The sequence below is a fragment of the Zootoca vivipara genome, chromosome 12 (genome assembly GCF_963506605.1).
Source record: "Zootoca vivipara chromosome 12, rZooViv1.1, whole genome shotgun sequence".
Taxonomy (NCBI): Eukaryota; Metazoa; Chordata; class Lepidosauria; order Squamata; family Lacertidae; genus Zootoca; species Zootoca vivipara.
Genome location: NC_083287.1, coordinates 24,820,008 through 25,108,365, shown reverse-complemented (window position 1 = coordinate 25,108,365; position 288,358 = coordinate 24,820,008). Strand labels below are relative to the sequence as shown.

General features: G+C 41.2%; 3 protein-coding genes across 5 annotated transcripts; 2 read left to right on the top strand and 1 right to left on the bottom strand.

The window, feature by feature from the left end:
- Nucleotides 1-65,679: 65,679 nt before the first annotated feature.
- SP4 (Sp4 transcription factor) lies at nucleotides 65,680-88,538 on the top strand. 2 transcript variants are annotated; one of them, XM_035129702.2, is made up of 6 exons: nucleotides 65,680-65,916; nucleotides 66,530-66,624; nucleotides 66,957-68,493; nucleotides 80,974-81,205; nucleotides 82,834-83,033; nucleotides 84,760-88,538. In XM_035129702.2, exons 1-6 carry the CDS (start codon nucleotides 65,910-65,912, stop codon nucleotides 85,005-85,007), a joined length of 2,319 nt encoding a protein of 772 aa, XP_034985593.2. In that variant the 5' UTR covers nucleotides 65,680-65,909; the 3' UTR covers nucleotides 85,008-88,538. The 2 variants fall into 2 exon arrangements, with proteins under 2 accessions (XP_034985593.2, XP_060136711.1); XM_060280728.1 differs by lacking the exon at nucleotides 65,680-65,916 and adding an exon at nucleotides 66,185-66,419.
- A 3,787-nt stretch (nucleotides 88,539-92,325) lies between these two features.
- DNAH11 (dynein axonemal heavy chain 11) lies at nucleotides 92,326-235,236 on the top strand. The gene is made up of 82 exons (XM_035129059.2): nucleotides 92,326-92,902; nucleotides 96,526-96,666; nucleotides 99,472-99,668; nucleotides 100,518-100,707; nucleotides 102,435-102,534; nucleotides 105,111-105,322; nucleotides 106,698-106,931; nucleotides 107,694-107,861; nucleotides 111,764-111,880; nucleotides 113,733-113,870; nucleotides 113,958-114,082; nucleotides 115,006-115,201; nucleotides 116,252-116,356; nucleotides 116,840-117,235; nucleotides 117,585-117,917; nucleotides 118,060-118,314; nucleotides 118,399-118,568; nucleotides 119,069-119,291; nucleotides 120,400-120,516; nucleotides 121,062-121,148; nucleotides 121,963-122,121; nucleotides 124,577-124,660; nucleotides 125,309-125,467; nucleotides 126,485-126,607; nucleotides 128,810-128,932; nucleotides 129,369-129,593; nucleotides 131,139-131,230; nucleotides 133,561-133,687; nucleotides 133,826-133,975; nucleotides 135,442-135,675; nucleotides 136,722-136,853; nucleotides 139,246-139,406; nucleotides 141,388-141,544; nucleotides 142,897-143,042; nucleotides 144,956-145,072; nucleotides 146,577-146,715; nucleotides 148,679-148,771; nucleotides 149,457-149,651; nucleotides 151,334-151,411; nucleotides 152,383-152,515; nucleotides 153,298-153,425; nucleotides 154,681-154,829; nucleotides 155,664-155,814; nucleotides 156,608-156,739; nucleotides 158,199-158,372; nucleotides 158,991-159,195; nucleotides 161,390-161,555; nucleotides 161,867-161,969; nucleotides 163,356-163,595; nucleotides 164,690-164,851; nucleotides 166,206-166,399; nucleotides 167,274-167,436; nucleotides 168,808-168,931; nucleotides 170,298-170,440; nucleotides 172,001-172,162; nucleotides 179,073-179,306; nucleotides 180,588-180,734; nucleotides 183,209-183,322; nucleotides 184,656-184,799; nucleotides 185,204-185,386; nucleotides 186,309-186,410; nucleotides 191,422-191,556; nucleotides 199,109-199,282; nucleotides 199,506-199,741; nucleotides 200,608-200,730; nucleotides 209,611-209,815; nucleotides 211,299-211,463; nucleotides 212,558-212,698; nucleotides 213,765-213,935; nucleotides 216,215-216,337; nucleotides 217,490-217,683; nucleotides 218,705-218,853; nucleotides 220,155-220,282; nucleotides 221,941-222,168; nucleotides 222,824-223,015; nucleotides 227,056-227,175; nucleotides 230,062-230,304; nucleotides 231,643-231,825; nucleotides 231,902-232,017; nucleotides 232,829-232,941; nucleotides 233,676-233,816; nucleotides 234,529-235,236. The coding sequence occupies exons 1-82, from the start codon at nucleotides 92,669-92,671 to the stop codon at nucleotides 234,774-234,776; spliced, it is 13,413 nt and encodes a 4,470-aa protein (XP_034984950.2). The 5' UTR covers nucleotides 92,326-92,668; the 3' UTR covers nucleotides 234,777-235,236.
- A 157-nt stretch (nucleotides 235,237-235,393) lies between these two features.
- CDCA7L (cell division cycle associated 7 like) lies at nucleotides 235,394-255,595 on the bottom strand. 2 transcript variants are annotated; one of them, XM_035129069.2, is made up of 10 exons: nucleotides 255,467-255,595; nucleotides 248,719-248,856; nucleotides 244,692-244,811; nucleotides 243,242-243,625; nucleotides 242,048-242,122; nucleotides 240,901-241,086; nucleotides 240,014-240,145; nucleotides 237,670-237,819; nucleotides 237,356-237,492; nucleotides 235,394-235,964 (listed from the first exon to the last, which is right to left on the bottom strand). In XM_035129069.2, exons 2-10 carry the CDS (start codon nucleotides 248,854-248,856, stop codon nucleotides 235,934-235,936), a joined length of 1,353 nt encoding a protein of 450 aa, XP_034984960.1. In that variant the 5' UTR covers nucleotides 255,467-255,595; the 3' UTR covers nucleotides 235,394-235,933. The 2 variants fall into 2 exon arrangements, with proteins under 2 accessions (XP_034984960.1, XP_034984959.1); XM_035129068.2 differs by lacking the exon at nucleotides 255,467-255,595 and adding an exon at nucleotides 255,202-255,310.
- Nucleotides 255,596-288,358: the final 32,763 nt, after the last annotated feature.

The following is a 288,358-nucleotide window of genomic DNA, read 5'->3' as shown; positions in this document are numbered from 1 at the left end:
CATTGTCACTGCAGGCTGTTTGATCTTAAAATAATTCACTTAATGATCTCACCATGGAAGCAACTGGCAGAGGCGAGATTAGGTTGTAAGGGCCTAATGGACATGGGAAAAACTTTAAATTATTCCACCGAGAAAAAAAGTACGCACAGGATTGTGATTTTGCTCTTTGGATTCTTTTATTTGAATAGGCAAAGCTGCCTAGAACACTGACTTTGCATATGCTGTCAGAGGAAGTCAGGAGAATCTCCAGCATTTGGTTAACGTTTCTTACCGTTTTAATACCTGTCATTTCACTTTTTACATAAATCATTGTGATTAGGGTTCTGTTCTTCAAATATTAAATAATTCCTTTTTTCCAAACTTTCATTGCCAAAAATGCTCGTTTCAGAGCATAATTATTCACAAAAGGACATTTCAGGATAAATGTAGGAAATTAGCTTTAGGGGGATTTGATGGAACTATGAGATTGCTGTGGCTGAGATCCAAAGGAAAGTGTCAGCATCTGCAGTGCTTTTTCATTTATTTTTTACTTTTGACTTTTTCCCAATAGCAAATCCACACACACCACTTTTTAAAAGTCTTCTTAATTTCAAATGCTTGTTGTGTAGCATGAAGGGATAAAATGTTTGGGAAATCTATACTAGTTTATACTATTCTTTGTTCTCAACTCATAGTAAGGGTGCAACCTTGGTATTTGTTTTTTAATGTACATTTTAGCACCCAAAAAGCTATATTTTACAGCACACAGTGTACAGCTGCTGTAGAGGCATTCACACTGTAAAAGTTTATCATGAAGAATCACTTTACAATACTGCCTATTGAGAAACTGCAAAGCCTTTCATAATATCCATAGGATAGTACCTGGCAACATTAAATGGAAATGGAGGGCTGCACTCAACTAACTTTTACTCAGAATAGGTACATTGAAATGAAATCCCATGACTAACTCAAGTCCATTAATTTCTGCGGGTCGACTATGATGCAAGGCTAGCTGAATGCAACATAAGATGTACTGCCTATTCTGAGCATACTAGTCGCTAACCTTTTTAATTAGTTCCAAATACAATGAGTCTTAAATACAGTAAGTCTTGTTATTCCCTGTACCTATATGTCTGTTTGTTGTAGTGTTAAAAAAAGATTAAAAATGCAGAAGTGAGATATTAGATCAGGCATCCCCAAACTGCGGCCCTCCAGATGTTTTGGCCTAAAACTCCCATGGTCCCTAGCTAACAGGACCAGTGGTCAGGGAAGATGGGAATTGTAGTCCAAAACATCTGGAGGGCCGAAGTTTGGGGATGCCTGTATTAGATTGTGTCCAAAATAATTTATTGTTTGTTCTGTTATATGCACTTATGGAAGACAGAAGCATTTTAACGTGTGGATTTTATTAAAAGAGATACAGGCATTTTCATTAAAATAAACAATTACCACCACTGTTAGAGTGTTCAATGTACTGAGTGCTGCTATCATTTATTATTCAAAATGGTAGTAGAGTCCACACAATTCTCTGCATGCACTCAAAAGACATCACGAGGGGAAACCAGACAGGCTAGCCTTGCCTCCTGCCACTGATACACCGTGTCACACACACACACACACACACACACACACACACACACACACATACACTCTTCATAAGAAGAGGCTCCATGTGTGCAGATCTCCTTTACACAAGGGGGTTGGGGCAATGACTGATTCATTCACTCTTGCATGGAGGCGCTGTACATGTGAGTTTGTGGCCAATATGAATGGCAAGAGGCATGACTCCTGGATGCAGCAGGGGAGAGGAGGGTTAGCAAGCCCCTCTCACACATTCTTGGAATCTGTTAGGGTCATTTGAACCTTTCCCCTGCCCAACTGTGTTTAACTAAGCTTACCATATCTGGTTCTCCCTCAGGCCTTGAATGTGCTGTTGTGAGTCACAGGATATTCAAGAATATTCTAATTTCTGGTGGTGAGGCATCTGTCCGCCACAGAATACTGAAAACCAAGCCACCTTCTCTGAGGGGGCCAAAAGGGTTTTTGATAGGGACAAATGCTTACATGAGGGTCTACATACAAGAGGGTTGCTTGATGCAGGAGAGCTGCAAAAATGGGGAAGTTGAAAAGGCTGGATTAGCCAGAGGAGGAGATAAACTTCACACATATTTATAGAGGACCTCAAGATTGAGAGGCAACTGCTATGTTTGGATGTCATAATAAACCATGGTTTATTGTGACGGAAACAAACTACAACAGTTCTCCAGTCCGCACACTTCCTCTCCTCCTCCAGAGTAACTATGAGGAAATCAGAAGCTCTCACTTACGGTTTAGATAAACTGCATCTGAACCCTAAACTGCATTTAATCTTAACAATGGTTTGATCAAACAAGCCAGCTTTCCCACTTACGATTTGAAGTTGACTTGTTTCAAACAAACCATAGTTAATATTAACCGTAGTTTGTGTGTTCAGAAGAAATGACAAGCTCTGTTTGATATTAAAAAAATAAAAATGCAGAGGCTCCTTTGACATCTAAATGCAGCCACTTTATTTCATTTCACTTTCTAAATATCATGTCATATAAATTCTGAAGAGTGCAATTGTTCCATCATTTATGCCCATGCAACTATGCTTTCAGCATGATTAAGCAAAAGAAATGCATATCAGGACACTTTTGTCAGCATAATGCCACATCTATATTATACACCTTGGGCTGCATTTCAATTCTCCCACAGCAAGGATACAAATTTGGCTGGAACATGAAAGAGTGCTCACAAAGGGGCAGCAATTCTGTTATATTTTGCTCTTTTACAGTAATCCAATTTATTCACAGATGTCCCTATTATTCTCTGGCATCATAAAGGCAAGGATGATGATGTTATAACCTTATTAAGGCACTCTAAACATAGCACCGGGGGACGTGGGTGGTGCTATGGTCTAAACCACTCAGCCTAGGGCTTGCTGATCGGAAGGTCAGTGGTTCAAATTCCCGCGAAGGAGTGAGCTCCTGTTGCTCAGTCCCAGCTCCTGCCAACCTAGCAGTTCGAAAGCACGTCAAAGTGCAAGTAGATAAATAGGTTCCGCTCTGGCGGGAAGGTAAATGGCGTTTCCGTGCACTGCTCTGGTTTCGCCAGAAGCGGCTTAGTCATGCTGGCCACATGACCCGGAAAAACTGTCTGCAGACAAACACTGGCTCCCTCGGCCAGTAAAGTGAGATGAGTGTCGCAACCCCAGAGACGTTAGCGACTGGACTTAACTGTCAGGGGTCCTTTACCTTTACCTTTTTAAACATAGCACCAGATTTACGGAGTGCAGGCAGTTCACCTGCAAAGGGCACTGAGCTGAGGGGGCGCAAAATTGAGAAGATCCATAACTGAGAAAATCTATTTGGCAGCACCAAATTTTGGGCTCGCTCAGGGCACCATATTACCAAACATTATCAAAGTCTGCCCCCGTTAGACACCTCAGGCGATGAGGCATTGCAGGGACAACCATGCTAGCTCTGGTCTCCCGCATCACCTTAATGAGTTGGGAAACATAACTTTGGAAGCAAAGAGCCTGGTGTACTTTTGTAGGCTCCCTGTGCAGTGTACAGCTCTTGTTTTGAATGCTCCACCATGATCTGCAACTCAGTTCTTTGGAAAGCTTTGAGATACAGTATGTGTTGAACCAGAAGGGGGCAAACTACAATCTCAACTCATCAGAAACCTAAATATTTGTGAGGCCTATTGGCTGCAGAGATGAGTACTGCATTACATCTGATCCCACTGATTTACAACGGACTTACTGCTAAATAAATGTTACGAATGTTTCTACTTACGAATGGAGCTCCGTCCGCCATCTTGGATGTGGTTTAGATAGGATTTTTTTCTACTTACAAATTTTTAGATAGAATTTTTTCTACTTTCGAATTTTTTCTCCCAATGCATTCCTATGGGATTACTTACAAATTTTTTCTACTTACAAATGTGCGTTTGGAACGCATTAAATTCGTAAGTAGAGGTACCACTGTATTTGAATCTAAGGCAAGTTCAACAATCCAAACTGTACAACTGACATATGAGAATATCTACTCTGGATATTCATCTCTTTAGTGCTTAGGCACTAATCTAAGCAACCACTCATTTTTACTAGTGTGTAGTTTGTATTTAATAAGCTATTTAATTAACTCAGGTCCTACATTCTGCTAGAAGGAGAGCTGTTGTAAGTGACCTTTGTGTTTGACATTCTACCAGCTAATCTATTTCACCATTATCAGTGTCAGGCCTTTTGTCTTACCTTGATGGCAAATGACCACTTTTTAGAACTTAGTGTTAAGATGCGTTTGAATACTTTTCAATCTGCTGAAGTGTTTTAAGACTACTAATATTACTCTGAGAATTGACTTGCTTGAGAAGGAGGGTTAGTGCTCTGCATAAAACCTGCTTTTTAGACTCCTCCAGAAAGGGTCAAAGACCAGGAAATGCTCTCTCTATAATTCTCATTTTCAAGTGAATTGGCCATGGCAACTGCATGAAGAATGTAAGTGTGAATTTCATTATGTTCCAGAAACCTTTAACTTAGCATCATAATGACTCACAGTACAACAGAATTCAACTGCAACCATTTTCAATGCAGCATACTTTAATTTATAATTTAATAAAGCAGCATTTAAACTGTAGTTACTTTCAAACACAGAGAAAGAAATGGTTGATTTGATAGCTACTAAATGCATCCTTTTGCATGTTACCTGAAAAAATATCCTGTGCTTGCTGACAGGTTAAATGTATACGCTACACAGAGAACCAGCCTTTGTCTTTGTAAGACCGCAGCAGCCTTCACAGCTTTCTTATTATTTTAAACCTCTCCATTGTCTTCTAAACACCATAATTAGAAGCTGAAACTCTTATGGCAAACCAAACTCAATAAATTCCCATAATAAACAAAATATTTTAGTGTTGCTCAACAAGTGACCTATGTAGTCCAACATGCTACAGCTTTCCTGTCTGTGTTTTAGGTCTACTGTTTTCCCTTGACCAACTCTTCCATGAATCAGTGCAATCAACTGCTACATTGTTATCTGCCAAAATATGCAATCATATTCATGCTATCCCCCATAATTACTGAATCTCTTTCCTCCTCTTTCCCCCATGCAGACCCAGCACCACCAGCAGATAACATCCTTAGACAGCTGCCGGCGTCCTATCGGGGACCGCTGCTATAGGACAAAGGATCCCAATGATGTCACTTAGGGGCACTTTGCACAGATCCCCCTCAAATCTGGCGCCAGTCCTGCCGAGTCCCTACAAGTTGGCGTTTCTGCTTAGCTGTTGGGTTTACACAACCTTCTTTTGCTAGCAGGGCTCTTGAAAGCTTCGTGGCAGATGTAAGAGACAGATTTCACAATCACTGCATCCCGAAGCTAAGTATATATAACTACGTATATGTATAATAAAAAAATTCCTTCAGTAGCACCTTAAAGACCAACTAAGTTTTTATTTTGGTATGAGCTTTCGTGTGCATGCACACTTCTTCAGATACCATGGTATCTGAAGAAGTGTGCATGCACATGAAAGCTCATACCAAAATAAAAACTTAGTTGGTCTTTAAGGTGCTACTGAAGGAATTTTTTTATTTTACTTCGACCCAGACCAACACGGCTACCTACCTGTACGTATATGTATGTATAACATGTATAACTATGGGGGCTTTCAGTGGTACAGGAGCCCTGACAGAACAAAAACGTAGCACACACACCTTTCAGAACAGCTTGATTCACTCTGGTCAGTCACTCCTGCCGCTGTTAAGTCTTGCCTGTGGTCTGCTGTCAGAGATCCACAACTTCAATATAATAACCTCCTCTTTAAATGCTTGTTGCAACTGTGGTAATCACAGCCAGCCAGATAGATAACAGGACCTTACGCGGATGGCTGAAATGGGAAAAGGCACCATTAAAAATTACCCATTAGTGTGGCTCCATAGCCCAGATACAAGCTGTGGTAGAAACAGGGAAGATTTCTTATATGGCAGGAAGTGATCCCAATAGTTTACTCTTCTAGCAATTAAGGGGTATGAGTTAAGGAAAACTTGCAAGGTTAGGATCTGCAAGTCCCAGCAGGATTAGCCATGTGTTTGGCTGACTTTATGTATATAATATATACTCCTGTCTGCTATTAGTGATAGAAGTTGGTCCACCCTCTTCTATAAACACAGTTATAGAATTTAATGGGGAAATATCTGATTTCAGGGAGCCAATGCTGCTGTGCATTCTATTTTACCCCAACATATACCTCATCTCCAAATCTTTCAATGGTGAGGAAAGTTAGCCAAAGGGGAAATGAGAGTTGCATGAACAACTTTTAAGAGCTTGATGATGTTGTAACTGTATCAAGCTTGTAACTGCCTTGGTCCTCAATCATCGTATGTGCAGTACCAGTTATCTCGTTTGCTATCTACCTGTTAGCATAACATCCAAGCTCTTCCTATGCATCCAAAGGTAAAGATAATTACACAGTATTGTTCTCTTCACCCCTAGCCCAAAGGGAAACACCCTGTTTGATTGGTGGTGGGTTTTGTTTTTGAGCTTTTATGCCAATGGGTAAAGAGACATAAGCCAATAAGTTACTGAAACAACTACCGTGTTTCTCCTAAAATAAGACGGGCCTTAAAAATAAGCCATGACAGGCTTTTCATGAGTAGAATAAATATAAGACATACCCCAAAAATAAGCCGTAGTGGGGGAGCAGGTCTGGCAAGGAAGGCATTTAAGCGCCTTCGGAAGAGCCGGCAAGAGGCAACAGCGCACTTGCTGGCGACCTTCTTCTTTTCATGCCACTCGCAGTGGCCGTCTCCACCACCACCGCCGTGCTTTGGGGCTTGGCATGTGCCCACAGCCACCTCTGCAGCCCCTGGGATTACCGTCGCTGCAGCCGCGCTCCTGGGCACTCTCGGCACTTCCCCTGCGGCCGCCTCACTGTGTTTTGCGGGGGTGGGAGCCGCTTCGGGGAGCACAGCGCAGCGCGAAGAGCCTGGTGAGAGGCAGCTGCGGCTGTGGAGACCGCCGCAGCGCTCAGGGCGCTCGCCCCCAGTTGCCCACGCAGATCCCGGGCTTCACCTGCAGCTGCAGCTGCCTCTCACCAGGCTCTTCGCACTGCGCTGTGCTCCCCGAAGCGGCTCCCGTGCAGCCGCCTCTTGCCGGTCCCGCCGCCGCCGCTTCTCTCACAGCCGCCTCTGTGGCTGCTTCCTGCTCCGCCGACACGTTTGGATCCTTGGATCATGGCGTTTCTTCTGCTCCCCAGCAGCACGCAAATGGGAGGGCCGGAACCCCGCTTTGCTTCGCAGCTCTGCAGTATTATTATTGTGCTTTGTTACAAGGGCAGCCTTGCCATTTATATTTTCTTCTCCCCGGCTCTCAACGGGTCCCGCGCGGTGCGCTGCTGCCAGCTCTCACCGGGTCGGGGCTCGGCGCAGCATGCTGTTGCCAGCTCCCGCTCGAAAAAATAAGACATCCCCCGAAAATAAGCCGTGGCGTGTTTTTTTGGAGGAAAAATAAATATAAGACGTGTCTTATTTTAGTACTGCATTTAGATATAAGGATGGTGGAGCTTCCTATTCTCTCAGCTTGGGACTTTAATCTCGGTACCCAAGAAACTGCTGATGGCTTTATGGCTTCACCTTTCTAATGGAATGTTGTTAGCAGGTCTAGGGCAGCTGTAGATACACCCAAATAATATGGCAGCCTCTCCTATATAAACTTTCATCTCGGGGAAACAGGAAAATGTTCCATATTCAAAGTTTATTAGCATGGCCATGCTTCAATCCTGTGAACACTTACTAAGTAGACTTACTATGCACAGTTGAAGATGGCAAGAAATGATCGCAAGGAAGCATACAATGGATCAGGCTGCCCATCATTGTGGACCTGGCATAGGAGAATCTGAGGTTCACATTTTTTGCTCAGTTATGAACTTTCCAGGTAGACAGGGAAGTGTCCTGGCACTGATTCTCCCTTTATAAAATGTTCAAAAAAAAATGACATCACATTGTTATGGACTGTGTTCTACCAAATGTAGCTCATAAACTCAACTGAACTAACAGTGAACTCCCCTTTGCAGTAACTGAGAGACAATAACTACAACATTTTGCATACATTAAGAGCAGAACTTAATGTTATATGCTTATTTTTATTACAGAAAAGCTACTTTGGGAGGGGCACTTTTGGAGGAGATAAATTATGGGCGCAGCACTTAAGCTTTTGCTGTTGCAGCTTCTCCCAAGCTGCTCTAACCTGTGGCAAAAGGAAGCTGTAGAAAAGTGGCAAACGAAAGGATTCACATCCTCCCCCCCCGCCCCCCTTGTATTTCTTTGCTCCAAATTGCCAATCCAAAAGTGGTCTTCTCCAGGAAACATGGCCATCCCTATTTTTGTGGACATGTTTGCATGTAATATTCCAGAAAGCACTCAGAATACAATATGAAAAGCTAGATGTAGCGGCTTCCTGTTATCTGAGAGAAAGGGCCTTCGGGTCTTACAAAAATAGCACTGAGAATAAATGTGCAAAGATTTAGTGATGACAGAGCTGCAATATCAGGCCCTTAAACTTTACAAGTGATATTCAGTATAAATGTACAAAGGCAGAGGAAAAGCATACATTGACTTTCAGGACTCCTGGAGGTGGGAGAGAAGTACAAAACACGCTTTTCTTTAACCACAACAGCAATCTTCTAACAGCATACCCACTCACTCAAAAGCTCAGAACTCAAGGGCTGATAATCATCTTTCGGCTCAGGTTATTGCATGCAATTTTTTCACATTCATTCAGCTTTTCTTCATACAGCTCTTAGTAAAGTAACTCTCTTAACAATAAAAGCTTTTATTGTGGCCCATTACAGTGGAGAACTAACCACTCCTAGTTTTTTTATTATTATTGGCTTTTTGGAATATTTATAGCAGTCTTTGTTCTCTTTGCAAGCTTATGCAGCTGGGTGTGTATGGCCATTTGGGGGTGAGGGTGCAGGAGAGAGTTGCAATTCAGTATATTTTACATTTGTGAGGTTTAAAGTTTTATCCCTGTTTTTCTACCATATATTCTTTATGATTGCCACTCACACGAGCATTTCTCCCCCGTCTTTGCTGTTTAATGTTCAAATATATGCAGGTGGCCAATTTTCATTCCACGTTGCTTGGCATAAAACTTTATATGCTACAGTGCTTCTTCCTGACAAACTGGTTGTATTGTACACAGAGGTGGAGTTGCAGTCAGCTATTAGGAACAATGCAAAATCCCTTCGCTTCAAAAAAGCGGATTAAATTTCACGTGTATGGACTTCACTTTTTTAAACAAAACCCAAGGGGGGGGAATCCACATAGTGCAGTGAATGGGCACTTTGGCATTGATTGGCTGACTAATCACAATAGCTCTCAGGAAAGTGAGTTATTCAAACACATATGTTCGCATTATTTGTCATACTTGTAATTGTCTAAATACAAAAGAGGTGGTCTTATTGTGGAGAGTTGGACCTCCTGTCATGGTTTTATATTCCCTTTTAGCTTTTATTCTTTTGTTTCCTTATTCATATCATGCCATATTATTTTATTCTGGTGCGGTAGCCATGTTAGACAGTTGTAGAAAAACAACAAAGAGTTCTGTGTCACTTTAAACACTAATTGATGTTGATGATAATCTATAAATAATAATTTATTATTTATACCCCGCCCATCTGGCTGGGTTTTCCCAGCCACTCTGGGCGGCTTCCAACAAGAGATTAAAAATACATTAAAACATCAGTCATAATTTTTTTCCCTAAACAGAGCTGCCTTCAGATGTCTTCTAAACGTCAGATAGTTGTTTATTTCTTTGACATCTGATGGGAGGGCATTCCACAGGTTGGGCGCCACTACCAAGAAGGTCCTCTGCCTGGTTCCCTGTAACCTCACATTTTGCAGTGAGGGAACCGCCAGAATGCCCTCGGAGCTGGACCTCAGCGCTGGACCTAATAATTCAATTTATAGCCTGCTTTCCCTTTCAAATGAGTCATTAGTCTTTCAGATGCCTAAGGAAACCTTGCTAATATTGTTCTTAGTAAGCTGGATACAAAAGAACTGGATTCAGACCCTGCAATTTAACCTCTATATTTCAGAACTAGGCTCACATAACATTTTCTAAGTACTCTAGAGTACCTTCTATCTTCTCCATACCCCAGTAGCACTGTTCAGGCATGCTGAGAATTATGGTGCAGTAACCCTTCCCTAACTGTGAAGTCCACGCACTGATGCCAGCCTGTGATAATAGATAACTATAATCACCAGAACAAACTGGGGAAGAGAGTAGGAGAAATGATTGCCTTCATGAAGTGCCTCTATACATCAATGAAGCATCTTCACCTGATAAGCCACTCACTTGTCACTCACAGCAGCCTTCAAAAAATTAAGCCTGAATAGCTCTCAAACCAACTGGCCTCCCCATGCATCATTATAATCCATTTGTGCCAGCACATACATTGGGAATTGGGGGTATACCTGCATTGGCTAATGCCATTATATCGCTACTTGCAGTACATCTCACACGGGGTTTCTGCAGACATGGATTCACTGCAATGGACCTCACTCATACGCCCAGATTATGTCCCAGCAGGCTTGTTTGTTGCTGATAAATCACTGATACCCTAAATTCCGGGCTTATTCAAGTACTGCCAGAGCAATACGGGAACAACTTCTGGGTGGCTGGATCCCACATCCCCATGTAATGTATAGGGGGGGGGGATAGGAACAAACAATATAACTTCAGTCCGATGGCTGCACTATCTCTCCTTAGCTTAGCGTTCTCCATAGTTTTACAAGCCCAAGTAGAATTTAGCATGGGTTTTCTTCCAAATAAGTGATTAATCTATACCACCTAAGGTGGCATGTAAATAAATAAATTATTATTATTATTATTATTATTATTATTATTATTATTATTCTGGCAGTTCCCTCCCTGCAAGAAGTGAAGCTACAGGGAACCAGGCAGGTGTCAGATGTCAAGGAAATAAACAACTATCTGAGTTTTAGAAGACATCTGAAGGCAGCCCTGTTTAGGGAAGTTTTAAATGTTTGATGTTTTATTGTACTTTTAATATTCTGTTGGAAGCTGCCCTGAGTGGCTGGGGAAACCTAGCCAAATGGGCGGGGTATAAATAATAAATTTTATTTTATTTTTTATTTCTTCACAGCTACAATATTCTGGGACAAGGCAATCTCAGTTAATAAACTAAGATAGGGCCAGGTCTTGCGGCCAGTTCAAAAAAGACTACATAGAATAGTTTGGGAAATAGATTGGGAAACAGAGACACTGATAGAGAAGTGAGAAGTTTGCATCTAGAGAGCATGGTGATAAAATGATTGTCTTCTCCATTACATTTCAGATATAGCACCCTGCAGTTCTTTTTCCAGTTAAGCATCTTTACATCCTGTGGATTTAAACTGGAGAATGAAGCACAAGGCTGTATTTTCCTCTTAAAATGAATTGGGCTTAAAATGCTTAACTATGGCAAGATTGTGCTTCGGTTATTTTCTTAGTTTAGGGAACAAGAAAAGAGGTATCGTCAATTGAGATTATGGGTCATGAAAGTCTGAAGTGCTTTAATGTTTCATGATAACTATTATTTTTATATATTTGCAGGCTTTGCTTTATTCACCTGTAACAATAGTAATAAAATACATGTTTTCAACTTTTCTTGTGTGGAAGTTTTAGGGGCTAAGCAAGAACATGTCACTGTGATATATTAAAGGTCTACTTTGAATTTCTTTCACTGAGAAATAAATTTATTAAAAGTCAAGTTAGGAAGCTCTCCTATTTGCTTATTTATGGAAGCAGAAATCTTATGTATGAAAAAAAGGAACAATCAGTAAGAAAAATAAACAACATGGGTTATTTAACTTGGGCAAATGCCAGTTACTTACAATTTGCAATCTTTATTCCAGTAGAAAGTTAAAACTATGCCCACTTACCTGGGAGTTAGACCCACTGTACTCAGTAGGATTTACTTCTGGGAAGACATGTACAGTATAGAATATTGTGCCATTATAAGCTTTTTCAAAACTGCAAGAAGCTATTATGTCACTTATCTGCTCCAAGGACTGTCACTCAATTGCAGTGCCATAAGTCTTAGATTTTAAAATCTCTGATGGTAGTTATTTTGCATAGTGTTGGGTAGGAAGGCAGAGTGTCTGTGGTAAGAAATTTGTTTTGATGACATAAAATACCCTGGGTACCAAACGATGCCAGTAGCAGAAATAAAAAAGCAAACAAAAAATAAAACATAGCGAACTAATAATTTGAGGTCAGCTAGCTTCTTAGTCTCAAAGTTTAGGGCTTACGTTTCTAACTGCCTTCAGGCTTTTGTCTCAAGTGCCCATAGGATTTAATTTAATGCCATCTTTGTCAGGTTTGCCATGCTTCTGCCAAATACGGATTTCCTTGTCTTTGGGAAGCACTTCTGTGGTTGTGGTTCCAGCAACAGAACTTCTCCCATCAACACCATCTACAAAGCCAATCGTTCCCTGCAAAACTGATGAAAACACCTCATGTCCCCACCTTGTATGCCCTTATACCTTGGAACATCTTATTCACAGCTGTGCCTGGTGGTGTCATTTATTCTCACATGGACGAACAACATAAGTTGGGCATCACAACCTGGATCTGCGGACTGGGGAGACAGCAAACTTAACACAGCACAACTGGAATAACCAGTCACCACCATGGTTCTCCGCCTGCTCCTCTGGCAGTGGTTGAGCCACTTCTTTCCCTGAAAGGCCGAGAGTCTTCCTTTGCATTTAGTTTAGCTTTCTGTAGCTGTTCTCCGTCAGGATCCTCAAAGCCACCCTCACTGGAAAGATATTAAGGCACAGTTCTGTTTCTGACCAACCGCTGGCTTCCATGCAGTTTCTTCCCCCTTGTGGTCCTCAAGAACTCCTCTTCACTTTCCTTTCAAGAAGTCCCCATCTGATGAGGCCATGTGTGGAAACTTTATTCTCTCTTGGCCTCATCAGAGAAAATGAGGATACAGGTTCACTTGGAAGTCAGGGAGGTGGTTCCTGTATAGAATGTGCATGACACTGCAGGCCTTCTTGACCCAGATATCACATAGGCAGAGGCATGGAAGTTCCACTAGGCATACATGGAACTACCTGTCTGTATGGCCTTGGCCATTTTTTTAAATGGAGGAAGCAAATCATCAAGCGCATTCCTTCATGCATAAAGATGTTCTATTGAATGGAATGGGAACAGTGCTCTCGCATATCCCTTCTGCATGTACTGGAGTGATGAGGCTCTGAAAGGGGTGTGTGGCTAACATTTTAAATATATTTTATTAAACGTAACTTTTAGGGTCAAGGAGAGTGAAAAGGATAAAATTCTCACTTTAATTGGGCAGGGATTCTAAATCATTTCCCCTGTTTTCTGTTTTGTATAACTGAACAAAGATTTTACTCAACATTTTACTATATTAAACACGTCCATGATGTTAGCAAGTATTGTGGTAATCAATTGAGGAAGGGGGGGGTTGCTGTATAAGAGTAATTATGCTTTTACTCTCCCGTGAAAGCTCACAAAGCATCGTTCTGTACAAGATCATTAGCAGAAAGGATGGGAAATAAAATAGTCTTCCTGTTACATGATGCAGTTTATGAAAATATCCCTAGACAATTCATTAGTTTTAAGCTGACATGAAAATCAATTAATTTTAATAGGGAATAACAGATTATGTGTTTAATAATTCATCTAATTTCATGAGGCAAAGCAAATTAGACAATGCAGTGTAAATCTAATAACAGTTCTCACCACATAATTTGACTGTTTGTCAAGAGTAAAGCTTAGTAACTCATCAAGAATTAAGCACGTAGCCATGCAAAAAATTAATTGTGTGTAAACTGAGTGACAATCTTTTACAAACTCCAAAGGGTGCAGGTACAGAGTAGCCATATATTTTAAACTCTTTGAAATTTGTTGTTTTAAACACAAAAAGAAGTATTTTAATTTTTTTTTAAAAAAAACAAATTAATAAACGGGGGGGGGGGGACATTTCTTACATTTTCAGCTTATAAGTAAAGACTTCCTGCTAAGCAAACAAGTATATGAAAATTAGGCTGAAATCCTACCCCCACTTACGTGGAAGTAAGCACTACTAAATTCAATAGGATTCACTTCTGAGTAAATTTAGGATCATACTAATAGTCTCTATGTTCTATTTACAGGTGTGTGGGGAACCTTTAGTCCTCCAGATGGTGCTGAAGTACAACTCCCATTGGCCCCAGCAAGCATGGCCAATGGCCAGGGATGATGCAAGCCACATCTGGAGGGCTAAAACTTCTTCACACTTGTTCTATAGTCATGAAACAATAGTACCTGGATGTCAGGGACTGGCTGGACACTAAGGAGTGAATGGTGGCCGGACACTGATAAGAGGGGACTGTGAGAAGGGGGATTGGAGACCAACTTGGAATAAAAGATCAGTGAACTGGGGGAGCCTGTAACAGCCAGGAGACAAGAGTCAGAGGCAAGAGAAGCTGCAGGATTGGGGAGTGAAGCACAGGTGAAGAAGGAGGGAGAAACAGATCAGACTGGTGTGGAGTCAAGGTCTTCCACACCTCCTTCTCCTGCTCCATTGTCCCAGGCAGTGCAGTCTTTAGCATATGCGCAGCCGGGGTGCAAAGATCCACCCAGCACCCCCAAATTTAGTTTAGCCCCAAATTAACTTTTATTATGCTTATGTCAGACACCACGCTTACGCCTTATCTCTTGTTTACGAAAGAACGGAGGAAAAAGAAACAAACTTTTTTACTTGCTCATTTATTTACAAAACACTTATACTTAAGTTTACAACACCACCACCACACTTAAACTTATAAGTATTGTTTAGGCACCTACTTAGGAGAAACATCAGTCATGTCAAAGGTGCCGCTGACCCGACTGCCGCATAGCAGCTCAATACAATACGTAACATAATATTTTGATGTAAGAGTTCATTTCGCGTGCATGGCGCCGTTGAGAATGACAAGCACCGACGTTGAGTCAAGCGCCGCTGTTGAGAATGACAAGCACCGCCACTGGCGTGGCACGTCTTTGGTAAATGAGCACACAAAGTCGAAAGTCCTTTAGTGAAACAGCAGGTATACATTTCGGTAATACCTAGGTGAAACTCGGAAAATTAGAATATCGTCGAAAAGTGCATTTATTTCAGTAATGCAACTTATTATTATTATTATTATTTTAATTTTTACAAATGCTTTCTTTTGGAAATTCCACAGTAATAAAACAAATAGTTACAATAATACAAAAATAAACATCGCTATTACATTTCATTAATTACATCCCATTTATAATTGACCCGCCTAACGACAAATAATTACAATTACAACTAGTAAAGGCTTGACATATCTTGCTTTGCATGTCATGCAACTTATCTCATATATTGGTTTCACCTTTTAAGTTGCATTACTGAAATAAATGCACTTTTCGACGATATTCTAATTTTCCGAGTTTCACCTGTATGTATTTTGTTTTAATAGCTTGATCAAAATTATTTATTATTTCATAACAGGTAGATAGTTAAGAGCTTAGGGGGCTTCAGCAGTGGGCACCTGGCGCTCCCTAGAATTCGGCGCCCGAGTGCCCCGCACCCCTTGCACACCCGGGCAAAGACGGCCCTGGTCCCAGGACCAGGCGAGGACTGAAGTGGAAGAAGCAGAAACAGGTTACATGCAAACATAGTCTTTGCCTATTTGTGCACAGCTCAGGTGGGGGAGATACATAGAATCATAGAGTTGGAAGAGACCACAAGGGCCATCCAGTCCAACCCCCTGCCAAGTAGGAAACCATCAAAGCATTCCTGACAGATGGCTGTCAAGCCTCTGCTTAAAGACCTCCAAAGAAGGAGACTCAGCCACACTCCTTGGCAGCAAATTCCACTGCCGAACAGCTCTTACTGTCAGGAAGTTCTTATAACATAAGAAGAGGTAAGTGTGCTTTTAATAATAAAGAGTTAATTCCTCACTCTGGACATTCCTTGCCTGACAGCATGGTGATGGTGAAATGGGGGGGGGGGGGTCACCATGCAATTTGGAGCAGAGCATAGTGCTGTTTAGCATATTAAAATATTTTATTTGGAGGGAAAGTTCAACTCATGATTCATCACTGAATCACCATTTATGCCTGAATGGACAGAAGACAAAATATATAGTGGGCTGGTCGCTATCTACACACATCAGAAGAGAACAGATTAACTGTTTGGTCCGTGTATGTTATGCACCAATCCTGAAACCCAGACAAACCTGACTATATCTGGGAAAATACAAGTGTCACTAAATAAAGATGAGAATGTTGCTGCCATGTCTGAAATATTAGATGGCTGGGCACTGCTCGTTGCGCCAGCCCCATACAGATATTATGTCCAGCCCTGCACGGAGGAGTATGGGCATTTCTAGATTCTCGCTTTTACACATCAAGAAATGTACACGTTTCCGAGTTTCTTAGCCCCAGATATCCATGTATACATGTTTTTATTTGTTTTTTTTAATTTTATACTCCTAAATATAATAATAATGTCTCTAAGCAGTCAACATAAAGACAATAAAAATACAACACTCAAAACAATGTCCTAAAAACTAGATTAAAAACAAAATGCAACTGTACGTCACAAATAAAACTGAGGACTGTACAAATAAAATAAAAATAAAGAGTTGGGAGTCCAAGAATGCTTGGGTAAACAGAGAAGTTTTAAGAGGCAATTAAGAGTCATTACTGTCTCCACCTCACAAATTACCCACGGGAAAGCATTTCGGAAGATGGGGGCTAGCACTGAGAAGGCCCACTTCTGCGTTATCATCAAGTGACAATCCACTCACTGGTTGTGGAACTCCTCAGAAAATCTTAAAGATTGGCCTAGTTATGTACCTAATAATAATAATAATAATAATAATAATAATAATAATAATAAGAAGTGCTTGTGGAAAGGGGGTTGTTGTTTTATTTTTGTTTTATTATGTATTTTGTATTCTCACTTTGTATTTTTCTGTTGTGAACTGCCTTCAGATCTTGAAGGGCAGTATACAGACAGATATTGGTGGGAGGGGAGCATTTGATAGAGAAGCTGAGGTTCCAGCCCAGTCCTGGCAGAAAACGATAATTACCATTTGGCAGGGGGGACTGAATATTTTAGGGGGAGTGGCTGTTGGGAAGAGTAGAGAGGCATTATAATTCCCCTGTTTGGGCCCCAGTTTTCCACAGACATGGCAGCAACCACATCTCTCCCTCTCTCTGGTCACATCTAGCTGAGGTAATAAGGATTAAAGCAGAAGAAGGGAAAGGGGGAAAACAGGAGAAATCAGGCTGCTTGGCACTCACATTTAATGTGTCCTGTTAATCAGGAAGCAATAAGGGATGCTTGTGTGGTTGCCAGGCAACTGTATACAAGGTCTCTCCGCCTTCCACAATTCCTCCACCCTTCCCTTTCCAGTTTAACTTTTGTGAGTCCAGCCAGCATGAACATTACCTCACTTTAATTAAAAATGTCAATTGGGGAGAGAAAGGAGCAATACCCCCCCCCGATCCTTCCATGCATAGTATCAGGGTCACCCCAAGTTATTTTGTTGCCTGAGGCAGAAAATGTTAAGCGACACAGTGTCGAAAGTAAGTCAGGAAATCCCAGAAGCATCTCTTCTTGGGAATAGAAACACAATAAAAATAAAATAAGCAAGTATCAATTTGCTGTACACTCTAAATCAGTTGCCTGAAGCAGTCACCTTATTTTGCCTTATGACATGGCTCAGCCTGCTCAGTATTGCCCTGAGAGCTACCTCTGCAGCCTTTCCTGCGCCATATTCTGCCTGTGAGCTGATAGTTACTATAATATAGCCTATGAATTAAAGTATAGCAACTGATGATGCTAAACAGAAAAATTAATTCTAATATATTCAGTTGCTTACACTCATTTGTGAAAAAATACTGGCAAAGAGAAAGACACTTGATGGAAGTAGATATTAGGTTCATGACTCTTTTTGATCAAACTTTCGTTTGGTAGAGTGTGGTTGGTTGGTTGGTTGGTTGGTTGGTTGGTTGTTAAAGAATTAAAGGAGAATTCCATGGATGCCTAGATCCAGGTTTGGAGCAAGTACTCTTTGGTAAGAGAGATTTAAAATCACAAAGCATACAGCAAAGTAAAGCGTGGAAATATAGACTGCTAGACCTTTAAAATATCCTCTTCTTAATCACTCCGAAAGCTACTCATTTCCCTTAGCATGTTTGATAAGTTGAAAATGGTTTACTTACAAACTCTTCAGAGGTCAGATTCATGTGCTTTTCCATACAGCAGCAAGAAAACACAGGCACCACAATTTAGTTTCAAACATGGCAAAGGTTTCTAAACTATTTGTAGAGAAACACAAAGATTTATTGCTTAAGCCATGTGGTCTGGGCTTGGAGCAAGCAGCCCAGACATCCTTATTGGCCAGTTCACATGGTGGAAAAGAGAGAGAATGAAGAATGAAGAATTTGTGAGAGGGTGCGACCTAGCTAAGCCTGACAGGACAGCTTATTCTATTGTCTTAACCTCTTCATGCACGAATTAGAGTTAAGCATGTTGGTTATAAGAAGCTGATTTACACCACAAATGCCACCGTTGAGTATGAAATATGAAAGAGGGGGCTGGAACTGAGGAGAGGGGCCTCTTAACATTTCTTCTCAGCAAAGAAATTTGGAAACTGAGGTTTGTTAAGGGTGATGGGACATGTAACTCTGTGAGGGGCAAACTACAGTTCCCAGGATTCTTTGATGGAAGACATGATTTCAAATGTACTGTGTATACGCATCCTAAACATCACACACACAGAGAGAGTGCTTTTACATCCACTGGGGGGAATATATGAATCCCCATACCATCTCCTGAGCTGAGGTAAAAGCAGTTGGTGTGTATTTTTGGCAGGAAAATAGCCCAAGGGGGAAAGGTTAATAAGCCCTTATCCCCATCCCCCATAGTTTCTCCCTTCAAATTGCAGCCTCAGTGGCTGCATTCCATGAAAAACAAACCTGTCCCTAAAAACAATAATGGCAGTACATGCAGGATGTCATTCTGCCATCAGTAAAATATCAAGTAATTCTTAGGTAACATAGCATGCGTTGCTTTTAATTCCACCATTTAAACAAATCTATTATTACAGGCTTGAGAGAAATGAGAAGATGTACGTGGAGCTTTCTGTTCAATTAAATTTTAAAAGAATTACAGGTCAGTTTGAACAGAATTCTATTGATCCTCCTAGTTAATAAAGAGTTAAAAAATAAGCTGAGGGTGTTTTTTTTTTAAGTAAGTGCTCTAAAGGTGCTGGAAAGTGAAAGCAGAGTCTTAAGTGGTCATGTGGCTACTGCCATTCATCTTGGTAGTGACTATCTGTCAAATGTGGCAAGAGCCCCTTGTTAACAGCCCTGACCTGTACAGTAATGAAGGGAGAGTGCACAGCAAAGTGTCCATTATCATGCAGTTGGGAGCAGTAAATTGGTGCCGTTTGCCTCAATCTTGCAGCAAGTTGAGATGTAAGATAGTGGGGATCAGCAAGAGGCAATTTTTTCCTATGATCATTTATGTCAGATCACATCATAGCAGGGACTTAGTCGCATTTGTGATTTCAATTAAACAGGTCTCCATGCTAAATAACCACTTCTGGAGAAGTGTGTTCTGGTTATCTATGAATGAGCAAGCAAACTCACCTGTTAATATTTAGACAAGAAGCAACGATGGGAGAAATAGGAAGCGCTAAGATGACAATCACGAAACAAGTGCCACATTCCTTGGCCATACTCTTAGTTATCTCAGACCCTCTAAGTGTCCCTATTTTCCAGGAGCAGCCTTGGATTTAGAGAAGCTGTCCCGGTTTCTGATTTGATCCTGGAATGTCCCACTTTCCCTTAGGACGCCCCTATTTTCATCAGAGAAATGTTGGAGGGTATGGAGTTATGTAACCCCCAGGCCAAGGAGATAAGTAACAATGCAATCTGGAGAAGACATCTGAAGGCAACCCTGTATAGGGAAGTGGTTTATTTAAAATGTTTCATGTTGTATTATTCCTTCCAGCAGCACCTTAGAGACCAACTAAGTTTGTCATAGGTATGAACTTTCGTGTGCATGCACACTACTTAGTTGGTCTCTAAGGTGCTGCTGGAAGGAATTTTTTTTTTTTGACTACGTCAGACCAACATGGTTACCTACCTGTAACTAGAATGTTGCATTATGCTTTTATATATGTTGGAAGCCGCCCAAAGTGGCTGGGGCTACTCAGTCAGCTGGGTGGGGTATTATTATTATTATTATTATTATTATTATTATTATTATTGAAATATTTTCATCAGAGGAATGTTGGAGGGTATGTTATCTCTGTGTTTTACCCAACCTGTCCATGTTTTCCTAGAAAACACGGCCCAGTGTCCATTGTATTACATAGGGACAAAGGAAGTGGTCTTATACAGTTGCAGTCCATCTAACTTAGTGTTGCGCGTCAAGGCCCCAGAACACACACACACACACCGAATAATAAAACACATTGACACAATATTTTAGTTTAAATGTTAATGGGCAAATTTAGGCCACAACTTTATTGAATACAGAATGTGAGTGGTATTGGCTTAGGCATTGGCAAACTATATCTGACTCCTGCCCGCCTTGCAGAGAGTCTGGAAGGGTCAACCACCAAAAGAGTAAGACCTTGACGTAACACCTTGACTGACAGTGGCACGCCAGTGTTTCAGATACATTTTTCCCCCTAAACCAAGCAGGAGATGCTTGGAGATGCAGAGCAGATGTTCTACCACTGAGCTGCAGCCCTAAATTTGCCAATGACTGCAGCCTTAAAATACCTTTCGCTTTAAATGGGACAACTCAGGAATATCTATGGAGTGCTAAGTTTTGAGCAAAGGGGTATGATGATTTGAACTTAATTAAAAAAGAGCATCAAACCTGCAACCTTGGCATTATCAGCACGTTGCTTTAACCAACTGAACTATGTCCAACTCAAGACACTCAAGCTAGGATACAATGGCTCCCAGTATCAAACGCCATTCAGGGAAATTTTATGCAAGAGACTTCTTAAATTGCTTGGATTTGCACACTTTCTGGGAAAGGGTTTCAAGCCTTGATAAGCAGGGGGAACCCAAAACATTGCCTGGGACAAGAAGAGCAATCCCAGGCTTTAAAATAGACTTTCCCTACTTATTGTGTTTATTGTGTGTCCCCTAAGTGGCTCTTAGTCTCAACAGTCTGTTGATGGTGTAAACTGAGTGCTTTAAACCAATGCAAAATAGCCTGGAATTTAGGTGATTTTTCTTGCATATTATCCTGGCTATTTTAAAAGCCCATCATTAATGGGGTTAGAACTTTGCGACACTACTCCCCCAAAAAGTTTGTCACTACATAGGTAAATCTATCCATCCATCACATGTCTGAATTTACATACACAAACTGACATGCACACCCCACCTTCAGTGTTCATTTCTTACTCCTCAAACCATCCATATTTCACAGAATGAATATTAATTAGAGAAGGAGAGAAGCAAATCTATTTTGGCACTGCACCGCCAGTGCATCATTATGTATACAAAAATTTGTTTTCAACGCATAATTTCCCCACTTGCCAGTGGAGGTGTCTTCTGAACAGTTCCACCCCACCTTTCCCCTTGTCTGCTAGCTTCTCTTTTACTTCTTAAATTTGCACATTGACAGAGTCAAAAACCATTATGCTAACAGAACACAAGCAAAATTGGGATTCTAGTATACCTGCTAGCGAAGGTCTCAAGGATCTGTTTTAGTAAGGAGCATATTTCGTCACAAAATAGGTTTCATCTGATAACTGACACTCCACCTATTATTTGGCTTTATAAAGCCTTTCCTTCATATTAGCAATTATTGATGAGGTTAAGTACACATTTCTTGAGAATTAAAGCTAAAATATCACACGCTATCAAATGCCTCCGATTTATGCTGCCAACAAAATTCTTATTAGACAAGGGTGGATACCATCTGTCAATCTCAGCGTAACTGTATAGCTCCACAGGTGAGATATTAAAGACATTGCTGAAGATGAGCCTCTCTCTCTTTTCGCACAAAGTCTCTTCAGATAGAAACGAAATGGAATTGTTATTTGTGCTCACTTGGCTGATAAGTACAACTTTTATTGTGTGTGTGGGGGGGGGGTGTCCTTCAGTTTGCTTCGCCACATTCAGATCCGTTCCAGACTGAATTAAACAGGTGGCATACCACCTGTACATAATGATTAACTTTGCTTATGCAATAATTTATGCAAAAATGCTTATCGAACCCTGATAGCTCCACATCTGCTACTAAAGTAGGATCTACTCTGGTGCGATACTTTCTTTTTTATAAAAAAAAACACACCAGGATAGAAATGGGAGACGTTTATAGTGTTGCCAAGAGAAATGTTTAAAAACAAAGTTCCTCTTCATGACAAGTTAATAGGACTTCCTATAAGGCACTCATTTCACACCAAACTTCTCAGTGGTGTCATCCTGACTGTGGAAAGATCTTGCCAGGGAGGTTTGCCTGTGGGTGAGCACTCTGAGGTCTTTTCATCACATGGGAATTTTTTTAAAAAAGGCATTTAAAATCTTTTATATTATTTTCTGTTACTCTTATATACCGTTATTTCTCTTTTACAATTGTTTGTATTTTATTACAGCCGTATCTTGGAAGTCGAACGGAATCTGTTCCGAAAATCCGTTCAACTTCCAAAACCAAATCGCAGCTTCTGATTGGCTGCAGGAAGCTCTTGCAGCCAAATGGAAGCCCCGTCGGACGTTTGGCTTCCAAAAATAGTTTGAAAACTAGAATAGTCACTTCCAGGTTTGCGACGTTTGGAAGCCAAAACGTTTGAGAACTAAGCTGTTCGATTTCCAAGGTACAACTGTATTATAATTTGCAAACTGCCCTAGCAATATTGAAGGGCAACCCAATTATTTAAAATACAAAAATGACAAACGATTAAGAGCAGAATTCATTAGGAAGCACTACTGGCTGGGGGGATAAAGACCCAGGTGGCGCTGTGGGTTAAACCACTGAGCCTAGGGCTTGCTGATCAGAAGGTCGGCGGTTCGAATCCCTGTGACGGGGTGAGCTCCCGTTGCTTGGTCCCAGCTCCTGCCAACCTAGCAGTTCGAAAGCACGTCAAAGTGCAAGTAGATAAATAGGAACCGCTACAGCGGGAAGGTAAACGGCGTTTCCGTGTGCTGCTCTGGTTTGCCAGAAGTGGCTTTGTCATGCTGGCCACTTGACCTGGAAGCTATACGTCGGCTCCCTCGGCCAATAATGCGAGATGAGTGCGCAACCCCAGAGTCGGTCACGACTGGACCTAATGGTCAGGGGTCCCTTTACCTTTACCTTTACCTTTACTGGCTGGGGTAATGCAGCCAGATGGGCAGGCTATAAATAACAAACTTATTATTTATTATTACTATTATTATTTATTACTATTATTATTACTACTACTACTACTCATCCTCCTCTCTTGTTCTTGTATATCATGGGTAGGTAAACTAAGGCTCGCGCACCAGATTAGGCCCAATTACCTTCTACATCCGGCCAGTGGATGGTCCAGGAACCACCGTGTTGATTGCCAGTGCGCACGTTCTTTCCCTCTCTCTCCCTCCCTCGGCGGCGGCAGCACCTCCTCCCTTCCTCCTTCTGGCTTTTCCTTGCCCTGCCTAGAGGAGGAATGGGGCTGGGCTTTGTTGGTGCCAGCAGCAGCAGCGCTCGAGTGGCCGCCATTTTAAGCAGCCGCTCTCCGGAGCCCTTTCGCGCGCCACTCATCAGCCCCTGCCATCGCAAGAGTTGCTTGTGGTGCTCTTGCATCATCCTGCCCCAAATATAGTCCAGCCCCCCACAAGGTCTGAGGGACAGTGGACCAGCCCCCTGCTGAAAAAGTTTGCTGACCCCTGTTGTATATAGTACTCATTCATTTCAATAAGTCTTGCTCTGGCTTATTGAATATTTACAAATAAACTGTAAACAGATAAGAACATTGGCAGGATTATTGTAATAACCTGCAGTTTTATAAGAGTATATATTTAAAGTAGATGAATAAATGAGTAAATTAAGTTAATTTGGAATACGCAGAAAATATAAAATATAAAAATATAAAAAATAAATTTAAGGAACCACAGAAAGAGGGGGAAGGAAGTTGAGTTCTGAAATGTTAAAATGTTAAAATGATGGGGAAATTATTAAAATGTATAAAATTGAAAATCATAAAATAATAATAATAATAATAATAATAATAATAATAATAATAATAATGGGGGAATATAATAGGTCTTGCCTAAGCGGGGTTGAAATGGTAAGTCCCATTGGTTTAAAGACAATTCAACTACAGTGGTACCTTGGGTTAAGAACTTAATTTGTTCTGGAGGTCTGTTCTTAACCTGAAACTGCTCTTAACCTGAGGTACCACTTTAGCTAATGGGGACTCCCGCTGCCGCCACCGCGCCACAATTTCTGTTCTCATCCTGAAGCAAAGTTCTTAATCCGAGGTACTATTTCTGGGTTAGTGGCATCTGTAACCTGAAGCGTCTGTAACCTGAGGTACCACTGTACCTGGATGTGTTGAGTAGTAACGTATATTCAAATAAACCTCTTTGCCCACATTTGATTGAATGAAAATTTAAATATCACCATCTGGCTTTCCAGAGTTTTTCAACTTGGGTTAGCAGTTCTATTTGATGCCAAGTAGATGAAGAGAATTTTCCTAGAACAAATGAACAGTTAGATTCTGTTGAGGTCATATTCAGAATTTATAATGGACAAGCTCTCTGCATACGTGGGTTGCTTTCCCTGAGCTTCCTCAGAGAATACTCACTCCACAAATGCCTCCACTTCTTTTTGGGGGAAATCAAACTTGCCCCTCCCAGCTCTCCTCACCAATCCCCTTCATTATTCTAATAGGAGAGCTTTTGTGGAAGGCTTTAGCATATTTTAGACTCAGGGCTTTTTTCCCCAACCGGAACTTACAAAAAACTGCTCTCACACCTCTCAGGTGGGTGCCATTGCCATTATAAGAGAACAAGTTCATGGTGAGTTCCGCCATTTTTTTCTTAGAAAAAAATAGCACTGCTTATGCTCCTAGATTCTTCAGAGCATGCTCAGAAGTATTAATAGAGCATGAAAAATGCTCAGACCTTTTAGCAGAAGGGCACTGGGTTCCACATTTTCCCAGGCTCCCTGATGTAAATAGACAATGAGACTTTCTAGCAAGTTCCAGGCTTTGAAAGTCACTTCTACCACTTCTAAAGCCTTTAACTCCAGTCTTCTCGGTCATTGGTTCCCCAGGTCACTACAGGAAGGAGTATCATTGCAAGCTAGGCCCAATTTTCTGCAAGGTCTGAGCTCGGCTCAGTTCAGAATGACTCATGGCTCTCTGCACTTAAGAAGGTCCTAAGTAAAATCTTGCATTTTAGCACCATTCTTTTTTGTATATTAGCTTACTAAATTGTGTAGGAGTTTTACAATGTGCAAGAGAATGAAGAATGAAACCCAAAGGCCTTTAAATAAAATAGCAAAAATTAAACAGTGTTCTAGAAAAAAAACTTGCTTAAAATTTTTGTCAAAATTCTTTTTGGAGTTGGATATTTCCATTCTTCAAGTGCAAATGGTCATAGATGCAAAAAAAGTATGTTAGGTGCAATGCAGGGAATCTGAAGCAAGTATGTATGTAGCTGATATCTTACTTGATATTTTTTAATTATATGTAAAGTGAAGGATGGAAAGAAAAATTAATTCACATTTGACTAAACCCCTAACACAAATGTAAAAATGCAAAATACCAGATATTTTGCATGCAGACCTATTATTGAATACTAACATTTCAGATGCAACATAAAGCTTTTTTTCCCTTTGGATATGGTGAGTTAAAATGCTTTCTACTAGATGGCTAAAAACATGCCACCTACAATTCATGATGGGTTTTTTTAATGTCTTTGGGTAAAACTGATAGCTGGAGGTCAAATTACAGACAGCACTGGGAATCTACTTCATACAGAGGTACCGAGTGTTTTTGTGCTGCAGTCCATAAGGAATCCTCCTGGTTAACCGTGGAGGCATAAGTAATTGTCTTAATTTGTGAACTACACATTAAGCATATCGTCAGCTGTTGTAAATGCGTAACCAACAACAAACCATTATGTATCTTTCATCTAATTATACATGCTTATTATCCACCTGCACAAGTGTACCCAGCTAGTATCTGTAACAGTTGTGGTTTGTTCCATCAAAACAGCTTTGGGATTGTAAAGTTGCTTTAGAGTTCATAGTCTGCCCAACTTGTGGAAAAAAATTGGTTTCGTGCAGCACACAAAATAGTCGCAGCTATTCATTTTCGTATTATATTAGCTTGAATGCATATTTTGCTGCAACGTCCCTTTTCTCTAATCGTGAATTGGCCACAGATGTAACTGCTGAAATGTGAAGTACAGTTGAAGGAGGGTTAAGAGCAACATTAAATTTGAGAGTGAATGGGCTTCAGCCCAAAAGAAATGCAATTCACACAGAGTGCACCAGCAAGAAAGACAGATTCATCCCATAATGCTACTCGCCACTGCCAATATCCTTCTGGATAGTGAGTGACAACAGGCCATAACTGTAGATGGTTCCACAGTGAATGGCTTTTTGCTATGCCCTTCATCTCTTCCCCACACTTACACATTATCCCCCCATGTCTGAACTATGTAGAAACCATTCAGTCACACACACTGCTATGTTCCAAAGAAACACACAAGTCACTCCAGCTGTACCATAAAGTGCAAGTTCCGCTTGTGGCACCAGAGCCACATGGAAAATCGCTATCTACCTTGATTGAATGATTCTTAGATAAACACACACTGCAAATACATAAATGGACAATAAATGACACTGTTTTCTATTAAGGTGTTGGGCGGGCAAGTGGGGCAAGGGAAGATCTAGGAGATCTTTCATTACTTACCTAATGGATTTCCTGCATAGCCCAAAGTCCAGTTAATATTGAAATTCTCACAGTTTAGCCAGTATCATGCCAACGAACCCTATAGTTGTAATAGACTAATCTTAAGGTCTGCTACACTAAGAAAACATGTCGAGACATACCAGCTGCTGCATCAGTTCAGTTTCAGAAAATGATGCTATATCAGAATCACAGTGTTTTCCTCTGAGAGGTACTGTCCACAATATTATGATTCAAATGGTGTTGTACATAGCAGAACAGCTTCAGTGTAATGCAATTAATTCATTGTACTTAGGGTAAAATATTAACCGAATGAGTGGCTTTTTCTTAAATCATATATTGCATGTATTAAAATGCAGTTTACAATATTTTTAATTACCATTATATACTGTTTAAATACCATATACCAACTTGCACGAAACATGCATTAAAACTTTATGACCACAGGACTGTATTTCACTCAAAACCTGTTAAGCTTTTCACATTCTCTCTTTTCCTGGGGGGAAAGGTGAGGTTACGCTATGGAAGACAACACATGTTATGATGAACATAATCCTATTATCATAATGGAAATAATACTATTACAAAGGAATAAACAACAAATGGTGCATGAAGCCCTTGGAAAATTCAAATTCATTTGGGACTCCCTAAGGGAATAACCCCAGTCTCAGAGCTGAATTTGATAGTTTCTTAGGAAGTCAAAAGCATATTGAAATAAGCAGCAAATTAAGTCACTACAGAATAACCTCAATGTTACAGTTGACAGAAAAAAAATGTGCAGATGATTATTTTGATGGGAAATAGGGAATTATGGGGTGCTGTTCCTACACAAAAATTAAATGGGATTCTCCCTGTTGGTCGTAAAGATATTATAAAATGTTTTTAATCTTTTTAAACATTAAAAAATCATCAGATCAAATAAAACATACAAACAGATGTGACTATTCTATTATAGTAAGCCATCTAAAGCAGGGAAATGCTCTTGGTCCAGTGATTACTAAACTTATGCTGTGTTTTGTTTAGTCTTTAGTCAACATAGGCTTCATATGTCTTGTAAATGCATATATTGGGAAATTTCTTAGGAAATTTCCAAACAGGAACAGGAAAGCAAGAAAGAATATATGATAAGATTGGTTAAAGAAAACCGTTTATCTTTCTAGTATTCTAGCATGCTCTGTAAATTATTCTTTCTTCCTTAGTCATTTTTTCCTTTCATCTAATACTGCCTTCAGCCCCACTGTTAACAACCATGCCCAGTGGGATTTTTGAATGTTTTTCTTTGAGCAGCACATCCCTATGCCTTATCACAATCTATTTCTGAAATCCCCTCTCCACGTTTCAAAAGCAGCTTGGCACAGGGCACTGCTGGTTGAGGGAAAAAATGCTCAAAGCTCCATTAGGCACATAATATGTGCTTTATGGTCCCATCCTAAGTACATATGTAGCATTTTCCTTACATTTTCGGTTTTTCATCTATGTATCTCAGCAATCTTTATGCTATCTGCATAAGGTAAACCTGTATTGTCACTGGGGTGAGAACCTAAAAAAGAGGAGCTTTCTAAAGAGCAACCTATAGTTCATGACTGGCTTGAAATTTTAACTTGGGGTTTTAAGTTCAGAATTTTGTGTACAACCACTATTCTGTACTAGCTTCACAATCACAGGAGTCTCATGCGGATGTAGCTGAGGCTGAGCCTTGAAGGAAACTCAGGCTCGTTCCTTCCTTCCCACGCACACTTAGGATAATTAGTTACTTTGTAGTTTTCAGTAAACCCTGGTTTGCAATCTTGGTTTGTGGGGGAAGCACAAACCATGGTTTGCTGGTTTAGAAGTAATGGTAACCTTTGGTTTTCTGAAAAACAGGAAGTAACTATTATTCTGGGGATATGAGGAACACCCTCCCATCAGATGTCAATGAAATAAACAACTATCTGACTTTTAGAATAAATCTGAAGGCAGCCCTGTTTAGGGAAGTTTTTAATGTTTGATGTTTTATTGTGTTTTTAATATTCTGTTGGGAGCCGCCCAGAGTGGCTGGGGAAACCCAGCCAGATGGGTGGGGTATACATAAATAAATTTATTGTTGTTGTTGTTATTGTTATTGGAGCTGGGGAAGAAAGAGATGGAGTACAGAAGTTCAAGGCTCCTTCCAGGATTATTCTTGTAGAGAAAAACCACAATTTGTCATTATATGTGAAGAACTATGTTTTTCATAGTTTCACCTATGGCTGCTGTAATCACTAATGTGGGTAAGCATAATTCAAAAAGCCATTGAATAAGAGGCTGCAAAATTGAGCCAATTTGGAGCTCAGTTCTGAGTGAAAGCATAAGAACCCATGCTTACAAAGGTGTTTAGGATCTGTATATCAGAATTAGTCCCCAAACCTAAACACATTACATTACATATGAAAGAGGTTCCAATTATTTAAATTCGCCTTTATACCCGATAGTATATTAAAACTGGGTGCCAGTCAAAGGAAATGTTACCATTCTAGCAAACTATTTTGTGGACTGAGATCTCTGTTATGTCTGTCTATAAACAGCTGAACACCTTCTCTGACTGCAAGTTAGGATCTTTAAATGTTTCAATGGCTGCAACTGGATCAACTGTGATGCACTTAGGAAATATTCTGTTCCCTTTCACAGGAAAAATGAAAAAAGAACCATATAGAAAGAAGGCTTTGCCTGTTTTATGCCCCCAGGCTAAGTCTATGCATTCAGTTCGACTCTTGTGTTATTTAATTGGACTTTATAACTATTCTGTTACTTTCCAAGCTATAGAAGTGAAGATCAAGTAAAACGTACTTACCATTCTCCATCGGTTCTACTTGCTTCCGGAGTACAAGGGCTCCATGATGCTATTTCTCTGCATACGTAGAATACCTTTGGTGACATACCTTTTTATTATGGGTCACCGTCTTTTAAGATTCAATTCTCTCAAAGCAGAAAGTGTCACCTGCCCCGGGGGGGGGGGGAACTAAGTGGGAATTGCTGTTTGCTTATTTGTTGGTGTGCATTTTATGCAGAGAGCAGGTAATATTACCTTTTCACTTGCTAGCAAGTCTGGACTACCTTTTCAAAAAACAAAAAACCTTTCATTACAATCTTCAATAGATGACTCATTTTGTTTGTTTTTAAACAAAACAAGCACAGCTACGGCTACTTTTACTTAGCATCCTCCTTTCCAAAAGATATTGATCCTTTTCCCCCCTGTGTTGTGGTTATGTTCTTGTGGCTGGAATAGATGCCAATATGCATCATAGCTGATGCTGCTTTTATGCAAAACTGAGTGTTTGCACTTCTAATTTCCTGTAGGATCTTGAAGGTCAGAGAATAGCAGGGTTGTCTTTAAAATATCTGTTGCAACAAGTGGTGTTAGATTGCAACATAGTGCCCCAGGCTATGCACATCTGAAACGGGGAAAACAGACTTTACACTTGGCCTTCCCAATGTCTTGAACTGTGAGCACAAATTCACGTTATTGTTGGTAAAGGGTGACAGACAAGTTGGAAATTTTAATACCTTACCCCAGCCCATATTGTAATACAGGTTTGGGATTTCTAGTGCTCTATGAATATCCTAAAACACATCAAGGATTTTACGCTCTTTACATATTTCTCAAATCTCTGTCTTATGGGCCTGTTGATAGGTAGAGGTGTAAAGGACCCCTGGATGGTTAAGTCCAGTAAAATTCGACTATGGGGTGCAGCGCTCATCTCGCATTTTAGGCCTAGGGAGCTGGTGTTTGTCCACAGACAGCTTTCCAGGTCATGTGGCCAGCATGACTAAAACACTTCTGGCGCAATGGGACACCATGATGAGTGCCAGAGCGCATGGAAATGCCATTTACCTTCCCACCGCAGAAGTCCCTATTTATCTACTTGCACTGGTGTGCTTTCAACACACCACTTAAGGGACATGGGTGGCACTGTGAGCCTCTTGGGCTTGCTGATCATAAGGTCAGCGGTTCAAATCCATGTGACGGCGATGAGCTCCCGTTGCTCTATACCTAGCTCCTGCCAACCTAGATCTGTTGATATTCTGACCATGGCTAAAAGAGAAGTCTGAATGCTCTGAATCCATCACTAATTAAGAAAACTTGGCAAGTTACTTGCTGTCAGCTTAACCTACCTTACAAGTCTGTGTGAAGTTTAAATCCTGCTGGAATCTGGTTGGAGGAAAGGACAGCAAGCACATGCTTCCTATCCAGGGTGGGAACACTTGCGGCGCTTCAGGTGTTGCTGGACCATATCACCAATCAGCTCTGGTCGCTGACCATGCTGGTTGTGGCTGATGAAGTCCAACAATATTTGGCAGGCCGCAGGTTCCTGACACCTGCTTTAAATCGTGTTTGACCTTACACCACCCATCACCTTGACATCTTTCTGCAGGACCTGTAAGACGGAGCTGTTCCACCAGGCCTTTGATCGGGGTGCAGTCTGACCCCTCTCCTCCTTGTTGTTGTTGTTTAGTCGTTTAGTCATGTCCGACTCGTCGTGACCCCATGGACCATAGCACGCCAGGCACTCCTGTCTTCCACTGCCTCCCGCAGTTTGGTCAAACTCATGTTCATAGCTTCGAGAACACTATCCAACCACCTCATCCTCTGTCGTCCCCTTCTTCTTGTGCCTTCGATTTTTCCCAACATCAGGGTCTTTTCCAGGGAGTCTTCTCTTCTCATGAGGTGGCCAAAGTATTGGAGCCTCAGCTTCACGATCTGTCCTTTCAGTGAGCACTCAGACAACAGGCCTCTCCTCCTACAAGACCCTATATATAAGAGGCCTCTCTAACTCCTCTCACCGGCTCATATAAATAGCTGAGCCTGGTGACTACCTAAGATTCCCAACCCTTATATAGTGGAACCTCAGTTTATGAACACCTCGGTTTATGAATTTTTGGTTTATGAACATCGCGGACCCATCTGGAACGGATTAATTCATTTTCCATTACATTCAATGGGAAAGTTCGCTTCAGTTTATGAACACTTCAGTTTATGAACAGACTTCCGGAACCAATTACACCCATGCTTCAGTTTATGAACGCTTCAGTTTAAGTACTCCGCGGACCCATCTGGAACGGATTAATCCACTTTCCATTATTTTCAATGGGAAAGTTTGCTTCAGTTTATGAACGCTTCAGTTTAAGTACCCCGCGGACCGTCTGGAACAGATTAATCCACTTTCCATTACTTTCAATGGGAAAGTTCGCTTCAGTTTATGAACGCTTCAGTTTATGAACAGACTTCCGGAACCAATTGTGTTCATAAACCGAGGTACCACTGTAGTCATAATTTGCCGGTTGCCTTCCGATCTTCTTTGATTTTAATCCGATTTTAAGCTGTATTTCAGTCGATTAACGGATTTTATGTTTTAATGTATTTATATTTTGATGTTAGCCGTCCTGAGCCCGGTTATGGCTGGGGAGGGCGAGATACAAATAAAATTTATTTTATTATTATCATCATCATCATACGAGCCAACTCCTAGGAGGCCAAGGTCCCTTCAGCCCCGCCAATAAAATATTTAAGGGGCCTGCCCCCACAAAGTTAATGGGCACTGCCATTCAGATAGTGTGCCTGTGCTGCATCTTGTGATTGATTATGTAGGTTCTGGCTTACCTGGGCCCTCCAAATAGTTTATTCAAGTTGGCACCCCTGCCACCCATATAAGGAAGGCTATTATTAACCACGTTTTAGCAATGGACAGTTGCACAATACAGGCAGATAAGCTATTTTGGATTGAGATGCAAGGCAGCTAAATTTATAGGTACTTTTCACTGTTAGCACTCTATTTGTTTTACATTTTATTTTAGATTTTTTTAAAAACTTGGAATGGATCTACATGGAGTGCTACAGCTTTAAGCAGCTGCTCTTTGATATGTCCTGTGATGTTGCCTGCAATTAGCAAACCATTAAGCAGGTTTTAAAATATTCTTTGGAGTTTTGCCCCAGTCTGATCCCTTTCTCTCCAAGGCCACATCAAGCACTAAGGCTTTGGGCCACCGTATTGTGTCTCAGTTGTAATAAACAGCATTTCTGGTTATCAAACACCTTGGATTCACAGCTCTGTGGCCTTCAGTCACCCACAAAAGGTATTTATTGCCTCATATACGCCTCCACTATGAACACTGGCTTCTAATTAATGCCACTTAAATCTACAAGTAGTGCCACAAAGAGACACTTAGGAGCATGCTTGATGCTCAGTATTACTCACAACTGGAAACATGCTTGAAAACCTTCCAGCTGTCTGACACAGAAATTTGAGAGGACACTCAGTAAAGGACCAATTTTACTGAATCATCTGCTAATGCACTGGACAGACGGTAGCCTAACGTCTAGCGGAATAGAGCCAGGGGTTGCAGTGGAAAATGGTTCCCACCCCACCCCAAAGTCCTTTGTGTTCCAGAAGGACTTAATCCCTGAACACAAAGACATACCGTAGTTTGCAGCTGTGTGTAGAGACACATGTTCCAAGCAAGTGGGATAACTAGTACATACATTGATTAGTATGATAAGGGGATAGTATATTTTTCAAACTTTTTTAAAAAACCATGTCAGAATTAGGCCTTTTCTGGAAAATTAGTACATGGTGTAACAAGCATGTATTTATTGCTTAGGTTCCAGACATCTTCCCTTGATTAAAGGCTTCTGCTTGGGGGCAGGAAGGGAGCAGGGTCTACAATTAAAACTGCAAAAACTACACAAAGCATTGTTGAATACCCTGCACGTTAGCTGATACTGAAGTTAAGTGATTGGCAAGTGGATGGGAAAACCTGTCAAAGTTGGCCTGCCGGAGTGGCAGAGATAAAAGGTATGGCCTTGGAGCAAAAAGATTTCCCACCCCAGAGATAAAAGGTAACAAGGAAGGCCTTCTGCCTGAGACTCTGGAAAGCAACGGCCAATCAGATTAGAGAATACTGGTGAACAAATAGTCTGATCTGGTATAGGGCAGCTTCTGAGTAAATAAGTAAAATTTCAATTAGCTTCATAAATTAGATGAATTTAAGATCCACAGTTACTTTAAATGAGGAAATATATCCAACCCCTTACGATTTAGCTTGTTCTCCCTACCCCATATTTTGCTTTCGAAAAATTCATACTTCTAACAAAATACCATTCCTTGTAATAATAAAGTTTAAGATATGCTATCGTGTCTCAGGATACTAAGAGTTAATCTGGTGTAATTTTCTTAATAAAACTCAGAGCTATATATTATTTTTGTAATCTATGTCACACGGTTTGACACCATGTAATTTTTGAGGTATTTTATAATTTGCAAGGCAAACAACAACAATGCCTACTGTCTTCTTAAAACTCTTTTGCTGCCAAAGAAACAGCCATTTGCTTTGACACTATTACCACAGTAAATCTTAGAGTGAATGTATTTAATGATGGCTACAAAGCTTCCCTTTATTTTGCCATGGAAAGGAAAGCTTCAGAACCACACTGACCAATTCTGCTCTCTGTCTCAAGGAAATGAAAGATCACTCACTGGAGCCTACTTACCTAAATTTACCTGCTTAGAGAAATAAGGGCTAATAAAAGACCAGGAGCTTGAAGCAAACTTCTCTTGTGCACTAGCAGATTAAACTGACTTTGGACCATTCTTTGAAATAATTATGGACTGAAGTATGTTAGCATATACATATGGGACTCATTTTAGCCTTTAAATTGAGCATACCAAGGAGAGTGGATGCATGGAGACCTTTTGTACAACCCACTAAGAACTGTTCCACCACACGCACACCCCTTAAAAACATATGGAATTTGAACAAGAGCACAACGTGCACATCTTGCTCTAATTCAATGGGCCTGCACAGATACTGTTTTGCCTCTGGTTTGTGACCCTCAACCCTCTTCTCCCATGGACAAACAAATAATTGTTTCTTTCCCAAACCTGCTCAAATGCCCAGTTCTGATGAGGTGACTTGCTTATTACACCAACATCCATGGCAAATACCTCAAAAGTTAAGTCACCTGGTTGCAGGCTGCGCTTTCAAACTCCATTACGCTCCAAATCGCACATCAGATCTAACCATTCGTTTCATTCATCATGTTTGAGTTTTCACCGTGCAGATATAGGAAATCAATTAAACCTATACTTCCCTTTGAATATTCATCTCTTTTACCTTTACAGCAACCAGTCTATCTTTGTGGGAACTCTTCAGAGAGTTCAGAGAGATTTAGGGTTGTGGGTCTGGCTGACCACATTGTCCTTGTCCATGCTGATGCGATCCCTCCCTTACACACATTCAGCAGACAGTATGTCTAGCACACACAGAGAAGTCAGTTTCTAGTTTATTTCAAGGTTGCCAGACTCAATAGAGGACAGGACTTCTGTGCCTTTAATTGCCCTGCTCTCTTTTGAGTCTGGAAACCTTAAAGAGAAACCAGCAGACCCTTTGCTTGGAAATTAAACAAAGGGTCTGCTGGTTTCTCTTTAAGGTTTCCAGACTCAAAAGAGAGCAGGGCAATTAAAGGCACAGAAGTCCTGTCCTCTATTGAGTCTGGCAACCCTACACATACATCACCGAAATCAGTCAGCAACCTGTGGTCTGAGGGACACATGCCCCTCAGCCTAATTTCATATGTCTTTTGGCTAATTTCATGCACATGGGGGTTGCCTGGAGGGAGAGGAGTAGTGATGCTGAAACCTAGACTTCATATAAAGAATTAAAATCTCTAAAATGGGCAGCCCTTCTCTCCTGTTTTTCTTCATATTACAGTGGTGCCTCAACTTACGAATTTAATCCGTTCTGAAGGCACCTTCGTAGGTCGAAAAAATTCGTAAGTCGAAAAGCGCCATTGGAAACACGATTTCCCATAGGAATGCATTGGAAACGGAAAAATTTGTAAGTCGAAGCAACCCCATCTAAAAATTCGTAAGTCGAAAAAACCCTATCTAAAACCGCCATGGTTTCCGTTCGGATGTCGAGAAATTCGTAAGCGTGCAGCCATTTGCCCCACTCATAAGTTGAAAAATTCAGTTGTCGAGTCGTTCATAAGTCAAGGTACCACTGTATAACCTGTGCATCTTGAGGTCTACTCAGAACCAGTCAGCTGCCTGAATTCTAGAACCAAAGCTGTGATTTTCCCTCCCCTTCAGCTGAAAACTGAAACCAAAACTCCAGAGAGGATATAAAATGCATAGTACCATGCAACTCATTTATTGTGCTCACCTGTTGATGAAAGCACTTTCAAAGGTTAAAGCAAATTGTTTTATCTTGTTTTACACACACACACACACACACACACACACCTCTTACGGTAATTCTGCACCATATCATATATTCTAACATTGATTTGGCATGACCATAAAAGAATAACGTCCAATATATGAATTAGGTATCTCAGTCTCATCATTATTACCACTATAAAATGTTAAAAGAGTGTATTTCATGAGCAGACCACAATTTTTTCCTTTGTAGGGGAAATTAGGTAGTATATCAATTAATACTACCGTAAATTGCAGTATCACTCGGAATACTTATGACGTTCAGATGAATACCAAATGAATTCATTATGATAAGTGCTAACACAATGAATACCAAATGAATTAATAGTAGTCAAACCGTTACCAAGCATTGCAGTGATATTTGCCTGATTCAATATTAGGGATCGATTTGAACACATCATTAAATAGTATGGGTCAGATTCTGCATCTGCTGAAGGAAGCAGGATCACTTCAAGGGAACCAGGATTGTACTGTGCTGTGATTTAGAATAACATTGATGTAGGGACAAGGAAAATATACAATGGATGCCTTCATACCATAAAAAGACTGCATCTCCTTTACTCATTGAAGTGCGCTATGTGTCTTCTCTTTGTTAATATATGTGCTGCTTTGTGAGAGAATAACTTAACTTTTTGATAAGGAATGGTCTTCCTCAATGATTGACCTGGAGCATCACACTATCATGAGGGCAAATACTGAGGCCCCAGTTTGAAAGAAATGGTGTGAATACAACCATTTCCATTCATTGTTTGTGCTTCAGACCATAGTAAAGATAAACTGGGCTGCACCCGTAATATTTATGTGTTCCGATGCAATGCATTTCAACAATTTATATCTATTAGAGATTTAGTAAGACATGAAGGCATAAGTGGATTTAATCAGACATGTAATTATTTTTACGCCTGCAATACAAAAATATGCATAAATGAATTTATGGTTATTTGGCAATCAGAAGGAATAGTGTTTATAAATGTTGAAACAGCTGCTGGCAAATCTATGTGCAAAAGCAAGGAAAACAGCTTTTAGCATCTACTAGGCAGGTGAGCAATAAAGGGCTTAGTGAGGCTTGTTTAGTATCTTATGGATGTTTGGGTAAATTTGGGACAATTTCACGCAAGTCAGCTAAATGTTAGTGGTTGTGTGCATATCTGTTTTTACAGTGCAAGCCTGTCCTTAGTTAGCTGACTGGGCAATGATAGGATTGTCATTGTAAGGGGAGAAAACGGAGATCGGTGTGCTGGGGAAGAAGGAAGGAAATAGCCAGCTTAGTTGGTTACAAAGCCTTCAGCAGGGCTAGATCACATTTCATAGAATCATAGAATTGCAGAGTTGGAAGGGACCCCAAGGGTAATCTAGTCCAACCCCCTGCAATCACAGATGGTCATCTAACCTCTGCTTCCTTTGTTAGAAGAAGGTTACACCAGCAAAATAGATGTTATAATTAATGCACAACCATCAGAGTCAATAAAGAGTCCAAGATGAATGCTCCACCCACTCCAACCTTGTATAATAATAATAATATTTTTTTATTTATATCCCGCCCTCCCCGGCCAAAGCCAGGCTCAGGGTATGGATGCCAGTTAACTGTGTCTAATCTATGACTCAGCACCAAGACTACATAAGCCTCAGCAAGGAAAGATAATTAGATTATCAAAGAGAGCAGCATGGGGCTACATCACTCTGTCACCATGTCTTCTGACCAAAGTTGGGGGACTTGCAGCTCATGGGCCAAATGAGGTTGGGCCCCCCCCAAGCCTCTGCCTGGCCCATGGAACTCTGCCTAGGCAATGTCCATCACTGATCCTGTGGGGGAGGACAATGACAAGGTCATTCAAGCAGAAATGAGGCATGGCTTTGACCCTCTACCTTCCCAGCATACTGTCTTGCTTTCAGCTTCTTCCTTCCTGCTCACATAACTCAACTTTCAGCTCTGGTCTTTGTCTTTCTAACTACTGGCAAGTAGTTTGTTGTCTGGCACAGAACCACTTCCATTGTTTCATTAATGGCTCATAGGCTACCACCCTGCTTATTTAACTTATATGCAGAATTCATCATGTGAAAAGGGTGGACTAGATGAATCCCAAGCCGGAATTAAGATTGCCGGAAGAAATATCAACAACCTCAGATATGCAGATGACACAACCTTGATGGCAGAAAGTGAGGAGGAATTAAAGAACCTTTTAATGAGGGTGAAAGAGGAGAGCGCAAAATATGGTCTGAAGCTCAACATCAAAAAAACCAAGATCATGGCCACTGGTCCCATCACCTCCTGGCAAATAGAAGGGGAAGAAATGGAGGCAGTGAGAGATTTTACTTTCTTGGGCTCCTTGATCACTGCAGATGGTGACAGCAGTCACGAAATTAAAAGACGCCTGCTTCTTGGGAGAAAAGCAATGACAAACCTAGACAACATCTTAAAAAGCAGAGGCATCACCTTGCCGACAAAGGTCCGTATAGTTAAAGCTATGGTTTTCCCAGTAGTGATGTATGGAAGTGAGAGCTGGACCATAAAGAAGGCTGATCGCCAAAGAATTGATGCTTTTGAATTATGGTGCTGGAGGAGACTCTTGAGAGTCCCATGGACTGCAAGAAGATCAAACCTATCCATTCTTAAGGAAATCAGCCCTGAGTGCTCCCTGGAAGGACAGATCGTGAATCTGAGGCTCCAATACTTTGGCCACCTCATGAGAAGAGAAGAATCCTTGGAAAAGACCCTGATGTTGGGAAAGATGGAGGGCACTAGGAGAAGGGGACGACAGAGGACAAGATGGTTGGACAGTGTTCTCGAAGCTACGAACATGAGTTTGACCAAACTGCGGGAGGCAGTGCAAGACAGGAGTGCCTGGCGTGCTCTGGTCCATGGGGTCACGAAGAGTCGGACACGACTAAACGACTAAACAACAAAGGCTAAACAACTAAACGACTAAAAGACTAAACAACTAAAAGACTAAACAACCACACCAGGAAGTTAGCCTGGCTATTGCAGGAATTTTAATCCTTGTTTTAAATTTTAACACTTGCTGGATCCAGCATACTGCCTACTCTCCCCCCACCCCGCGCAACTCATAACAATATATAATAAATGAACAAAATTTAACCAAGCAAGTTTACATCCTTGCTTAACAACCTGGGTCACAGATATGGAATTCGTTCAAAATCCAATGGTGTAACAAATGATGTAACAAACGGTGAGGTAAAGAATTTTAATTAACGGAAGCTACTGACATTCCAAATTTTTATTTAAATCCACTTTCTAATGCCCTAGTAATGTCAAAAGTGGCCAGATCTACGACGAACAAAAGAACATTATTTACTGCCACATAAAGGTAAAGGTAAAGGGACCCCTGACCATTAGGTCCAGTCGTGACCGACTCTGGGGTTGCGCGCTCATCTCGCACATTATTGGCCGAGGGAGTCAGCGTATAGCTTCCAGGTCATGTGGCCAGCATGCCAAAGCCACATCTGGCGAAACAGAGCAGCACACGGAAACGCTGTTTACCTTCCCGCTGTAGCGGTTCCTATTTATCTACTTGCATTTTGACGTGCTTTCAAACTGCTAGGTTGGCAGGAGCCGGGACCAAGTAACGGGAGCTCACCCCGTCACAGGGATTCGAACCGCTGACCTTCTGATCAGCAAGCCCTAGGCTCAGTGGTTTAACCCACAGCGCCACCTGGGTCCCCCTTACTGCCACATATTCATGAGCAAATGCAATCAGTGACCCACCCCATGGTTGAATGGCCAGCTCTGACTCCAGCCTGCTCCTCAGCAAACCAAAGGGATAATCAGGATCTGCTCAACTCTCAGGTTTGAGAAGTAAATAATTGGAGCATAAATGAGGCACAATGTTGGTTAAGTTTATACTGTAGGTCTATAATTTGAAAGAAACTTCCTATCCCACTTCTTAACAGATTGAAACTGCATTGCTCATATTCCAGCCAGTGGGGATAACTCTCATTGAAATGATTACATTGAAAGACTTGCTAATAACTTTCACCTACCGCTCTTAAGTTGTATGTGTTTGTTTTCAAACTTGTTAGGAATGCCATTTCCTCCGAGGGCTTTGAAAGATGCATTGTGAGTTCCTCTACTTCCTTGCTGTAGAAGGCCAACAGAACAAGGAAGATAAACTGCCAATGCGTTTCAGTGTCCTGAAATACTTTATTAAACACAGCAAAGATACTGCTCCTATGCATTATCATCAAACTAAACACTTGTTAAGTTTATGGTGTTTGCTGGCACATTTCCCTAAAAAAAATAGAAGGGGGTGGGAACTGTGGAAGTGGTTAACCCTTTGACTCCTGCCACGTTCCCAATGAAAATTAAGTCAGCCTCCTGAAGCTGCTATTAAAAAGCCCCAACTAAACGTTATGTGATCTTTCCTCATAGGGAATCTTTCCTGCTGCTTGCAGGAGCTGTGTCTGTAACATCCAATACGTGCTTCCTAAATGTATGTTAGGATACTTTCCATTTCATTTGAATTATAGTACAATCTGAACTTCCAAATTTGTCAACTGGAAGATGTTAGGATATGTGGAATATCTCTCCACTGTGCTCCTCCCTCCCCCCCCCCCCCCGCCGCCACCGCCAAGCTGAGCATAAATGAGTTATCTTGTCATATCTGTTTACACCTAGAATCATAGAATCATAGAGTTGGAAGAGACCACAAGGGCCATCCAGTCCAACCCCCTGCCAAGCAGGAAACACCATCAAAGCATTCCTGACAGATGGCTGTCAAGCCTCTGCTTAAAGACCTCCAAAGAAGGAGACTCCACCACACTCCTTGGCAGCAAATTCCACTGCCGAACAGCTCTTACTGTCAGGAAGTTCTTCCTAATGTTTAGGTGGAATTTTCTTTCTTGTAGTTTGAATCCGTTGCTCCGTGTCCGCTTCTCTGGAGCAGCAGAAAACAACCTTTCTCCCTCCTCTATATGACATCCTTTTATATATTTGAACATGGTTATCATATCACCCCTTAACCTTCTCTTCTCCAGGCTAAACATACCCAGCTCCCTAAGCCGTTCCTCATAAGGCATCGTTTCCAGGCCTTTGACCATTTTGGTTGCCCTCTTCTGGACACGTTCCAGCTTATCAGTATCCTTCTTGAACTGTGGTGCCCAGAACTGGACACAGTACTCCAGGTGAGGTCTGACCAGAGCAGAATACAGTGGTACTATTACTTCCCTTGATCTAGATGCTATACTCCTATTGATGCAGCCCAGAATTGCATTGGCTTTTTAGCTGCTGCATCACACTGCTGACTCATGTCAAGTTTGTGGTCTACCAAGACTCCTAGATCCTTTTCACATGTACTGCTCTCAAGCCAGGTGTCTCCCATCCTGTATTTGTGCCTTTCATTTTTTTTGCCCAAGTGTAGTACTTTACATTTCTCCTTGTTAAAATTCATCTTGTTTGCTTTGGCCCAGTTGTCTAATCTGTTAAGGTCATTCTGAAGTGTGATCCTGTCCTCTGGGGTGTTAGCCACCCCTCCCAATTTGGTGTCATCTGCAAACTTGCTCAGGATGCCCTCAAGCCCATCACCCAAGCCCATCATCCATCACCTGGTGATAGAGAGCCCTGGTGGTGTTAGCTACATCCATGTACAGGGCACAAGGGTGGGGAATTGTTGTGTTGGGGGTGAGGCATGAACAAAATCGCACTGTACCCTAATTTCCATCATTCACTGGGTCCACCCACAGAACTTGGTGTAACTTATATCACCAAAATACAGCTATAACTAAACCCCTCCCTTAGGAGTCAATGGAAGGGCAGAACACTGACCCCCAACTCCAGCCACAGACCCTCTGGACACCAGCATATCTCCCTTGTTAGGATTGCTCTGCCCTCTGTTATTTTATATGTCTTTTGCATAACTTTACCAGGAATCATTAATGGAAAAACAATGCCATTCTGTTAGACACTGAGATCCAGCGCAGAGGGCCTTCTGGCAGTTCCCTCATTGCGAGAAGTGAGGTTACAGGGAACCAGACAGAGGGCCTCCTCGGTAGTGGCACCTGCCCTGTGGAACGCCCTCCCAACAGATGTCAAGGAAATAAGCAGCTATCCTATTTTTAAAAGACATATTAAGGCAGCCCTGTTTAGGGAAGTTTTTAATATTTAATGCTTTATTGTTTTTAACACTCGATTGGGAGCCTCCCAGAGTGGCTGGGGAAACTCAGCCAGATGGGCGGGGTATAAATAATAAATTATTATTATTATATATAATGTCAAATCAAACACCAACTTCATTTTTTTCATCAAACCAGTTGACATTATCATGTTTGCTAAATGCTACTGTGCAAGAAATAATCCCACGTGATTACTTTGTTAAAAGCAGTTGCACCCACATCGCTACCACTATCCCCATATCATTCTAACTGGTGGCAAAATTTCCTCTGAGACAACAGGTTAGGAGTATTTATACTTCAGCATTTGCTGAACAAGTATCCTAACATTTAGTTTTGCTCCCTTTTTTAAAAAAAAGCTATTTTCCCACTTTGATCTGCCATGATTGAAAAGATCATATTAGTAATGAAGGGAGGAGACAATGGCTTTCTCTGTTGCAATTATTATGGTATTTTTGTCACTAATGTAGTAGCTCCAGAATAGTCAACATATTATCTAGCAATGTATGCAAGTAAGTTACTTAGTATCATTTGTGTCACATTAAAAAGTCCAAAGTTAAACATTCAGATATATGTTAATACAGCACAGAATAAATAAGGGCATTTTTGAACACGGTTTCATTAAGTGTCCATCAGCTGAATGCTGATAATTTCAAAGCAAGCAAAGATCTGGCTGAAAAATAATGGTGTATATTTTACAGACATAACTGTCTCTGGTATCTGGGGGTTGGTGTTTTTTTTTTTTTCAAATGATGGGGTTCTCTTTCATTCATGTATTAGATGTTATTGCAAAGATCAGTAATGTTTCCAATAAATTATAGATTGACCAGTCTGCACGCTTCTGTTTGTTGTTGAATCTTGCTCTTCTACAACCTCAGCCTGTCAGAGCTGCATTCAACCCTCTAAGACAGCTGCTGAATCTTTTAAAACCGCAGACTGCCCTCTGTTGCTCAAAAAGAGGCTGCATCCCGTGATTGCGTTCTCAACAAGAAATGTGACAGTTTCATAATTGAGCGACTGCAAAATGCCAACATTGCAAAAACCGAACGCATTAGTTTAAAATATTAAATGAATGTCGCACTGATGCCGTGAAAACACAGCGAAATAAGCATGCAAACATGAAGTTACAAGAATGCACATAAATACTGATTGAATTAGCTAGCTGATTTTCCCCCCTCCCTTCTGTTTCAATAGCAAAATATGTTGGCCAGGATAAGGAACCCCAATCAAACACAAATAGTTCTGTAAGCCCAGGTGGCTTTTAGGCTTGTTTTTCTCAAATGGCGTCCCACCACGCTGCACGGCAAACTGCTTTGAAAGTGAGGGGAGGATCAGAAGCATGTTGTGATATGGTAAAGGTATCAGCTGTTTAAAGAAGTTAAAATATATATATATTTGTACAGAACTGGCTCCGTCTGTGTGCCTCATAAAATCTTTCAATCCCGGCCATTAATCTGAGGAGGGAAGGCTTATATTGGAGGGAGGACACCAATAGTTAACAGAATTTGGAGAAAAAATGCAAAGTGTGATACACTTGGCAGGAAAGGAAACTCAACAGCTAGGTAACTCAGCAGAAAACCGTCTAGTAGATTATTATTGCCCAGCCCTGATTAGGCTTGAAAGAGCAAAACAGCTGAACATAGCATTTATGTCTATGAGGGGGGAATGATGCTGTGAGGAAGCTGGCGGCACTATCAAGCTTATCTTCTTCAGTGCCTTAATAAAACAGTACAGTGCACATGATACAACGATACACTGATTTCACTCCCCCCCCCTTCACCTTATTCACTTCTAGTTGATTAATAATTAGGAGAGGAAAACATTTACAAAGCTTGAATGTGCTGCATCATATGGCAACAGCAACTTGACTTGTTTTCGTTTATTTGTACGACAGCCTTTTTATTGACTGTTGCCAAAATTAAAAAGTGCATGATAAGAGATATATGTAGAGATACAGTATCATGACATATGTACACCCATAAGCTCCTAACAAAATATCCTTCCTTTGGACTTTAAAAAATGCTTTTATAATAATTGTCTTTTTTATAGGTAACATACCCATTCACACTTCACAGTAAAAGGAAAAAAAACATATTGGGAACAGAACAAGTAGGCATTAATGGATTTCATTTTTAAAAAAACTTTTTTGAAGCTGAAATGTATTTAGCTTACATCAAGGACAAAATAATAGACACTATGCACGCTCCCAGTTCATATGTTTTGACTTAAATAGTATGGCAAACATTTACTGTAGAAGCTGGGAGTGTTTATTCACTCGGAAATACAATCCGAAAAATAAAAGCACCCATGCTACAAATATTTCAAGTTGCCATTTTGATGCTGGCAAGGGTGAACAATGGAATTGCATAGTTGTAGCTATAATTTTTCAAATGCAAATGTTGACAGGAAAACAGTAAGAAGGAATTTAAAGATGAAGAGAGAGAAAAGGGAAACTCAGTTATTGAAGGTTCATACACTCTTGCCTGCTTAGCATTTTTCTGCAAATCAGATTTTCTTCCTAATGTTATGATTAAAACATGTATTCATGAAACTGATGTTTTAGTATATTGAGAATATGGTAATGCCAAATCTTGTAATGTGCATTCATCATACCATTTTGCATATGATCACATTTTTTTTGTCAAGGCCGTAGATTAAAGCTTTCTTACCTCTGAATTTTAAAAATATCAGGCATGATTCCTTATTTAAAAACAAAAAGCAAACACACAATAGAGAACATGAAAGCCCAACATACTGTATGTTTAAGGTTAACAAATGCCACTAGTATTTATTTTCACTTATTTGCAACATGTTAAATTCTATTTTTGCTATAAATGTTTAGAAGAAAGTATCATGTTGTTGATAGTTTACATACATAAACTACATTTAGCTGGCGCTCTTTAACCTACACTCTATTGTAAAATCCATGGCATGCCTTATATTCAACAGTGCCATTTATTAACCTACCTATATTTCACATGATGGGAAAATCCAATGTGTACCACACAAAGGTCTTTGGAAAAGAGACAGGTTACAAATGTGATCTGATGGTGATAACAAATTTATTTTACAAGTAACTCACCATGGATGACATTTTAAGTTTCAGAAGGGTAGCCATTTTGGACTGTTGCAACTAAAAGAACAAATGGCATGGCACAGTCCTATTCATGTCTACTCTAAAGTAAGGGTCACTGAATTCAGTGGGGCTTACTCTCAGGTAAGTGTCTCTAGATTGCAGCCAGAGTCTTGTGGCACTTTCAAGAATAACAGTTTATATTTATGCCACAACTAAGGTGGCACAAAGTTGTTGCCTTTTAGAAAGCTTGCACAGTGGTGGTGGTTCTGAGCTCTATTTTCTAAAATCCTTTTAAAGTATGTTGGCCACAAACACTGCATTAGCTATGAAGTCGTAATTTGGTTCTAGTCTCTATGGTCATTCTTGAATGTGACCTCAACACCCACACCCACACCCCGATCTTTTATGAGCCACATTACCTGTGATCATATCTGAATCTTCTACAGCCTCGAAGGCCACCACATTCTCCCACCTGTCTGGTCCAGAAAGCACGCAGCACAGAGGACACAAGGAGCCAATGAACTTTGATCCACAAATCTAAATCCACCTCCCTGCACAGTTCTCAATTCTTTTTTTTAAAAAATATGCATGTGTAATTTAAAGCTACATACAGCCCCTCACTTATGCATGCAATACAAGAAAGCCCAAGGGTTATTTTTCTAGGCTTCAATCCTATAGCCACTTACCTTGGCATGAGTCCCGTTGAACTCAATGGCATTGATTTCAGCTGTGTGTACAAATGCAAAGGACTCCGTATGTAGTGTTACTGTAGAAACATGGCCAAAAAGAAACTAGCTAGTTCTGATGGTTAGAATACTGGATCGGAAATGGGTTAGGCCCACATTCAAATCCCCATTCAGACACAAAGTTCCCTAGCTAACCATAGGGCGCTCCCTTTATCTCAGACGTTGCCTACCTCGCAGGGTTGCTATTGGAATATTTTCACAAGCTTCCTGTGAGGATAAAAGAGGTTTGGATTGGTTCCAAAGTGCTTGTGCCAAAGAGCAGGACAAAAAGAGCATAAATAGCTAAGGAACAAGTCCTTGATAAACTCATTTAACCATATATTCAGGACTGATTGAATTTAGCACTGGTTGATTTCTTAACTTAAATACAATTTAGATATCTGTTCTTTATCTCGTGTTTGGTGAGTAACTCCTGCTCTGCTCTCCCAGAAGATTTCTTTAACTGCAGCATATTCCCATGACAACACCGGATACCTTATCTGTGTAATTTTGACATCCCTTTACTTTAATTCTAGCAGACACTGACCACAAGAGGGCACAAAAGGGTTTTTGTTGCGATTTGTGTGAATTCGTAGCTAAGTTTTCCGGACCTGGATCTATAGTTTATCATTCATTTCAAAACATACTTTTGCTTATAAAAGGATTGAGGTATCATTACAGAATAAGCAGTACCGCACTAAATAGATCACCAACCATCACGACTAGATTGGCCCATTGATTTCAATGGGATCCAAGTTCTGATAACGTCTCCTTATTCCAGCCCATCACCTGTACATTTTTTTTAAAAAAATGTGCTTTCTATTCTAGGCCAACAGAGGTTGCTAATGTGATGCACATGAGCCCTTAGAGGCCTTCCCTGACACACACACACACACACACACACACACACACACACACACACACACGATCCTCCAACCCCTTCCCCACTGAAATTAAGCTTGGAAAAAGCATTCTGCTGTAGCCAGAAGTGTGGGGGGGGGGGTAGGTGGGGGTGCAGGAACCACCAAGTGGGTTGTGAATAGGCCTGCCATACATCCGGGATTTCCAGAATACTGCAGTTGGCAGCAGTGCCCGGGTGGAAATCGTGAAAAAAATGTCCGGGAAAATCCAGACATATGGCAGTGCCATTTTTTCCATAAAAACAGCTAAAATGGCATTTTGCAATGCGGAACTTAAAAACCCTAGTTGTGAAATAACAATGCTTGGGATGGCAAACTATGAGCCTGAAATGTGTCTTTGTGTGGAAAAATAGGATCTGAAACTAGGAAGTCTGGGTTTTTTTTAATCTGCAATAATTAATGCTAGGGAAAGGTTTTTAAGGGAGTTTGCCAGGGAGTTTGCTTATACTGTACTATAAATAATATTCATTTTATTTGTTTTATTTTTTGTTATTTTCATATGGACATGCCATTGCCTTTGTTACATTTTTTGTTTGCAGTGTTCTGTTGGTTGGTTGTAAGTTGCTTTGGGCAAGATAAAGTGACTAACAAATGTAATAAACAAATAAAGGCTATAATCTTAATCTGGTTAAAGGACTAAGTAGCATAGTACAGTCGCACCTTGGAAGTCAAACGGAATCCATTCCAGAAGTCAGTTTGACTTCCAAAACATTCGAAAACCAAATTGCGGCTTCTGGTTGGCTGCAGGAAGCCCCGTTGGACATCCAGGTTCCAAAAGAACGTTCACAAACTGGAACAATTACTTCCAGGTTTGTGGCATTCGGGAGCCCAAACGTCCGAGTTCCAGGGCATTCAACAACCAAGTTACGACTGCATAAACTAACTATGATTCAAATTATGTTGCAATGCATAATTTATGCTGAAGTCCTATACACATTTCCTTTGGAGTAAAATTCCATTCACTTCTGAGAAGATTCGTAGGTTGCACATTTATACACTGATAGATTTATTGGCCTTTTCACACAAGTGTTCCCAAGGCTCATACAAAGAATGCAAAACTGGATTACAGTGGAACCTCGGTTTATGAACACCTCGGTTTACGAATTTTCGGTTTACGAACGCCGCGGACCCATCTGGAACAGATTAATTCACTTTCCATTACCTTCAATGGGAAAGTTCGCTTCAGTTTATGAACGCTTCAGTTTATGAACAGACTTCCGGAACCAATTGTGCTCATAAACCGAGGTACCACTGTACACAGAGATACATTGTGTTGCAGAGTGCTTTTTGCTGATCTTACAAGCTGATTTCCAAGAAGTGCTTATTTGTTTAGAAAGTCTGAAACTGATGAGAATAATAAAAACAAATTCTAAAAACCAAATTTCAAAGACGAATCTAAGTGAAAAAAATTAAATATCCAAATGTCATCAGATTTCCCATGATCACCATGCAAACATTGGATGAGACATCTGAGCTTCATATTTCAATTCCTATTTTGTATTTTTCAATATCGGTACCTCTTGATGGTTTTTATTTGAGCAGGCTTGAAATTATTATTGTTATTTATTAAATTTGTATGCTGCTCTTGATCAGGAGATCACAGGGCAGTTCACAACAAAGAAATACAAAATGAGAGCATAAAATAAGTAATAAAACAAACAAACCAATACACCACCCCCACAAATACATTATAAGGCCATAGAATCTTAATCAGCCAAAGGCCAGGTTACAGAGAAACATTTTTGCCTGGCACCTAAAGATAAGCAGTGAAGGTGCCAGACGAGCATTCAGCAAATGGGAAGCCACCACTGAAAAGGCCCATTTTGGCTTTGCTGCCCTCTAGACCTCTCCTGGAGGGGGCACATGAAGAAGGGCCTCAGATGATGAACCTGGACAGGGTCCAGGTTGGTTCATACAGGGAGAGACAGTCTTTGAGTTATTGTGGTCCCTATTATTATTATTATTATTATTATTATTATTATTATTATTAATAATACCCCGCCCATCTGGCTGGGTTTCCCCCCACCACTCTGGGCGGCTTCCAACAAAGATTAAAATACATTAAAATATCACAGATTAAAAACTTCCCTAAACAGGGCTGCCTTTAGGTGTTTTCTAAATGTTAGGTAGTTGTTTATCTTCTTGACCTCTGATGGGAGGGCACCACTACCGAAAAGGCCCTCTGCCTGGTTCCCTGTAGCTTTGCTTCTTGCAGTGAGGGAACCACCAGAAGGCCCTCGGCGCTGGATCTCAGTGTCCGGGCTAAACAATGGGGGTGGAGACGCTCCTTCAGGTATACAGGACCAAGGCTGTTTAGGGCTTTAAAGGTCAGCACCAACACTTTAAATTGTGCTCGGAAACATACTGGGAGCCAATGTAGGCCATAAAGGCATTTAAGGCTTTATAGGTCAAAACCAGCACTTTGAATTGGGCTTGGAAACTAATTGGCAGACAGTGTGGTCGGGGTACAATTGGTGTAATATGCTCAAACTGTCTTGCTCTGGTGAGCGACCTGGTCACTGAATTCTGCACCAACTGAAGTTTCTAAACCGTCTTCAGAGGCAGCCCTACATATAACACATTGCAGTAATCTAGAGGTTACGAGAGCACAGACAACAGAGGTTAGGGGTGCAGCTGGACCACCAGCCGAAGCTGATGGAAGGCACCCTGTGCTTCTGAGGCCACAGCAAAGGATCAAGAGGTTCCCACAAGCTACGTACCTGCTGCTTGCCCTTGCTTCCCCCCAAAGCAGCTCCCCACCAAGGGGGACCCCTCTGGTCAGCCCAGATCTCGATATATCTCTCACTCCCAGATGCATTCTCAATCAGTCATTCAGTGGGGCAGGCTTCCCTCTGCCAGCCAAAGATGCAAAAAGGCTGGCTTCCTCAAGAGGAGGAGGAATTCCAGCAGCTGTGGAGGGTGGCCAGATGAACAGCTCACTCCCCCCTCCGATGATCTCTGACTGCTGCTACCTCCGAGAGCAAAATGTCAGTTCTCCACAGAAGCTGCCCACCCTCAAATTCCAAATAACGCCACATGTTAACTATCAGATGCTCTCATTTAAAAAACAAAAACAAAACCACTGCATGTCAATTATCAAATACTGTTAAATATCAGATATCAAACACTGAATTAAAATATCAAACACTGAATTAAACTTATATCCATGTCAGAAAAAGTGTCATCTGCTTAATTGTTGTCTTTCTGACTTGTCAGTCATATTGATTTATATGCCACTAGCCGAGTCGCAAAGCCTAAACAAATTAAAAATTAATATAGTATAGGTGCCACATGCTAAAAACTGAAAAAGGAAAAAAAAAAGCAACACTTTCATTTTATTCCAGCTTTCTAAAGTAAGTGTATTAACTGTTTTAAATAGTGTTCTACTCAGCATCAGTGGCAGGGCCTGGAGGAGTGTGTGATGGAGGCCACAGGGCCAGAGTCTAATACAGGGGAAGGGGGCAGCAATTTATGGAGGTTTGTGCCTCCTGCGAGGCAGGAGCCAGGGCTAGAAGGACACGATGTGTGGAGGAACAGAGGGTGCCTGAAGCAGGGTGGTAGAATCCCCTCTATCCCCTTTTCTGCTGTTCCCCAGGAAACAGGCATAGTGGCAACTTCCATGTAGGATAAGTCACAGATTACTTGTGCAAGCTTCATCAGGTGAGGGTACTTAAATTCAGGTGGGGGCATGATCACACTGTTGCTTCAGGGCAGCCGTGTTGTGGCCAGTGACCTGGGGCCTCCCATTGACCCGGCAGTGGGCGGAGGGATGCTGCCCACGCCATTAGGACTCCCAGCCGCTGCGTCACACCCCCGGCTGACCAATCAGGTTAGCCGGGGAGCGTGGCCACGTGGTGTTTAAATTGCAGCGCGGCTGGGGAGGGCAGCCTCCATTCGTCTCCTCCGTTGGATCTCCCAGCCCACCCACCCTCTTTTCTTGCGTTGCTTGACTATGGCCTTGCTATGACTAATGTCGGTCGCCTGGTTGTTGGGGCCGGGTAGGAATTTTTCCACTTGGCAAATGGTTTTCGTCTACCTAGTAGCAATCGTCACAACTTTGTAATGTTAGGCATTGGGTAAGCCTTGTCATGGGAGGGGCGGTTCTTGCCTCTGGCCTGCCCCTCCATGTTAAGGGTGTCCCGTTAAAGGGATCCGGGGGTATGGTTCCTGTCCGAAGCCTGGCCGTGCGCTAGGGCCATGCCACAACCCCATCAGTGACCCTGGGGGTGTTCAATTGGTGTATATCATGGGGCTCCCCCTATTGGTGGGTTGTGCCCGTGCCAGAGTCCAGGGGGACATCTGGGTGGTGAACATAGCCTGTTCCCAGCTTTCCACCTATCCAGGTGTTCACCCTTGGCTGACCTATGCTGGTGTCCTGGGTCGGCGCTACCTGCAACGGTGCAGGGAGCTAGTCGAACCAGCGCTTATGCAACCACTCACTTTCTGCAATCAATAAAGTTGTGGCCTAAATTCTGCCAAAAACCAAACCAAACTTTGAGTCAAGTGTGAATTTATTTAGGGGGGAGGTCTTTGGGTCTGAACACGCAAAAGAAATACCTGAGGATGTGGACATTCTTTTTGTTCATTCTGAGCAAAAACACTTGTATCGTTGCTGGCAGCAAAGAAATGGTATACTACTACCTAAGCGAATCAAGTCTTTTCTGCTCAAAGACTGTCTCAGAGGACAAAATCTAACTAAAAGACAAGATATAATCAGAGGGAGACCAGAAGTTGATCCTTAACAGGATTTCCTGTTAATAGAAAATTCTATTTAATATTATTGATGTGGGCGTTACGGCGCTCCAGAGCATGTCACCTTCTTGGAGAGCCCTGTAATTCCTTTAGTAAGACAACTGTAAAGAACTCTGCCTCTCCTTTGATAACTGACCCAGAGGGTATTTTACAGAGTTCAAAGAGATGGAAAAGATATGAATTTTCCCCCTTAAAGGAAGACTCCCTGTGGAACAAGATACAGAAAATATATATACTGTTTCCTTTTTCTTTCCTTATTTAAGGCTCAGCGATCAATTCCATGCCGCCTCCAAAAACTTATTTGAAAAGAATTTCAAGTTTATGAAATGAAGCATTCAAAAAAAGGGGGAGCAAATTAATTACATTGTCAGTCCTACCTACTCATTTGCTTACACTTATTTTCCCCAGAAGATGCCTGATTATTTTTTCACAGTTTAGACTTGCACATATTGAACATCTTTCAGAGCAATCCTAAACTCGAATTATGCTGGCTGTGCATAGCCGGAGTGTAGCCTATGGCATTTGATGGAAGCCACACTACGGTGGCAGAGGACTAGATATGTCATGGCATGACATGGGCTGACAGAATTGTCCAAATGTGCCCAGGGAACATTCTGCCAGTCATAGGAGCCAACTCCTAGGGGCTGAGGTCCCTTCGGGGGCCCCAGTAAAATATTTAAGGGGGCCGGGCTGTCCCAAAGTTGATGGGCATTGCCCTTCAAAGGCTGTGCATGCACCACATCATGTGATTGATTGTGTGGGGCAGGATTTATCTCCCCCTCCATTTTATTCATGGGTGAAATAGGACAAAACCATGTGTGTCATTTCCTATATTCACCCATATTCTATATTCACCCAGGCCACAACCCCACCTGCCTTAGGACCTTATAGTGCAGAGGGGTTAAGACATTGAATGAATGCATAAAAGGACAACAAAAACATCCAGCATCAACACAGCTCAACAGCAGCCCTGGGCCTGTTGCAAAGGATTTTTCTCCTATTGACTTGAATGCAGGCGAACCCAGCAATGTCTCACTACACAGCACAGAATATGGTGTGATTCCATACCCAATCACAGCACATCAACACCAGTATAAGAGCCCAATTTGGGGACCATAACTCAGATGGCAGGGTGTGTTGCTGTTCCATTGTAGTTGGCAAGAATGTGTTTGCTAGAAGTCTCATAAAGCCAAGTAGGAGAGCTTTAAACTGAATCCTGAGAGGGAGGGAGACAATATTTCAGAGCATGGGGGACACCAAGCACCGGAGCTAGTAACTTCAGTGATGTACAAGGAACTGTGGTTGTGATACAGGAACCTGCTAATGGGGAGGGAAAATAACTTTAAGGAGGCAGTTGGAGGGAATGACTAGTGATTTATGTTATCTCCGTATTAATGCACAGAGCATGAGAAATAAACAATTTGAACTTGAGCTGTTAATAGAGGATGGAAAATATTATAGACTTTAACAAAACCTGGTGTGACGACTGGAATGTAGTTATTGAGGGGTATAACCTATTCCAAACGAATAGACCAAACAGGAAGGGAGTTTTATATATAAAGTATGTGTATACCTGTGAGGAGATCCATGACTTGGAACATGGAAGGCAGGTTGAGAGTATTTGGGCAAAAAATATAGGAGAGGGAAACTACTGTGGCAGCCCACTTCAAGCCACACTGAAGACTTAGATAATGCCTTTCTAGAGCAAATTACCAAAAATTCAAAAAAGGAGTGATATAGTAGTCATGGAAGACTTCAACTACCCTGATATTTGTTGGAACTCAAACTCTGCCAAGAATGCAATAGCCAAGAAAGTGGCTCCCACCCTGTGCGTAGTCTCCCGCCCTCACCCCCAAGGCAGGGAAGGAAGAGAGAAAGGAGAGGGAAAGGCCGCTGGCAATGCAGCACAGCTCCGCCCCCCCACGCCCCCTGTCAGGAGTATGGGCAGGAGTCAGGCTCTGGGGCCTGTAGTGCTTTGCAGGACTGGGGCCTGCCTCAGCTTGTGCTGGAGAAGCAAGGAGTGGCCACTCAGGTGAAGACCTCAGCTTGTGCTGGAGAGGCAAGGAGTGGTCACTCAGGTGAGGCCACTTGATACCTCACTGCACCTGGTGGCAGGAACTGGGAGGGATAAAAGCTCAGCATTTCCCTTCAGCTCTTTGCCACAGCAACTCTATCCCTGCCTGGTTGCCTCTGGCCTCTTGCTCCTTGGACCCTTGCCTTGCCGATGCCTTGATCCTTGACCCTTGGACCCTTGCCTTGCCGACGCCTTGATCCTTGGACCCTCGCCTTGCCGACGCCTTGATCCTCTACCCCTGGACCTCTGCCTTGCCAACGCCTTGATCCTCGACCCTTGGACCTTTGCCTTGCCGACGCCTTGCTCCTTGACTCCCAGACCTTCGCCTCTGCCTTGCTCCTTGCCCCTGCAACTGCCTGCTACTGGACCCTCAGCCCTGCACCTGTTCCTGCTTCTACACCTCCATCTTGCCTCTGGTCCTGACGTCCCCAGCCAGGGCTTCAACTGCCCGCCTACCGGACTGTGACACCCCCAGTATGCAGTCAGTATGCAGCGGCTTATATTCAGGTATTTTTTTCTTTCTCTCCCCCCCTCCAATTTTAAAGGTGCGGCTTATATTTGGGTGCGGCTTATATTCGGGCCAATACGGTAACTATCTTGGAGCTGATCCTCACCAGCAGGGAAGAACTAGTCAATGAGGCGGAAGTAGAGGGAACCCTGGGAGGAAGTGACCACATCTTCTTAGGATTCACTATACAGAAGCAAGGGAAAGTTGAGTGCCATCTGGACTTTAAAAAAGCTGATTTCAAAAAGCTTAAGGAACTACAGAGTGAGATCCCATGGAGTTCGTGGTGGACGGAAGTTTCTTAAATGTGAGATATTGAAGGCACAATTGTAAAGAATTCCAACTAGAAAGAAAAGTAAGAGGCACCTGTTCTTGAGTGACTTCTCAACACCTACTTTAAATCTGTCTTCATCCAAAAGGAAAGCAGTGCTCAACCTGGTGATAATAGGATAAATGATGCAGAGAAGGAGTTGCAACCCAAGCAGAGGTATATCTAGGCTCCCTTGCACCCTTGGCAAGGAGCTGTATCAGCACCTCCGAAGCTGCCCTAGTGGGTGCTTTGCTACTCAGAGCCAGAGTGGAGAGGCATGATTTGGGTGCTCCCCCCGGGGCCTGTGCCCTTGGTGGGTATCAACCTGGCTAATCCCTAGGTATGTCCCTGCGCCCAAGATAGATGGCAAGGGAATGCCTGGCTACTTTGAATGAATTCAGATCTCCAGGGCCTGATGAACAGCATCCAAGGGTACTAAAGGAGCTTGCAGATGTAATCTCAGAGCCTCTTTCTATAATCTTCGACAATTTTTGGAGAGCAGGTGAGGGCTATCGCCAGCACTTACATCTTGAAAACATCATTTCCCCCTTACACTTGAAATTATTAGCAAACCTTTCCCAAGAGGCCAGATAGAATTGCTTTGGCCACCTAAATAATCATGCAAAACTGGCTTAAATATGCTGGCCTTTTATGTAAAGTGAGCATGTTAGTAAATAGATTTACTGGTATTATCTCTTTGGGTGGAGAGACTGCACACTTGTTCCACTTTAAATGACAGGAAATAGTTTGGTCTAACATTGCCTCTTCATGACAAAAGGAAACCTCATTTCTTTACTTTTGTTTTCACCCCCCTACAGTGAGCATTGGAAACTGTGATGTAAGAGGTGCCAAGAGGTTGTCATTAATAGGAAGATCATGAATGGAGATTCAATATTTGCCCTTTCTAAAAGGTTTCAGAGCCACTGTACTAATGGCATCCCCACAGAGTGGAAATGTGAACATATATGTCCATGCCAGTTTAAAATGCAGGCTATGCCAGTGGCAGAATAAATCAACTGCTTTGGTAGCTCTTTTGTGCTGCTCGGGAACACAGATGATCACCGGTTTTATTTCCTAGCTGCAGATCAAACATCTCACCACCGAGTCTGTGCTCACAGCTTTTACTCCTATGTGAAGCTAATACAACTATGTAGTCCATGCTCACCCAATACATGCAATATAAAAAGGTAAAGGGACTCCTGACAGTTAAGTCCAGTCGCAGACGACTCTGGGATTGCGGTGCTCATCTCACTTTACAGGCCGAGGGAGCCGGCGTTTGTCCACTCCGCAGACAGTTTTCCCGGGTCATGTGGCCAGCATGACTAAGCCGCTTCTGGCGCGACAGAACACCAACACCAGAGCAGCGTACGGAAACACCGTTTACCTTCCCGCTGTAGCAGTACCTATCTACTTGCACTGGTGTGTTTTCGAACTGCTATGTTGGCAGGAGCTGGGACCGAGCAATGGGAGCTCACCCCGTCACGGGGATTTGATCCGCCGACCTTCTGATTGGCAAGCCGTAGGCTCTGTGGTTTAACCCACAGCGCCACCCACGTCTCAATAAGCATCTGGGTAGGCTTTTCTAAATGAGAATGTCTTCAGTAGGTACCAAAAAGAGTACAGGTTTTGACCTATAAAGACTTAAACGGCTCAGGACCGCAATACCTCAAGGACTGCCTCTTTCCATGTAAACCTTCCAAGACCCTGAGATCATCTTCTGAGGCCCTTCCTCACGTGCCTCCTTCTCGAGAGGTCCAGAGGATGGTAGCATGAGAACAGGTCTTCTGTGCAGTGGCTCCCCATCCGTTGGAATGATCTCCCCAGGGAAGTTCGCCTGATGCCTTCATTGTACACCTTTAGGCACCAAGCAAAAGCGTTCCTTTTTAACCAGGCCTTTGGTTGATCTGATTTACATCCTATGCCCTTTTAAAGTGTGTGTTTGTGTGTGTGTGTGTGTTGGGGGAGCTATTGGGTGGTTGTTTTTATTTTTATTATGTATTTTGTGGTTTTATATCTTGATTTTATTCTGTGAACCACCCTGAGACCCCTAGGTATAGGGTGGTATAATAATAATAATAATAATAATAATAATAATAATAATAATAATAATAATAATACAATACAGAAAAGGTGCCTGCTTGATCTCAATAGACAGGCAGTTCCAAAGTGAGGCGCTGCCACACTAAAAAATCGAGTTCTTACAAATGCAGAACCGGTATCATGTGGCACCTATAGTAGTGTCAATTCCACATATCAAAGCGGTTGATTAGGCTGGTGTGAGGTAAGGTGGTCACTTCGTGTTATGCTAGCCCATGGGAACATTCTTGCACATAATAGTGCATCCACCACCACCACTCTGTGGAAACCTTCTAGGGGTATAAATCACAGGGACTCCACGTGGACTGCATCTTCAGAATCCTGAAAGCCTGCTTATCACCATCATGGTGGCCCAGTATAGTCTATTGTACTGTGTCATGGGGCTCGAACATCTGTGGGGGATCGAGTTAGAATGGCTTCAGTGGGTATCCATAGTCATGTGTGTTTTTCCCTAACAGAAGGAGGGGAATCCTTGCTCTGTGTGGCAGTATGTGTCTCAAAAGTGGATGTTGCAACAGGTGAGCATCTCAGATGGGGAAGGTCTGGATGCTCGAAGGAGCATTCCAAACCTCTCTCCACAGGGCTAGTCCTCCATAAGGGTGTGTTATGTATTGAGCTTGGGTCCTAGAACAATAGGCAGGTAGGATCATAGAATGCAGCAACCGATTGGCCTGCAGGAGCAGCCCAATCAGGCTCCAGTAGGGGAGCAGAATCAGCCAATCATGTGGGACCCATTGTGTAAATAATGTATATAAAGCCAGAGGGTTTTTTTTGGGGGGGATTCATTCACTGTTTTCTACAAGCTGCAATAAAGAGCATGAAATCACTACTCGACTCTGAGTATATTTCAGGGTGAATTTTACCTTGTAATATGGAGTACATTTGTTCCTGCCCAACAAGGAAGTAGAGATAGGAACACTCTAACTCTCATGCTTCAGCTAAGGGTGTATAGGCTCCCTTGGTGGACACAAGTCCACTTTGTTAGATACATGAAGTGAAATCTTAGCTGGCAACAATGTAAAAGGAGGAGTTGAAATGGCAATGAGATGCAAAAAAATTACAGGCAATAATAATTAGAGGTGAAAATTTATGTTAAATAGGGATAACTTCACAGTCGCAGGTGGGTGATCATTTGTGTAACATTTTTGAAATCATTGCAGCAATACACATAGTGGAGCAGAGAACCACACACAAGAAACAGCCATAAATAGAGCAGGTATCTGACCATTGATCAGCTAGTAAACACGTGTATTGTGATAAATTCGTCTCAAAAGTGAATGTTTCATTTAACCGGTTTTCTTTTCTTCATTTATAGCTCATCTAAATATGCTTTAATGTGACGATTGGTGTTTTTGAGTGGTTCGATCTGTTCTTTCCAATCGTACTGTTACTGAAAAATGTTGCTATTGTCTTTTTATTTTTGCATTACTGTCACAGTTGCTACCTGTCTTGGGTGCTATATGTAGAAAGGTGGATTATAAATTGAATCTATAACAATATAGATTGAATAACAGATTAAGCTTCCCATGTAGTCCCTTGGTTTGGGCAAATGTACAGCAATGTTTGTTTGTTTTTTCTCATCACTCTTCGTCCCATCTTCCTAGAGTTCAGACCACATCCTGTTAAACTGATCAAACCTCCATTTATTTTAATGAAGATAGAGTGTGCTGTTAAAGTGCATATTCCATCATACACAGATTCACAGTTCACTTTTATTCCCACTTTTCTGAACATTTAAATAATGCAACAAGTTTTTTGTATACCAAGTTAGACTGGGTGTTAAGACCCATCTCTTTAGCTTAATGGTGTCTTCGCTGCAACTATATCTTAATGGCTTTGGCACCGTGTTCCTTCATTTGTCATTACAAACATGCATTTCAGCAGGAAACCACATCAGTTGAATTAGGATTTCCTGTTGAGCTTTCAGAGCAGTCAAAAGCTGTTGAAGCGTCTGGGTAGTTTACAGTTGTTATCTACCATTATAGGAGATACAACTTTGACATAAAAACACTTTAGTAGTTCTTCGCTTGTAGACTAAAGTGTCTGGGTTACATGGTGTCAAATTAGTTCTGTCCACCTTTGTGGATTGCTTGTAGAAACACGCAGCTACTGGTGCTACCAAAGTACAATAAATTGCAGCCTAAGAAAGCTGCCTTTGATGTCAGACAACTCTGCTTGTGCTCCAAGATAAAAAATATGTACACACAACCATAAATCAAGGTGCACTTCTTAGGCAGATGGAGATCTGTTCATGGCCATGTTCTTTTCCCACCTCCAAGTAAAAGAGGTTGAACTCTTTTATTTCTTAGCAACGACGTTTTCAAGTACCACATAATTCCAAGGAGTATCAGAAAGCAATTTTCTTTTCTCTCACACATAATAACTAAACCTTGAAGAAAAAGCAAGAATTTTGATATGATTTATAATTTGATTTTTTTTTTAAGAAACCCTGTTTTTCTGTCACAAAAAAGCACTTCTTGTTTGTCTGTCATAATTCAATCAAAGAAAAAACAAGCATGACCACTATGAAAGAACAGGGACATTTTCTTAAGATATTGCTCTCAATTTCCCCTTACAACAGAAGAAAAACATTAAGTCACCACTGTACCCTGGGAAGATGACAGGCTGGAAGTCAATGGCACTTGCAATTTAAATGTGTTCAAAACTGAGGTGTTGGTTGAAATGGGTGAGTGGGGATTAAATCCATGTCTACAGTCACTGCTAATCATTACCAGTATTACCTCTAGACTTTGAAACATTTGGCTATGACATTCATGGAAACACACCATTGTTAACACTGCTTACAGCCCTAGAGATGTATCCATGTTCTAAAACATTTTTAAATAATCTATGTCAAAAAACAAAAAACCCACCACTGTCCACTGGGCAGTATCTAACTAAACAGATCCTCTAGTGGAAAGGCTTTTGGCTACGCAAGGGGAAAGCTCTTCCTCTTCTCTCCTCAAGCATTCCTGTACCTCCTTAAATCTGTTTTGAGTTTTCCCCCATTCCTCCATAGCAGATCTGGGATCTGTGTGGAGGGCACAGGGAGAGGAGAGCGAGGGGGAGTTCTGTTGCACAAGTGCATGTTCTTATGGTATTTAGTGGATCAATTTAGTTGGATAATGCCCATCTCTGGCAGCATGCGAATACTGCAAGGTATAGGTCAGCCTTGTAAATAAGCCCATTTAAGTTATTAGCTTGCAAAAAAATGGGTGGCTTGCAGAAATAGAACAGTGTTCCTGCAGCAGCACTTCTATGATTGTGTGCATTTCTACAATTGGGTGCAGTTTGCAATTCCTTGGGGCCTATGGCCAATAGGCTAGTGCTTCCATGTGGCAATTAAAGCTGTAAGGGTAAAGGGACCCCTGACCATTAGGTCCAGTCGTGACCAACTCTGGGGTTGCAGCACTCATCTCGTGTTATTGGCCGAGGGAGCCGGCGTACAGCTTCCAGGTCATGTGGCCAGTATGACAAAGCCGCTTCTGGCGAACCAGAGCAGCGCACGGAAACACCGTTTACCTTCCCCAGCGCTGTAGCGGTACCTATTTATCTACTTGCACTTTGACGAGCTTTTGAACTGCTACCGTAGGTTGGCAGGAGCTGGGACCGAGCAACAGGAGCTCACCCCGTCACGGGGATTTGAACCTTCTGATCGGCACACCCTAGGCTCTGTGGTTTAACCCACAACGCCACCCGCATCCTAATTAAAGCTGTACTAAGCCTTAATTATATGAACAGAATCTTGGTTTTAAAAGGTTGTACTGCACACCAATCCCTTTTCAAGGCAGGCTGGTCCTATGCAGTTAATCACTCCTATGCCCACTTAAACAAATGCATCAAACATGCCTACACTCTGCATAGGACTGTAACCTCAATGTGTACCGTATTTCTTTATTCAGACAGCTCATTTTAGCACCACACTGCAGCTCTTTAAACATGTGGGGAAACCTGTGTGGTGCTGGCATACCATGATGGTCATGGAACTGTCCCCACAAAGGAAAATTAGCAAGTAGAGCCTGATTTTATGCAGGGTTACTCAGAAGTATCACCATGTCTTCAACTAAACTTATGCTGAAATCCTATACACATTTATTTGGGAGTAAGTTCCAATTATCCCTGTGAAACTGAATCACAAAAAATTCTTTTGCTACAAAATACTTTATCTGAGAGTTTCCAGTACCCCACTATAAGGTGCCCACTTCCCCCCACTTAAGGACAAAGAAAGACCCCTATCTCAGCCCTACCTTGTCTAGCGTTGTTCTCACAATGGACATGCAGATGAACACAATAGTGCTGTTCTGCCTATTAAGACTCAGCGTACTGGCTCCAATACTGGAAGAAATATAGCCTTTACTGCTAGTAGCCATGGACCTTATTCTCCATGGGTTTGTCTCGGCAAAATGCTTGTGCCTTTAACAGCTGCATGGCAGGCGAAAATCCTGCAAACTGCACCTCCATGCTGAGAAAAGTATCACCTGTTGAAGTCTGCCTATTTCCTAATTGTTGATGGGAAAGGACGCCTGCTAGGAAAAAGTGGCAACTGCAGCAATCATTCTTCAGAAAAGGTTTTACGTTAAGGAATGTTGGAACATTCAGCAGTAGCTGCCTATGTTCCTAGCCTACTTTTCTGTATAGAGTAGCAGGAAGCAACCTCATCCCCAAGTGTGAAGTGATTTTAATCAAAGCAATTTAAGTCATGATTTAAGTTGTCATGAAGGGATAGTAGACATGAACCTGCTCCCTTCTCTTCACATTGAATCTACACACACTTTTAAAGGTGGGCAGAAATACCTGGGCAGAAAGGTATTTCCTACAAAAGTAAAAAAAAAAACCTACCTACGGTATCTTCCTTGCTAGTTTCTTCTAATGGCTTAGGACAGTGATGGCCAAACTCGGCCCTCCAGCTTTTTTGGGACTACAATTCCCATCATCCCTGACCACTGGTCCTGTTAGCTAGGGATGATGGGAGTTGCAGTCCCAAAAGAGCTGGAGGGCCAAGTTTGGCCATCACTGGAGTAGGACATGTTTTGTGCAAATCACGTTTCACTTCAGATAGTAGTCCAAGGCCACCTGAAGGAGGCAGTAGTAAGACCATTCCAGAAGAGGCCTTCACTGGAGCCAGAAGATCCAGGGGCATACACTGGATCAAAACTGGGGGGGGGGGGGCAAGAGAGGGAAGGAAGGAAGGAAGGAAGGAAGGAGGGAAAGAAGGGGTGAGAGAGAGAAGGGAGGGAGAGAGTAAAAAGGAAGAAAGAGGGGTAAGGATGGAGCTCCAGTCTGCCCCCCCCCAGCTCAGGCTGCTCCTCCCCCCTCCCACGTTCCTGTCGCTGGCTGCAGCTGCGGAGGGGACGAAAACAGCCCGATTTCCATAACCCGCAGCAACTTTTTCCCCTTCAGTTTTCGGAGGGAAAAAGTGCGGGTTATGGTCCGTAAAAAACGGTTTTGTGGTATTTTTTGCTTGGGGGGGGCAGCTACCCCCCTGCCCCTCGCTGGGTACGCCCATGAGAAGATATATTTTGTCCCCCATGTTGTTCAATATCTGCATGCAACTGCTGAGTGGAGTGTGTTGTCACCAGTATGCCGATAGGTAAAGGTAAAAGACCCCTGGATGGTTAAAGGCGACTAAGGGGTGTGACGCTCATCTCGCTTTCAGGCCGAGGGAGCCGGTGTTTGTCCACAGAAAAGTCTCCGGGTCATGTGGCCAGCAAGATTAAACTGCTTCTGGCACAACAGGACACCGTGACGAGTGCCAGAGCGCATTGAAACGCCGTTTACCTTCCCACCGCAGTCGTACCTATTTACCTACTTGCACTGGCATGCTTTCAAACTGCTAGGTTGGCAGGAGCTGGGACAGAGCAATGGGAGCTCACGGCTTCGATCTGCCAACCTCTCAAACAGCAAGCCCAAGAGGCTCAGTGGTTTAGACCACAGTGCCACCCACGCTGATAACACACAGCTGTTACTCCTCCTCCTTTTCTGTAGCTGAGGCATTGAATGTACTGAATCAGTGCCTGGTTGCAATAATGGACTGGGTGAAGGGTGATAAATTTAAGCTTAACCTGGACAAAACTGAGATACTGTTAGTGGGTGGTTCCTCTGACCAGATGAGTGGTGTGAGGCCTGTCTCAGAAGGAACAGGCTCAGTTTATGGGTTTGCCTGGATCCATTGCTCTCACTTGAGGCCCAGTGCCTTCCAACAACTTATGCTGCTGGCCCAAATATGACCATATCTGGACAGGAATAATTTGGTTGCAGCAAACTATGCTCTGGCAACCTCAAGATAGGCCTATTGCAATGAGCCTTTATATGGGGAAATGGTCCAGAAGTTTCAATTAGTGCATAATGCAGCTGCCCAGTTATTAAGAGGTTTGAGGCGAACACCAATATCCTAACACCAATTCTGTTACAGCTAGAATCATATGGCTGTATGATTCTGGGCCCAATTCAAAATGGTGATTTTGACCTTTACAGCTCTTTTATGACTCAGGACCTCAACATCTTCTGAAACACCTCTTCCAATATAAATCTAACCATATCCTGAGATCCTCATCTCATGTCATTCTCCCAATCTCATCTCTGAGGAAACCTCGGAAGATTATAAGAAGGGAGAGTATTTTTAGTTGTTGCTCTCCAGGTGTGCCTGGTGCCTTCACTGACTTATTTTCAGCACCAGGTTTAAGATGATGGTTTGTGCTGTTAGTATGCTGCCAAAGCTTCATAGGGTTGTTATGGGGGGAGGGTGGCATTGTTTTGTATAGCTTTCTGTTTTGTAGGCCTTTTTTAAAAATAAATGCGTTAATTTTATAATGTACTTACGGTTATGTTTTAAGTTGCTTTGAGACGTCTGTGAAACAAGTGACTAATATCTAATAGTAACAGATGCCTTGGCTGCGATTCCTGCATTGCAGGGGGTTAGACTGCGTGACTTCTCGTGTCCCTTTCAACTCTACAGTTCTATGATTCTATGACTAGCACACTGCAGAGCTCAGGAAGATGGCGGGCATAAAACAGTGCTAACCAGATCATCCAGATGAGATCAATGGATAGTGCTGGGTTGGCATTTTCCAACAGCTGTGGATATCTTCTCCCAAAGCGGTAAATGTGGCAATGATAGCAAGGCAGCAACTGAGCTTGCAGCCACAAGTTCTCCAGGTCTCACCTCAGAGACTTGAATCTCTTGGAAGCCCAAAGATAGTGAAGGTTGTTACATAGGTGCTGCCTAAGAAAAAACCCCAAGATGGAAGGAAATGACAGACTATCATTCTCATAAACCTGCAGATAGGGGACCTGAAATTTGTTGTTCGATTCCTTCTCCCTGCTACTATGCTGTGTTTGTGTGTGTGTCAAACCCCCCCCCCCCTGCAAACAGCTGCATGCTTGAAAAAGCACCAGGAGATCCAGTCATGGAACTACCACATAATGGGTACTTTCCTTCTGAAGCATGGCATCTCCTGAACTAAGAAACAGGTCCAGAGTCTGTATATGAACTTGAAGAAATGTAAACCAGAGTGCCTTCTACATCCTTGTTGGAATTCTTATTTGAATTTCTTTATATTTCTGTCTTCTGGGTTTGGACCTTGCCATACCTGCCATAAACAAACTGAAAGAATATTCTCGATTTTGGTTGTTCATAAATTCAACCTGTAGAGCAGTGATGAGGAACTTGCAGCTCTCCAAATAGTGTTGACTCCAACTCTTTATTAGCCTCAGACAGAAAGGATGATGGGAGTTGTATTACAACAACCTCTGGAGGGCCACAGGTATCCCACTTCTGTTGCAGATGCTTCCAACAGCGTCTAAAGAAAAAACTGCCAAAATGACCTTCATCCTGCACTCTTCTTTCCTTCTAAAGTTCAAAAAAACGAACAAAAAAACAAACAGCAAGGTTAACTCCCACGCTTGCAACGTGTAGCAGAGGCATGACAGTTCACAACAAGAGATTAAGGAGACTCAATCCAATCTAGGTTCAATTTACAGCAAAACACCTGTCTAGCATTGCGCAAGCGCGGGCTCTCTCGAGCACTACACTTCCCCACATGCAGCGCGCTGCACTAAAACCAATCACAAGCCAGGATTCAAGCCCCGCCTATCCCCCGCCAAAAAAAACCTCCTCTGAATTCGTATCTTGCAGAGGAGGAGGGGGAGGTGTCACCCCGCGCCCCAGCAAAGGCAAATAAAAAATAAAAATAAACGGTCTAGGTTAGCTAAAAGAAAGAACTAATAAGGCTGCCCCGACAAGTTTGAAGAGCGAGGCCTTCTTTCCGAAGGATGGGCGCCAGCAGTGGGCGGGCGCGTCTGCGGCAGCGCATCCTTCCCGCGCTGTCAGTTACAGGCGCGCGAGTGGGCTCTCGCCTCCCCTTTTCATTCGTCGCCTGGCTTTCCCGGACTTGTCAATCAGCGGCTTCGGCGGCCGTGAGCGCCGGCAGCGGCTAGCAGAGGGGCGGATGGAGAACAGAAGCCTTTCGGCTTCGCCCCGCCCTTGATCCCGCCTCCCTTTCCCCTTTCGCGCGCGCAAATCCCCCACACAACCCAAGAAATTCCCCCTCCCGCCACCTTGCAACGGCGGTTAATAGCCCCACTCCTTCCCCTCACCCATTACGCCCTCTAGCCACGCCCACCCACCCTCTCCTCGCACTGCCGCGAGCTCTTCTGTATAGGCCGGCCGGCCGGCCTGTTTCAAGGCGAGGGCCTGGCTCGTGCGGCTCTCGCGCCGCCCTAGCTCCTCCCCTTTCCCCGCCTCCCTTTCCGCCAGGCCGGCCGCCCTGCTCTGTGAGACGCTTAAGCCTGCTTTGGGTTCCTTCCTCAGTGGGTGTCAGCCTAGGCCTCGCCGGGCCCCGCCCCTCCTCCTCCTCCTCCACCCCCGGCGTCCTCTCTCTCCTCTCGCCCCCTCCCTCTTCCAGCTCCCAGTTGTCAATCAGGCGCTGGCGCTGAGGCAAGGCGGCGACGGCGGGAGGAGAGACGGGCAACCTACGCCACAGCCCAGCGGCGGCCATTCGTGGAAAAATAGGCCGGCCTGCTCCTCCCAGCTCCGGCAGCGACCGGCCTTCTCGCCGCCGCTACACCCCCAGCACCCCGCCCTCCGTCCCTCCCCTCCTCCTCCTCGAGCCGCGCCTCAGCGGGCGTTAATGCGGGATGAGCGGTACGTAGCCCCCCTCCGCCCCTTCCCTGCCTCCTTCCCTCCCCCGCCGCCGCCCCCGCGCGCCTTCCCGCTTCTCCGTCCCCTCTGGGTCCCTCTGTCTCCCCCGGTCTATCCCTCCCTCTGCCCCTCCTTCTTCCACCCCCCCTTTCCTTCCCGGCCCTCCCTCCCCGTGCACATCCATCCCTCCTTCGTTTCTGTTTCCTCCCATTTTCCCCTCCCTTGCGCCTCCCTCCTCCTGCCCCTAAAGCATCCTGGGCCACTCAGTAGCCGTAGATGCTTTAGGGGCAGGAGGAGGAGGAGGGCTGTGGGTGGTTTTCCGCCACCCCCCACCCGGCCCGCCTTATAGTCTCCGAGAGCAAGAAACCAATCAAGCCTCCCCTTTTTTCCTGGGTGTTCGCTCGCCAGCCCCCCGTGGGCCGGGTTTCCCAAACCACGTTTTATTTTATTTATTTTTTATTTTCTTTTAGGATTCCCTTTTCTGCAATAATAATAATATGGACTGAGTTAAGAATGGAGGGCTGGCGAGAATGTACTGACAGATTTGCTCCTGGCTGCAGATTCAAAGTGAACAGCTATGTTTAATAGATTGTGTGTTTGTTTTGTCTTTTGGTAGATCAAAAGAAGGAGGAAGCTATGCCCTCGGAGGGAGAGAAATCTCCAGAGGCTGAAAACAACAACAATAAGAAAAGCAAAGCTGGAGCCAATCAGGTAAAACATAGAGGGAAGCAAAGCAAGGCTTAATTACTTTCAGTTCAGGTCAAGAGATACTGCCTTGTGGCTTATAAGATGGGTACAAGTATTTATGGCCTAGACATGTTTGGGGATGGGGCAAATTTTCTTGTATTTACTACAGATGTTGGGGGGGGCAGGTATAAAACCTTTGGCTGGAGTGAATGGGTTTATTAGCTGACACTCAGCATGATAAGTTATTTATCACCTTTTGTTCAGTTGTCATGTTTTCTAGCATTCTTTAATACTCAGGATACTGCTTTTTAGTTTGCAAGTACTATTTATCTCCTAATACACTATGTCTCTGTTAGGATTCTCAGCCTTCTCCTCTGGCTCTGCTGGCAGCAACTTGCAGCAAAATAGGGACTCCTGGTGAGAATCAAGCAACTGGACAGCAGCTTATTATAGATCCAAGCCAAGGTTTGGTGCAACTTCAAAATCAGCCACAACAGTTAGAATTAGTAACGACTCAGCTTGCTGGAAATGCTTGGCAGCTTGTTGCGGCTGCTGCTGCTCCTCCTACTTCAAAAGAGAACAACATCCAACAGGCACCTTCTGTTGCTTCTAGTGCAGCAAGTCCCTCCAGTAGTAACAACGGAAATGCATCCCCTTCAAAGACGAAGACAAGCAATTCTTCTGCGGTAACTCCAGGACAGTTTCAAGTCATACAAGTACAGAATCCAGGAGGTACTGTTCAGTACCAAGTGATTCCGCAGATTCAAACGACAGAAGGTCAACAAATTCAGATCAATCCTGCTACTACTACTACAACTCTGCAAGATTTACAGGGTCAAATCCAGCTCATCCCTGCAGGAAATAATCAAGCTATTCTTACAGCTACAAATAGGACAGCTTCTGGGAATATTATTGCTCAGAACTTGGCAAATCAAACAGTGCCAGTCCAGATTAGGCCTGGTGTTTCTATTCCATTGCAGCTGCCTATTGCCGGCACTCAGGCACAAGTTGTAACTTCATTGCCTATAAACATTGGGGGAGTGACTCTAGCATTACCTGTAATAAATGTTGCTGCTAGTGGTAGTACTGGACAGGTTACACAGTCCAGTGATAGTGGAGTTTCCAATGGAAATCAGCTACTGTCCACACCTGTCACAACCACTGCTGTTAGTACTATGCCAGATTCTCCTTCTTCCACTTGCACAACTACTGCCTCCACATCGCTTACAAGCAGCGAAACTTTAGTAAGTACAGCAGAAACGGGCCGGTATGCAAACACAGCAACCAGTTCTGAGTCTAGTACTGAAGAACCTCAAACCGCCACATCAGAAACAGAGACTCAGAACTCTAGTCAGTCTAATGGATTGCAAAATGTGCAGGATCAGACGAACTCACTGCAGCAGGTGCAAATAGTAGGTCAGCCTATTCTGCAGCAGATACAAATCCAACAGCCACAGCAGCAGATCATTCAGGCTATTTCTCCACAGTCTTTTCAGCTGCAGTCGGGACAAACTATTCAGACAATTCAGCAGCAGCCTTTGCAAAATGTTCAGTTACAAGCAGTGAGTCCAACTCAAGTTCTCATAAGAGCACCAACTTTAACCCCATCAGGACAGATCAGCTGGCACACAGTACAGGTCCAAAATCTTCAAAGTCTTTCAAATCTTCAAGTACAAAATGCTGGATTACCCCAGCAACTAACCATTACCCCTGTATCTTCAAGTGGTGGTACTATAGCTCAAATTGCACCAGTAGCTGTTGCTGGTACACCAATAACGCTAAATGCTGCCCAGATTGCTTCAGTGCCTAATCTTCAAACAGTAAGTGTAGCCAACTTGGGTGCTGCAGGTGTTCAAGTGCAAGGAGTTCCAGTCACCATTACAAGTGTTGCTGGTAAGTGCTGTTAAGAATATCCTTTAGTGATGGTATTGGCGTAATGATAATATTTAACTATGATATGGGCATTTCTGCTTTTAAGTCTCAATAGCAAAATAGTAGATTATATATGATCAACATTAACAATGCCTAAAAATACTGATTCCTTTTTGCTTGCACTAAATTGACTGCTGGAACAGAGGGTTCCTGGACCTTCAAGAATGTGTTTTTGGGTGGTGCAAGAGCCTGGGTTGGGAATGGGGAAGCCCCAGTGTTCCAGTGTAAAAAGTCCCAGTATGTGTGTGGAGAACACAGGTGGCACCTTGCGTTTCAGCTGTACAGTATAAGAAACACCTTACAGATTCCACTACTAACAGTTACATTGGCTTGTGCTTAACTTTTGTCTTTCACCAACAGTTGTGGTTGGCAGCTCTAATTATTCTCATTATTTTAGCTGTCTCTTGTGAGTGGATGAATAAATGTGTACTGTACATGGTTTAAGTCATAAATCACTACTTAAAAGTCATGATTACTATGCCTAAGTTGGAATTTGGCTATATCCTGCAACTAAAGAATAATTGAATGTATTATTACCTGAATTAATATGTACAATGTGTGTGTTCATCTAATGTTGTTCTGATTCTGTTCAGGAGCCTGGAATTCACTATGCAAACTGACTGCTTATTTGATTCTCCGAGGAAAAGTTGCAGATCTTTTTTTAAACCAGCAGAACAGAAATATAAATTATGTTGAAAGATGTAGAAACACGTGTGCAAGTTAATGCCCTGTCAAAATCAGTTGGAATTGCATACAATACAACTTGTATTGTAGTGTCTGAAACTTCGTAAAATTAGTTAATTGTTCCTATTGCAAGAAAATTGCCATGGCAAATAATAATTCTACTAGTGAATGAAATGAATTAAAAGTGAGGTATTGTTTGTAGAAATGGAACACTTAACATATTGAATAATGGTTTGTTCCTATTTCCAACTTGGAAAACAAATAGGTATAACATGTATGGAGGGTTGGCATGTAAATCACAAAGAGGTGTTTCTTGAAACCAGTTATCCTCCACCCACCCCCCTTTGAATAAAGGAGTACCTAAAGAATTGCTTAAAAGTAGCATTTCTCTTTAAGTGTATGATACCTGGAATAAACCTCAAAACCTGTTTCACTTTAAGGATATTCAGGATATTCAGATATAAAGCTTGTTCCCTCCTTGCATGCAGCAATGAAAAAAACCTTTGTGGTTTATTGGCAATTATAGCTTGTCATTTTGGCATACAGTAATTAGTCAGGTTACAATTTGAAAGTTTCTAAGTGCCATGAGGGAGAGGCAAGGGAAGGAGGAAGTCCAAAGCTCATGCCATGGCTTACCATTGTGTTTCAGTTCTCCCAATCTATGTTCTAGCATTTTCAATATAACAGCTTTCATCTGGAGGTTGGGCTCAATTCTGATATATGTCCTGGAGACTTAAGTATATATTGCGTTCTGACAGGATGTAGTTGTCATGTCCTGCTGAATTTTATAAAAGGAAGATGAATGAATGGTAGTAGATATTGAATTGTTTAGTTTTATTTCTCACTAAACATACTCCCGAGATGTTTGTCTTCTGATGGGCAGAAATGTAATTAGGAGGAAAAGTTTTGGGGATACATTTCTTTTAAAGGATCCCCTTCCTATGCTTTTCAACAGCATCACTGAATAACTTCATACCTGTTTTATAGGAATGTGGCAGCAACCCATTTTCTGCTTCTGTCATGTCTAGCTTGCCCCATAGTTATGGCTGGAGAATCTTTGAAAACTGATCTCTTGCTCTCACCTTAATTTATTGGTTGTATTGATATGACACCTTGCTGAATATATATGGTGTGCATTATAGAAAACTTAATATTTTATTTTCAATGACAAACCTGGCTCTGCAGTTTCCAGGGCTTTTGCTTTGGCATAACTGTGCACCATAACAGTAAGTGAAAAGTAACTGTCTTAATGTATGAAGTGAGAATTGTAGACAAATTGTACAAAGACTGTATAAACAGCTGTTTCCTCCCCACAGAACTTCAATAAAACATTACAAACTTGGTTCTATATAAGTTCATTTGTAGACATAAGCTGTAAATTGCATCCTGGTGGGCCATGTTGGGACTCCTGGTGTGTAGCTTCAGCATACCAGGCCTCTTTCAGTACACATACAGTATTGATGATTGCCGTCAGTTCCTTTAGTGTCAGCAATAACTTTCCACTACTTCTTTCCCCCCCCCAATCCCCTGCTAAAACCATGTAGATTTAGTCAGAAGTAACAACCTTGGTCTCTCACATACTTCATTTTTAAACCTTGGTGTGACCAGTGTTGTTGCTTTACTAAGAGATGCCCATCTGTAGAATAAACATGAGAAGAGCCTTCTGGATCAGTTCAGATCAGATCATTTAGTCCAGCATCCAGTTTTCAGAGTGGGTTTTAAAGTGTCTCTTGAACATAGAAGATATTTAGTAAGCGGCCTCTTTTTTTGACATAATGACCATTATTGTGTTACAGCATTTCCATCTTGCTTAGATAACATAGGAAGTAGCAAGGTGGCAGTAGATACTAATCTCTTAAAGACTCCATTTATTACTCTTCAGTAGTGTACATTATATTTATTAATGGTGAGGAGTGAGCATCTTTATGAATAAGGATTCCTCATATATTATGGCCACCAGCCAACACACATGGCTGGCGGCCATAATACATAGTCCCATCTTTCAAATTCATTCCTACAGGACAGGCACTACCGTAGATAGTTTCAAGTCCTGGCTACACATTGACAGGATGAGGTGCTAGGAAGGATTATGCTACTTCAGATTGCAAGTGGATAACTTCTGTTAAAATTACCATAATAGCTTTACAACCCCCAAACCTCCATACAAATAGAAAACTAGCACAACAGCAAGAAGACTGGATTAGAACTTTTCTCCCTAACATGCTAGCTTTTTATTTGCATATGGCAGCACTAATAAAACCTGGTATCATCCAACAGAATCTGAAGTGACCGTCACCTTTTACTCTTTGTAATTCTGCTACCTCATTATTCGCTCAAGGCTAGCTGTTCAGGGAGGCTTTTAATGTTTAATAGATTATTGTCTTTTATTTTTCTGTTGGAAGCCGCCCAGAGTGGCTGGGGAAACCCATCCAGATGGGCGGGGTATAAATAATAAATTATTATTATAAATTATTATAGCTGATGCTTCATGGGCTTTCCCACTCTCTACTCACTTAAGCTTTTCTTTATTTTGTGTTTAAGTCCTCTGTTCAAATTGCAACGTGATATTACATATTCTAATAGAAGGACTAATTATGGTTAATTCAGTGGTGACTCAAGCCACTTAAATTAGTTGGTGAAAGTGATCCAGAATCATCTCCTTATGAACTGCAAATCTTCAACTGAAAATTATTTAAAACTAAAAGAGGATTAGCTGAAAGATGTAGTTAATTCCCATGTTTAGCACAGGCGTTCTGTTTCAGAAAATGAACTTTGTTTAGCTATTATCTGTTTACCCAATTCCCCTTTCCCCATATATATTTCCTATGCTTTAAGTGTGGAATTTCAGAAAATTAAAGCAATCACTGATGCAGGCAAATCTCAAAAGTTTTAATCACCACCTTTTATTACAAATATCACTAGGTCTATATGTGTATGTTTAACAGATTGAGGTTGAATCCTGACAAGACAGAAGTACTGTTCGTGGGGGACAGGAGGCGGGCAGGTGTGGAGGATTCCCTGGTTCTGAATAGGGTAACTGTGCCCCTGAAAGACCAGGTGCGCAGCCTGGGAGTCATTTTGGACTCGCAGCTGTCTATGGAGGCGCAGGTCAATTCTGTGTCCAGGGCAGCTGTCTATCAGGTCCATCTGGTACGCAGGCTGAGACCCTACCTGCCTGCAGACTGTCTAGCCAGAGTGGTGCATGCTCTAGTTATCTCCCGCTTGGACTACTGCAATGTGCTCTACGTGGGGCTACCTTTGAAGGTGACTCGGAAACTACAACTAATCCAGAATGCGGCAGCTAGACTGGTGACTGGGAGCGGCCGCCGAAACCACATAACACCGGTCATGAAAGATCTACATTGGCTTCCAGTACGTTTCCGAGCACAATTCAAAGTGTTGGTGCTGACCATAGCTGCCAAGTTTTCCCTTTTCTCGTGAGGAAGCCTATTCAGCATAAGGGAAAATCCCTTAAAAAAGGGATAACTTGGCAGCTATGGTGCTGACCTTTAAAGCCCTAAATGGCCTCGGCCCAGTATACCTGAAGGAGCGTCTCCACCTCCATCATTCTGCCCGTACACTGAGGTCCAGCACCGAGGGCCTTCTGGCAGTTCCCTCATTGCGAAAAGCCAAGTTGCAGGGAACTAGGCAGAGGGCCTTCTCGGTGGTGGCGCCTGCCCTGTGGAATGCCCTCCCAACAGATGTCAAAAAGGAAAACAACTACCAGACTTTTAGAAGACATCTGAAGGCAGCCCTGTTCAGGGGGGCTTTTAATGTTTAATAGATTGTTGTGTTTTATTCTTCTGTTGGAAGCCGCCCAGAGTGGCTGGGGAGACCCGGCCAGATGGGCAGGGTATAAATAATATATTATTATTATTATTATTATTATTATTATTATTATTATTTATTAGGTGTTCTACTTTGTGCTTAGTATTTTAGCCTTGAAAGGTTCATTTTCACTGATTGATATAACTGGGCATTAGCCTACATATGACCATTCATAAATAGAGTACATAGCAGCTCTACTCCTGTTGTTGCTCTAATTTAAACTTTAAGTCTGTTAAAGAGCTTGTTTTTTATATATAGATTAAGACAGGACTGTTTCACAGTTATGTGTTAGAGTTTGTATATACTTGCTTTTTGTGTGGTTGCCTGCCTTCTGTAACCTATACTGTTGTCTGAGTTGGATGACTATCTTTTTGCCTAGGTACTGAGAGGAAGAGTTACCATATAGCTATTCTTCCATAAGAAACGTGGAAAACAAGGGGCCTCGGAATAGTGAAAAGCACTAAAAAGATAACTTATTAAAAATAAGCCATTAAATATCTTATCTTTCTCAATTTAGAACCCCAGACTATAAAACCTAATTATTTCATGTGAGCTCCATTGACCCTGAGCTGGTTCGCATGATATTGTAAGCCAAACTATGGTTTACCAAGACTATGGGCTCCTGGAGAGGAGCTTGCTGCCACTTAGCTCCTCCCTGGTCTTTTTTACTGCTGCAGTAAACCAAAGTTTGGCTTAGCATATCATCCTTACTGGAATGAGTAGTTTTGCTCTCTCCTCACCACAAGTTGTAACCAAACCTTGGTTGCAGCGCATGGTTAGCTTAACCATGAGTTCCAGTTCAGATGACATGCTGTCAAACCTTGGCTGAGCTCAGTGTGGCATTACAGTGAAAAACAAAGTTGGAAATTCTTCTGTGCAAGACTGCTTTTTTATGTGGTCTCAATAAGCCATAGTTTATTTGCCATGCCGTTATCCTCACTAAAAAATTATTAGCTTTGTACGACACAAATGCTTGACTTCAAATTTCCCCCTTTTTCTCCCCTTCCAAAAATAGTAGCTGTGGCAGACCATAGCAGAAATAGCAGAAGTTTGCCCTCCTGAGTCAAAGATACAGCTAGCACTAAAGTTCAGTTACTGCAGGTTAAACTTACAATCTTTGGGAAACATTGAGCTCATAAATAAAGCTCATATCATTGAGGCACTTCTAAAACAGACTGTCTACTGTATTTAATAACAGGGTTTAAAAGCAATCCCTTGCTACTATTTATTACCCAAGTAGTTACCTAGCTCATTGAAAAAACCCTGTTGTTTTCACTGAAGATATGTGCACAATTGGGTTGTATGCTAGAACTGGACTTGCTACTGCTGGTTTTTAATATTGTAGTTATACTTTGGGTCACAGCTCAAATTCTTTAAATCGAACATTTCAGCTTGCAGTTGGAAAAACGTTATGGCTCCAAGTACTCCTTGACCAATTAGATTTATTCTTTTCCCAATGTTTCATCAAAAAGGCTTTTCATTTCAGAGCTTTGAGCCTCGGTAAAAGAATTCCAAATAGTTTGTATCCAACCAGGCTGAGTCAAGGGATGGGTAGACTTGGTATTGTCAGGTTATAAATCTTCAACTAGCATGGGAACAGCTTTTACAGATGAGACATGGTCTCTTGAGTCTCAGCAATAGGATAATAAATTGTCTCAACAGTACCGGTCCTGTGTTAGAACACTGAAATGCCAGATGAGCTGAACAGTTCAATTACCAGTTTAATTACACTTTCCTTGGAGAAAGGTGCTTACCTTGGTGCCAGATCTGGTATACATTTTGACTTTAGGGGATACACTTTTCACCAAGTCTTGTAATGCATCACAGTCCCTTAATATTGACAGAGTATAGGGCTGCACTAACACACAATGCTAACCAAAAAATGTGTGAGTGACATGTATTAGAAGGTTGGAACTGTGGCCTGGCCCCACTTTCACACATTTCCTCATGTGTTCCAAGTTGTCTGTACAGAAGGCAACTTGCATAGGGTTCTGATCACATCTTTTGTTGTTGTTGTTTAGTCGTTTAGTCGTGTCCGACTCTTCGTGACCCCATGGACCATAGCACGCCAGGCACTCCTGTCTTGCACTGCCTCCCGTAGTTTGGTCAAACTCATGTTCGTGATCACATCTTTACCTGGAGATAATTACGGTTAATTTATACCACTTTTTGACCCAAAGGCTGCAAAGTGGTGAACAACATATTAATACAAAATAAACACTAAAAGTAGATAAATAGGAACCGCTACAGCGGGAAGGTAAACGGTGTTTCCATGTGCTGCTCTGGTTTGCCAGAAGCGGCTTTGTCATGCTGGCCACATGACCTGGAAGCTATACACTGGCTCCCTCAGCCAATAATGTGAGATGAGCGCGCAACCCCAGAGTCGGTCACGACTGGACCTAATGGTCAGGGGTCCCTTTACCTTTACCTTTAAACACTAAAAGCATAATAAATCTATAATCAAAACTATATAAAAAAGCAAAATCAAGATACACCCATACATCACACTGTATATGCATTGGGGATGCCAGTTAACCTTCTGGCAAAGAAACAGAAAAACCAGCAATCAAGGCACCTCTTTTCTCACACCAAGTGTGTATAACCCTCCTATCTCACCCAGGGTGTGGGGCTTTGGACAAGTTACACCAACAGGCTTTCGCCCTGGGCCAGAAACCACTTCTCTCTCCCACTGTAGTTAACTGGTCAGTAGACAAAATTCTTATCAGCTGAGTGTTAAAATAGCCAGAGCATGGAGGGAAAAAAGACTTGCCATATAATACTTGTTCCCCTCCTGTCTCCTATTGGGGGGCGGGGGGGGGGGCAAGATCCCACAACAGCAGGTGAAGCATCACAACTTCCTTCTCTCTCTGCTACTGTCCCCAGAAACAGGTCATAAACATCCCACTATTATATAAGACCCTAGCTTTGAAAAAGCACCAGATCAACAAACTCAAAAGGAGGTGCTGCCATCACCTTTAGTATCATCTTTTCAGGGTTGTCCGGAAAAGGGTGGCCTGCCACACTGAATACTGAGGGGCCCAGTCCTTGGAAAGAGCCACAGCTGCCCAAATCTTCCTTGTGTCTGTCCCAGCAAGCTGGGCTTTGTTGCAGTGTCTTTTTAGCTAGGCAAGCAAGGTTACCAGGAGTGGGCAGGGGGTAGAGTAGTGTTATATGGTCACGCCAATAAGGGTGAATGTGCCTAGGCACCTGTGCAGATGAGATTTCAAAAGTAGGCTGGCAGTGGGGCCAGTCAGTGCCACTTCACTCCTTCCAAACATTCTTCTGTACAGAATGAATGTCTTCACAGAATCAGTTGCTCTGACAGTTTAGGCCTGTCTTAGGGGAATCTCAAGATCTGCCTTGTGGAACAGATGGCACTAGCTCTGGGTGGTTTCTGGTTTCAGAATTTTCCAGTTTATTGCAGCAGTATGAACTCTCGGTGCAGGCACTGAATTCACTTGGAAATGAAAACAGAAGCATCCTCAAGAGTATCGAATGCAAGAGCAAAAATTGACCTGGCTTCTCTTTACTCTCCAAGTATTTTATATCATGTGCAAAATGTCAGCATCAATTTGAACAATACCTGTCATTTCCCATGAAAATGGAACACTGGAAAGTTTTTAGTCAATCCTGTTCTGAACAGATGTAACCAATCAGAGATTTGGTGGCAGAGTATGCATCTGTGGGCAGCACCCATCACCCATATTATTTTAGAGGAAATCTGAAGGCAGCCCTGTTTAGGGAAGCTTTTAATGTTTAATAGATTATTGTATTTTAATATTCTGTTGTAAGCCACCCAGAGTGGCTGGGGAAACCCAGCCAGATGGGCAGGGTATGTATGTATGTATGTAGGAATAAATAAATAAATAAATATTTCATGTCAGGTTAATGTAATGGAAGCTTGGAGCCAGCGTACTTTAATAATGATAACAACAATATTTACTATGACTTTCAGATTATTTTATTTCTACCCTGCCCATCTGACTGGGCTGAAGGATCACCTTATATGTGCCCACTCAATTGCTTTGATTTGCAAGTGCCACATAGCGTTCTTTCCATATTTCCAAGGAATCAGTCCTTCAGTGTGGTAGCACCTATGTCATGGACATTAGGCAGGCACCTGCTAAAAACTGTTTTGTTTAAGCAAGCCTATACTATCAAGTTAGGTAAATTTTATGTGTTTCTTAATATGTTATTTTATTTTATAATATAATTTTTAAAACTCTATATTTTTTTTGAAAATTATCAGGTTAACTTTTTAACATCTGATTTTCTTGCAAATTTTAATATCTATTTTATGGAAACTGTTCAGAGGGTTAGATGATTAAGCTGTATATAAATCCTATTAAAGAACGAAAGAACAGTAGTTGAAGCCCTTACTTAAAAAATGAAATACTGGAGAGTGATAGAAACCTAAATTTTCAGTTTCAAGGAACTAATCAGTATATGACTTGGAAGGTAGTATTTTCTTCTTTTTTTGCGGTAAAGGCCTTCAGCCTCAGAAAAGCATTTTGAAACTATTTTAGACAACTGTGGTGGAGATTTTAAGTGTTAAAGGTATCATTCTGATTTATATCTCACCTTTAAAAAATTTATTTTTTAATGTTAACTTTTTTGTTGTTTTAGTAAAAGCAAATACAAAATTCTGTATTTTAGAGATTTAAGCTTTCATGTGGAGTTTAAATGTTTTTCTTTTCTTTTTTGATATGGTCATGCAGACTAATTCAATACATTTTATTGGTCATTTAAGTTGTTTAGAACCACATTGCAGCTTACAGAAAATCATGGACCTCTACATTTGCACTGGAGTTTTTGCAGGTGTTATTCACAGGGCGGAAAATGTGGCAGTTAGGTTCAGAGATACAAAGGCCTGAAATAAACTTGGTTATTCACAATAGAAGTTAGCATCCAGCTATATGGCTTGTTTTGAAGAAAGGATCGATCTAGCTACAGGAGTAATCTTGTTACTCTAAGCACATTTCCTTCAACATAAATTCCACTAAAATAATAATTAATTTCAAGGGATCGGGGATCAGGCAGATTGAGAAAATAGGTTTTTCACAACTTTTTAAAATAAGGGCGAAAGGATTCTCTCTTGTCCGTTCAGCCCAAATTGAAGCCTTCCGATTCCAGCCTGGTTTGCAGTTGCAAAATTTGCTCCAGCTTTCTAAATTGATCTTCACCATCAAACCATATATCTTTCATGTAAACCCATAGTAAGCTTTGTGCCCAGGACATATTTCTTTGAGCATGCCATGGTCTTAAAGGATCATAAATACCTGAGAGTGAAGTAATCTCTAGATGATCCATTTTAAACCAAGGACTGTTTCATAAATTATTTGAGGACTCCCCTACCTTGTCTTCCAAGAAAAATACTTCTCAGTCAGTCTTGCTCACTAGAAATATAAATAGAAACTAGAATGATGAGTCTTCCTTTCTTCAAACAGCACTGGTGGTGGCAAAAAATGAGGCTTTTTTCAGAATACGAATAATTGTACCTTTCCTTTCACAGGAAGAGGTAACACAGGGATTTGGAACAGTGCCCTCACTTTAGGTCTATTCTGTTTTGCTGTCTTTTCAACATAATTCTCTGCCAAACCTACCTGTGATTGATTAAACTGAACCAGCCCACCAGTAGTGCCGATAAAAGTTCCCCCTCCCCATATGTTGCCAGTCTGAGTCTGAAAAATTAGGGGGAGCTGACAAGCACCTGTTAATTCGCAATACATGGCTCAAGGGCCATATTCAGTGAAACATATCTTAAGTTGTGCAGGCATATTCTGTATTGACTGCAACCAACCTTAGTGACCCTTTTCTTCAAAGTATCCATTAATGTTGATTTTCACGTGTCATTCTGATGATCAGTCACCAAGTTTGGAGAGATTCTTCTGAAGTTCAGTTGCAGCCTGCTCTAGATTTTATCATCTTGAATGCTTTAGTTTTACTTGAGACTTCCGGGTATAGGGCGGCATATGAATTCAATAAATAATAATGAAGATGATATCTGCATAGTTGGCTGTACCATTTCCCACCCGTTTATCCAGATCATTTATGAAGACATTTTGTAATGGATTTTACTTGGGTCTTGCTTGTGAAATTAAAACACAGTTCCATTAGGAAGATCAAAGGAAAATGAGTTATTTTGGAGAGCAGTGACTTTAGCAGTACAGTCGTACCTTGGTTTTCGAACAGAATGCATTCTGGGAGTGCATTCAAAAACCAAGGTGTGGCTTCTAATTGGCTACAGGAGTGTCCTGCAGCAAATTGGAAGCTGCACCGGATGTTCGGCTTCCGAAAATTGTTCGAAAACCGGAACACTCACTTCTGGGTTTTGATCGCTCGGGAGCTGATTTGTTCAGGAGCCCTGAGCGCCTTTGGGAGAAAGGGTGGGATATAAATTCAACCAATCAGTGTTGGAGAAGGTAGTCCTTCATATGATCCTATCCTCAAGCCATGCGAGGCTTTGGTAGTCATAACCAGCACTTTTAATTGTGCCCAGAAATGAACTTTTAGATAGATGTTCACAAGCCAATCAAATGACTTTCTTTATTGGAAGTACCGGTATTCACTAAACTCTAAAACTGCTGCAACACAACATTGAAATTTGAAGCTGATCCCACTCATTTCCATACTGCAGATTGTATTTCTGTTCATAAGTGTCCTGGAGGGATGAGCAGTGAGCTAGCCAAGTTTGCTGATGACACCAAATTGTTCAGGATGGTAAGAACAAAAGGGATTGTGAAACACTCCCAAATGAACTATGTAAAGGAGGGGAGCAGGCATTAAAATGGCAAATGCAATTCAATGAAAGCAATTGTAAAGTGGCACACATTGTTTGCTTGTGTGGTCTGAACTGGTGGTGCCTTGATGAAAATGTCAGCCCAAAAAAGCTTTTCTAGAAGGGAGAAAATTTTGTGCACTCCAAAAGATCTTGAATCTTCCAGAAAGTTCTGATGGCTGGCCTTGCAAATGAGGAATCCCATATTATTATTAAATTACTATGTTATTAAAACTGTGTATCTTGTATTATCTACAACTTTTAAGGTGACTTAACACCATTATTAAATTTGCAGAGACCAGTTGAAGTGCAGCAGGTACAGGCAAATACAACAGGTTTTATGCCCACAATTTCATTTATTTTTACACTGTACTACAGTGTTTGAAACTACCATTGTTCTAGGCACATTTTGCGACAGGGAATTTCATTAGTGTGAGCAGTTTCTGAGCTCTAGGCACAGTACTGTGCCTAAGATTTCAGATTAAAACTGCAGAGTGGAAGGAAAGGAGGGCCTTTTTCTGCCTTCCCACTTCCAGCTACTCTCTGAAGACTGGAGAAGAGACCCTCTTAAGAATATTAGGGTGGTGGGCAGGGGAAGGACTAGAAGACCATGTGAAAAATGAACATAATATTTTAACTGCAGTTCATTCATTTTCAACTTTGTATTTTTGTTATATAAAACGTGCCTGGACATTCCGTTGTTGCGCCCTTAACATAGGTTTAAGGTGCCATTTAGCTCCTAGCTTTCATATCTCAGTTTCTAACACTGCTGTACTAGTACCAACTTTTACAGTAGCGTCTTCCAACAATGGATTCACTGCCCAAATTGGTAACTAGCTGCAGCCATTCTGGCCAAGTTCCACCCTGGATAAGGAATTCAGTAATTTTGTAATCATGAGTTCTCCCTTACCGCTTGCAATTAGTATAACATAATTTGCGAGTCCAACTGTTTCCTTTTATATTAAAAAGGTGCTGGGATTATTACCTTTTGGGAGAGACGGTTCTTCCAGTCCTAAAGTACCAGTATTATGCATATGAATAAATTTAAGTGACTTTTCTCCATCTTATATTGGAATAAATATGATATTGAAATCATGTTGTGGTTTTACTGTGAGTTAACTAAAGAAGTCACGTGTATTCTTATTTTACAGGTCAACAACAAGGACAGGATGGAGGAGTAAAAGTACAGCAAGCTACACCAACTCCTGTCACTGTAGCAGTAGGAGGCATCACAAATGCAGCCATTGGTGCAGTTAGTCCCGATCAGATAATTCAGGTGCAGTTGCATGAAGCCCAGCAAGCTTCTGATCAAGACGTGCAACCCGGCAAAAGGTTAAGAAGAGTTGCTTGTTCATGCCCTAACTGCAGAGAAGGAGAAGGAAGGTAATTCCCATAATAGCTGTAAAGTGCCAAGCATATCAGGGCCAGCGGTGATACTTTTGCTCTTGCATTTCTGTTCCTGCTTTAAATAAATATATTTATTTTGTGTGGTCGGGGAGGATGGAAATTGTAGTCCAAAACATCTGGAGGGCCGAAGTTTGGGGATGCCTGAGTTATACAGTATGTTTAAATTGGATAAGAAACTAGGGTTTTTGGACCAAAGCTCACAATTTGAAAGAGAGTTAATACAGAATAAGGACAGGCCATTGTCTAAAATGTATAAATTACTATTGGATTGGGAAACAAAAGATGAGCTGGTCAAAGCCTCAATGACACACTGGGCAATGGATATAGGACACAATCTGTTGGAGAAACTTTGGAAGAATGATTTGAAATTTACTGCATGCTATACTTTGAAAGAGAACTATATGAAAATGTTTCATAGTTGGCATCTAACACCGAGTAGACTGGCTAAGATGTATAAAGCAGAATCAGATCTGTGTTGGAGATGTAGTGAAATTGGGGAAACTTTTTTTCATATGTGTTGGGCATGTAAAAAGGTTAAAGATTATTGGGAAATGATTTTTAATGAGATGGGAAAAAACATTTAAAACAACTTTCTCAAAAAGGCCGGAGGCCTTTTCGTTAGGAATAGTACAGCCAGAAGTTCCCAGGTGTCAGAAAAACTTGCTTATGTATGCAGCAATGGGGGGTCGTGTTCTGTTAGCCCCAAAATGAAAAGTGAGTGTGGTCCCAAGCAAGGAAGATTGGCAACTTAAATTGATAGAATATGCAGAACTAACAGGTCTAATGAACAGATTAAGAAAGCAAGAAGAATATGCATTTAAAGAGGAAAATCTTTGCTGATTATATGGGAAATAACTATACACATTTGAAGATGTTGGTAGCATTAAGATAAATTCAACAGTTTAACTAATAATTGAAAGCTGTAAAATCGGAGAGCTGACAAAAATGGACATAGCAGAACATTCAGGAATAATAGTTCAATAAATGAACCAGGAAAGGGGAAGAAGGGAAGTCCTGGATTATGAAATTATGTAAATGTTTATTGCGAGATGTTAAAATAAAAACTTAATAAAGCATACATAAAACAATTTTGTATGTAAAGAGAATGAAAACACTTTCAAATCCAATACAGGTGGAAATAAAAATACTCACTTAAAAGGCCAGTTTAAAAAGGAAGGCCTTCAGTAGGTACAAAAAATTCAATAGAGATGGTTCCAGTCTGCTGTGTAACAAGAGGGAATTCTAAAGGTTAGGTGCTGCCGCACTAAAGGACCCAAATCCTACATTTTATGGAAGGGATCACCCTCTACAGGTGATCTTTCTCCCAATAAAGGTCATCCATCAGGGTGACTGAGGCTGATTCAGTCCCATAACTAGGCCTGAACCCAGATTGAAACGGGCCAGGATAATTTGTTTCATTCAATAATGTTTGCAACAGACCTGCCATGACCGTCTCAAGTCATGGCAAGTGTTTGTGACTGGGCTGTTGCAATCTGATAGGGTTCTGGGTGGGGGCTTTCAGGAGTAGTTGGATCAAATTGTTTTTCTTAATGTGTTTTACAAAATTGTACTTTGGTTAACTGTTAGTGTTTTGTGCTTGATAGAAGCAATAACGAACCAGGAAAAAAGAAGCAACATATCTGCCATATTGAAGGTTGTGGAAAGGTTTATGGGAAAACATCTCATCTCCGGGCACACCTTCGCTGGCATACTGGAGAAAGGCCATTTGTATGCAATTGGATCTTCTGTGGGAAAAGATTTACGAGGAGTGATGAACTGCAAAGACACAGGCGAACCCATACAGGTCAGTGAATAGTCTGTACAAATGTTTTAAAGTGTATTTTATATTTTATAATATACTCATTGTGCTACAGGTATATGTGTTCCCATTTTTAAATAAAAGTTTGTCTCCTCATCAGAACCTTGCATAGGTAAGAGTGCTTCCTTTTATCTTTCCTCAATCTTCCAACATTTATCTGTCCTGAATCTTCCAACATAAAGCTTCATCGCACAAATTATGAGAGGTAGAAAAACTTTTCTCTAGCCACTTTTCTGTGCCACATGGAATTTTAGAAACTTCTATCTTGTCACTTCTTACACACCTGTCCTCTAAACCAAAAAGTCTCAAACGCTGCTAAAGTCCCAAACTCTGAAACACTTCATCCCCTTGATCATTTTGGTTGCCCTTTTTTGAACCTTAATGCCACTTACTAGGAAGAACAGGGGCAAGGCAGCAGCAAGATTGAGGCAGCATGGTCATACTGCTGGGAGAGGCAGATTGATTCTGCAGATGAATTCACATGGCTCCACCCTCACTGCTGTTTCATCCTCGCTGTTTCATCCAGACACTGTTGCCCAGAGGCTCTTCTTACAGTTCTATCCCACCAGCTTTTGTCCAGTGAGATGACACCTACAGGAAACTTTCTCCTGCAGAGCACAGTGATCAGTTGGTTAGATAATGGGTGAGATATTATCTTCCATTTACTACTACCCGAGACAGCTGGGACCACTGCCTGCTGCAAGGATGTGTCGACCATACCCTGGATCCAGGAAGCTCATTTGACAGTACCCCAGCCGGCACCTCTTTAATCTTCTAACCTCGGGCAGGAGATACAGAAGTATAATCAGTCGTACCAACAGGCTAAAAAACAGTTTCTATCCGTGGGCTGTTAGGCTGCTGAACGGAAAATAATATAGTGCAACTGACTTTGGGGGTTGGTGTGCTGTGCGACAAGCACACAGTGCAATGAGATTGAGTGTTTGTGGGGGTGGGAGGCTCGGTTAATTTCAATGTATGCAGGTTGTACATTGACAATAAAGGTGTTGTTGTTGTTACTACAGTGGTACCTCCGGTTACAAAAGGGATCCGGAGGCCCAGCCGTATCCTGAAAATTCTGTAACTGGAGGACTGCTTCTGTGCACGCGCAAGCAGCAAACCCACTTCCGGGTTTGGCGCGTTCGCAACCTGAAGGTTACATTACCCGAAGGTAACGTAACCCAAGGGTCCACTGTAATTGATATGGGCAGCATTTACCACGTTAGGCACTCTGATGGTCCCTTTAAGTTTTCTTAAGTGCATATCTTCACATTCATGTCTTTGTAGACCAAAGGAAACATCATGTAAAAAAGGGTTACTTGAATCTGTTCACAATACTTGCATATATCACTACACATCTTTACTGTGAGAAAAGTCATGTGTAAAGGTTTTTAATTGATTTCCACATGATGAAAGAAAAAAGTCAAGTCCAGGCAGCTCATAAAGGTAGCAATTGCTGCAGATAGTATTACCGTAGCACTAAATTCATGTGTGGGCACACATGCATGTACACCAGTTGTTTCACTGTGCCATGGTTCCATAAATTCATGCTTCTGGTCTTCAAAATAATACTTTTAGAAATACAAAATTAAGACAACATAACAAGTTGAAATTACTGTGGCTATACTGCTGATTGTAGCCAGATAATTGTCCCATAATATTAATAGAAAAATTAATTACTGAACAACTCTTGTTTTGTTTTTTCCCCCAATAGGTGAGAAGAGATTTGAATGCCCAGAGTGTTCTAAAAGATTTATGCGAAGTGACCATCTCTCCAAGCATGTCAAAACACACCAGAACAAGAAAGGTGGGGGAACAGCCCTCGCTATTGTTACCTCAGGTGAATTGGACCCTTCAGTTACTGAGGTGCTCGGATCTCCAAGGATTGTCACAGTTGCAGCCATTTCTCAAGATTCAAACCCAGCAACCCCTACTGTTTCAACAAACATGGAAGAATTCTGAAGGAACATTATTCAAATGCCTAGAGTTGCACTTAAGTTTACATACCTTTCAAGATACGAAAGTGGGCTGGTAAAAGTGTATTACAGAACAGGAAATCATGTAGTCAGTCTTGATTTCTGAAAGTATTCCAAGTTGGAGGACTAGCACAGGAAGTGTACATTGTATAACAAGATAAAAAAAATCAAAAATAAATACAGGGCCAATTGTTATAGATAAATTATGGATACAGCAGATGAAGAAAATATTGCTTCCACACTGTACTAATTTATGTAGCTATATCACGAAAATGATTTTAATTGGATTTTCCTTCTCTTTTCACATTATATGTAAGTGTTTGTTGTAACAACAAACAGTACAAATATACAACAGGGTGTCTGTTGTTTAGGGTTGTTTTCACATGAATGTCTCTGGAATTTTCACAGGAACTTTCTTTGTTCAAACGGCACAACAAAAACGCATAATAATCTCGTAAAGATGAAAACTTTTTGTTTGATTTTTGTTTGTGAAACATATAGTAAACCTGGCCATCTTTGGTCATTTTTTAAAAATAATTCAGATGGCAGCATGTTAAATGGTTCTGAGGTGCACCTCAGATAATTTTGGCCACTACATTATAGTAGTGTGTATAATGACAATCAATAAACACAAATTATTCTCTAGGAGAGATAAAGAGATCTATAGAGCCAGTGTATACTGTAGCAAATATAAATATATTGACATAAGATTTTAATTAATTTCTATGTAAAAGTTAAATATAGGAACCTATGTGATAAGTCCTATACTTTTAACACATCCCATTTCAAGACATGGGTGATCCATTGCTAAGCCTTGGTTAACTTCATTTATAAAAAGTGTGATTTAAATATTTAAATTTTATTAGAATACTTGGAAATGGTGGGATATAGGATATTGTAGTAGACCTCATGCACCAATGTCAACCTTTTGTCAGTAGCAAATACTGTGGTTATCATACTGAGTTCTTTAGACTTTGACATAACAGCCAAAGAAATGGATGAATACTTTCAACCAAAAATATGAATCTAAACCTGTTCTGTTTCTTTCATTTCAAAAACTACTGTCCAGGATCCAAAAAGCTACTTTTGGCTTGTCCAAAGGCACACTCAGTAAGGTTATTTGAACTGCAGGCCCTTGTGCCTTATCAGAAATTCCTTTTGAAAATCCCCTTGGTATCGGCTTGAAAATCCCCTTGGTATCGGCATTGGGGGCTGCTATTTGAGAGGCTCAAGCCATAAGTCCCTTTGGAAGCATAGAAGTAGTTGCAAGTGTTGTTTTGTTTTGGTTTTGTTGTTATTTCTTTTTTTAGTTTTTTTTATCCCATCAAAATCTTACACACCCACACACCCTTGGATAGGCTAGCAAATAAAATTATTTAAATACTTTTTGTTGGATCAATAATTTCGATTCTTCAGAAAGAGAACATATTTGAAAAAATATTACTGCTGTATATTGGTAGAGGTAAGTTATTACTTCCTCAGTATGCATTTGGTTAAGCCAGTACAGTTCAAAAAGCAGCAGTTTGTTTTTTGTCACGGATTCAGCTGTAGTCACTGACAACTAGTTGACCATAACAATTCGTCGCCCTGGACAATGATGAATATTCCAGATGAGGCTCACAATGCAGGGATAGGGATGCATTTCCAGATAAACAGCTGCATCCATATCAGCCACACATGCAATTTATTGTTTTTGTGTGATCTGCTTTTCTAGATTGGGGCATCGGTGCAAATTTGAGTATGCCACAGAAATATGGCCAAATATATTTTGGAATTTAAAACATTTCCCATAGACACAAATATTATATTTTGCAAATCCACCATTTGGTAAAGATCATATGACTTTCAGGTTTTTATGTTTTTACACCAAAATATTTTGATGATGGAACTTGCAAGTACAGTGCAAGAAATTAATGTGTATCCTTTAAAAATTATGATTTATGTTTTTAACCTTATATAAACTTGTGGCATTGCATGCATTTTTAAAGACAAAGATCTACCTTTGTACTATGTACACTTAGGGATGCCCAGTGTAGTGAAATACAAGCTGAAAGTCTTTTATACTTTCCACTTACATACATAGTAAAGAAAACAATTTTACACATTTTTACACTGTGGTTATAAGTGAAAGTTTCTTAAACCTTTTGTAGGCATTTAACAAGTCTTTCCATTTTAGTTGGGTTTTTATATATTATTTTGTATATTTTATTTAAAATATTTTCAGCTGATTTTACCTGGCTTTAAAACCTCAGACTCAATTTGATGAGACATTTAACACAGATGACCATTAAGTAATGCTAATTATTATTTTTGCAGATCAGCTGCAGCATCAAACACATATTTTATCATTAGGCTTCACAATCAGTGCTCTAGAAGTAAAGCAAATAAAATGTTTTAAAGAATCATGTTTAACTTAGTATTTTATTTTGTAAACTGAAGGCATGAGTGCTCTGCACAGCTGATAAATATTCTTTTTTGCACACTTTATGTATGCAGATAGGAAATGGAAATTATTTTTTAATCTGCATCAAATCCCTATTACAAGTGTATCAAAATCTGGTTGGCATCACAGAGGCTTAATATAGATTAATCTGTGTTAGCAGGTGCACTTACTATTCCTGGAATTGGAAAGGTTTTAATAATCTGTTCTGCATACCATTCTGAGTCCACTTTTCAGTCTTAGAAGGATCGTAAATTTCAATGTCCTTTATTTGACTCAGTGGGATGTAACTTGTATGTAATAGGGCACAGATGTGCAGTAGTACCTTATTTAATGCCACTTCACTGTTCATTCCCTTTGCCACCATTACAAGGTTTTGCTTTATCGTACTTATCAGTGCAAAGTGTAACTATCATGGTAGAACTCCAGTGTTGGAATAGGTTTTTTTATTTTATTTTCAAAATGCTTTCTTGGGATAGGGTTGTGTATGTGTTTCCTGATTACATTAGAAATTGGTGTTAAGTCATTATTTATCACACTGTTTCATGAGAGAAGTAATAAAAGTGTGTTATTTAGAAGAAAAGGTTTATTTGTTAAACTTAGGTAAGCATGATGTTTGGGTCCTATTTTTCAATTTTATAACTGTTTTATTGCAACAATATTTGTATTTAAGTCTCCCATTTCTAATGCCTTGTGATTTTTTTATGCATGTCACTAAATTGTCATCCCGCAAAAATTGATGTGCAGCATAGGGTGTTAAATCTACATAAAGATTTTGAAACAAAAAAAAATAGTTGGTGGTAAAATTGTAAATGTTTTGCAGAAAACCTTATAAAAAGTTTTGTAGTAATATTTCACTTGTAAATTTTTTGTAAGAAAAAGGGGGAAAGGGGGGGGGACAAGAAACACCCATTCTAGAATCTGCAAATTAATTCTGCCAGCAAAGCCTCTAAGGCATTAATTTTTACTATGCTAATTTGTATACATTTTGTGTGTTTTTGTGGATTTGAAACTAAAATTGTGTAGACGTTGTTGCCTGCAATAATACTTTGCAAGTAACCTATTAAAATTCTCTTGAGTTTGAATGTATGTTTATTTTTTAAAAAAACTTGTATTTATTAATAATATTTGTATTGTGTGTACTAATTTATAATATTTGAGTCCTATTTCCACTCATAGACTCAGTATTCAAGGTGGTGTATACATAAACAACCTTCAAAACATCAAGATTGTAATAAGATAGTGTGTAAGCAACATTGAACAAAGGGAGACACATATCCTAATAAATGTATAGGATTGTGCTATAAAAGTAATATATAGTTCAGCAGCAGGAAGACACATTCCTAATCAAGCACCATCAAAGGGTGAGAGCAGGTGTGCACCCCCATATATTTCTGAACTACAACTCCCATTAGCCCCAGTCTACTTGGCCAATAACCAGGGGTGATGGGAGTTGTAGTTCAGCAACATCGGGAGATCAAAGTTTGTTCACACTTCGGTTAGAGCCCCAGTGACACATGCCATAGTGCATACCTGGCTCCCCAACCAGCCTGGTATTTCTTTAAACAAGAAAAAACTACACAAGGGCAAGCAATGTGACAAATGTTTTATGTCTAGGTTGGGCCTTAGACATAGGTTGGGCCTTAGGGTATTTGCATCTGGGATGGATGTTTAGTCAGGTGTGGGAAGTTGTTTAATTTTGGTGTGTTTGTAACTTTTACTGTTTTCGGTTTTTATTGTTTGTTTGTTTGTTTGTTTGTTTGTTTGTTTGTATAGGTTTTAATTTGATTTTAAGGGGAGGGGTCAGGGCTGCCTGGGAGTGGGTCCCAGCCAACAAAATGGCTGGGGCAGGTTCCACAGGAGGGATGCACTGGGACAACCAATCTCAGGGATCACGGGTAGGAGGAGGAGTTATGCTAAGGCCAGACCACGTCATTACCGAGGAGGCAGGCTTAGTCATTGTTTGAGCACTATCCTTGCCTCCGGGTCTGGTCTTGACCGGATGGCTATTGGATCAGCAAGGGATACCCACACGACCTGAACGTGCAGCTTTGCAATGCCAGGTCAATGATCCATAAGACCACTACCATCCATGACTTGATCGTAGATGGAGGACTTGACCTGGCTTGTGTAACAGAGACTTAGTTGGATGAGCAGACGAGCCTGTCCTTGCCACTGCTTTTCCACCAGGTTTCTCTTATGCACAGCAACCCAGACCTTGTGGGCGGGGAGGGGGGGCTTCGGTGATTTTTAGGAAGTCATTAGTTTGCACCAGGCGTCCTATTGGGAAGACCCAGTTCTCTGAGTGCATGTTCTGGAATTGGGCAATAGGGGCAGTACAGGATTCCTTTTGCTGTACCGACCTCCCCGCTGCACCAAGGATTCCCTGCCCGAGCTGCTTCAGGTCATGGCAGGTGTTCTCCTGGAGACACCTAGTTTGGTTGTCCTAGGGGATTTTAACATCCATGCCGACACGACCTGGGGCCGCTCTGGACTTCGTGGAAAGCATAGCCTCCATGGGGCTGTCCCTGAATAAGTCTGGGCCAACTCATAGCCGCAGACATGCCTTAGACCTGGTGTTCACCTCTATGGATGTTGGTGATCTGACATTAAGTAAAAGTAAAACTAAAGTGCCATGGTCAGATCACTTCTTGGTGCAACTGGACTTTTCCACAACCCTTCCCCTCTGCAGGGAGGTGGGACCGATTCGCATGGTCCACCCCTGCCACTTAATGGATCCAAATGGTTTCCAGAGAGTGGTAAGGGATGTTTTATCCCATGTTGATGGCCTTTCAGCTGATTTCCTGGTGGCCCGCTGGAATGTGGGGCTATTGACTATTTAGCTCTGAAGCACCCTCTCCGATTGCATGGAGCCCAGACAGCCACGTGGTTTTCCATGGATCTGAGGGCAATGAATCGCTGAGACTGCTAGAGCGCCGGTGGCGGATAACTCATTTTGAATCTGACTAGACACGGGTTAGAGCTCAATGTCGAGCCTACCAAGTGGCAATAGCAACGGCGAATAAGACCTTCTTTACCGCCTCTATTGCATCTGCGGAAAAAAGCAGGCCTCATCATGGGACTGAAACTGCCTTGGTCGCACTGGTCGATGATCTCCGGCGGGCTAGGGACAAAGGTGAGAGCTGTTTCCCAGTTCTGCTGGATCTCTCAGCGGTTTTTGATACCATCGACCACAACATCCTTCTGGACCATCTAGAGGGGCTGGGAGCTGGGGGCACTGTTATACAGTGGTTCCGCTCCTCCTGGGCCTTGTTCAGAAAGTGATGGTGGGGGATGAGTGCTCAGACCTCTGGGCTCTCACTTGCGGGGTGCCTCAGGGTTCTGTCCGCTCCCCCATGCTTTTTAACATCTATATGCAGCCGCTGGGAGAGATCATCAGGGGGTTTGGGCTGGGTGTTCATCAATATGTGGATGATACCTAGCTCTACCTCTCTTTCAAATCAGAACCAGTGAAGGCGATGAAGGTCCTATGTGATTGTCTGGAGGCGGTTGGAGGATGGATGGCGGCTAACAGATTGAGGTTTAATCCTGACAAGACAGAAGTACTGTTTTGGGGGGACAGGAGGTGGGCGGGTGTGGATGACTCCCTGGTCCTGAATGGGGTAACTCTGCCCCTGAAGGACCAGGTGCGCAGCCTGGGAGTCACTTTGGACTCGCAGCTGTCCATGGAGGTGCAGGTTAATTCTGTGCCCAGGGCAGCTTTTTAACAGCTTCATCTGGTACTCAGGCTGAGACCTTACCGTATCTGCCCACGGATTTGTCTCGCCAGAGTGGTGCATGCTCTAGTTATCTTTCGCTTGGACTACTGCAATACGCTCTGTGTGGGGCTACCTTTGAAGGTGACCTGGAAACTACAGCTAACCCAGAATGCGGCAGCTAGACTGGTGACTGGGAGCGGCCGCCAAGACCACATAACACAGGTCTTGAAAGACCTACATTGGCTCCCAGTACGTTTCCGAGCACAATTCAAAGTGTTGGTGCTGACCTTTTAAAGCCCTAAACGGCCTTGGTCCAGTATATCTGAAGGAATGTCTCCACCCCCATCGTTCTACCCGGACACTAAGGTCCAGCGCTAAGGGCCTTCTGGTGGTTCCCTTGCTGCGAGAAGCCAATTTACAGGGAACAAGGCAGAGGGCCTTCTTGGTAGTGGCACCCACCCTGTGGAAAACCCTCCCACCAGAGGTCAAACAACTACCAGACTTTTAGAAGACATCTGAAGGCAGCCCTGTTTAGGGAAGCTTTTAATGTTTGATGGATTACTGTATTTTAATATTTTGTTGGAAGCTGCCCAGAGTGGCTGGGGAAGCCCAGCCAGATGGGCAGGGTATAAATAATAAATTATTTATTATTATTTATTATTATTATTATTTATTATTATTATTATTATTATTATCTGCAGCTTGCCTACTTCGCCATTTCAAAACTATGAGAAACTGAAGACACTGGCTGCAAGTTGGGCTTCTGCGAACACCTGCCCAGAAACACCCGACCTTGCCCAAATGAAAACACCGTTTGGAAACTATAAAAATCAAAGCATTTTATCGAGTGGCTAGTTTTGTTGCCTTGAAGCGAGCCAGTCCATTTGCTCGTGGGGAGAACCTGCGGTGCGCGCTCCTCTGCGCGCGGGGGCAGAGACCCCTGGAGGTGTGTCGCTAAACATCCGTGGGACGCACCAGGCATTAAAAAACCCTTCGCCACCCGTTAGCTTCTCCGTTGCCCCCCCTCCACCCCCGCAGCGGCTGATGGTTCCTTCCAGGCAAGACGTGGCCCTAATTGGCCAGGGCTTTGATTTGTTTCCCTTGAGAAGCGGCTGTGGGTGGCCCGGCCGTGACTTTTTCGCTCGTCCCCAGGGCAACGGGACGCCGCCGCTGATTGGAGCAGGCAGAGCAGCGAGTTGAGCCGGACGCTGGCGGGGGCGTGGGGAGCAACTCGGGGGCCGGCAATGAGCGCAAGCAGCAGCAGCAGCAGGTGAGCTGCCCGCGCGCTAACTAGCGGGATCTCCAGAACTGCGCGGGGAAGGCGAGGAAAGGGCGTCCAGCTTCGCGTCGCGGAGAGAAGTTGGGAAGGGCGCGCAGCCGCGAAGGAGAGCATCGCCAACGAAGTGTCCCAGCTGCTGCAGCTGCAGCTGCAGCGCCGCCGTCGCCTCCTCCTTCCCCGCTCCTCCCTGTGTGAACCTCGGGCTGGAGATGGAAGAGGACGAAGACGAGACGGCGCAGGAGAAAAGTTTCGCGGAGGACGCGAGGGCCCAGTTCGTGGGGCGTCGCGTGGCGCATTTGCTGAAGCTGAAAGACGACAAATGGAGTCAGTTCCTGGCGGAGGAAGACAACCAGAAGCTCCTGGAGGACTTTCTGGAGAACAGCCGCCTCCCTTTGCTGGCTTTCTGCCTTTCTCTGGCAGGAGGGCTAGCAGCTGGGACGAAGGTAAATAATGGCCAGGGAGGTGTTTGGGTGGGGTGCCAGAACAGGCGCGCCCTTCTGTAATCTTGCAGTGCGCCAAGTGGACTGGTTTCTCCTTCGCCTCCTGTGGGCTCCGTCAACACCCAGCCATGTGGATGTGTTTTGCGCATGCTGTTTGGTATGGGTGACTTCCAAATCTCGAAGCCAGCCTGGGGTGCCAACGTGAATAAAATATTGGGGGGGGGGACAGGTAAGCCCACATAATCGATCACATGACATGGCACACACCATCTGAATGGCAATGCCCATCAACTTTAAGGGGGTGCGGACCCCTCCAATATTTTATTGGGGGAGCTGAAAGGGCCTTGGCTCCTATGGAGCCATTCTAGGAGACGTTAACTCCAAAATATCATCAGGTGTTGGAAAAAGGTGCATATACTGATATGCTTGCACTGTAGGACTATAACTTCAGATTGCTTATATACAACTTCAGATTGCTTATATACAACGTGATTGTATCCATGTATATACAGTCACTTTCTTTTGAATTGGATTGAACATGACCATAGTCCACAGTGGACTGTTGTCATTTTCATAAGGGGGGGGGAGAGAGCTGTTCAGCTCAGTCAGTAGAGCATGAGACTCTTAATCCCAGGCATGTGGGTTTGAGCCCTATGTTGGCCAAAAAAGATTCCTGCATTGCAGGAGCTTGAACTAGATGACCCTTTTGGTCCCCTCCAGCTGTATGATTCTGTGATTTTATTATTCTATCCCACCCAACCTCCAGTGACAAAAATTATTGCTGGCTATTGTGGGCCTACCTGTGGGCTGTACCCACCTGCAACCTATTTTCTTTACAGCATCCATACATAACGAAGTTGTGGGGACTGTTCCTGAGAAGTTTCTAATGCACAGTTCTTACTTCAGAATGAGTTTGCATTATTTAACACTAATCCCTAGAGCCATGTACCACTAGTCTGTCAATATATTTCATATATTTCCATTTGGTTGTAAAAGGTGCACAGTTAATTCATTGGTAGAACCTCATCTCACATATACTGTTTGAAACATGTTCAGTGCTATAGTCCTGTCTGGTTGCCCCAAAATATAGAACACCTTTCCTTTGAGACCTGCTAAAGCCCAAGTCTTTTTGGAAAATGTTGTAAGACCTTTGTGCCTGGGCTGGTTTTTTATTTATTAATATGCAAGTCTGATTTATCTGTTGCGAACTATAGTTTGATTGTGTTTCTGTATTGTAACTCACCAAAAGCCTGAGCAATGTGGCAGGTTACAAACCCAAACAAATGCCAATAGGTGTGGCCGTTGTTTCTGGATCTGTAAGGTAAACAATGTAGGTGCATTTTCTGCTTGTTTGCTGAAGAGCATGTTTACTTATTTGAGAAACATTCTCTGCTGCAGTAAAAATGCTATTGTGTATTATATGTAACACTTAAGTCATTTTGCTGAGAAACTGAATTTCAGAAAGATTTGTATTGGTAATTGCTTCCATGTGATTCACAGCTTTCAAAAGCTTCTTTACACAACATGTTTATCACAAGCTGTTAACTTGGTGTGGCTATGCTAAATTATCTCCCCTTGACTTTACATGAGTTAAGATTGCAACTTGGATTCTGATGTAACTGCTGAGTTATGATACCAGTTCATAGGGGAGGGGACGTGAAGTCCAATACTTCTTTCCTACTGCTGTGTCTGTGATGAGAAGGTTCATGGTTACAGTTCCTCTGTAATGAGATGAGACCTCAAAGTGAAACAAGTAAGGGGAGTCTCTGATTATCTGGAATTCTCTTTTGTTCTTCGTTTACTTTTTACTTCAGATTTGATCTTCATAACAACACACTTACTTTATAAATTTAGGTGGGGAAGGCCAAACAAACTAGATACAACTTGTACCAATATGTTGCAACTAGAGTTAAAAGTACTGAATTTCATCGCTAATTATAAGACAGCTATTTTAAAGCCATTGCATTGCACAAAGTAGTAGAAGAAAAATCAAAGCAACCCACTACAGTAGCTAATAATTTTGAAGTATGCTTCATACTCACAGCAATATGTAATAAATCTGGATCAACCCTAATGAAAAAAGGTATCGAAATTAAAAATGAGTTTACTAATTAGGGTTGCCGTATGTCCTCTTTTTCCAGGACACATCCTCTTTTTCATGGGTATGTAAAACAAGTTGTCACAGAGATCCATGTTGTTGTTTAGTCGTGTCCAACTCTTCGTGACCTCATGGACCAGAGCACGCTGTTGTCCCCTTCTCCTTGTGCCCTCAATCTTTCCCAGCATCAGGGTCTTTTCCAGGAAGTCTTCTCTTCTTATGAGGTGGCCAAAGTATTGGAGCCTCAGCTTCAGGATCCATTTTGCTCTTCAAAATATGACAATCCTAAAAGTTTACTTTATTTTTCAAATTTACTAATCTAACATCAAGGTTATTAGTGTTGGTATACTTAAGTATAAATTGCCTCCATAATCCTTCATTGTGGGGAAATAAATGACCAGAAATAAGTTTCCATACATAGATTCTCCTTTAGTAGAGCAGCAAGGCTGTGACTAGGGAGACAGGGAATCCAGCAGCCTCACACACACACACACACACACACACACACACACAAACAAACAAACAAACACAAAACATACATACACACATACACTGTGGAAGCTCCAATCCAGAAGCATATAAGCACCACAGCAGGATATACAACCACTAATTCACTGAATCTTCTGTACATTGTGCAAATGTGCACATCATTCCAGTCATCAAAGGGCTTTTTTTTGTTTGGGATACATTGCAGCTGTCCCGGAAAACTTATGCCCCATAGTTTCCAAAGTTGTTTATGGAATGTTGCAACATGTGAGCATGAATCTTGGCAGTCCTGGTACTGCGTTATGGTAATCTTCTGTAGTTGCAATATTATGGACCAAACCTATTGTGTTCAAGAGCTATTCCACTCTGATCTGGTTTGCATGGAGCAATGGAGCATGGTTGTTTATCTTAATCATGGTTCCCAGTCTTAATTCCCATTTTAGTACAGTTATAGTGGTGCATGCCAACCTACAATCTCCAAGCAGTGCAAGATTCCAGGAGCTTGCCCAGAGTTCAGTTTCCTCAGAAAGAGGGACAGTAGTCAGCGGAGACTGTGGTGTCTTCATATGACGTATGGTTTATTTGCACATATATGCAACACGAGCCTATGATGGAGGGGTTCACAGCATTAACATCCCAATGAGGTCTTGCTTCTCCCATAGCCACAGCCTTTGATTCCAGCAGAAATCATGCATGATTCTATCAGCTACCCAGCCTGCTTCCTGCTTCTAGTTCTAGCTCACACACCTGAAGGCTTTTGTCTTTCTAACTACCAGTGACTTGTGGGAGGGGCCCCCACTCATTTGTAGTCTGGCACAGAGTCGCTTACTTTGTTGCTTTAATGACCCATTACCAAGAAACTTGTCTGGCCATTCCAGCAATTGGATCCTTGTTGCATCCAGAAATGAGAAGGGACTCTGGCATACAGCGTACCCCCCCCCCAAAAAAACCCTCATAACACTATATAAATTATCAAATGAATGAGTACATATGGTCACAATTCATTCACTTGAGAATTGTAACTTATATCTTTCTGGTTTAGATACGAAGCGGCATGAAACCCAAAACCGTTTGTATTATGAAGAACACAGACTGCATTGGAGCAGAAAACTGCAATGAAGCCCTCAAATTTGCAGAATTGTCTGGAGCACCTATGGAGCATGTAATGATTTTCTTAGAAGAGGTACTTCTAGCTTATGTATTTCTTCCATAATTCTAATTTCTCAGTCTTTAACCGCACTACATCAAATAAATGGATTTCAATCCTACTCCGAACTTGCAGGTGTGGGGGGGATCCTTTGTAACATCTGATTTAGATCAAATAGGTTTGACCAGGATGTTGGTTAATCGGGTTTATGAAGAAGGGGTAGCATGGGTCCGTAGCTGGGGGTGGGGGTGGTCCCTCAGTTTTTTTTAAAAAAAACCAGGGTGTCTTTTACCTGAATATTCAACCCTCCTTTATTTCCTTGTAAAGTAAAATATAAGGTAGGGGATGCAGACAGTAACACTCGGTAGCTCACAAAAGCAAACAGAATTTCACACATCACACTGACCATTGTTTAAAACAAACTGGTTTAATGTGAAAGAGCATGTTGGTGGCATGGTGTATAAAATATCTTGCAGCTCTTCCCCCACCCTGCTGCGCTTCTGTACAATGTTATTATCTCAACTTGGTTTCATTGTTTGTTTCCCCCTAACAATCCTAGAGCAGTAACCAAGGTTTGTTCTTGGCTTACTGCTTGTGGTTTGCTTAAAGGAAACCATGAATGAACCCATGCCAGGAAGATACAACAAGCCAGCCTCTGGTTTGTTTTGTCCGAAGCAGAAGGGGGAAGGAGTGATGTGACAACTTTTTAGCACTCTGCCCCAACGTGCTGCTCATTCACATTAAACCATAGTTTAAAACAGGCACCCCCAAACTGTGGCCCTCCAGATGTTTTGGCCTACAACTCCCATTATCCCTAGCTAACAGGACCAGTGGTCGGGGAAGATGGGAATTGTAGTCCAAAACATCTGGAGGGCCAAAGTTTGGGGGTGCCTGGTTTAAAACCATGTCTTGTTGACGACACAGGAAGCAGGTCATTGATTAGGATTTCTGCTTCAGGGTTTATTCTGCGGGAAGTCAAAATGTCATTAATGAAGACTTAGTTTTCCCATAATATGTTGTAGAGAGCATTGTCCTTGCATGCTTTCCACTTAAAATGGCAGGCCAGGGTAGATGTTAATGAGAATGGCTATTTGAGAGCAAATTTACTTGGTAAATAAGTGATCACTCTGCCTTTGCGCTGTTGCTTACTCTGAAAAGTTCCCTCTATCATGTACAAAATTGGTGATAGCAAATGAAAAGGGATCCTTTAACCCCAGTTATGGAAACTTATACCTGGTGTCTCTTCTGTAGTTTTATATGTGGCAGGCAAGAACTTTTCTAATACCCTAGGCTTTTCAACTAATTCTTAAATACTTTTTAGAAACTGTGAGTTTTACTCTGCAGCTCAGCCTGTAGACTTTAAGTGCTCTTGGTGTTTTGTTTTATTATATTTATTGTTTATAATTTTATGTTCTGAACTGCCCTGGGATATACATTATGAACAGTGCTTTATAAAAGCTATAAATAAATAGTCTGCATGTTATTTCTTTATTGCAAGCAGATTGGACAAGAGACTGGAAATAAAAGGGTGAAATGGGATTTAGCAAGCATTAAGTTTAACCAGCAAGTTTGCATTTAGCAAACATTATCACTATGGGAGATGTATAGCAACAAGCAAGTGTACGTGAATGTAGTGGTTACAAATCATATTCATAGTGCCACAGTGACTGTTTACTTAACTACTTTATTGCACAGAGATCAGCTGAGAATTTCACAACAGCAGAAATGCCTAGTCAAATATTTAATGTAAAGATCTTGCATTGTTCAACATGCTTTTGATTATTTCTTACTACATAGCTGTCCAAAGTATTCATGCCACGTTGGGTTTTTTTTAATATATAAAAAATTCTTTATTTAAAAAGGACTAAAAAGTGTGAAGATAAGAGACAGAAATGCTATGCTAGCCATTTCACAATCAATCAAGGATCTTCCTCATTATCCTCATGCAAAAAACCTGACTCTTCTTAGAACATACTACAAAGAGTAAAACTTGGAGCAATTTATATCTCTATCCCTAATTCCTTTTTGTAAATATAATAAATTACTCGCGTCCATCTACTGTAGTTTCCAGCTATTCAACACTTGTGCATACGTATTCTCCCTTACCATTATAGAGAATTTTTTCTACTAATTGGGTTTGATTTACTTGACATTCAAATGTTCTTCCATGACCTAATGTACAATATATATATATATATATATATATATATATATATATATATATATATGCCATTGTTTATATAAAGCCATGCCCAGTATAATCCAAAATGCAGGAGGATGGGGCTGAAAAAGAAAACATGTTGGGGCGTGTCACTAAGAAACTGAAAGTGCTGCTAGGTTTGAAGCCTCCCCCCCCCCACCCGCCCCTCTCTGCAATGCATTTATATTAGGCTTGGCATATTTCAAAAAGTAACAACCAGGACACCTCCAAAGTTGTTGAAAATTTTTAAAGACAAAAACGCATAAAAGACCCGTGATTGACTTGCCTAAGATCTAGGACAAAGTGCCACATTTCGGAAATTACCCCCAGACGTCTATTTCGCCTAGAGGACAGGACTTCTGTGCCTTTAATTGCCCTGCTCTCTTTTGAGTCTGGAACCCTTAAAGAGAAACCAGCAGACCCTTTGTTTAATTTCCAAGCAAAGGGTCTGCTGGTTTCTCTTTAAGGTTTCCAGACTCAAAAGAGAGCAGGGCAATTAAAGGCACAGAAGTCCTGTCCACTATTGAGTCTGGCAACCCTGATTTCGCCTTTGAAACCCCGGGAATATCCGGACATATGGCAGCCCTAGTTTATATATGTGTTTTGCCTCTATCCCACCACTGTTTTCTCACTTCTTTCAGGTTGTACTGCCCATTCTTTCCAATAAGAAAAATAATGAGTCGTGGCCACATGTTGTTTCCCTGGACATGGAACGTCATGTAGAAATCATGAGAAATAAGGCATATGTTATGACTGGAGCTATGTCAGGAAGAACTCTGCTTCCCATTCCAACAGTTGCAAGAGAGACTGAGTTGCATGAGATATGTACTGAAAATAAGTAAGGAGTCTCTCTCTCTCTCTCTCTCTCTCTCTCTCTCTCTCTCTCTCTCTCTCGTGTGTGTGTGTGTGTGTGTGTGTGTTTACATCAAAAAGAATTGCATTTTGCTTCATGTTTCTTCAAGCAGAGGATAAAACGTTTTGGTTGAATCCTTAAAAATGGCAATAAAACTGAATGGTGGGAGTCACCTGTCAATGTGAGATGTACAATACCAAGCAAAGCGCTGTGTACTTCAAGTCTTTGGAATGTAATTGCAATGAGTGAAATAAGTAACAGATGTATTGATTATTGCATTATTTTTATTTTATTTTTTTAGAAAGGCACAAATTACTAAAGCCTATTTTACGCCAAAATCAAAATGGTATAGCAATAATCAGCATTAGATTTTATTTCACAGAAAAATAAGTTGTTTTTCTTTAAAGGCAGATTTTATTAAACTATTAACAACGATACCTTTTTTTTTAAAAAAAAAAAAGGCAAAATAAGAGTTTGAAACTGGATGGTCCCGAAAACAATTTGGCTTACAATTTGGTTTGCCAAATCTGAACAAATTTGCCTGGTTGGACACTGTTTAGCATAGGGGTGAAAGACGTTGGAAATGGGGTAGAAAAGTTTTCAGTGTGAAACTGAAAATTGGCACTTCCCAGTGTAAAAGAGAGACTGTTTCTAAGATGATAAACAGACAGAAAATGACACAAAACAAAAAAATGTGATAGAAGGGCCTACGATGCTAAGCAATATAAACTGATCTAAGTGCAAAGTAAGACAGGAATATAGAGCCGATACATGCACTGTAAAATGTCACTGAATTTAAGAATGTGGGAATCCTGCCATTTTCCTAACTTGCAGGCAAGACTCTTTCGCAAGATCAGTACTGCATGCAATAGAATCAATGGTTATCAAGTGGTCGCATCAAATACAAGACACTGTGGGAAGGAATTCATCTGAAACTCTTCTTCATGGCTTTCACTCAGATCCTCAGGTTGAGCTAAAGTTTTGGGAAGAAAGAAAGGATAATCTCTTGTGCATATATGACCAGGTAAGCAATTAGCACTTCGTGACCATTGTTGTAATTGTATCTTTGTATATAATGTGATTTAGAGTTGAAAAATTGGATACAGTAGTAGTTGTTAACTTGTAGATACGTACTGCCAGGCAAGCTGAAGTTTGTTGTCTGTGCTCTGGTAAGCTCTAGGTTAGGTTACTGCAACATGTTATATGTAGGGCTGCCTCTGAAGATGGTTTGGAAATGTCAGCTGGTGCAGAATTCAGTGGCCAGGTTGCTCACAGGGGCAAGATGGTTGGAGCATATAATGGGCCTTTTCTGTGGTGGCTCCCTGTTTGTGGAATGCTCTCTCCGGGGCGGCTTGCCTGGCATCATCATCAGGCGCCAGGCAAAAACTTTACAAGCAGGCCTTTGGCCTTTAAATATCTGTGGGCCTTTAGAAGTGGGTGGGATTTTTATTTTATTTTAATGTATTTCTCTTTCCTCTTGGTTTTAATGTACCCATGTGGGGTTCATTGTCTATTGGTTTGGTTGTAAGTTGCTTAGGGTTGCCCTGGGCAAGATAAAAGTGACTTACAAAGTACAGTGGCACCTCGCAAGACGAATGCCCTAAAAGACGAATTTTTCGCAAGACGAATGCGTCTTGTGATCTGATGGTGACTCGCAAGATGAATTCATTTTGCGAAAAAATCGTCTTGTGAATCGCGGTTTCCCATAGGAATGCATTGAAATTTAATTAATGCGTTCCTATGGACAAAAAAAGAAATTTCAATGCATTCCTATGGGAAACCGCGATTCGCAAGACGAATTTTTCGCAAAACGAATTGACTCGCAGAACGAATTAAATTCGTCCTGCGAGGCACAGTGTAAATAAAGGATAAATAAATTGTGACCTCGACTTCCATTGTCCTTGAGCATTGGTCAGACTGGGGCTGATGGGAGTTGGATTCTAGCAACATCTGCAGGGCTTCATATTCCATACCCCTGTACTAAACTACAAGAGAAAATTATATTCACCAAGTACCTACAACTAGTCAGGTTTCCCTGGGATAATATTCCACAGTTGGGGGGCCCACTACTGAGGAGGGGGAGGCAGGGGAGGCACCCAGAGCAAAACCGCTGGTGGGCTTTAAAGAATGGCCGGGTTCATAAACATGCAGATGGTCTAACTAACCTTGGTACTAACTAAGCTATAGCAAAGTTTAAAAAATGAATAAATACTAGTGACCCATGTTCTAAGGCAGTGTTTCCCAGACTTGGGTCTCCATCAGTTTTTGAACTACAATTCCCATTATCCCTAGCTAGCAGGACCAGTAGCCAGGGATCATGGGAGCTGTAGTCCAAAAACAACTAGAGACTCAAGTTTGGGAAACACTGTTCTAAGGGACCAGTTCCATTTGAAACCTATTTTGAACCAGCAAAGTTCAAAGTTTGTAAAGCATCTGTCCAGGAGGGGGTGTAGCAGGTAAAACCACAAACTTGATCCTTATGTTAAAAATGGGCTGTGGTAGTTGAGATTTGGTGCAATAAACATTCAGCCCCAAGACTCGACATTTTAAATACTTTTCTGGCAATCACCTTCAAGGGTATGATTTGTTAGGATTGGAAATTAATTTTCAAATGTATATCCAATGATTTGTGAAACCCTGCTGCTTGGTCTGTCCAAAGATTGAACACTGCCCACTGCATTTTGTGATAAAACGAATTCTTAAAATATACTGGATAGTTGCTGGAGATTCATTGTTCTGTTCTCATTCCAGCTTAAGAGTCCCATCGTTCAGAAAATGATTAGGATCTTAAAAGTGAAGATGAGCAGCTATTATCCTACTTTTCAAGACATTTACAAGGAAGTAGAAAATGGTAAATTTCTCTGAATGAAATGTGTATGTTTATGTGTGTGTGTGTTATGGAATAATCCATAATACTTCTTGATGTATTGCTGCAAGCATTAATTTAACTGCCTGTGCTTTGGGACAGCCTTAGGTGTCCTCATAATTTATATGTATAAAGTTTGGATGTTTTTACTTCCATACGAAGCAAGATAAAATGCTTAAGCAATTAGATTAACACAGAGTGTTTTGTAAACATTATTTAGAGACTGTTCCATGTGGTAAAACTGTTACTAGGTAGTTTTACTTATAACTGTGTATTACCCAGTTGGTCATGTTTTACTATTTTGTCTGCATATTGATCAAATGAAATGTCAATGAAATCTCATAATGCTTATTATTTTTATGGGGCACTTTATCCCAAATGTGCAAAGAGTTCAGCAAGTGATTAAGCTTGCATGGTCCTTGCTAGGCGGGCAAATGTTCTTTCTTTTACACTTTGGAATTTGAAAGTTAATCTTGTGTGTAAACAGCCACCAGGAGAAATCATTCTCTTGCATGTTGGCCAAAATTCATTAAAGCAGCTAGAATTTCTTCATAGATTTTGAAAAGTGTTGGCCTTTAAAGGTGACACAGGAGAGCCAGTGCTTCACTTTCATTTTTGATGGGACTTTTTTTTTTAATCCCCTAGATCAGAATAGATTATCCTTCCTAAATTGAGAGTAGATGAAAGGAAACTTGGTAGTCTGTGGTCCAGGCCACTCTCCGGAAACTGGGCTTCTCACCCCAAGCCCTATTGGCCATGGGCATAGACCAAGCAAGATCTGAGGTCAGACAAAGAATTGTGGACACGGAGAGACAGCTGGACAGCATGAGGTCCCCGGATTTCAATATAGTTGAAAACAAGAAATACGTTGCTGCCCCGGCATCGTATCTCTTTTATCTTGAATCCAGAAACTCAAGAAGAGCCTTCACGCTCGCCCGAAGCTCAGCATTGCCCTCGCCAGTGCTGCTAGGCTCATTCGGAAAGATCCCATACGAGCAGAGACTCTGCTCCTGCCCGTTGGGGGAAGTAGGCAGCCCTGAACATCTTTTTTTTAGATGCCCTCTGTTCGATAAGGTACGTAGAGATACCATTGCCCCCATTCTGGAGAGCCTGGCCGACCTCCCAGATAAGGCCAAACTAAAGGCCCTACTATTAGGAAAGGAGCAAAAGTTAACTCGGATGGTAGCCAGATTCTGCACCCAGATCTGCAGGACCAGTCTTCCCCCCCAGAACAAGACAGCCATTGGAATAGTAAACGCGGGATTGGACTGTGGGAAGTAGTTCCTTTGCTCGGGTACGAAACTGAGAACTTTGAGCAGCACCAGGGGAAAGGCCAGTTGGACCCGCTATCTGGAAACATAGCCCCTTCAAACTTATAGACTCTTATATCCACCCCGAATGGCAACCCCCATAGCCCTGTAAAGCATTTTTATTTTAATAGCTGGTATACGACCGTAATAAAGCTTGATTGATTGAGTGTGGTAGTCTGTGATAAGGTGGTATTCTGTGATTGGTGAATTAGGTACACAGCCTGTTCTGGGAGAGGTTGCACTCCCTCTAAAGGAACATGTCACTGGAGTCTCTAGTGACTAGGAGTGCTTATGCCTAGCTTAGGCACTTTATGTGGTTGAGCAGTGAGCGTATCCTCTTTTCTTCCACTGTAGAAATGACTTCATATATGAAACAGGTGTTCCATAAAGGTAAAGGGACCCCTGACCATTAGGTCCAGTCGTGACCAACTCTGGGGTTGCGGCGCTCATCTTGCATTATTGGTCGAGGGAGCCGGCGTACGGCTTCCAGGTCATATGGCCAGCATGACAAAGCCGCTTCTGGCGAAGCAGAGCAGCAGACGGAAATGCCGTTTACCTTCCCGCTGTAGCGGTACCTATTTACTTGCACTTTGAGGTGCTTTCGAACTGCTAGGTTGGTAGGAGCTGGGACCGAGCAATGGGAGCTCACCCCGTTGCGGGGATTCGAACCGCCGACCTTCTGATCAGCAAGCCCTAGGCTCAGTGGTTTCACCCACAGCGCCATACTGATACCCTGTTAGGAATCTCAGCTAAAGCATCCTTGACAACTGGCCACTCAACCTCTCCTTAAAAACCTCCAATGAAGGAGAGCCCACCACATTCCGAGGGAGTCCATTCACTGTTGAACAGCTCTTATGCCAGAAAGGTTCTTCCTGAGGTTGAGTTGGAATCTCTTTTCTTGTAACTTGAATCCATTGGTTCAGGCCCTAGTCTCTGGAGCAGGAGAAATTGTTCAAGAGTTCATGTGGAATGCTGCTGCTGATTCATATGTGAGGTCATCTGAATGGTGGATGCGAATGGCGATGCTTTCTTTTCTACTTTGCAAAGAGGAATGTCAGAGAAACAAAACGTGTGAATTGGAGTAAAGCATTCAAATTTATCCTAAACCCCATGCTGCCACTGTGTTGGGAGATTCAGCAGGCTTTATTGTAGGCATAGGGATTGTTTTATGCCATTTTTGTAGAAAAACTCAAAAGTGTTAATCTCTGACTCACCGCCATTTGCTATACTTGATTCTTTTCTTTTTCTCAGCACTCATTGAAGCCCAAGATATTGAGCTCTACCTGAGACCTCTGCAAAGACATATTCAGCATCTTCAAGACACAGAATTTCCAAAGATACATATTTTAATTCCCCCTTTGTTCCACACCATCTGTCTGATCTGGAGTCACTCCAAGTTTTACAATACGCCAGCAAGAATCATATCTCTGCTGCAGGAATTCTGCAATCTTCTCATTAGCCAGGTAGTACAAGCTGTGAATAGACAACTAGATAAGCATGAAAAGCACAATCCTATAAATGCCTACTCAGGAGTAGTTTTATAGATTTCAGTGTGTCTTTCTCCCAGGGAAATGCGCATAGCATTTCAGCCTTAGTCAATAAGGGTCAATCAATACAGGAGAATTGTTAAGACAAGAGAGTATAAATTTATCTGGTGTTAGTTATTTTTTTAGCTCCCATCTCCCAAAGTATTTATCGTGAATTTGCCGGAGCCCCAAGATACTGTTTTTACAACAAAAGCTATATAACACACAAATAATTATAGTCATAAATTCTGCCATTTTATGTGCTCTCTATTAAAAATACAATACACTGTTTGTCTGACAAAGAGGCAGCATTCTTTAAAGATCACATAGCTTTTTACAAACACTTTTTCATGTTGTCAGCTGTGTACAACATCCATTTTTAATATATTGTTAATGGGAATTGCTTATCAGATAGCAAAACTGTAATGGCAATATCTGCTAAGTTCAAGACCACAGGGGATTTATTAGTGAACTGCTAGGTTACTTCATAGTCTGACATCGATAAACTGCCCTATTTGCAAAGAGGCAATTCCAATAACTTAACAGAAATCTTAACTCTGATCTGTAAACAAAATCTATTGGTGCATTGACTGTTTCAGTGGATGCCGTTTTTTCTGCTTTTTCTGTGCCAGTACCCTAGCTTCTACCTCTCTTGACTCATGGTAGGGAAAGCAGCAAGCGTAGGGACTATATAGGTAGGGTGGGTGCAGAACTTAAACTCCAGATTGTGGGCAGCCTGGCCTCTGCTGGCAGAGACTCCCATCAGAACAGAAAAGAGAATGTCTGTCTGTGAACAAAGCCCATTGAGATGCATTGCACATGTGAAATATACTTGACTGTCTTCATAGACCGTCATAACTGTGGGTAGTTCACTAGTTAGAGAGAAATTTGCAATCCCCCTCAAAAAAGCTGGTTGTTGGTTATGCTGTAAGCTAGTCATGGCACATACTGTGCAAAACTGTAGCAAACCAATTATAATATCAACCTGATGGTTGCATGATAAACCTCCAATGAAATTCTACTTGCAATGCAATACACTTGCAGTGAAAAGATGTTCACAGTTGAGCTTATGTATGTAAGAGGCACATATCTACTACTTGGAGTAGACATGTAGGTTTTGAAAATGTACATAATTTGTTTGACTTTTTTCCAAAGTGATGTCAACAGACTTAACCTTCATTTATATAGTTGTGTGTTGCTGCAAACATACTGTCTTTTAAAATACTGCAATGGCACTACCTTCCTGCCAGTGGCTCTTAGATTTCATTTATTGGTGGTACATTTTAAAAATGTTATTACTTCCTCTCCGTAGGCTATATCATACCTTTCACCAGAAGATATTATGAAAAGAGAAACGGAAGAAACTTTGGAACAAGTGCAAGATGCTCTTCGTACTTTAAGAAGTTTTAAGGATAACTTTTTTAGCCAAAGGGAAAAAATCGCAACCTATTTCACTAATAGTCAAGAGGTTAAACCATGGGATTTTCAACCAAATATGGTCTTTCTTAGGTTCAATATGTTTCTAAACCGCTTGGAAAAAATAGAGGTATTTCTTACCAACTACTATAATATCTACTAATATTACAGTTAAGATTAAACTACATAGGAAAATCTACTGCTGCATCTTTTAACAGAAGACGTTCCTTTACACATGTTGGTAGTGCCATATATAGAGAAATTCATGATTAGCTTTTAGTTTAGGATAGAATCAAGTCTTCCCTGAAAGCTTTTCCAATTGGAACTTCACATTAAACTAATGGCAGAAAAGCAGCGTGCTCTTTGCAGTAATCTTGTTCTGTTGTTTGCCCTGTTTATGTATATTTAGAAATGCATCTCACTGAATTTAATAGGGCTTACTCTGGTTAGGTGTATATAAGATCTAGGCTTATGAAACTGAGGCTGCAACCCTGTACACCAGGGGTGAAGAACCTCAGGCCTGGGGGCCGAGGTCTGTCTGGCACTCAGGATTCTTCCCATGACACACTTCTTACCAGTCCTACTCTTGGAACCTCCAAGTATTCGTAGAAAGACACCCCCCCCCCCATATTCTAACACAGAAGGAGAGGAGGAAAACACACAACCAGGAAGTCCAACCCCACCCAATAAATCACCTCTGCCCAACATTCTCCAAGAGGTTTTTTTTTGTGGATAAACATCTTTGTGAAAGAAACCTCTGGTTTCTAGCTATTGGGTTATGTTAAATGTGTAATGCAAGGTTGTAGAGCAACACACACACACACACACACACACAAAATCAGTTTTTCATTGTGGCAGGAATTGTGGTTAATTATAGCGTTTATTGTTTTAGGATATTTTTGTTACTACGCTTGAGTTCGAGAAGCTGGAGAAACTCGAGTTTGGTGGAATCAAGGGGAAAATTTTGAATGACCAAATCTGCAAGTTGAATGAAGAATTCATGAAGTCCTGTAACATTTTTAAAGAGCAGACATATGATCCCTCAGATTACAACAATGTGGTAATATAGCATTTTTCATATTTGCGTTTGGGTGTTGTTGTTTTTTAATCCTAAAGAAATTGCAAGACTATACGGTGGCAATGCATGTGCATCATGGTAAGCCCATAAGCCATTCCTTATCGTGCACAAGTGAATCGTACCTGGTTTGCTCCTCCCTACTAGCATTCGGAGGTGACATCCCATGATCCCTGGCTTAGAGTTACATCCAGCTGTTGTAATCATTGTTTTTTTCACTGAAACAAGCCATAATAGGTCCAGGTTTGTTTCTGTCTCACCAATCATTGAGGTTTGGAGCAAAACTGACCACAATCCCACCATAATGCTAAGCCAAGGATCACGTTTTGTTTGCTCCTAGCTCTGTTGAGGAGCAAAGTTGGTGCAATTTGCACACACATTAGAATCCATGTTATATAGCTTGCCGCAAGGATGGGGAACCTCAGTGTTGGGAGCCAAATGCAGCCTCTCATGGCTCTCTGGCCCGTGAGACTCTCCTTAGGCCCCGAGCCATGGTGCTCTCCTTACCCGCCCTTATTTGCACTGTCTGTCTTGGCCTGGCTGGAATGTGTCCTTGAATTCTGATGCTTCTTGCTTGCCTGGATAGAGAGGTAAAATTTGCATTTGTTTCTCTGACCACTTTTGCCTCTGGAACCATCTATCATGGGTATATGACCTGCAGGAGGAAATACGGCTCTTTCGAGAAAGGTTTCCCACCTCTGTCTTACTGTGACTTGCAAACTTAGTGTCTGGAAGAGAAGCACAGCATAGAGAAGAAATTAACAAATTTAAAGCCTGATCTAAGAATGTTCTCGGTGAGAATAAATTGTTCAGACTTGAGGCATGTATTCAGTTAAGCTTGAGACTCTTAATCTCAGGGTTGTGTGTTCGAGCCCCACGATGGGCAAAAGATTCCTGTATTGCAGGGGGTTGGACTAAATGACCCTCATGGTCCTTTCCAACTCTACAATTCTATGATTCCATAAATGTTTTCAGTAACTTTACACTGCTTTCTTCCTCAAGTGTGTGTTCTTAGTACTGGTAATTCGAATGTCAGTTTTGACGATAGGGTACCAAGTTTAAGCTCCTTATCCATATTTCATATTTTGAAATTTTTACTCTGCCCCTATTAATGAATATTTGAAATACCGTAGGTTTTGTACTATACTTGAGCAATACCAGTTGATTTTATTTCACTGAATGCTGTTTTAAATTAATATATGGTTCCTTGGAAAACATCAAACACATTCACGTGTTTTCTGCTGCTCAGGACTGACGTGTGATACAGAAAGTTTTCAAACAATTCTGGTTTGGAGCTGGTTGACTTTTTAGCTTAATAGTCATTCAAGCATATTATACAAGTGTGAAGGTGGCTAAAGATAAAAGAAACCTTATTTCTCTGTGCAGCTTCGATATTGACGAAATGAAAGAGTAAAGCTAAGAACTAACCAGTTACGCTTTTCTTGTCATCACTATACATTTGTTTTCATTCACATTATCAGGAACTGTTTGTCTTTGGGTTTTGGAGTGGCACCTAAAAGCTTTGCTGAAAAATAGCTGCTAACAGGAAAGTTAATACGTCGTAAACTATGACTATATAAAATAGCAAGTAAAGCATTTTGTGAATAATATTTTTCATGTCTCAAGTGCGTGGTATGTTCAGCATGGTTTAAGTATTGCACTTGAAACTCAGAAATAAAATTATAAAAGTTATTGATGACTTGATTTATTCAAATACCAAATCACACCCATATAACTATTAATGCAGCTCATTAAATGGACTCTGGTCTATCAGAGTTTATACCTTAATGAATTTGTTAATCTTAAAGATCCTTCTTGTTTGTTGATTGTTTTCCTTTTCCTTTATTTTACTTTAAGCAAATTGTTTACTTTGTTCCAACAGAGCTGTAGGAAAAATAGTGTTCTTCCCCAAAAGCAGATAACTGTCTATTCTACAATGCAATCACCTTTGCCGCATCAGAATGCAGATACGGGGTTTCATATTTGAATGCTTGTGTACATTTAAAAAACAAGCACCCAAGTATCTGGACATACAATAAATAGGCAGGGTAATCCTAACTAGAGCTGGGGAAGTTTTGAATGGCAGAGTCACAGCAGCATCTGAAGCCCTTCTGACGCCAGTTAGTCAGGGAATAAGAAGATGCTTTTTATTTGCTTGTTTGCAGTACAAGCTCCAAATTGGCGCAGCTGAACAACACACACCCTACAATCGACACTGGGGGTGTTTATGTTGTAGTCTAGCACAGGAAGGAGAAGAAACTAGGGAAAAGTAAAATAAGAATATTTCTTTCCTTGACAAGGGAAATGTTGCTGTTTCAAGTTGGGGTTGGGGCAGGAGAAAAGCATTCAGATACGTCATTTATCACACCTGCATTTTGAAGTGGTGCTGTTCAAGGAGGGAGCTGTATGCATTTTTTTAAATAAAAAAAGATGATTGCTTAAGTCATCTGATATTGTGGTTCAGCAATTAAATCCGTGGCAAATTAGCTACAGGGTTCAGACAGAGAATCAAACCTAAATAGCTTGATCCTTTGTCATAGTGTTATGAGTTTGGCAAGGTGGGGGTGAGAAGTGGTGTAAACTGCATGCCAGTAACCTTCTAATCTAAGTAAGGATTGAAATTCCTGGAATAGCCAGGCTAGCTTCCTGACAACACAACAAGCCAGACCATGGCTTATTCCCGGCAGTGTCATGGGAGTGGGGCAGAAACAAACTGCCCACCATTTCAGCAGCATGCACTATGGTTTGATGGGATGTGTGAACCCAGATATTTTTTTGAGGAAATTGCAATTCCAACCTACATTTTTGATTTGGTCTGTTGTCAGTTTTCAACAAAGAGTTGTGATCTGTGCTCCATGCCCCTCTCATATGTGTGGAGTGTTTCAGGCGCTCCTGTTTGGGTGCGGTTGTGCATAGAGTTAGGCAGCTAGCTCTAACTGAAGTAAATTAGACTTGAACAGCCTTTGAGTCAGATTGTAGGCTCCATCACTTGGAGACCAAACTAAACAATAGTTAACAATATTGCAGTGAAATATTTCATTGCATTACATTCTATAATCACACAGAAATTACTGTTGTGATCAAAAGCACTTGGTTGCTGCTGCTGTTTTAAAAAGGATAGAGAGTACTGAGGTGTTTTTTTTTCAAAGTTACTGTTTATGTAGCAAAGTCTATATACAATAAATAAAATTGTACTAAATGGCATCTAAGAGTTTGAGTCATTGCTTACTCTGTTGACGTAAACGGTAGTGTATTTGAACAGCAGGTACTGTTTGTTAGTACAGCATGATAAAGTAACAAAAAAAGAGAACTGTAAGGCTTGTTAAAACTTGCTAGAATACTAACTTGAGATAAGACAGGTGGGGACCGTTGTTAGTTGGCACCAATCCAGATTAATCTGCTTGGACACTGTCTAGCAAATGTTAAATCCCATAAAGTCCCATTGGACATGGCCCTGGCCTTATTAATTATGAAGTATTTAAGATTTTGAGCTTTTCAGTTGTGCTCTTTGGAGTGTTGATTGTACTATCACTTCTGCAAATGGACCTGGTAAACAACTTTATCCTGCCTTTATCTGGAATTCACTACAGCTGTCATCCTATCCTATCCATGTTTGTTGGGGGATACTAAGACTAGCTGGTGGGTCTAGGATTTGGCTGTATGATAGGATAATTTACTTCGAGGAACTTCAGACAATGATTTTAAATCAGTTCAATGGTAAAACAAATATACTTCACTGCACATTTCATAGTTATTCACTTCATCTTTGGCTTTAGTTGTCTCCATAAGCAGGCCCAGTTTTGTTGCTTATGTCCTACATCTTACAATACATTTTTTTAAAAAGATTTCCTTAAAAATCTAACTGGTTGTAAATTTATATTCCACAGGAATTTGAAGAAGACTATGTGGATTTTAAACACAAGACTCTGGAGTTTGAAAGACGCCTTGGATCAATTTTTTGTGTGGGATTCCTTGATTGTTCAGGTTTGGAATCAGCACTTAAGGTCAGTAATGAAGGGCTTAACAATGAAAATGTTGCTTCAATCTGTTTGCCACCATTTAGTGCCATTCCAGTAATTGCAATATCAGTTTGTGGGTAGAATGTGCAAGTTACTACGAAGGGTATAAAAATTCATTGGAAAACTACCAGTATTTTAATACAGGGTGGGCAGTGCAATCTTTTATAGTTCTACTCAGAAGTAAGCCCGGCTGAATTGACTGGGACTAACTCCCAGGTAAGTGGGATTAGGATTAGAGCCTCAATGTGTGATAACTTTGCATGCATTTCAGCCCATGAATTGTCATAAAGCCTGTTTGTGAATATGTCAGCAGATACGCTTAATACTGACTGGGATTGTCAGAGTAGCTTTAGGTTAAGGAGAATCTTGTGTAATGTACGTTGGGACTTTTTTACATTCCGCTTTTGATCCTTATGAAACAGCTTTTTTAATTTCCATTGACTGTGCTGAGGTTTAACATTGCAGGGGTGCAGGAGGCAGCTGTTTGAGGAACCCAAATTTAAGTATTCATACCTGCTCTTGAGATTCAGGCAATACATCAACAATAATAAATTCAACTCACACGAGTTGAACTGAGAACAGAGATAATTTAGTAGCTCCCGTTTGATGCTTGGCATCTTGCATAATTTGGTCATCAGGCACTGCCAGACACTTTGTACTCTTCAAAGGAAAAGTAACCTTTCCTGGTATTGATTTTATATGTCAGAATTTTTTAAAGGCAAGCATGCACTATGTTTAGCTTATTTAGTCTATGACCATAAGAAGAATAGCATTTGCAAACAGCCTATTTAATGTTAACGTTAAGGCAGAAATTTGGTGTGGAATAATATGGCTGCACTCTGTTTATTCACATTGGGCCAGTTGGAGTAAAACTTTCTAGATAATAAACTATGGTTTGTTATGCCAGGAACATGCATCAGACCAAAATAGCTCTCCCTCTCCTCCACCTCTTGCACGCTGCCTTAGTGCTTTTAAACCACAGTATCCCATTGCATCTGAAATGAAAAACTGTTGTTTGAATGCTACTTTGTTAATGATTAGTAAACCACAGTTCGCTATTTTGGACATACAGTGGACCCTCGGGTTACGTTACCTTCGGGTAACGTCATCTTCGGGTTGTGAACGCGGCAAACCCTGAAGTGCGCAGAAGCGGTCTTTCGGTTACGAAATTTTCAGGATATGGCCGGGCCTCCAGAACGGATCCCATTTGTAACCGGAGGTACCAGTGTACTGAGAAACTGTCTTAAGGGGACCAGAATAAAAGTGCAAAAGTTGATGTACACAAGAGCACGAGGGGGTGGGGGTGGGGACAAGATGGGAGCTTGAAGGTCCAGTGCTTGCTTCTAGCTTCAGCAAGGAATGTGACATCTAAAGCTGCCCATTGTGTATAGTTTCACTTCTGCCACTTCTAAATTTCTGTGCTTGGTTAGTCTGGACATAGAATTAAATTCTGTGTAAGCACTGTGTTTATTTTTAAGTACCAAACTAACCCATATTTCCAGAAACATCAACACAATTCTCAATCTGTACAAATTAACCAAATTGCATATATTCCCTTTTCTTGGATGGCTGATAATAGGTATGTATGCTTATTCTCTCTCCCCCCGCCCCCCCGACCAACTATTATTTCTGGTTAAATAGGAAAAGGCAATTAAAGTAATAATCAGATTGGGTTGCTGTCACTTTTGCACTTTTGTGATATGCAGATATTGTGCTCCAAATTTTCTTTAATTCTTGTAGAATATTCTATTTTGGTTTATTATAATGCCTCTTTCTGCATTGAGAAAATTGGATTTGTGTAATTGGGAAATCTGACACTGTCTTTTTATTTATATAGCTTCTAGTGATTTTGGGATATTTTCTGGAGAAGCCTATTATTGCAGACATTTTTAGCAAAAATTACAAAATTTTACTACAGATGTTTGATGAAGAGTTGGATAATTGCAAACACTTATATGATGAGCACATGAAGCAGGTACATGACATGTTCCATCTTCAATTCTCTCGCAATCACTTTATTCAGAATAACTTAACTGGTTTTTTTTTTTTTAAATCACCACAGGTGGAAGTGGGGAATGAAATAATAAATAAAAACATGCCATTTACTTCGGGAAACCTTAAATGGTCCCAAGAAATTAAAGCTCGCATACAGTCATTCTGGTCAAAAGTATCATTTGTTTCAAATCCGTAAGTATACCTCTATGGGATTGGAAACGGTTCATGAAAAATAGTCAATTGCTTGATTGCTTTCAAGTTTCCTGCTTCCATATCAAAATAGTTTCCTAGAATGAATGCAATGATCACATGAATTTGCAGTGCAATCCTATACGTGTCTCTCTCCATATATGCTGGCAGCCTTAGTCCATATTTTTACACTTTATAACAAAAAAAGGGAAAAGCAGGGGGAAGAGACTAATTTTCTATATGGGGCAGCCATTTCCAGCTTGTTTCTGGCCTTGGCCGCCTGTCTCACCTGGTTGCCTTTTCCCAACATCACGGACAGAACTGTTGATAAGAGGCCCTTGAGTTGACCTAGCAAACAGGCCGAGAGAGGCTGTCCCCACCAGCTATCACTCATGTACATGTGTTGCTTTGTTCACATGATGCATGTTGGTGCATATTGGTGCATTGTTTGGACAGCAAGCAGCCACTAGGCAAAGAAATGAGGGAAAAGTGATGAGATGTTCGAAGGCACACATTTTTGTGTGCCACAAAGCGTAATCCACTAAGCTCACATGCTGGAGGATGCTGTCCTATTGCCAGTTTTCAACTGCATACCTACACCCTCAGGGTGCTTCCAGATGACCTGCTTTATTGAGCAGTCATCCTGACTTTTTTTAGGGAGATTAGGTGATGTTGGCAATTCATTCTGAGTTTGAATGAATTGCGGGGGAGGTTTGTTGATGTCTCAAAGCAAGTGTTATCCCACATTTGACAGTGGATCTTCTCATCATTTTCCTCATGCTAGAAGTCTTGATATTTTGAGGGAATATGTTTGTTGCACAAGACCCTCACACTCGGCCTCATTGCATGGAAGTGGCCACACATCCATTCGTATTTCCACCATTTGTGGGCATCTTTATAGCATAAAACAATGTCTTCTTTTTTAGAATCTTAGAAAGCACAGGGGGTGCTTTAATCTATCAGAAATACATAGAGATGCTGACCTTGCTTGACCAGAATGAAGATCAAATCTATTGTAACTGGAAATCCAAGGTGGATGAAGTTTGCCAGTTCAATTTAGATCAACCCCTAATTAAACGCAGTGATAAAGATGGTCTCCTTAGTGTGAATTTTGATCCTAAGGTACAGTGCAAGCACTTTCGTTGTCTCTGTAAATTCGTTGTCTCTGTGTTTTACTCCCTCATGGTTTGGATTTGTGGACTACTTAAAATGAGGCTGCATTTTAAATTTTAATCTTGTATTTTAATTTGTATTTTAATTAATTGTTTTCTTTTTTAATGTCTTATTGTAATTTTATTGGTGTTAGCCCAGTTTTGACTGGGGAGGGCGGGGTATAAATAAAATTTTATTATTATTATGTGAATGACAGGGCACATCAACTCAAGATGTATGTTCCATTGAACTCCCAGATAAGTGTGCCTGCGATTGCAGCCTGAGTCCTTCGTAATAATTGAATTTGTTGTTATTAAGAAAAAAGTACATGAATCCTAAGTTTAATGTTGAGTTGATTGTTTTTTATTTAATTGATGGGCCTTGGGGTCCCTCTACAATTCTGATTCATCCCTGGGTGGGCTCGAACCACTAACCTCCTAGATAACAGGCAGATGCACTGAACCATTGCACCATGGGACTTCCGCACATGACTTAACAGCAGGATTTACTTCCAAGTATGGGAAACTTTGGTCCTCCAGATGTTACTGAACTACCACTCTCTTCATCCATGGTGACTGGCAATGCCTACAAGTTCCAATGGGATTGTAGTTCAGTAACATTTGGTGGGCTTGAAATTCCCCATTCATCATATACAGTGCTCCTTGGTTCTCAAACTCAATCCATTCTGGAAGTCCGTTCAACTTCCAAAACGTTTGAAAACCAAGGCATGGCTTTTGATTGGCTGATTGGCCCTGGAAACAATGCCAACAGCCAAAACGGAGGTTCTGCTTCCGAAAAAACGTTCGCAAACCAGAACACTTAACTTCCAGGTTTGCAGCGTTCGGGAGCCGATTTGTTCGTCAACTAACCTGTTCGGGAACCAAGGTACCACTGTACTTGGTTACATTGTAATCAATCATCCCCCCCCCCGAAGTGCTTCCTTCTGTGAAACTAGAATCTTGGAAAGTGTCAAACCTTAACTACCCTGTGAAAGATTATATTGTGTATTGTTCTTTGCAGCTGGTTGCTATTTTAAGAGATGTGAAATATCTCTTGTTTTTGGATCGATCCGATATTCCACATTCAGCACAGGAGTTATACAAGAAAAGGGGGGTATTTGCTAAGGTATGTGTTTTTAAGAATCTTCAGTTTGGCCTGAGTGTGTATTCTGCAGATTTTCCTTAGTACAGATGACACTTTCTTCCCCACAATCTAATGTATACTGAAAAGCCTGGACGATTCAACCTTAAGCACTCCAAAGGACCTTCTCAACAAAGGCATTCTGGTTATGGAAGTCTAGCTGGAGCCTCCATTCTACAGCTCTAGTTCAGGCATCCCCAAACTGCGGCCCTCCAGATGTTTTGGCCTACAACTCCCATGATCCCTAGCTAACAGGACCAGTGGTTGGGGTAGATGGGAATTGTAGTCCAAAACATCTGGAGGGCAAAAGTTTGAGGATGCCTGATCTAGTTAGTCAGGTGGTTGACCCACATGTCTAAGTGACCCACAATTTGGGGACATTTGGATTTGAGCTAATTGTTGGGTTGGGGTCATAGTGTTTTCATGGTAGAGATTTGAACATTCTGTTGTTGTTTTCTACACCAACAGTATATAGGGAATCTTGAACTCGTGGTCCAGTGGTATAACAAGGTTAAACAGACTGTTTTGGAAGTAGAATACCCTCTCATTGAAAGTGAACTGAGGACCATTGATGATCAGCTAATGGAAGCAGAAGAAATATTCACATGGCAGGGAGAGAACTGCTGGGAGTACATTGAGTTTGTGAAAGCTATGGTTCATGACTTAGAGCAGAGACTTCAAAGGTCAAAGGATAATATTAAGGCCATTCAGGAAATTATGAAGCATTGGTTGGAGCATCCCCTCTTTTATAGAAAGGACAATAGAAAAGATGCTTTAATGAACTTGGAAGACAAAGAAGATAGACTTACTAAGAGATTCATGCTATTCCAAGAAGATGGCTGCAAGATTCACAGGCTTACAGAGGTAATATTTGGAACAAGTCACCATGATAATGAGTCGAGCATGAAATTTAATATATGCAACATGCACACACATCTTTTCAACCCACTGCAAAATATATATTCAAGTACGGATGTTAACTGATTGTGATAAAATGGTGTTTTAATATTTCAGGTCCTTTAACATGCACACTGTTACCAGATTCATTTATAAATCCATTTTGGTGCTAATTTTCTACACTTATAAGTAGCTTTAATTCCCCACATGGATCTGATAGTTACCTAATTATGTTTTTTAAAAAAATAAAATAAAATTGAAACTTGTCTCAACAGTAGAATTCAAAGTGCCTGTTTTGGGATGTGTGTTTTTTTAGGAAAACTCCATGCTCTTTAAAGCAGACCTGGATTCAGATTACTGGAAAATTTACCTGGAGTTCATTGATGACATCATAATTGATGGCCTTTTTAATGCCATATTGCACAATTTAAATTTTTTCTTGGAAAACACAGAGAAAACATTGAAGCCAGCTCCGTTATTCGAGCTTCAAATGATCCTAAGTGTCCCAGAAATTGAATTCAAACCTTCACTGGACAAGGAAGCTGCTGATGGCTTTTATGATTTAATAGACGAACTTTTAAGCAACATTTTCAAAATATCTGCCCAAGTGAAGAGAGTAGCAAAACATCTGGGAATACAGCATTACCAGGTAATACTCCCCCCCCAAAAATTAGAAGTAAGATACAATGCACAGACCAGCTGATTAAAACAATATATGTGTTGTTCACATATAGAGGAACAGAAGTACAGTAATTGAAATAACTCCCCTCCCCTTTGTTTTTTGGCTTTAGAATGACATGGACAGCATGCCAGAGCTGTTTGAGACCAGGCAAAGAGTTATGGGGAGAGTGGCAGATATTATAACCAAAGCTGTGGACTTCAAAAACTCTCTTGAAACTTACGCGTATCTATGGGTGGATGACAGATCAGAATTTATGAAACAATTTCTGTTCTACAGTCGTGTGTTGAATCCTGAAGAAACAGAAACCCGTGCTGACATTGGCATCCCTGATCAATGCCCAATAACTGAGCAATTCAAAGAGCAGGCAAGGAAGTGGAATAGCTGCATGTATTCATATATTCAGAGTTCAAATCTTTTATCCTTGTAATACGTACCTTATCTGTTGTAGATTGACATCTATGAGAATCTTTACATTCAAATGAGAAAATTTGAAGACTTCAGGATATTTGAAGGCTGGCTTAAATTGGACATGAAACCTTTCAAAATGAGTTTGCTAAACATTATTAAGAAGTGGAGCTGGATGTTCAAGGAATACCTTTTAAGATTTGTCATTGACAGGTACAAATGGTATTTTTTTGGGGGGGGGTTAAAATAATAGTTCTGATTTATTGATCTAATCTTCTCTTTTATTCAAAAGTGACAAGTCGAGACCTTTGAAAATTCACAGGGGAGCAGTAGAAATGAGGTCAGAGGAACAGCATTCACCCCAAACCCACTTTTCTCGTGATAGGAACAGAGGAAGCTGCCTTATATTGAGTTAGACAAGTAGTCCATTTAACTTAGTACCGTGTACACTGGCTGGCAGTAATTCTGCAGGAGTTTTTCCTAGCCCAGCCTAGGAGCAGATACTGAGAGGGATGAAAGAAGCGAAAGAGACCTATGCCTCTTCTCCTCTCCATTGCTTTCCAGTAAGGACAGCATAAACCTAGCTGCTTCCAAGAAAATTTGAAATCATAGTCTAAACAGCAGCAGTCCATAGGTTATCGTTCTCAGTGCTCATTCCATGTGTACATATATCAGAAAAAGATTCTAGTATTGAAAATCTTTTTTTTTCATAGCCTTGCTGACCTAGAAGAATTCATTAAAATGACTGATGTTGGACTCCAAAAAGAGCTAAAGGAAGGAGATTATGATGGACTCATAGATGTTATGGTTCACCTCCTGGCTGTGAGAAACAGACAGGCAGCTACTGATGAGCTTTTTGAGCCTTTAAAAGATACAATTATGCTTTTGGAAAGCTATGGACAGAAGATGCCAGATCATGTTTATGTTCAAGTAGAGGTACTGTACATTTAGGAATATAATATTCTATAATTCTATTTGTCTGTGAAGATCATCGCTGAGTAACCATCTCTCATTTCCGGAAAAGAAAGAAATATAATGAAACTTTCTCATCACTCCACATTGCTCCCTCCAGCATTAAGAGGTCAAGGGTTTGTTAAATGTGTGTGTACACCCACATACACATGATTCCCCTCCCCCCGTACAATAAAGGTTACTAAAATGAATGGAAACTGGATGATAGCTCTTTTGTTTCTTGTTCATTTTGGTAGGGCTTAGTATGGAGAACTTGTATATTTTTCCTCCCAGGTTTTTGCATTTTTTTTGCATTGTGTAAGTAAGTGTGACAAGAATGAAAAACAAAACTGAAGCTGTTGAACTTAAATTAGGCTAGTGTGTACTAATTTATACAGGGTGAGTCTTTTAAAAGAGGCACCGTGGAACATGTGTACTCTGTATCTGTCGGGCCTCTTTTAAAGGACTCACCCTGTATCTGATTCCAACTACAAGGTTAGAAGCTTTTGGGTTTTTTTGTAGCTACATTCTGGTTCAGACAACTTGGCGACCTAAAGAGAGCTGGTTCAGATGCAGGAACAGGTGACATGTATCTGGAAGAAAGTTGGAATAGATCACTGAAATATATGAAAAGAATGAAATATACTGGTCAAGAGTTAAAGAACCATATAGCTAGTTATTTTGGGAACACAGTGACTCTGGATTTCTGTTTTCTCAGTTAACATCTCCAGGATTTTACATCAGTGATTTATGAGACTTTCAAAGAATGTAGTGTTTGGGTCTTTCCCTTTGCCTTTACCTACGGCTACAAAGATAAGTTGTCATTTTTTGCCAAAACCACCCATCTTTGCCATTTGTGCATTGAAAAGTGTCACGAACTGGTTTTCACTTGTGTTGAAAAGTTGAGAGCAGCATTAATTGCAATTGAATTTGAGCCAGGCAGTTCTCTCTCATATGGGGAAGAATCCTAGCTGTTTCAGAGTGAGTCATGAACGAACAGCTCCTACAGTTTGCAGAATGTGCCTGACAAAACTGTCCTGCAGTATGAAGTATCCAGAAACTATCACAACATCAATTTGTCTTTGTTCTTCAGGAACTGCCTGAAAGATGGAATGCCACCAAAAAACTCGCAGTGTCTATAAAGCATGAAGTGGCTCCTCTCCTGACTTCTGAGGTTACCCTTTTCAGAAAGAAATGTGCTATTTTTGATGTAAGCTAAAGGGAAGCACGTGGTGCTGTGGTGTTTTTTTTTTAAAAAAAGGATGTGTGGGACGCGGGTGGCACTGTGGTCTAACCCACAAAGCCTAGGGTTTGCCGATCAGAAGGTCGGTGGTTCAAATCCCTGCAACGGGGGTGAACTCCCATTGCTCCTGCCAACCTAGCAGTTCAAAAGCACGTCAAAGTGCAAGTAGATAAATAGGTACCGCTCCGGCGGGAAGGTAAATGGCGTTTTCATGCGCTGCTCTGGTTCGCCAGAAGCGGCTTAGTCATGCTGGCCACATGACCCGGAAGCTGTCTGCGGACAAACGCCAGCTCCCTCAGCCTGAAAGCGTGATGAGCGCCGCAACCCCAGAGTCATTTGTGACTGGACCTAATGGTCAGGGGTACCTTTACCTTTAAAAGGATGTTTGTGTGTTTTAGAATATGTGTGTGTGTGTGTGTGTGTGTGTGTGTGTGTGTACACCCACCCACACATGGTGTTTTTATGAGGACAAGAGTGTTGAAAAAATTTATTGCCTGCGTTTCTTTCATCAGGGGAAGCAGATAGGATTCAGAGAGAGATTTAGAGCATATGCTCCCTTTCGCTTTGATGCCCAAACCCCATATGCTCTTCTTGATAAGGTAATGGAGAAATCTCAGAGGCGCATGTTATGCTGGTAAATCGTTCATTATAAAACAGAGATCTCTATTTACATATTGTACAATTTGTATTCAACATGGTTTTTTTGTGTGTGAAGCTTGACATTTAAGTGCTGTATTTAACGTGTGCACTTGTTTTCTTTTAGAGCAGCCTTTAACATTTTAGAAAACAGCACATGCACATTTTAAAAATGCCCACAGATTTTGAAAAATAGCTCAGTAACATTTGTGTAGAATGAAATGTTGCTTTCCTCCACTTGATATCTGTATGCAGTACACAGATGATACTGCAGTCCTCAACTATTAAAAAGAACAAAAGTTTTCTATGTTCAGGTGGATGAAAAGAGCATACTGTGAATTAATGCCCCAGAAGGGCTTGGGCAAAGCTGTGTTGGGTGGGTTCGTGCTTCCTGTTTTTGGAACAAAGAGTTTGTAACCAATTTATATTTAAGTGATCAACATAATAAAATAAAAATAGTACTGCTACAAGTCTACCTGCTATTGAATATAGTGCATGTATGCTCAAATCTTTGGTGTTTGTATGTGTCATTGTATGGATGTAAATGTACAAATCTTGAGAAGGATAGAAATCAGTGCTACTGCAGTGAGTGTGATTTATGCTGGCTGAAGAATTGGCCCATAAATGAACCTTGTCTGTCTTTTGGAATATCGAAAATGAAAACGAAATCTGCGCTATTCCTACACAAAGCCCTGTAAAATCCACCTGGGTAGGTCCTTTTGTCTGTTACCCTGATTGGGTTTTAACCAAACTTAACTTGTGTGTTACATCTCTAAGGCAAATCAGGAACTGGAAGCTCTGGAAGAAGAAATGTTATGCATCCAGGAATCTGCCAGTCTTTTTGAAGTGGTCATTCCCGATTACAAGCAAGTGAAACAATGTCGGAAGGAAATAAAGTTGCTGAAGGGAGTGTGGGATATTAACATTTATGTCACAGTAAGAGTTTTGTTGTTGTTGTTTCAAAAGGGCATTGTGCCACTGTCGGTTACGTGGAACTGAAAACATTTGAAAGAGTGGCAGTGTTGTCATGGCACTTGAAGATTTTAAAATGTTATTCCCTAGACCTTAAAAAAAGAATTGACACTAGTGATTTTTATTTGACTTTTAGAAGACATCTGAAGGCAGCCCTGTTTAGGGAAGTTTCTAATGTTTGATTCTATTTTTAATATTCTGTTGGGAGCCACCCAGAGTGGCTGGGGAAACCCGGCCAGATGGGTGTGGTATAAATAATGTACAGTATTACTACTACTACTACTACTACTACTATTTATTTTATTATAATGCAAGGCTACTTGAGTTCAGCTGTGGACTCAAACCTATGGAATCAAAATGAAATAGATGAGGGAATGAGAGAGAAACTCCCCCGCAACAAATCAGACATTTTGGTGGCTAAGTACATGAATTGCTATGCCTTGCAACATACTTAGCAGAATTTATATACCACCTCGTTGCACTGAAACCACTAAGAAATATTAAAATTATAAACAAAAGTAGTTAAAAACAAACGCTTAAAGAAAATCTAAAAATTAACAGTTTAAAAAATTGACACCAGTGTCTGACATCGGGCTTCCGTAAACAAAAATGTTTTAAGCAGGCGCTAAAAGGAGCACAATGATGGTGCCTGCTTGGTGTCAATAGGCAGGGAGGTTCCCACGCATCTTAGCGATTTGCGACATATTTCCCTAATGTTGCATATGTTTAGTTTTGCTCAGTTTTGGATTTTAATATATTTTAGTGCATACTTGCAATTCTATATTACGTAATTGGTCACTGTTTTCTGCAGCAGAACAATGCATGTATTTTTGTAAACTAAGATATCTTTAATATTTTTTTTAAAAAAAAAGAATATTGGAGAAATAACATTTACTTCAATAAAAAAAATCCAAAGGAGAAGATTTTTAGACTAACCCTTTCCTTGATGGGTTTTTGTGTTTGTTTATTTCTTAGTTAGACAGAAGTCATTCAAACATGCAGTGCCTTAAAATAGTCCAGTAAATGTAAACTCAGCGCAAAACTTGTACCAGTGTGAACAAATCTCAAAGGACAAGAGGGAAACTTGTGCACTTTTTATAGGTCTGAAGTTTGAACAACCTCAGAATGCACATGAGGGAACACTTCTCTGAAAACATTCCCATTCCATTGATTTTGGGGGTTGTTTTCAACAAACTTTTAGTTGCTTTGTACATTACCATGATATGTATATGAGGAAGACAATAAATAAACAATAGCTGCCACATTGAAGGTTTATTATATATTAAAAAAACACTTATATACCGCTTGCCATGAAAAAAATAATCAGTGGTTTACAACTGCTGTACATACAATCATACCATATAAGCCATATGGAAATGTTAAAATCAGCAAACTGTTGTGGAAAGATGCGTTCCTAATTGCCTGCATAAGCCATAGTGGAAGAGATAAGTTTTCAGCAGCCATTTAAAAGTTGAAATGGAAGGCGCCTGCTGAATCTCACATTGACTGAGTTTTCCACAAGACTGGGCCAATGACACTAAAGGCTTGATTTCTTGTAGCAGTCCCATGCGTCTTTCCAACTCGGGGAATGGCCAGCAAAGCTCCTACTTTGCCTCTGCCTATTCACAAAACAGATTCAAGTAGAATTAAGCAGGGATGGGCAGTACGGTCTGGGAAACAGGCCAGAATTTGCAGCTGCATCTTTATCTGCCCCACAAGCAACATCATACAGGGCAAGTGTGGCTTTGGGTATGGGAGCAGCGTTGCGGGCTAAATTAGGCTGGCAGGCTAGAGGTTCTCTAGTGCTGTTCTAGGGCTAGGTTAGGCAACTTGTGTAACTGAATTCCTCCTACAGGTAGGTAGCCGTGTTGGTCTGGATCGAAGTAAAATAAAAAAAATTCCTTCAGTAGCACCTTAAAGACCAACTAAGTTTTTATTTTGGTATGAGCTTTCGTGTGCATGCACACTTCTTCAGAGGTGTGAAGAAGTGTGCATGCACACGAAAGCTCATACCAAAATAAAAACTTAGTTGGTCTTTAAGGTGCTACTGAAGGAATTTTTTTTATTTGAATTCCTCCTGTATTGGTGGTTGCATCAACTCCTGGTCACCCTCAGTGATGGTGCTGCAATGCCAGAGGGATCAAACCAGCAGTTCCTTCTACCTTGAAGCTCTCTTGGTGATAACAGGGGTAATTCACTTGAGCACTGCCACTCGTTACCCTAATTCAATACCCTGCACCCATTCCTCTGGCTTGTTTTGCTAGTTTCTGTGTTTATGGTGGTATGCACCTTGAAAATAACGCACTTAACAAAAACAGCAACCTGTAATCTGCCCTACCTCAACTATCATTTTGTTTCCTTGCAGAAACTTGTCTCTACCAAATGTCATTGACATTTCTCTCTGTTTCTCCTGTTTCAGAGCAGCATTAATGATTGGACAAGAAGCCATTGGAGAGAAATCAGTATGGAGCAGATGGACACAGAACTCAGAAGATTTGCTAAAGCAAGTTCCATAGCTTCTCATATTTCTCCCCCTTTCTTTGGCTTCTTTAGCTCCCCCCCCCTTACCCATGCAGCGTTTGTTGTTTTCCCAAAGTATCAACTCTGGTCTCTTTCAATCATCACACTCTTTTTCAACTCAAGCTTAGGTCTCTGATGCATGGAAAGTATAAAATGATGCTGTCACTTTTATTTTTCCTGACACAACATATCAGGTTAGATCAGGCTTCCTCAAACCTGGCCCTCCAGATGTTTTGAGACTACAATTCCCATCATCCCTGACCACTGGTCCTGCTAGCTAGGGATCATGGGAGTCGTAGGCCAAAAACATCTGGAGGGCCAAGTTTGAGGAAGCCTGGGTTAGATCTACATAGAGAACTAGCATAAAGCAAGATGCTAGAAGCAGATAGAATTTACATTATTTCTCTCTAGGTAGTGTTTAAAAGTAAAAACCCAATTCCGGCAACACGATTACAACAATAGCAATAAAAGCATACGTCATAAATAAATCTGCTAAGTCTTTATGATGCCACAACACTTTTTTGCTGCTTTTAATATTTTACCAGTGATATTAAGTAATGATACCAAGTGCTGTGCGACCCAGTGCTGTGATGCAACATTGTCATAACATAGTTGCGATGCTTTTCCTTAGGAGATGTGGTCGTTGGATAAAGAGGTTCGCTCCTGGAATGTATATATGAATCTGGAGTTAACCATAAAGAACCTGTTGACATCACTGAGGATTGTAAGCGAGTTGCAGAATCCAGCAATGAGAGACAGACACTGGTATCAGCTGATGGATGCAATAGGTGTAAGTATCTTTTTTTAAAATTCCTTTGTAAAGATCTCTTAGCTCTTGTGTCCAAAATATGGCTTCTCATCCTCCCACCACTCAGTTGTGGCACGGGAGGTGGCATGCTGCTTCGTTGCCTTACGGACAGTGGTGGCACAACTGCCCATTGGGATGGGGCCGGGGCAGCACAGGGTTGGGGGTAGCAGTGTGTTGCCAGTAGTGACAGGCACAGATCCACATGCACTTAGACACTGACAACTTGGTGCTTCACCTGCCCTTGACCCGCATTGCCCTCCCTTGCACCAATCTGGTGCACAGCAGCATCACTTTAGCTAGGTAGGCAGCACAGTGGTGATTCCCATGATTTTTATTTCTGCGCTTATGATTCTCAGAAACAGTTCATAAAACTCCAATGCAAACAGCTCGCAGACTTTGTATAGCAGCTTCAAGACTTTAGTCAGGAGGTGCCTCTTTCTTTTTGAATGTTAGTAATTCATACTCCAAAATGGAACACAATCTGCCAGGTCTTTCTCCTTCACAAACTCTATGAGCAATAAGAACAGAACAAGAGAAGACTGAAGGTCAAAACATCATCGCTTTCCATTTTTTACCTCCTTGGATACATATTGCACAAATGTTTTCTTTCCAAATTCTGTCTCTATATTGATCTCACAAATTAAGGGTGATTTCCAACCCTTAATCAGAGTGGATTTCAGTAGGTCTACTCTTGAGTATGACTGATAGGTATGTAGGTCATCCACCACTGTAGACATAGCCTGACTTCTCCTTTCTCAACTCTCAAAAAGCTTGTTCTTTATCTATTCCCCCCCCTATAACATATAATTGTATTTTATTTATTACATAAAATTTATATACCATTTGACTGGCAAAAAATGATACATTTGGACTCTCACACCTTGCCCATGTAGAGATGTGAGCTTCATAAATCGTTTGGGTAATTCACTCATTAAAAGATAAACAGGCAAAACTGAAGCATGTGTTGAAAGCCGGTTGCTACTTTGCTGTATTTTGCAGCTTCATTTTTCAATAACCGAAGATACAACATTAGCAGACCTGCTGGCATTGAAGCTGCATAAGGTGGAAGATGATGTCCGGAACATTGTTGACAAAGCAGTGAAAGAACTTGGGACTGAAAAGGTTAGTCTGCTTTTCTCCTCCAAATTTCTTCTTGGATTTTGGAATTTTGAATTACCTATTCTTGTTTTCAAAGTAGAACTGATCCACCACTGTTGGCTTTCCCCCTTCCCCTACTTGTTGTACAGAGTAAGGTACAGTCAGAGTTTATTAAATTTTTCAGTACCTTTAAACTTCTTTTTGTCTTTTCCCTCCAAAGAATGTGCATGTAGGCACTGATAAAACACTGTAAAACGCAGCAGATGGCTCTGTGGTTTAAACCACTGAGCCTCTTGAGCTTGCTGATCGTAAGGTTGGCAGTTTGAATCCATGTGACAGGGTGAGCTCCCATTCCTCTGTCCCAGCTTCTGCCAACCTAGCAGTTTGAAAGCATACCAGCGTGAGTAGATAAATAGGTACCTCTGCAGTGGGAAGGTAAATGGCATTTCTGTGCACTCTGGCTTCTGTCACGGTGTCCCATTGCATCAGAAGTGTCATGCTGGCCACATGACCCAGAAAGCTGCCTGTGGACAAATGCCGGCTCCCTCGGCCTGAAAGCAGAGATGAGCACCGCACCCCATAGTCTATAATTCAACTGGACTTAACTGTCCAGGGGTCCTCTATTACCTGTAAAAAAAGCAGTCTTGCTGTGCTTGTATATTTATGATTGGATCATTATTTTTGCATGCTCATTTTTACTGATAAAACATTGCAGAAAAGCAATCTTAATCGGATAACATCAAGTCTTGAACATTCACAAAGAGTCTAGATGTGATTGGATGGAGATTGCACATTTGCAGTGTTTGATCAGTGTGCAGCCCTGAAGGAAATCAGCCCTGAGTGCTCACTGGAAGGAGACTTTTGAGAGTCCCATGGACTGCAAGAAGAATCCATTCTGAAGGAAATCAGCCCTGAGTGCTCACTGGAAGGACAGATCCTGAAGCTGAGGCTCCAATACTTTGGCCACCTCATGAAAAGAGAAGATTCCCTGGAAAAGACCCTGATGTTGGGAAAGATTGAGGGCACAAGAAGGATGAGATGGTTGGACAGTGTTCTCGAAGCCACCAACATGAATCTGACTAAATGTGGGAAGGAGTGGAAGACAGGAGTGCCTGGCGTGTTCTGGTCCATGGGGTCACGAAGAGTTGGACACGACTAAACGACTAAACAACAACAACATCAGTGTGCACAAGTACACACCGAACCCCAGTAAAACTGAACCCCCGAAAGAGTCCCAGTGCAGTCATGCCTACAATCATATTGAGACTGCTCGTTTCAATGTGTGTTTTTTTTTGGCATTTTATCAATTCACATTTGCCCTGATAATGTACAAAGCTAGAATTGTGAAAATGAATGGAAGCTTAGCCCTACTGGACATTTTCCAAATCCAGAATTAATTTCAGACGGTATCCTAAAGGTAAAGGGACCCCTGACCATTAGGTCCAGTCGTGACCGACTCTGGGGTTGCGCGCTCATCTCGCATTATTGGCCGAGGGAGCCGGCGTATAGCTTCCAGGTCATATGGCCAGCATGACTAAGCCGCTTCTGGCAAACCAGAGCAGCACATGGAAACGCTGTTTACCTTCCTGCTATAGCGGTTCCTATTTATCTACTTGCATTTTGATGTGCTTTCGAACTGCTAGGTTGGCAGGAGCTGGGACCAAGCAACGGGAGCTCACCCCGTCGCAGGGATTCGAACCGCCAACCTTCTGATCAGCAAGCCCTAGACTCAGTGGTTTAGCCCACAGCGCCACCTGAATTAATTTCAGACGGTATCCTAGTTAAAGTGAATTCAGGAGGAGGGGATTGCAGGCAGGGTGAATCAAATGTGCAGAATGTGGGAAAAAATCGCCATCCCTCTTTTTCTCTTCTGCCTATATTTGACCAAAAATGTGTGGATTTCTGTAAGGATTTCAAGTAATATGCCCATGACCTGAGGCGAGGTGGGAAACCTATGACCTTCCTGATGTTGTTAGACTACAACCTCCATGAGCGACAGCCAACATGACCAATGCTCTAGGATGCTGAAAGTTGTTGTCCATCTGGAGGCCATAGGTTTTTCCCACCCCAACCTAAGGAGTACATGAAATCTCACCCCAGCCAATAAGAAAATGGTACTGCTTTAGATGGATTTGGGCAGCATAGGAGAACTCTGTAGACTATTGATTGGGTAATAACACTTGATTTAAATATATTTCAAACCCCTGTTTCTAATGTGTTAATCAGGTTCTCATAGAAATCAGTCAAATATGGGCTACCATGGAGTTTTCGTATGAAGAGCATTACAGAACCAGTATTCCGTTGTTGAAAACTGATGAGCAGCTTTTTGAGACTTTAGACAATAACCAAGTAAGATGTTATTTGCTAATGTAAATAGTAAATGTGCTTGTTGCTGAATTAGTAATGTGTTTTTATAATTGGACCAAACCTAAGGCACTGTTTCCAGAATCGGTATTTACAGTGAATCTTAGCTGTCCCAGATGTTAAGTCTGTGAAATTATACGTGTCCTTGACTGTATACGGTTTTAACAAAAATTCCTGTCTGTGTAGGAGTTAGCAAAATTACAGGTCCTTGGTCGGTCTCTTTTTTTCCTAGATAGTATGGAATCATTTAATAATATGCTGTCCATTTGCAAGGTTTGAAAATGTCGTTTGCTGTGATTTACTGTAATAATAGCTTGCACAAGATTTTTTTTGTAAAACTTTTGTAGCTATGACTCCTATGCCTGTTATTAATTTTATTTATCCTTTAAATTTATTCCCACTCTTCTTCTTTTTTCTCAAGGTTCAGCTGCAAATAATTCTGCAAAGTAAATACGTTGAGTATTTCATTGAACAAGTATTAGGCTGGCAAAAAAAGCTGAATGTGGCAGACTCCGTCATTTTCATTTGGATGGAAGTTCAACGTACATGGTCTCATCTTGAAAGCATTTTTGTTGGCTCAGATGATATCAGAGACCAGCTTCCTGAAGATTCGAAGAGATTTGATGGCATTGATGCAGATTTCAAGGTTAATGAGGAATATCATGATTAAAATCGACCATTCCATTGTCCCCCTTTTCTTTTTAGCAAAAACATTGACTCGCAATCTTATATGTCAATGAAATCTCAATATCCAGCTCCCAGGATTGGATGTGTAATGTATATTAAATCTTTCTATACCACTCTTCAAATACACGCTACTCCTATGACGTTTATGCATTCTTGGATAGGTAGTCAGAATTACCCAGTTACTGGTGTTGGTGTGTGGAAGGAGGTAGGATCTCTCCCACTGTCATGTGACTGTTCTAAATAATATATTATAAGCTAAGATAAGATTATGAATGAATGTTGGCTGGATCCCTCCACTCTCAGCTGGTGCTTCTGCCCAGTTTCCTGGAGTCTCCTTGCTCCCTCTCAGCCCACCACGCCACAGACCATCCCTTCCAGTAGGGTCTTCACCATCCCCCACTGTTTAGGGGAGCCTTTTGGGTGACCTAAACTACAGGTGAAACTCGGGAAATTAGAATATAATCAAAAAGTGCATTTCAGTAATGCAACTTATTATTTTTTATTTGATGCTTTTGAATAATGGTGCTGGAGGAGACTCTTGAGAGTCCCATGGATTGCAAGAAGATCAAACCTATCCATTCTGAAGGAAATCAGCTCCGAGTGCTCACTGGAAGGACAGATCCTGAAGCTGAGGCTCCAGTACTTTGGCCACCTCATGAGAAGAGAAGACTCCCTGGAAAAGACCCTGATGCTGGGAAAGATGGAGGGCACAAGGAGAAGGGGACGACAGAGGACGAGGTGGTTGCACAGTGTTCTCGAAGCTACCAACATGAGGGAGGCAGTGGAAGACAGGAGTGCCTGGCGTGCTCTGGTCCATGGGGTCACGAAGAGTCGGACACGACTAAATGACTAAACAACAACAACTGAAATAAATACACTTTTCAGCGATATTCTAATTTTCCAAGTTTTACCTGTATAAGAAGAAAAAGCTTTCTTGAGCATGACTCTCACCAGCAGATTTATGGTTGTCTTTTTCCAAGACACCACCTCTTTTTCAGGGGTATAATTTCTGTCTGGGAAATTTTAAAAATTGCCAAAATGTCCAGGTTTTCTTTTTTTGTTTCTCCCTTCCTGCTGGGCTGCCTCCTCCTAGCGGTGCCGCCTGCACTCGAGCCTCCTTTGCCGGTACGGCTCAGTCCTGCCCGGGGACCATTACACACCGCCTGCCACCTCCTCTCACCTGCTGTCCCTTTCTCTCCCGGTCCCTGCTTGTATAATAATCCTATATCTATCTATCTATCTATCTATCTATCTATCTATCTATCTATCTACAGCTTCTATAGCCTACATATAGTAGGGGTTTTTAAAATGAGAGTCGTCACAGCGATCCATTGTTAAAAGTAGAAGTCGGCAAATGTGTCCTCTTTTTTGCCCTTCAAAATATGGCAGACCTAGGATAACTGCTTGTGAAAATGTACGAACCATTTTTTGTCTTAACAAAAATTATAAGGAAAGGTTTGTGAGCATAGAATATTGAAATGATCATTTCTGCACCTATACGCAGGAATTAATGAATGACTCAGCAAATACAAAAAATGTATTGGAAGCAACGACCAAGCCCAATTTATATGAAAAGCTTGAGGATTTGCAACGCAGGTAAAGCTGAGCTAATTGTTTTCTCTAATATATTCCAGTATACAATAATTAGCAGCAAAGGATTGCTCAAGAGATGGTCTGTATAGTTTGCTTTGGGATTCATCTTGTTTTAGATTATTTTTAAAAAATTAAACATGCATTTATAACGCTTAACAATATTAAGCAGTGTGCTACAAACAGTGATGGAACAATAATCTGAAAGAAAAATAATACTGGCTAACTGCTGAACTTAATTGGGAATGGAAAACTAATGACCTTTAATAGGGCATGGAAAACTACAATAGTACTCATTCCCCAGCAAATACTTTTTTGGTTTTAAGGTTTTGAAAATTGAGGTGTGCATTAGATTCGATGGCTCATTAGATTCCCATAAATACAGTACGTACTTATATGCTAGTGTTTGATAAGATCACTTTTTCAAACTTGTTTAAATGTCTGTGCATTTTAATGACCCTAATTATGTTATTTGGGCATTTGAATTTGGCATTCCTAATTAGGAACACCACAAAGGCTGAACAAACACCATTCCATTAATTAATAGTAAGAGCAGTTCAAGGCTCTAGTTGGATGTGGCAGGTTTGTTCATGTTAACAGATGTATACAGAGCTGCCCAATCTATTGAAGTAAATGGAGATATCTAATTAGCACTTTCTGAAATAATATATGAAGCTAAACAACTGTCTTTCAAAACTTCACACTTTTCTGAATTTTGCAATTCAGTTCTCCAGCCAAGAAATTAGTACAAAAAGTATATACCAGTGTAAAGTATGCACACGTGTATATATATATAAATGAAAACAACATACAAGAAGGCAATATATAAGTGCTGCCTGGCCCAAAATGATCCTTTTTCGGTAAGGTGGTAACCAAGCAGTCACAGGTATTCCTGAAAGATACAAATTACCTGGATCCATTTCAATCTGTGTTCAGGTGCAGTTTGGGGACTGAATTGGTCTCTGTTGCCCTGATGGATGAACTGTATTGACAGCAGGACAGGGGGATTGTGACTCTGCTTCTGCTTCTTAATCTCTTTGCAACTTTTGATACCATAGACCAGGGGTGGCCAACTCCCAGGAGACTGTGATCTACTCACAGAGTTAAAAACTGGGAGTGATCTACCCCTTTTGGGGGGTTCAGGTCAAAGCTGTTGAGTTTTTTTAAGGAAGGGAAGCCCTGTTTTTTTGGGTTGAAGTCAAACTTGTTGAGCTTCTTTTAGGAGGGAGGGAGACCCATTTTTGTTTAGGGCTTCAGGTCATAGTTGTTCAGCTTTTTTTAGGGAGGAGGGAAATTTTGGGTGAGCTTTTTCTGGGGTGCCAGTGATCTAGCAGTGATCTACCACAGATATCCAGTGATCTACCGGTAGATCACGATCTATGTGTTGGATGTGCCTGCCATAGACCATGGGTATTGTCCTGAGCTACTTATTTGGGATGCGTGTTGGGGCATTGTTTTACAGTGCTTTTGCTCCTACCTAGAGGGTAGTGTCCAAAGAGTAGCACTGGGAGACAGATTCAGCTCCATGGTCTGTGTGCTATGGTGTAGTCAAGGTGCAACCTTGTCCCCACTGTGGTTTAAACACCTGCATGAAGCCAATTTGGGTTCAGGATCCCTTACATTCCTGTTTGACATTTGGAGGAGTCATTGTTAATGGTCCCCCATTATGGAATTTCCTGAAGTCAAGATAGGTTCCTTACCTACTAAACCTCTGGTGTCTGCTGAAGTCTTCTTTATTCAAGCAGGCATTTTAGTGTAGTTTGATGTTACAGTTTTAACGATTCTTTATTTTTCTGTAATGTAAACTGCTTAGAGAATCTTGTTGTTAAGTGGTGTGTAATTTGGGCTGCTTTCAGTTGCAGTTGTATTGTTTATGTATTTTTTTTATTGTGGCACAGTTGACCGCTGACGAACATTCATATTGCTATGCTGAAGGCAAGCAGTTTAAGGTTGCAATCAGTATTGGTGCTGGGAGAGGAAGGGCAGTGATGAAGGGCATGGGGCACATACACCAGCAGAGACTGTTGGGTGCTCCTGCCAGCATATTTAAATCTCTTTGCCACCCAGCCCCTCCCAGTCTTCATCCCAGTATGCAGAACTGACTCCGCCAGAGGAAGGCAGGGCTCCACCACCCCATCTTCCACTGTCTGCAGTGCTGTACATACTTAACTGAAAAATAAGTCCCATTGAACTCAGTGGAACTTCTGAGTAGATAAGCATAAAAAGGAATGCTACTGTTCTTGAAAACCAACATCTATACATGCATGTTTTGGTGCAAAAAAGTGCCATAGATTATTCAGTGTGGATATCCGAAGTGTTCCCCTTTCAATTTTCAGGCTTTCTCTTTGTGAAAAAGCTCTCGCCGAATACTTGGAAACCAAACGCTTAGCTTTTCCTCGGTTCTATTTCATTTCATCTGCTGATCTGCTTGACATTCTCTCAAAAGGAGCACAGCCAAAACAGGTAAAGTTTCTTGTAATCATGTTTAAAGCATTATCTGCAAAGAAATGCGATAGCAGAGAGTGAAAGAGAAGGTGATTAAAATCTGAGCAAACCTGGGGTGACTGAGTTCCTTAATTGTATGCTGCTGTTTTAATGCAGGTGACTTGTCATCTTATTAAACTTTTTGACAACACTGCTGATCTTAAATTTCAAGATGACAAAGAGCAATCCAGCAATATCGCCCTAGGAATGTACAGCAAAGAGAAGGAATATGTCCCATTCACTGCTGAATTTAAGTGTGGTGGCCAGGTATGTTGGCTTTTTTTGATGGCAAAACTATACTTACCTGCTCAAATTGGGGAAAATGTGTAAGTAAATTGGAGTGGAAACATTCATACTGCTTTGCCAGAGGAAGGTGATTGGAAGTTGCAATATTGTACAGATGTACCCATTGAATTCAGTAAGACTTACTTTTGAGTAGACATGCATAAGGTGGTGCTGTAAGAGTACCTGAAACATATTTTTGGTGAGGCATGAATATATATACATATTGAAATTTTGCCTCCATAAATTCTTTTGCTATTTTTAACAACAACAACAACAACAACAACAACAACAACATCAACAACACAAACCCTCTTATCTACCACCTGGTTTTAAAAAGCATGAAGTTACAAGGGAAAACAATAAGCCTGTTGGCTATTGAAATGTTCAACTATGTAATTATGCGTCTTTGCAACAAACTTTTCAAAACAACTCCCCCCCCCCAAATCACACACATGTGGGTAGATCACTTCTTCTTTTTTAAGACAGGTAGGAAGCTTTTAAATAATAATAATGAGCCAACTAATCTGAAGGAGGAATTCAACGTCTCGCTATTGTAATTGTTCTATCTGTGCAACTATGTCTGCTTAATAAACCCAGGACTGCCCTGGAGAGGGCCACTGGACTGGTATTTGAGAATGCAGTGGTGGTAGCATAAGTCTTTTTCATTGTCTGCACTGCAACATAAGAAGCATGATTATGAGCTGTGATGTGTGCAGCTGGCTTCACAGTAAGTCTTGGGCTGTCCATCCATTGTCTGCCTTGCTTCAGCATCTGCATTTCTCCGGAATACCAAGGAGTTGAACTGGAGAGAGCACCCATAAGCACTTTTTTCGCTGGCCTCTTGCATCTCTTTTTTCATAGTGAGATTTAATGTCTCAGCAGAATTGTAAGCGATGTCCAACAGAAATGTTGCTAAGCTCAGGTGGCTGTGGGGATGGAATGGAAAAAACTGCATGGAAGTCGTATATTTTGTTCATCTAGGATACCATATACCGTGGGTTGCTTTAAATGCAGGGGCAAACCATGGTTTGCTGTTTTGTGAGTGAGACCTGTATTCACATGCTCTCCCATTACCCTCCACATGGGCATTCCCATTCCTTTCCTTTCCTTCTGATTTAGCGACAAACCTCAGTTGGTTGTTACATTTTGATTGAGAAAATTGTGGTTTATATAAACTATTACTTGCTTGGTTTACATACATTTGGAAGTGGCAGAGAGAATTGGAGCACATGGGGGAAGGAGGGGAGGGGAGAGGGAATATATGGACACCAGACATTCCCACAGTTCAAGCTGCGTTAATTCTGAATTGGCCCAGTAGGTTGACTACAGGCTAATTTGGGTCTCATTGTAATCAGCGGGGCAAGTTTGGCACGATTTCCATGGGACAAGTCCACCTAAATTAGTCTGCACCCAAACCTAAAGTCTGCAATGGTTTGTTTTTCCAAAAGGTGGAAACCTGGTTAAAACGCCTTGAAGAAGTCATGCGTGAAACAGTGCGTCATCACATCACAGAAGCTGTAGCTGTCTATGAGGAAAAGCCCAGAGACCAGTGGATCTTTGACTATCCTGCACAAGTAGCACTCACTGGCTCTCAAATCTGGTGGACCACTGATGTGGGAATAGCATTTGACAGGCTGGAAGAAGGGTTCGAAACAGCCTTGAAGGATTATCATAAGAAACAAGTATTGATATGTTCCTTATTTCTGTAACAGCCAAGCCATACATAAAATAGGGCTAGTTTACAAAGCTTGCAACTAGGGGTGAAAGAAGGCTCTCGACACCAGTGTGGTGTGTCGAGGGGCGGGGCAAACCACCTGGTGGTGCAAGCGTGGCAGCGATACATGCGTGATGTTGCTACGTACGGTGCACGTGCAGCGCCGTGGGGCAAGCTGCAGGGGGCCGATCCATTGTGCTGCGGCATTGGGGGCAGGGCAGGTTTGTCACCCCCCTCAGGGATCGCACCCAGGGCGGACTGCCCCCCACCCCCTTCCTCCGCCACTGCTTGCAACATCAACCTGAACTTTACTGCTTTAGGTTGCAAGTGCATGTGTAGGATGTTGCTTGTTTGAATGCTTCCGCAAAGCACAGAGTCTTCCTTCATACAGAAAAATGACTTGTCAAGGAAAGGCCAATTTTTGCTGATTTCCTTGGCTTGCCAGTGCACAAAGCTTTTTTCATGGAGCAGTCTTGCAAAATTCAGTTCCCCCTTCCCATGCAAGCTGGAAGTGGCACAGTCCTGCAAAAACCTTATGACTCAGTTCTTGTGTTAACCAGCGTTAAGACAAATGAAATATGTCTGTAGGAGTGGTTTTAAACAATGCCCTGTCAAGCTGTATTTATTGGCTACTCACTTTTATCTGTGATAAAAGAAGCATTTCCTTTGCCTGTTCATAGATAAGATTGTTTCTGTGTCTTTGCAAACATACTACAAAAAGTTTTGTTACAGACTAACAAATTTTATTATGCTTAATAACCAACGTGTAGTTTTCACAGGCTTTTATTACAGCAAGAATGAATATAAACGAAGAGAATAAAAGCATTTGTTTGATTGCAGTACCAATTACTAGCATTGTCTAAGCTGGTGCGTGTACTGCATATACATGTTTTGCATATACAGCACAATTGTTACAGCAGTTGAATTAACTAATTGCATACAAGAAACCAACAAGTGGTGCTTAAGACAGTGGAGTTCCATTCAATAACATTTCTTTCCTTGTGCCTTTTTCAGATCACTCAGCTAAATGCTCTTATCTCTCTATTGTTGGGAGAGCTGACTTCAAGTGACAGACAGAAGATCATGACTATTTGCACAATAGATGTTCATGCAAGAGATGTGGTAGCAAAGCTTGTTGCTCAGAAGGTAAAGTTAAATCTCCATCTTGTCTTCCATACCAGGGTCCAAGGACTGGTTCATACTACTTCATTTTATATTATTGTTCGTTCGTTTCATTTTTCATTTTCTCTGCTGCAGTCCTAAATGTGTCCCAAATGCACTTTTTTTGAAGTAAAACTCATCCTAGCGGTGCAGCGATAAAACTGCCAGCACATTTGCAAAGCTAAACTGGGTCCAGTTTTGGATGGATAGCTGCACGCTGAGATTTCTGCATTGTGGGGGGGTTGGACTAGATGACTCTTGGGGTCCCTTCCAGCTCTGCAATTTTATGAAATGAATGGGTAATTAGCATGAGTAAATGCTTTCCAGAAGCAACAAAACAATTACCGGTATAAATAATACAAACAGAAAAAATGGTATATATATAAAAAGTCAACATTGTGAGCAGCTAAATATTGAGTAAGAAGAATGTGAGTGTGGAACATTTTGGGCACTTTTTTTGGGGGGGGGGCGCTTTTGAAAATTGAATGCTCACTGCACCAGGTTGGCCAGACTTTGGCAATCATTCTCATATGGGCCATGTTCCCCGCATATTCCATAACTCAACAGCAAATAATAGGTTGTGCGGGTTAATTTGCCGGGATTCTCGTGCATTTCTTGCTGAAGGTGAGGATATGTAGATAAGGGCATTAACTCCACACTTAATTTAGAAGAGGAATACAGGGCATAGCTGTCCCCCTCTTAAAACACATCCAGGAAATTGCTACTAGGACAAAACAACAAACACCTCTTCCTGAGTTCTTTTTCCTTATAAAACCGGATTGGGATGATGGGAATGTAGTTACTCCCACAAATAAGACGTGTATCGGTGAAGTTATCTGACACAGGGCATTCAGTCTACAGTGGTACCTCGGTTTATGAACACAATTGGTTCTGTAAGTCTGTTCATAAACTGAAGCGTTCATAAACTGAAGCGAACTTTCCCATTGAAAATAATGGAAAGTGGATTAATCTGTTCCAGGCGGTCCGCGGAGTACTTAAACTGAAGCGTTCATAAACTGAAGCGAACTTTCCCATGGAAAGTAATGGAAAGTGGATTAATCCGTTCCAGGTGCGTTCGTAAACCGAAAATTCGTAAACCGAGGTGTTCATAAACCGAGGTTCCACTGTACTCAGGCCTTGTCTGGTGTGTGGAGAAAGCCTCAGGATCACTTATTTCCCTGAGATGTGATTTACTCCTTCAGGTGCCACATATCTCCCTTGGGGAGGAGGGCTCAGAACCACTTGTTTATCAGCTCTAAAGCCACGAGGGCCTTGGAGCAGGCAGCTGAGAACAATGTAGGAACAGGAACCAGTAAAATTGGAGTTTTGAGCTCCTGCTTTGTCACAGCACCTTGGCACCAATTTGTTGGTGCACAACAGCTGGGTGTCTTCGAAGCTATTTGATGAGGAAGGAAACTGCTTTCAGAAGTTTTGCTCGTGGGTTGTGATTGTGATCCATACATGAGTAGGGAATGAGACTGTGCCAGCTAGCACCCCCCTAGTAACCCTATGTTGAACATGGATGTCTGAAGTGGGGAAGTCTAAGTGCATGGGTTGGAACCACGTATATGTGTGCATAGAGCTCTAATGTGCTTGACATGTGTATGTCAGGGGATGGGGCCTGGGCTCTAGCACATGAGCCAAACTTTTCAAACGACTGTTCAGACAAACCACTGATGCTGTTGTTTTGTGGTAAGTCTATGGGTAGGCACTTGCATAGCTTGTGGGCTCCACCTGGTTAGATGGTTTCAGCTTCCCTCCTCTGGAGACTGAGAGAAAGGGGATAGGGGAACCGTAAGTAGACTTTGCTATCTGCAATTGAGGGGAAAAAATATTTGTGTGCCAAAAGCAGGCACCAGCCCTACATCACCTGCCTGTGACACAAAGGGCTCTGTTTCCACTGATATCACGGATATTTTAGAGACAGTACTGTACAGTATGAGATTAAAAGGGCAGGTGAGAAACAAATGAGACATCAAATATATAATAGTTTCATGGAGCCCAGAGGATATTTTTGAGGAAATATGAAATATTGAGTCAGATCAAATTGAGTCATATCAAATCCCCAGAGTTGGTTTCTTGTAAAAGGTGAAAGAGATCTTGGCAGAAGAAGTTGTAATGTCTGCTGCAACAAAAGGCTCCATTAAACAGTTCTTACATTACGCTTGCGTCTGTATGGTACGGAAATGCCCAGGAGTGCATATAATCCCTTATAATTGCCAGTATGAGGGATGTTGCTTGGGAAAGACTGGGGATGAGGCGTGAAAATGAGTGATGACAGTTTTGACATTTTGGCATGTCTGGTTTCTTTCATCTATTAACACCCTCGGCATAGTAGTTGTGCAATGGAGATGTGTTTTTTTGTTTTGTTTTTTAGGTCACCAGTTCCCAAGCTTTTGCTTGGCTGTCACAACTGCGCCATCGATGGGATTGGGCCCAAAAACACTGCTTTGCCAACATATGTGATGCTCAGTTCCAGTACTACTATGAGTATTTGGGAAATACCCCTCGGCTGGTTATTACACCTTTAACTGACAGGTAAAATCTGCTTTGGCTAATAGTGGGCTACCTCGACTTGATCCGCCTTGTAGAATGTGAACTTGAAGTGAGATGTCATTCTCCCCTGCGAGAAATCCTTAACATTGCAAATGAGGCATTTTTGAGAAAAACAGTCACATTGTAAAGTAAAATAATTGCATTGGGAATAAAAGGTATCCCCCATATAATCTGAACAGTTATGTGTTGTGTTGTTGTGTTGTGTTGTATTGTATGACAAGGAAGGAAAGGGATAACCTTACGCCTAAGAATTGTTGGACAAGACTTCCTAGAGTTTACTTTTGACCCCCAGTGGGATTTCCTCCATTGGCATGAAATCACAGCTTTCCTGTATTATAGCTCCATAGTCACAAGGTTGCCAGCCTTTCTGAGTGCATGGGCATGTTTGGAAGTTTGAGAGAATGCCATGGGCATCGGCCTCTCTGGTTGCTTCTCACATGTACCCTCCCCACACCAGACAGAAAGAGGCAGAGGAAACACAGGCATGTACATGTGTTCTTGCGCACCCACATTCTTTAGAGTCTAGGTTAAAGTTGTATCCTGTGGAATGAACAAGGATTTTATTGAATTTGCATGACTTTGCATTGGCTCCCCATAATATTACCCCCAAATTAAGGCTTACATTGGGGGTAGACTGCGCAAATAAAAATCAGATACCCGGTGTTTGCCAGCAACATAGTGCTCTGATTCTGAGCTGGCGTGAGAAGTAGCCGAGGATGAGGAACTAGCTGTTGTAGCTGGGCTTGCCATCTCAGCATCTGTAGAGGGGTGGCTGTTCCATGCAATTGGGACTTCTGCATGATTGGGGGTCCTGATCACATGGCACAACTAAATGTGATCAGCTGTTCACATGCGATTGCTCCTTTGCAGATGTGGGGGTCTGCTTCCTATCTGCTCTATGAGCCTCTTCATGCAAATGATGTGTAAAGGAAGATTACCCAATGTGTAGATGTATAATGGAGGGTTTTGAAATATATTGGCATTGTCTTTGGCCCTCTTTCAACACTAATTAAATACATTTTTATTTTCCAGACTTTTAGTAGGGACTGATGGGATATATTTTGCCAGATTCTGTGTACCTACTGTGGTACTATTGCCGCATAAGTATTTGCTGTATTTTTTATTATTATTATTATTATTATTATTATTATTATTATTATTATTATTTGGCAGGCTATGGTTTTCGGTTGTGTTTTACTGTAGATTGCTTTCATTTCGTTTTAGCTTTTAACATTGTTACCTGCTCTAGGATCATGAAAATGATGGGCAAAATGTAACGACTAAAATGAGATGTTTTATCATCTGGCATCTGCTTATTTGTAAGCCACTTTCCCACAAGAAGTAGCTCACAACATAGCAAATGAACAGTAAGCATAATGATTCAAAACATATTGGAAGCAGTCATACATAATCATAATATCAGGAAGCTCAAAAATAAATCCATACAACATTGTGTAAAACAATAAAAGCAAGCTAACCTAATATAAAAGCTTAAATTAAGCAACATTGTATAAATCAGTTTGAAGAAGGAAACATAATTAAATAATTGAAGCTAAACAGAAGAGGGGAGGGGAGATTCTTGGTTTGTTTTTGTTCGTAGATAGATAGATAGATAGATGATAGATAGATAGATAGAAAGATAGTATTTTTATGTTGTAAACTGCCCTGATCTACAAATGAGTGGTATACAAATTTAACAATCAATAATAATAATGATACAAAAATAAAAAAAATGTTTTATTGTTAAACAGGAGACCTCTTAAACAAGAGGCAGCCCCTCTAGGTACTTGATGATAGAATAGGATGATATAAATATTCAACAACAACAGTTTATAATAATGATACTCTTACTGCAAGTTTATCAACTATAATGTTCCTGCATTTTTGTGGATTTGGAATGTCAGCCACTAAAGTAAATAGACTGTTGGCGTGTTAATAGTAACTGTGCTTGTGCTTGTTAAAGGTGTTACATCACTCTTACGCAGTCCCTTAATCTAACAATGAGTGGAGCTCCCGCAGGTCCAGCTGGGACAGGCAAAACGGAGACAACCAAGGATTTGGGCCATGCACTTGGGATGATGGTCTATGTCTTCAACTGTTCTGAACAGATGGATTACAAGGTGCTGAGCCCGTATTGAGGGGATGCTCTTATGAGGGAAGACTGTCATGATAAGTGTGTTGTTATACGCACAGAAATGTTTGCATCCCTTTTTGTGGCCACTGTTGATAGGAAGCTGGGACACCAAATATCAAAACGTGCAGATTTTGTCCCCATGTCCTGAGCACACTCAGCCCTATGAGAAATGTTTGGGAGTTTATTTCTTTGTTGGCAAAGCCCTTGGTTACATCAGCTCCTAAGGTACAAGGGTTATACAGACCACCCCTGCCAACTAGCTGGCTAGGCGATCTACCTCTACAGTCCTAGGCTCCAACCCAGAGAGTTGGAGCAACAGCATTACCACGCCCCTTTCAGCTTATTTAAACTCGCTTATCTGACGCAGTATGGACAAGTGCCCTATGATTCCTTCTGAGTTTTAAGCCCCTCCTTGTCCATGGAGACAGAAGGATATGGGAGATTCCAAAGGCCTCTCTGGGACTGACACAGCCTCTTCCACCTCTGAGATGCCCTGCAATTCTCTTTCCGCCTCCTTTCCCCTGTCTCTGGCTGCCTGGTCTCTTCCCCTTGACTCTACCACAGGCATCCCCAAACTTGGCCCTCCAGATGTTTTGTGACTACAACTCCCATCATCCCTGACCACTGGTCCTGTTAGCTAGGGATGATGGGAGTTGTAGTCACAAAACATCTGGAGGGCCGAGTTTGGGGGTGCCTGCTCTACCACCATCTCTGGCACCTGCCTCATGGGTGGCACAGAACCCCACAAACCTCTGACCCTTGATCCTCTGGATCAACCTCCTGCCCTCTGCCTGCACATCACCCCACTCCTCAAACTTCTTCCTGCCCCTGACATCCCATTGAAACCCACAAATGCAGGGAGAGAATAGGTGCATCAGTGTTGCCTTTTATGCTCCTCTCTTTTTCATGGATATTGCTGTGATTCCTTTTAACAACTCAGTAAAAAGGGGGTGAATTCATTTGTGTTCAGGAAAATCAAGGCACACCATTGGAATGTGTGTCCCCTGAATTACAGTACGTCCCAAATTGCAAACTATTTTCTTCTTCCTGTAGAACAAAGCCAGTTCCTATATGCACAGTTCAATATCATCTTCTGCATAATGCTGTGATTTCTTGAACACACTAGACAGAATAACCAGGCAACTAGTACGGTAATAGATAAATTAGATGGAAGTGCAATAATACAGGGTTTTGTGATTAATTAGTTGTATATCACTCACTTACATGGGCAGCTTATAAATGCAACAAATGATTAACTGTTGCTTTACATATAAGGAAAAGGCTTTCTTTCAGAAAGCAAACTACAAAATCTGAATTTTGTACATTTATTTATTATAGTCCATTGGAAACATCTATAAAGGTTTGGCCCAGACAGGTGCTTGGGGCTGCTTTGACGAATTCAACCGAATTTCAGTAGAAGTTCTTTCCGTTGTGGCTGTGCAAGTAAAGACCATCCATGATGCCATAAGAAATAAGAAAAAACAGTGAGTATATTAATAGATACATCCTTCAAAATTGTTTAATGTATTCAATGTAATTTGAAGATGCAGCATATGAAGAAACCACCCACTGGTGCTAACTTTCACATCCTCTTTGAAAAGGTATTTGCATTTGTGCCTGTCAGTTTATCTTTCTATCTAGAATGAGGATAATTTGCTGCTGTTTTATTGGGGGTTTTTTATCCTGTGTATCCTGTTAAGCCTGATTCTTCTGATTTATTTATTATATTTGGTAATAAATAAATACTTCCACATTCAAAATGCTTTATTTATTTTTTCATCTGTTGCTCCAGTCCAAATGGATTAAGAGGGGTTGAACTTTCACCTGGAAGGTTTAGGCTGAAGTCTCGCATGTGCCATATACAGATTATGTGACCTTGGACAAGGCACTATTTCTTGGCCTTGGTTTCCACTGTGTAAAACAGAGATATTTCATACCTCCGTAACAACAATTATAAAGCATTTTTTTCCACAGTTGAAATGCAATAAAAGTCATGGAGCAACAAGTGCAATGATTACACATCATGTGATATTAGTTGGAAATCGGATCCAAAAATCGTGACTGGCATATGATGTGGGGTATTATCCCCTTGTTAGTTATGAATTTCATTTTTTGAATTTTGGATTGTTTATTAATTGAATCTGTTTTGCTTAGCTATTCAATGGAAAATACAGTGGTGCCTCGCTTAACAAACGCCCCGTAAGACAAAATTTTCGCTTAAAGAAATGATTTTTCTAGCGGAGGTTGCCTCGCTAGACAAATTCGTTTTGCGAAAAATTCGTCTAGCGAATCGCGGTTTCCCATAGGAATGCATTGAAATTCAATTAATGCGTTCCTATGGGCAATTTTTTTTAAAAAAAAATATTCAATGCATTCCTATGGGATTCGCTAGACAAATTTTTCGTTATAAGAATAGACCCGTGGAACGAATTAAATTCGTCTAGTGAGGCACCACTGTATATAGACCTATTTAGCATTTTTAACCATTAACACTTCATGTTGGCATAGATCCAGAGTGAGCTAGTCACACAAGCTAGGCTGCAGTGCAGACATACTCATGATCTGTGCTGATGGAAGGGTTTATGATTCAGCAGACATCCTTGTCCATTAACCTATGCCAACCTCCACCGCAGAGACCTCTTCTGCAGAAAATACCATTGGCAAATAACTCAAATCAGGGAGCCTGGGTATGTGTAGGAGAAATGGAGCAGGGTCAGTTATGGATCTGCCAGATCCTATACTGATCTAGCTCCTGGAAAGGCATCTGATCTGAACCTTTCTGCTACGCCAGCATGGAGCTGGCACCAGAAAAGAATGGGGGTGTGAATTTACTTCCCCTACCATCCACCCTGGCAGGTCTATGTGACATCTCTGTCGCTCTGTTCCACCTACCTGCTCCCCTGCTAGGCATAGGTTAGCTCTGTTTGTTACAACTAATTTAAATTTCATTGATTTCACTGGGTGAACATGTGACCTAAAGGTCTGGACTCAACCCATTGTTTAGTTATGGTTTGATACAGTTGTATGGAATGCTGAAAAGAAATTAAATCAAACTACTTTAGGCATTCTGAAAGGTTTAGGCCTGCCCTGTCCAGTATGAAACAGCGGTCCTCCCATAACATAGCATTAGCACATTTTATTTTCATTTGAAATGTTTTGAAAGTCACCTCAGTTTCAAAATAAGTTCTGCTATGCAATACCAGAGTGGGGTAGGTGAGCAGCTCTTCCAGAAGCACAAGGCCCAAATCATCTTGGGTATTCAGAACTAGCTGTGTGAATTTGGGTTCTGACCACAGTGTGTGTGTGTGTGTTTAAGAGGAAAATGGAGTCAAAGAGAATTGCTTAAATCCCAACCACTTTCAGCCATTTCTTTCCTTTTATCGTGCTATTGATGCAGGTTTTTATTCCTTGGAGAAAGCATTGCACTGAAAGCATCGGTTGGAATATTTATTACTATGAACCCAGGTTATGCAGGCCGAACAGAATTACCTGAAAATCTGAAAGCTCTTTTCAGGCAAGTATGAAGCAGATTCACATTCTGAGCACTTATGCCACCTAATGTCAGTTGTTTGGTTTGCACTTGACTTGTTGCACAATGATTGTGTGAAAGAGTTTTCCGAAGTTGCAGTCTTGATAGCTCCCTTGATAACCAAGGGAGACAAATTATTTCCGTATCTTTGCTAAGTGTGCATTAGAAGTTGTTGTTCTGTGAAAAACCTAGTTGCGATACAAAACTAAACGAGTTAGGATGAAAACCTAAAACTAACTGAATTCTCTTAAAGCACTGAACAGTATCTCCCTATTACTAAGAAAAAAAAGGGGGGGAAAGGCCCACAACTCATTTATTATGATGCAGGACAAAGAGCTAGTCACAAGTGCCTTGCCTTCCTGGGCAGCAGCAGGACTTAGCACATTCCTTCCTGAATGTCTCTTTCACCCCAAACGAGAAAAAAATCTTTCTAAGTTCCCAGCTTTCCGTTTTGTGGACAGACTTTTGGTTTCTTGTTTCAGATCTTTAAAATATGGCACATGAGATCCACAGTTCAGACAGTCATGTAGATTGTAACTGCCTTAATATGTCTCTTCCGTGTCTGATACTGACTTATTTTCAATGACCTTTCACTGGGTCAAGGTGGGGAACCACATTTAGCTTGAGGGACACATTTCCTTGTAGGCAGGAAGCCCTCCAGGGGCTTGCATGCCATTGGTGGGCTGGGCTAGAAGCAAAAGTGATCAAAGCAACAGATGTGGCCAACTGTCCAAAGGAAGTCACATTCCAGCCATGCAAAATTCGGATGTTTCTATAAACACGCTACAAGCAAGAGATATTGTCCCAGTTCAAAGACACATTTCAGCCAAGCAAAAATACTCAAGGGCATGGAGCAGGGCATGGCTTGGGAAGAGCCCCAAGGTCCAGGTAGGCTTGGCAAGTCACATTTGGCCCACAGATCCGAGGTCCCCCCCAAACTAGATAACCTACTGTTCCAAAACCATCTATGTTATGTGCTTACTGCAGTATTTTAATTAGTTATTTGGTTTCACATCACGAAACTAATAAACTATTATTTTACACACACTCTAATTGGAACTATTGGGAATGGTATCATTTTGCCAGAATTTCGTTCTGGAAGAAATCAAGTTGGAACTGGTGGTTTGTCTAGTCTTGCTTTTTACCAACATAAAGGGCCATCTTGCAGATTCCCTGTAACAGCATCTTATATTTTCATGATTTGTCTATAGGGGACTTGCAAAGCCTACACCCATCAGCTGATTCCATTGAAATAGCACTAGTAGGAAATGCTAATAATTTCCAACGAGTAATTAGCCTGTTTTTTTGTTTTTGCTTTTGCTTTGGAAGTTCTTGTTAGCAATGAGTGACACACATAATTGTGACTCTCTTGAGCTCTGCTAAAATGTTTGTAGACATCACTGTCTTGAATTTAGGTGAGATGGGCATTTGTTATTCTCACAATATTTAAATACTAATCCCTGTCTTTGGTTCTTACACTTTTTTTTAGACCCTGTGCAATGGTTGTCCCTGACATTGAACTAATTTGTGAAATTATGCTGGTTGCTGAGGGGTTTGTTGATGCACGCTTGTTAGCCAGGAAGTTTATTACCTTGTATACTCTCTGTAGAGAACTTCTCTCTAAACAGGTAAGGGCTCTTTTGGACCTCGAGATTTCTCCCATGCTAATCAAATGGTATTGTGCTACAATACAAACTTGCAAAATAAAATGTAGGATGCTTTTAGGATGCTTTTGAAAGCAAAAAAATTACTCAAGCTATTCACAGTATCTGAGAAAGCACACATTATCGGCAATATATCACATCTACATGCATTGGGGGCCCCATAAAATTATTTATGTTCTCCCAGTATAGCCCTGTAGCCTACAACAGATGAAGCAGAACAGATGGAATTAAATGAAAAGGGAATTGCTTACCTTTTCATATGTACAACTTTGTCATGTCTGTTGAATATTGATTTAGTTTGGCTTTATTCATTTATTTCAGCATTATTGGAAACAATTGAAAATGTTTCTGTGTTGGTGTTTTGTTTTAGACAATGTAATGTTTGCTTGGTTCTGATTACTGTAATCAATCTTCAAGTCTGTAAGCATTCTAATGTTCCAAAGGATAGACTTGCCTATGTAATCCTATTAATTTTTGTTTTACATTCTAATCTCTTAAAATGTTTATATGGAAGTAATCTTCATTGATTTTCGGTGAAACTTGATTCCAAGTATATTACAAGGAATCTCTTTTTCATTTGCTGGATTGCTACAAAAACATGAGTCTCTTTGAGATTGGCACATGTTGCGAGCCAGGTTATGTATGGCCTCTGCCCATTGCTTACCACTGTGAATCCTCAAAGCATTGAAGACAATGGTCTATCAGTGGCCCATGAGCCTAAGGGGTCTGCTCCAAGTACACAGTGTTGCTGGTGTGATTTGAGATTAGTAGCCATTAGTTATCTGGGAACCTGAAAGCACAACATCAGGGGCAAAAGGTGAGGTTGGTAACACTAGAATATTCTGGGAAGAATATTCACTGGGAAGAGTGAAAAGTAGGATACAGACAGACACAGGTGAAAGGAAAAAACAAGATGGGTTCTGAAAGCAAGGAGCAACTCAGAAGGGAAGGAGCTAATTAAAAGGTTCAGGCAAGCAAACAGCAATTATTTGAGGAGCCCTAATCCTAACCTGTAACAGTCTTACTAATGAATTAATTTTTTGGTCACAGACCAATAAAATTGATACAGACAGGATGAAATGCATAATACAGTCGTACCTTGAATCCTAAACATCTTACGAGTCAAACGCTTTGGCTCCCAAATGCCACAAACCTGGAAGTGACTGCTCTGGTTTGCGAACTATTTTTGGAAGCCAAATGTCTGATAGGACTTCCATGGCTTCTGGTTGGCTGCAGGTGCTTCCTGCAGCCAATCAGAAGCCGCGCCTTGGTGTCCCAACACTTTGGAAGTCAAACGGACTTGCGGAACGGATTCCGTTCGACTTCCGATGTACAACTGTAATAATAAATACAGGTTTACCCTACCAAGACAACAGTTCCCTAATCAAGCACAACTCTGCCCAACAGAGCAGTCCTATAGTGGGAGTGGCAGTGGTGGGGAACAGAATCCATGGCAGAGCAAGAATAGGATCCACTTTAGATGGACTGTGGTGGCATTCTGTGACACACACACACACACACACACCGGCCATCTTCCCAGGGATCATAGATTGCTTCCAAATAGTAATGCTCCAGGGAGGGTCTCCTCACGAACCGGAGGCACAGTGTGACTTTGTTGAGTCTCTTCAAGTCCCTCTCCTCCACTTCTGGGTTTTTGATGCTGCACGCATGCACAGTTGCACATGACATGAACGCACGTAAATGGGGGGTGGGGGTGGGGTGCGCCTGTATATGTATTTGGAACCTTTGACTGGATATTCTCATTTTTAGAAATTCTTCTCACCCCACCATAGGCAACACCCATAATATCATCAAAAACAAAAGCGCAGCACAGCAACTTTGGTTCCCAGGTTTTGAGAATTTATTTGTTTAGCCATGTTTGACAGGTCAACAATTAATCTTTCCCCCCCTTATATCTTCACCACAGGATCATTATGACTGGGGCCTTCGTGCTGTTAAGTCTGTTTTGGTAGTTGCCGGCTCACTGAAGCGAGGAGACAAGGCTAGACCTGAAGATCAGGTACGTAGTAGCACAGATTGGTGCTTCATCAGCATAATGTTGGAATAGCTTCCCCCCCCCCCCAGTTTGATTTTAATTATAAAATTACCTCTTTAGAGCAGGAGTAAGAAACATTATTTTCTGCTAAAGGCTACATTTCCTTAGGGGTAATTTGTCATGCTAGTCATGGGCAGAGATGGAGCCCAAAGTGGGTTGCAATATTGCATAGCACGCTTCCTCTGTCTGTCTGTCTGTCTCTGCTATCCCATCTCCCTCAATCTCTGTGATTCCTCCGTCCTTTTTGTCTCTTTCCTTTCACCACCCACATGAACATAGTTTCCTCTCTCTTCCTTCCATTGCCCCACCCATTCCCATTCCCATTCCCATTACCATTACCACCCTCCTCCCACCTTCATTCCCCGCCCCCCGCCCCTGGATTGCCTCCATCCTGGAGCACACACAAAACTGAAAATGAAAAGTGATTTGCAGAGGGGGTGTGTGCAGAGCAAGACTGGCCCAGTAATGGTCCAGAGGGCATTAGGCTGTGGGCTGAGGGTTTCTCACCACTGCTTTTAATGGATGTCCATATTTGTTCTTTACTCAGAGGAAGGAATGCTTCTTCAACTCTGTTACTACAAAAGCGTATTTTCTGTTGATTGAAAGCTCTTGCAGGTGTGATAACGTGTGGTTGACTGTCCTTTCCCAGGTACTTATGCGAGCCTTAAGGGACTTCAACTTGCCCAAGATAGTGACAGATGATATCCCCATTTTCATGGGCCTAATCAGTGACCTGTTTCCGGCTCTGGATGTTCCAAGGAAAAGGGACTTGCAATTTGAACAGATGGTTAAACAGTCTACCCTGGAGCTTCGCTTGCAGCCTGAGGAGAGCTTTATTCTCAAAGTAAAATAATCCATTGCCTCTAATTACACCCCTTAAGAATTTCAATCAAAAAATAATTGCAGACAGGTTGTGTTGAATGTGAAGGTTATGCTTGTGTACAATGATAACATTCCTTTTGTGTCCTGAAAGTGGTGGTATTTCAGTAATACTACTGTACATGTGTAGGCCAATGTTATAAGTAAAGATTTGAGTTTCTGAAATAATATGTAGGACCTACTGGTCCTGTCTAGTCAGGAAAATGCTTCCTTCCCTCACTGCCATATGTCCTTAACTTGCTTAGATTTTTGTCAGTGACCAGTGATTATTATGCTTTACATAGTACTGAATTTGAGGCACTGGGGTTGTCATTTGTTTTGCTGTGTCCCTTTATTCAATCAAAATAGAAGAGAAAGATAAACTAATCTTTGTAGTGTAGGAGTGTTCTGTGTGGACTTCCCCCCCCCCCCTTATCAGCCTTCAAATTGTGCCTCCAAGATTTTAAACACAGCAGCTACGCTTGCTTGCCTTTAGAGAAGATGGGTGACTGTTAGTATGAGGCTCACTGCGAATCACAGAAGCAGAAGAAGCCATCACAGCCCACCTCATGGGGATCCAACTCTCGTGTTTGCAGACAGGCCATATGAAACAACAGTCATGATATGATTTAGAAGTCAAACTTGGGAGATCTAAGGCCACTGTTATGTCTCATTTGTGGACAATAACCCTGAATGAGGGAATTCAGACTAAGATTGAACATCCACAGTGAGATGTTTGCTGAGGAGAAGCAGAGACCTGTGCTGCTAGCCTCATGCTCCACTGAAAGAGTCTGCTTGAATCAGCCCAACCCACAGTTTTGCATGTCCATACCTCTCCTATAGGGACCCAGGTGGCGCTGTGGGTTAAACCACAGAGTTTAGGGCTTGCTGATCAGAAGGTCGGCGGTTCAAATCCCTGCAACGGGGTGAGCTCCCTTTGCTTGGTCCCAGCTCCTGCCCACCTAGCAGTTCGAAAGTACATCAAAGTGCAAGTAGATAAATAGGGACCGCTCCGGCGGGAAGGTAAACGGCGTTTCCGTGCACTGCTCTGGTTCGCCAGAAGCAGCTTTGTCATGCTGGCCACATGACCTGGAAGCTGTCTGCAGACAAATGCCGCCCCCCTCGGCCTATAGAGCGAGATGAGCGCCGCAACCCCAGAGTCGGACACGACTGGATCTGATGGTCAGGGGCCCCTTTACCTTTACCTCTCCTATAGTATATTTGGCAAGCTAATTCAAATTCATTTTGTGAGTCTTGCTGCCCCTTTAGGTTTATTTTTTATCTTCAGTCCCTGAAAAGATGCCTAGAATGAGGAATCTCGCCTACATTTGCCACCCGTCCTGTAGTTACATCAAGCAGTCGGTGACATTTGACATTAGTGTTTTTGTTCATTTTTCCAGGATATTGTTGTGTGGCTTAGCAAACAAAAAAGGATGGGGAGATTTGTTTTCATTTCTTGAGGCTCATTCATTAATTCAAGTCTGGGTGTAGGGCCTTGAGAGACTAATGGGCCATCTTCAGGTTATCCTGTTTGAAGTTATTTGGAGAAAACCGTTTCCTGACTACAGGAGAGGGTGGGAAGCTGCTTTGTGGGAGGTAATTGGTGTCAGTGGTAATGGGAGGACAAGGAAACAAAACCACTGGCTGTGTATTAATTCTGTTTGACAGATTGTTCAGCTTGAGGAGCTTCTGGCAGTGCGTCACTCTGTCTTTGTAGTCGGAAATGCAGGCACTGGAAAAAGCAAGGTACAGCATGGTGCTTTAACAGTTGTTTTTTTATGGCAGATTTTGCAAATGAAAAAAAAAGAAAGAAAGCTCCACGCCAGCTGGCATAACGCCGCATGCTTTACTTCAGCCATCCCCCTCAACTCTGTTTTTAAAGTGAAAAGTTGAGCATTGCTATGGTCAGGCTAATCATGACGGAGATGAAACTTCTCCCCTGCCCTCCCTGAGACTCAAACTATCCAGGGATTAGTTCACATACAACAACCACTTAATTAGGAAAGGAGTCCTCCCTTCCTCTTTCATCTGGTCACCCAGATGGGAAAGACCAAATCCAGTGGAGAAATAAAGTTCAAGCGTGGGTGCGTTTAGGGGGCGGTAATGATTTGGAGTGGCTTCCTTTTATAGTGGAAGCAGTGGCTCAGCAGGAGCAGTCTGGAATACTATGATTCTGGGACTTCCCCCCACAATTATTCTCTCTCGGGAACAATACCTCCTCTGTTTGTTAGTTTCCTATTATTCCGGTTCAGTCTCAAAGCCTTAAGAAAATGCAGTAGTATTTAGGTAAGTTTAATGTAGGTTTCTAGAGCCATTGCTCCCACATCTTTTTCATCCCATTGTCATTTCTCATCAAAAGGTCTTAGTTTTTAAATTTTAATTTACTGCTGGATTTTTATACCCTACCTTTCCTGCAAGGAGCTCAAGGTGGTTCCCAGACTCAGGAAACAGGGCTCCATAAATCAAAACGTTGTAAACTGAGGGTTGAGTCCAGACTAAGGCAGTGGAATTTAGAATGCATTAAAATTAATGGGGGGATTAATCATGACTCAGCTTGTCTTTGATTTAAGTGGGAACTAGTTTAATCTGGATCTGACCCCAAGACGTTATGGAAAATTGGAAAAAGCAGTGTCAATATTTATATAAGAACCTAACACTTTCCCCCCAAATTGAGACCTGGATCCTAACAAGGAAGTTTTCTCCTGGCTGTTCATCAGGTTCTGAAAACACTGAACAGGACTTATATGAACATGAAGCGGAAGCCTGTTTGGAATGACTTGAACCCCAAAGCTGTGACTACTGATGAACTCTTTGGTTTCATACATCATGCTACTCGAGAATGGAAAGATGGCAAGTAGAGGATATATTTTAATTCCTGTGACATTCACTGCACAGTCTTCACGTTTTCCTGCAAAACATCCCTCAACTGATGTTTATTTTGCTAGGATATTCATACAGCGAAATCACATGGTGTAGGCTTCCTGGGGTCACACCGTTTTATACTGCAGGCGAGGGGAGGAAAGATCAGGCTTGAATAATCCCAACATTTTTGTTCTTACACCCTTTCTGTGCATACAAAATGTAGCATGTTCAACAGATTCTGCTTACCCTCCTTACTACTTTTCTGCATGCAGGCAGTTATGGAGAAGTATTCAAACTAGAGTTCTTCCCCACTTGCAGTCTGAGGTGGTACTGCCCTAGTTTCATGCACAGATCATTACTTAGTTATCAAGCTATTTGCCTGCACCATTTTACCTTCTTCATCATATACTCCCATGTACTCTCTCTGTTGCCAAAGTATTCCAGGGCTTTGCCATACAGTTCTGCTGTCAACCCTGTGGTATACAGGTAGGACTGCTGAACTTGATTCTGATGTCAAGAGATATAAACTTTCCCCCTGCCATACAAACTACATTGCCTGGACCCAAAGGGTTCCTGTTTTTGAATCCTGTCCTCCCCAAGTATAATATTATGCTTTCTGTAGCCAGAACAAAAAATCGGGGAAACTCCAGGATGTGCTTGGAAGTCTTTGTGCCCAGGGTTCTTTGGACCCCAGTTGGATTTTAATTTTTTTTATTTTTCATCATTTAAAAGTTCCTTTGTCCAAAACTTATTTGCCTCCCATTTTTCAGGACTCTTCTCATCTCTTTTGAGAGAGCAAGCTAATATGACCCATAATTGGCCCAAGTGGATTGTCTTAGATGGGGACATCGATCCTATGTGGATTGAGTCGCTCAATACTGTTATGGATGATAATAAGGTGAGCAAAAACCAAACACGTTCTCTTTTCCCATTGGACAACTCTGCATTTTGCCTCTTCTTTATTTCCTCATTTGTTTTCCTTTGCCATACCTCTTCCATGTTTCTGATAGGTAGAATGTGCACCCTATGTTTTACATGGCATCTTTCCTCATAGTCAGTTTCATCCACAACCCTGTTTGCGCTGCCACTTTCCCCTGGGAAAACCTGTGGTTTACCGCTGAATCAGACCAACTGGCAGTTGGGTTTCCCAGGACAAAACCATTCAGACCCATGCCTGGAAAGCACAGGACAAGCCTTTCTACCACAGGGCAAGTGGAAGTGTGGATGAGCCCCGTGTCTTCAAAACCCAGGCTGCATTACTTTCTTGCATTCTAGTACCATTCATTAAAATTGAGGCCCATTCATATGTTTCCCACCATGTTTAACACAGCATGGCAAATCCCAGTCTCAAATAAGTCTGTTCTCATGCGTGCTAGGGCAGAGGCTGAAAATATGTGTTTCTTGTTGAAAACAAAACAGTTCCTAAGTAAATCCAACCCTTGGGGATTGTGGTTGCTTATACTCTAGTTAATTCAACAAGCCAAGCTCAAACCTGGGTTTCTGAATATGTTTTGTTAACTTCGGAAATGGTGATTTGCTTGACCTCACAAAGCTAAATTCAGATGTAATAGGGAATTGTGGTTTGTTTAAAAGTTGAAGTGAGTGCTTCTAAACTTCTTCTCCTGGCATATGGCAAAAGAGAGGAAAGGGAGAGTATGTAAGTCAACAGGTTTCTACAATTTGTTCCATGAAGTGGGAAACCATGGCCTTCTATAACTTCTTATCAAGTCCTTTGTGTACAGTAGATCAACTTGTATGGAGAGATGAGTTCTTACTTTACATCTAAGGATATTTTTCACAGCAGTAAACCACAGCTCCTTTTCTACACACAAGTGCACCTCTCCTAAGTTAACCAGTAATAAGTTATATGCAAATAGTTTTTGACATTCAGTTGCCTTGAAATTAATTTGAACTGTAAAAATAAGCTTATCTGGTGTTTTCCTCACCCCGTAGGAATTGGTGGCCTTTCTTATATATAAACTGTGGCCATGCGTATTTCAGAATGCAGAATTACCCTTATGAAGGCCAAAGTATATTTTAATTTTAACATAGCCTTTAAATATTAACAGATATTTTTACGATAGCAATTTTCTGATTTATTATCAGAATGCAAGTTGTGGATGCAGCTATCAGAATAACTTGATTCTGTCTAGGTGCTGACTCTTGCTAGCAATGAACGGGTTTCTTTGACACCATCCATGAGACTGCTGTTTGAGATACACCATTTAAAAACAGCCACTCCTGCCACCGTATCTAGGGCAGGTATTTTGTACATAAACCCACAGGACCTTGGCTGGAATCCGTAAGTACCTCCTATGGCTCAGTTGGTAAAGCATGAGACTCTTACTCTCAGGGTTGTGGGTTCGAGCCCTATGTTTGGCAGAAGATTCCTGCATTGCAGGGGGTTGGACTGGATGATCCTCTTGGTCCCTTCCAACTCTACAATTCTATGAGTATGATTCTATGACATTCTGTTGTCAACTTTAGCAAATTTTCATGGAAAAACAGCTGGCATATGATGGCACAGGCTTGATTTATATTTTCCTTTTTATATTTCTCAATTGTTGAAAGTGACTTCAGGTTTCCATGAGGCTAACAAAGTCTCCCAAAACTCTAAAACAGAAATTATTGTAAACACGAATGTTGGAGTATAGCTAAGAAATAAATACAGTATGTTTTGGGGTTGTTGTTTTTTTTCTTGGCTCTGCAACTGTTTTTGGTCTGATGGCACAAATTTCTGATTTTGTTCAGTTTTTGGTAGTTTGTAGGTTACAAATATTGTAATAAATAAGAAAACAAAGCCTGGGATTTTCCTCTAGTCACTTTCCAGTATTACTGCACACCAGCAATTTGTTGTTTTTATTAGTTTTCACAGTAATAATCCTCTAATGTAGGAATAGCCAACTGGTGTCCCAGAGGGCAACTCGCTTTCACTTGGCTCCCAGCACTTCAAAGCCCAGATCCTTGTGCCTTTCGTGCTGCTGCCATCTCAGACAGTATTGCTTGCCAATTGCGGCTCTTTTAAGCCAGTTAGGCAGCTATTCCTGAATTTTCTCAGCACTAACAGGAAAGTAATTGTAAGCCCCTGCACTGATCAAGCAAATCTGTGCAGAAACCATTGTGTTTTCTTTTTCAGATACGTTGCAAGCTGGATAGAGACAAGGAGTCACCAATCTGAAAAAGCCAATTTGACAATCCTCTTCGATAAATACGTTCCTCTATGCTTGGATCAGCTCAAAACTAACTTTAAGACAATCACGCCCATTCCTGAGAACAGCATGGTTCAGGTATGCTTTTACTTGTGCAGATACTACTATTATTATTATTATCATCATCATTGACTTCATTTAAGATGTAACCAACCCATCTTTCTGCAACAAGGCGCACTACAAAAACATATAAAAAAAGCAATGTTTTGTAACGAATAACACAAATATGCTACAAGCCAGCTTCAAGCACCACGTGTGGCAAAGGATTCCTGCATTGCAAGGGGTTGTATTAGATGATACTTGTGGCCCCTTCAACTCTACAATTCTGCAGTGGATTGGAGCTGATACAGATAGAAAGACAATAAATGAGCACTATGTATGTACAGTTATGGAAGCAGATTACCACGGACAGCTTTCACCCACATGATGCTGTGTTTTTATTTCCAGATGTCTGAAAAAAGGTCTCCAGTATGATCTTCATTAGAGTTACATTCAGGTTTATTTATATGATTGTGTGATTTATATGATGTAGCTCAGTGCTACAACACAGAACATGTTAACCAGCAGGAGTTAGCTCAGTTGGTTAGAGCGTGGTGCTGATAATGCCGAGGTCATGGGTTTGACCCCCATAAGGCATATTCTTGCATTACAGGTGGCTGGTTGGGGTCCCTAGCGACACTACGATTTTATGTTTTGTATGCAAACTGTCTTGGGAATGTCCAGGAAACACCCGTGCTTGAAACATTGAAGAGACACTACCAATCCCTTGTAGATAACCCAATGTTCTGACTTGATATAAGTCAAATTCCTAAGTACTCGTAACCTGCTAAATATTTTTAATGTTTTGCTTTTGCTGTCTTTCGTTATATAGACACTTTGTTCTCTCCTTGACTGCTTACTAACTCCAGAAAATGTGCCCCTTGATGGTTCGAGAGAACTGTACGAGACATATTTTGCCTTTGCCTGTGTGTGGGCATTTGGTGGTGCCGTCTTTCAAGATCAGGTAGGCAGGAAGCAGTTTGCTTTGAGGTGTACTCGGACAAGCAAACTCTTCTCTTCCTTTATGACATGTGCAATGAAACCATGGTGAAAATCCACTGGTTTGACTGTGTCTCAATGGAGAGAATCAGATGGCAATCTCTGTGTTGGGGATGGTATTTGTTTTGGGGCTCAAAGCCCAAGATCTAGGTGTTGGATCACTAACCTCCCATAATTGCTGAAAGGAAGAATAGGAGTTCTAAAGCCTAAAATGCAAGGAGAAAACGGCAATGGTGAATTTTTGCAGGGGAACTGATTAGGATTGCCACTGAAGAAGGAATTTCTTGTTTCCAACACACTTTGAGCTGTATCAACATATTGTTGCACACCAACCCAATCTCCAAGCAGTGCAAGATTCCAGGGGTTCCAGGTACTTGCCCAGGGTTCCAAGAGGAAACATGACACAGCAGAGACTGTGGTGTTTTTATGATATATGGTTTAGTGGGACGTAGGTGGTGCTGTGGTCTAAACCACTGAGCCTCTTGGGGTTGCCGATCAGAAGGTCGGCAGTTCGAATCCCCACAATGGGGTGAGCTCCCGTTGCTCTATCCCAGCTCCTGCCAGCCTAGCAGTTCAAAAGCATGCCAGTGCAAGTAATAAATAGGTACCGCTGTGGCAGGAACGTAAACAGCATTTCCGTGCACTCTGGTTTCTGTCATGGTGTTCCGTTTGGTATGTTTAGCACATCTTCTTTAATCTGTAAGGGAAGTGTTCACGACCACTAAAACAATGTGCAGAAGCAATTAATTTATTTTGCATAGAATTTTCAGTATCTGGTTTGGCCTTTCACAGGAAGATGCCAGCTAAGTTCTTCGTTCTCCCCAGTGGAAATGGTTACCATAATTGGGGCAACAAAGAAGCTCATGTTGTTGTTTAGTCGTTTAGTCGTGTCCGACTCTTCGTGACCCCATGGACCATAGCACGCCAGGCACTCCTGTCTTGCACTGCCTCCCGCAGTTTGGTCAAACTCATGTTCGTAGCTTCGAGAACACTGTCCAACCATCTTGTCGTCTGACATCCCCTTCTCCTAGTGCCCTCAATCTTTCCCAACATCAGGGTCTTTTCCAAGGATTCTTCTCTTCTCATGAGGTGGCCAAAGTATTGGAGCCTCAGCTTCACGATCTGTCCTTCCAGGGAGCACTCAGGGCTGATTTCCTTAAGAATGGATAGGTTTGATCTTCTTGCAGTCCATGGGACTCTCAAGAGTCTCCTCCAGCACCACAATTCAAAAGCATCAATTCTTCGGCGATCAGCCTTCTTTATGGTCCAGCTCTCATAGTTTCATGAACATAAAGCTCATAGTTTCATGTAATTTGAATAATTTTATAAGCCTTTTTTTAACCATCAAACTTGCTAAGTACATTGAACAATTTACACACACACCCACACACCCCAAAACTAAGAACCTATTTAAAATTTTCTAGCTTTCTAATTATCAAGCTGAGTTTAGCCGCTGGTGGCTGAAAGAGATGAAAGCTGTTAAGTTTCCATCACATGGAACCATCTTTGATTATTACATTGACCCCAAAACCAAGAAATTCCTGCCTTGGAGTGATAAAATTATCAGTTTTGACATGGATCCGGATACACCGTTGCAGGTAAGCACATGTTTAATATAAAATGAGCACATGCAGCTTTTCATTTTATCCTCTGGTGTTTTCATTGTTTCCTGCTCATTGGAAAATGAAGCTATTTAGAAGTCTATCTTTGCATGTAATGTTGTTTTTAGTCTGTGTGGCTGTATTTGATAATGAGAAGTGTAATGGTCTGTGGTGGGGGCTCTTTTATGAAGATTAACTTTATTTCTTTACTTACTATACAATGAAATAAATTGACATCTTATAAAGAGGGAATTTAAGGCATAACGGTTACCCGGTTGGCGGTGGGCAGTGGTTGTGGCCCATTGCATCCTGCTCTGACACGCCTATTTAGGTGGCCAGGCCATTGGAAAAACCCCGGGCTGGCTGCGGGGCACGGTGGGAGTTCCCTCCAACCACCAATTTGAAATCAGGCCATGCATGTGAAAATGCTTTATGTTCACTTCTAAGCATACATGCTCCTAGCAACCACTTAGATTTTCACCCTTACATTGCAGAGAAATGAAAACTGAAGCACGTAGAAGGAATGAAACTATTTATTTTTATTTTTAAAGAAAATGCTGTTTCAGTGGCATGTTAATACAAATCATATTAACGAAAATCCTTTTGATGCCTCAGGCAGTCCTTGTTCACACATCTGAGACCACGTGTCTCAGATATTTCACAGATTTGCTCTTAGAGAAAGGCAAGCCTGTTATGCTTGTTGGAAATGCCGGAGTGGGGAAAACTGTATTTATTGAGGAATGCCTTGCTGGCCTCTCTGAAGATTTCCTGGTGTCCAAAGTCCCCTTCAACTATTACACCACATCAGCAGCACTACAAAGTAAGTTCCCAAACAGACAATGTTGCAGGAAGAAGTCTGGTTACAATGAGGGAGTTGACTGTTTATAAATAATCAAAATTAAAGGGTGTATTATAACACTAATGAATAAAAACGGATTACTCAGAACAATCAAATTATGCCCCTTTTGGTCCCTGATTCAGCCCCCAAACAGTGGGGAGACACAGCAGTGGGCATATGCTGGCTTCCTGAGTCTCCTGCATTTGCCACTAGCAAGTGGCTGTGCTGGTTGTCATTAATATTGTTACTATTTATTAATTTTGTATACTGCCCTTCATGCTAAGATCACAGGGCGGTTCACAATATGAAAATACAACGTGAGAACAAAAAATACATAATGAAACGAGAACAGAAACAAACCAGTAACTCCCCTTCCCACAAACACATTTGAAAGGCCATAGACATAGAATGTTAATCAGCCCAAAAGGCCTGGTTATAGAGGAACGTTTTTGCCTGGTACCTAAAGGTATTTAATGGTTAAATATATGCCAGGGACACTGGGAGTAGGGAATGGCTCTACTACCCCCAATTCCTTTCCAACACTCGACGCTGTACGGCTAAATGTACCCACACTTTCTTTGGACAGGTTACGTTCATTTGGATATATTCAACTTGCTCATGCCTGTCAAGGAAAGGTTCCTGAAACTGAAAACATATACGCAATTGCATGCCTTCCCCCTCCCCCTGCAACAGATCCTCTTAGTGATGAATGCAAAGTTTTTATTTCAGAGGCAGAAAGTGAAGATTGCATTTTATTGACAATGGGTATGGTGTATTTTACACTCCCACACTTTTCATGGATAAATTTAGATTGCTTCTCAAACATCTTATACCTCATATCACAGCTAAAAAGCAATACAGCAGCAGCAAGCGACACCAACTAGTTAATGCCATTTTTGAGAACTATAATTCAAGCCTTAAGGCATTAAAACATGCCAGAAAGTTCAGTATTACTCTGCTGGTTTACCTGCTGTTTTAATAAGATTATTGCAGCATAATATGTGTTAAAACATTGTGTACCCAGTCTTAGTATTGGAACAATGATAACTGTTAACAGAGCTTATGAAATGCTCCAGACTAAGGTTGCATTCCCCCCCCCACTTGCTTTTGTGTTTGCATTCAAATATCATTTTCTCTCTGCTATATTTTTGGCATTTGTGAGAGAGAGAGAGAGAAAGAGGAAGGAGAAAGGCATTAAAGTTTAACAGTCTTTAAGAGAAATAGTTAATAAATTACTTGCTGCAGTTTTCCTAGGAAATAGTTAACAAAAATATTTCACAATTCTTTCATTAGCATCTGCTTGTATTTCAAAGCTAACAGGCAGGATTAAATGTTAATATGCAAAAGATTATTATTTTTTCTTAAAACCTAGTTCATTCCAAGATAGAAACCACCCAATACCTGCTACTCCAGAAGGGCTTACCTAGGACCCTAAAAAATATGAGTGCAGGTTGGACTACAGCACAGCTTCCCATGTTAGTGCTGGGAAGTTAGTGAATCACGCTTTAAAGTGATTAATAACCAGTTATAAGTAACTTTAATAATGAATGCTACTTCACAGCAAGAAAACAACAAAGGCTAGTAATTACATTTGTTACTGTAGAATGCCTTGTTTAGGAGGGCATTTAACCCAGGTTGCCAATGGGCACACATGACCCTGTAACAAAGGCGGGCAGGAGATGGGAGGGGAATAGTCATAAAAGTGCATATTCACAGTCATGCAACCTGCTTCCATTCCTTAAACTCTTATCAGTGTTAAGCCTGATTGTGGTTAGAAGAATCACTTGTGCCTAACACCATAGGTTAATACCGCTCCCAACAAATGGTCCAGATTTGGCGAGCTCTGCCTGTATTTTCCAGAAACGCCAGCATAATGAGCAGCATAATTTATGGCCGCTGCATATTTGCAACTGCCTTTGGAGTCTCCTGATGGGCTTACTATGCTTCATGATACTCTGCACTACAAAATGAGAAGGATCCTTTTCACATCACCAATAGAGTGGAAAAAGATTAAATGCACTGCTGTAACAAACGCAGCTACTGCTTTGATTTGGAGCTGAATTTGAGTCCCTGCACTGTATACCTTTTATACATTTCTATCTCTTATTTGTATGTTGTCTAGTTGCTAGCCTCTGCAGTATTTCACCCAGTAGTCATGTAGCATAATCCATTTCAGAGATTCTTGAAAAACCATTGGAGAAAAAAGCGGGGCGTAAATTTGGTCCAGTAGGAAACAAGAAACTGGTTTACTTTATTGATGATATGAACATGCCGGAAGTGGATGCTTATGGAACAGTTCAGCCTCACACACTGATTCGGCAACATATAGATTATGGGCATTGGTAAGTGACTCTTTCTGTCAGTCACTTGTGTAATTTAGGAATGAACAAGTAATTCTGCTGATAAAAACTGTTAGTGCAAGTTTGAAACAACTGATAAGATTAATTTTAGATTTTCCGTATCTGGATAATTGTTCATTGTTCTGCTGCTTGCTCAGATTTGTCCTTTATATCTTTGTTTACATTTTAATGCAAGCTGAATGGTCAACCTATTTGATATCTGTGTAATTGAGTTCTGTGTCATCATCATTGTGGTGTCATCTACAATAATTGATAAATTAATTCTAGATGTTGAAATCTTTTTTCTGCCTCAGGTATGATAGACAGGCATTAACTGTAAAAGAAATTCATAATTGTCAGTATGTTGCCTGTATGAATCCAACGGTTGGCAGCTTCACCATCAACCAGCGACTTCAGGTAAGGTTGCATATTGTTTCATAGAATTAAAGTGTATGCTTAGAGATTCTCATTACTGAAGCCTTGACAGATTATTTCTACAAGATCTTTGTACTGCATTCACAAAATACGGATTATGATTTGGAGTAGAGTTGAATTGTAAATGTAAAACAGCACAATGTTTTGCTAAGATCTGTGACAGAGGACATGCTATTTATGTGAACCTGCCACATTTCCTTGGGCTGGAGTATGTTTGAAACACATATCAGGAACAAATCTGCTTCATCACCACATAATTGCAACATAAACAAGGCCTAGAAACTGTAGCCAAGCACTACAGGGCAAGTTCTTTGGGATGCTATTAAAAGTTTCGCTGCAGACACCAAATGGACTTTCTTTCAGTGCATCCCAAACTCTCTGTTAATCAGGGGCGTAGGAAGATAGGGGCAGTGGGGGCGGGCCGCCCCGAGCAGCGCGATCCCAGGGGCGCCATCGCGGTTGCCCGCCCCAGCCCAAATCGCACGCCCCACCCCTGCGCACAGTGCCCCCTGCCCCAAAACACACGCCCCACCCCCAGAACGCGTGCCACGTCCCTGGGGGCAGTGTGCCTGCTCTCCACCCCCGGTGGCGGAGCATGAAGCTCCACCGCTGCTGTTAATAACTCCTGTCTGCTCCCAATCTGCATATCAGGCTTTTGAATCCTAGAAAGAGTATGGGTCCTGGATGTATCACATAGCCTTTCTATCCTATAGCATTTTCATGATGGCTTTTTCCTATTCACAGAGAGCTTTCCAGGGTGATGGTAAAAAGCAGTTGCATTGTACCTTTTTTGTTTTAATATGGTTGGATTCTATGGTACCAGACTCATAAACAAGGGAGCTCTAATGGAGGAGTGGGTCCAGGTTGTGCACTTATGTGCACGAAATTCCCAATCCAGGCAGAAGTGGAGTACTTAAAACGCAGTTTAAGGAAGTCATGGAGAGCCCAGTGCGAGCAGTTCCTGTTGAGAGAGAAGCTATTTCTAGTTCCTTGCATTACTTACCAAGATTTAGGGACTAGAGCAATTTTTTGTAGAAAGTGATTGGACAAAGAAGCTTTGCAACCAGAGACAAAAAGTCTTTGGTGGTCTTTCAAGGATTCTCATTTAGTGAAGGCTAGGCGGTAAATTCTTTCCCCCCGTATACCTGGATGCTTGTGTGGAGAAGAACAGTCTTAAAACGTACTCCTTGACAATAGCTCTCGATCTGAAAAATAAATAGCATGAGGATACATGTGCCAAATTAATAGTTATACCCTTTGCTAACCTAGGTTCTGGCCTATGTTTATTCACATCTTCAGTTATTCACAAATATGTACATAATTTATCATTGATAAGTACCTAAAGCAAGCATTTTCTTCATGTTTTAGAGACACTTTGCAGTGTTTGCAATGAACTTCCCATCTACTGATGCTCTAAGCACCATCTATAGCAAGATCCTTGATTTCCACTTTCAGCACCATGGCTTTAATCCATCAGTGTTGAAACACGCAGCTGCCACCATCCAAGCAGCAATATGGCTCCACCAGACAATGGTTCAGAACTTTCTCCCCACAGCTATTAAATTTCATTATATTTTCAACCTCCGAGACCTCTCCAATATCTTCCAGGTTTGTTGTTGTTGTTGTTGTTGTTGTTGTCATCGTTGTTGTTGTTGTTGTTGTTGTTGTTGTGTGTTTTAGATACAGATACAGATACTGATATTGATACAGACATAAATGTGATTCAGATTCAGGTAGGCAGCCGTGTTGGTTTGACACAGTCTCTCTCTCTCTCTCTCTCTCTCTCTATATATATATATATAAACTTTCATGTGCATGCACACTTCTTCAGATACCTTGAAATGTGCATGCACATGAAAGCTTATGCCAGAACAAATTTAGTTGGTCTATTACGGTAGGTGCTACTGGACATTTATTTTATTTTATTTTATAAATGTGATGTGTGCTTCTCTCTCAAGTCTGGACTTTCTGGGCCTAACATATGCACACACATGTTTATGGTGTTAAATTGTCATTTGCATGCAATAATTCAAGCTAGTTAATAAAGTTACAATTCCAATTTATGGGGTGTTGTTGGTTGTTTTTTTAAAAGTAGATTCTATCTGCACAGGCAGTCTATTTGCATGAAAACTCTTTTTTACTTCTCAGAATTACAGGTTAGAATTTATCCATTTTGGAATGTGTATCAAATGCTGATGTGCACAAGAGAGTCTGTAATTAAGTTTGCCTTGCTGTTGAGGCTCAAAGTATACATGACAGTTCCAGGTCTGTGTTTTGTTTGTTAAAATATCTAGAGATAGCCTGACTGTGTATGCAGGGATTTGCATGGGTGAGGAACTCATTTTGAAGAGCAAAAGGTGAAAGAAGCTGAACCCTCCTTGCTTTTATGACTAACCCCACAAGAGCCATCTCTTAAGCTGTGTTCCTTCCCTCACCTCTGCTAGAGTCTGATAGCAGAAGTAAGCTGTGCACCCGGATTTTCCCGGACATTTTGCTGATTTCCGCCCGGACACTGCTTCTGAAATCAGTGTTCTGGGTATGTCCGTGAGATTCTGTATGTATGGCAACCCTAAACAAAAGGTTTCCATCATCTCAGACAAAAGTAATGTAGGAATATGCAGCTATTCCACACAAGGATTGGTGTCTTGCAGTAATTGTCTTTTACCAGTATTATAAACATATTCTTTCTGTTTTATTTGTAGGGAATTTTATTTGCTAAGCAGGAGTGTCTAAAGCATCCAAATGATCTTGTACGTTTGTGGCTTCATGAATCTTCACGTGTTTATGGAGATAAACTGGTGGAGGCAAAAGATTGCAGTTCATTTCATAAAAAGCTGGCAGACGCTGCGCACAGATTCTTTGAGGTAAAACTTTGGACTGGTAATGGTTGCCTACTACTGCAGCGCTGGTGACAAGTTTGCCAATCTGGAAACTATTTAGGGTCAAAGTCAATCTCCCAAGAAAACTAGTACGGCCCAAATAATAATCTGTTTTGCTTTTCTTTCTAATAGTGAAGCATAGGAAGGAAAAATATATACGTCAGATTGAGGAAGAGAATTTAGTATGGGGGTGGAAATCACAGTAGTGAGGTGTTTGTTTGATAGGGGCTCATTTAAGAACCCAGATCCATGCTGTAATAAGATAACTGACCAAGACTGATAGTGCAAACCGTGCGGCTACAGCTAAACTTCAGTGGCACTCTCTTTAATTAGAAAAAAATAGAAATGCAATAAATTATAATTTATATATAGCTTTAGTAACTAAAAAGTAACTTATTTATAGCATGTCTAATTTTGCTTCTTTTTTGCCACTAATGTTTCTAGATGTGTAGCAACCCATATTTTCTACTTTTTTTAATATCTTCTTGCCCTTAAAAGAATGACACAAAATAGCATATTCTTAGTAGCAGTTCTGAATGGGGGAAAATAACTTAATTGCATATAGCCTGCATTTAACTCTCTGGATGAGTTTGATAGTACATGGTGATAGAAACAAATGATGAACACTAGCAAGCTGAAGAAGATTTAGTAAAAGAAACTTGATGAGCACTTAGCAAAGAAGACTTAGAATGGAAAATAAAGTGGTACTATTACTTCCCTTGATCTGGACACAATACTTTTGTTGATGTAGCTTATGTTACCTGTTTGCTGCTGCATCCCACTGTTGATTCATGTTAAGCTTGTGGTCTACTAAGTTCCCCAGATCCCTTTCACTGTACTTTTGTCAAGCCAGACGTCCCCCATCCTATATATGTGTATCTGATTATTCCTGCCTAAGTGCAGAACCTGACATTTGTTTCTGTTGAAATTCATTTTGTTAGTTATGGCCCAGTTCTCCAATCTTGTTAAGGTTATCTTGCATCCTGATTCTATGTTATTTATTATACTCAGAGATGACTGGATTTATTTCATGACTTTTGTTCAACCCCTTGGCCATTGGCTTTTCAGGCCCTGCAGGGTTCCATCTTGTTTCTGGTACTTCTTAACAGCTACATGAAACCACTGGGATAGGTCATCCAGGATTTTGGTGTAGGATGCCATCAATACACTGACACATTTTGTTTATTTATTTATAATGCTGAGTAACAGCCTCTGATCTTGGCAGAATGTAGGGCATTCTCTGCACATTTAAGGTAGGGTAAATAGCAATGCATTTCCAAGTTGTGTATATCCCTGTGTTTCAGTCTCTCCTTTTGATGTTATGTTGCCAACTTAATAGGATCTGGACGACCACATTCTTCTCCAGCAACCACTTATTTACTGTCATTTTGCAAATGGCGTAGCAGAGCCTAACTATATGCCTGTCAAGGATTGGGAAGGGCTAAGAAATATCCTTGTGGAGGCTCTAGAGAACTACAATGAACTGAATGCATCTATGAACTTGGTCTTATTTGAGGATGCTATACAACACGTGTAAGTAAATGTTCTCAACTATGGTCTGAATTCAGCATAGTTCATTTATTTATTTTTATTACTGCTTCATATTATTTTTAAAAAATTGTACGTGGTTTACAGAAAAACATCAACACTACAAACTATAATTTTAAATAAATTTGCTAGAAAGTAGGTTAAAACAGAACAAAATTATCGCACATGACTTGTAAATTCTAGCTTGGAATTACCCATTTTTGTATGTAGAATATCAAGGCCAAAAAATGCTGCTATTGCACCACTCTCATGTAGGACAGTTGGTGTAGTATGCAGTTAATAGAATTGTTTTCTGTAGTGGTGCCGTAGCTTCAAAATTCCCTCTCCATAAAGGTACAGCTGGTTCCACAGTTACAATATCCTTGGCACCAGGTTCTCTCTCTCTCTGTGTGTGTGTGTGTGTGTGTACAGTGGTACCTCTGTTCCGTTCTTAACCTGAAACTGTTCTTAACCTGAGGTACCACTTTAGCTAATGAGGCCTCCCGCTGCTGCCACATGATTTCTGTTCTCATCCTGAGGTAAAGTTCTTAACCCGAGGTACTCCTTCCGGGTTAGTGGAGTTTGTAACCTGAGGTACCACTGTGTGCGTGTGCGTGTGCATGTGCGTGTGTGTGTGGCATTCTAAGGATTATATTGCCTCAGCTTGCTTTTAGTTTTATAGTCTTTTGTTGCTTCTGAGTCTATAAATTGTTCCAATGTATGTTTTGAGGTGTGTCAGTGTATTTTAAATTAATTTCTACATTTATTATACACCCTCCTAAAATGCATCAGATGAAGGGTGCATTAGAAATATTTTAAAATCAAATATAAAATAACTTTTCTGTGGCCATTAATCATGTTGCTCCTTTTCCATCGCCAGATGTCGCATTAGCCGAATCTTGCAGTCCTCTCGCGGCTATGCGCTTTTGATTGGAGTGGGTGGCAGTGGAAAACAAAGCTTATCAAGACTGGCCGCCTATATTGGATCTCTTGAAGTGTTTCAGATTACACTGAAGAAAGACTACGCAATTCAAGACCTCAGGGTAAAAACAACAATTATTACATAATTGCCCTCAGAATTGCTACGGTAGGCTTGAAAGTGGGCTATTTAGAAACTGAGGGGTTGAAGTAAAGCATTCTTAATGTGTGGCGTGATGCTAGTGAGAAGGTATCATCCAGGGGCTGGGAAAAGTTGCTACTTAGTTTGTCTGCACCACAAATTATTGTAAGCAGTGAGAAGGCAGGGATCTTTATTTGGGCAAGACCTGCTGGGAATAGTTGCTGTGATATATATATATATATATAATAATAATTTATTATTTATACCCTGCCCATCTGGCTGGGTTTCCCCAGCCACTCTGGGCAGCTTCCAACAGAAAAATGAAATAAAATAATCTATTAAACATTAAAAGCCTCCCTAAACAGGGCTGCCTTCAGATGTCTTCTAAAAATCTGGTAGCTGTTTTTCTCTTTGACATCTGATGGGAGGGCGCCACCACCGAGAAGGCCCTCTGCCTGGTTCCCTGCAACTTGACTTCTCACAGTGAGGGAACCGCCAGAAGGCCCTCGGCACTGGACCTCAGTGTCCGGGCAGAATGATGGGGGTGGAGACGCTCCTTCAGGTATACTGGACCAAGGCCGCTTAGGGCTTTAAAGGTCAGCACCAACACTTGGAATTGTGATCTCTTGGCCTGAGCTGTTTTGTTTCTTTAAATAAAGAGTTGCCTTCATTGGCACTTTGTGAGTTATTGCTGACCGACTCCCGCCTTGACAGGGATACAAATTCCATGAGAGAGACCCATGCGATGAACCCCACCTATGTGGCTGGGTAACTTGCTGAACTGCGTGGGATCTGATTATGTTAATAAGGTCTGCCTGACAACCTGGAGAATATTTAATAGGCACCATTGCAAAGATGTGTGACCCTAAGCAGTTGCTCAGATAACCTGAATTGTGTACCAAGCTCTGCGTTTTTTCTTCTTTGTGAATTCATTTTGATACTCCTCCTGAAAATAAAATGAGTATGCAGTGAAATACTTACAGCCCATGAAACAGGCATTATTAATATGATTGAAGTCTTCTTGATGATGCTGATTTGTTTGGCAGAACATTAATAACAATTTTCTGAACACTAGGGGAAAGATTTTCTTTCATTGATTACTACTTATTTCCTTGCAAACTTATCAAACCACAGTTCTCTTCACCTGGTATCTTAAAACACATCTGGGTTGGTTTGGTTTTGTTTTTTTTTAAAAAATATTCTGGAAAAGGATGCGCCATGTAAATGAAGCAAAGATGCTAAACAGCAGCGAGTAGCTCTCAAGTGGCATGTATTTTCACACTGGTTACCGGTGCCACCCATTTTTGTTTCAGCATTCTTTTGTAACATGAATGATTGCCTACTTTCCTTACAGGTAGATCTTGCCAATCTGTATATAAAGACGGGAGCCAAGAACATTCCCACTGTGTTTTTGCTGACAGATGCTCAAGTTCCAGATGAACGCTTTCTTGTGCTGATTAATGACTTGTTGGCATCAGGTGATTAGACCTACACATTTCTTGAAAGATCCTCCCAATGACAAATTATCTGCCGTTTCAATGAACTTTAAAAAGGAGATTATTTGTCTTTGAGATGCTTTTCTGGTATGGCTAGGATGTCCTTTGGGGAAAAGTGTATTAACCCAGCTAAGTTGGGTATTGTGCCTACTTTGCTTAAAAACAACATTGCTCTTCAGAAGCTAATATCAAGGTCATGGAATGTATAGGTGCAAGTTCCATTTGTAGGTGTTTCTTTTATATTGATTCACTTACACTGATTGAATGGATTGACTCCATCATGCCAGAAAGTGGGATAGGGTAGTTTTTACATGTGCTTTGATCAATAGTGGTAAAGTCGCAATGATTTCAATGGGAGTATTTTAGTTAGGTTAAGCATATTCTGTGAAACGCCCTGAGACCTTTGGATATAAGGCGGAATATTATTATTATTATTATTATTATTATTATTATTATTATTATTATTATTAATCATTGTTGTCATTATTATTATTATTTAAAAATATCAACATATTCTTCCTAATACAGTGTAGTAATATTAGAGACATTACAGAAACCATATTTGGGAGGCATGATGTCCTAACCCAGGCATCCCCAACCTTTGGCCCTCCAGGTGTTTGGACTACAATTCCCATCATCCCTGACCGCTGGTCCTGTTAGCCAGGGATCATGGGAGGTGTAGGCCAAAACATCTGGAGGGTCGCAGGTTGGGGATGCCTGTCCTACCTGTAGTTTTGGAAGGCACATTTTCCAAAACCAAATGGTCTAGAATGGAGCTGTTTATGTTTGTAGCAAGAGAATTGTTATTAAATATAAATTTGTGACTGCATTTTTTTAATTTTTGAACTTACCTTAAAGAACACAAGGTGGACAAACTGGTAGAAAACTCAATACAGATATAACAGTAGTTTTAAGCAAAACTGGGTTAATCCATAGCTAGTGCCATTTCTCAGACACTTACCATCATACCTTGGGTTACAGACGCTTCAGGTTGTGTAATTTCAGGTTGCGCACCGCGCCGAACCTGGAAGTACTGGAATGGGTTATTTCCGGGTTCCAGCACTCGTGCATGCGCAGAAGCACTAAATTGTGCTTTGCTCATGCACAGAAGCACCGAATCGCAACCTGCGCATGTGCAGACGCGGGGCTGCGGGTTGCGAATGTCCCTCCCGCATAGATCACGTTCGCAACCCGAGCATCCACTGTACTTGTTACCAGAGTCAGCCAAAATAAAAATGTGTTTCTAGGTTTAGAGCCAAAAGAGCAAAACATATTGAAACTTGTAATTCGGTTGTGTTCATTTTGTAATTGTGGGTACTTCCTCACCCCCCCTTTTATTTCATTGTAGGAGAAGTTCCAGATCTATTCAGTGATGAAGACATGGATGGTATAATTGCAGGAGTTAGGAGTGAGATACGGGCACTTGGTGTTATTGACAGTAGAGAAAACTGCTGGAGATTCTTTTTAGATAGAGTACGACTGCAGCTAAAAGTAAGAAACAATGGATCTGGGCTTATAAATAAGAATACTTATTTTTAACTAGTGATGAACAGCTAAATACTAGGTATATGAACGCCATAGATATTACAACACCGTACAAGGCCATCTTCCTTTCCTCTATGTTTAGTGTCTAACAAATTCAGAACCCGTGTTTTAAAGATTTAAGTTTTCTGTGCCACATTTTGCCTGTGCCCATCTAGGGATAAATATTCCCAATGTCTTCGATATTTTCCATAAGCTATGATTTCTAGATATATGTTGCCATATTGTTCTCTAGTTTGTCCACCACTTTCTTGAACTCTGGTGGCCAGAAATTATTGACGTGTGCACAGTACTCTCTGATAGTAAAGACAGCTTTCTCCACCTGCTATATATTATAGAACTGTTTCCTGGCTGCATTTTTAAGAGCTGGGGTGAGGATAATGTTGCAGTATGGAACTAAATAAAGACACTAACATGACAGTAAAACTTTTTTTTCCCAATTGAAATTGGTCTATGCCTTACTTTGGACAACTGTTCCATATCACACATTGCTTCAAAAAGAGTGTTTGGTTTTTGTGTTTTATATGGAGGAAATTTTGGCTCTCAAAATGTTTGGCTCTTGCTACTGTTTTTTGGAGGAGGGGTGTAGATGGTAGCATATATCTCTTCTGAAACTCCTTCCTTCCATTGTCTTCGATCCTCTAATTTCACTCATGACTTCATTATTTTTAACAGCTTTTTAGAAACTGCTTTCAGAATGTGCATTGCCTTGCTACTGCTTTGCAGGTGTCCCACTGTGCAAAATTACTACTTCCAGAGTCAGCTATAGGAAGTATCTATTCAGACTTTAAAGTAGAGACTGTGTGTTGCAGAAGATATTAGTTAAAACATCTGGAAGACAACATGTACTGATGGAAGGGGAGAACGTCTGTTGTGACTTAGGACTTCAGTTACTGGGTGCTAAATTCTATTTAAATCTGGTGGACGTTCTTCAAAGTGTCTAGGATGTGAGGCACAGCAAAGCATACTTTAACCAGATTATTTGAAAATCTATGGGCATTTATCTAGTTCCTATTAGGAAAATCTATTAGGAAAAAAAGGTTCCCATTAGGAAAATCTGAAGGATGACAGTGATATATTGCATCAAAACAAAAAAACTCACCCAATAGGAATATATTTGTTTCTTTAAATAATTTGGATCACACTGACCCTACACTGGATCAGAAACCCAGGAAGTGGTATTATGTCAAATTGATTGCTCTGTTGACTGAATATGATTGTTAATGAAGTTCATTAACTGATACTGGACCTAGGTGGGGAGGTAACCCACAAGTGGGAATTTTTTTGGTGAAGCACCAAGCACAGTGCAAATGAATAAAACATTGTTTTTTAGGGTGTAAAATCCTAATTTGCCTAACTCCATTAGCTGCTAGGTAGATTGCATTTTCATTTGTGAGCCTGATTGCAGTGGCTCGCTGCCACCGCAGTTGACTGAGTTCCTCTCTCTTTGATCGCCATGTAATATACTTCATTCTTTCTTTCTTTTTCCCTTCCTCCTCATCTGCACAGATCATTCTGTGTTTCTCTCCTGTCGGTTCCACACTGAGAGTTAGAGCTCGGAAGTTCCCAGCCATAGTTAACTGCACAGCTATTGACTGGTTTCATGAGTGGCCGCAGGAGGCCCTGCAGTCCGTCAGCAGGAGGTTCATTGAGGAGGCGCCTGGGATTAAGGTACAGAGTTTCAAACTTGCCAGTCATATGCAAAAGCAGCAGCACAGCTCTCTGGAAGATCAATCATGGACAATCTGGGGGGGGGGTTTCCTTTTTGTTTCTTCACATATTTGTCTTCACTTAAGGTTGCAGAGTTCATGGCGGTTACCTAATAATGTGCAGCCAATTTCTTCAGCGCAATTTTGGCGGTTTGAAATAGGAAGAATTTTTTTTTAAGGCAAAATGTACAATGATCCTAACATCTGTACTTGAACTATTAGAGATCTCCCTGAAATGGAACTGTACCAATTCATGGGCTTTGCACTTGAATACCTGAAAATGGAAGGAATTGAACGTTGCAACCCTGTAGTGATTTAATTCTGACCTCCCCCCCCCCCCACTTTCTAAGGTTCTCTAAAGGTAGAGAGCTGTGCAAAAAATTCAGCCAGCTTTGAAAATATGAGAAATCGAGTCTCCCTTTAAAAGGGCATCTAAGTTGACAACATTTTGTCTTCTCTTTTCTTGCAGATTTTTGCAAGAAATAACTAGGGAAGAAATATCACTGGGATTATTCTTAAAAAAAACTACAATCTAAAAAAAATGGAAGTCAGAACTGAATACTGTATGAAAGCTTATCAATCATTCAGCTTCATTTTCCTCTTTAGTTCCCCCCACTCCAGCTTTCTCTTGAGGGTGATAAAGAGCCAGATGGAGAAATGCTCATAAAACATTGTCCTCCAGCTCTACAAGGTGTTTTGTTATGTTCATCATTTGACTTCCCCCCCTGGATCAACTTTGACCAGGAATCGGAAATTCAGGAAAGGTTAAGGTTTGCATCAAGGTGATTAACCATTGAGGAAAGCCAAATATTAATGACCTGACATCAATACTGGTGCTGACGACAGAGATTGATGTAAAAGAAGATTCGGTTCCTGCTATAGGAGCCGTTTCTACTGTATAGTTCAAAAACTTGAAAAAGCAGCACTCTAGAAATGAATCAGAATTTTCTTCCATAAATATTTTTAAAGGAAGGAAAGCAAAAGAAAACTATACCTTTGTTTTGTCTATTATTCCAGTGTTTTAGTTTGATATAGCAGTAGCATTGGTATATGTTTGCTGTGATGGTTATGTAAGGAATTTATAACGATGGGAAGTATAGAATTTCAAGAGGGCTGCATGCATCAGTTCTCAGTAGTGCATTGCTTTCCTGTCCTAGAAAAGAGAATTTTGTGGCAGGAAGACACTGTTGCAATGTTACAAAGGCAGCCATTAAAGGTCTGGTCTTAACAGCAATTATAAATCCATGCTATGCTTCTGGAAATGCGTAAACTGATCTCTGCTCGGTAAATGTATTTACTTAACATCAGCAAGAAACCCATTTCAGTGGTCAGGGTAATACCCCTTCTTGTGAGAAATGATACTTTATTTTAAAAAAAACTTCTATTTCATCTAAATGTAATTATACCAAATGATTTGAAAGCAGTCAAAAAGAGGGCTGGGGTATGAAATTTAGTTTTAATTCCTTTACCTCTTCTGCTGCCAGTACTGAGCTATGAAACAGCTTTTCTGATATTACAAAGAATGACCAATGACATCTACTGGCCATGGAGAGACTTGTCTTTATTTTCTGTTCAGGGCAGTGTAGCGTATTAGTGCAGTTTTTCCAGAAATTTAGAGCTGTCATTTCTTGTGATGCATTCAGTTTCTGAGTACTTTTAGTTTCAGGGCTTCCCAAAGCTTTACTTTTATTCTATGTGGGGTGTTGTTGTTTTCCCCAGTATGTGAAACTCTGGATGCTTATCAACATATATATGTTGTTTACATATTCCTTTAAAAAAAGAAAAGATGCCAGACTTACCTCTCCCTCTTAGGAATGCTTCAAAATAAAACGAATTTTAGGAATATGTTAAGAGCTACCTACAATGAATACTGGTCAATATTGTCACAGAAGATTGCCTTGATAAACCTAGCAGAAGTTAGTTACTGCAATTATTAATGCTAGAAATCAAAGGTAAATACTGTACATAGTAAGCCTTGCACATGCAATGGTGTGCACTAGCAAACTTATAATATTGGATGAGGGCTAGTGCAACCCTAGCAGTTAAGAGGAAAGTCATGGCACTTCCTACAGATGTTATTCTGCACATGCCATTTTACATCCACTGAAGTTAATGATCCAGCGACATACTTACTGGTGGTGCAGCCTAGTGGGTTCCTAACTCAAGGGAGATGTTCAGGTACCCTTACTGAATGAAACTATTGCGTCAATGTATTGGATAACTTTGTTGCTAGAACCTATTGCCTTTCTGAGTGTAAGAATGAGAATAAAATTATGAACCACTCCTCATTGATTAAAGGGGGAAATACATACTTTAAAAACAGTGGATATTATACCAATGCTTTAGCCAACGTGGAGTGTCACTTCGGTTTAGATTTTAATTAAGAATTGCTCTTAAATTATTAAGCTTTATGATACAATCGGCTATGGACATCTAGATGAAAATTAAAATTAATCTATGTTCCATATTTTTTATTAACATTGTCACCAGAGTTTAAATCCCTCCCCAAGTCTCCCCCCCCCAACAAAATTCACACTCTCCCTATATTTTTGCAGACCCATCTCCATACCTTATTGCAAATCCTGCCCCCTCCGCAAGCACAAATTGGCAGCCAGCGTCATTTTTATATCTTATTGTCACTGTATAATTCTATTCGTTTCAGTGCAAGAAAACTTGTCCTGGCACAACAAATTACCTGTTTTGTGGTTCAGGGCAAGGGATGTGCTAGTGGCTTGAGTAGCTAGGTGGAACTAGACTGATGTTTTGAGTACAATCACTTTCGTGAGATACTTCCCGAGTGGCATGAACTGAATGTGAGAGGTCCTGGAAGAATATGGCAGCAGCAACAACAAAAATGTTAATTGGAGCCTACAAAGATAATTCCTGGACAAGGAATTGAGATGTACAGCAAATCCCAAGATACGGTTTTGCTGAAGGGAAGCCACGTTTTTCCAATTCTTAAATTGTTCTTGTCTTAAGTATTTTAGGGTAGACAGACAGACAGACAGACAGACAGAGAGAAGCTGACTCCTTAAAGCTTGCACAAAACTGCTTTTGCAGTTATAAGGGTTTTGTGAAATGTAGCAGCTCTTCAATTAACCTGCAGGCAGTGTTGCATCCTATTTTAATAATGTACCTATTATATATATATTAACTATAGTAAACATAATAATAATAGTAGTAGTAGTAGTAGTAGTAATAAGGCCACTCTATGGCACACTTCTTTGGGCATCTCACGAATAAAATGGTAACATACAACTTAAAATTTAGTAGCATAAAATACAGCAAAGGGAACAACAGCGCTCAAAGGCTAAAAGAAGGAACAGGAGCATTATGCTCAACATAGTGACAGGCGTAACAGGTAGTGGAAGAAATAATGGGGTGGTGTAAAGCTGTATTCAGTGCCTTGATTTGAGGAAGTAAATGTCCTTTAAAAAGAGGGATGAGATGAAAGAGTGGTATAATCAAAATCAAAATATACTATGCATGAGGGTTATTAGATAGCACATTTTTTTATAAAAAAAGTAACCTCCTTGAAAAATAAATAAAATTCCTGCTCCCTTTCTCTAGTGTATTCAGTCAGCTGAAGATTGATGGATGTAGAGTGGCTTTCTCTCTTATTTTACAATTTATCTACTCCACACTGATTTTAGATATCTAGGGGAAACCTTTTATTTCCATTTGTTTAAAGGACAGTTGACCACATATAATGGTCATTAGTGTGCATGAGCTGCATTTTCCAGTAAACTTGTGACAACAAATTCAAGATCTATAATTAAATTCATTAGTAGAACCTAGAGTCAACTTCTAATTGACCCAACCCCATGATTTACAAAGCTATAGTACCGTAATTGCATTGAATGAGACACTGTTTTTTAAAAAAATCAAGGCAGGCTGGAAGTTTGGGAGAATGAAATAATCAATCAAAATGAGACGTCGCAGCCAAGTTTGCATATCAAATGGAATTCTTGGACAGTGTTGCTGCTTACATGAAAAATGTACACATGGAGCTCCCATGCTGGTCGGCATGCAAATTTACATCAGAACCGGGAGGAACTCCACATGTAGAGTGGTGATGCCTGCCTGCGTGGAACTCCTCCCTGTGATAAAAGTCCGAAGGAAAACCATTTGGCCTAAGTTCATAACAATGAGCTGCATGCGTACTACTACTGCCTCTGGTGATCTTCTCTGCCAGGTGATTGCTGCTGTTTTTGACTATGTAACTTCTATTTCAAACACAATTCAACATATAATATCTCACAAAGTGCCATAGACCAACACATCATGCAAACAGAACATATCAAGAGAAATTAAAGTCCTATGGATGTTCAGGAGATAAAGTCCATTCAGTTCCTAAATTTGCATATTGGCAATAACCACAACATGGTATGCTTATCTTATGACGTTTCACGTATCCCTGCTTTGAAGATTCTAACGTTCCTTGTATGTAGATATCGGATCAGATGGAAAACCTGAAGGTATGGTACGACAAGGATTCCGGGATAATACCTTGTTGCGCCCAACCGGGCTTCGTCAGCCATGCATACTCTAAGTTAAACAATCACAATGTAACATAATCCTTACACAAACTAAGTAACATAACATACAAATAAACAACAAGTTTACATACCATATTCTTGCATGACAGAAACATGGAACAAAATAAATTCAGTTAATCCAATCACTGGCCAGGGAAGAAGATGGGCACCTGGAATCAGTACCTCAAAACAAACCTAAACAGCTAATTATCAGTTACAGGTAGGTAGCCGTGTTGGTCTGACGCAGTCAAAATAAAAATAAAAAATCCTTCCAGTAGCACTTTAGAGACCAACTAAGTTTGTCATCAGTATGAGCTTTCGTGTGCATGCACACTTCTTCAGATACACTGAAACAGAAGTCACCAGACCCTTATCACCCCCCCCACCCTCTGACTATACATAAGGGCCTGATGACTTCCGTTTCAGTGTATCTGAAGAAGTGTGCATGCACACGAAAGCTCATACCTATGACGAACTTAGTTGGTCTCTAAGGTGCTACTGGAAAGCTAATTATCAGACGGCAGCAACCAGCTGTGTAGCAATGTATCCTGGTTGCTAAAGCATACTGCAGGCATGGCAACAGGTGCTGGCTACAGGGCTTTGCAGCTCCATACTTCATCCTTTTATGTGTATGGTAACATGTTTTAAAGGGATATCAATGCATGGAAATTTATTTCTAATTGTTTGCTAGATCAGGGCTTGTCTGTGTGGACATGAGCGTGTATATGTTTGAAAAACAGGCCTCAAAGGATTTCCTAGTTGTCACGGGGAACATTTTAAAACATTTTATTTAGAAGAAATTTGTGTTGGTTATTGGTTTACTGCTGTTTAATCCTTCAGAGTTAAATAAAATGGGGCAATTTGCATAATTCTTTTTTTTCTTAAGGGTCAAATTAGCATTAATCATATTGTTTGCCTTGCTGACTGATGGAGCCGATACGGGGGCGGGGGGGGGGCAGGGAGGAATAAGGTGTAGTATTGAACGAAACACCACCAAAACCTTGGAGATAAATGAACGGCAGAATAAATAATTTATGCTAATGAAATTACTGCAATTAGTAGTTCCACAATGACCCTTTTAGAAGCCACAGCTGTTAATGTCAGGAAGTGCTGTCACTGCTGACCTTATCATAAGAGAAAGTGACAAATTGAAAATGCAGGGAAGACCAATCATCAAAGAGGTCTGCTCAGAACGATTAGGGTTTTCTGAAAAACAGTGTGAATTACAACCAGCTGCTCTCTGGCCCAGCATGCCTCCCATGCTGTGCCATTTTGTTAAGCTTGACAACAATAGTTATTTTGCCCCACCGGGACAAGTTGTCTCAAGCCACTTCCAGCTCTACCGGAACCAGCTTCTACCCAGGCTAGTTTTAAAAGGAAACTGTTGTTACCAAAGGCTTTTTCAGAACTGCTGCCTAAAGGTCTCTCATAAGGATCATGGCTGGGAAGAAGCCAGTCGTTCTGTAAGAAAGTCCCCATGGCAGAGAGATAAATTGAGAGAAAATGATGGGCTGAGTAATTTAGCCTCTTAAGCTCTAAGGCGGATTCTGGTCTCATCTAAAAGTTATTTGAACATAGACAAAACGATCCTTTGGGGGAAACAGGAGTTTGGTCACTTTGCACCCAACTTGTGTACTGATTATGTGTATTTAAATTGCACTCTCATTTCTGTAGTTTAAAAGCAGCTCTTTTTAAAAGAAGTTGTGTTTAAAAATAAGTTTTGTTTCGGAGATAAATTACAAGTTGTCTAAATGAACCTGTTTGTAATATTAATTATGCTGGCTCGAAACGTTTAGCTGTATCAACAACCGCTCATGAGTAATTTTCCTAAAGATCTCCTAAGTATTATTGACAATTCTTTGGTAAATTATGTGTGACTTTTCTAAGAGTTGCAGTAGCTCATTTAATTCATATTAATTGATTTTTAAGTTTCCCCTGATTAATTGAACTGGGTACATCTTGTATTGAATGCAATAAATAATCATTAAAATGAGGGAGATGTGATTCCACAAATTAGAAAGTTAAGTATGGTAGAAGTCACTGAGGACAAAATGGAAATTGCTTTCATTGCTAGTGCAGCATTTTAAGTGGTGTGTGTGTGTGTGTGTGTGTGTCTATCTCACATGTAGAGACATACTATACATAAATACACAATATACATATAATGAAAAATCTTTTATCATTGTCTAGGTACTTTTAAATGTTAAAATTCATATGTTTGTGCATACTTGTCTTAGAATCAGTAGTTTGTGCTGCAGTTGACTATATATTTCGTTAGCTGAATTTTTAACACTTGAAATTTAAATGCCCTTTCATGCCCTTTTATGTTTTCAGCCACAGTTTCATGACTCTATTTGCCGTTTCATGGCCTATGCCCACACCAGTGTAAATGAGATGAGTGCAAAGTTTCGGCTGAATGAGAGGAGATACAACTATACAACTCCCAAAAGCTTTCTGGAGCAAATCATGCTTTATAAAAACCTCCTGGAGAAGAAAATCCAGAGAATGTCCCAGCACAAGGAACGCCTGGTGAATGGCATTCAGAAGCTGAAAACAACAGCTTCTCAGGTAGTAATAGTAGTAGTAATAAACAGTTGTTATTGTTTAGTCGTTTAGTTGTGTCCGACTCTTCGTGACCCCATGGACCATAGCATGCCAGGCACCCCTGTCTTCCACTGCCTCCCACAGTTTGGTCAAACTCATGCAGTAGCAGTAATTAATCACAATTCATAGCAACTGCTAGCTTATGTAATTGCAAATTGCTTTATATAGTAAAGTGCTCCAGGGTGCCTCATGTGCAGTAATTCATAAATGGAATTAAGAGGAACAACAACAATACTATGTAAGTCCAAGAGCCTGGTGTAGATCTATATAATTATTCATATACAGTGGTGCCTTGGTTCTCAAACCTAATCTGTTCTGGGAGTCGGTTCGACTCCTGAAACCATTCGAAAACCAAGGCGCGGCTTCCGGTGGGCTGCAGACGCTTTCTGCACTCAATCGGAAGCTATGTCGGACGTTTGGCTTCCAAAAAATGTTCGCAAACTTACTTCCGGGTTTGCAGCTTTCAGGAGCCAATTTGTTTGGGAGCCAAGTCATTCGAGTACCAAAGTACCACTGTACAGCTAAAGTAGCCCCAGGCAGCACGGCTGATCACCCTTCACTTCAGAGATCCAGGTTTGTTCCAGAGGTGGCTAATACATCCATGGTTTATCATGAAAGTAGGTCTCATTCCAAGTAACACTCCAGTTGGATATCTGAGCAGGGACCCATTTAATATTCTACTCCATCATCATCTCTGCTTCTAGCAGAGGCCAGGCTGACGCTTCTGGGAAACCCATAAGCCAAGTCTTGAGGGCGAGAGCTTTCTCCTATAGTTTGTTCCCTAAGAAACTGATATCCAGTGATGCACAACCTCTGAACATGGGGTTTTTATTTAGTTATCATAAAATACTAGCAATCAATACTTCAATTAATACACAGTCTCAGTCCAGTGATTATGAGTGTATGAAACATACCAATATGATAGTAAACCTGGTTTAGATGTTCATTCTGTCTTTTAAAACTGGGAGCTCTGTGTGCTTTCTTTTAACTGCTTGAAGAGAGGCAAGTCTGCATTTCTTTAACAGATAAAGGGGAAGGGAAGAAAAAAGTGTGCCCCACAGTGTTCACTTATTAAGCAATTAAGGCAGATCAAATCATTACTTGGGGTCTTGTTGCAGTTAATAGTCACAAAAACGCTCTCATTGATATCCAGCTGTTGAGAACCCACCTTTTCAGAAAGCTGTCTCTACTAAACACAGTTTCCAGAAACACCTGTTCCAAACTGATACCTTTGCTGTTCTTTAGGTGGAGGACTTGAAACACAGACTTGCCTCTCAAGAGGCAGAACTGCAACTGAGAAATCAAGATGCTGAAGCCTTGATTACCAAGATAGGGCTTCAGACTGAGAAAGTGAGCAAGGAAAAGGCCATCGCTGATGCAGAGGAGCAAAAGGTCAGTGCAATTCCACAATTTAGTGTTGTTGAGCTATATTTAGTACAGAATAAACCTTTGTAGGTGAACAATTTTGAACACCTACCTCTCCAGGGAGCATAAAATCTAAAGAATTATTATACTTACACATGTTTCAACATTTCACACCATGATTACCACTTGACCTTTCTTTACATTATGCATTTTTCCAACCTTTTAGCTCTTTTAATGATATGAAAGAACAATAAGCACTGAACTCATTCAAGCATATAATGGATGGGGATCTTGGGAATCAGGCCTGTATGTAATACAGTAAAGGTCAGAGAGTCATCTTTGAGCACTTCAGGTTTTTAAAGGCTTTTTTTTTTAGTTCAATTGAACAGCTCAATTGTTCTTGAAGTCCCTTTCACTGACCTGCAGTTTCACTTCCAAATTTTGCATTCTGTGGTGTACTTTCTGGGGTTCGGCATTAGCTGTCCAGATTCCGTGTCCTGTCCTTCTGCATACTGAACTTGTCTTTCACATTAACGTTACTTATATTTGGCTTCATTAACCAAGATACTTTTTTAGTTCTGTTACATAAAACTAGACGCATATTGAAAGTATGATTAAAGAAAGAAAGTGTCACATCTTGCTGTTTCCCAACCTAATGACTTGTAAACCAGAACAACTTAGGAAACATGAGCCAAAAGGCATTTCCACTCATTCCCCGTATTTCGTTTGAACTCTCCTGCTACAGGCCCTGTGCCACACCCCACACCATGCTGATGGATCCCCCAATAGGGTGATGACCTTTTTACAACCTCATTTCCCTGTATAATAATTTGATGAGCTTTCATTAAAGATTAGATAAAATCTTACTTTCAAAGAGATTTGATAAAAAAAAACCCTCATGCGCAAAATGATTTTAAAAACTTTTTTGACCATTTTTGAAGTCACTGTAAGCAGATATAAAATTGAACCCAAGCTTTAGAGTCACATACATACAACATTATATAGGGTCATCAAACACACAAGGAAGCTTTTTTTAGCTGCAGTAACAGTATAGACGCCACTAGAGGGTGATGTTTTGCTACCTCTCCTGTAGGTTCTTTTCCCAGCATGCCCGGCAGGGTCTGCTGGCTGAGTTTTGAGGTCCCAAAAAGGGGCTTTTACCTTGCGCAGGTGTGACATTTGTATACCTTATGTTGCTAAGAGCACTCCCCATTGTGGAATGTGGTGTTGTGTCCAAATTTGATACGAAATATATATAGAATTGCTAATACAATTTTATGAAATGGTAAAACCGCATACAAAAAAATTAAAAACGGTTTGTGTCAGATTTGACCCACCAGTTGTGGATTAGCTACTCCTGCTTTAAAGGTCAACACCAGTACCTTGATTTGACCTCGGAATACAAACTTGCAGTCAGTGCAGGTTGTGTAAAACTGACAGGATAGAACCAAAGTGCCTGGCACTCACCAACAACCTGAGCGCAGCTTTTTGTACTAGGGTTCCCTCCCTTGCTGAGCCTCTGATTGCTGTTGTTCGGTATTCTGATGGTGTTAGGATTGGGGGATGCTGTTGACATGTTTCAAAACACATTTCTTAAAGCAATAAGCTTTGGCACACTGTGTGATTATCAGGAGATAACTTCCTGTCAACGCTTTCAAGAATAAGACTTACTTTTTGTGACCCTCAAAATACCTCATCATATATTTCCTTAACTGCTTGCCAGTTGTATCTGAAGAAGTGTGCATGCACACGAAAGCTCATACCGATGACAAACTTAGTTGGTCTCTAAGGTGCTACTGGAAGGAATTTTTTTATTTTGCTTGCCAAAAGCACTTTTAAAATGAATGATCAACGTATCATGGATTATAATAAATTTAAAACCTTGTTGGTAGTGGTGCCCGCCCTGTAGAACACCCTCTCATCAGATGTCAAGGAAATAAACAGCTATCTGACTTTTAGAAGACATCTGAACGGAGCCCTGTTTTGGGGAAATTTTAATTTCTTGTGTTTTTACAAATCTTTATATGCTGTAAGCCGCCCAGAGTGGCTGGAGAAACCAGCCAGATGGACACGGTATAAATGATAACATTATTATTATTATTATTATTATTATTATTATTATTAAACAATTATTAAGATTAGATTAAACAATGTAATTTATTCAAATTGAGAGGGCATTGCGCAACAGATATATCTTTCAACTACGGAAATCCAGAAACATTTTAATGCTACATATTGCAATAATTAACACTGGTCATCCCTTTTTTTTAACCTGTTGAAATAATAGTGGTTCATCATGTACAGAACATGATAAATACATTAGTTTTAATAATGGCTTTAGCAATACTGCAATGTCAGGTACTCACTGCCTTCCCTACATTCTATTCCTAACCGTGTTTGCTCATAATTAAGTCTCAATTGATTTAATTGAAGCCCACTTTGAAGTAATTAATTCCACGATTGCTGCCTTAGTCAAAACTTAAGAGTTTGTGTTCAAATAGGTTGTTGCCATCCAAGCAGAAGTATCTCAGAAACAGAAAGAGTGTGAGGATGACCTGGTGAAAGCAGAACCTGCCCTGGTGGCTGCTACTGCAGCTTTAAACACACTTAATAAGGTAAATAGCAAACTATGGTATGGTTGTCTACCATGTGACCTTTTGACTGCTAATTCCCACCCCACCCCCGCCACCCCAATTACAGCCTGCTCACTTTTCCAAGAATGTACGGTAGTGTTTGGGATAATTACTAGGGTAGTTATCATGCTCTCATGGAGCAGACAAGTCTTTTTCTCTTTGTCGGTCTTTCCAGATTATTTCGTTTTTCATGTAATGAATGCCAAGCTATATTAAATTATTTCATGGCATCCAAACAGCATTTCCTTCAGTTTGGATATGTTGCATTTTATCAGCGCTCCAAGCACATTAATTCGTCCTGGGTAATCTTTTCAACACTTCTGCGTTTTGGAATGTACCTTTTGTGACAATGACGTGTATCAATTTGATAGTTTTAATGGAAATTCAAAGACTTCATGAACCCATTCTGGTGATCGGTTTTTGCATCAGATTCCATTTTGAATTGCATCTACTTGCGTGAAACAAACAACCTTCTAGCTCCACTATGTGATAAAATGTGATACGCTTATCCTAGTTAAACACAGAACAGTATAATTAATAACACAAAAATATCCAAACCAATTAATATTTCCTCCATTAGACGGTATCACCATGGAAACAGTGACATCCCAGTTGTGACTGTATATTGGGGGCAGAGTGTTGTACTGTATGATCTTTTGCTCTGATACAATAACACCCATTATATTCTTAGTTTTCATTTGTTCTTCATCTTCAGCTCTAGTAGAGGAAGGGGATCACAGATAGCCAAGTAACGGAACAATCATAAGTGGGATTGGGACAGGAGTTAACTGGTAGACAATCTGCCATCTCCACAACGCTCCCAACCATAGCTGTCAACTTTCGGATTTGAAAATAAGGGATCAGCAAGCCTCACCTGTCCCGGGGACAGTCTACGGTATATCTAACAATCCAGGATAGCAGCGGGAAACGCCGCTGGAATAAGGGAATTTCCAGCAAAAAAAGGGAAAGTTGACAGCTGTGGCTTGGAATAAGGGAGTTTCCCGCAAAAAAATTGAGGGTTGGCAGCTATGCTGCCAACTAGGGTGCAAGGTGAAGGTGGAGCTTGTGTCTTTTATCCCTTCCGTAGCTTTCCTCATTGACGGTCAACCAATCCAAGGGCCCCCCTGGCTGACCCCTGGAATGCCTCAGGTTGAGCCTTGCCACCCACACACCTATGTCCATGCAGCTTTCCACAAGCACACTTAGGCAGAGCAATCCTAACCCCTGCCAATCTCTTCAAATTGTCACAATGCCCTTTGTTCTCCCAGCACGTGTTTGGCTTTCTTTCAACACCATCTTTGTTGCTGTTCTTCAGGTGAACCTTTCTGAACTGAAAGCCTTCCCTAACCCACCAATTGCAGTGACCAACGTTACAGCTGCTGTAATGGTCCTACTGGCGAATAAAGGGAGGGTACCAAAAGACCGAAGCTGGAAAGCAGCTAGACTCTTCATGGGAAAGGTTCTTGCAACATTATCACCATCTATTAAATTGCATTGCAACCTGATGATATGAATTTAAACAATAATGTTCATGTATATATTGAGACACAGGAGTAAACTTTCTCAGGGTTATGGGTTTGAGTCCCACGTTGGGCAAAATATTCCTGCACAGCAGGGAGTTGGACTAGATGATCCTTGTGGTCCCTTTCCAACTTTACAATTCTATACTTCTAGGATTCTACTTATCATTTGCAAGTAAATATGCATAAAATGGCTTACTTTTTAGCTCAATACTTATTTGCTATTTTAAAAACTGGGGTCACTACACTTGTTTGGGTTTTAACCTTTTGTATTTTGAAATCAACTTGCAGGCTTGAAGTGTTATTCAACAGTAATAAGTTAAGTGCATTAACTGCCTTCCAGGTTGATGAATTCTTGCAAGCTTTAATTAACTATGACAAGGAGCACATCCCAGGGAATTGTCTAAAAGTGGTCAAAGAACATTACTTGAAAGACACGGAATTCAACCCAAACCTGGTTCGCACTAAGTCATTTGCAGCAGCTGGTCTCTGTGCTTGGGTTATCAACATAGTGAAATTCTATGAGGTACTGAATGTGTTTGTTGCAATTGGAGAAATAAATTGGGGAAATAGCTTAGGTATCTGGTGGCTGCTCATTGGATAAGCAATATTTTCAGCAGAGAATAGCAAGATGAAGGTTGCACAGGGTACAAACTTTGTGTAACTTATTTTTATTAGAACATATCAAATGGATGTCCCTCTTAAGTTATGCTCTAGCTGCTAAGATATGTGAGCAAGTTCAGTTCAAGCTTCCTCTTCACCATGAACTTACCAGGTGGTCTTATGCAAGTCCCCATCTCTCAGCCTCAAAAGCACTGGAAAATGCCTTATCGGGGTGTTACCATCATTAGTGAACCCTCCTCCCCTCCCTGATTAGTTCTACAAAGGCAAAACAGAAATTGAGGAGGAGGAAATGAACAGGCAGCGCCATTCTCCTGGGCAGGGTGTAAATAAGAAGTCAGGCAAATGAGGTGGGGTTGGGGGGCAGGTTGAAGTTGGTGGGCCAATGCTCTGTTTGTCCTAATAAACCAGCCTCCCCTGGAGACATCAGACTTTTCAGCAAAGGAAGGAAAAGACTTCCATTCATATTAGAGGCTAGGATGGTGATGCACCAAATAAATGCAGAGCAATCTGATAGCAAATGGTTACCGAAATACAAGTGTTAGATTATCTATCATATTCCAGGATGTTACTTTTAATTAAATGTATATCTAATGCATCCAATTTATCTATTCTGTGATGTTTCTCCCTGTGACTTGCAAGTGCGTCTTGAAAACTTGAAAAGAAGGGAGGGTGTGATCAATTCTGGCTGAAATATTGTCTAATAAACTGTGGAAACAACTGAAGGTGGATCACCTTGCGATAAAAACATGACCGTTTCATCACTTCTTGTTGAAACTTTTTTGTGTTATCATAGTTTAAAGAATTTCTAATATTGGAATTCCCAGGTATACTGTGATGTGGAGCCAAAACGCCAAACATTGGCCCAAGCAAATGCTGAACTTGCAGCAGCTACTGAAAAGCTGGAAGCCATCAGGAAAAAACTTGGGGTAGGTTGTAGCCTTACTCCAGTCCTAATCTTGCCCTACTTCGTAGCAAATCTAACAAGCTAGCATTCTTTGTGGCAATGCACAGAGGCTCTCTGTAAAGAGAAGGTGTTTTATTGCTTTCTAGCCCTGCCAGGTTATAAAGCTATTGTTTTGGTGTCTAATATATGATATATTGGGCATTATTTCCCCCCATAAACCAATTGAATATATCTTCCTTTTTTGTTTGGGGTGGGCACTGAATCTTTTAACATGAAATTGGAGAATTTCCCCCAAACCCATTCAGCCACATTATTACATAATACACATTTATTTAAATAAATGTATTTGTTATTGGTCACTTTTTGCAAATGTGCAAGATACAAAACTAGTCTTCTACTAGATTAATTCAAAGCAAATTCTAGCCATGAGGGATATGACCTCCTATTACTTGCAAGATAAATTGTATGCTATTTTGATCACCTACCCTTTCAAAATATACAGTGGTACCTCTACTTACGAATGTTTCTACTTACGAATGGAGCTCCATCCGCCATCTTGAATGCGGTTTAGATAGGATTTTTTTCTACTTACGAATTTTTAGATAGGGTTGCTTCTACTTACGAATTTTTTCTCCCAATGCATTCCTATGGGAGTCGACTTACATTTTTTTTTTACTTACAAATGTGCGTTCGGAACACATTAAATTCGTAAGTAGAGGTACCACTGTAATTAAAGATCTCAGCTATTCAAATTCAACTATGTAGCCTATTCCTCAGTCCTTAATTTGAGTTCTCTGCCAGTGCTTATAATGAGATTAGATGCTGTGCCTTGTACATTTGTATGGTGGTAACTTTTCTATCAAGTAGCATCCTTTATCAATACTTGATCCATTTGTTCATTGGCCTTCAGTTCTCAATGCATCCCTCAGCATTATGTCTGTTTGCCATTTATTGGCCTACTATTCTTTCTGTCGTTCAACAAACCTAACGCCTTTGAAAAATAGAGTCACAGGTAGTCGTCCCCATCTTATGGATTTCCAATGGAATCCTGTCCCATAAACCAGTGCTTTTCTATTGGGAAAGCATGGTTATAATTTTTCATACAGAAGTATTCTTTTTACCTAGTAATTTTCTGTAATGATTAATAAATGTTGCAGCTATTACTTGGTAATCAATAACACATCATCAATTTGGATGGCACTGTGCTAACAACCCTTCATTTTTAATGCCTGCTAAAATATATTTCAAAATGACAAATTAAATCCTTGTCAGCTGTATGCAACAGCAAAATTAATGTTGTTGAAACAGATATTTTTAAATCTTTCCATGAAAATATTTTACATGATTCAAAAGGTTTATTTAAATCTACACAACTCTTTGTACGTCTTTAATATGTAAACTTTGCCTCTATCTTAGTGGTGCAGAAATTTAAACTGTGTCCTGTGTACCCTAGCAATGACTGAGGAGAGCCCCTGCATTTAGTACCACATTGCACATTCGTATCCAAAGACTGTCTATTCACATTTAGAGGCAATAAATGTTGTTAAAACGTATTTTAGAGTGCAGTTCACCAATGGATGTAAGACAGGCACCCCCAAACTTCAGCCCTCCAGATGTTTTGGACTACAATTCCCATCTTCCCCGACCACTGGTCCTGTTAGCTAGGGATCATGGGAGTTGTAGGCCAAAACATCTGGAGGGCCGCAGTTTGGGGGTGCCTGATGTAAGAGGTCTCTGAGCAGACTGCAGGGTGGGCAACACAACCCCCTCGGAATGCTCTTACATCCACCTTTTATACAGAAGTAAGCCTCACTGTGTTCATTGGGGCCTAATCCCCTTTTAATGATGGTAAGGATTGTAGCCTCAATTTTCCCAAACATATTTTTCAAACTCAAGAACCAATGAAATGACACCAAACAAAATTAAGTTGTAACCAAAGCTTTCAGTTGCTTTGAAATTTCACTCTTCAGTCTGGTCTGTAATAATCGAGAAAGGTTTATGTGGGTTTCCCAAACTGGCTTCATTTTGAAGCTGACTGTAAAACTGCTATATAGCAAAATAAAAAAATTCCTTCAGTAGCACCTATATAGCAGGCTGCCTTCTCACAAATCTTAAGTTTCGGTTTTTTGTTTCATTTTACTATATAACATTTCAGCAACTGGATTAGCAACCAGTGATTCAGAAGTGTGTGCCTAAGTGTGCTGGCATTCTAACCCAGACTCCCATACTGGAATGCGCCTAAAGAAAAGTCCTCAACAATTTTAGAGCTACTGTGCTTTTAATTAATTTCTTCTGTGTTTAAAATGAAAAGTCCCGCCCCCCTCCAAAGGGGTAAATCTTTTATTAAAGCCTCCCAGGAACAAAACTGACAATTAAATGTGAGTTTTCAAGGGGTAGTTAAGGTGTAATTAATTCCTAATCTCCAGCCATGCTTAGCTGAGAGAGTGAAGGTTAAATCTGGTAGGAAGATTTTCATTAACACTGGAAAGTATCTTTTGTTGAATGGTACCTGTAAGTAAGTAAATTTTAGAGGACACTTGACTATGGATAACAACATTGCTAGATATTAGTATGAACTGATGGGGCTGGACCAGTTTCACAGAAAAGTGTTTCCTGATAAATTATGTGAGAATCTTCTTTTTCACAGACACCCCAGACTGCTGGAGAATCTCAAGCCCTACCATATAATATGCATTTTTTTGTGGTGAAGAATTTTGGACTCTGTTGTGGATTTGGTTTTAATATTGTTGAAGAAAGCAATAGGTTCTGGCTCTGCTCCTTCCAGTCCTCCTTACCTTCTTGGTGGTGTTGGTTCAATTAATATTGAACAAAATATTTCTCAGGAGCGACTTTTCTTCCTGTTGGAGCATTCCGTCACCTTGTAGAGAACTGTTGGTGAAATGTCTCCACTAGTTTCACCTCCCATGCACATAAAATTTTGGCAGTCCATTTCCCTCAGCCCTTTCCCACTGTCACTTGACTGCAGGAAAGGAAAAGCTCAGAAGCATTAAATAGCCCCAGCATGTAATTATTTACATTTTCATCTTCCTGGATTGCATTCTGGCATACCCAGGTACAGGCTGCATGTGGGTTTTTTTAATAAAAAAAACCTATCCCAACATCATCCAACCTCGCACTTGAATCATAAAGAACAGTTCCAAGACTACACAACTTGCAACCCACAGAGCCATGCATTGCCCACCACCTATTAGGACCTGCAGGGACGTCTTACCCATAGAGGCTAGTGGTGCGGGGCGCCAGGGCACCAAGTTCTGGAGAGCGCCAGGGAAGAGGCGGAGGCTGGATGTGGGGCTCCTGGCATCAGCTTGCTGCCCTTGCCTGCTTCCGCCATGCAGTGCTGTGCCCAGAGCCTCCGTCTGCCATGGCCACCGCGACATGAAGCGGCCAGTTGAGCCGGGAGGTGCCGCATCCAGCCCCTGCCTCTTCGCCGCCGGAGGAGCCACCCTTCAACCGCTGCCCGCCTCCAGCCCCATCGGCAGTGCCGTCCTCCCTAAAAAGCTCTGGTAAATTGGGGGGGGCCACCGGAGGGACCACAGCGCCGGATATGCTTAAGATCATCCTGAAGACCCGCTTAATACAAGACAATCCCACCTTACTTTGAAGACAGAGGCAAGCACAAAAGAACAAGAAATTTATTAAGCTTTTGGTGAATTGCCCTACATAGCTGATGAGCTGAATTTGGCATGATGATTCACACGTTTTGCGGGCCCAGAAGGCAGGGAAAAAACAATCAAAGGCAACTAGAAAAATATGGGGAGGAGTTAGCCTGTAACTCCCATCTAATGAACAGCAAACAAACTTTGCTGATTATTCCCCTCCATGAGAAATATAAGATCCATCTTCATAGAAACAGACTCGCACCCCACCCCCCACACTCTCAGGTCTTGGCACTAGAAATATGCTGGGGGGAGGGGGCAGGTGTCCACATTAGCCACCTTTCTACTTGCTACATTCAAGACTTGTTCATAGTCCATTAAACATCATAGGATCGCAGTTAATGTTCCACATTGCTCAAGTCTCCATTTAAAAGCTCTCGGAAGAGCTGGTGGCATTTTGCCATGCAGAATGGATCAACCTTCAAATCATTACCATAAATGCCTCCATAAACAAAATTGGATCAGCTACCTCATTACCCACATGAATTCTAGTCACACTTGTGTATTTGGTTAACCAGGCATTGCAGCTATTTCACTTCTCTACAATTTTATCACTCCCAATTTTATAACTCTTGGGTTTCCCCCACCCCCTGTGGTTCCTGAATTCGCTTTGGGTGGCCTCCCTATCTATGGATATAAAATACATTACAATGGCTCCGAGATTATAGCTAGATTTTATACGATTGCAAAATGAAACATATTGTTGAGGTTATAGTGGCACACAGAATACCAAGATAAAATACTGGCATTGAAGACTTTACATCAGCCTTTGACTATTTGGTGCCCTCCAGCTGTTCTGGACTGCACTTTCTATCAGGCCCTAATAGACATGTTGGCAAAAGCCACTTAACATCATTGACAATTTCAGATGGATTTTTTCTGATAAGCAGCTCAGGAGTTCTGTCCATTTCAACTGATCTGCATGAGCAATATGTCATTTGAAAATCCTCATATATTTGCATAAATTGCTCAAAGAGTTTGGAATGTGGACCCAGCTGTTTCTCTATTGCCAAAGCAACTATGTCGACTAAAGCTTTATTAACATCAAAGGTTGTGACATCCGCAGCTGAGACGATGGCAGCTAGGGGGCATGATATGGGCAACTGGGATTCTTGCGTGAATTATAAATGTGACATGAGATGTCCAAGGGAAATGAGTAAGAGAAGATGAAGGAAATAGTAGTGAGGCAAGTAGCATAAAACATTTGACACTTGTGGCCTGCAATTTTGGTGAGGCTTCAGATGGTTACTGTATGAAAGTATTACCATTCTTACTATTCACCAAGAGGAGTATGTGAAGAATGAATGATGAATGAATGAATGAATGAATGAAAACTAACTCTCTCTCTCTCTTTAGGAACTGGATCGCAATCTGTGCAAACTCACAGCATCCTTTGAAAAAGCAACGGCAGAAAAAGTTAGATGTCAAGAAGAGGTCAGCCGAACCAATAAGACTATAGAGCTGGCTAACAGGCTTGTTAAAGGACTTGAGGCAAGTAGTTGTTGTTGTTGTTTAGTTGTGTCCGACTCTTTGTAACCTCATGGACCAGAGCACACCAGGCACTCCTGTCTTCCACTGCCTCCTGCAGTTTGGTCAAATTCATGTTTAGCCTGGAGAAGAGAAGGTTAAGGGGTGATATGATAGCCATGTTCAAATATATAAAAGGATGTCATATAAAGGAGGGAGAAAGGTTGTTTTCTGCTGCTCTAGAGAAGCGGACACAGAGCAATTGATTCAAACTACAAGAAAGAAGATTCCACCTAAACATTAGGAAGAACTTCCTGACAGTAAGAGCTGTTCGGCAGTGGAATTTGCTACCAAGGAGTGTGGTGGAGTCTCCTTCTTTGGAGGTCTTTAAGCAGAGGCTTGACAGGCATATGTCAAGAATGCTTTGATGGTGTTTCCTGCTTGGCAGGGGGTTGGACTGGATGGCCCTTGTGGTCTCTTCCAACTCTATGATTCTATGATTCTATGTTGGTAGCTTTGAGAACACTGTCCAACCATCTCGTCCTCTGCCGTTCCCTTCTCCTTGTGCCCTCCATCTTTCCCAACATCAGGGTCTTTTCCAGGGAGTCTTCTCTTCTCATGAGGTGGCCAAAGTATTGGAGCCTCAGCTTCAGGATCTGTCCTTCCAGTGAGCACTCAGGGCTGATTTCCTTAAGAATGGAGAGGTTTAATCTTCTTGCAGTCCATGGGACTCTCAAGAGTCTCCTCCAGCACCATAATTCAAAAGTAGGGTATTCATTAATATCATTCTCAGGAGTTCTGATCAAAGCAGGTGAGCCTGTATTCAAGAGAAGGGTCTTGGTGAAATGAAATATTTCTGGAGTGTCAGGTTTTAGATGCCTTTGAGTTGCTGAAATGAGAGCTGCTTTAAACTAACAGGAAGAGGGAAAACACAAACCAGTATGGCAACATGGATATTGTGCAGGCTGCCCCAGCAGGGAGCACCTTGCTTGCTCTCCTTCCCTACCTACTGGAATGATGTAGGTTAGTGTGTGCACACAAAAGGATTAATTTGAGCCAGAGTTTATTGGAGCTTAGCTCCAGAACCAGTTTTCAGTACCAGGGCGGAACTCTGTGAAATAATAACACATTTCCATTGAGCATACGAAGAATCTATCTTACTACTTAAGTAATCGTCCTCATTACTCCTTATTATCCATGACTAAAGTGTGCACCAAAGATTTCACCTTCCAGTTACATGCAGCAGTGAGACTCCTTGATCTGAACTCTAGGAGAAAGTTTGCTGCTTAAATAGCAGCTTAAATAGCATTCCTTCTACAGTTCCTGAAAAGTCTCTGTTCAGGCTCCAATAGCCAGGTTGGTTAGATTAGAGATTGCCTGGGCTAGAAATTAACATCAAAAATTTTAACTGGGACTTCATCTTAATCACCATGTGTTCACCAGACATACTTAAGAAGTTCATTTTCATATGTTCCAGTGAGATGCTAAGATAATTGTTTATTTATTCTTTTAAAGAGCACTATGGGTGTGCACACTTCAGAACTCTGGAATAATTATACTGTAGAAAATTATTTTTGGGGGGTGGGGAGCTATTGTTGCAGGTGTCTTCCCCTGCAGTGTATTTAGCCTAATCGGCTATCCAGCCCTAGACATTATGTTGCTGTTTTTGCATCATATGTGATATGTTTGCTCCATGGGTTGTATATCCCCAGAGAAAGGTCTCTGTAACTAAGTCGCTAGATCTGTGCAGAAAAGTGAACTCTTTCTGACAGCATGGTCAGCCTTTGGTTAATGAGCACTGAGACTGAATAATCCTCAGGTCAGGGCAGAGTCATTTTGCATCCACCCACAATGCTCTTAACCTTTGGATAAGTGGGCTACAGTCATTGCATTGTTTCTTCCTTATGTTCATAAAATGCATTAATCCTATTCTAATACATACAGAATATACACTTAATTAACAAACAAAAAACCCCACCCTCTTTTTTTTTTTTTTAATTTTAAAAGTCATCTTTATTTCAATCCTTTAAAATACAATACATCAAAAAAACAACAACACAACAAAAAATAATAATAATAATAATCCTAAATAATAGTAATAATATCAAACTTCACAATTTACATCTACTAATAAAGCATAAGAAAAAGAAAAGAAAGAACAAAAAAGAGAACTGAATAAAAATTACTTCCAGATCGCAACACATCGCTTAACTTTCCCTTTCCCTTCACTTGCGATTCCTTACTTCAAAGTAATATATGCCTCTATATTAGAAACTTTATTTTAATTACTCTTCTTATTCTCTATGTTATTTCCCAAGGCTATCTAATTTAAACAGACCATCAGTTCCGTTTTTATATCTCTTTTTTTAAAATATTCTTCCACCCTCTCCCATTCCCCTTTAGATTTTTGTTTTGGAATATTTCTGATCGCTGCTGTCATCTTCTCCATATTCATAAATTCTATTAATTTTAACTGCCACTCCTGAATTGTGGGTACTTCTTTTTTTCTCCATTTCTGAGCTACCAATAATCTAGCTGCCGCACACGCATATAAGAAAATATTTTTCCTGTCATTTGGCATATTATCTGGTAATATGCTTAATAAAAAATATTCTGGCTTCTTCCCAAAAGTGATTTTCAACATTTTTTTTAATTCATCATATATATTTCCCCAGAATTTAAATATTTCTTTGCATCCCCACCAGCAATGAAAATAGTTCCCTCCTTTGGCATCACATTTCCAACAATTATCATTTTCATTCTTATATATTATTGCTAATTTTTGTGGGGTCAGATGCCATCTATATACCAATTTGAGCATATTCTCTTTTATGCCCATACAGGCTGTGAATCTCATTGAGTTTTTCCACAAATTATCCCATTGTATTTTGTAAATTGGTCTCCCCAAATCCTGGGCCCACTTTGTCATTGTCTCTTTTATTTCTTCGTCTTTTAATTCCCATTCGAGGAGAAATTTATAAATTTTTGATAATGGTTTCGTATTATTCTCCAATAATAATTCTTGTAATTTTGACTTCCCTTTCCCGAATCCTATTTGCTGATGTTTTTTAAAAAGGCTTTGTATTTGGTGGTACTGCAGCCAGCTATTGCAATACGGTTTAATCTCTTCATAAGGTCGTAACTTCCATTGCTCATCTTCTCTAATTAATAAATTCTGATACGTCAGCCATCTCTTGTTTGTACCTTTCCCTCCAATTGATGTCATCTCAAGGGGGGATGCCCACCATGGTGTTTGGGGTTCTAGTAATGGTCTAAATTCTTGCCAAATTTTAAATAATGATTTTTTCGTCACATGATTAGCAAATTGTCTATATTTCTCTTTTTCTTCCTGGAGTAAATAGGTGTGCCATCCGGCCACATTTCTAAATCCCTCCAGTTCTAGGAGTTCCTCGTCCTCCATAACTATCCAGTCCTTAAGCCAGCACATACATGCGGACGCATAATATAGCCTTAAATCGGGGACCCCCCATCCTCCTCTTTCTTTGATGTCTGTAAGTAATTTATATTGTATTCGTGGTTTTTTCCCCAGCCAGATAAATTTACTTAACTCCTTCCTCCAACCTTCAAAAATATCTTTTTTCCCCAAAATGGGTAACATCTGGAATAGGAATAGAATTCTAGGTAAGATTGACATCTTAATTGTAGCAATTCTACCTGAAAATGATAAATTCAAATCTTTCCATCTTTCCAAATCCTTTCTAATTTCCCTCCAAACTTTCCCATAGTTATTCTCATATAACTCAATGTTGTTTATACTAATTACTATGCCTAAATATTTAAATTTCTTCACCACCTCCCAATCCAATTCCGATTTCAATTTGGTCATTTCTACTTGTCTTATGTTTTTGAGCATTACCTTTGTTTTATTCCCATTTATTTTTAACCCTGATACTCCCTCAAAAACTTTTAATACTTTTTTCAAATTTCCAATTGACTCCTTCGGTTCCTCCAACATAACAATCATATCGTCTGCGAATGCCTTTATCTTGAATTTTTTATCTCTTACTTTTATTCCCTCAATTTTGGTATCCTTTTTAATATCCCTCAATAGAAATTCTATTGATAATATAAATAATAATGGTGATAAGGGGCAGCCCTGTCGCGTTCCTTTCTCTATCTTAAATTCCTCTAACACCTCCCCATTTAGGATTAATTTAGCTGATTGTTTATTATAAATTGAATTAATTCCTCTCATGAATCTTCCTCCAAGTCCAATTTCTTTCAATGACCTTTTCATAAAATCCCATGATAGAGAATCGAATGCTTTCTCTATATCCAAGAAAACCAGGGCTGCTTTCTTCCCTGGTGACCAATCTAGATATTCCAATAAATCAATTAAAATCCTGACATTCTTTGACATTTTTCTCCCCGGGAGGAACCCTTGTTGATCTTGCCCAATGATCCTATTCAATATTTTCTTTAATCTATTTGCCAATATATCTGTAAAAATTTTATAATCTACATTGAGTAATGAAATCGGTCTAAAATCCCCTACCTGTCTGCCTTCATCTTCGCCTTTAGGAATTAATATCACATACGCCTCTTGCCACGATTTAGGTATAGATCCTTTATCCATAATATCATTTATTACCTTTTGGAGGGTTTCGCCTAATTCTTCCTTAAATATTTTGTAATGTCTACTTGATAAGCCATCCGTCCCCGGTGATTTTCCTAGTTTCAATTTTTTTATTGCTTCATATATCTCTTGTTTTGTTACCGGTTTATTAAGCAATTCTTCTTCCTTTTCTATAATCTGAAATTCCTTCCTCTTCGCAAAATAGTTGTCCAAATTTCCCCCCCCTATTTTCTTTTCCTCATATAATTTCCTATAATAAGAATTAAAACATTTTTGTATTTCCTCAAGCTTCCTCAACTTCCCTCCTTTATACATTATCTCTGTAATTAATCTTTCTTTTTGGTTTTTCCTTAATTTCCATGCTAATAATTTCCCTACCTTATCTCCCCATTCAAAATTTCTTTGTTTAGACCACCTTATTTTGTTTTCAATTTCTTGACTTACCAATATAGAGAGTTCCTTTTGCAACACCTTTAATCTCATCAACTTTTTTTCATCTCTTGGATCTTTTACCAATTCTTTTTCCATTTCTTTAATTTCCTCTTTAATTTTCCCCATATTTTTTTCCCTTTCTCTTTTCACCCCACCCTCTATAAGGAGTTTAGTTTTCTAATTATTTCCGTCTGCAGGAAAGCATCTTCATATCAAAACAGATAATGATTTAATGGTTAGTTTGCACATAGTTGTTTTAATTGCATTTTAATGCTTTATTTAATAATTTTAACATAATGGCACTAAGCCAGTGAAATCAGTGGGTTCCAGGGAACCCATTTGTGTGCAGGGGAAAAGAGACAGGCATACACAGAGAACACTCACAAGGAATTTCAAAAGTGGTTTATGGTTGTTTCTGCAACCAATTGGAAGCCGCGCCTTGGTTGTTGAACGGTTCCGGGAGTCGAATGGACTCCCAGAACGCATTCTGTTCGGCAACCAAGGTACGACTGCATAGCAAGAGTGAGAAGTGTTTGGACGTCCAGATGTTGATGAACTACAACTTGCATTACTCCTAACAAGCATGACTAGTGGCCAGGGATGACAGGAGTTGTAGTTCATCAATACCAGGTAGGCCAAAGGTCCCCATATCTAATGTATAGGATTGAGCTGTTGGAAACCAGTAGAATGCACAGGAGTAAGTCTCATTGGAATCTAAGGTCTGTCTTATGATTAAACCTGCATAGGATTCCACTGCTAAAAATAATAGTATTTATAGCTGAGGTGCCCTGCAGCTTGCATTCCATTTACTCCAGAGTAGTTCTGAAGGGGAAATTGCATTGCATCAATATTATAAGTAGGTAAAGATTTAAAAAAAGAATTGCATATCTTTCGTTGGGTCCTACAATGCCTTGCTTATATCTTGAGTTGCTACTGTGTTAGAATCCTCCAAGTTTCAGTTACTACCAAACAGTGACAATCCTCTCCGCTTTAAAAGTACTTGTGTAAGCTAAGAAAGAAAAAAGAAAATATAACAATTAATTGAGAGCGTCAACACTTTTCCTCAGAGAATAAATTCTTTTTGACTTAAACAGGAGACAGTTAACTTCTGAAAAGCATCAAGACTGATGATTTTGTCTATATGCCATTGACCTGGAAGCTCAACCATTCAGACTAATAAATCAGGCAATTTATATTTAATCATTAACTAACTCCCGAGCTGAACAGCTGTTCAAAATTAGAAATGGGTCACCCCGGCCAGGATGATATTACAGGCAATCTATAATGCATTAGAATAAAATTATAGTGATTTTTAACTGTCTGGAAATTTATTACACTACATGTTCCAACTCTTAAACCCTTGTTAGCCAATGTCACTTGTGATTTATGATGCTGGGGTGGTACAGTAAAATTACTGAAGATTTAAATAGACAATCATTCTATGTTTAGTAAATCTTCAGATTTCAAAGCTAGTTTGTAGAATGAGGTAGGTGCACTTTATTGTTTGACTTACCAGCCAGTGACAATGAGGGAAAGAGAATGGATAAATCAAAAATCCCTCCTGCAAGTTAATGGGTTTGTTTGGTTCACTTCAGCTAGTGATTTAAGAAAGGAACTAATAGGTCCTGTAAAAGATACCAGATAGCAAGAATGTTTTATATTGAAATAATACAGAATTGCAGTGTGTAATAGCTGCTACATTCAACAGGAAAAACTGTTGTAATCTCCTTTGCTGGGCATACTTTCTGCATATTGAAGTTCAGTTTAATAGCTGTGTTTTGAAATTTCAGCTTCCTTTTCTGAGAGCCCGTGAATGTGTAGCTGTTAGTTTATTGAATATAGGATTTGTATCCTGTCCCTCATCACAAGTGGTGTCAGGGCAGATCACAAAAAATGAATAATTTAGAATTTTTAAACCATGATCACCACTCCATATATTAAATGTTACATTATGGCCATGTTACCATGTGCATGACATCTACGTTGCAAGCACTCACACAACCAATTGGGAAGACCTGGTGGAAGAGGAAACCGTCAGTTGGTGCCACAAGATACACAAAGTAGGCACCAGCTGAAGGCCCTCTGCCAAATCACAGGTCTTGTTATAGCTGGGGTTTCTTCCCAGCAGGAGGTTTGATGGCCACCTATCTTTTGCCATGGGTACGGAATGATTAGGCAGATCGAGTTTTTGCACATATCTCTGCTTAATATATGCTAAAAGCTGTTAATGGGTTGGCCGGCAATGATAGCCCCATATGGTCTGGCTTGGGACTTTGGGACCTCCTTGACAACCATGGGGCTGTCTCAGTATATCATTGATACATCACATGTTGCTGGGCATACCTTTGACCTGGTCTTTGCCATAGAGCATATTAGTAATGCTCCGTTGATTGGTGGACTGTTTATGTGTTTGTCTCAAAGGCACTCAACCTGCCTAAATCTACTGTATTGATCTTCACATTTTGGCAGAAACTCTAATCTGAGACCAAAAAAAATGTACCGTACTTGTGTGATTTCCCCATGCTATTTTATAATCTTGTCTTTCAGTCTGAAAACATTCGCTGGACCCAATCTATTAAAACCTTTGAAGCGCAAGAAATTACAGTGTGTGGGGACGTTTTGTTAACGGCAGCTTTTGTTTCTTACATTGGATCCTTTACCAAGCCCTATCGCCAAGAGCTGATGGAACGCATGTGGCTTCCATTTCTGAAATCTCAAGAAGTGAGTGTTTGCAATGCAAAACTTGTGTCTCTGGATTCTGTTTCAGCATGGATTTATTTATTTTTTATAAAGAAAATGCAGTTCTGCTTTTCTCCAACTGAATGCAATTTATTTACCCAATGTGCCATTGCCAAATAGATTATATCTGCCCTTATTCACAAAACCACCTTGTTGGCTCTTTTGTTAACTTTATTATAAAGTTATATTTCTCTTTGCTTCGAAGATTCCCATTCCAGTTAGTGAAGACTTAGACGTGATTGCCATGTTGACGGATGATGCAACAATTGCAGCATGGAATAATGAAGGTCTGCCCAGTGACAGAATGTCAACCGAAAACGCCTCTATTCTTACAAACTGTGAGCGCTGGCCACTTCTCATAGACCCCCAACTTCAAGGAATAAAATGGATAAAGAATAAATATGGAGCTAACCTTAAAATCATACATCTAGGACAGAAGGGGTATGTATGCATTGAAAAAGTACTCCTGTGCATAAATGACAACATGATACATTTCTTTTCCAGCCAAGGTGGGTTTTAACCAATATAATCTAAAGCTGGCATTGCTGTTTCAGAATAGATCTCCTCTCACTTCTGTTTGTGCTTATCAAGTCTGCCACTGCAGGGAGCCCTCCTAGTTCACCGAATGTATCTCAGGTGCTTCACTGTAAATTATCAAGCTGTTAAACTTGAATGCAGGCTTCAGGTAATGCTCTCTGGTAGCTGTTTTCCAGTGCCTCGGAACAGGAGGTCTCTGATTTGGCCATTGGGGTCCTCCCTCCATCAAGCGTACAATTGTTCAAGCTTCCTCAGGTGTATCTAGGGCAAAACAAAAACAGGTAGCCTGGACACTTTCACTTTTGTATGAATCCAAAGAGTGAGCAGGGAGTGAAAGGCAAAAAATAAAATAAAGCAAGGAGCCGGATCGTCGCTAGTCTACTATAAGGTTTTTATAGGATGGGAAGCTTTTGAGAAAGTTTGCTGGCTGATCTCTTGTGCTGTAGAGTAGGGGGGGGGAGTCTCTCAGTGCTTTTCTTTCTTGGTCCATTCAAGATGTGTGCTGGGAAGGGGAATAGAGAGGTATATGTGCCACCACTGATAACTAACAGTCTCATACAGAGAGAGAAATTCAGAAAGCAGTACAATAGTGTCAAATAATCCAAATTTACTTATACAGTATGGGTACTTCTGCTGCACTACCATTCCTCCTGCTCTACCACGTCAGATTTCTTCACTTCCCAGCTTCCCAAATTTCTTCGCTTTCTATAGACGTTAGTAATCCACCCGTAGTATCATCTTCTAATCATATTTTGTGTTGTTACATAAAGGTTCCTGAAAACTATTGAAAGAGCTTTGGCTTGTGGGGATGTTGTCTTGATTGAAAATTTGGATGAAGCAGTAGACCCTGTACTTGATCCCCTGCTTGGAAGGAACACGGTTAAAAAAGGGAAGTAAGTACCTTCTGGAAGAGGTGGATGATGCTCCTGTGCCTTTTTTATGTATTGTTCCTTTAGGCAGTGCATTGTGAAACAGGTGTATTGATACTGGAAATTTGGATGTGGGTCTTGGAGAATCTAAATCTTTATGCAAACATCAGAATCCTAATAGAAACAACATGGATGCACATATTGTCCCTAGTTAGGAACAACAAGAGTCTCACCACTGGTCCACCTAACTTGATGTTATCTAACACTGTCTAGCAGTGTCTCTCCAGAGTTTTATTCCTACCTGTATAGAGAAGTTTTAAACGTTTGATGCTTCATTGTGTTTTTAGATTTTGTTGGAAGCTGTCCAGAGTGGCAACCTCAGTCAGATGGGCGGGGTACAAATAATAAAGTTGTTGTTGCTACTGTTGTTACCAGCTGTACCTGGCATTGATTATTACCTGTACCTGGCATTGACTAGGAGAAACACCTGTCTGAAACCCTGGAGAGGTGCTGCCAGTCATTGTAGACAATATTGAGCTTGGTGGACCAGTGGTCTGACTCTATCATTCCTAATTGTGCCCATTCAAGTATTCTCCCATTTAGTGGAGAAAAGTTGTCTTAAAGAAAGGGAAATGTGCCGCCAGGAAATGAGAAGTTTTGGGTTCACATAATATATTCTTGACAATAGGCCTACATATACAACGTGTGTGGATGTACCGTATATCTTGGGGGACGTTTCGCTGCTTGCCCAGCTTGCCAACCTCCTCTCACTCTTCCTTCCACCTCCATCCTGTCTCCCCTTCCCCCTGCCACAGCAACCCTTTAGACTTTCTCCTCTCCACTTCAGCAGTTGCTATGGATCCCAAGGCTCCTGCCTGAGGGAGGCAGTGGTAAACCCTCCAAACCAGGTGCCATTTACCTGTGGGGAAAGACATTAAAGGTACTAAGGAGGGACAACTGCATCTCTCCCCACACTTCATAAACCTCACCAAGCTGCCTCCTCCCCTTAGACTTTCTCCTGTGAGGAAGAGGGAGGTGGTCCAGGGGAGCCATGAAGTAACACTCCACTTTCTTTAGACCTTCTCCCACAAGGAGAGGAAGGAAGGGTCAGTAGCCCAGACAAACCACAGGCAAATGCACCACTCTCTTGAGGTCTTCTTGTGTAAGAAGGCGAAAGGTTGTAGCAGCCCAGGGAAGCCATGAAAGAAACCCCTTCCCTTCCCTTTAGACCAGTGTTTCCCAAACTTGGGTCTCCAGCTGCTTTTGGTCTACAATTCCCACCATCCCTGACCACTGGTCCTGTTAGCTAGGGATGGTGGGAATTGTAGTCCAAAAACAGCGGGAGAGCCAAGTTTGGGAAACACTGCTTTAGACCTTCTATCATGAAGAGGAGGGAGGTGGCAAGCTGCGGAGGTAGAGTCACAACAGCCTGGGACAGCTCTTCAGCAGCCATCCTGCTTGGAGGAGAAGGCTGAAATGGCATAATTTGTGCAGGGGCAGCAGAGCCCCGACCTGTTGTGACAGTTCCTCTGCAGCTCACCTGGACCATTTGTTGGGCCACCTGCTGCCGCCGCTCTGTGATGGCCTGGCACAGGGTCCCCAAACTAAGGCCCGGGGGCCGGATGCAGCCCAATCGCCTTCTAAATCCAGCCCGCGGACGGTCCTGGAATCAGCATGTTTTTACTTGAGTAGAATGTGTCCTTTTATTTAAAATGCACCTCTGAGTTATTTATGGGGCATAGGAATTCGTTCATTTTTTTTCCAAAATATAGTCCAGCCCCCCCACAAGGTCTGAGGGACAGTGGACCGGCCCCCTGCTGAAAAAGTTTGCTGACCCCTGGCAGCTCTCAGAAAATGGTCATATTTCTGTAGTTCACAGAGCCACCTGTCTGTGACTTAAGGAAACTGCAACATGACAACACTTAAAACTTTGAAATGTATGGGGATGGGGGCATTATTTGAACTACATTATTTGAAGTTTTGTGAACTTAATTGTCATCAGAGAATTAAGTGTGTTGTTAATTGTAATTGATAAATTAATACAAGGGTATAGAGGATTTTAGTTTTTACATTTTGATTTTTTTGTTGAAGTGGTTGGACAAACTTGTGCCCAATTGCAGCCAGCTACAGTCAAATAATTTCCCTCCATTTTATTTCAAATACCATATTTTTCCGTGCATAAGACGATATTCTTTCTTATAAATAATTGGCCACAATTGTGAGTCGTCTTATACACAGATAGTAATGTGTGCGATTTTCAGTGGCGGGCAGGCTATGCCCCACCCCCAAAAGCTCAATAACTCTGGGCAATCTCCCTCCCAAAAAAGCTCAAACAACCTTGTTGCAGTCCCCCAAAAATAGTGGTTGTCTTATACATGGGGGCGTGTTATACACGGAAAAATACGGTGCTTTTTTTCCCTTGGCAAATCTTGGGCTTACCCCCAGGTCTCCTGATGCCTCACTGTTGGTGGTTGGGTGAATTGTGGGGCTTTGGCTATATCTGTAGATGAATTAAATTGGTATATATATGAATGAGAGACAAGAGGAGGTCTTCCAAATGAGGATACACTTCACTAGAGCTCCTCCTAACAAAAATGAATGCTGCAATAAATATATTCATTTCTGGAGGTGCCACAAGACTCTCAGTTGGTGTAATGCATGTTTCTCCCCATAGAACTGAATAAGCAGTGATTGATTTAATTGGTATGTGCATACGACTGAGTCCTTCCATTCATTTTAAAAACATAATCCATTAAATAGTTGATCACATGTTGTACAGGTCTCAAGCTCCAGTTTTTGCAGCAAAGTTTAGCAAAGTTATCAACATTTTATGCTTTCTTAATTTTAGGAATTGTTTCAGTGTTTGTCCCTCCCCCCCCCTTAATAAAGAAAGACTGGAAAGAGGCAGATGATAGATATGGTGCAGACCAACAGTTGAAGTTCATTAATAATTGGAATGTTGTAGAGTATGAAGTAATGAATACTAATTACTCCTTTCATGTCTGACAGCACCCTGTGGACCAATACATCAGCTCAGACTTTAATTTGGTTCTAGTAATGGTTTTATCAATAGTACATTAATTCTGTGTTTGAAAAGATATACAGTTGAACCTGACCCACACACTTGCTACTGCTGTCATAAAATGACCACATACTGACAACAACTGGGTAATTACAAATAATTAGATCCACTGAGCTTCAGACAATCCTAATTTTAAGTAAAATATATCTTACAATAGCAATCGACAGAAACCATCGCCAGGAAGATTTATCAACTTGTGCTCCTTCCAAAGCAAATTTACCAGCTTTGCATATTAGCAAACCTTCTGCTGTATGAAGCCACTTCATAAAATTTTATCCTGGCTCCGTTTTATTGAGATTATTCTTGAGCTGAAAACTTGCTACATTGAGGAAGATGCAGCCCTGCAATGTGGTGTCTTAGAGATGGCACAGCTATTGTTTTGTGTACTAAGCACTGGTCTAGAGAGAGGTGTGCGCATAAGATGTGGCTCACAAATATTATGCATGGATAATAGCCATCCATAGTGTATGGAGATATCAATACAGTTGTTATACTCCCCCCAGCAGAGCCCACTACTGACCTGAGCCAAAAATCCTTTTTTCACCACTAGTAGGTAAGCTTACCAGGGCTAAGAAGAGGGCAATTAATAGTTGTTGGATTCTATGTTTTGCTATATATAGGTATCCAGTTGCTATATATATGTATGTATTCTCCCATGAAGCAGTCAGGTGTTGTTACATGTGACCTACTCATATATGATGCCTAATCTGACTTTATTACGAGAGTAGCAAAATCTGGTGTGCTGGAGTCAAGTTGCACACTGTTCCAAATGTGTTCCTAATCAAACCCAAGAATACACACTCACACCTAACTACACAAGGTGTTAGTTTGTTGCAAGGAAGAGAGTACAGAAAGCAAATGCCTGTTGACATGATTTAACTATGTAAGAAGTATGCAGGTAAGCAATTATAACTAAAACATTTGCACGTACACTTGATCTAAGAGAAAAAGAAGCCCTACTCTTCGAGGAGAGACAATGTGGTTCGAGCAAAACCATTCGTTTTGATAATCCAAAGAAGATAGCAAGGGGAGCAAAGTTTTACCTAGTTTTACCTAGCTCTGGTTGGAGTGATCCTAATGCCATGGGAACTACTGTCTTGGAGTGACATGGAAGGTACAGGAAATCGTTGGAGCTCTGCGAGCTGATTGAACAGGGCAAATACAGGTGAAACTCGGAAAATTAGAATATCGTTGAAAAGTGCATTTATTTCAGTAATGCAACTTATATTTTATTTTTATTTTAATTTTTTACAAATGCTTTCTTTAGGAAATTCCACAGTAATAAAACAAATAGTTACAATAATTCAAAAATAAACATCACTATTACATTTCATTAATTACATTCCATTTATAATTGACCCGCCTAACGACAATTACAATTACAACAAATAAAGGCTTGACATATCTTGCTTTGCATGTCATGCATCTATCTCATGTATTGGTTTAACCTTTGAAGTTGCGTTACTGAAATAAATGCACTTTTCGACGATATTCTAATTTTCCGAGTTTCACCTGTACCTGAATTTAAATAGGTTTTCCAATTCTGTAGGTGAGCATGTGTTACAGGGGATTAATGATATGAAAGAGGGATTTGATGATGCATAGGTAGGTGGTCAAAATAAACAAAATTAAGGAAAAGCAGTAAAACCTACCTTTTGGGCAGGAAAATCCAGTTTATGGGCTGAGTGTACTTGGTAAAGTATTTAGAGAAGATTATCTCTGTAACTTATCTCTCTAAGTTAGCCCCTTGAATAGAGCATCTACCCGTAAATGATTTATTTATTTATTTTGCACATCTTGTCCCCCAGATTGTTTAAGATATCTGAAAGGAGCTTCTACTGCTTTTCTCATATTTTTGATTGACAGCAAAGTTATAGATACCTTTGTGTAAAGAGAACTAGTATCTGTAGATCAGAACGGCAGTCTCTCTGCATTCAATGGTCTTTTAACAACCAAATAGTTTTATTATTACCATAATTATAATCGAGTTTTCACAGTGATTCCTGTCACCAGAGGTAATTCCCTCTAATGCAACTCTCTAGCCAACACAGTTATGAGCCAAAGGGAAGGCCTGAAAAACAGGTCTGTGTTCTGTGCTAAATCAGGCCAGCTATACTTCAAGACCTTACGCTACTGGTAGCATCAATGACTTGGTTCAAACATAATGCTAAATCATTTTTTTAAAAAGCCTTAACTGCACAGGCCAAGGAAAAGGGGGGAGGCTATGAGCCTCAGGCACACTGCAGCTCAACCCCATAGCATTATATACATCCCCTCATGGTATGCATTTGATAATATTTAACAGATAATATTAAACAGTTTCCTTCTATCTTAAATTAGACAGTTCCGTGTGCCTTCGTGCAGCAGCAACATTATTAACTCACTTTTTGATACATAGGAAAGGCTCCTCTTTTTTTGCCGCGAACTTCAGGCTAGCTGTGCAACTTTCAAAAAAATTTCTCTTCTCCAGTAGTTTGACCAACTTGAACAGTTGGCCTGCTGTGATTGCTAGGTAACAATTCTACACCTGATATGTTTAGATTCACTCTCTGCATTAGCTACTAGAGTTCTCTGGTTGGATGGGGAAGCTTTTAACTTTAAACAGCAGGTTTTGAAGCAAGGCTTTTTAGATTTTTTGGGGAAAACACTTCCCCCCCCTTAAAGCATGAAGATATTGCTCACATTTGCTTTCTTTCCCAGGAATCTGTCTGCCACTTTTCTTCACCTTAAAAGTTCACCTAAGCTGTTCTCAAATGCAGTAGTTTGTTTGCTTGTGGGGTTTTGTTCTCCCTTCCCTCCCCATCAGTATTTTAGGCCCACTAAGCATGTTCATTTGAGCTGTTTTTGTCGTCCAAAGTCCTGGCCTAATTTCTCTCTAAAGTGTTTTGTACTATAGCTGATTTCACGGTTCTCTTGAGGCTACTGATACCTCCACCTTTTGCAAAAATGGGGCTAGTTTGGCTATTTAAAAAACCCAGATTCATAGAACTAGTTTGCTATTGGTACATATGATTAGACATTATTATGTTTGTATATTGTTCTAAATGTTGTAGTAGTCAACCTGGAAGTGAGCAATGTGTGGACTGGGGATTTAGTTGAGGGGACAAAGATGGAATTTCATAGCACTACATAAGGAGAAGCAACCTACCCTTCTATGCTTTCATTGAAAATGTGATAGAAAAGTAAACAGCAAGGTTTGTACATTTATTTTAGTTTTACATTTCCTTTTCCCGCAGAAGAACATTTGTGTACATAAATGATTTGACCCAAGGTCACAATAGAAATCTGGATCTATAGCTCTCTGAGTAAGAGTGAACTCGGCTGCTTTTTCATTTTCCTCTAGAGGTCTCTACATAAACTTTAGATTCTCCTCTGCAACATGGAGGTGAAGTCCCACCTTATTTGTCTAAGAATTTTACTCACATCACCTATTCACGGTTCTAAAACTTGAACCCATGCTTGCTACACCATCATCTCCTATACCATGGGTAGGCAAACTAAGGCCCGGGGGCCGGATCCAGCCCAATCGCCTTCTAAATCCAGCCCACGGACGGTCTGGGAATCAGTGTATTTTTACACGAGTAGAATGTGTGCTTTTATTTAAAATGCATCTGGGTTATTTGTGGGGCATGGGAATTGGTTCATTTCTCCCCTCAAAAATATAGTCCGGCCCCCCACAAGTGAGGGAAAGTGGTCCAGCCCCCTGCTGAAAAAGTTTGCTGACCCCTGTCCTGTACTATACTATCCTAGACACAAATGTATTGCTGAATCTGACATAGTGATTTTGTGGTCTCTTCTACTTTTGGCTAATGTCATAGCTGACCCATAAGAGCAATAGCACAAACATTTATTTTCCCCACACCTGCAATTAACAAAAAACCCAACCTAGCTGCAGTGATAAAACTCACTGAGTCATTGTGCAGTACTTGCCTTTCATACCTAAATAACCACAGAAATTGGGGGTGATTTATTACTTCTGTGCAATGAGGACCTATAAAGTAGAATCTCAGTGCAAGACTCCAGAACTCATTTTACAACAAGCCATTTTAGCATTGCAGTAGCGGAGTATTGTTCCCCAGGTAAGATTCTTGATAAACAAACAAGAACAGTGAGTTACAAAATTGCCCTCTTAGTTCCGTTGCTAATTTCTGAGCTCAGTCTTCCGTTGTCCCCCTGCATTATGGACCTGCAGTCAGCTTAGTCAAATGTTCAGCATATATGCTGCGCCCAACCTTTTCCTACACATTGAAATGGCAGTGGAAACTTGTTATTTTATTTAGCTTGATGAAATAGTACCATACCAAAAAGAGATCTGTCCGTGCGTGTGGATAGTTGTTTTGGGCTGTCTATAAATTGGGTGCATACATCCTTCAGAATGGAAGTTGGCACGGGTTTTTTTTTCTCATAGGGGCAGTAGCAATCAACAGGGTGCTGCAGGTAGAGCAGCATTGCTCACCAGGCACCCCAAAGGTGAGTGCCGCTGCCAGTTACAAAGAGGCAAGGCTGTCGTTCCCTCTGCTGCCTGCATTTCTTACTTCCTCTTGATCGAGGGGATGGGGGTGGCACCTCAGAATTGCCCTGCCTTCTGCCTGGTGCTCTGCGCCTCTCCCCTTCCCCCCTCTGAGTGCAGAGATTGTCTCACTCTCATGCACCTCTTCTTCCCCGGAAGGAGCTGGGAAGATGTGGTGAAGGAATGGGTGAGAATCAATGGATACTTGCCTCTCCCCCTCCCTTTCACTAGCCTCTGATTCTCTGCCCCTTAGCAGTGGGCCCCCAAGCCCACTGGGCCCTCTCCTCAGGTTCGTCCTCTCCCCATTCTGTGCTACCCCTGGGCTCAACCTCCTCCTGTCAGCCCTTGACAATGTTGTCAGTGTCCCCAGTGGCCATACTCTTGTTTTTAGCTCATTTGACATTTTTTGTTCATTGATATTTTTAGTTATCTTACTCCCCGTGTAGGTTAGAGAACAGGACATGATCCATCAGGAAAAGAGGGGAAATAAAGGGGGGTTAAAAAGAGGAGTGAAATTATTCACGTGTGTTAGAAACCTGAACTAGCTTCACTTTAAGGGGTCGAGTTTGAAATAGAGATAGGTATAGAAGGGGAGGCAGTAAGAAGTATATTGCTGACAAACATGAATGTCAGCACATTACTCACTACAAGCATGTTCCTCAGGAGGGGAAAAATACACAGAATACATCCTGCATTTCATAGAATTAGTTTTGAAATACAGATGTCCAAAACTGTTTATAAGTATCCTCTTGCAAAATCGCTCGGTCTATGTTTATTGCATCCTTACAAATCATTTGTAACCCAAACAAAAAATTAGACAGATGTTTATTACAACTTAGAAAATTGTAAAGATGAATGGAAAAACTGGAAGCAACTGTTTCATAATTTCTGTGTTCATATAAATAAGCAAATATAATACTTTTCAGCCTTTCTCAGACTAATTCAGAAAACAGAGAAGTGAGACATGAGCAAGTGAAACAATTGATACCAATAGGAGTAACTGATGGACCTGGCCTTCATTCTATAAATTTTGGGTTAATCTGGCATCCTTATTTAATATCCTCAACAGGCTGCTCATATCAGGTGCATTCTTACTAACATCAGAAGTGAAAAGTATTAGTGTTGGTGTCAATAATGGGAAATGGACAATCCCTTTCTCAAGTAGGTGTAGTAGTCAGAGGCATATAAGTGGAATGCACCGTCGTACAACTCTGTCTCATGTGAAATAGTTTCTGTATTTATCTTAAGATGCTGATAAGCTGCATTAATCAATGCTGTGCTTTGTAACAGTTTTCATTTTAATTGATATCAGGTATATTAAGATTGAAGATCGAGAATGTGAATTCAACAAGGATTTCCGTCTCATCCTTCACACTAAGCTGGCTAATCCTCACTACAAGCCAGAGCTGCAGGCTCAGACCACTCTAATTAATTTCACAGTTACAAAGGATGGTTTGGAGGACCAGCTGTTGGCTGAGGCTGTTAGTATTGAAAGACCTGATTTGGAGACTGTGAAGGTAAACCCACGTGTGAATTAGTCAGTTCCCTAGCACTTTCAGCGCCCTCTACAAAATCCATATATCTCTTGTCAGTTGTACTGCTTACTAGTGAATATGATGGTATTATAGCATCACACAGTAAATCAGAATTGGCTTTGTGAAGGCATCACTAAATGGAAAATAACACTTTCCAGTTGTCTTTAGACTAAATGTGTATGTTCAGGGGAGAGAATGCATTTCTATCACCCGGCCAACTAATCTTATACCCGGTCTTGTAGCGATTTGGTAGAAATTTGTTCGGCAGGGGGTTGGACTGGATGGCCCTTGTGGTCTCTTCCAACTCTACGATTCTATGATTCTATTCTAAATTCAGTTCATTTCTAATTTAAAGTTAAGCATGTCTAATTCACACTTCTTGAAATAATGTGTGATCCAAAACAGAGCCATCCTGTCAGATTCACACTTTTCCGAATTTTGCAATGCTATCCTCAAGCCAGGTAATGTGTACAAAAATGCCTATACTGGGGTAAACTATGCATAGAATGCATATATTAGTGAAAATCACATACAGGAATTCATTATATTAAGGAAAATTGCTTTGCAAAAATGGGTGTATTGGAAGAAATTTCTCAAAACTGTACAGTGGAAACTTGGAAGTCGAACGGAATCCATTCCGGAAGTCTGTTCTACTTCCAAAATGTTCGGGAACTAAGGCACGGCTTCCAATTGGCTGCAGGAAGCTCCTGCAGCAGAAATCATGTCAGACGTTCAGGTTCCAAAGAACGTTTGAAAACTGGAACAATCACTTCAGATTTTCAATAATTCGGGAGCCAAAACATTTCAGCTCCTAAGGCGTTTGAAAACCAAGGTATGACTGTATATTGATTCATCTTCGTGAGGACTTCAAAAAATAATAATCATAAACTGATGCTGCCACATGCCATTAGGAGTGTAGGTCAGTGCTATAGATGAATGCTAGCAGGATAAACCATTATACCAAAATTTTAAGTGGATCTTGCATGCAAAAGGTAATATGTTGACCATGCTTAAATTCCATTAAACTTTAACGGGATAACAACAAACCTTGTCTGTTCCACCACAAGTCTGCCTGGATATGCATTCAGGTGAACAAATATACAATGGGACCTTGGTTTACAACTACCTCTGTTCATGAAGTGTTTACATCCGGGTTCTGTGGAGTTGGATGTGCAGATCGCTTTTGCGCAGCTCGCGCATGCGCAGAAGCGATCTGCGTGCCTTCGGGGAGCAAATCCCTCTGTTTATGAACGCCTACATGGAAAGGATTGCATTCATAAACCGAGGTTCCACTGAATAAGCTAGGTAGTACACTTACACTGTAATAGTCTGTTTCACACCCAAAGATGGCTGGAAGCACTTATAGGCACATACAATGCACTGTGAGAATAGGTTCTTAAAAGTTCTTCATGCTATCAGTTATCCACATTTACAACTAAAACTTTCCCCCCATTGTGTTTGCCAGTCTCTTTTGACAAAACAGCAGAATGATTTCAAGATTCAGCTGAAGCGCTTGGAGGATGATCTGCTGTTTCGCCTTTCCGCTGCTGAGGGCAATTTCTTGGGAGACACTGAACTCGTGGAGAAACTTGAGACCACAAAGTCGACTGCTGCAGAGATAGAGATTAAGGCACTTGTGGTTTTACTGTTTGATACTTGTCTGTTTCAAAGCAACATGTTATGTCTATACATTGTATCGTGGAGGGAGCATTGTGCAAATCACAAGTGAAGATAGAAGAAGCAAGGCTTACTCCTTTCCAGGCATTTTGGCATCTTTTGAGGCAGCCCAGAATAGTTTGGAGTTGGTGGGGTGGGGATGGATGATAGATAGATAGATAGATAGATAGATAGATAGATAGAACTCCTTTCTCCATGTTTCAGGGTTCACTAATATTGATGATGGAGCATTGAGTAAACTCAAAATAATGGAAGGCAATTTGTCACACTTGGAATGGAGATGGGCTTACCATGGTGGTTGGATGAGAGTTGCTTACCTTTTCCCACTTTCCTTTCCATTTTAAAAATGGGTGGCTGAACTCTAGCCCTTCACTTGTTGTTGGACTACAACTCACATCATTCCTTACCATTGACCATGCTGTATGGGGGTGATTGGAATAGCAACGACATCTGTACAACTTCCTGACATGTTGCTGAAGCCAATGATAGGGCCAACAGCATATAAACACTAACTGAAAGGATAAAAACATAAGAAGACTACCTACTGCCACCATGGAAACCATTTCAGGGATTGAATTACAGTGGTACCAGAACGCTTCTGGTTATGAACGCTTCAGGTTATGAGCTCCGCTAACCTGGAAGTAGCTGCTCCTGGTTGTGAACTTTGCCCCAGGATGCGAATGGAAATTCTGCGCTGGAGGCGCGCGCGCAGCGGGGGAGCCATTAGCAAAAGTGTGCCTCAGGATAAGAACAGACCTCTGGAACGAATTAAGTTCGTAACCAGAGGTACCACTGTACAATTCATGAAGCTCCAGTTCACCATAAGTGGCTCACCACACGTGTTCATTATTTTGGATATTTCTTCAGATGTTTGAAGATTCTTCTAGGATGGAGGCCCATATCTTTCCATCTTATATTCGGTGTAACTAATCCTCAATTTAAACTTAGATTAAAATCTGTTGAAGTAGATGCTAGATTAACAGCACAGTCCTATTCATATAACGATGATGGCTTTCTTGATTTACTTTCAAACATGTTGCTCTATAGGTAGCAGAAGCCAAAGAAAATGAAGTAAACATTAACGAAGCCAGAGAACATTACAGGGCAGCAGCTGCAAGAGCATCCCTTCTTTATTTCGCCATTCATGATCTGAGCAAAATCAATCCCATCTATCAGTTTTCATTGAAGGTTCGTTCTTATCCTTATTCTGATACTAAAAAATAAACACAGTGTAGTAAACCTCATGAGATTTGCTCTAACTTTCAGAAATGTGGAAGTTGGAGCCACTAATACTCATGTTTAGGTACATTCATTTATACTTGTACCCCAATTTATGTGACCAAGCATGCTTTCTGAGTTTTGCAGTACATTAAAAGCTTGCAGTAACTTTTTGATCATAAGAGTTATGGGAAGGAAAAAAAGAAAGAGGCATATACACTGTGCAAAAATGGCTCTGCCATACCACCTTTTTAAAAACTATTGTTGATCTCCAGCTTCAAAGGGAGATATATCAGCAGGATGCAGTTTAGAAGAGGTTATCACAGTGTCAATCAGAGCTGCTGACAGCCAGTGTGTGTGCGCGTATATGTGTGTGTGTGTGTCCGTCCATCCGTCCATGTCCCCTGAGGCCTCCCGAGGGCATTTAACAACTCCAGAGTGACATGTCCCTCTGGATCAGATAGGCAGGGCCCAAGTTTATTGATTAAGCTGATCAACAGTGGCTGCAAATCCCCACTTTGGCAAAGAAGAATGGAAAGAACATTGAAGTGGGCCAGATCCTATTCCTCATACCTGTCTACAGAAACAGGAAATGTAATGAATAATCTCTGTGCACCTGAGGTTTACATTCTTATGGTGACATCCAATGGCACCTGCTGCCTTGCACAGTGTAAACCTGCTTGTAGACTGCGGGCCTGGTTTCTCTGCCCCCAAAATGTGTGTGTCCCAAAAAATTGCTCCCGAGGATCATCCACTCCTCCAGAGGCATTCAAGCGGAGATGAAAGGAAAGAGAAGCCCTCTTGCACAAGCAGGTGTATACTTGTGCTACACTGGATCTACCCTAAGATTACAGCAGCTAGTTTCAAGCAATTAGCACCTTCTGTCTTTAAGAGATTATAATTATGTTGTTGACCTTGTTTTTAAAGCATTCTGAGTTACTGTGCTTTTGAATGATAGAAGCCAAATCCAGGTTTCAAAAATGTTCCTCAAGAAAAGGAAATTCTGATGTGAGAAATTAATTCTGTGTTCCTTTAGGCTTTCAACACTGTCTTTCGTAAAGCAATTGAGCGGGCAGAAGCATCGGATGATATCCAAGGACGCATCTCCAACCTAACAGAAGCTATTACTTATTTCACCTTTCTTTACGTAGGCCAGGGACTTTTTGAAAGGGACAAGCTAATTTTTCTGGGCCAGACAACATTTCAGGTGAGAAAAAGCCAACTTTAATTGCTTGCATCAATTCAGTCTAGAGATACACATGTTGGTTCAACATAAGAACAGTGGAGAATTAGCATGAAAGACTCAGAGGGATGTGACACAATCGGACATGCTCAGTTGTGTACAGACTTAACTTGCAAAGTCCTGATCCCTCAAAGTCCCTGCTTTAAATGTAGTTGAAAAGAATTTTGTTACTTCAGTCAGTTTAATTATAAGTCAGAGCTAGACGAGGCAAATATTTAAGGCTTAGAAATGATTTGTATGGGAGAGAATGTCTACCAGGAATTTCTCCTTTGGGAAGAGAAATTTTGTTCAGCAACTGATATTTACCGTCATTATTTGTTATTCCAACTCATCCTGCCCCTGCAGCGGGGAATAGCAAACATTTTCAGCATTTAAAGGAACAAATATTTGTTGGCGATTTACGAAATAAAGTATTCAGCATGTCTAAGGAGTGTTTCCATAGTTTCCTATAGTCTGCTCTCCCAAAGGATTTTCGAAATATTAAAAACCTACATTTTTTCGTCTTCAGAAAGTAGGTTGTCTTGAGTGCACATTTTTTGTATACTATTCCAAAGCAGATTGCATACTTTCACTTTCCAAGCTGTAAAATGATTAGCTGCTATGGTTGAGAGGGGATGAGGAACACCAGCAGATCTCTGCCATGGCCATGTTAGGCTCCAACGTGGCCCTGTGACCATGGATGCTCGGTGCCGTGGATGCTATACCTGAAATTTGTGAGTGCCTGGCCCCTTCATGGCCAGGGAGTTGGCACCTATGACTCCTGGCATTAAAAGCAGCAAGCTGACCTATGAATGAATGGCAGTCTAGACTCATAGTGTGCCCTTCCCAGCCTCACTATCCACCTCACTAGACTCTTCCCCAGGCTACTCTCACACAAACCCTGCTCTGCACTAGCCTGAAGTGCTTTTGCCTCACTGGAACGTGTCCTTCTTGTTATGATAATGCCTCTTTCGTTCCTTTATTGTGTATTGACAGATGTAACTGGTTGTGTGTGTGTCAAAACTTCATTTTGCCATAGAATGTAGCCTGAAGTCTATAGCCCTGCCCACTTTGGACTGTGGCCCCCACTCAACCTCTGGCATGCAGCCCCAAGAAGGATGACCATAATGTAACGCAGCCTTTGAGTTGGGGAAAAATATATATTCGCCGCTGCTCTCGAAGCAGGGAAACCATTTTTTAGCCCAAAGGCTTTGTTCAATCCCAGGGACCACATACATGCCAGTGGTTGGCAGGGCCCATGTTCAAGGACACATTCCAGCCAGGCCAAAATGCTCAAGGAAGGTGTGAACCAGGGCCAGTCAGGAGTGTGGCCTAAGGAGATGGGGACATGGGTAGGAAGAGTCATGAGGGCCAGATAAGGAGCCCTGAGATGCTGCATTTTTGGCCGCAGGCCTAAAGTTCCACACATCCATATTCGAAAGGATGATTGCTTAAGAACTGTTCATTTGAGAAATGTGTATGAGTCCATTTTCTTCTTTATTATTATTATTATTATTATTATTATTATTATTATTATTATTTACCCCGCCCATCTAGCCGGGTCTCCCCCACCACTATGGGCGGCTTCCAACACACATTAAAATATCACAGACTAAAAACTTCCCTAAACAGGGCTGCCTTTAGGTATTTTCTAAATGTCAGGTAGTTGTTTATCTCTCTGACCTCTGATGGGACGGCGTTCCACAGGGCAGGTGCCTCTACCGAGAAGGCCCTCTACTTGGTTCCCTGTAGCTTTGCTTCTCGCAGTGAGGGAACCGCCAGAAGGCCCTCAGTGCTGGACCTCACTGTCCGGGCTGAACGATGGGGGTGGAGACGCTCCTTCAGGTATACTGGACAGAGGCCGTTTAGGGCTTTAAAGGGCAGCACCAACACTGTAGTGCTGATTTCACATTTTGGAGTGTCGCAAAGGGAATATATGGGTTTGACACTCCCTTCTCCTTTTCCTGTAATTTTGTTGGAAGCAGCCCAGAGAAGCTGTGTACAGATGGGTGGGCTGGAAAATTGTTGTTGTTGTTGTTGTTGTTGTTGTTGTTGTTGTTGTTGTTGTTGTTGTCGTCGTCGTCGTCATCATCATCAGACCAAGTGCAAAAAATGTATGTCTAACAAGAGCGGCCATGGAGGCAGAAATACTCAATACTTTGTGCTACTTATGTATAACATAGAATTATGGCAGTGCAGATCTAGAGTAACACCTTTCTTCATAGTGACTCTCACGGTATTTCCCAATTTTTTTCACTTCCTAGATTTTGTTGAGAAGTAAAGAAATAGAACTCACCGAACTGAATTTCCTGCTACGATTTACAATTGAACACACTTACAAAAGTCCTGTGGACTTTTTAACTACTCAGTCATGGAGTGCCATTAGGGTAAGTTTCACGACCAACCAGCTGCCTATATGGAACAAAGCAGATGCCTGCATATACCCAGACAGTTTTATGCTTAGTTGTGAGCACCATTTACACTTTTTAATGTGCTTACTTCTCTACATTGCACAAAATATTCTGTTTTATATGGGAATGGCTTCTGTTTCTCTCCTGCTCCCCCATGAAGAAGCAGGCTTGAGGGCCTTGCCATCTGCAACCCACTCCAGCATGCAGGATGTGAGCAAGGGATTACACTCCCTACCTCTACACACACACAACCCACACTTTTCTGCTTCCATCTCAGTACCGAGAAAGACCTGGAAGCAGAGGACTGCATGGCTACCTGCCTGTCTGCATTTCCACTTTTCTTTAGTGGCTTCTCTACCTTTCTCAGTATTGATTGATTGATTGATGAAATTTGTATGCCACCCTTCATCAGTAGATCTCAGGGTTATTCATAATATGAAGCACCCCCACTTGCTTGCTCACTCCCAGATCTCTTCTTCACAGGCTGTCATGTGTAAGAGCATGAAAACAGCCTGTTCGATCAAGTCAGTGACCCATCCAGGCCAGCATTCTGTTCTCACAGTGGCCAACCAGATGCTTGAGAGAAGCCTGCAAGCAGGACATGAGCACATCTGCGATTCCCAGCGACTGGTATGCAGAGACAGGTGTCTCTGGCAGTGGATGTGGAACATGCCCTCATGGCTAGTAGCCATTGATAGTTTTGTCCTCCATGAATTTGCAGAAGAGAAGGAAGGGTGTCCACTCAGATGGGAAGGAAGGGCATGTTCAAACAAGGGAGAGCATATAGGAGAGAGGAGGAGCTGCTCTGAGTGGGGAAGGGAAAAACCTTTATGGGGCAGGTTTTGGACTAAAGTAGCTCGGGTCTGCTTGTGGCCACCAAAGAAAACTTCGCTGGCTGTTTGTGTGCCCATAGATGTGCCACACTGGCAATGCCCACACTAAGGTTTAGTGGTCCATGGTGAAATTGCTAAGGTTTGGCAAAATCCTACACACTTTGGTATATTGCAAGGTGGTGTAATATGTGTGGTGGGAGAGGGTAAACAACATCTCAATAATTGCCACTTATTTCTTCCTTAGTGCAAACAGTTGACGTGTCAATAAATCAGGCATGCCATTGTTCTGTTTCAGGCCATTGCCTTAATGGATGAATTTCGAGGATTAGATAGAGATATAGAAGGTTCTGCCAAGAGATGGAAAAAATGGGTAGATTCAGAATGCCCAGAAAAGGAAAAGTTCCCTCAGGAATGGAAAAGTAAAACTTCTTTTCAGAAGCTTATCATGCTACGAGCATTACGCCCAGATCGGATGACATACGCTCTGAGGTACTGCATAATGTTTGACTTTGTGAACTCCTTTTATATTTATCACATTCATTTATGTACTCCATTTATTTATGTGCACTAGTTGCATGATCTGTCAAATCACACTTACAGAAATAACTAAAAAAAGCATCAAACACATCAATGTATGGCCGTACAGTGGCCATTCTAAATCTATGTGCATGTCATGAGGTAATCCATTCATATCATTCTCCTCCCTCCCAAACACTCTTCCTTTTGTGTCATACATTGTAAGCCTGTGGACAGGGACTGTCTTATTTTGTTGTTGTTATTGATTGATTGATTTGTAAGCTGTTCTAGGAGCCTTTTTGGCTGAAGAGCAGGATTTTAAAATTAGTTTAATAAGTACCTAGCCACTTGTCTCACAGAACTGTCAACTCTACCACACCATTGCCGCCTCTCTTTCTTGTTGTTTGCGGTGATGTAATGAAATGCACACACTGAGTTGAGCAAGGCAAGTGGTGCATATGAAGTGACTGTTACATGGAGAGTCTTCAATGTACTCTGGATTTAAAATACCAATACGAAACATCACTCATTTATGTGAATTAGACCTTAGGATTGTGGCTCCTGGTTAATTTAGAAGCAACAGTTCGTCATTTGGGATGTTTTCCCTTCAAGCCATACAACAGAACTTAGCTCAGCTTCTCGGGTTTTCTACACGTTGGTGGAATAGAATATATTTGAAAGGATATTTTGGAAAATAGAGAGTGTGAGACTTGGGACCCAGAAAAACAGCTGAGACACTAAGGATGTATGCCTCAACCACCTCTTTCCCATTAGCATGTGCAGACTGTATGCTAGACTCTTAATGCTCTGAATCAGGCTTCCCCAACCTGGTGCCCTCCAGATGTTTGGAACTACAAATCTCTTCAGCCCCATCCAGGGTGGCCAATGACCAGAATGATGGGAATGGTCCAAAACATCTGTATGGCACCAGGATAAGGAAGCTTTCTCTTTATGTTAACATATGTTCATTATTATACATTATACATTTTTGTAGAAACTTTGTAGAGGAAAAGCTCGGCTCAAAGTATGTGGATGGCACAAGAATAGACTTGGCAAAATCTTATGAAGAAAGCAGTCCAGCCACTCCGATATTTTTCATTCTTTCTCCTGGAGTCGATCCTCTTAAAGATGTGGAGACACTTGGTAAGCATGTTTTGTTGAATAGGTATTTGTTGGGCTGGTTTTTAAAACATAGGCAGGTGAATTGGCAACATTCCAAATCCTGCAAAACACAAAATGGGAACAGAATTTGTCGTGTTCACATGGGATGCTAAACCGTGGTTTAATGCTACATGGACAATCCTCACTTAGCCCTAGCAAAGTGTGTTTTTAGGGAGTGTTGGAAAAGAGAATGCATGCTTGATGATGGAAAGGGCCCTCATTTTGACATGCTACATTCAGAGGCATTTTGGTAGGAATTCTGACATGGCTGTGGGTAACAGGAACTCTCTCCAATAGTTGTTAATGTTGCTGATTTGCAAAGTCCGCAGAGCTTTTCTTAATGCATAGTTTATGATTGGTAACAACAGGGGTTTGTGCTTTGAGTTAGACAGAGCGGGAGTCGGTCTTTAATTAATGCATGTTAAGCTAACACACAAAAAAAGCCCACAAATAGTCATTATCAAGGAATAAAGCAGATTTAAATTTGGAATTGTTTTCCTCAACAAGAGTTAAGTTTTAAAGATTTCCCCCTCTCTTGCCCTAACCCTCCATTCACTCTGGAAGGGTGGATAAAAAGTGTGAGGCTATTAACGCTGCAGCGTGAAGAAATTTTTAGATTGAACATTCCTCTGCTAGGCATAATGCAGGCTCTTTTGTGCTGTTTCTTACCTTTTGAGTAGATGAGGGCCAGAGGGCAATTTTCTCCATGCTCATGTAATCTTGTGCCCCCTGTGACTAAATAATGGTCATTATACAAACTATATTCAATTGTGTAAGAAACTGTCGCTTTGTACTTAGGATTACTATTCCCCACTGACTCTGCTGAGAATACCAGGTTAATACAGCTGTGACCTGACTGTGCTCAATTTAAACTCGGGCCTCACAAGGTGAGAGGCTTGCACATTTACCCACTGAACCAATCAGTTAAAAAACTGATGTGATAGCTACCACATGTTGCTCCCTTTTTTTATAAGGGAAATGGCTTGCACCCCCTGTAAGAGTTTATAAAGCTCGGTAACAATACCTAGCATCTATCAAAATGTCAAAAGGTTCGTTATCTTAAAACCAAGGGAGCAGATTTCTGCAGGGTTTTTCCCCTAATACCAGCCATAAGGCTGCTGTTGAGAGCTCACAATTTTGCTTGTTGAAATTGTGTTGAGTGACGAACTAATGTGTATTGTCCCAGTGATTGGTGGAATTAATGGGGCATTATCTCCCCCCCCCTTTCCCTCCATCCCCTTCCTCCTTTCCACTTTTGCTCGCCTCCATTGCTCCACTTGCAGGAAAAAAACTTGACTTCACAATTGATTCTGGGAAATTTCATAATATATCTTTGGGACAAGGACAAGAGGTTGTTGCAGAGGAAGTATTAAAGAAAGCTGCCAGGCATGGGCACTGGGTTATTCTGCAAGTAAGTGTGAAATGGCATGATTTGTTCCTTATGTGTTCTGTTGTGGGGCTTACTCTGCACATACTTAACCTGAAAAAAAAAAATCAACAAGAAACAACCTTCTGAGGAATTGAGAGCCAGTGTGGTGTAGTGGTTAAGAGCAGTAGACTCATAATCTGGGGAACCGGGTTCATGTCTCCGCTCCTCCACATGCGGCTGCTGGGTGACCTTGGGCTAGTCACACTTCTCTGAAGTCTCTCAGCCCCACTCAGCTCACAGAGTGTTTGTTGTGGGGGAGGAAGGGAAAGGAGCATGTTAGCCACTTTGAGACTCCTTCGGGTAGTGATAAAGTGGGATATCAAATCCAAACTACTCTTCTTCTTCTTCTTCTTCTTCTTCTTCTTCTTCTTCTTCTTCTTCTTCTTCTTCGACAACTTCACCTAGCATTATTTCTTCTCACTGATCATGATAGCAGATCAAAAGGTTTGCAGAGTGGTTTATGGGATTTGTTACTTAACTTTCTGAAGTTAAGCACACAAATGACACCACCTGCCTTATTACTGCTTGTTTCTTTTGGCTCTTCCAAAATGACTGCCACAGGAATGGGAGATCATCTTTCATCATAAATATCTGTGAGGTTAGTTTTGCAAGATGGAGAATTTTCCTCTGTCCCCCAGTATCCATTATGCAGTGACAAATAAACTTGCAAGAGGAAATTTAACAAAAAAATAAGAATTGGCGAACATGTCAATTTCATCGTTCCTCTTTTCTCCAATCTTAATTTCAGTCCTACACATTTCTACATCTGACTTTGCAAAACAGCATTTTTGTGCAAATTCCCCCTTCTATACACATTTTTATGTGCCACTCTGTCTCATATACACATTTATGTGAAGTAATTTTCCCCAACGTAATGCACTTTTAATATTATTTTCATTAATTTATATGCACACTTTACCATTGTATATGCATTTTTGTACACATTGTTTGGCTCAAGAATTGCAAAGTTCAGATGACTGCAAAGTTCAAATGATGGCTGCGTTTTGGTTCACATATTGTTGTGAAAAATGTGAGTTTTGTAAGTTCACCTTTAAATATGAACAGAATTGCATTTGTCCCCTACCCCTACTAAGGGTAGGTGGCCTGCATTTTCTTCCATGCAAGCATGTGTGCATTAGAGCCACACATGTCCACACAATTTTGGGGAAGATGTCCAAAGAAAAATATCCAGCTATGGAGAAGCTCTGTCCCTCTATGTCCAAGTCATTGCTAGACTTTGGGACTGTGATACTTAGCAGTCAGACATTAGTACTTTTTCCAGCTTCTGATTTGTCGCTTTTGTTAATCATCCCAGGGTTCCTAAATCCTACTGAACATTATCTGAGCTCTGGAGAGAGTTAGCAGGCTTAAGTGCATGGGTGGTTATAGTTGACATGATTTATATATGCTAGTGCTTAGCAAATCAAGGCCTAATAGCACCTAGAGATAATGAAGTCCTTCCTAATGAAACATATTAAAATAAAGTCTCTATCTTTTACTCCTGTGCTCTTGAAACCTAGAATTAAATCATATTTGGAGCATTGGCTGTTTTGTTCTTGTTATGCAACTGAGATAATTAAAGCTACATTGAAAATAATAAACTTGCTCTTATAATTGTAGTGTTGCTTGCTCTCAAACAGAACATACACCTCGTGGTCAAATGGCTGGGGACATTGGAGAAGCTACTGGAGGAACACAGCAGAGAAAGTCACCCCGACTACCGTGTCTTTATAAGTGCAGAACCAGCTCCAAGTCCTGAAGAACACGTCATACCTCAAGGAATATTAGAGAACAGTATTAAAATTATTAACGAGCCCCCTACTGGTATGCTGGCAAATCTTCATGCTGCTCTCTATAATTTTGACCAGGTGAGGGGAAAATGTTCACTGGTAGTTTTGCTTTATTTCTTCTTCAGAATGAGGCATTCTGGGTGAGGGGGGAGCACTTGCACTGCCTACCACATTGGGTTGTAGGGTGTAGATAGTTATTTATTTGACATAATTTATATACTGCTTGGTTGTAAAAGTGTAAGAAACACTTTTTGAATTTTAAACAAGATTTCGTGTCTGTGGTGTTGCAGGCGCCCTTGTCGGCCATCTTGTCACAAATGCCTTGCTGTGGGAAAGAACCCTGTTTGCCCTTTCTCGTGACAGGGCAGGCAACAAAGAAGTGACCAGTGCTGTTGCCACAACCCAGAAATCAGAAAACCTAATGAGGGTTGATAGGAGGAGGAGAAATGGGGACAACAGCTGGGAGGAGGAACAGGTAGTAAGAGGGATGGCAGTGGCAAGAATGGAGTGCCCATCTTGGGAGGTGCAGTCCTTTTTTGCTGGTCCTTCAAATTTACTCACTTCCAGTTTTACCTTTTGCTAAGCTGAAAATATTAAAAGATTCTGATTGTTGCTGTTTAGGTGTCATTAATCCTAGTAAGGAAACTACGGCGGTAGTCTCTAAAGCTTGTGGTTGATGTGATAGAAATACTGGTGGGATTTTTTCCTTCTTCATATTCCTTTGTTTTAACAGGATACACTTGAATTGTGTACCCGAGAACAAGAGTTCAAAAGTATCTTCTTTTCCCTCTGCTACTTTCACACCTGTGTTGCTGGGAGACTCAAGTTTGGACCTCAAGGATGGAATCGAAGATACCCTTTTAACGTAGGAGATCTCACCATTTGTGTCAATGTCCTCTACAACTATCTGGAAGCAAACTCTAAGGTAACATAAGTGTCTTCTGACCCAAGATGGTGGTGATATTTTTTGTTTTGTGTTCCTTAGTTTTAGAAGTGAACAAGGGAAGGTGAAATATATTTCCTTAGTGAAATAGTTGAAATGTGTATCTGCTGTTGGGTATGCAAATTGGGCATATCAAAGGTTTACCACAGAGGATGCTTAAATTTCATAACATAGGTTGAACCAGTTGCACACTTGGTGGGTTTACTTACTGACTCAAATAAACAAACAAATAAATAAATAAATAAATACATACATACAAGCCCTTCATTATGTTAACGAAAACAGTGCTTTACATGTGCATATGCCAAATTCATTAGGCAGGTAATGAAGCATTTTGCACAACTGTAATTACATACAGCAGTCCTGACAGTTCATAACATTGCATTAATAATCACTACAATTAATTCTGATGATGGAAGCAATTTACAGCACGTCACATATATAAATAATGATGTATTTCCTTCATGTGTCGTTATTATGTATTAAGGAGGCCACCTTGTTGTGACTTTCTCGGGAATGTTCCCCTTGAGTTCAAGTTTAAAGCTAGATGAATGATGTACTCTGTTTTGAGATTGGTTGCCAATCGGAAGATGCAAAACCGTTCAGGTGTTACCATTCATTAAACCAATTATTCACATATATAGCAAATGTGGGTTAATACTTTCTAAGTCTAGCAAAGACTTGGTAGGTTGGTACTTTCAGTTATGCACATGCAATTCGGTTAGTAATTAAGCTATCCAATATTCTCACTCTAGCCTGGGAATTAGTTTTGTGCAACTTGCTAACTTGCAATTGCAGTATGATTCGGAATACTGCAATTTCTAGCTTTTCCAGATTAGATAAATAAAAAAACTGGATATCTACTGTGAATCAGTTATTTTGTGAATGTGACATTCGGTGTCACTGTTTCAATAAGTGTTTTATTCTATAGTGATGTACATGGGACTTGATGCAAAACATTGCAATTTTCCACACCTTTCCTATGAACCATAGGAGAATATCCTTAATTGGTTCCTAAGCTGTTGTGATATTGAAGGTTCTCTCCCACTCTGACCAAGACAGCCAGGCCTGGTCAGGGCCCGATCTCACTCATCCAAACCTTTAGTCTCAAATCCCCTGAACTTAGTGAGCCAGCAGCCACATTTGGACCTGGCCTGCCCTCTGAAGGTAAGCTAAGCAAAATTATCCACCCAAAGCCCTTCCATGGGGAGAACACAAAGCATAATGGATAATTTTTACAGTCCTTGTTTACCTTTCCCCCTTCCCCTTAACAGGGCCGGCTCTAGGGGTAGGCTGGGTGGCATGGGGTGCCAGGGTGCCGGGCTGGCAGGGGGGCGCCAGCCCGCCCACCACTGTGAGGGCGCCGGAGCTTGAGACAGCCCTGCTTCTTAATATATTCTTACGGTACTTAGTAAGACATATACTCAGTGACTGACAATGAGATGGGGCATTGCTGTTCACTTGACCTCTGATTAGTCATGTAGCTGCTGCTTCCTAGAAGGTAGAGGTCAAGGAAGTTGATGCAGTGCACATTCACCAGCGTGCATGTCAGATTGTCTCCATCAGCGCCTTTGTACTGTGCAGACCTCCCTGCCGCTTCACCCCCCTTCTCTGTCTGCTAGTAAGTAACAGCAAGGCAACTGACTGGAGGTCGTGAGCAGCAGCATCTCCCCATGCCGTCTACTGCTTCATATCTCTGGGTTCCATCTAGGGTAGCCACATGTAAACAGGGCTCCTGCTCCTTTAATAATTCTATAGACGGGGGGAGTTTCAGCAGGTGTACCTTGTCATGACAAGCAACATGCACTTAAATTCCCTCTTCTCCATAACTATTGACGGTGCAGGAGCTCTGCTCCCTCCCCATAGCTGTCAGGTTTTCCCTGTTCTCGCGAGGAAGCCTGTTCAGCATAAGGGAATTTCCCTTTAAAAAAGGGAGAACTTGACAGCTATGTCCCTCCCCCTTTTTGCATCTGGCTCCTTTAGTTCCCTCCTATATTTGGAAAACTTGTCTGTGGTCGTATTTTGCTTCCAAATCATTGAAACGATCCCACCAACATTACAGTTAATAACTGTAAAGCTGGTTTTACTTTCTATGCAGAAATTCACTGGGACTTATTCCCAAGTAAGTTGCTATAGGATTACTGCCTTAGTTTAGTTTGCAGTGTTGTTTAAGCAATATATACTAGACTAGATTTCATTTCTCATTACGATTGATCTTTGTCTGTTCCAAACCACTGCCCCTTAGTACTTTTCTTCTTTACTGCATTGTACTTCTCACGTGCCACCTTACTGCCTTTTACTTTTTTCTAATATATGCATTTTAGGCATTTACTGTATTGCAGAGTAGGGTTACAAAACATGCTCCTGGAGCCTACTTCTAATGCATAACTTTGCGCAGCCCTAATGTGGCTGGTACAAATCTACTCTATTAAACTTATTTCTCGAATTACATGATCAATTTCATTTTACACATTTCCTTCTGTGTAGTTTTGCCCTCTCGGGGGATTTGCTGCTTACTTTTACAATAGGCCATGAGACCTTTGGGATGGCAGACTGCACTTTCTTCAGTCTTTTATTATTGATTTCTGAAAAGCTGGAGAACTTTGCTCTGTACTAAAGCAATCTACCTAATCCAGTAGTCTTCTGCTGGTTTTGAAGTAGTTTGTTAAAGAGACTTCTATAGAAACTGATTTTTGCTAGTTCACTGGGGAGTTTTGAAATTCTGTCAACACAGAATATGAAATTAATTATTTCATGTCTGTGGCAGTAAGTTTAGAAATGTAACCTTTTAGGCAAAGAGCATTGATGCTTTGACATTTTTGCCACCATTTGGTGCCTTTTTCCTCCTGCCCCTGCTGTCTCATCATGATTTCTAATAACGTATTGAAATATAGCATGGTCTTTTTGGTCTCTGGGTTGCACAGATCTGTATGATTTGCCAAAGCCTTTCCCTCCAAAACAGAAGACTCATATGCCTCTGATAGTAATCATACCACCCCCAATTTGTCAGGGCCTCCATAGCTTATAAATAATACCACTGAGAACAGGCAAAACAAAAATCAGTTTTACTGAATCACAATTATTAAATAGCTGGATTGAATCTCTGTTAACTTCTGAAATTTATTTTACAAAGCATAATAATAATAATAAAAATTCTCATGTTAGTCTTGAAATTCAATGTGCATTTTGTACAAACAGTAGTAGACTATCAAAAGAAATGAATAAATTCACAGTTGTGTTCCTTCCAGTAGTTTTGGATTTCTGCTTCCATCAACCCAGGCAAAATGTGGCTGTGGGGGAGGAAGGAAAGCACAAGCCCAAGACTCACAGCTCTTTCCTGTTTGTGCACATATTGCTATACCATGGTTTAGCATGGTTCCGCTGCTTCCACACAGCTTTATTCAGAAACAGGGAAACAATGAAGTCTTGTAGCACCTTAAAGACTTGACAGAATTATTGTATAAGCTTCTGTGGATTAGAGTCTACTTTCTCAGCTGAATTGTGTTACACATGGGAAGAGTGGAGAGCAAAATTCTAAGCAATGGCTGCAAAATGGGGGGGGGGAGTACAGCCAGTGCACTTTTATGATGAGCAAGTTATAATTCCCTGCAGCAGTTGTTGATGCAACACAATCATTGTAGCTTTGCTGTCTTAATTAGCACTGGAAAAGGAAACAATTTTCTTAACTGAAAGCAAAGGGAATAGAATCAGGTGCCTTGAAAAAATTTAATTTTTATTGCGTTCCACAGCCACTGGGATCCACTCACCATGTTTGTTTTGGTTCTACCTGTGTTTACACACACCTACCAATGGCAGCAGAATGTGTCAGTGGTCCCATTATGATTATGTGCTTTTAAATACACACACACAGAGACCCGCACCCCCCTCTTGGGATAATACAATGCGCTTTGTGCTGATGAAATCCATGTTTTATTATGCCAGAGCTATGCCAAGTGACTTTGTTGTGTCCTCCTTAGAAAGCTAACTGGTTCTTTAATTACACATTCCATTGTATTCCATAGGTTCCCTGGGAAGATTTGCGTTATCTCTTTGGTGAAATTATGTACGGTGGACACATCACTGATGACTGGGACCGCAGACTCTGCCGCACGTATTTAGAAGAACTTATGAGCCCTTCTCTGGTAATGTATAGATTGGGGTAGACGAGGAAAAGTTTGTAGACTAAACGTTAGGAAGAACTTCCTTACCGCATGACCAGTTCAACAGTGGAACAGACTGCCTCAGGAGGTGGTGGGCACTTTTGTTGGAGATTTTTTTAAGCAGAGACACCTTTCAGGGATTCTGTAGCAATAGATTTCCCGCACTGGCATTTGAGATCCCTTCCAACGAAGATTCTCTTCCATTTGCATTAGCAACATTGGCAAGCAATACATCCTGGTCTTAAAAGGCACATCACAATCTTAAGTGTGTTTAGAAGTAAATACGATGGTTTTGATGGAATTTATTTCTAGGTAGGTGTCTTTAGGGTTGCGGCACAAAGGTGTAAGCTAGGCCAGAATCATTTCGACATAACGCAATCAGTTTCACTGGGGTTAAAGAATGCACAGGTGGAACAGAAAGCAACCTAGCTATTCTGTCTTTTCCAAAAGTTAACCATTTATCTAGCAGTAGGAGATGGCAAGTAGAGCATCAAAAGATCATTTCTGCTATGCAACATAGATAGCCCTAAGGACATTCCATTTTCTCCCACTGATTCCGCAGTTGGAAGTGTGTGCAGTGGTTTGAAGTGAAGTGAGTTTGCTTGCATCTATTCACTCTGTAATGACTAGGTTTTCATGTGTCACAAAGCCACATTCAGTTTAGCACAATTGGAAGTCAATTGGAAGACCCAGGAGTGAGTTACCATGGAGATGGGAAGGATAAACACTACTGTACTTCTGACCTCCATGGAAGCTGATTTCTCTAAATGACAGTTAAGGTCAAGGGGGCATGTGGGAAGCTTATTCCGCTGGTGCCTCCTCTGCATCTAGCCCATGGATAAGAATTACTATTTCTAGACCAGGCAGTCCATTAACCTTCAGACGCCTGAACTTTCATTCAAATATGTGTCAAATACAGGTACAGAACCTGAAAGAAATGGTGGGAATTAGGTGCTCTTAGTTAACTAACCCTAGGGGCAGGTCTACTTACATATTCAGAAACCAGATAATTCATTTTGGTTCAATTGGACAATGTTCTCCTCCAAAGCACACCAAAAGAAACAAAAAATCCTTCATTGACAGACAAGGTAAACGTAAGCAATGGCCAATGGATATACCATATTTGTCTCAGTTTTATGCCTAACTGGGATCTGGCATGTGTCTGTATTTATTTGCATTGGTTAACAGGTTAAAGTTGCATTTAATCATTAAGGTAGTCAATACATCATGCATTTTGTGAAGCACTTAAATGGGACTAGGCATATATTTAACCAAATAAAACACTGCTGATTGATGACTAGGTAGAAAGGCAGGATTGCAGCCTTAAATATTTTAAGCCAAAGCCGTTGGGTGGTGGAAGTGATTGAACTGCCTTACCCTAAGCTGTCGAAAGTGAGGATGGGTGACTTCTCAGGATCCATAGGATTGCACTCTTCAGTAATAAAATAGCCCTAATTGTAGCAGATATAAAATGTTTACACAAAGTGTGAATTGATGATAAGGAAAACATCCTTCTTTCAAAATATTCGAAAAATGCAGGTTCAAAACTGAAGGAATTCCTACTGCAAGTTTTTAAAATAAATAAATAAATAAATAAATAACACCCCCCCCCCAAAAAAAATCCAACCCAGAAATGTTGGGTTGACTTTTTTGTTTTTCCCTTTATATGCCTGCACCCTACAGTGCTGCTGCAGATTGGTAATTACTACACTCCTGTTAGGGATAAGAATTCGGAAGCACTACATGCACAAGGCCATGCAGACAGATGCATTTTGATTACAGTGGAAAAATATCGGGGTTTCTCGTCAGCAAGCACATAATGTGAGGATGTCTTTGAGAAACCTGACAGAGCCAGGTTTCCTGAAAGCATCTACATGGCTGTGTAAAAAAATGCATGTATAACACATCAGATATTCACATTTTTTCCACAGCCATAACAGGTGGAGTTGCCATGCATCTATGGCAGAATAGGGTTTGTAGACTTCTGGGTTTTGCTTAGAAAGCCCACTCTCTCCCTCGGCAAACTTGGGATCCTGTGCCAACAGAATTAGAGCTTGGTCAGGGGCACCATCTAGGAGGGGCTGAGCCCCCCCAAAAAAAGAATTTCAAGGGGAGTGCAGGCTGCAGCTTGCCCACCAGACATTCCTGTGGCTGGGCCTACCTGTGGCTGTGGCAGGCCCCGCTGGGCATGCCTGCCTTCATGCACACACTTCTTTCAATCCAATCTATTCAGCTCCTCCTAGTTCCTGGTTGTCACCCCCCCCCCCCGCATAAACATTCCATGGATATTGTCATTGGGCTGTTTGAGTTGGCCTCCCCCCCCTTAGGTTTTTTTTCCTGGGCCAATCTAATAATTACCCCAAGTTTTCTGATTCCTTCTTGTGCATAGGTGGTAGTTTTGCATAAGCACTGAAAAACTTGGACCAGAAATTCCTGTGGCATGGAGAAGGAGGGAGGGGAAATTAGGGGTGGAATTCAGAATCATGCTAGTAATGTCATTCCATCAGAACACGCATATCTCTTCCCCTCTTCTCCGCCGCTGCCCCCGCTGTTCTGGAGATTTTCGCAATCCCTCAGAGCGAATTGTGGGGGGCACAGGGGGAGGACAGGGGAAAGTTCCATTGTGCGAGGTTTCATTGCGCTAACTCCCACTAGCACAACTATTGAGTTGAATCGAGCCCTGTGTTTCATCCTATTACAAATGGAGCTCTAACGTATCATCTGTTTCTTAGTTTGCTGTTGTCATCAAAGGTGTGTCCCGTGAATTGACACTGCTTAAAGACATCTTAAGTTTTTTAAGACCAGATTGTCTGAAATATGCAAAATGAATACTCAAAGTCATTTATTTCCCCTCCCCATCAACTGCAGCTTGAAAGCGACTTTGCATTGGCTCCAGGTTTCCTTGCTCCTCCCAATTTGGATTACTCAGGATACCACAAGTATATAGATGAAATGCTTCCACTCGAAAACCCTGTACTGTATGGTCTTCACCCAAATGCCGAGATAGATTTCTTGACAGTTCTGTCAGAAAACCTTTTCAAAACACTCTTGGAAATGCAACCCAGAAATCTACTTGCTGGAGAGGTATCAGGACAGTCAGTAGAAGAAAAGGTGAGATTATGGTGCCCTGCAAAATCTTAGTTCCAGAAGTTTATTTTGACAATACATGGCTTGCTATGTAGGAGGAAGCTTGAATGCATATTACCTTTGGGCAAAAGCCTTTTGCCATTATGGTCATAAAGAATGTACAACAATCTCTGCAATTCCCCCCCTTCCCCGGGTTCTATCCACTTAATTAAAAACCAAAACAGGTTTCAACACAGGAAAATTCAGCACTGACAGTACATTGGCCATTAGTTTTTAGATCACTTTTTTTTTTCAGTTTGAGTGCTTCTCCTGTGAGAAGCGCTAGTCCTTTGTTGGTGGTGTGGCCTTGTTCCCTTCAGTGAAGGAAATGCAAGTGAACAATTCGTCCCAGTTCACACAGACCCCTTGTACAGTAAAGCAATTTTTCACCTTCTGTTATGCTGTCAATTACTTGTGAGAAAAGGGTGCTGCCTATCAACACCGTTGTGTGGAATGGGAGGGGATGATAATGTGTATAGGCCTTCTGGTTATGATTCTACAGTAGTGCAGAATGCATAGCTAAACAGAAAGCTACTAGGAAACACAGCTTTTAGTAAGGAAAAATACCTACTTATACTTAGCATAATTGCAATGATGGAGAAGCTTGTACATTTGCAGACTCCATTTTGGCTAGTAGGGAGGCCAGCTTCTTTAGTGTGGCATCTATCCATACCACACTGCAGAATTAGAGGGCATGAGTGATGAGTGAATTATAAATTAAATTGAAGACAATTTAATTTGAAATTGGGACACTCTAATCCACATTTCTCTTTTTTAGCTTGCTCTCCTTCTAAATGCTGGACTTGCACTTTTAGCAGTGCCACATAATGTTCATTCTGTACTTGCAATGAATCAATCTCTCAGTGCAATCACCTCTACTCTTTGAAAGTCCCTTGTAATATCAGGCCACCTTTGCTGTGCTGTTTTTGGTGCCTGCTAAAAGCTTACTCGTTTAGGCAAGCCTACCCAAACACATTAATGCATACATTTGTTTTAAAGCAGATAAGATTTATGTTGGTTTATGTAAACCATTTAAAATGTTTTTGTCATATATAAATTTTGCAAATAAATAGCCTTTAACTTCTGCCTCCACCCAACTAGCATCAACAACCTGTTCTACAGAGTTGCTTATATCTGGTGTTTTGCAAGATGTCTGCCAATGTAGCAAAGATTCAGGGGGCGTTGGGTCAGGGCACTGGCAGCAGCAGAATATTAAACAAACACACCAAGTGGCTTGCAGGGCACATACTGGAGGGACTTTCAAGAGAACGTGCATGTGGCCTAGCAACTTCTGTTGATTTTGCTTTGTATTTATGTTTCAAGGTGAAGAATGTCCTGGATGAAATTCTGGAGAAGTTGCCAGAGGAGTTTAACATGGCTGAAATAATGCAGAAGTCTACTATACGGAGCCCTTACGTTCTTGTTTGTTTTCAAGAATGTGAGAGGATGAACATTCTCATTCAAGAGATACGGAAGTCGCTTAAACAACTAGACCTTGGTCTCAAAGTAAGAGAAATATATTTATTATGAAAGTGTATTTAAAAGAACTTGGGATTTAATTTTTCTCCCTCCAAATGTCTAGGGCGAGCTGACGTTTTCTGTTACCATGGAAGCTGTGCAGTCGTCACTGTTTTATGACCTGGTGCCAGATGCTTGGACCAAACTGGCTTACCCATCCACTTACAGCCTTGCCCAATGGTATGTTCAATCATAGTCATTCACTTTAACTGCCTTACATATAATAAGGATTCCAAATCTATTAAGCACTGAGCATGTTTGACCAATAACTGCATAGCAGTGTCATTTTAATGTTAATCATGAATGTTTCAGGATTTAAGAGGGGGAGGGCCTCTTTTTCCAGGATACATCTAAAGGCAGGGGAAGCGGGTACCTCCAATTATTATTGAAAGACCGCATTCTTAAATCTCGGGTAAAGATAAGAAAGGAGGGCACCGTTGCCCCATTTCATTAGTTTCATGTCTGCCAAGAAAGCACGCTCCCTTCAGAGACGTAATAATAAACCACCAACAAAAGGCTATATATTAAAGATAAAGGTACCCCTGACCATTAGGTCCAGTCGTGACCGACTCTGGGGTTGTAGTGCTCATCTTGTGTTGGCTGAGGGAGCTGGCGTACAGCTTCCAGGTCATTTGGCCAGCATGACAAAGCCGCTTCTAGCGAACCAGAGCAGCACACAGAAACACTGTTTACCTTCCCGCTGTAGTGGTACCTATTTATCTACTTGCACTTTGACGTGCTTTCGAACTGCTAGGTTGGCAGGAGCTGGGACCGAGCAATGGGAGCTCACCCCATCGCAGGGATTCGAACCGCCGACCTTCTGATTGGCAAGCCCTAGGCTCTGTGGTTTAACCCACAGCGCCACCCACATCGTAATAATAAACCACCACCAAAAGGCTATAGATTATAGGCTAGCAAATCACAATACAAATTTATTTCTTTAATGATCGCTTCTCATGACACATTGATCCATCTGCTGCTTTTCATTCAGGTTTAACGACCTTCTCATGCGATGCCGAGAACTTGATATCTGGACACAAGATCTAGTACTTCCTGCAGTGGTGTGGCTTTCCGGCTTTTTTAACCCTCAGTCTTTTTTGACTGGTATGTACTACTGACTTATAAAGGTCAAGTAAATTAGATTGCACAGTAGGGCTACAATTTTTATATAATGGCTTACTGAGGGTTACCTTTGTGGAATTTCCAGTGTAACTAGCTCTTAAGAAATATGAATGTGAAGTGCTAGTGTATTACAGATGGAACAAACGAGAGCACTTCATTATAAAACTTTCTCATCAGGGCTAAAATGCTGTAAGTCAAGGCACTGACAATTGAGTGACATACTGAATCAGCAATGCTTTAAGTAATACTTGAGATAGCACGATCCAGAAGTATCAAAAGCTGTAACGTGGCTGAATATAATAAGCAGGCATGGGGCCTTATCAGTACTTGGATGAGAGGCAGGATGGAAGCATAATTTAAGATATTATCTTTAAAATGCACTAAAATTATATTAAATTAGGTTCCTATTAATTACGATACTATTTCCACAATCGAGAAGAGTTTAGCAGTTCAGTGCTGTAGAAAGCATGTAACTAGACTGCAAAATGACTTTGCGTCTAGGATCATTTTATTTCAGTGGGAATACATTCTGCAAAATCTGTGACACACACAAAAAAAATAGGCCCAATTTTTAAAGAAAATGCAGATTTATTCTTGCAGCAGTTAGGTTAATTATATGTTCTTTGCTATGTTTAAGATTACCCCACACCACCCACAGTCATAGTTTTTAGCCATAAAATAATACATCCACTGAACCGTTTTTTTCCCCTTGAAAGCCATTATGCAAAGCATGGCACGGAAGAACAACTGGTCTCTGGATAAGATGTGTCTGACTACGGATGTTACCAAAAAAAGTAGAGAGGATTATGGTCATCCACCAAGGGAAGGGGCATATATATTTGGCCTTTTTATGGAAGGTAAGTTTGCTAGAGTCTGTAAACATTATTGACTAAAAAATGAAATGTAGATTTAGGCACCCACTCATGAAATGTGTCAGACGCAGAAAACAAAAGTATACAAGTACCAATGTTGCAATCCAGAAGCTGTTGATGGGTGCTGTGCAGCCAAAATGGTACAAAAGTGAGAAATCAAGTTTATATTCTTTTCTGCTGTTCCAATTTTGAAAGCTTATATGAAATGAGGTGCTAGCAATCTTCTCTGAAAAAGCCACACTCAATAGCTTGGGCCCACTGTCTCAACAGAATACCAGATGTCTTATACCAGAGGTAGCCACTATTGTGCCCTCTGGCGATTAATGGCCCAGAATGGTCATGAATGATAGAAACGGTAGTCCACTAGCATCTGGAGGCACCACACTGGCTAGCTACCTTTGCAGAACAAAATTACATACTACTGTTTTATTGTTAAATTCACTAGTATTATGCAGCATTTTATATTAGCTGAGAAACCTTCCACGCAATTCTATAGGTCCTTACTTGAAGATATAAACACTCCCAATATTCTCTACAGTACTCGAAAAAATCTGCGAGTCAGCACATGCCTAGCATTATGCTATGGCTGTGTTTACTATACCTGTGATATAACCCCCAAAGATACAATCAATGGTATTCTCTTAAACTACTCTTTTTTTAAAAAAATTAAGTAAAAACTGTGTTTCTCTGATTACAGGAGCTAAATGGGACATTCAAGCAGGCGTCATAGCTGAAGCCCGGCTAAAGGATTTGACTCCAGCGATGCCCGTCATCTTTGTAAGAGCCATCCCAGTAGACAGGCAAGAAACGAAAAACATTTATAAATGCCCAGTTTATAAAACTAAAATTAGAGGGCCTACATACGTCTGGACTTTTAACCTCAAAAGCAAAGAAAAGCCAGCTAAGTGGGTGCTTGCGGGAGTAGCCTTGCTTCTGGCAGTTTAGCAGGTACAAAATTCTAGCCCAGCCTTTGCTACAGTGTAAGCCCAAGCAGGAGAGCTCTGTTCACGTTGAATTATCATGTATATTGGTCTGTTATTGCTTGGCGTTATCACACGCAGCCCTAGGGATAGTGACACACTGCTTGGTATCAAAGCTCTCTCTCTAATACACAGCAATGCACCTACAATCAAGACATCTCAAAAGCAGATGAGTAATTTCACAGTATGTGCAACTTACACCTGAAACGTTGTTTATAGGCAGAGAGGTACCCAAAAAAATTCTTTAAAGGATGTGTATCTCAAGAAATGTGCTGTACTGATCATTTTAACATCAGTTAAAAATATATTAAAATAAACCTTAGGTTAAATACTCCAGTGTATGTCACCTTATTGCCACTATCAGTTTGCTGCAACAGCCAATGTATTGCCTGACTGCACCACGTTCAATCTCCTTTTGCAGTTCTCACAACTTGCATGCACGTGGCTGTATAGAAGGATATGCATATCCTGGCCAGGGTGTGTAGGGGCAAACTAACTTGGAATGGTGGCCCCCAAGGAGTTCAAAAGCTTTTGAAGTAACACCTACTTATATGGAAATTAATGTTTAACTAATATGCCAAAGAGATTGGTTGCAGTTGAAATAATGAACAGTAGGACGCTAGGAATATTAATATTCTCCCTCTGGCAATAATACGTTGCTCTAGCACTGTTTCTACAATACTTGTGGCCCTACTGTGCTGTTGGACTCCTGACTCAATTGTCAGGGATAATGGCAGCTATAGTCCAACAACTGAAGGAATACAGGTGCGTCATCCCTTTTTAAAAGCAATGGACTGCAACTATTTGCATGTTTTGCACCTATGGAGAATATTAAACCACTGGCAGCTGGAGTCTATTTCTAAGCAGCAAAAAACCTCCATAGAAATGAATGGAAGCTGTTTTAGTCTCCAAAGTTTTTTGGAGCATACTGTGGCAAATAATGCACAACACAGATTCCTTTAGCAGGTATTTTCCTGAGAAATCTTTGTCATATTGTACAATATCCATTTCTTAAAGTTCTGTCCTATATTTTATAAACATTATTGTGGTAAAACTTTAAGGCGCCAACTCTGATTAAGTACAAAAAATTGAACAGTTGCGGTGGTTTACAATCTGGTATTTTCAATCCTCTTCAGCAAGTTGCTTTTGCAAGCTGAAAAAGAAAAAGCATAAGGGGACTTTTTTATGTAGTCATAGTGATGAATGGGCAGCAAAGCGTGAAGGTGACAGATCGTGGCTTGAGCAGCCACTGCTCCCGACCCCTCTGCCACCATACCACTGAAGGGCATGCAGCTCAGTGGAGCAGTTTAACGAAGCCCCCCTCGGGGCTGTCCTTAAACAGTCTGCTTCTCAGCTGATCAAGTCCCCCCACTTTCAGCTAGCGGGGGCTGCGTGAAACTGCTCTGCTGAAGTGCATGCCCCTCAGTGGAGCAGCTTAATGAAGCCACCCACCTGTGCCTCAACTGCCTTGGGGCAGCTGGGCAGGCTCCCCCTTTCTCCCAGGAGGAAGAGGCCACCCGCCTGTGCCAAGGCGGGAGCTGCATGAACAGAGCATTCATGGGGCTGCCTCAGCACAGGCAGGCACAGGAGGAGGTGACACCCCAAAAATGTAAAGGCTGCCCTTGCAGGAAAAGCACTTCAGCCATCCTTCTAAAATTTGTCAGGATTCCTTCCCTCAGAAGGGCAACTTGTCTGAAGATTTCATCCAATTCTGCCCCAAAATAACAAGTTATATAGTCAGTGCCTTTAAAAAGCACACACACGATTTTTAAGGTGCTCAGAGCAAAAGCCCCTACACCAGGCATCCCCAAACTCAGCCGTCCAGATGTTTTGGGACTGCAACTTCTATCACCCCTGACCACTGGTCCTGTTAGCTAGGGATGATGGAAGCTGTAGTCCCAAATCATCTGGAGGGCTGAGTTTGGGGGTGCCTGCCCTACACATATGTGTCTCTAATTGGGCAGGCTTTCTCCATAATGGAAGGGCTACTTTGTTAGAAATTTTCATTCATTCTGTTATAGCCATTTCTTGATTTCCTAATACTGAATCAGGAAAGTGGGGGACTTGATCAAACCACAGGCCAAGTTGGTCAGCTATAAAGTACCTCTACTCAAGATGAGTTATCTAGTATTAGGTACAAACACAAATAGACATTCAGATAAGCAGGATAATTTCAGAATTTATGGAAAATCCACAAGTAACTCATGCTTGATGTGTAGAGACACTCTCAAAGCATGAGTTCCAAAGCAGAACTCGTGCTTTGAGAGTGTCTCTACACATCAAGCGATCACATCTCATCATGTGGGGTGGATAAGTTCTGTTTGGGATGTAATGAATACAGACTATGAAACACAGATAGTTCAGTTACTGACTCTGGTATTTTGGGGATATGACAGGTAACAAAGAACTTCCCAAAGTTCAATGGTTGCTTCTTGGAGAAAGCTCATGATACTCCTCGTGTCTGCGTTTCAGTTTCTTACAGATTTAATCACCTGTGAAAATCTGGATGCATACCACTGATATAAAATGCCAATAGCTTCCTACCTTTCAAGATATTCTTTTACATTATCATAACCGTAAAACTTTGCCAAGTGAATGAGCATTCCTGTGGCACAACGACCATCACGTTTGCGACAGTAGCTGCAGTTACAGATCCCACGGCACGGAGGGCAGAACCAGTCCTTAGAGAGAAAATGGCATTATTTTAGTCAACAAATATAGGTGCTCTGGCTTAGCACAGAAACAGGAATATGTTTTTTAAGACTCGTATGATAGCAATGCATCTACGAGAGCTCCCATAATTTAAGTAGCTAGACAATACATTGGTATCACTCAACCTGAAAAGTTTAGATACCTACTGGGTCTAGAAGTGCTGCTTTCACATCTTCTCCGTAGCGATTACGTAGGCATGGTCCGCAGAACTGTCCCCTCACACCCCCACAGCCTTCGTTACGACAAACTGTCTTGGTATCAATAGTCTTCTGTCGACACTGATGGCATGTGCTTCCCTAGCATGAGCACAGTAAGAAGAGAATTATATAAAGGAACAACTAGGCTCCCCACCCCTTGCCCACACATCAAGAGAATACACTCTATCCCAAACAAAGAAATGCTAAGCCCCGAGAAACAACATTGTTCACTTTGGCTCCTTCATAATTTAAAGTTTGACTTGTATCAAAAGCTCAGAACACTGCAAAAAAATCATAATAGAAAATTCAATGGAAGACATCTCTGCCCAGGAATGTTACAATGTAGACGTGAATTTAAAATTGTGGATTAAACCACAGAGCCCTAGGGCTTGCCGATCAGAAGGTCAGTGGTTCGAATCCCCGCGACAGGGTGAGCTATGATGGATAATAGATATATTGTCCGGTATAGGCTGCATAATTTTAAATTAACCTTACTGTGCCCAGAGGCGTAGGAAGGGGGGTGCGGGCAGCCCCAGGTGTCATCTCTGAGGGGGGGGGTGATATTCGGCGCGCCGTCCATCCATGACTCCAAAGCCTACCCCGAGCCGTTGGGGGAGGGGGGGAACTGTTCTACTTTGCCTTCATTTTGACAGCTCGGGGGAGGCTTGGGAATCACAGGCGGGTGACATTCGGCACCCACGATGTGAGGGGGGGTGCCAAAAAGTTCTGCCCTGGATACCACCTGACCTTGCTACGCCTCTGACAGTGGCATACTTAATTGCAGTAATGTAATGTAAATGGCCTGGATACGCCAGTTAAAAGGGTATGGTCTGCCTTAGAGAAAGACCTTATTTTTTAACAAGACACACAACAACAAAAACACTGACACAAAATCCTTTCTCCAAAGCGTAGGTAGAATGGTACACTTTACAAGGTACTTCCAAATGCAGGGAGGTCAGCAATCTGGGTTTCTCTCAAACTTGATTTTCAATTAAAAGACATACTAAGTGACCCTAATGTAAGATTTATCTTCCTCAAAGGTCTGTTTGATTATTCCTGTTCAACATTATGCTCTATTTATGTTCGCAATACCTGACAAGAACAATTTCTGGATGAAACTTTTACATTACTGCATTCATTGAAACAAGGCAAAACAGGGATAGGTGGTAACTTACATCTTGTACTTAATGATTATTCTGATAAAAGCAGAATGCCTCACCTATCACAAAACCCACACAAACCGCCTTCTTTGAAAACATCCTTCTACAACATACTACATAAACACAATTCCTTTGATGTTTGGTGCATAGCCAATCGAAAAGCTATACATATATGTCAGCATTCTATTGCCTTTCTTGGAATGCCTAAAACTACACCATCAGCTTCTATTTTTCTTTCTTTTCTGCAAAACAACTAATTTGTTTCCCTGTGTGGGCATGTTTTGTTACTTGAAATTAAAAATCAAAAATTTCAAAAAGGCTAATACCCTGTTTCTCATATTTTAAGACATACCCATAAAATAAGCCATAGCAGGATTTTTAAGCATTCAAGGAATATAAGCCATACCCCGAAAATAAGATAGGCGCAGCAGCAATGCTGGCCGCGGCAGGAAGAGGAGGAAAAAAATAAGACATCCCTTGAAAATAAGCCATAGTGTGTTTTTTTGAGGAAAAAATAAATATAAGACGTGTCTTATAATATGAGAAACACGGTAGACAGTTGTTTTTCTACCCTGACTGGGTGGGTAAGTCCATTGATGGATATCAGAAGTATGTCCTGCCCTACTTTGTCATAGTGTCCGCACACAAAAACATGACGAGATTGCAGCTAACATTTGGAGAACTAAAGGGAGGGAAGATACCTTGCAGCTCCAGCCATTTATGCAATAAGCTCTCTCATAATCATTCAACACTTCCTAGAGCATTCTTCCACATGACAGCCTCCCCCCCAAGCCTGGAGGCTAAGAAATTCTTTTTCCGACAGCAAGGCAAAGAATAAAGGAGGGTAGAGGCTCAAGAGATGCCTGGTGCCATTGGTCTGGTACCACATGACCCTCCTAAAAGTGGGTTTACAGTCTCCCACTGTTTATTGGGTGTCTTCTACATGCAATCGGCAGGAAAGGACACATCTAAATCAATACAAATAGTGCTGTGGCAATTTAATTACTACATAAATTTTAACGCCATGTAAAGAACATTCAGCGTACTAAAGTAGTCAAAATAGATTAATCTCAAGCATTATATGTGCTCAAAAAATTAGTTTCATCAAACCCAAGAAGAAGAGATGCACCTACCAGGACTTTATCGTAGATTTTATCTTTAACTGTTATTGCGATGTTTTCTAAGTCTTCATCTGTAATATCTTCAACTGTTCGGTTTGAACAGTATTTTGATGATCTTCGTCTTTTAGGTGGCCCCAAATTGTTCTATGAAAGAAACATCAACGTCTCTAAACCAATGACTTGATGCTCCACTATTTGAAGAACAATAAAAACCATATTTTGAACAATCCGTCTCATTATTCATGCAGGTGTTTCCCCTGCAACTCAGTGAGCTTCTTTTTCCTTTCGTCCTCAAATTGTCTGCTTAGAACTCAACTTAAAAAACAACAACCACCTCCCTATACCCTTTGTGCTCGGCTCAGCCTCACTTCCTAACCTTATCACTCTAGAAAGGAGTCTCATTTCTATCCTATCTTGTGCACATTACATATAGATACAGATATTCCATTCCAAACTGTACATACAACAAAAATATAGACTATCCCCCTCCACCATGAGCAATATTTTAGGATTCATATTGCATTTCTTTAAAATACAAAACATACTACCTATTTAATATATCTGATCTACTATAATGTATGATAATACTGGTTTTTCATTTACAGCATCCATTATTTTCTATAGCTGGTAATAAAAACAAATGAACTAATCCCCCCCCCCAAAAAAAAGAACTAATCCAATCACCAACCTTTTGAGACCCATTTACAAACCAGAGATACTTTCATAGGCACCAAACACACACCACATCCTATTCTATTTGGCTGCAATAAAATACTGGCTTGTTTTCGAAACACTTTGCCCTTAGTGTTCCAGTCCTTGTTACCAAAAATACTCTGGGGTTAGGTGAGGTGGTTTCTAAAAACAACACAAAATAAATATTGAACTAGTTTGGCATGTACCCCTTTTAGTCTTTGCTTTAAGAGCTTTTGTTGTCTCAAACTGCTCAGCTGCTCTGCAAATCTGACTGCAGAAGCAGTGAAGTTTTCCAAGGCAAATTTCTCTGGGGGACGAGCATTTCTGGTTGGGTTTGTTCGACGCTCTATCTGGCCTTCTGAAAACATTCTCCTTGGCGTTTTCTTCTGTTTCTAGAAAAAAACAAGAGCGCTTTCATGAGTCACCATAGGTCTTTTTTAATTTTGTAGAATGTAGCTGCAGTAGTGCCTTTACCTGTTTGTGTTAATAAATAGATGCAACTTCTTTTAACCCTTCCAAATTCACCCTTTTGAGGGTCTTGTTTTATACCACAATGCCAATCTCCACCTATAAAATGAACTTATTTGGGCCAAACTACAATTGATAGTGCAAATGCATTTTACACTTCTACAAATAGCAGCTGCACTACTCCCATCCTGATCTGGGATCCTGGGGGAAGGGATTAACTCATTTCTCCACTGAACATTTCAGCCCTTTTCAAAGCTGCTATTTGCCCCAATTGGAAACACATGCAATGCCTAACAGCGTTTGCATGTTTTTTCCAACTGATAAGTGGATATCTTCAACAGGATCATGTCCTAGGAGGGGGAGGGTTAACCCCACTGCTCCGTGGATACTTTTTATAAAAGTTTAAGATGGAGATCCATTCGCAATGTTCATCATTATGTCTAAGTTGGCCCTTTTCTTACGGCTGTTAATGTTACAGTAGCAATTCTTGTAGTATAAAAAAGGAAGCGCGCAAAACTGTACAAAGTTGCTCTTCGTACCCTTCAGTTAATTTGCAGGGGAGTTTTTAAAACACATTTTTTCTTCCTGAATCTCCTAAACAGAATAAATGCATATAACGTAAAGCTGGTTATGAAAGAATGCAATTGTATAGTAACTGGAAGGGAAGAGTCGCAAAATAACTAGCGAGAGCCCAATCATTTCCTAGTATGTATATGAAGGACTGGGAAAAGCTGATAATATTTCTGCATGCACACACTTCATAACAGACGTGATATTTGTTTTTAATGTTGGCCTGAAAATCGAACTACAGAATGTCTCCTAAGAAGCATTCTTAAATCTTAGCAGTGCATTGCAGGTTTCCCAAAAGTATTTACTGATACTTACCGAAGGAGTTGAGGTAGGGGTTTTCACTGGAAATAAGTCAGGTATAGAATTCAGTTCCGCTAATAACTGAGCAAGCTGAAATGAGAAAAATGACACTGAATTTCTTCTGTATAGATAAATATTTAATATGTGCATTGTCCTTTGCAGTTTTCTCCCCCCTTCCCCCGGTTTTTCCATTTCTCTGTGTAAATTATTACGAATTTTTTGATGTGAAATTGTAAGTCCTGTAATGCTACATCTTAAGAAAGTAAATCTGTTTATAGTTGTTCAATTTCAAAGTGTGTTTTCAAAATACCAAAATTAAAGTGCACATTTTCAAAATGGCAATGACTCCACATGTGTATGGGTTTTGTCATTAACTTGAAAGGAGAAGATACTGTAATGTGGTGCTTCCTTTGAATAGAGCTATATGCCACAGAATATGCACCCCACCTGCACTGTAAAGAAAGCATTCAAAAGTTTTTTCTTCTGTTTTAGATTAACTTAGCTTGTTGAGATCCAAACACGGACTAACCGTGGTTAGCAGAAACAAGCAACCTCAAATCATAGTTTATGAAGCCGGCTTGTTTTCACTAACCTCTGGCTTAGAGTAGCCAGAGATTAGAATTTGGCTGACATTGCAAACTGTGCTTAATCTAAAACAAATAAAAAATTCTGATCTTCTGATGTTAGTACGGTACCTGCTAAGAGTTGGAGAGCCCAGAAACCTAAGGCTCATAATGTTCAGACATACTTTAGCAGAGGGGTGGGAAATCTGTGACCCTTTATTCATCAAATTTTGAAGCAATGCCAGTTCCCTATCCCTGGTTCAGTGGCATAACCAAATGCTGCTATTAACAGTTGCTTTCAGATTCAATTCAAGGTACCGTGTGCCTTCTTTTAGAGAGGTCTGACCTGAGCATGCATAGGGCTAGGCATTCATAGTGTTGGTGCCTATACTGTTAGACAGCCTGCCCATATTTGTGTACCAGAAAGCTTTTTCAGTTTGACTATGATGGGCTATGTGTTTTGTGTTGCACACCGATCTAGTAAGATAAGACAAATTAATTTTTTTAACATACATATAGTTTTGGGTCTAGAATTGTCATGTCCACAATTTCCTTCCATCGTCTTCATTATTAGTGCAAACCAGGACTGCGGAAATATATTTTTACAGTTAGTGTATGACAATGTCACCTCCATCCCAGTTCTCACCATGGCTTTATTTTCTTTTATATTCATGGCTCTTTTAAGCAGTGCACTAGAGCTTTCATTTGATGCCTCTTTAGACTCTTCCTCTTTAGAATCTTCCTCAGACCCTGAAGATGCTTCCTGATCTGCCACCTTCCAAGTTTTATTATTTTTTATTTGTGTAAGAGAGCAAGGGTGTTTGCTGTCCATCAAGCAGAACTTAGAAGAACGTCTTTTAGGTGCCCTCTTCTCAGCAGATTTCTTGGTAGGAAACTGCAATGCCACACGAAGGCCAAAGCTACTTCTCCTGGAGGAAGCATTTCCTCTGCCTTCCTCCACCTCCACTTCTTCTTCTGGTTCTGCCGCCATCAAGGATAATGGATCATTTTCTGGATCTGATTCCACTGCCTAAAAACAATGCATGAAACAACCTATAATAAAATTGCATCTATCATGCAATGATTTCCAGGTCCACTAATGAATTAAAAAAACCACATTTTCATTATTTCTACACAGGCCTTGCTGAAAATGCATGTTTTTAAAAGTGATCTGACTTTTAATTTAAATGGACAAATTTCATGTAAATCAAGACAGCCTTGAGCATAGGGACACATTGCTCCTTGTATGTGCTGCAACAAAACAAGGCCAAGAATGTTATATATCACGATAGTGCTCAATTATAGACCAAAATGAGGCTCTAGAATAGCCAATGAATTCATTGCAGAAACACTCCTGACTTCACTCCTTGTCCTTTAACAAATAATGCATTGCACTTAATGTACAGAAATTAGTTGTGCGTGCAGAACTAAGCTTGCAATTGATTTAGGGTGTAATCCTATACACATTTGCCTGGAAGTAAGTCTCACTGAACGCAAAGGACATTACTTCTGAGTAGCTATGCGTAACAGTGTTTTGCAATAAATCCAGGTTGAGGATCACAGCTCAGTGGCAGAGTGTATGGTTTGCATGCAAAAGGGCCCATGTTCAATCCTTCAAATCTCCATATTTATTTATTTATTCAAAGGATCAGGTAGCAAGTAGAAGTTGTATGCCTAAGATCTTGGAGAGTTCAAACCGGGATTTAAATCTGATTGTCCCTTCACTGCACAATAACAACTCAGTTTCACACGACAAAAGGAATGTCAGAAGACCCAGACCATGCTACTTGGGAGAAACCTCCTCCTCTAGACAGTAGGCAGCATTAGTTACCAGTTCTGATGTTACCTTTATGGTACAGAAAGGAGATAAATTGCAGCAGTACCCACAGTGCAAAGCTCAATGTGAGAAGGGGTATGAGAAAATCTTGTTTAGTAGGCTGTAAGTTTCAGTCAATTTTTTTGCAGCCTTCTGAGTCCTGAACCTCAGTGCAAGTCACAGTCCTAAACCACAATATTTATTAAAACAAGAGGCAAAACCACAGGAGATACAAAGGTATATGAAGATAAATAAATACTATGAAAAGTGTGGCCTGTACCTCCATATCATCCTCTCCATTTACTTCAAATCCTTCAAACGCTTCATTTTCTGACTCGCTGTCTTCTCTGAAAATCTCTCTCAGTTTCTCAGTCAGATACTTGGGCTGAAAATGAGCGTCCTGCAACACCAAACACAAAACACAACATTGTCCCCTGAACAATGAAGCAAAAAGAAAAACACCCAAAAGATCCTCTCTATCAAAATCAGAGTAGACTGCTTAACAGTTTGTAGGGGTCAGCAACCTTTTTCAACTGTGGGCCGGTCCACCATCCCTCAAACCATGTGGTGGGCTGGACTTTATTTTTATTTTGGGGTGGGGGTGGGGGAATGAACGAATTCCTATGCCCCACAAAAAACCCAGAGATGCATTTTAAATAAAAGGACACATTCTACACACTGATTCCCGGACAGTCCGCAGGCCGGATTGAGAAGGCGATTGGGCCAGATCTGGCCCACGGGCCTTAGGTTGCCTACCCCTGGTTTCCTGCATAGATAGTTTATGTGAACTGGGAAAGAACAAAACCCAGCTGAAGGAGATGGGAGGGCAAATGCAACCCTGGATAAAGCAAACAAGATAATTCAGGTGAGCAACTCCTTCCTGCTCCCCTCCCTTTGGAAAATGCAACTTTCTCCTTCCATTGATGTGTGTTTAAAATGTCTACTCACTGGCTTGGATACTAAGATAACTTTAGAAAGTTGAAGGAAGAAAAACTTCTCATCCCTTCCTCAGCTCTGTAGCCATTATGAGGATGCCTTCCTGAATGATGCTGTCCCCGTGGGGGACGACGACGACGAGAATAGGCTTACCTTCCATTAATTTCTTAATAAAAATAAATAAATCAGCTGAGACACGATAAAAACAGTTAATGCAACATGAGGTTATCAAACTGACATGTGGGGAAGGTGTGGGAGAAGGGAGAAAAGGGGAAGAAAGGGACTGAAGACTTACTTGGGGCAATTGCTCCTACCCCTTCAGCCCCTCATGTACCATCACATTGTGCCCATCCAGCTTTCTCAGAATGGCAGGTACCCTAGAGGAGGAGGAAAGGACGAGGAAGTTTCCTTCCACGACTTTCTTAAGTTACCTTAGGATTCAAGCCAATATGTTAATACAGTCTGAATGTATGTCTCTCTCTCTGGCCACACAACATTTAAAACATATGCAGCACACATTCAAAGCATGCGACTCCCCCTGAAGAATCCTGAGAACTGTAGTTTGTTAAGAGTGCTGAGAACTAGATTTGTAAGAGTGGAAACTACAGATCCCAGCTTTCTTTGGGGGAAGACATGTGCTTTATATGTGTGTTGGAAGTGCTTTAAATGTATGGTGTGGATCTGACCCTCCCTCCCTGCCCCCCCAATCCCATACTCACACACACAGTGTACGTAAGTAAATAACTTCCCATTATTGATCTAGTATCAAAAAGTTATAGGTGTTTTTTTCTTGCAAGTTAAATTTTGTTTTATTATGCACATAGAAGAGTCACAATGAACTTTATGAAATCAGGTGGAGAGGTTTGTAAAAAGAAAATATTTCAAAGCACCTGTCAATCTTTCTACCTTTCTAAGGCTTTCTTTCTTTCTAAGGCTAGTGTAGGGCGGGGGATGGGGGACTCACACACATTTGCAGAAAACATCCATCTCTGGTGAGTCACAATTGTGCATTATGAGAGCAGTTCCCTCGTTTTTCTTTGCCGCTTGCTCCTCCCATGCAAGACTAAATGACCTTTCATACAACTGCACTTCACTAAGTATCTTTATCCCCTTTTACAATACTGCCCTCACTTCCCTGTATTTAATTATACACTTCTTTATATTGAGATAATGTAAGTGAAAAACAGTTACAATGGATTAAGAGAAAAACTTTGAGGGGAACACAAGAGAAAGAATTGTTTATATACTGTTCCTTTAAACTCGAAAATCATCTCCTATGATAATTGGAGGGGTTCTCTTTGTAAAATTACTTCTTCTGCTGATAGCTGTGGTGCAGCTGCTTCAGAGTGGGGGGAGCGTACACACAAAAGGAAAGTTGCTTTAAATGAGAAATTGTATTTATAGTTGAGACAGACTGAAACAAGAATGTTGACGTGGTTCTTGGAGCAGGATGTACATATCTCCTGGAAGGGACCTCACAGATGATTCAGTTCAACCCCGTGTCAATGCAGAAAATCTGCAGCTGCAGAAACATTCCTAGTGAAGGAGAGTCCTCCAATATGGTGTCATCAGCTTTGTCTCTATTCCTTGATCCAAGTCATTTATACCAAAGATGTTGAAGAACCCTGCAGTATCCTACTTCTCACTTCTCTTAGGAATATGAGGACCCATTGATGAGCACTCTTTGGATATAGCCCATCATCTGGCTACAAATCCACCTATCAGCAACATTGTCAAGTACACATTTTACCAGTTTTTCAAAGAGAATATTGTGGGGGACCTTGACAACAGTCTTGCTGAAATCAAGATATATTACATCTACAGCAGCTCACTGATCTACCAAATTAGTAACTACCCTGTTTCCCCTATTTTAAGACGTAGTCATAAAATAAGCCATAGCAGGATTTTTAAGCATTCAAGGAATGTAAACCAACCCCTGAAATTAGACATAGTGATAGGCGCAGCAGCAATGCCAGCCGCGGCAGGAGGAGGAGGAGGAACAAATTAAGACATCCCCTGAAAATAAGCCACAGTGTGGTTTTTTTGAGGAAATATAAATATAAGATGGTGTCTTATTTTCGGAGAAACACAGGCATTAAAAAAGAATCCTAAGATTAGTTTAGCATAAATAGTTCTTGAGAAACTTGTGCTGGCCCTTGGAATCACAGCATTCTTTTCTAAACAGATTAAAGAATTGTTCTAGTACCTTTAGCAGAATCTCCAGACATTAAGACATGAGTAGGCAAACTAAGGCCCAGGGGCTGGATCCGGCCCAATCGCCTTCTAAATCCGGCCCACGGACAGTTCGGGAATCAGCATGTTTTTACATGAGTAGAATGTGTGCTTTTATTTAAAATGCATCTCTGGGTTATTTGAAGCCGCAGGAAAAGGCCATGTGAGATTTGAAGCTTGGGTGTCATTAGTATGTTGTGGACACCAATTATCTGTCCTTTCCCTCACATTCCAGTAAAGCAGTAGCTCCTTGGATAGGTGCCAGGAGTCAATAACAGGCTGTGTGAGAGCCAATAAACTACATCAAATTGTTGAGGTGATCATGCTCAACTTGGAGTGGGTTGCCAGCGTGTTCTTGACTTCCTGACCCTCTCTCCAAAGAATCATTCAAGTTTAGATGTAGTCCTGAAGCCAATTTTCCTGCTTGACTACTGGTGGCTATGACCAGAACTATTTCTAACATCCAGTGGTATACCACTGCATCATCTTGAAAATGTGGTCTAGCCACCAATTAATACATGGTCTAACAACCTCTATATAAGACAACCTCTTAATAAATTTACACATTAAACCTAAGGTTAGTCAAAGCATTCTTTGCTTTTATCATTCCTACTGCAATTTGTTAAACTGACCTCAAAGATCAAATCAGCAACTATGATTAAATCACATTCAAGCAAATATCTGGGTGGGTTATCTTCTCCACCAAGTTGAAAATTAATCCTAAACTGCTAAAAGGGCAGCGATATGCATATATTTAGGCTATAGTCATGTCCTAAGCCTTGCTGTAATCAGAATCAAGCAAGTTTAACATGGGAAATATAATCAAGTCCTTACTATCTGAAACACGGTGAAGTCAATGTATTAAAGAGATTTAGATTTAGGAGACTTGAATTTAAGTCCTACCTCCGCAACAAACAAGTTTTTCAGTGCTTTTCTGCCTCATTTATTTCAACTGGAGAGCGCTAAAGAATGCACTTAAGGGTGTTTAATCCTCCATAGTCTATGCAAACAGTAAAATGCACTACATTCCAAAAGCATTTTTAGAAAAAAAAATTCAGAAAAAGGATAATCCATTTTAGTTTTCACCATGGTTAAATATAATGTTTCAGATTTATAGGAGATTTACAATATTCCCCTACCTTTTTTCTTGACTCTAGTGAATCAAAACTCTCACAGCTGTCTTCCAGTGACAGTGTTTCCATGGGAACATCCGCTCCAAACCCAAGAAAATCTTCATCATCACTTGGGGTATTAAATATATCAGCCAGTTTGAGCATCTGTTTTCAGTTCATAAAGAGAAATGGAAGATAAAGTTAGCTATAGTAGTTATTAGTAGCATCTTTCACAAGAATGGCATGTTATTAACTCACCACTCAATTCAATTAAACATACACAGCACACATGAAAGTACCACTACACAGGTCAAAACACAGAGGATACTAGGAAGGCTGATTTAGGTTGCAAATCACTTCACACTTCCTCAGGAGTAAGGACCAGGTGCTCACCCACCCTTGTCATGGCAGGATGGAACCCAGGCTCTGCCAAGCAATAGGAACCCAAACCTGGCCCTACAGGCAGAGAGGCAATGCAACTCCCCATTGCGGCTCAGAGCTGGAGCTATGCAGCTTCACTCTGTGTCTGAGAGACTTTCTGAGCTCAGAGCAAGCAGCTGTACCTCCACTTCTCCCTTTCAACCCTGAGCTTTCTTCTGCACCCAAGGAACACCACAACTCTGAGCATCTGTCAGGTAGTGAATCAGAGCAAGCCTCTGCCTCCTTCCAGCACTGTGCTGCGTGGTGGGCCGGAGGGTGGGGGAGCGCGCGCAGGGGCACATGGCTGTGCGCGCCCATGCGCAAACGCTATTTCTGGCACACTCCTGACCTAGAAAGCACCGGAAATAGCTTGTGTGCATGTGCAGAAGCCTCCTCTGACCCGAAGTACACCGGAAATGACGCTTGCGCGTGCACACAAGCTATTTTCGTCGCTTTTCCAGGTCGGAAGTCGGCAGCCGCACCGCACCGCGCCGGTAAGAGCAGGGACCTGGGGACCCCTGAACAACAGCTTTTCCCAAAACAAAACAAGTCAACAAAGTTCTCAGTGCGACTGGGAAAGAGGAGTTAAAAATGAAGCACTATAATACTGAACATTTTAGTGCTGTAATGGAAAATGCATATGAGGAGCTGTGGAGTCTAGTTGCTAAGAATAAATGGCTTCCAGGAGCAAGTGCATTAGTTCCTGAACTATTGTACAACTGAGCTGGCCACTGCTGCGATTATCGTATGCCTAACTAATTTATTCTGCATCTGTACCAGAGGAGTCATTACGGGGGTGTAATTACAGATTATTAACGAAGGGGGGGGACCCTTTTTGAGTAAAGTCCCTTTTTTGATCTCTGGGGTATGGATATGGAGGGACTCTGAATAAAGTAACACTGCAGAGGCTTCAAAAGAGACTTTTGTGTTCCAAGCCCTCTTCCCTCCATATTGATTTTCAATATTCTTAAAACATTCAGGAGCCCCAATGCCTTCATTTGAATGAGAGCTGTATAACATACAAGATTGATACAGGATAGACCTTGTCAATCAATTAGTTTTGCACAGAACAACTGTGGCAGTGCATCAAAGAAGCTGGTTTCTTGCCACCAAGAACTCACAACTTTTTACTTTAAAATGTTTATAAGTAATTTTGCAGCCTTGACACAATAACTAACTGATTCATTTTAAAAGTTTCTGCTCTATTAAAAAAGAAACATCTAGCTTGAAGGAAAGTGAGTATTTTGAAGTGGGTGGATCTACTGACATGGTGAGAATTTTGTGAAATTGGCAGTTTGTCTACACCGCAGGCCTACAACTGGTAGGCTGAGACCCACAAGCTACTTGCATTCTGAGCTAGGGTGGATTGAACCTGTGGTTCCTTCTGGCAGTTGGGGAACCCCCCTTAAGGTGCTCAAAGCATCTCCAATGCACAGCACCAAAACACATCCCCAACCCCCCTCCCCAGCTGGTCAAGAGAAAACTAGAGATTGTCAAAGCAGATAAGGCTGATTGAACCTTGCCTCAAACAGGCAAACAACTGCTTCCAACAGATTGAAACCTTTCAGTGGAAGTCACTGGGGATAAAATACTACTGCATACCTCCCAGGATAGTGAAAAGCACTCTCATGCTACTTTCTGGACTTAGTAGCTGGGACCAGAACCATTGTTAACACAGTTGTTAACAATTAACCATTGTTAACACAGTGAAGGTGACTCCAGAGTAAAGTGACTTTATCCTCAAAATGTGCAGCTAGTTGGAAAAAGCAAACCATTGAATGATCCAAGGGGCCCTTCCCCACAATATCAACCTTGAGACTGCTCATAATAACTCCACCAGTCAGTAACTAGCAAGCTCTTAACTTACATGCTAAAATTATACAGAACTTCATGGCCAGAAGAGATCTCAAAAGCCTTGTACAGTATAAAACAAAGATAAAAACCAATTCAAATAAAAAAAAACCACAAGAACAACGCAATCAACAAAAAGCAGCAGCAACTAAACCAAGCTTGTTGAATATGCAACAGGAGCCCATGGAAGGCCTTTCCACAGCTCTGGGACTTTCAGGAGAAAGCTGTGTTTTTCATGAAGGACATTCTGGCCTTCAGCTGAAGGTTGTCAGGTGACTTTGAACTGCAAAGAGGTTCACATGGGAGTAGCCACAATGACCAATAGTCAGGCATGATGTGAGCTGCAGTCCAACAAATTTCTTGAGCGTCACAGTTTCACCATCCCTAACTTAGGGCTTCACAGGTCAAATGGGGAAGCGGGGATGCTATGAACCAAAAAGACGAGATGACTCTGATGTAGCATTAAACCAGCTCAGAGCATAGGATGCAGCATTATGCTGACTGATCCACCAGTACAGGTACCTGTTACACCAGGGGTAGGCAACCTAAGGCCCGTGGGCCAGGTGCGGCCCAATCGCGTTCTCAATCCGGCCCATGGACGGTCTGGGAATCGGTGTGTTTTTACATGAGTAGAATGTGTGCTTTTATTTAAAATGCATCTCTGGGTTATTTGTGAGGCATAGGAATTCGTTCATATTTTTTTTCAAAATATAGTCCGGCCCACCACATGGTCTGAAGGACAGTGGACCAGCCCCCAGCCCCCCCCCCCCCGCTGAAAATGTTTGCTGACCCCTTTGTTACACTAACTGGTAGCAGCTCTCCCGGGTTTCAGATTACCATTTACTGAAAGCAATGCTTTCAAAGTAGGTCAAACATAAAACATTGTTATAACCGATAATAATGGAAATAATGTTTCCATTGGTATAAATTAGCACACTAGGCACAAACAAACCCTACTAGTATATAGCAAACCAGGGGGGGGGGCAAATAAAATCTAAAGCAATGGCAGTAGAAGGACTGACCAATGCTTAACAGTAGGATCTTCTGCATTTAAAATTCCAGAGTAATTTATACCAAATACTTCTTGAAAACCAAGTCATTGAAGGTAGACTTGCGAGATTTGTCATCTTTCCGCAGGGCCTGCAAGACAGAGCTGTTCCACCTGGCCTTTGGGCTGGACTTAGTCTGACCCCTGTGTTTTCCTCCCTCATGGCTTGGATTTATGGACTACTTAAAATGAGGCTGCATTTTAAATTTTAATATTGTATTTTAATCTGTATTTTAATTAATTGCTTTTTATGTTTTATTGTAATTTTATTGGTGTTAGCCGCCCTGAGCCCAGTTTTGACTGGGGAGGGCGGGGTAGAAATAAAAATTTATTATTGTTGTTATTATTATTATTATTATTATTATTATTATTATTATTATTATTATTGCAGGGTAGTTCATGAACACATTACAGTATGGCAATCAGTCCAGATCAATTTCATCTATCCACTATGAATGCTCTCCACTAGGGGTGGGGAAGCTCTGGTACTCCTAATGCTGTTTATTTAGAGCAGGCATGGCCAACAGGTAGATTGGGATCTACCGGTAGATCCCCAGGACGTTTCTGGTAGATCGCGGGTAGATTGTGGGTTCCTTAGTGATCGCCAGCCTAAAAGAAAAGAAAGAGCTCTCCCCCTAAAAAAAACCCCTCAAGAACTCTTGTCTCTCCCCCACAAAAAAGCTCAATAACCGTGAGCAATTGCAGGGAGAGCTCCTTCCCTCTTCCCGATACTGAGCTTACCAGTATGTGTGTGACTGTGTTAGTGCGTTGCACAGAATGGCTGGATTGCTCCCTGTCCCTCTTGCCTGCCTAGAGCTCCCTGGCTCCTCCTCCCTCATGCCGGCAGAGAGGGAGGGGTGTGTGTGAGTTTGTGTGCGTGGGAGGAAAGCGGGAGCCGCGACTCACAGAGGGATTTCCCCCGTCCCTGTCCCTTTGAGCCACTGGGAGCCAGCTAGCAAGAGAGAGAGAGGTGGGTGGGTGCCCCTAGCTGAGGGGGTGGGGGAGAAAGAGAGGGGGGTGGATGGGTGCCAGTGTGGTGTAGTGGTTAAGAGCGGTAGACTTGTAATCTGGGGAACCGGGTTCGTGTCTCCGCTCCTCCACATGCAGCTGCTGGGTGACCTTGGGCTAGTCACACTTCTCTGAAGTCTCTCAGCCCCACCCACCTCACAGGGTGTCTGTTGTGGGGGAGGAAGGGAAAAGGAGATTGTTAGCCGCTTTGAGACTCCTTCGGGTAGTGATAAAGCGGGATATCAAATCCAAACTCTTCTTCTTCTTCTTCTTCTTCTTCCTAGCTGAGGGGGTGGGGGGAGAAAGAGAGAGAGGGAGGTGGATGGGTGCCCGTAGCTGAGGGGGTGGGGGAGAAAGAGAGAGAGAGAGCGCAACGTTCAAACATGACAGATGAGCACCTTAAGGATTCCCTGAAGCTGGCCCTGACACAGTACTCGTCTGATATTGAACAGTTAGTTACCAAAATGGTGATGCAGGTGTCACACTAACAATGGATGAAGGCATGTATTTTTAAAGAAATCTTGATAGGTAGGTTAATGGAGTGGGTAAAGGAGTTTGTGCAGCGTACAGTTTTGTGAGTGCTTTTATGCAACTCTCTCCCAAGAAATCTCTAAAAGTTTCTGTTGTCCCCGGTAAGAAAAGTATTTGGGCAGTGCTCCCCCAAAAAAGGTTACCAAATCTGGTCACCCCCCCCTTTCCTTCTCCCTAAAAAAAGCTCAACAACTTTGAGCCGAACCCAAAAAAATGGGGGTAGATTTTGATTCTGAAAGTAGATCACAGTTGGCCGCCCCTGATTTGGGAGTTGGCCGCCCCTGATTTAGAGTATTTGTGCCCCGCTGTTCAGTCAGTGAAAGGCTCCCAAGGCAGCTTACATACAATGAAAACAAGAGAGTTCCTACTCATAGGATTACAATCTAAAACACACACACACACACAAGGAAAAAGGGACAGGAAGGAAGAGGAAAACTATAGATTGTAGGACTCCAACTTATATCAGTCCCAGAAAACATGGCTAACTGTCAGGGCTGATGGGAGCTGCGGTCTGTTTTTGGCCTTCCAACACCATTGAAAGCCAAGAAGTTGTAGTCTGGCAAGTCTCTGGAAGGCTACAGGTTCCCCACTTGTCAAAACACTTCTCTAAAACCTTGCGATCCAAAACCATGCATGTCTACTTGGATATTGGGCCATCAACAAATTAAATAAATTTTGGTTTCCATATAACGTACTCAGTGCTATTTTTCAGAGGGGAAAGGTCACAGAACTCACCATGAACACCTCCCTTCACACATGTAGTGTGTGCATGTGTCACCACAGGTACTATTAAAGGAATTAGTATTGCCACAGGTACTATTAAAGGAAAAGTATTAAATGTGAATAATACTTTTCGGGAGTAACACTCGCTGAAACATTTAAGGGAAACTTTGCAAGTTTTCTTTATAAACTGTAAAGTTTTATGAGTCAGCTTACACCTGAGTTCGCGACAATGCAAGTGAGTTTATTTGCCAAACGCCCCCTTCTTTCGCTCCTTTTTCAGATTCCTTCACTTCCATGACTATCCTTACTGCAAAAAAAAAAAAGTGATCAGGCAACCGTACACGGGGCGGGGGGCAACTTTCGCGGCAGGCCATTCTCATCAGCGACTTCCTCATTTCCCAGACTCCTCGAATCCGGGCAACTACAGAGAAGCACACAAACTAGGGAAGTATGCAAACAAAGGCAGCGAGGTATTTCACTCGACTGTCCCCAACCCTGCCGGGTTAAACAGCAAGAGATTACGCAAAAGGAGGGGGAAAGCTGCAGCTAAGCAATGAATCCAAAGGCTGTAGAGCGAGTTGGGCAGATTTATCTCTCTTCTCGCCCCCCGCCCAATTTCCACATTGGCAGAAAAGTCCGTCCTGCTGGACGCACGTGGCTGCTCCGTGGAGAAAAGCCAGGCACTTCTATGGGAGACGTCCAGGACTGCAAGGCCTGGCGCTGCAAGCAAGGCGTCGGGGCCATGTTTGGCGAGAGGGGGCTCAAAAGGAGACCCCCCCCCCAACGACCACCACACCCCCTGGACAACCCAATATATTCTGCTCGCCAGCGAGGAGAGCGCAAGAGAGTCTGAGAAACTGGCGCCAAACTCCCCGCGCCCAGCGAAACTCCGAAGCTCTGCGAACGCCCGCGGGGCGCTTCCGCCTCACCTTCCTCCTCGGGGTCTCCGCGGTCATCCTACTCGCGCGCCCACAAGCCCGCCGCGCGCCCACTCACGCACCCCTTTCTTGCGAGAAGCTGCTAGCTAGAGCTCGAACAAGCCGCCTGCAGACGTCCGGGAGTGGGATTGTACGACCCTTGGTCGTTCAAGGGGGAGGCGAGTAGGGGTTTTTGCCGTCTTCCCCTCTCCCTTTCTTTTCCATCTTACGCTTTGGAAGAAGTTATGCCCTCGGCGCTGTTTTAACAGCTCCTTACCAGGTTTGCTGGGCAGAGGAGCTTGCGGTTGGGGTCTCCGTGCACACTGGGCACCAAAGACTCTCCCCGAGATCGGAATGGAACAGTCCGGTGGCGGGAGATGCGAAGGGGCTGAGCTACGCGGGTTCTTTCGAAACTTGCCCAGCAGGCAAGAGTCGCGCGGGTCTAGATACAGATGTTCCAGTACCCTACAAATCTTTACGGGGGTGGGGAGGGTGAACCGAGTCCAATATTGGCCTCTACCGGAATACATTACATCTTTCCCCGCCTTTTCGGGGCGTGGAAGCCGTTCAAACTGAGTGTTGCCGCCTTTTCCCCTAGGCCTGGCTCCAAACATTACTAGCTGCAGTTGCAGGCGGTCATTCACCAGGTGAAATGTTTCCCCTGCTTAAAGATGTAGGACTCAACGAGAAGTATGTGCATCTTGGATTAACCGGGCTATTACGCAGCTGTGAGCGACGCAGACGACCTGTTGGGAACCATAGTTAGATCTTATATACACGAAGTCGTAAAAGGAATCAAAAACTTTCACTGCCCTCAATTGCATAGGGAAAAGTCCAGAATTGAATCTAAAGGAGGGGTTGCAACGAGTAAGGACAATTTACTCATCCTCAACTGACCGGAGAACAGAGATGTACCAATCTTTAATTCTCTACCTAATGACTCAAAGCTGCAAATGAAGCCTGGATCTGGTCCTCTGGAGTTTAAACAGTCTGAATTCTAGATTAGAATTAGGCTATCCCAAATCATTTGTTAAAGTCTTTGGGAAACTACTTCCTATGAATTAGTGAGTGATTACAAAAACACATTTGTCTGTAAATGAACTCTCAAGCAGGGTGTTCATATTGAATACAAAATAAGAGTAAAGCAAAGTATTTAATAGACATTGTTCTCTTGAGAACGGGCATGGATGTGACACTGAGACATTGCTTACGTTATTTACAATTTTGTCCTACGTATGGATACCAAAGTTTTATTCAAATCTCTTAAGCTACTTATATTTCACATCCTCCCCTGGCCCCCTTTGAAAGGAGATCAGAAAGTCAAGAAGATTTCTGATCTTCAAACTTGTAACTGTACATTTCTAGTTTTGCTGAGATCTCAGCCTTCAAGTCAATCACACGCTGTGTATTTAGATTTCTTTTAGACCCCTTCAAAACAGGTACAGTGGTCAAAGTGGGCTTTTAATTTGAAATTGATATTTTAAAAAGCACACCAACTTCTCACTATTTCATTATTCAAAGGCTATACTACAGTCTTTCTGGTCCTTTTGAAAATAAATGTAGGGTTGAGTTTGTATTTCATGCTTAAAATGCAGGGTAAGCTGTACTGCACATAATTCTAGTATCCCACTATTCCCTGGTCTCATTTAGTTATCACATTACAATCAAACTTACACAGAAAATGCCAAAGGGTCAAATTGAACCAAATACATTTCTGCTTTGATATTTAATAACCTCTTCAGCTGAATAGAATGCCCACCTAAACTTCACAAAATTGTGTCCTTCCATAAGAACATGTACACCAACATCCAGTTATGACGGCTCATTCTCGGGCACTTTCCCTATAAAGAGCAGTGTGAAACAATATACCAATTCTCTTTGGCATATACTTCCCCCTGTTGCTTTCCTATGCCTTCAGCTCAACTGAAGACAGTGTGTACTTTCATTCGAGGAGCGATGGGGATCTGTTCAACCTGGCATGTCTCCGTGCCAAGACAAGTGCAGCTCGGTCCAGTATACCTGAAGGTGCATCTCCACCCCCATCGTTCTGCCTGGACACAGGTCCAGTACCGAGGGCCTTCTGGTGGTTCCCTCATTGCTAGAAGCCAAGTTGCAGGGAACTAGGCAGAAGGCCTTCTCGGTGGTGGCGCCCACCCTGTGGAACACCCTCCCATCAGATGTCAAAGAGAAAAACAGCTACCTGAAGGCATCTGTTTAGGAAGGCTTTTAATGTTTAATAGATTGTTTTATTTCATTTTTCTGTTGGAAGCCGCCCAGAGTGGCTGGGGAAACCCAGCCAGATGGGCGGGGTATAAATAATAAATTATTATTATTCCGTCTCTTGCTTTCCAACCCTACACGGTGATCTACTGGGGGAGTCCATGATCCATGTTTATCACTTCTTTATTTATAAACCACTTCTCAGCCCGAGGCTATCAAAGTTGTTTACAACAGAATTAAAATAGGATAAAACAACCATTCTAAAAGCAAAACCATTCCTCCAGATGTAAAAGTAATATTTCATAAGCAACTGGGTCACATCTCAGTCAAATACGTCTTCAGCAAGCAACTAAACATCATGACTCTGGGTGTCTGTCTAATTTTAGCTGGTAATTGATTCCATGTGCATCTGTGGCTGCCCTCCTTTGCATGTCATGGCTGCTGCCTTTGACTACTTTTCTCCCTGTATCCCAGGGGACCGAGTGTACTCTCTGTAGGCCTCTTCTGCAGATAGCAATGTGCGAGTTGTCTTGTGTGACCCCTTCTTCCTCCTTTTGGTTGTTGTGCACCAAAACAGATGTTGTGAGGAGCGTAAGGAGAACTGAATCCCTGACTGTACAGATATTAGGCACTAGCACTGGTGATGCAGGGGATGAGCTTGAGACATGTGCCCCTGCCTCTGACACTATTGGCTCCCTCTGCATGTGGACACCTTTGCCAGTGTAGTCCCCACTTGTTAGGCTCTGGCAGTGTTTCTTGGGATGCTGGAGATGTGTCTATGGTTTCGATACCATATTGTATAGGGATTTTCTGAATTTTTTGTTTTTTCTTCCCCACAGGCTGAACGTAAGAAAAGTAGCAGAACAGCAGCATATCTCCTGTCTCAGTGTAATTAGTATATATAGGAATGGTCGGGCCAGGTTATCCAGCCCACCTTTCTGATTTTTTAAGTTAGAACAGGCATCCCCAAACTTCGGCCCTCCAGATGTTTTGGACTACAATTCCCATCTTCCCCAACCACTGGTCCTGTTAGCTAGGGATCATGGGAGTTGTAGGCCAAAACATTTGGAGGGCCGCAGTTTGGGGATGCCTGAGTTAGAATCAGTCCTTTTTTTCTTTAAAAATGTTTAGGGGTACTCTCATTTTGCTACTCATCTTGAAATACTGCCCCTCAGTGAGGCCAGTATACATACCCCTGTGTCCCCCCAGAAAAAAGCACTGGTTGGAATCATAGAATTGTAGAGCTGGAAGGGACCCTACAGATGATCCAGTCCAACCCCCTGCAATGCAGGAATATGCAACTGTCCCATACAGGGATCTAACTTGCAAACTTGGTGTTATAAGCACCACGCTGTAACCAGCTGAGTTATTTGCAAACAGTGCTGATGAATTACGTAAAGGTAAAGGGGCCCCTGACCATCAGGTCCAGTCGTGTCCGACTCTGGGGTTGCAGTGCTCATCTCGCTCTATAGGCCGGCATTTGTCCGCAGACAGCTTCCGGGTCATGTGGCCAGCATGACAAAGCTGCTTCTGGCGAACCAGAGCAGCGCACGGAAACGCCGTTTACCTTCCCGCCGGAGCGGTCCCTATTTATCTACTTGCACTTTGATGTGCTTTCGAACTGCTAGGTGGGCAGGAGCTGGGACCAAGCAACAGGAGCTCATCCCGCTGCAGAGATTCAAACCACCGACCTTCTGATCATCAAGCCCTAGACTCTGTGGTTTAACCCACAGTGCCACCTGGGTCCCTCCACAGCGCCATACTGTAATACTTAGTTTTATTTGTATGCCACCTTTCCACAGTTCAAACCATGTTCAAGGTGCCTTGCAACATGAAAAAAATACTTAATACAACATAACAAAAGTAGCCATAAACAAGAAATAAAACATTTAAAAATATGCAACCAAACTGAACAATTTCCACATAAATCACAACAAAATCTAAAAAAATTCAAGAAAACTAACAGCAACATCCTCTTGCCAACAAAAAAGCGCTGAACACCCAAACCCAAGAGTCTGACACAAACTAACCAGTCAAACATACAGACCCTCAAACATACACACCCTATAGCTTTAATCACCTTGGGGTATCCTTGCTGCTACCAAACCAGCTTCTATGCTAACCACCTTAGCCTAAATTCCAAATGTGCATATGCTAGACAGCATCTTAAAAGCAGAGACATCACCTTGCCGACAAAGGTCCGTATAGTTAAAGCTATGGTTTTCCCAGTAGTGATGTATGGAAGTGAGAGCTGGACCATAAAGAAGGCTGATCGCTGAAGAATTGATGCTTTTGAATTATGGTGCTGGAGCAGACTCTTGAGAGTCCCTTGGACTGCAAGAAGATCAAACCTATCCATTCTGAAGGAAATCAGCCCTGAGTGCTCACTGGAAGGACAGATCCTGAAGCTGAGGCTCCAGTACTTTGGCCACCTCATGAGAAGAGAAGACTCCCTGGAAAAGACCCTAATGTTGGGAAAGATGGAGGGCACAAGGAGAAGGGGACGACAGAGGATAAGATGGTTGGACAGTGTTCTCAAAGCCACCAACATGAGTGACCAAACTGCGGGAGGCAGTGGAAGACAGGAGTGCCTGGCGTGCTCTGGTCCATGGGGTCACGAAGAGTCGGACACGACAAAACGACTAAACAACAAAGTAATGGTTAATCAGTGGCAAGGAAAATGTTGTCTGCACAAGTTCAGATGTAATCTCTTTTTTTGGATGTTACAGGGTTGAGTGCTAGCTTTAGAACAAAGACCACCTCCAGCCCTCCTTTTTATTGCAAATCCATGGTGACGTGCTCACGGTGCTATCAGGGCAATCACATATCATCTCACTTTCAGTACTGTTCGTACTTGAAAAAGTTTTGGGATGCTCACATCGCTTCATTTCCGATCAATGCATACAGTATACCAAAACTCCTTTCTCTGGAACATTTCAGACCACAAATGCTTGGGTTTATTCCCCACCCCACTCTTTTGTTGTGCTACAGCCCTTCCAGACAACCACAATGTGGTAGCTGCTGGGGAAGCATTGCAGAAAAAACTAAATCAGAATCAATCTACCACTAATGCAATATTATTGCGTCGATAACATCTTGCAGAATACACCCACGATAAAACACCAGTCTGGAGGGACCCAAAGTTTCAGCTTCAGAAAAGATAAACTTTGGCTTACAAGAATACCTATTATGTTACTGCTTCAGAAATGTCTATAGTTTCAGCTTCAGAAAAGATAAACTTTGGCTTACAAGAATACCTATTATGTTACTGCTTCAGAAATGTCTATAATCTCCACCTGTAGGCTGCAAAACAGACATATGCATATATATCAACTAGTGTTCATGTAGTGTAGCAATGAAGCAATATTTGATCTGACACAATGTAACAAGCTCTCATTGATTATGATATTGTCATCCAATTAAAAACATCCTTGGCTAGATTTCAGACTATATCAGAGCTAATAGTGGTGAGTAAAAGGGGCTTCCCACACACAGAACCATCACAGTACAGTACATCAAATCACAGCCTATTTAAATGATAGTTTGCATTGCATATCCACAAAACCACTTCCGCGCCTGCGACAGAGGTGGTGTTGTGGGCAGGCCCGACAGAACTCTCGCGATGGGGGCTGAGAGCTCAGCCCCTTCGCGATTGGCCATTCCCGCCTCCATCAACCCCAGGCCGACCAATGAGGTCGGCTGGGGGACGGGGCTTGTCTCCTTCAAAACAGCCCGGAGGCGGGAACTCGGCCTCTTTGCCCCTGCTCGCCAGCACAATCGGTTCACCCGCCCGCCCACCCTTTAGGCTAGGCTGACGCTGCTATGGACTTCGGTTGGTCGCCTGGTTGGCCAGGGGCCGGGTAGGACTTTTCCCACTTGGGCTAGCCAAGATGGTTTTTTTTCGCCTACCTCGTAGCAATCCGTCACAACTTTTGGTTTGGCGGTAGGCATTGGAAATTTGCATAAAAAGAAGAAGGGGGCAGGTTACGTCATCACCTGCTCAGCAAATGGAGAAGTATTCCGTTAAAGGTTTCCGGGGGCGGAGCTTTGTCCTGAACCTGGAGAGGTCGGGGCCATAAGGCACGCCCAATGATGGTCACAGGAGGAGTTCCAGTAGATGTACATCACTGGGCTCCTTTCTGGTGGCTAATTTCTCCCAGACTCCAACACACGGGTTGGTGTCAGATATAGTCGGTTAGGTTCCAATGCCTAAGCCAATACTGCTCAACATCCGTAACCAATAAAGTTGTGGCCTTATTTGCCCACTTAAAATCTATCATTTGTGTCTTGTGTCTTATTCTCACGGGGAGGGAGGGACATTGCCACACAACAGAGAAAGATACAGTTGCCGTTTATGGGTGTGAATAGGAGCTTTATTGAAACGGGGGAAATAAAGTGGGGGAAATGAACACTACCAAAGTTTCTTGTGAAATTGGAGACTTCTGTGTTCTCAAGATGCTTTTTATGGTTTCTGTTTTTGCCTGTCCTGGCATTCAACATTATGAAGCATTTCCATTTAGGAAAGCTGTCCAGGAGTTCATGCAAACCATGAAGGACTGATCTGAAATGACTGCAGTAGAATGTCCTGTACATTTCATTGAATTAAAATTGCACTGCATTATAATACAAATGTGCAGCTACCTTCAGAACTGTCAAATATTCTTTGGAACTGTATAATATCCAGGGCTATTTTATCCAGCTTGCTGCTTTCTTCCCTCTTTTTTAAAAAAACTTTACACTTTTATACAGTTATCCTTTTTATATGGAGTCATTCTTTTCACTAGTATTTCATTTAAAAATGTTTGGCGATTAGGCTGTTCTTTCTGCTTTTAACTTAACAATAGAGTCCACTTCTTCATTTTACTGGAATTAATTTGGCTGTAACCTCCCCAACTGTATCTCAAGTACCTCTCACTTTACCACTGTGGATTTCCCATGCATTACTGAATTTCTGCCACTTTTCAAAAACCTCTTTTCACCTTTACTTCAAAGTCTTCTCTAAGCTCTGATCGTCTTTGTGTTATTACCTTTTCTATAGTCTCTCATCAGTGTCTTCAGACTTGATGTTATAGCTAGATCCTAGGTGCTCTTCAGCTGCAACCCGATATATCACGTTTGGTGTATTTTATAACTATTGGGTCTGGAGTAGCCTTTGACTTTTCTCATCATCTTATGAGAGTATTTCTGATGATTGCCCAGCCCTTTGAATATAAACCATGCAGTGAAATTCATAACCATAATTCTGCTCGAGACTTATGATACACCCTATAATTGGGCTGAAGCACTTTTGAACTGCTGCTTTCTGAGCAGAATAAATGTGTACATGAAGACATTATTAGCTGCTATGAAAACGTACCACATCTGTCCACTTATACAAGTCCCCTTCATTGTAGTCTTATAGTGGCATAAAATATAATTATACAATAAGGGCATCATCTGTTGAAAGACCTTGCAAAAGGGGGCAAGTATGTTTTAATTGAATAAATACTGTATCTTGGTGTTTTGTTTGTTGATTCTCAAAATACAAGCAGTAAACTAAAATCCATTTCATAAGCTCCATTTTTCATTCGTGCTTCTAACATTTTCTAATTTGGGGGTCGTGGGGTCCATTGTAATAAGCACTCTGAAGATTTCTGATCCCAAGTTCCTGCCACTACATTTCTCCTAGACCTGTCAAGCATTTTAAGTAGCCTGCACTTTCCCACACTTCTCAATGAATACTGACATACCTAACTTAAAGGGATTACTTGCTGCCGAGAGGAATTGTAATCCTCTTTTTCCTGCTCTTTAAATCCTCCGGTAAGTAAAAAAGAACGGCTGAGACCTGTTCGGCAATGCAGGGTAATCACCATCTCATAAGCTATAGCTCCATACCAAAAAACAAACAAAAAAAAAAACTTAAAATTTACTTACGGTCACACTTGTCCAGGCACAGAGTCTAGGTGCTTTAATCAATGACTCCCTCATTTCCTCAGCCTTTCAATATTTGTACTATTAAAAAAACCCCACACATTTCTTATATACACATTTTTTAATGTCAGCCATTTGTATAAGAGCCTGAATCTTCTAGACAACACAAGAAAATGTTACTCCACGTGATACAGGCAAGAAAACTTGTGAGCTTCTTGTGCTTTTTAGGTTTCCTTTTTAGCTAACAATATTCACAGATCTTATTTGTGGTCATAAGCAGCCTATGAATTTCACTACAGAAGAATTTCAGAAGTTCCATTCAAACAATAAAGGAGGATTTGTTCTTATTCTTTCCTTGCTTCTATGCAATATATTAACTTGCTATTGGTGGTTCAATTTAGGGTTAAATCTAGACTTTGATCTAGGCTTGTCCTTCTGTAAATGAAAGGGCTCCTTCGATCTAGAAACTTCCTCTGGTGGATATGAGGAGGTGATTTTTACCAATTCCCACCCACCCAGTCCCCACACCACCTTACATACTACTGTACTTTGAAGGATCCAATAACTCTCTTGAGCAGTTCTGCAGAGCACAGGAGGCTGCAGGAGGAAAGGGGACCAGTGAAATTTGCCCGCCCTTTCCAGTAGCAGGAGCATCCCATTCCCATAAATGTGATGTGTTGTGGATCCAAGTCAAAGCCTGTGTATCTTATACAGCCAAACAATCTGTATTTGGGCTGCCAAACTGATCTCTGGTGCTGATGTTCCATCACCAGGTAGCCACAAAGCATAACACAATGCTTTGTGACCTGGTAGGTGCGGCAACCCTTCCTAAGTACATATGCGCTGGGACAGTTTCTGTTGACTGCATCTTGGAGCAACTTACTATTTCCTAAACTAGCCAGCAACAATACATAAAAAGGTGCTGTTTTTTTTAAAAATGGGTCTATTTCCAATTAACAGAGATTAAGGAATAATCTTCCTGCAACACTTGAACTCCCATGATCTTGCTCTTGGTTTACAGAGGTTTGCTCACTAGCTTAGCCTAGAAGAACCAAGAGTTCTTCTCAATGCCTTTTTTTAAGCCGGAGCATAGATCTGGCACCTCTCAGGTGGGTGCCATTGTTGGCCAGCGCCATAGCTGTCAAGTTCTCCCTTTTTTAAAGGGAAATTCCCTCGTGCTGAATAGGCTTCCTCGCGAGAAAAGGGGAAACTTGACAGCTATGGCCAGCGCTCCCCCCCCCATCGACTTCTTGCCTTTACATGCCTCTGAGAAGCCCAAAATGAACATTTCAGGTCAAAATGGAAGCTGGCCAGTGTGTGAGAATCTACACTTTGTCAATCTGGGCAAGCACCTTCTACTCTTAGCAGCAGCAGCATCCCAAAGTCTCACACAAAGTTCTTTCTCATTCCTGCTGCCCAAGATCACTTTTTCTGGAGATGCCATGGACTGCACCTAGGACCTTCTGTATACAAATTATGTACTCTTATCACTGAGTTGTGGACACTTGGCAGATTAGAGCTGTTCTTCTCTGCTAGGCCTTGCATGGAAATCTTACTGGGTTCTTTAAAGGACGGATTCCCCATCAGCCACCTCACTCACTAAAAAAAGGAGTAAAAGCCATACATAAAGCATGCTTTCCCTCTGGCTTATACTCTGTATCAATGGTGGTTTCTTCATAAGAGTTGGTATTTCTTATCTACCATCAATGCTATTCACTTGTGAATCTTACTTAGTTTGGTAAACAGCAGGCATTAATCAAAAAATGAGTACTTTAAGGGTATTTACTATGTAAGCCTGCAGGTGAAGATCAGGTTCTGCCCAACGAAGAGGACATTTTATAGGGTTTCGGCAGTCTGCTTTAAGTATGAAAAGTGGGCGCACTGTCGCCTTATATAATTTGAATACAGTCCCTGGCATTGCCTGTTATCTAAGTGCTTAATAAACATGCACCCAAAGCTTGTATGTTCCCCCATTTTTCAACTTTCAGTTTCCAACTCTACATTTTGTGTCCAACTGCATTCTAAAAAAACCTTGAATGTTTTAACTTTGTTTTTAATCTGGCTGTGCTTGGGTTTAAAAAATAAATAAATTCAGGCCTTAATGTCTTTTTAATGTCTGACCAAACTGTGGGAGGCAGTGGAAGACAGGACTGCCTGGTGTGCTCTGGTCCATGGGGTCACGAAGAGTCGGACACAACTAAGCGACTAAACAACAATATAATAATAATAATAATAATAATAATAATAATAATAATAATTATTATTTATACCCCGCCCATCTGGCTGGGTTTCCCCAGCCACTCTGGGCGGCTTCCAACAGAAAAATAAAACACAGTAATCTATTAAACATTAAAAGCCTCCCTGAACAGGGCTGCCTTCAGATGTCTTCTAAAAGTCTGGTAGTTGTTTTCCTCTTTGACATCTGTTGGGAGGGTGTTCCACAAGGCGGGCGCCACCACCGAGAAGGCCCTCTACCTAGTTCCCTGCAACTTGGCTTCTCGCAACGAGGGAACCGCCAGAAGGCCCTTGGTGCTGGACCTCAGTGTCCGGGCAGAATGATGGAGGTGGAGACGCTCCTTCAGGTATACTGGACCGAGGCCATTTAGGGCTTTAAAGGTCAGCACCAATAATTATTATTTTATTATTGATCACCGCTTTGAGGGTTTGCTTGGTTTTTTTTCCCAATCAAGCAGAACATCAATATTATGAAACAAATTGATTTCAATGGGACTTAATCACGGCCAACTTTTCACATTGGTTTCTATGGGAGTTAAGTGCAATTAATTTAGTCTGGATCCAGGCCATTGTATATTAGGGTGCCAATTTATGCTACAGAATGCAAGGAAGAAATTTGAAAAAAGCTGTTTTTGTTCTTTTGTTCAACATAAATGAATGTTTGAATCCTACTATAAAGTCAACTCAGCTACACAGTACTGTTATTTCTTAACTGGGCAGTTTATAACCATGTATGTACATGTATATAGAAATATATGTGGCAGCTGAACAGAACGCTTTATGCACCTGATAAAGAAAGCCTTGATCCATGAAAGTTTATGTCACGAAAGTTTATGTAAATCTATTTGTCCTTAACAGTGATGGGGAACAGTGAGGACCTGTCAGATATTGTCACAACTCCCATCATTCCTGGCAATTAGTCATGCTGGCTGTAGTTGATAGGAGTAGCAAGCCAACATCTGGAGGGTCAAAGGTTTCCCACTTCAGATCTAGGGTTTCCTGAGCCCTAGATACCCAGATTTTCCAGGAGGTATACATGTTAGTCTATGGCAGCAAAAGAAAAAAAAGAACCCCAAGGTATCTTAAAAGCTCGAGACATTTATTAAAGCATAAGCTTTCATGGACTTTCAGCTGAAAAGAGGACTCAAAGCCATGAAACTTGATGCCATAATAAATTTGTTAGTCTTTAAGGTGCTGCAAGGCTCTTTTTTGTTCTTGATGCCTAGTGTAAGCCGCATAACCTATCATTGGGTCTTTTTATTACAATTTAATGCACGGATAAGGAAACGGATCAATCAGAGGACCCTCGTCCCCGAAAAGTCATTCCATTTTCTACTTTCAGTTGGAGCACCTCAAAAGAAATAGATTGCAGGAGAAGCGTTATATCTTCTAAATTTAGGATATGATTAACTCCTCTTCTAATGCCTTGGAGTGCTTATCCTCTTCTGCAAATTGTCAATATTATCCCCCTTAATTATGTAAACTGAGAATGAACATCTAAAAATGCAGGCAGTTTAAGCAGCAGATATTTATATTTTCACAGCATCTTTCTCACTCTATTTTGATTATTTAAATTTGCAGCTGTCCTCTCAAGGCTGAGATTCTTTCTCCACCCACTAGATTCAAACATTTCTCATCTCTTGTAGATTTTTCTTTTTCCTGTTTTTTTCTCTCATTTGGGTGTCATTTAATTTTACAAGGAACAAAGCTTGCCTTTATTCTCAGTTTTTTCCCTCTCCTAGCAAAACTAAACAGCAGCCAAAACAACAGCTTTTCTCAGATTTCTATAGAATTTGGAACAAATGAAATCTTGTAGAATTTGGAACAAACAGAAACAATTGAGGAACAAAACAGTGCCAAAAACAGATATACTGACTGTAGAAACATGTTTGTTTTAAAAAAAAATCATAAAGCAATGATTATACCTTAGGCCCACTTCATGCAATATTGTCATTTCTGAGTACAAAATTGCTTGAATCTCACCAGTTGGGGTAAGATCCACCAATTGTGGCTCCCTGTTCTCTATGCACACTGAAATTGTGAAATATGTGAGTATGAACCAAGTTGGGAAAAATGAAGGAAAAGATTGTGCTGGGGAAGAAAGGTCTTTTATTACTAAACAATATATTATGCAGTAGTCTGTCTACAAATTAATACTCAAAATAAAAGGCCCAAATAAAGGTGGAAGAGGAACTCACACCATTGCTGAAATTGAACAATCAAACGTTTGTTTGGGTGCCATTGCTAACAATAAGAAACCTCATAGTAAATTTAGTTCCTATTTTATGAGGTAGCAATTTTACAGCAAAGCTCCCTGAAGAGGGAATATATCTGTGGAGAGCACACACAGAATGGACTGCAAATGCTACTAGGGCTATTTATGAGAATAAATCAACCATTGGGGCAGATATATTTTCCCAAAGCCAAATAAGAATTTCTTTGTCAGCTTTTGTTACTAGGTTTGTAATTAATATTCTTTCTTGAAAACAACTACATTTATAAAGTTTTTGCAGAATATTCTGGTTTGGTTATTGTTTGCTGGGCAGGAATAGGCTTATCTCACTTTCCCAGAAAGCAGCACTGGTATAGAACAGCTATGGAAACTTGCCACGCTGCCCCAGGAACAACATAATGGTTAAAAAACCAATGCCAGGAAATTATCTGAATCCTCAACCCCAAAATTCAGTTCACGAGACATTTAGAAAAGCTGTTGTCTTTGAGTGCTCTGCTCTTGTTTTAGGATTAGATAAGATCCTTTTCCAAAATCAAACTACAACTACATTCTCCCCCCCCCACAATCTTCTTGAAAGGTTAGCTGTAAATGAGCTGTAAACTCATACTGAAACTATCCTTGTTTTTATTCTGTTGATTTGTAATGAAAACTGGTGTTCAGAGATGGGCAAAGCATAGATGTGACCTAATTTGCATCTTTGTTTAATTCCCTGCAGAAAAACACTGTCTGCTTCTTGTTCAGAGCCTTTTACCATGGTCAGTGTATGTTATCACCTAATAATGCGAATCATATTTAAAGATGCAGAAGAAATTCAATTCAGTACACATTTAGATCATAGAACCAGGGTTGGAAGGGACCCTGAGGATCATCTAGTTCAACCCCTTGCAATGCAGGAATATACAGCTGTTCCATATGGGGATCAAATCTGCAACCTTGGTGTTATCAGCACCACACTCTTAATGGTCTAACTAACCAACTGAGCTATCCAGGCTGATAAAAGGAAGGTCATTAATAGACACTGAAAAGATCATAGAATCCTGAATCCATCAAAGTTGCACTTTCCAAAACAATATATGTACCAAAACACAACTATCCTTCAAAACTACTTTTCACCCACACTTTAAAGGTCACTTACTCCAAATAATCTGTTCACTGAACGTTCATCCCGGTTTGATTACAGGGAAATTAGACGATGTCGGCTATTTATTGAGGATTCATTCTGATCAGTTTGAGGACAATCAGACGAGCCTTGCATCAAGAAAATGTTATGCCACACTTCCTAGTGCATTTTCCTGACCCTTACCTTATTGCAGGAAGTCTAATATTGGGGGAAGCACGTTTGCTGTGCATGGGTGCCAAGTCAACTTGAATTGTGCAACTTGAATTTGCTGGCATGTGACTGATCCTACCAGAAAATAGAGACAGGCTGAAGTGTCCTAAAAGGCCACAAAGAGGGGGAAATATGGTGCCCAAGTCTACAGTGCTGCTGTCTGATTGGGGAGAACCTAAGAAGCAACGGGAGCGGGGTGGTGGGATTGGAAGGCAAAACAATTGATGCATTAATCCAGGGATGTCCAACTCCCAATAGACTGCGATCTACTCACAGTATAAAAAAAACTGGCAGTGATCTACCCAAAGTTGTGGAGCTTTTTTTAGGAAGGCAAAGTTGTGGAGCTTGAGCTTTTTTTAGTAAGCCAAAGTTGGGTGGGTTGTTTGTTTGTATGTTTGTTTGTTTGTTTGTTTGTTTGCTTGCTTGCTTTTTTGTAAGGAGATTACTGAAGGGCCAGAGATCAACCAGGATCTACCAGGAACACCCCGTGATCTATCAGTAGATCACAATCTACCTGTGGACATGCCTGATGACCGGCTACCTAATGAGGCACAGGATTAAGAATGTTGGTGAGCTTACTGAACAGCGCTCAGCTTGTTAAGTCTCTTAAGCATGAATTCCCTTGCTGGTGGCATAGAAATGTAAATGGCCTGACTCACAGGCTGCACTGAACAAGATAAGGATCATAAACCTTACATGCAAAGTGTGTTATTGAAATGGAGGTTTGTAACGTTTGCTTAACTATCTAAAATTAAAGATTTTAAGTGACAGGAACACAGCAGTAAGGCATTTCTGCACCTTAGCAGGCATGCACTCTGCCACTGGCAGTGCTCAAAGTAGGGGGGGGGGGGTGTCATCCCACTGTATTTCAACGGATGGAATTGGGTCTGGCCTAATCCGAAATGAAATCACCGCACTCTCCAACTTTCAGTACAGGTCACTGCAAAACACCAGTGATGATGGTTCAGTGAAGGATCATGGAGTCTAAGCTCTGGGTCTTTTGTGCCAGCCCCCCTTTTCTGTCATTAAAAAACACCCTGTACAGTACTTACAAGACAAATGGGTGCACTGCAAAGTGCAATGTGGTGGGACACCAGTCACCCACCATCTTAATTTGCCCAGAGGCATATGTACTTATAAATTAATATGTGCTAGTTTCATGTATGGCATGTGCTAGTGCCCAGAGAATCCTCAATGTTCCTAGCAATGTCCTGGGTTCAACTAGTCTGATATTTTTTAAGAGGCACTAAGAAAAAATGCTATACTCCTCCTCTCTCAAAACACACTATCAGACCATTTTAGGACATGGTACCATTTCAGAATGCTGGTGGGAGATCAAAAGTCTGAAAGACTAAAATATATTAGGTTTAATATTCTCGTCACCAATCAAAGACGTTAAGCTTTGATTTTTATTTCCAACTAAAGTTGCTGCTTTTCCTTTTGGTGTGTTTTAGTTTCCAGACTCTGTTTAAAATTAAAAAAGGTATAAAATATGTTTCTAATATTATTACAACTAATTATTTCATCTGAGAGACTTCTTTAAAACTTTGAAAGGACATTTAAACATATTCTCTAGCATGCATGCATGCATGTACAAATCACATCAGTCTTTCTCAATCAGAAGAAAGCACACATATAATATTTGGCACATTCCCTTTTGGCTGTTTTTGTTCGTATTTGGTAGGTGAGGTGGCCAGTCACCAGTTTTACTGGGTCCTGTACAGCAGCCTGAGGTAATGTTTTCTGGAATGAAGATAAATCAGGACAAGGGCCCATTTCTGGAACATGTGTCTTCCATGCAAAAGTTCCCTGGTTCAGTGCCCTAGCATGTCCAAGGTAGGACTGGGAAGGCTCTAGGCTGATACTCTGGTGAGTCCTTGCCTATCTCCAAACACTCTGCTAGATGGATCAATGCTCTGACTAAATATACAGCAGCTCATTTGCTCTTAGCAACCTTATCTGAACAGCAAGCAAAATTAATAAGAATAAAATTCTCCAAAGTGGTGCTAAGGAAAAGGGTCAGGCCTCTCATCAAATATAGTTGAGATATATTGTTCTTTGAAGGAAAGTGATCCTGGATAGCCATGTGTCTTGCAAGAGCAGGTAAAACTTATTCTTATTGGCTATTTTCATGAATATTTACTTATTTGTGCATCGTTTGATAAATGCTAGGCCAATAGGATACAATGCAATCCAAGAGATCAAGGAGTGAGTTGTTTTTTAAGCCAACAAACTCTCTCTCTCTCTCTCTCTCTCTCTCTCTCTCTCTCTCTCTCTCTCTTACAGTGCACCCACTTGTAAAGTTTTGGTACAATTTCTAAGTTATAAATCTGTGATGGTTTTTGTGTAGCAACATTGCCATCTGCTGGGCAACAAAATCTACCTTCAATGTTACCCTGTGAATTCACAGGCAGAAAGACAAGGAAATTCTATTTTAAAAGCTCTTTTTTCTTTTAAGGAACAAAGTAAGTTTGACTTCTCTCATTTGCTTTGTTCCCTTCCAAATATTATTTACATATTTTATTTCTTGATATACAGCCATTTGAAATACAGAGCAGAAATTAGTAGTGTGCGGTGTGGGACAAGATGAAAATCCTACACACAGTGAAGTCAACTTAAATATCATTTCATTTCAATTGCCTTGCTCCCAGCTAACACAGTGAAGTCAACTTAAATATCATTTCATTTCAATTGCCTTGCTCCCAGCTAACAGGGGCCAGATAATTACAAAATGTGGGTTATCTTTTGCCTGGCATTTACAGATAGATGGCAGAACCACATATCAAAAGCAACCTTTCACATATACAGTACAGTACTGGAATTTGCTAGAAGTGTTTTAGTCATCTGAAAAAGGTTAAATTTACAATCTGCATCTTTTATGTAAACCATATCGATTCCCATGCCACTTTTGTTCATTTTGGTAAAGGGGGGGGGGGAATCAGTACATATATTTAAAATATATAGCACCAAGTGTTTCAGGTAGTTTGTCCCTATGTACAAGAAGCGAGGCATGGCAAACCACATCTCCAGGAGGCCATGTGCAAGCTCCAGCCCTTTCCTTATGACTCTGCAAATACTTTGCCTACTTTTTCTCTCTTTCATTCACCCACTCACATATGCATGGGGGGGACAGGTCTACATCAACCCAGACCAGCGAACGCTGTGGGTCAAATGGTATTAGAACATAAGCCATATCCAATTTGCAAGCCAGAGGTTTACATTTACATCCTGCCTTTTCCAAAAGTTCAAATACAGATGCAATACAAATATTAAAACATCTTAATCCAATGAAAACACAAAGACCATCATTATGAAAAAAAATCTGCAAGAAAACAACATAGAACAGCCAGAAGAACCAATTGGATTTCACTAAAGCCATTTAATATCAGTAGGCATTCAACACCTCTTGACTGAGTTAACTGTAATTTTGGGGCACACAGAAGAGTCTCAGTTAATTACTATGATGTTCTGATAAGATTTGTACTCGAGGATGCAATCCTTCAGGTACCCTGATTCCAAAATATATAGAATTAGTAGCTGTAATTTTGGAAGTGGCACCGCTTTATTACACCCACCAAAATGTCACAAAATGGTGCGCAAATAGTAACTCCTACTAGGAACTTCCATAGTGATGCTTACATGATATTTGGGTTTGCCAATTATCAGAAGTGATCCTCAAAGACCAAAACAAACGGAAGCTGTTCAACCTTTTCATCTGTTGTAGATTAACGTAGAAGTGCTTAAACCTTTGGAAATACACAAAAAGGAATAACAGCGAGAAGTGGTTCTGTGGGGAGCAGCAAGAGGAAAAAAAGTTTTGCTTTTTTAACATTTGGGTAGGGAAATGACTGTACTGAACTTATGCAATTCCGATTCTACTTCAAGTGGTGTTAGTAAGTAATAACTCCATTGAAACAACTAGAGAGGTAATGGAATGAAACAACAGTCGTTGAAAAAATGTGTATTTATATGCTATTGAATGCTGCTGGCATTTGCTTGCTAGAAATGACTGTTATAAATGCACATGAATTTATCCATAGTACATCGTATCATGGGAAGCTTTGTTTTATTGCTGTTGATCATTCTCTCTTATTATTTCTTCAAAGAAATGCAGGGTTATTATCCCAAGCATTAGCCAGCTGGCCTGCTGAAGTTTCCTTTCTGGATTTTCTTTCTTAAAAAAAAATCCCCATAGGCTAATCCAAAATAGTTTTTGGCTGCAGAATGTGTTTTGTCATTACTACCTGTCGATTAGAAATTTTATTTGGCGTAGGTGGTACTAATTGTTTACTACTGGGAACCTTATTAGAATTCAAAACTGATTGGAATAAATGTGAGTCATTACTATGAATAAAGTTGGATTCTTTTCATCAGATGATTTAGAATTTCTTTGTCCTTTTAATGTTTAACTATTTAATGTCAGTTTTGCTTATCATTGCCTAATCAGCAACTGTATGATGTTAAAGTGATATGTGAAATTGCTCTTAAACCAGCGAGACCCTTAAAGGAGATTGGTGGCACTTCATGTTAAACCAGGGGTGTTGAACCCCAGGGGCCTTCTAACTATTGCTTTACTACTTCATTTATTTCCAGCCATTGGCCATGTTGCCTGGGCTGATGGGGGATGGAGTCCACTAACATTTGAGGGTCACTTATTTCCCCATACCTACGCTAAGTAATTGGAATTAACTAGATGTGAAAAATAGGGGTTTTTAAGATGTATTAGTCACTTCTAACTTGTTGGCATAATTTGATGTATCGGTTTAGGGAACAGATTGTAGCAATAAAAATAGCACAGCCAGTGTTACCTTGCCCTGATTTTTTTCAGTTTGTTGTGTTTGCAAAGTACAATAAGACTGGCTTCGTTGCAATGCTGTTCACTACAAGATACGGTAACTGGCTTCTCACATGAACAGAACCACTCTGTCTAGCAGACAAGCTTACTTGTTGCACCAGCTTAGGTCATCATACAGGGCGACCAAAGCAGTTTCTGTGTCAAAACTGGGCCAAAACCCCGATTGAAATGGATCCAGAAAATCAGTTTCTTCCAAAAGCGTCTGGATCTAGTCTGTGACCACTCACTCCAGAACCTTGCTCATGAAAGGGAGATTAGCAATTGGCCAGTAGATAATTGGTTTTCCAAATCCAGGGAAGGTTTCTTAAGGTGTGGTTTTTACCACTGCCTCCTTCAAACAGTCCCATTTCAGCATGGTATCTTGCTGTGAAAATGATTTCCTTTGGCTCTCTACAACAGGCTTCCTCAACCTCGGCCCTCCAGATGTTTTTGGCCTACAATTCCCAAGATCCCCTAGCTAGCAGGACCAGTGGTCAGGGATGATGGGAATTGCAATCTCAAAACATCTGGAGGGCCGAGGTTGAGGGAGGAAGCTTGCTCTACAACATACACTGTTGTTTTTAACATACATACATTACTGTATACAATATGCTTTGCAATATATGTTATTTATACTGTATATTCATTTATAGGTGCCTCTTCCCATTTATATGTTCTGAAGTTTTTTTGTTGCGATAGGCAGCCTATGTGCACTAAGACTGCAATCCTAACCACATCTATATCCACAGAAGTAAACCCCGCTGAATTCAGTGGTGCTTACTCCCAGAAGTGTGGATTAGAATTTCAACCTTAATCTGCATCTTATTGTGAATTTTAAAAACCAATGGACTACATCTCTCATTTTTCTTTTCGCAAAGTTATTTAAAGTCCTCTTAAAGTGCTCTTCTTTGTCAAAGTGGGGAGAACCACCTGGATCTGACTCCACATTTTGACCACCTGAAGGGTTGTTTTTATTATTATTATTTATCTTGAGTTATAATCAAGCCATCCTTCCCAAATTCCTGACTGGGGTAAATGGGATAGGGTGACAAATGTACAATGAATTGTGAAATCAAGTAGTGAAAGTAGCTGCAGTCCTGGCCCCTTGGCTGGTAGCATGGTGCACTAAATTCAGTGGAATTTCTGAGTAGATATAGCTAGGTTTGCAGCCATGGATGGTTTTGTGATGAGTCATTTGCTTTCATTAACTTTGAAATGAAACATGCAGGGGAGGTAATTGATTTGCAGATATCTGTTGATAGCTAATATATGTTTGTCTATTATGTGTTACATAAAAAAGAAGTATATTTCCACATCAGTGAATGAGAAACAGAACAAAGATTTGGGCAAAATAAACCAACTGCAGCAGAACATAAATTACTAGATGAAAGTGCAAATGAATATCCAAATGGATTGAGGTATATTTGTACAGCATTAACTATGACTCAGCATACTTGACTTAAATCATTTTGAAGACTTTCTTGGATATTGTGAGTTCAGTTTGGAGCATTTGTAAAAGCCAAAATCACTGAAAAAGTGAACTACTGGTCAGATCACCATGCCCTCAAAATGGTTGCATTATCTCATTAATTTGAAAGTCTCCATTTGTGGAGCCTTGAGCATAGCTATTATTAAACTCATCTGTCTGTACTTTATGCTCATGGGCTACTCCAATCTGAGAAGGTAAGCAACTTTGGATAAATGAAAGGGGTTAGTTGGTAGCGCTGAATCCATTCACAAGATCCAGATTATTTTCTGCAGTGGAACCAAGGCAATGGAACACTGCCCAAGGATGTTTGCCAGACCCCACTACCACTTGCCTTTGACAAGTAGCTAAGGCACACATCTTCCATTAGGCTTCCCTTTTTAAAAATGCCCATGCATTTTATATCAACATTGTATTTGTAATGCAGTTTTAGTTTAATTTACAAATGTATGAAGTTTGCTATATTATTTTAACTTTTGATTATGCTATTTGTACTGAGAGCAGGATGGAAATATTGAAAGTAAGCAAACCGACAAAAGAATTCTTAAAGCAGTAACAGAACCGGTTTAAAAGCAAAATGAATATGACCACTTTCTGCCTAGACCTAATTATCCAAAGGTGTAATTCAGGACTATTTGTGGCAGAGTGACTACTTAATTGAGGAAGCCCCTCTTAAACACTGATCAAACGAACTGGATAAAGCTACTTCTAAATTATGATTCCCAACACTGTGGTTATAAATTACGGTTTGGGGACAGAAATATGTAGAAGGTAGCGATGTAGAAAACACAATCTGGCTAATTTTAGAATATTTAATCACATGTCTGCTGTTCATACATTAAAGCATCCAAACAGAGGATTTCCATTTTGTGAAACAGTATTTTTTTTGCTATTAAACCCTCTTTTCTCCCCTCTGTACTTCTGGCTTAAATGAATGTTGTGGGGACACATGTCTGGCTTGGTGAATTTGAGCACTTAGCAATACTAAGACCAGATGCCTACTAAATAGAATGCCAAATAAAAGTGCTGGCATCATCCATGTTTTGGACAAATGATTGGATGATGATGATTCCATGGCAACCTGCTCTGCAGGTAGGAAAGTACTGCTACAGTCCACAGAACGCGCCACCCTTTCATGAATCCTAAGGAACGGGCGTCATCCTAAACCAGCATCAGTTTCCTATAAGCAACAGGGGCCACTGCTGCTTCTTGCCAGCCGACTTGCTAGTTTCTCTGACCAGAGACAAACACATTGACAAACTAACTGTAAAGCTGTTCTTTCTCTCACACATCTCCATTCCAGGTTTAAGAAACATCAGTGGATTACCCGTGCCCACTGAGCAAACTCCATTAGCTATCAAGCTATACAAAAGCCTAGAAGTGATCATCTCAATGCTTTCCAACAGAACTGCATGACTGAACAATAAAGGGGAAGAGTGCCACCCCAAGTCTAATAAAATGCTGCTTTCCATGAGGGATCTAGGACCTCAAACATTTCAAGGCTTATGGTCTAGTAGTACCTTGAAAATATCCTGAAAGTGTTCCAACTCCAGCTATAGAAAAATAGCCAAAAGAACAAGAGTTTTATGCCATTTTGTGTGTGTATCCCAAAGTTCCTGGTGCAAAAAATGTTTGTTGAGGCAGGACTCCCCTTTGAAGAAACTATGCTAATTCCTCTGCAGCAAGACTGGTTCCTCTATATCAGGGGTAGGCAACCTAAGGCCCATGGGCCGGATCTAGCCCAATCGCCTTCTCAATCCGGCCCACGGATGGTCCGGGAGTCAGCGTGTTTTTACATGAGTAGAATGTGTCCTTTTATTTAAAATGCATCTCTGGGTTATTTGTGGGGCCTGCCTGGTGTTTTTACATGAGTATAATGTGTGCTTTTATTTAAAATGCATCTCTGGGTTATTTGTGGGGCATAGGAATGCGTTCATTTCCCCCCCAAAAAAAATATAGTCCGGCCCACCACATGGTCTGAGAGACAGTGGACCGGCCCACGGCTGAAAAAGGTTGCTGACCACTGTTCTATATGCTTGATATTTTTATCTTGAACTATGTTTTTCAGCACAACAGACAGTGAGCTCACCCACCCACCTCAATTGCTTTAAAAATAGTACATTGGCCACTTTCCAGTCCTCTGGTATGGAAGCTGATTTTAAAGACAAGTTGCATATTTTTGTTGGATAGCAACAATTCCCCCAATGAACTTTCTGGGGGATTCTACTCAGTCCCAGTGATTTGTTACTTTTTAATTTGTGAATAAAGCCTTGAACCTCATCTATTATGACCAATATTTGCCTACATTCTGGAAACCTCGTTCCCCAAAAAGGTCAGTTCAGGCCCAGGGATCTGCCATGCATCTTCCACAACAAACAAAAGATGCAGAGATATAAGGTTTCCATCACACACTTGTGCAAGCACTGTGGGAGACACTCAAGCACAGTCAGGTTCCTTGTTCCATGGACCACAATGGGACGAATGCATGCAAGTAGTATCATCCCAACAGGATGTTGATTTCTGAAGACATGTACTATACATACCCTCCAATATTACTCAGATGAAAATAGGGACATTCTGATTTACCTCGGGAAGCTTTTCCCACATTTGTATATGAGCGAGGTGAGATCAAACATGGGAAATGTATAAGATCTCCCAATTAGCTCTTTATATAGTGATATATGTTGCCCTGCCTATGAAATGTAATTTAACAGGAAACAGTTGCTGTAATTTGGAAGAATCAGGAAAGGAGAGAAAAAATGAAAGAAGGAAAAAGGGGGAAGAGAAGAATTAAAAGGGGGGGAAATGGAAAGGGAAAAGGGGGCAGAGAGAGAAAAAGAAAATGAAGATGACGGGAATGGGAAATGAAGAAGAAAGGAAGAAAAGGAAAGAGGACTGGAGGAAGGAAGGAAGGAAGGAAAAGGGATAGAAAGGGGAAAGAGAAATAAGTAAGTGAGGGGGAAGGAAGAGAAAAAGATTGGAAACGGGGGGGGGGAGAAGGCTTGGGAGAAGACAAAAGCAAAGAGGCAACCCAATTGAGCGAGAAATGGAAGTGGTGGAGAAGAGAGGATGAGGACAAAGAAGAAAGAGAATCAGAATTGGTGACAGGATTAGGAGAAAGAGAGGAACTATGGGCTGGAAAAAGGTGTGTGGGGAGAAGTGGGCACAGTTATCATGATGGGATGGTATTTCGCCAAAGAAAGTTAATGGTGCCCCTCCCGCCGTCTTTTAATAACCTGCAAAATGATGGATGGATGAATGAAATGATAAATGGAAGGAATTTTGTTTAAAAGGGGCAGGCTGAAAGAAGGGATGGATGGGGGGGGTTAAGAGTGGTGGGGATTTTTTTTTTTTTTTTGCAGGCCGGGGGTAGTATTTCTTATTGGTTCTCCAAGAAGGAGAAGACTCTAAAATATGCAGGGGAAACCTCTGCCTCACTTCTCCCTTGCCCCCATATGCCTTCCTCTCCATCGGCCTCTTTCTCTTGCCTGGTCACACATTCCTAGGTTCTGTTTACTTAGGGGGGCAATGCATGTGCTGAATGGTGGGTGAATGGAGCTGTGTAGCAAAGGACCGGCTAACTGTCATTGTGGTGCAAAAAGCAGAATGGGGAGGAATTGTGGAGTGGGGGGGACGGCAATATGAAGGGGAGAGGAGAGGGAGGAAAGGGGAGAGAGCAACAGCACTTCCAGCATCTCAGCAGGGTAGGCTCCTACTGTATTTTGAAAGCGCTCTCCCCCTTCTCCTGTCCTGTCGGGTGCTGCAGGCTCCCAAAACCACCTTTGCTCACACATGCCCTCCACCACCAATGTTTGCTCCTCCCCCACACCGCATAATGTACCCATGGGCAGGGGCAGAAGACGGGGAGCCAAACTACTCTTAAAGGGACCTTGGGTAAAATAGCAGCTATGCTAAAACTCCCCCTGTAAAAAGCAGCTCAAATCAGGGTGACTCCTCGTGGCAAAGGAAGAAGCCGTGATGGCTTAATAATTGTTTCTGTAGTAGTGCCAGCAAATTCGGGGCAGCTGAAGGTTATGTCATGGGGTTATGTTATTCACATATATATTACTCACCATGATAAAGCAGTACCCAATATTGGTGTGTGTGTGTGTGTGTGTGTGTGTGTGTGTGTAAAGGACACCTAAGAAAGTGAGGGTGGTGTGTCTTATCAAGGCCTAACAGGGTGAAACAAGGACTAACTGGTACTCTTTGTGCTGACTTTCGTTTAGTTGTAGAGGGATTAAATTACATTCTTCACTTCAATTTAATGCATTTTAATGTTTATTTCTATATATGCAGGACTCCTTAATTTAGCATAATTATTGAGATGAACTTCAGCTAACATTACAAGAAAATTGTAACTTGTCATAAAACAAGAGGCCCATATTGTAGCTGAGCTGTTAACACACTGAGATACCCTGTTAGAATATCTTAATAATGCAAATAAGTCCTTCTCACTCCCCACTATGATAATGCTTTGGTGGCTTGATTAATTATTATGAAGCCAAATGGCTAACAAAAGAGGGTATAAATAAAAATATCTTCTCATGTCCAATAAAAGAGTGTAAATTTTAACTACGGCGCATGACAGCAAGTGTAAGCAAGAATTATACACAATGCAACTCACTGAATGAGTTAATATGCTCAGGGCCTTTGTTGCTAGAAATAGTTTGCTCTGTATTATAATCATCCATTGTAGCTGCACTCAGCTGCAATTTTGGTTTCTCCTTTCAGTGTATTCAATGACATTTCTAGTACAGCACAGGCTTCCAGTGCTAGTTACGGTATGCCTGACATAAAGGGATGGTGTCTGTACAGGTGCACCTAAACACTTCAATCCTCACATTTTTAAGACCCTCTCAGTAGCAGGGGAACCAAGAACGTAAGTAGACGTCCCTTTTGGAAAAGTGCCACAGCGTTCAAGTTTCCACAGCTTTCCATGGATTTAACTTCAGATTCTTCTGTTGTTCTTCTGAAGTTAACAGAGAGGGTTTGGTAAAAGCAAGGGACAGTCTATGAAACAAGACATTTGGTAGGGAAATTGGGACAGACAAAAGGAAGTACCGGCCCTTATTCATCCAACGTGTGATTAATATATGCCAGGCACACCCAACAGGTAGATCGTGATCTACCGGTAGATCACTGGACGTCTCTGGTAGATCACTGGTAGATCACTGGCTCCCCCCAAAGAAGCGAAAAAGCTTTGGCTCCGCTAAAAGCTCAACATCTTTGCCCTGCACCCCTAAAATGACCTGAACCACCAAAAACAGGGCTTTCCTTCCTAGAAAAAAAAGCTCAACGTCACTTTCCTCTTCCCTAAAGAAGCTCAACAACTTTTATGTGAACCCCCCAAAACAGGGCTTTCTTTCCCAAAAAAAGCTCAACAATTTTGACCTGAATCCCCCAAAAGGGGGTAGATCACTGTCAGTTTTTAATTCTGTGAGTAGATCACAGTCTCTTGGAAGTTGGCCACCCCTGATATATGCAATTCATTGCCAAAGGATGGGGTGGTGGCCATGAGCTTTAATGGCTTAATATCTAGTACTAGGCAAACCATTGTTTGTTTAGAATACTTATGCCCCACTTTATAACTCTGAGTGGCTCTCAAAGCAGTGGTGTTGCGTTGTTTGCCAGAGCCCAGGATGTGGGTGTGGTGTGGAGGGTGAATAGAACCCATGGTACCAGCCCAGCCCTTGCTGCTGCCACTGTGGGGAAACACACAGTGGGCAGGGGCGGGGCGCAGAGTTTTCACAGAGCCCACTGTGACAGCCCAGCCCTCACTACCAGAGCAAAGCAGGGCCGCGGGGCACCACCTGCCCACCTGGGCAGGGAGAAGCCTAGCCGGACGATACTGACCTTGGTGGGCAAAACCTGCTGACGGCCATTCAACAAGGGGACTGGGGATGCAGCAGCGAGGCAGGCCCAGAGATTGCTGGCGACAGGCAGGACAGGATGCGGATCCCTGCGTGGGGGCCACCGGGATCGTGCCCCCTCAAAATCATGCACCTAGGGCTGCGCGCCCCCCCCAACTCTATGCCCCTGTCTCAAAGCAGCTGACCAAACATTCTCAAAATAAAATCATACTCAAATGGCTTTAAAATCGGAGAAGAAATTTATTCACATGGAGAATATTGGATAGGTATTTCCAGTGCTATTTTTTTTTGGAAAAAAAATGAAGTGCTAATACTCACATGTTGATAAAAGGGCCATGAGTAGCACAAGAATGGAGAGGTGAAAGTGCTCCTTACTGATGAGCACTGTCCCCAAAAAAGCACTGGGTCTTTCATGACAAATCTTTTCTGTTTAGGATGTTGGGAGCTATAAAAGGAGGCCTTTGATAAGGAGATTAAATCAACGCACTTTTGCCTAATGAAGAACAGTTAAAAATAAATAATAACCACTTAGTCAACCATTTCCTTTGAGGTTCACTCTCCCACCAGGATGACTCACTAGAATATAAACCCACAGTAGGGGGATCTAACTTGGAGACAAATACAATGAATCATGTGATTTTGACAAACAATTTACTCTGTGGGGATACCCCTAACTCACCACTAGCATTCTTTCATTGAGACCATTTTATTTTTCTTTGCCACAGCAGGGACAATAAATTTCCCTCATTTTTACACCAAAACAACCTTGCCAGTCCAAGTGAGAGAAGAATTTGGCCCTAGGAGAGGGAAAGGATGTCATCACTCTTGAGATCCTAAATAGATGTGCTGCTGGTTAAAACCATGTGTATATTTTCTTTTATGTTATTTTGATTTTGAATTCAAATGGATCACAAACGGTTTGCGGGGGGGGGGGGAGGTCAAGGGGGGAGAAAGTAAAGAATTCAGAGATTATGAACAAAGGATTGGCTTTCATTCATTCAGCTCAGTAGGTTGTTGCCCCCAGCAGGTGGGTTCAATTTGTTTCACTGTCACATCAAAATTTTACAAGTCAATACATTCTGAAGTTTCATTGAAAACCAGAAATTAACATGATGCATAAGCAGCTTCCTTTATATTTGCCACATTTTAGTCATTTAACACTTGCATCACTCGACTGTGATAAAATGTACTTCTGCTTTTATCTAGGAGGTGGAGCAAGGCCAGTACGACTGCTGCTTATCTGACAGGTCTATGTGTGCACCCAGCTGGATTGGCACCACATACACAACACAGGGGTTTCCTTCCCAGTGCCCTTGTTGTCAAAGAAATCCATGTACTCTTGTAACCAGTGGTGTTTGCGGTGGGGGTGGAGGGGCAAAGGAGCACATGCCCCCTCTAATTCTAAATGTATTTATTTATTTTCATGTGCATAGATACACACATATCCAGCTAGTCAACAAGAGGTTTAGAATGACCTCTGAAACCACTCCTATCGACAGTGGCTGCTAGACTTGGATTCTCTGCACCTTTCTGCAGGAGAGCCTTCCCAGGCCAGTAGACAGCTTAGAAGATGAATGCTACTTGTTCTGATCTAATGCTTCTGCAAATGTTACAAGATTTGGAAACCGTAAAAACACAATTATAAACAAAGGAGTTCTGGTGCCTTTTTATGATCTGGTGAGGGAGTGCTGCTGGTACACAGCCCTGCTTTTTGAAGGGCAGAAGGGGGTGGTAGTAGCCAGGAATAGAAACCAAAGGTGTCCATCAAGGCTCTTGGGAAATGGGTGGCAAAAATCCTTTACTTGGGAAAGAGACACTAAGTGCTATGGCCTTGACTGTCATTATTGCATTTTATTTTCCCAGCCAGTAGTATGAAAGGTACAAGACACATTCATTACAAAGCTTGTACTAGGTACAAAGACTTCAATTAAGTTTCAAGAGAGCACTCACATATTGGATGGCACAGTGGTTCTCATGAAGAGGTTTCTAACTTCCTTTCTGTCATGAGCAGGAAAAAGGTGTCAGTTGAACAGCGACTGAAAAAGCCACATGCAAATGCTGTAGAGGAAAATAAACAGAAGTTGTACTATGTGAAATACAGTGGACTAAAAAAAAAATACAAAAATATCTCTGTGTTTGCAGAAAATCACATAAGTCTTGTCTCCCAATGCAAGCAATCAGCAGGATCAAGCAACACGGACAACAGCTTTTATGGTATTCTTCATTGCTAGAGCCAGTCACCCAAGCTCTGCAGTCTGTGAAGTTAGATGTAATGAAAATGAAAGCACATATAGAAGAGTTACTGGGGATAATGGGACAACACAGGAAAACTAGTGAGGAAACTTTAGCAAAATAATAAAGAAGTGAAATTGGCAGATGAAGTTGATGTGGAACTTATAGCACCTAGACAAACCATACAAGAGAAAAACCATGCCACTCATCACAACCAATCTGCACAAGAGTTCTACCATTGGCCCATCTACATTTCCTACCTGCATTTGTTTATTACATCCGGGAGGACTTGTTTCAGTGATGAAAACCAAAACTGCTTACAGTTTTCTCAGATTTACCACACTGAAGAAAAAGTCATTCAAGCCCATGTCAATTCCATTCAGGAACTTTACATTTTTGAAAACTTTGTGGGTGTTTCCGTGACTCAGTATGTGTTGTGGGCAAACAGACATAACAAAGAAACAGCCTTGCTGATCTACTGGAACACACCAAACTTTTCCAAGCTATTGAAATAGCCATCCTTGCAGCACTTTCCCTCCCAGGTACATCACACACAGTTGAAACAAGGCTTTGTTTGTGTTGGTTCTCCATCCATTCACCCTCCCACCCCCTATCTACCTCGTTTTCCCTCTTTCTTCTTAGTGTCTTAACAAATGAAACTGATTTGCAAAAATGATACATGTAAAAATATGAGAGACACTGCACATACCTTTGTAATTCAAGAAATCTTTAATACATAAATAATTAAAAAATTTAACAAGGCACTCTCAAACAAGGAGCTTGCACCCCAATTTGTTACACCCCAATTGCTAGATTCCTGTCATTAACCTATGTTTTCTTTCTGAGATCTTAACATGCGGGGGGACACAACTCTCCCATCTAGAAATCTGCTTTGCTGCTCCTGTTTCCTCCCCCCCCCCCCACCATCACTGCCCCAAATACACATACTGGAAGGATGCAGCTTGATGATGCTGATACATGTCTTTTTTTGTAATGTGTGTTTGGTTCTCATATAATTCTTTCATTCTAAATATAGTTAACATTTAAAATTGTTATAGAAGGCAAGCAGCCGTAATCATCTTCTTTGCCCAAATTGGCAGATTGGAGTGCATATGTGCATAAAAAAAGGCTAAATAAAAACCCAGAACCAAGTAGCACAAATGTTGAAACTATGAGAGTAAAACCAAACACACAAATCTAGGAATACCATACAAAAATGGATTGAGGGAACAGGATCACCCCCCCCCCGGCTCCAACCTAATAAAATATCCTTCATAAACTGCTGATAGTCTATGGTTAATGAAGTAGATGCTGAAAGCTGACCAGTGTATTGGAAAGGAATACAGGGGGAAAGAAATTATTATACACAAAATTGGCAGAACAGAACAGTGTGTCTATTAAGTGAAAGGAAATAGGGTGTAGCTGAATATTTTCTCTGACCAGCTGGTGAGAACAGACAGGGAGCAAAAGAAAACTGTAAAATATAAGACAAGACAAAAAAAGACAGACATGATGGATGTCCTGTGGAGAACTAAATAAACAAAACTGCTGAGATTATACAAGTTCAGGATGTTGTAATTATCATTATTTTGCAAAGCAGTGATCGGTCAAGTTTATTTATCAGATATTGTTGGTGGAATGCAAAAGTCCTTTACCAGTTACTTCATGAACGGTATAGTGAAATATTCACATATTATTTTTCTAAAATGCAAAGTTTATTGGTTTTTAAGTTTTTCCATAACAGTACAAAGAAGGAAAAAGAAAACATATCAGCAAAGGATGTCAATTCACAGTACCATTTTGCAAAATCAGCCACATGTGGTCAAAACCAAGTATTAAAAAGAAGGAAAAGGTGAAGGGTGGGTTGGATAGGCGAGGGGGGTGTAGGGCTTTGGCAGAGCCCATACGGCATGTATACCACGCAAATAGTTCAAAATAGGGGTCTTAGGTCTCAAAAAAGTTATGCTCTTTGCACCTGCAGGCAAACATAGTTTTTTTTCATATGCTGCAAGAGATGAAAGGTTCTCCAACCAAAAAGCTATCAGAGGAGCCTCATCCAGTCCTTCCAATGCAGTAAAACTAGCCACCTAATCAGCAATAATGTGCAGGTGGTTTTGCTATCCAAATGAATTCTTGAGTTTTGCTCCCATCTTTCTCCCTGCTGCTATAAAGGGTAGCACTGAGACTAAGATGGAGAATCTGGCAAATGTTGATGGCAGACTGAAGTTACTTGGGCAATGTCCCTTTAACCCAAGCAGACCATCCTCCATTCCTGTCATGGGATATTTATATATGAAACAAGATTTGGGAACAAATGTTGTTTTTTACTTCCAATATCCAATTTTTTTTTACTTCCAATATATATATCTCCAGTGTAAGCCAAATTCCAAGATACTTTAACAAATGTATTTTTGTTATTTGGAACCCATTGTTTCTTCATGTTTTCTTGTAGCTTTACTCCCAGCCTTCAGATTTACTACAGTTCATTTTATATCCCATATTTGTGCAGTTTTTTTAATGAATTTTCATATTATTACTTTATATTTACTGTAAGTCACTGTTACGGGGCAGCATACAAATGTTATGGATAAAGAAACAATAAATTTTCAAGTGAAACTTCATTTAAAATATTTTTTTTAAAGAAAATTGGTCACGGTGGTGGAAACAAATGAAAAAGTTTATTTCTCAACCATGGCTGCACATCACCACTAGAGGGTGCTCCCAGGGGAAATGTAACATTGCTGATCCAGCATTTTTTCCTGATCAGAGACAATTCTGGGGTTGAGCCATTTATTAATGTATTTGAGGCAGGAATTGTACTGTACTCTGGATTTGGAGGACTGAAGACATCTAGCAAATCTACCTGGAGGGTTTTCAAAGATTTGCAGAGGTATAGGAAGTCCCATAAAATATCTATAAAGAAGTAGGAAGGCACTTTTAAAAAGCCACAAAGCTGTAAGATAGCCAATGGGAGAAAATGAATTCATAAAGAGCAGAGAAAACAATAAGTGTGCTTTGGAAACCTGAAACCAATGTGCAATATTAAGTACTGTACTAGGGTAATAATAATAATAATAATAATAATAATAATAATAATAAAATTGATTTGTACCCCACCCATCTGGCTGAGTCTCCCCAGCCACCCTGGGCAGTTGATAAATTTCAAAAAGTAAAAAATCAGGACACCCCAAAAGCTGTTTTTACAAACGCGATTTTTCGATTGACTTCCCTAAGATCCAGGACAAAACACACCACTTTTCGGAAATCCCTCCCCCCCAGACGTCAGTCCCCCTTTGAAATCCCAGTAATGTCCAGGAAATTCCAGACCTATGGCAGCCCTATTAAGGACAGAAGAGAGTTCTAAAAAATGCTAGGAAAGTAGGTTGCATGATTCACAACTGTAGAGAAAGGAGGACCAGATTAAAATGGCTCAGTAGGAACAGTTAATGGAATATTTCAGAGCATATAACACAATTTCAAAAATGTACCCATGGGGAATGTTTTCTTTGCAGGGTTGCCAACTTGAATGAAATATTGCGGGGGCCCAGGTAAGCCCCGCCTCGCATAATCGATCACATGACACAGTGCGCACACACCATCAACTTTGGGGGCACGGCCCCTGCAAATATTTTATTTTGGGGGACCGAAGCCCCCACAACCCCTAGGAGTTGGCTCCTATGTTTCTTTGTATGTGTACAACCTATTCTATAACTAAGTCTGTTATATTGCTCTCCCTCAGCACAGGCATCACTTGCCATCTGTCCCACAAGTCACAAAACCATTTTATACCAATTCAAGCGTTCTCCATTCGCCAACTTTCTGCCACCAATATCACAATTCTTTAGCAGAGTTAAGCAAAGGAAACTTCATTGACCCACACTGGTCAGTCATATGCCTTCCACAGGTTTTGTCTCTGAACATGAAAGATCCATTTCTTGAATCCTCCCTTTAAGACCCTCTAAAATAATTGCTATAGTCCTATCTTAAGAAGTTACGTGGAAGTTATGTTATTTGGAAGACCATTTTTAGAGGTTGAAATCAGTTACAAAAGCACGAACATCTCTCCTCTCCCAGATAATCTATTTTGTGGTTCCTTTTGAGCACTTTTAGGCACTTTAGAGAATGTGCACAAGCTAAATGAAACAACTGGGTTAAATCTCTATAATAGATGCCTACAATAGCAGTAGTTTTTGAAACTGACCTAAAACTTCACATCTTTATGACACTTCAGGCATGGATGCAATTCCTATGTCCTTCAAATGCAACATGCCCATTATTATACAGGAAAATTTGTTGGAAACTGAACTCATACCTCCAAGTAATCTTGACTATGTGTGTTTGCTAAGACTATACATACAGAATCTATTCCCTATATTCCCAGAACCAAGATGTTTTGATTGGGAAGTGAAGTTACTTGTCTTGTCAACAACATTTATAATTTGACTTTACAAAGCACAGCTCTGTAACGTGTGTTATTTGACCAAAGGAATCTGCAGGCTCTAATCTAGCTTGTTAGTAGTTTGTAAAGTGTGGTTTGCATGAAGCTGCATGAATCAAAATGAATTATGAATCTGAAAATTGGCAATTATGTTGCATCACACAGCTCAGAGCACAATGATAAACCACAATCCAGATTTTTCAGTTTAAATGGTTTTACATTCATGCAAGCAAATTAACCATAAAATGGTTGTGGGGGTGGGGGGGGGAGAAAAACAAAATATCCCAAGAAAGAATAAACTGCACATAATAAGCACCAATCTGGTGTTGAATGCTGCCCAAGATACCAATTGTTTTAAGTCACGACAAAGACAGCTGA

Bases quoted from the DNA above. Each gene is read 5' to 3' on its own strand.
- SP4 (XM_035129702.2), top strand. The intron at 81,206-82,833 runs GTAATTCCCATA...TGTGCTTGATAG, and splicing joins TGCAGAGAAGGAGAAGGAAG to AAGCAATAACGAACCAGGAA. The intron at 83,034-84,759 runs GTCAGTGAATAG...TTCCCCCAATAG, and splicing joins ACACAGGCGAACCCATACAG to GTGAGAAGAGATTTGAATGC.
- DNAH11 (XM_035129059.2), top strand. From the start codon at position 92,669: ATGGAAGAGGACGAAGACGAGACGGCGCAGGAGAAAAGTTTCGCGGAG. The intron at 105,323-106,697 runs GTAGTACAAGCT...TCCTCTCCGTAG, and splicing joins GCAATCTTCTCATTAGCCAG to GCTATATCATACCTTTCACC. The intron at 114,083-115,005 runs GTAAGTATACCT...CTTCTTTTTTAG, and splicing joins GTATCATTTGTTTCAAATCC to AATCTTAGAAAGCACAGGGG.
- CDCA7L (XM_035129068.2), bottom strand. From the start codon at position 255,228: ATGACCGCGGAGACCCCGAGGAGGAAG. The intron at 244,812-248,718 runs GTAGGGGAATAT...TTGGTGTTGCAG, and splicing joins CACTAGAGTCAAGAAAAAAG to GACGCTCATTTTCAGCCCAA. The intron at 235,965-237,355 runs GTAGGAAGCTAT...TTTCTTTTTCAG, and splicing joins GTAAAAGAATATCTTGAAAG to CTTGCAAAAGCAACTTGCTG.